We start from the raw sequence: 288358 nt of genomic DNA, 5'->3' as shown, positions 1-288358 counted from the left end.
ATTGTCATATTCAATAAATTGTACCATTTATTCTCCAACTAGACAATGGATCATTTGAAGACAACTATAATATATTATATATATACTAGAGACCTAGATCCAGTTTTCTCTCTTCACTGGTGCTGCAACATCTGGGCCCCTGTTATTATTATATTTAATAATAACAACTATATTATATATATACTAGAGGTCTCCCAGCTGAGCCTGCACCCTCTACAATCCAGGAGCTCCCAGGGGATGTCCTACTGATGGCTCAGGCCCACTCCTGGGGTTTTCTGCTCTCTGCGGGGTCTGGGGGTTTCGCTGCAGCCATGGAGATGAAGCTCCATGCCCTGCTGTTTACTATCTGCCTGCCTCTGCCATGTGCCATGAGAAGGAAGCCCCAATGCCCTGCAGTGTGCTCTGTCTGCCAGGCGTGGGGGCTTCACCAACACGGACACACTAAGGAAGTCCCCATGCTCTGCTGTCTGTGTTCTGTCTGCTGGGCCTAGGACTTCCCTGCTGCCCCTGCACTAAGGAAGTCCCCATGCCCTGCTGTCTGGGTTCTGTCTGCTAGTCCTGGGGCTTCACAGCCATCACCCTGTGAAAGAAGCACCCAAGCCCTGCTCTGTCTGCCATGTCTGGGGGCAGATCCAGCTTTGCCGCTTGGTCCTCACGAACCCCCGCAGGGCTGACGGGCCCAACCACTTCAGCACTGGTGGAGCGGGAATGCTGGATCCGCCCCCTCTGGCTGACAGGCCCAGACACTCCAGCAGCAGGGCTGAGGGGACTAGGCACCACCATCTTGTGGCTATGGGGGTTGCCATTTTTGTCACAGAGTGATGTTTAATTTGCATATTACTGTTTTATTAAATAGGATATACACTGAGTGACATGTGTTCAGAGATCATAATAATCTGGCCAGTCAGTGTGTGTGTGTGTGTGTGTGTGTGTGTGTGTATATATATATATATATATATATATATATATATATATATATATATACACTAGAGGCCCTGTGCATGAAATTTATGCATGGGGCAGGAGTGCTGTGTCCCCCAGCCCAGCTTACACCCTCTTTAATCTGGGACCCCACAAGGGATGCCTGTTGGCCACCTGCTGGGATCAGGGCTAAATGGGCAGTTGGACATCCCTCAAGGGGTCCCAGATTGGAGATGGTGCAGGCTGGGCTGAGGGATTCACACACTCCCTGTGCATGAATTTCATGCACCGGGTCTGTAGTATATTTATAATCTCAAAACCCTAGAATACTGCCCATCTCATGGTAGGCACTTAGTATCTGCTTCATGAGCATCTAAAGGAGTATAGGTATGGACACCCAATCCAGCGTGGCTCCAGTATTTGACCCCAGGTATGGGCATATATCAAGTTTGGTCTCAGTGCTTTTTCTAAATTTTTCATTATGACCAAAACTAATGGGAATGAACTGTCTTCTTATGTGTTAATATAAACATTGAATAATATCTTGGTGCTGCCTACAGCCATAATTTCAGACTCACATGGGAAACCAGGGCCTTAGAAGATGAAACTAAGAGACGAGAGAAATAAGAATCAGAAAACAGTGTGATAACGGGGAAAAATAAAGTGTGCTTGTATCCAGTCATACATGAGGCTGACTCTATATGGATGGGTTATGGAAATGTGATATGTCGGATGAAGGACAATAATCCAACTAATTTCATGTGGGAGAAGATATTTAATTGGGAACATTGGCAAATAGCTTGCAAGATGAGGCACATGACCCATTGTTCTCTTATCAGCCCATGGAAGAGTGTGTGCTGGACACTGGAGGTCTCTGCTCCAGGAGAGGGTACCTGCTTGCCAGCATGGGGCTAGCCTTCTACAGAGAATAAAGTGAAAGCTCAGGTGCCCAGCACTCAGTGCTTAGATGCCAGCTTTCTGGAGTCTGAGGAGGCCAGCTGATAGCATTTACTAGTACAACTTTGCAGAAAATTGTAATCTGGATTGTAGAGAAAGGAATTACACCCACCCACCACCAAGTAGAAATCTGAATTTGAGCACAGCTCCTCCAGTGTATGGCCAGGCAACCTGAGTTTCTAGGGCCATAAACTGGACACTCCTGCTATTTCTTCATAATGATCTAAGAATATCCCGTGTTTGCACAAGGGAGTTAAAGGTGGATGCCTTGTCACTTACAACTGAAGGAGTCTTGACTAATAGGGACTTAATTTATATAAACCTATAAACCAAGGGCTGGGCTGCATTGTGAAGACAATATGGATATGGTTTGAGAGGGTGCTGTGCACTGGTGGAGCTCAACACTGAGCCCAATTCCTGGCCCTTGTGGGTCCTAATAATAAATGTGGAGTGCATGATTTAACAAAGTTTATAGAAAACCCCATTTTCTGTTCACAGTAATAGAATCTTCATTAGAGAAGTTTAGACACATGACTGAAAAGTGGTGGGGTTAGAGCAAAGCCCAGGTCTGATTCTCATAATTATCTCTCAATTAGTGTTCATCTCCTCACATGAAAAGTGATTTGCAAATTGCTAAGAGGCAGTAGAACCCACCTTCCAGGTTTTGGGATTTGAGTTATTTATACTATGGTATCCCCTGACTCTGTTGGATGCCATGAACAAAAGTGGTATGTCTTCCACCTCCTGGCATTTGTCGTCTGCAGAGGGAAGCATGCAATTTCTGTAAGACACAGAAATATTTTTCTCCCCAGTGGAAGACAGAAGAGGTCAGATTGGGAAATGTTTGTTGTGACTTTCCTATTTCCATGACTATTTTCCACAAAGGCAGTCCCAGGGAGCATAGCAGAGGGATGAGAGTGCATTTTTAACCCAGCCCTGTGGGCTCTTTCCTCCAGCCCATTCTTCCCTACCGCCAGGCAGGGTAAGGGCTGAATACTCATACTCATTTCTCTGGGCTCGATTAACACATGGGATGTACAGCGATCAATAGGTCTTATATTTATTCCAGTGTTGTGCACTCTTCTTGCTTTAAGTAGAAGCTTGGGAGCTCAGTCATTGAGCTAGTTGACATTTCAAGGCTGCAGCCTATGCCCAAGACCACAAATATCTCTCTGGGGAGCAGGCACAGCGTCCTGTGGATACCAGTTGCTGTCCAAACCCTTCAACACATTATATGCAATTGAAATGACCTATGACATTTCCAAATGGGAAGAGTCCAGCACACATGGCCTCAGAGACAAGAGGAAATATTTTGCTCATTAGCATGTGGGAGATTAAAGGTTTTCTCTTCTGTTTTCCTCATTCCTCCTCTGAAAAAGTGTGGAGGGGGGCCCTTTCTGGACAGCAACTTCACTTTATAATTTCTTTCTGTTCCCTTCCAACCACAATATCTCTGGGAAGCATCATCCCAAAACCTCTATGATATTGCCAGGGTGAGCAGAAAATGATGGAGTTGGTGAGGGAAAAAGCCAGAAGTAATGCAGATAAATAGCTCCATCCTTAATATAACACATAAAAATGAAGTTTTCAAAATTGCATAGATAACACTGTTAGTATATTATATCAAATAAGATTTAAAAACATCTAATATGTTAAATTTTATCATTTATGTTATCATTATTTAAAACTCAAACATTCACTTTTATTATTTTTTATTAATTTTAGACAGGAAGTGAGAGAGAGGGAGAAGAGAGATAGAAACATCAATGATGAGAGAGAATCATTGATTGACTACCTCCTGTGTGCCCACTACTGGGAATCAAGCCTACAATTTGAGTATGTGCCCTTGACTGGAATCAAACCCTGGGTCCTTCAGTCAACAGATCGATGCTCTATTCACTGAGCCAAACCAGCTAGGGCAATCATCCACTTTTAGATTTTTCCTATTTCAAATCAAATATGTGATCATATTATGCCATACAAACTTTCTATATTTCTACTTGATGATAAAAACTCAAAAATAATTATATGAGCAGATAATTTATTTTAAAAATTTCTAATATCACATTACATGTACTTCAATGAACCAAATATATATATTTACTAGGTCAATAAATAATATAAGAATTAATTAAATTCTCCCATTAATTTAAGTTATTTTTAACTTTTATTTTGAAAATTACTTATCTGAAGTTTTTTGAATGGTTTTCTTATATTAGCAATTCCAAAAAAAAAAGAAGTTGAATTTCTCAAAAGCAATTAATTCTTCCCAGGCAATAATTTCTCCCTTACTTGGAGACTCAGATAATTTTTTCCATTCTACCTATTTGTGAATTTTTAGTTTCTTAAAATAGTTTCATCCCAACAAATTCATACATGATATTAAATTCACATATAACTGTATAAATAAGTACTTGAGGTATGAAATGTTGAATTAAAGGTAACAAAATGCATTTATGATAGACACTGAAGCTGATGTTGAGAAGGATTTATTTCTTGAGCTAGATTTATAGATAAACATATGTATTATAAAAGTTCTAGCTTACTAGATGAATTACTTTAAATAAATAAGTCATTTAATATTTTCAGCCTCGGTTTTCAGATATATAAAAAGGACAGTTATATTTATTTATTATCTATTGTAACAACTAAGATACATAATTGTGTCATTTACTTGAGGGTATAAGAGAGAATGAGTTCAGTGTGGAACTTTGTACACTTTATATCTATACAGAAGGGATAAAAACAATGTGCATAAGTTTAGGTATGTTCAGCATTCAAAAGAGAAAAGCACTAAAATCTATTTTTATAGTGAGATAAAGGCCTGGGTTGGGGCAGGAGCCAGGTGAAGGGGGACAAAGAGAGGAAAATGGGGGACACCTCTCAACAATAACAATAAATATTAAAAAGAATAATAAAATTATGTGAAAAGCATAAGAACATAAAAACACACAGGAATTCAAGAAAAACAAAGGGAATTGATACATTTAAGAGATGGTTCTTTATAAAGAATAACAAAATTGAAAATCCCTCAAAAATATCAATGGAGAAACAAAAGTAAAAACAAACAAAATCAGAACAATCAGTTGAACATCACATTGGTAGATGTTTTTATGTTCAATAAATGTTAAGAATTTTTAAAGCCCTAGAATCATATTTTCCTTAAAAATAAACAATGCTTGTGTATAGAATTAAAAATATACACAATATGTACTCTGATAAACTCTTATTCTAAATTCCAAGGGTTTTATGAATAAATTTTTCAAGCTTTCAAAGTGAAGGCAATTTGCATGCCATATTAGTGTTTTGAGAACAGAGTCAAATATATTCTTGTGCCTAAAACAAAACAAAAAAAAGGTCAAGTACATGTATGCTATTGAAACAAATTCCTAGATAGAATGTTAGTGAATATGTATGAATGAAGATGCATTAATGAATAATAATATTAATAAATATCATTTAATAGCAACTTTGAAAGAATAATGTACCATTGGCAGAGCACAATTTATCTCTAGGAGGGATATTTGGGTCAATATTGGGAAATCTTTTCCTATAATATACTATTAGTATAAGAAATTAAGAAATAACAATAATATCTCTAAAAGACTGTAATTAAATCAGACACCCAAATTCATTATGTTCTTTTAAATTTTTATGAATTATTTATGAAATTATACTCTCTCAATATGCAATAGAGCATCTATTTCAAATACAGGGCCAGTACTATGCTTACTGGTAAAACATTACTTACTTTAAAATGTAGAACAACACAAGGGCACCTGTTATCACCATGATTCACCAACATTTTATTCAATTTACAAACACTATAAGACATAAAACAGAATATATACACACATATAAGGATACAAGATATCTTATCTACAAAAGATAAAATGTAATTTCTGAAAATTTCAAAATGTAACTTGCAGAGTAGAGTTAGATATTTATCTATTAAATACACTTCTAAAATATGCAAGGATCACCAAAAATTAATTTTAAAAAGGAAAGTTAACTTTAAAAAATGTACAAAAGATTTGTATAGACTATTTACAAAAGGGGATATCCAATTGGCCAGTGGATATCATAAAAAAGTGGTATCTTTGTCAGTCATCGAAGAAGTACAATTTTAACTACAATGTGAGGACAATACATACCCACTAGGATGGCTACAAAGAAAATAAAGCTAAAGGAAACAAAAAAGAAAAAATCAAATGTTTACTGAATGTCAAAATTAAAGTTCTCCGATGTCACTGATGGGGATGTAAATTGGTATATTACTTTGGAAAAAATGTTTGGCATTATCTAAATGTGAGCAGATATTCACTGAAAGATGAGTACTGGGATATTCATGAAATAGTCCAGATCTACAAAACAATAGAATCAATAAATCATTATTATATCATCACACAACTGAATATGTCAATGAGAATGAATAATTATTCATTTATTACTTTGCAAAAACATAAAGCAAACAAATATAACACTGATAGGAAAAGTCAAACAGAAGAATAGATACTGTGTGATTCCATGCACAAAGTACAATAGGTGAAACAATGCTGGCTATAGAAATAATGGGGAAGAGGCTGTAGGTACAATTGATAAAAGGGGATTAGGTTCTGTTCCTATTCAGTTTTTATGTGGTTGCTGGTTATGGTTGTGTTCAATGAGTGAAAGTTCATTGAACTGTACACTTATTTTCATTTTTCTCTCTATGTCAATAAAAAGTTTAAAGAAAGAGAACAATGGTAGCCTCATTTGTTGTTATAAATTTAAGGATATTAGGGTTACATGTTTAAAAGATTATAAGTATTTTTAGAAAAAATCACTCAATTATTAATAATGCCTGAGTTGAGGTATGGTGCTAAGAATTATTTTTCTTTTATTTGTGTGCATTTAATGATCAAACAGAACTTCCAAATGGGAAATATTTTAAGCAAAAATTGCCTTTTTATAATGTTAAATTAAACCTATTTATCATGTTTTAGTTGTGAGAACATGATTAAAAGAGACTTTGATAACCCTAGAACAAAAGATTCACACAAGGTGAGAGTGAAGGGATAGAAAAAATTTTCCATGCAAATGGGAAAAAAAGCCATGGTAGCAATATTCATATCTGACAAAATAGACTTCAAAATAAAGGCTATCACAAAACACAATAAAGGTCACTACATAATACAAAAGGGATTGACCCACAAGAGGATATAACCCTGGTAAACATATATGCACCCTATATAGGAGCACCTAAATATACAAAAAAACTTCTAGAGGACTTTAAGGGAGAGATCAACAGCAATACATGCATAGCAGGACTTTGATACACCGCTGACTTCACTGGATAGATCTCCCAGACAAAAAATTAATAAGGAAACCAGACTCTCAAAGACACACTGGATCAGATGGATTTTATTCACATTTATAGAACATTTCATTCCAAAACTACAGGATATGCATTCTTAAGTGCTCATGGATCATCCTCAAAGATAGACCACATGTTAGGGCACAAAACAAGTCTTTCATGGTTCTCAACCTTTCTAATGCTGCGACCCTTTAATACAATTCCTCATGTTGTGGTGAGCCCCAATCATAAATTATTTTTGTTGCTACTTCATAACTGTAATTTTGCTACTGTTAATGAATCGTAATGTAAATATCTGTGTTTTCTGATGATCTTGGGCTCTATAGCAGTGGTTCTCAACCTGCAAGTTCAAGAAGATTAAAATCATATCAAGCAACTTCTCAGATCACAGTGGAATGAAATTAGAAATCAACTAAAGTAAAAACAGTGAAAAACATTGAAACACGTGGAGGCTAAATAGCATGTTATGAAACAATGAATGGGTTACCAATATGATCAAGGAAGAAATAGAAACTTTCTGGAAACAAATGAAAATGAAGCCAAGACCGGTTTGGCTCAATGGATAGAGCGTTGGCTTGGGGACTGAAAGATCCCCGTCAAGGGCATGTACCTTGGTTGTGGGTATATCACCAGTGGGGGGTGTGCAAGAGGCAGCTGATTGATGACTCTCTCTCATCGATGTTTCTTACTCTCTATCTCTCTCCCTTCCTCTCTGTACAAAATCAATAAAAATTTTTAAAAAAGAAAATGAACACACAATAATGCTAAATCTATGAGACACAATGAAAGAAGTCCTAAAGGGAAGTTTATAACAGGTGTAACAAAAAAAAATTAATAATAAATTATTTAACCCAATAACTTAAATAATTAGAATAAAACAAGAAAAGCCCAAAGTAAGTAAAAGGAAGGAAATGATAAAGATTATAGCAAAAATAAATGGCATAGAGGCTAAAATTAAAAAAAAACAAGATCTGGTTCTTTGAAAAGGTAAAAATTGGTGAACCATTAGCCAAATTCATCAAGAAACAAAGAGAGAGGATCCAAATAAACAAGATCAGAAACAAAAAGTATTAAAGTAACAACTGACACTACAGAAATATGAAGGATTGTAAGAAATTACTATTAATAACTATATGCCAACAAGTTGAACAATGTGGTTTCTGGGTTAGGAAACCAGACTAGGCCAATAACAACTGATGAAAGAGAAGCAGTAATAAAATAAAATAAAATAAAAAATAAATAAAAAAAACCTCCCAGCAAACAAAAGGTCTGATCCAGATGGGTTCACTTGGGGACTATTACCAAACACTCAAAGAGCAATTAACACCCAGCCTTCTCAAACTACTCAAAAAAATTCCAAAAGGAAGGAACACTTCAAGGCTCTTTTTATAAACCCAGCATTATCCCAATTCCAAAACCAGATAAAGACACTACCAAGAAAGAGAGTTACAGGCCTATATCCCTAATGAACATAGATGCTAACTTCTCAACAAAAGATTAGAAATCAGACATAGCAATATATTACAAAGATCATACTCCATAACCAAGTGGGATTTATTCCTGGGGTTCAAGGCTGGTACAATATTCGCAAATCAATAAACATGATACATCACATAAACAAATCGAAAGGTAAAAATCTCATAATCATATCAATTCATGCTGAAAAAAGTATTTGACAAAATCCAACACCCCTTTTTGATAAAAAACAAAACAAAAAACCCTTAGCAAAGTAGGAATAGAGGGATCATACCTCAACATAATAAAGGTCATATGTGGCAAACCTACAGCCAACATCATACTCAATAGCTGAAAACCAAAACCATGCTCCTTAAGAACAGGAACAAGACAGAGATGTCCGCTTTCACCACTCTATTTAACATAGCACTGGAAGTCCTAGCCACAGCAATCAGACAAGAAGAAGAAACAAAATGCATCCAAATTGGAAAGGAGGAAGTAAAACTCTCAGTATTTGCAGATGACTTAATATTGTACATAGAAAACCCTAAAGACTCCACCAAAACACTACTGGATTAATAAAGGAATTTGGTGATGTAGCAGGATACAAAATTAACATCCATAAATCGATGGCATTTTTATACACCAATAATGAACTCACAGAAAGAGAAACTGAACAAACAATTCTATTTACCATTGCAACAGATACTTAGGAGTAAATTTAACCAAGAAGGTAAAATACTTGTGCTCAGAAACTACAGCATGTTGAAAAAAGAGATAGAGAAAGAATTAAACAAGTGGAAGAATATATCATGTTCCTGGATTTGTAGAATTAACATAATTAAAATGTCCACACTACCCAAAGCATCTACAGATTCAATGCAATCCTCACTAAAATACCAATGGTATATTTCACAGATTTAGAACAAATACTCCAAAAATTTATATGAACGATCAAGTTATATTACAAAGCCAATGTAAACAAAACAGCTTGATACTGGAACAAGAATAGGCTTATAGATCAAAGGAACAGAACAGATACCCCAGAAATTAACCCAGGCCATTATACTCAATTAATTTTTGAGAAAGGAGGCAAGAGCATACAATGGAGTCAAGACAGTCTCTTCAATAAATGGTATTGAGAAAATTAAACAAGAAACTAGACCACCAATTTATGCCATACACAAAATGGATAAAAAACTTAAATTTCTGAAAATATATAAATCTTAGAAGAAACTATAGGCACCCAAATCTTAGACATCTCTCATAGCAATATGTTTACCAATTCATTTCCTAAGGCAAAGAAAACTAAGGAGAAAATAAGCAAATGGAACTACATCAAAATAAAAAAATTTCTGTACAGAAAAAGACACAATCACCAAAATGAAAAGGGAGCCCACTGTATGGGAAGACATATTTGGCAATCATACATCTGATAAAGGGTTAATATCCAACATATATAAGGAACTCATCCAACTTAACAAAAGGAAACAATTCAATTAAAAAGTGGGCAAAGGAAATAAATAGACATTTCTCCAAAGTGGACATATAGATGGCCAAAAGGCATATGAAAAAAATGCTCAAAGTTACTGATCATCTGAGAGATGCAAATTAATGAGGTATCACCTCACATCTGTCAAAGTGGCTACCATCAACAAATCAATAAGTGAAATGCACTGGCGAGGATGTGAAGAAAAGGGAACCCTAGTGCACTGCTGGTAGAAATGCAAACTGGTACAATCATTATAGAAAACAGTATGGAGTTTCTTCAAAAATTAAATATGGAACTGCCATTTGACCCAGGGATCCCACTTCTAGAAATATGTCTTAAGAGAACTGAAACAGCAATCAAAAAAAGGCTTACAATAGTTAAGACCTGGAAATAGTACAAGTGTCCATCAGTAAATGAGTGAATAAAAAAGCTGTGATACATTTACATTAAGGAATATGGTACTGTGGAAACAGCAAGAGAAGATGCTGAGCTCTTGCTTACTGCAGAATCTGGACAAGTATGTAATGTATTCATTTTATTGTTCTCTTCAGCAGGTATTTCCTGAGGAGGTAACTGTTTTCTTGGGACTTCAAAAGATGCTCTGGAAAGGACTAGTGGAAGAGGGTAACAAGCAAGTGTGAATATGATACAAGATCAGCTCTGGGGACACTAAGAGTATACAGTCCAGACATGCAACAGTAATAAAGAAGGATCTGTTACCCTCTGAGACAGCATGGAGGGATCTGGAGAATATTATGATAAGTAAAATAAGCCAGTCAGAAAAAGAGAAGATTCACATGATCTCACTTATATGTGGGATCTAATTAACAAAATAAACTGATGGACAAAATAGATCTAGAGACATAGAAGCATGGGACAGACTTTGGAATCTCAGAGGAAAGGTGGAGCTGGGTGTGTGTGTGGTAGAGATCAACCAAAGAACTTGTATGCATAACTTCTGGCCACAGATAATAGGGTGGTGAAGGCCTGGGTCTGGATACGGGGGCTGGAATGGGTTAATGGTAGAAAAAAGGGGAACATATGTAATACTTTCAACAATAAATATTTAATTTTTTTAAAGAGAGACTTGGGTAGACTAACATGATAGTTTATGAGCCGTGTTGCTAGTACTGTATTGTTAACAGCAGTAAAACAATAAATGAAAAGGGGGTGTCAGGAAACATGGTTTGGCTGTGTCCTCTTGCCCAGGGATCACAAGGGCATGCTCATTGTATAATAGTTGAAGTCGAGATGTCTGGACTGTATGCTCTTAGTGTTTCCTCTCCCTCCTTCCAATATTAAGTATGTCCATCATTAGTACAGAGCTGATCTTGTATCATATTCACACTTGCTTGTTACCCTCTTCCATTAGTCCTTTCCAGAGCATCTTTTGAAGTCCCAAGAAAACAGTTACCTCCTCAGGAAATACCCGTTGAAGAGAACAATAAAATGAATACATTACATACTTGTCCAGATTCTGCAGTAAGCAAGAGCTCAGCATCTTCTCTTGCCATTTCCATAGTACCATGAACAAATCCGCTCAGTGATTCAACACATTCAATACTGGCTGCTGAGATCACTGGCCTAAGGATACGTGCCCCTTCCTCCCAGGCCGTGTTCCCATTAAACTCGAATCCGGGTGCAATTCCCATTTTGGAGCTCTGACATGCTTTCGGCACCATGTCTGTTGCTAGTGGTGATCTATTGTATTTAATTAGTTGTAACCTGATAGCAGAGCAACCCTGGCGATGGAGGGTGAGTCAGACAAGCAAATGAATTCAATAGCATTTGTGCTGAATCACTGTATTTGTCAGGGTCTACAAAGGGAAACAGAAACCTTTGGTAAGCATTTCAAATAGACAGATTTTCATACAGAAAATGAGATGCATAAGTAATATAAAAACTATGGGATCATTAACCCAGAAATAAGTCATTGCCACTCCTGGGCTAATGCGTGCTGTTTAGTCTGAACTCAGAGACCAGGGTCACATGGCAGAAGTCAGGATCAGAGGCTCAGCCAGGAAGGGGACATGCTGTTGGCAGAGAAGCTGCCAGAGGAAGAGATAATGGTACATTATTTTGGAATAATGGTACAGCAGAGACAAACACAGTCCCTGAACTCAGACTTATGGAAATGAGGTGGGAGAGCTTTGGAAGACACAATAGCAGAAAGTAGAATGAAGAAACAATGGAGAGACAATTTTCTATTGGCGTTCAAATTCTGTTTATGTTTGTTCAAGCTATAGTTAATTGAATTGCATATTAAATAAGTACAGCTGGCATAAACACGTTTGAGAACAAACTTCAGCTGATGTCAAGAAGCAGGCAATTGAAAGGGTTGGAATCAAAAGAAATGAGGATATTTCGTGAGCAGCCATCTCTTCCTGGTGTTCAGCATGGCCAGTGCCTCAGCCAGCAAGTTTGACAGAGAAGTAGAGAGCACCACAGAATGAGGGGTCTCAGTTGACTAGGATCAGTACCTGCTACATTTCATTCATTCTTGAAAGCTCCACAGGCAGAGACTTGTCTACAGTGACCCATCGTTGTAAAACCAGGGTCTAGCTGAGTTAGTGCACAGACACCGGAAGTATGCAACAAACACTTCTCAAATAAATGGGTGTGAAATTACAACAGTCTGTAAGCAGTCTGTTGGCCATTGACCAAGTGTCCATCACATCTGTTTCCCTGGTACTGCCTGGACCATTTGTGCTGACCTTCTTGTTCCTTGCCTTGCAAATAATTTCTGCAGCACTCTGTAATTGTGTTGTTCAAAAAGCTCTAATCTACCGATTAGTGTGCTTCAGAGCCTGACTAAATGCCTAAAAGCAAAATCACCGAGGAAAATCCATTACTGGCTTTTAAATAGCTAAACCCCTTTCCAAAATATTCATAACACAAATTGCTTTTCTAAAGGGCAAAAATAAAAATTGTTCATCATTTACAGAGAGGCCAAGTTAAATTTTAAAATTGAGCAAAGGTGAAGGGAGCAAAGATAATATATTCTCTGTATAACTGGGCATTTTTAACTTATTTTAAACATCAGGTGATTTAAAATGTAGAAAAATTACTCATGGTACTGTAGTAAAAGTATCTTAGTAATGTTCATTTTATTCATTTTGAATAGGAAGGAATTAAAATTGTAATTCGGAGAATTATATTTAGGTTAACATTATAGGTAATGATTTTAATTATGCCTACTGAGGGCAAGAAAGAAAAAGAACACAGGAGCACTTCATCAAACAGAAACATAACAGGAGGTACAGTACTTGATCTTCCACTTATTCTCTTCTTTATAGTTGTTTATATTTCCTTTATTTCATTGTTTAAATTAAAAAGGTATTACATGTTCAGTAACAAGTAAAACCGTAGGGAGAAGAATTTTTTAATAGCATATGTGCACAAAAAACTAGAAAAGCACTACTTCGATCCCTGTACCTATAACATATATCAGATATAGGTATATTTAAATGTATATACTTCTACCAAAGGCTGGTGCATGCAATTTGTGCATAGGAGGGTCGCCTCAGCCCAGCCTGCACCTTATCTAACACGGGACGCCTTGGGGGATGTGTGACTGCTGGTTTAGGCCCGTCAGTCACACATCCCTCTCACAATCCTGGACCACTGGCTCCCAATTGCTCACCTCCCTGCCTGTCTGGTTACCTCTAACTGCCCTTCCTAGCCCCCCGCACTGGCCTGGTCACCTCTTACTGCCGCCCCTGCTGACCCAGTCGCCCCCAACTGCCCCTCTCTGCCATCCTGGTCACCCCTATCCGCCCCCGGCCAGCCTGATTGCCCCACAGAGCCTGCTGTTCAGTCATTTGGTCACCCCTCACTAACTCCCCAGCCAGCCTGGTTGTAGGCAGCCATCTTTGTGAGAGCATCAGGGTCAATTTGAATATTACCTCTTTATTATATAGGATATGTGTATATACATCGCTTTTGCAAAAATTGGATTATACCATATCCATTAACTTGAACTTTGCTTTTAAATTTTTACTTAAGACTATATTGTAGGTATTCCTCCAGTTTAGTATATTTATATTTGTATTTATATTTGTATTTATATTTACATATACATTTATATTTACATTTACATTTATATTTTTAGTAAATATATGTATTTAAATTTTTAGATATATTTAACTTTAATTAGTATGATTTTACCTATTGAACCTGGAAATCATAAGCACCTAGTGCTTGAAAGACATGATTGTTAGAATAAAAAGACTTTTACTTTATGTTATTTATTAGAAATCTAAAATAATAATCTTTTATAAATGTTTAATGCTTATAAGTAATTATTTGCAACATTTAACCATATTTACTATTCTAAACATGCAAATGTCTATCATATAATATGAAGAGTTGTATTATTTTTCATTGTCATCCCAGGAAACACTAATAGGATAAATGTTTGGATAAATCAAAGCCCATCTCTAGCCAATTTCATTTCTAAATTCTCAATCATTTCATATTCTTTCCCCTCATTGCTCAGGTTTGAAGGAGTCTGCTGCGAGCTAATAAACTGAAAGAAAAAAAATAAAAGAAAGGCAACAGCTAAATTATCTCACAGCACCAATCATAACATGTTCTGTAAAACGTGCCTCCTACACCTCACATATGTTGGCCAATTATGCCATTTCTGCAGTGATCTCAGTATAGTAGCATCATGGAAGAATTACACCAATAAAGTCTCAAAATGGAAGCCTTCTTTTATCTTTCTTGTCCTAGCTTCATGGCAGATGTTTTTAGCAAGCTCTATTTCCTTCCACAACAATTCACAGGGGAATAAAACCATTTTCCTCCCCCTCACCTGCAGGCACAGTATTTGAAATGCTGTTTGTCTGTCTCTTCTGCATTCCAATACATATTTTAGCCTTAAGTAACCCAGCATTAGGAAAGATATATTCTTTCCAGAATTCATCTCTCGGAGTTCTCATGAATAGAGGTGGAGCAATAATAAAGCTTCAGGCAGCACTTACATGGGTTAGAAATCTACTTCATCTGTGCTCTAGCTGAGGAGGCTGTGTGCTTTAAATGGACGCATCCTTTTATTTTTATTTTGTCTCTGGTGTGGAACATCTCTTGGACAGGGGTTCTACAAGGAAAAACTGGCAAATAATCCGAGTCCAATTCATCCAGTGTTGACGCCCAAGCACGTGCCCACATCGATTGTGCTGTCTGATGAAGTGGGGAGCATCTTTAAAAGAAAATTCAGATCCAGCTCAACTGCATCTCACCTAGTAAAATATTCATTTACAATATCAAAGTGAAATATGAAAGCCACTGTCAGCTAGAAGCATCTTTGTAGAGTCGATTCTATAAACAACATTGTTCACAAAATTATATAACATCCTCCACTCACCTAGGAAATGAAAACGGCCGATTTTAGTTTAAACCTCTATGGAGTCATAATCTGAAATGAGATTTATATAATCTATAGAGGGTCACAATCTGCAGCTTCCATGCCCCACTTTAAATAGATGGTTATGAAAAGCAATTTTTCAGAAAGGATATTCTACTCCAATCTTACTTCTCCACAAGAGTCAGTATCTATTTTTGTACCAGGAAAAACTCAGTGGCACAGCAGTGACTATCCCGCAAATCTCAGGGAATTAAAATACCATTTAGAGGATAATTTCTCTCTCCTCTGACGTCTTCGCAATGAATAAAGGTGGTTCTTTGTTCTGGATTGTCCTTCTACTGGGCCCCCTCTCTGGAATATTGCTGGTACCAGAAACAGGAAGGTAAAGAGCAGAGTAGCCAATACCGGTGTAGCTCAGTGGATAGAGCATCAGCCTGAAGACTCAAGGGTCCCGGGTTTGATTCGGGTCAAGGGCATGTACCTTGGTTGCGGGCACCTCCCCAGTGGGAGGTGTGCAGGAGGCAGCTGATCGATATTTCTCTCTCATCGATTTTGTTTCTAACTTTTTATCCCTCTCCCTTCCTCTCTGTAAAAAAAATCAATAAAAAATATATATATTTTTAAAAAGAGCTCAGAGTATCTAGTGTTAGCAATTAAATGTGCCAGAACTAGCTACCTGACTCCATCCAGCTACAGAGCCTGAACTTCCAATATGGACCAGTTGTTGAGTGCCAAGAAGGAAGATAGAAGTATTTTTTTCCCACAAAAAAGCAGTCCTACTTGCTATCCAAATACTTGTTTCCTCTCCTTCTTTATAAAAGAGAGACCCCCTGCCCAGGGAATCAGATCCAGACTTGGCATCAAGCTCCAACCCAGCACCTCAGGGTGTGGTTTATTAGCCTCATTGCTGGAGAGTTATGTTTCAGCTGTTTCTACATTGTATGTTGAGCTCCTCTTGATCTGAAGACCAATGGACTCAAAAGTTCTCTGCAAACATCCCCTCCAATATTCAGTGGTGGTACAAGGACAAAATAACTACAATCACATCTCCAACAGCAACAGGATTTCAGTCCAAGATAATGGCAATACAACTCTCTCAGGTTTTTCAAACTCCTGACCTAGTTAAGTCAGCTGCATGCGCACAGTTATTTTCTAGTCAAACTCTTTTAGATTTATTGTTTTTGTTATCTTATTTCACACATCCCCCACCCTCTATCTTTTTTCTTCATTTCCAGTCAGTGAACCCTGTCTGCCCATCTCTTTCTCTGGCTTCTGGAAAGCACACACACCCGCTCCCTCCCCTGAACCTTTGGGTCTGGTAACAGTGCTCTCCTGTTGCTAGACCTAGACTTCTGCATCATTGATTATTGGTTTCTGTAAACTCTGCCACAACTCAACAATCATCCTTTTTATTAGACACTTCTCAGTGATTCTGTTTGCCTGTGCCACTTTCGTTCTCTCTCAGAATCCTGATTGATACACCACTTAGCTAATAAGAAGCCAGGAAGTACCATCACACCAACTGCCCAGAAAATGGAAAGCTATAAATATCTAAGTGCACTAATAACTGCTAGAACGTTCTCTACACCAAAGCCCTTTAAAGGGATATTCAGGACGAATCTATCCCTTTAAGAATATGTTCCTGCAAGAGTGAGATTTATCAAACCATGCATATGAATAAGATCAGGACAGACAGGACAATTCTCCAATTCAATTGCTGAGTAAGAGAATGGAGCACACATTTGTGCAGGTGTCACCGGCAATCTCTCTTCATCTCGATGTCTGAAGTTTGTAGCTATGAACCAACTCTCTGAAGCTCCGTCCTTAATTCTTTGCTCACGAATTCAGCTGCCTGAGAGCCCCTATTGCCTCTTTGATTCTGCCTGACTGCATTCCCAATGGACATCTTTTAACTTGTCCTTCTGCAACCTAACAATTCTCTCCTTGGAGAGCCAACTTAAATATCCAAGTGAAAGATTTTAATAAGTCCAATAAGTCACCACTTTTATTATCTGAACAGATTTTCTTATAATACATTTCCATTAATTGCTTTTCGATATGTATAGCCTGGCTATCCATGAGCCTGTGACCTACCCTCACTCAGTCAGCTGTAGCTCAGAGGGCCATATAAAACCCAGCAGAGACCTCTGTGGCTACAGAGGCATGTCGGACAGATGAGGATCTCCTTATAAGGGTCTGTGATGGGCACTCTTCTTGGGTCTTGTCCTAATGTAATAACTAAATCTCAGTTATAAACAGACACACAAATATTGCTGAGACTCAGTTTCAGCTGGCACATTGAATGGCATAGAATGGAATAAAAGATGAAAATCAGATGACTGCCGAAACCCGTTTGGCTCAGTGGATAGAGTGTCGGTCTGCAGACTGAAAGGTCCCAGGTTCGATTCCGGCCAAGGGCATGTACATTGGTTGTGGGCACATCCCCAGTAAGGGGTGTGCAAGAGGCAGCTGGTCAATGTTTCTCTCTCATTGATGTTTCTGGCTCTCTATCTCTCTCCCTTCCTTTCTGTAAAAAAAAAAAAAAAAAAAAAAAAAAAAAAAAAAAAAAATCAATAAAATATATTTTAAAAACAAACAAACAGAAAAACAGATGACTGAGACAAAGAGTTCTCTAAAAGGTTAAACTAGAAAAGATAAAGGAATATGGAAACCAGACGGCTACTGGAGATTGTATTACTTAGACTAGTGGTTCCTAAAAGTTGGTCCCAGAACCAGAGACATCAGCATCAACTTACTTCTATGGAACCTGTTTGAAGTGCAAATTCTGATCCCTATTCTTGAATCAGAAACTCTAGGAATGGGGCCCAGTCACCTGGAATTCACCTTCCAGTTGTTTTCAAAGCGTGCCGAAGCTGAGAGCTGCCCCGTCCAGGCTCCAAGAGCTTTGCCTAATACGCGGTCACCTGGGTGTCTTGTTAAAATGCAAGTTGTGATTCGGCAGGTCTGTGGTAGGACCTGAGACTACCTGGGTAACCACCTCCTGGGCAATGCTGGGCTAAGTGAACGTCAGTGCTAATGGCCAGCTCCTTCAGAACAGAGCGCATTTTGTCATTTGTAGCCTTTGTTCAGATTAAGTAAGTTCTGGCATCATTGGGAACAGCTGTGCACAGATGTGTTTGCAGGAGAAAAAAAAAAGGATCTGAAACACTTTCTCAAGGGAGCTTTTGGATCCAAATCTGCTCTGACTGCATTTGGCTGACCTAGCAGCTTTCTCCATGTTTCCCAGAACCTCCTCACTGAGGAGCTTACCTTGCTTTCCTTAAGGAGTCATCTCTCCACTATAACCCCCACCTCTGAATTCCAACTTCTGGGCTGATGACCATGCCATTGTGTTCTCCCCAGCACACCAGGCCTCTGGTCACCCAGCCTTCCCCGCCTGTCCTTACCATCCCAGTCCTCAACTTCCTTCCTCCCCAATCTCTCGGTTTTAGGGGAAAAAAAGTGTGGGCCAAATGGTGAGGTATCTTAAATTGATCTTTTCTAAAATCACTGAGTCCTCCCTCACATAAAACCTTCCCACTTGTTCACATTGCTTTGTTCTCTCCATAGGAGCCCAGAGCACAGCAATGCTCACCTAGACCGGGTCCCATAATTAACCCTTTCTCCTCCAAGGCCTCCTTAAGAATTGCAGTTATTCCAACATCCTTCAGCTTCATGCCCTAAACTGGAACCATAATGTAATATCTTCTTACTAGCAGCCCGGTGCATGGACTTGTGGGGTCCCTTGGTCTGGCCTGCAGGGATCGGGCCAAAACTGGCTCTCCAGCATTTCCCAAGGGGTCCCAGATTGCAGGAAGGTGGTTCTCAGGTGACACACCCTGGAATCAGGGTCCCTACTCTCAGTTTCTGGTCACCAGAGCTATTGCCATATTTTGAGTTTTCTTTCATGGCCCTGTCTTCTACTCCCTTTTTTTTTAAATCCTTACCTGAGGATATGTTTATTGATCTGGGAGAGAGAGGAAGGAAGAGAGAGAGAGAGAGAGAGAGAGAGAGAGAGAGAGAGAGAGAGAGAGAGAGAGCGACAGCAATTGATTGCCTCCTGTACATGCCCCAACTAGGATCATAAACTGAAACCTAGTTATGTGCCCTGACCAGGAATTAAACTCACAACCTTTTGGTGTACAGGACAACTCTCCAACCAACTGGCCACCCAGCCAGGGGAAGATTGAGTCATTGTTACAATTAATATAAATGTCAATAAATGTTGATGCATAATATCCCTTGTGGAAATTCTAAGAGTGGTGTCTCAAGAATAACAAGCTTTAGAAGCAAAATGAGTCCTTTCTGATGGAGTCACTGTGCTGCTTGACCTTGCGGGGTGGTCAGACACTTTTCCATTTGCATATCACACAGCAACATTCCCTGTTGTTCTCTGGCATTTGAATATTCCTAATCAGTGAATATAAATCAATGAAAGCATTATAGATGTCAACCAAAACTAAATAAAATCAGCACAAGCAAAGTATTTTTGTGGCAAAAGGGGAAAACAGCTTGTATGAGGCATATGTGCCCAAATGCCCAGCCTGTAGAAGCTTTTGGGTTCCCTCTTAAGACACCAAAATGAAAGAAAAATTGATACATCTGGAACATCTGCCAAGAAACAAAAATGAAGACCATCAGACAAGACAATTTATGCTTTATACATTTTCAAATTTTATTTTAAAATGATAATTTTTAAATGTTGAATATTTATAGTATTATCTTTCAATTTTTAATGATTGTATATATTAATTTCATGTTACTGTCCATATATTTTAATATCTTCTGCTGCCTAATTCTATAAAGAAGCAGCCAGGAGTCCTGAATGTGGTGGTCCCTCCCCCACAAACCAACAAATGACAACAGGGTGGTGAGGGCCTGGGAGGGGTGGGTGCAGGGTGGAGAGGGTCAATAGAAAAATAAATGGACATCAGTAATAACTTTCAACAATAAAGATAAATTTTAAAAAGATTAAATAATAAATGCAAGGGTACTTATTATTAATCCCCAATATATTGTGGCAAGATTATATATTTCAATAACATGCAAAAATATTCCCTTATAGAAGATACATAAAACCAAACAGAAATGGCTGCTGCCACTGAGCCAGCAGGAGGCTTGGCTCTACTCCAGGCTACAAAGTTTCAATTGTAGAAGGTAAATATATCCCAGATACCAGGTCCTCCACTTGGGTCACCAGGGGGTATGGCTGGCCTGCAAACCAGCACAGGCCCCTCACCCAGGCTGCCCCACACTCCAAGGGAACCCCCTCCCTGATCCAGGGCACCCTTCAGGGCAAACTAGCTGGCCCCCACTAGTGTACCAGGCCTATATCCTATCTAATAAAAGAGTAATATGCAGGTAGACCATCATCCCAACACACAAGATGGTTGCCCCCACGTAGTCAAAGATCGTGCCTCTATGTGGACAAAAGATGGCCACCGCAAGATGGCTAGCAGGGGAGGGAAGTTGGGAGGCATCAGGCCTGCAAGGGAGGGCAGTTGGAGGGGATCAACCCTGTAGAGGAGGACAGTTAGGGGTGGCCAGGCTAGCAGAGGAGAGAAGTTGGGGGCGAACAGGCTGGCAGGGGAGCAGTTGGATATCAATCAGGCTGGCATGGGAGTGGTTAGGGGATGATCAGGTTGGCAGGCAGAAGCAGTTAGGGGCAATCAGACAGATGCAGGCAAGTGGTTGTGAGCCAGCAGTCCTGGATTATGAGAGGGGTATACAACTGCCCATTTAGACCAGATCCCACTAAGATGGAGTCTAAATGGGCAGTTGAACATCCTTTGAAGGGTCTCATATTGGAAAGGCTGCAGGCTAGGCTGAGGGACAACCCCCCCTCCACTCCATGCATGAATTTTGTGCACCAGGCCTCTAGTTATTATATAAAAGCACATGCATAAAATGTTATGCAAAATACATCATTTGGGATTATGGGAAATCAAGTTTCTCATTCCCCAATCCTGTATCCCAGCCATTTGAAAACAAGGGAGGAGGCGCAGGAATGTACCTCTTTTACAGCATCCTGCTCATGCTGATGTACATGTGCTGAGTGGGCAACACTGCAGAACACGCCTGAACCCATGGAGCCATCAGAATCTTAGGTATGTTAGGGAAGGAGCTGGTTAGGTGGAGGGCTTCCTGGTTCCTGATGCCATCCTTCAAACACACCGTGGCCGTCGCTGGTTTGGCTCAGTGGGTAGAGTGTTGGCTTGCGAACTGAAGGGTCCCGGCTCAATTCCGGTCAGGGAACATGCCCGGGATGTGGGCTCCATCCCAGTAGGGGGCATGTCAGAGGCAGCCCATTGATGATTCTCTCTCATCATTAATGTTTCTATCACTCTCCCTCTTCCTTCCTCTCTCTGGAGACTGCGGCTGCATCAGGTTGCTCACAGATGACATGAAGGTATTGATAGCTATTTCTATGGCTTATTGTGATAATTAATATAAATGATACTTCAAAGCATCTTCTCAGAATTGTGCCAGTAAGTGGCAGATGACCACACCCTTTCTCCATCCCCAGCCTGTCTGCCTTGTCCTTTCAGGAGCTCCGAGTCCCACAGCCACTTGTTAACTGCAGATTCAGGACACTGACGTTTCTCAATAAATCCCCCCCCCCGCCCCGCCCATGCCTCCAGGGCATCAGCACTGGTCTAGGAGCCCGCAGGAGGGTGCAGAGTGCTTCCCCACTGGCTGCCACAGGAATGTGTCGGATGGCTGCTTTCCATCTGTTAGGATTCAGCTCACACTTGCACTGTCAGCATGGATACTGCATTCTTTACAGCAGGTGCCAGAATATCTCCAGATTCCTTACGTGAGGGCTCTCCACGCTTGTGCTTTGAGAATTACAGCCGCAAACACAGAAAGGCACCCCATAAGCACTCTTTGAGGATTCATGTTTGCTTTAAACTCTGCATTAATTGACTTAACCAAATGATTTGTGTTTATGTAAAGTATCGTTTCAATAGTACATTAAAAATGTTCCAAGGGAATGCATTACATAGTATAAGCTAACTTTGCAGGAAACACAGCACGTCACAGAACTTTTTAATCTCATAGCCCCATGTTTGTAAGTCAGCGTGTGACTTTTTCTATGCATAAATTATAGGAACAGAGGCAATGTACTGTAACTGTCAGCCACATTGTATTAATTACTATATTACAGATGCAGTCAAAAGAAATAGATTGTCTTATGCAAAGGACTAAATATATATTCCCACATGTCATCAATGTGTGGGCCTGGCTCTTAGGGGACTTCTGCTCCCTCAGACCTGAGCCACTAACATTTTGGGTCATACCACATCATCACTTCCTGAATGTGTACTTAGGAAAAGCACTTACACCATTTTATTCTGTTGCCAGGGATGGATCTCTACAAATGACTGCTGTGTGGGCCTGGCCCTTCCAAAGTAATAATCTGAATTATCCATCCATGCGTTTATTTTCACAACTGAATACCTTGGTTTCCTTCATTTTGTGGAGGACAGAGGTCAGTTTTTGTGTCAGTGTGCATGGGATGCTGCCGGTGCCTGTGCTCAGGAGATACCAGTAACGATGAGACATAGGAAAGAACTGGTGAGAGCTGGATGCCCATGTTCTTTTGTAGGCTCTGGGTGCATGCAGTTCCCTGGGCAACATTCTAGTGTCTCCTAGTACTGACCGTGTGACGTTCTTTCTGTGTATGCCCTAAGTCACGGTGATGGAACAATGGCCTTACTTTGCCATTGGACCTCTGCAGGTTAAATATCACATTCTGCAGTTTATCCTCAAAGTGTCTCAAGTCAGGCCCAGAATGCAGGGATGAGATGCTCAAGTACAAATGAGTCAGCACTGGGCAGAGCCGTGTCTAGGGCATGACTGAGTGCTAAGTTGGAATCAGATAATACAGTATGCAGATGATGTATTATAGAGTTATATACTTAAATCTATGTAACTTTAATGACCAATGTAACCCCAATAAGTTCAATAAAAATTTTAAGAAGTAAAATAAACGTGGGATAATTTTCATATATATTTAGAATTATACTCATCAGGGAAGCATTTGACTACCATAGGCAGATTTTTTTTTGTGTCCTTTATTTTTACAGTTAAAAAAAAACTAAGGTAAGGGGGGCAATGGTAAGATATGTACACAGATAATAATTTAATAAAAAATTTAAAAAATAAAAAATAAAAAACTAAGGTATAAGCTACAATAAAATGTATCCTTTTCAGTAATGTGTGATGCTGAAAGTTTTGACAAACACACCATCATGAAACCATCATCACAATGAAAATATAGGACAGTGGCTTCAATAAATTTTCCTATGACCCTTTGTAGTCAACACCTCCAACAATCTTTAGTCCTTTTCAATCACCGATCTGTTTGATGGCCCTATAGTGTTTTAAAATATTTATTTTGATTTTTAGAGAGAGAGGAAGGGAGAGGGAAACAGGAAAACATTGATGTGAGAGCAAGACATTCATTGACTGCGTCCTGCACCTGGGCTCAAGCCCACAGCCTAGGCATGTGCCCTGATTGGGAACTGAATAGGGCCAGTGGTCGGCAAACTCATTAGTCAACAGAACCAAACATCAACAGCACAACAATTGAAATTTCTTTTGAGAGCCAAACTTTTTTAAACTTAAACTTCTAACGCCACTTCTTCAAAATAGACTTGCCCAGGCCGAAGAGCTGCATGTGGCTGGAGAGCCGCAGTTTGCCGACCACAGGAATAGGCAAACTTTCAGTGCACGGGATGATGCCCAACAAACTGAGTCACAGTGTCTAGGGCTCTCCCTACAGTTTTGTCTTTTCAAGACTTTTACAAAAATGTGATCACAGAATGTCATCTTTTGGCCCTGGCTTCTTTCACTTAGTATAATGCATTTCAGATTTCATCCATACTGTCATGCTTATCATTAGTTCATACATACTGAGGAGCAATTTTACTTCTTTGCATTGTTAATTCCAAATTTGTTTATCCATTCTCCAGCTAAAGGACATTTGGGTGGTTTCCAGTTTGGAGCAATTATGAGTATATTTGTGTACAGATTTTCATGAGAGCCCAGGACTTCATTCCACTCAAATAAATACCTAGGAATGAAATTGCAGGTGTGAGGGTAAGTTTATTATTAGCATTGTGAGCCTACCAAAGTGTTTACTGAAGTGACTGTGTCATTTTGCATTGTTACCAGCAGTGCCTGAGAATTCAAGGTGCTCCACATCCTAGTCAGCACTTGATATGGGCAACTTTTACAATTTAGACCCTGTAAGAAGAGAATTGTGGTATCTTATTGTGGTTTTTTATGTGTTTATTTGATATTTCAATATTTTCTCTGAGAAAGTATAATTTAATACTTTGACTCATTTTATGTTGGGTTTTTGTTGTCTTATTGAGTTTTGAGAGTTCTTAAAAATATAGTCTACATAATACAAGTTCTTTCTTAGGTAAGTGATTTTCAAATATATTCCTCAGTCTATGTCTTATCTTTTCATTCTCTTCAGTATTTTTGAAAGAGCAAAAGTTCTTAAACTGGGTGACATGCCATCTCTCATACTTTTGGTGTGATGTCTAAGAAGACCTCTTGTAGGCAGCATGTGGCTGAGTCTTGTGGTGTGGTTTTTTCATCTGTTCAGTTCATTTACATCTCAAGTCATTGTTGATAGATATGGACTTTCTGTTGCCATTTTGTTCTTTTTTTTTTTTTTTTTTAATGTCTTTGTTCCTTTTTTACTTTCTTCCTTTTAAAGATTTGATAATTTTCTGCAATACTATGCTCTCTTCTGAGAAGGGTTGGGGGAATGACCCAAAAAAGGCAGTCCTCATAATGTTAGAAAGTTTAAAATAATATTTGCCTCCCTTAAGGTTTTCCTACCTTTTAAAAGTTGAATATGCAACATAAGTAATCAGGAATTCAAAGATTAAGAGAAACATAGAAGACCACATATATAACTAAGTTAGAAATACTGAAACATTTTTCTCCTTAGTTGAGGATCAGTTACTTAATTCTTGCCTGAAAAAAAAAAAAAACACAAAATAATTTTAACAAATAACACGTACAATTGTTTTAGAAGAAGAAAAATCCTCTAAAAATAAGCACTTCTGAGCAATCTGTAGCTTTATAAACAATTCTTATTAGTCAAAATTCCAAGACTTTATTCCAATCAAAACCTTTCAACAATTGATCACTTCATTGTAAACTCTCAGTCCAGAAAAACTGACTTGTTTCTTGAGTCTAATGAAAACACATCCTCGTGTGGATTTCTGACCCCTTTCGTCCTCAGAGCTGGATGATCCCATTCTGTGTCTATGGCTTGATTTAACCATTTCCGTTCATACTCCAAAGTGTTCAGGCTTGGACGTAAAAGACTGTTGGAGAAAACTCCACATTGGTGTAAAATACGAACTGTACAGTATTTTTGTTAGAGTAGTAACATTAGTTTCCATATCAAAACAATTATGTAAATAGATGTTGGCTCATTCCACAAATATTCTGTTAACTTCCTTCTCTCCATTCAGTGTTTGGCATCTGCAGTGTCAGATAAACTGATCTGTCATCTGTAATTATGATAAGAATTGTTTCCAAAATTTCTGAAAGATGAAACTAAACTGTTAAAAAAAAAAAAATCTGATATTTTTGGAGTCGCTTTCAGAAGTAGGTCATTAGTTCATACATTACTGAGGAACAATTTTATTTCCTGATTTTATGATTAGAGATAAGCTTTGGAGCAGAGAGTTCCAGATTCATATTTCATTTCTGCCATTTATTGGCTCTGTGATCTTGAGAAAATTATTCACTCCCCCCCTAAAACAATTGTATGTATTATTTCTACATTTTCCTTTTAAAAAAATTGAGACAGTGTGTATAAGATACTAGAATTAAATGAAATAGAATATATGAAAACACTCGAAGAGTGCTTGGTAAATTGTAGGCAATCAGTAAAAATTAGTTGACTTTATATAAGACCAAAAACAAAACAAAACAAAACAAAACAAATATGCTCAGACTCTTGAAATATAAATAGTTCTATGAACCTGTCAGTAAAATGTTTGCAGAGAAAGTAGCCCTGCATTGACAGCCATTGTGCAGGAACCAGAAAAATGCAGGATAGGTGTTGGGAGGAAGATGTTTTTCTCTACCCTTCTAGGTTCTTCTGGATGATCTAAGTCTTAGATCTGAGACATTAATAGGAGAAAATAACCAAGCTTAGTTTGTATGTATGTGTGACAGAACTATAAGAATATAGGCTTCCAAGATAAATCTGACAATTGAGACTTATTTGCCATCTTGAGCTAAGAAGCAGGTAGTGGTGCAGGACTTCATAGGGGAAGAAGATATATGAGTTCCTTATATATTTTGGAGATTATAAAACTCACACCAAACAAACAACCCAATCAAAATGTAGGCAAACCTGAAAATACACCTCTCCTAAAATGACATGCAAACAGCCAATAGATATATGAAAATATGCTCAACCTCACGGGCAATTAGGGAAATGCAAATCAAAACTACAATGAGATACCACCTCATACCTAATAGAGTGGCCATTATCAACAAGACAAGCAGTAATAAGTGTTTGAGAGGTTGTGGGAAAAAGGGAACCCTTACTCACTGTTGGTGGGAATGTAGACTGGTGCAACCACTATGGAAAGCAGTCTGGTGATTTCTCAAAAAAAAAAGTAAGAATAGAGCTTCCATAGGACTCTAAAATTTCCACCTGGGTATATACCCTAAAATCTCAAAATCATGTGTTCGCAAAGATATGTGTACCCCTATGTTCATTGCAGCATTATTCACGGTGGCCAAGACCTGAAACAACCAAAGTGTCCTGACAAGATGACTGGATAAAGAAGATGTGGTACGTATTACAATGGAATACCAGAAGAAAGGATGAAATAGCACCTTTTGAAACATGGATGGACCTTGAGAACATTATGCTAAGTGAAATAAGTCAGTCAGAAAAAGCTAAGTATCATATAATTTCACTCATATATGGGATATAAAACTGAATCTTGTATACACAAACAGCAGTGTGGTGGTTGTCAGAGGAAAGGGGAAAAAAAGGGTCTTAATATATGGTGACAGGAGAATATTTGACTTTGGGTTGTGGACACAGTGCAATATACAGGTCTTGTAACTGACACCTGTGTCAGTTTCTGTTACAAACACAGATAATAATTTAATAAAAAGAAAAAGGAAAAAATAAATAAATAAAAGCACGGCCAAAAAACAAACAAACAAAACAAACAAACAAAGAAACTGACACCTGAAACATATATGTTCATGTTGACCAATGTTATCCCAATAAATTTAATAGAAAAATAAAAACAAAGGGGAGGAAGGCAATTCACATACATAGAAAAGTGAATGTTCAATAAACAAATATATGCTGGGCCATCTTTAACAATGAGACACAGAGAACTTTGATCAAGCAGGCCTTGCTAGCTTCTCCCCAATCTATCACACTAGTTCATCTAGTGGGGGGGAGAGGGGTGTGGTGGAAAGGATGGACAAAAGTAGGTTTACAGTGGTTCACATGGAAAATAATACAGTAATTAATCAATAATAATATAATAAACTGTTTAGCATGTACTCACAACTTATATTATTATTGATTTATTATTGTATTATTTTCCATGTGAACCACTGTAAACCTATTTTGTCCCACCCTTTATATACTAGTATATTTTATAGTTAGCTCTGGTGGTAGCTCTTTTTTCCTGGAATAGGCCTCTTAAATTCTAGGCAGTTTGGGGAAAGGTCAAAGGTTCTTCTTGAGTCTTTGTTTCTTAGAAATAATCCTTGTGCCAGAAAGACAGACTTCGGGGTGGCAAGTTTGGCTTCCCTACATAGGTAAGCTCATCCCCAGTATCTAAAGAGGAACTTTAAGGCTTTCTTTCTCCTGCCTATGTTTTCTACATCGCATGCCTCTAGGTCTGTGCCAGTGCCCCATAGAAAGTATTGAAGTCATTATTCACTGAAAAGCTAAAATTAAAATAAAGACAAAGTAGAAGCGATTCCACCATGTGTCTGAAATAAAAAGTGTTTTTTCTTTTTTTACATTTGACTTTTTCGGAATGCTCTGAACTGCTTGGATGATGTCTATCTCCTGAGTCCCTCCTGGCATTGGATCTGTGGGCTTGTGAAAGTTTGAAGTTTCTTCTCAAAAGTCACCATGAACTGAGTCATCATATTGCCTCCAGACCCGCCTTTTAGCGAATAGACTTGTAATGAATAAATAATTTGGTTTCAAAATCTCTACATGTTGATTCTCCAAAAGACTCGCCCTGTTGACTCTTTTCATCTTCTGATTCATAACTCTCCTTGTGAAATTTGGGGGGATACAGTCATATTTGAAAATAGAACTAAGGTTGTATTTGGTGGAAGCCATGGCTACTACCATATATCTGTTTTCAGGTCTTACAGCAAACTTTAATAAACAATTGTGCTTTTTCCCCAACATAGTAACTGGGATCTGGGATTTATGCAAACATCTTGAATTTTGTGTCTTGTGATGGAAGGACTGTGGAGTATTTCTCTCAGGAACAAATGGAGAAGACCTGGGCTCACAGCTTCTGCTCGCTGTTGAGCTGTTGTATGTCTTTTGACAATTTGCTTCGCTTCTCTAGTCCTCAGTTTCCTCTCCTGTACAATGAAAGAGTGGAGTCACACTTTTTGGGGGACTCTTTTAGATCTCAAAAACCTACCGTTCTTCTATTTTAAACTAATCCAACAATTCTTATATATTTAAGAAATGTTTACGGTGTTTGAGGATCATCGTTATCCTCTTAGATACTTACAATATTTTACAACATTATATATTTCGCTTCACTGTATGATAGTGATTTGGAATGTGGAGCAATCTTGATGAGAAAATCCCATCAATGAGTATTTGGCACTTACTCTGTGCCAGCATAACTTCATATAATTGCATTTGATCATGTTTATGTAAAAAAATAAATAAATAACCAAGCCCTTTTTAAAAAAACAAAACACTATAATATTAAAAAGTTGTAAATTAGTTGAAGCACAGGTCCTAATAGTAAAATATCTTTGTTGAAGCTCCGCTTTCCAATTATTTCTTGAAGATATAAAATATTTTTCTATCTATAAATAATTGTTTTCAGTTTTTCAGAGATTTCCTGTTCCACTGAAAACAACTAAGATGATGGCTAAGATTTTTAAAAACTATGTGCATGCATAGGCTGACTATTTAGATAGGCAGAGACTAGAGAGCAATGGATCTGATAAGGGACATCACAAGTCTTAAGAGCCAGCAGTTCCGCTCCTGGTAAACGCTCCTCAGCAAGCACATGGACTAGTGATTAGAGAGGCACCACTTTTAGTAGCAAGAAAGTAGAAACATGTTTGTTATATGGGTTTCCTATCCCTACACACAGTATAGGAACTATTTTTAAATATACTTAGAAACAAAAACAAGAAAGGAAAAGACATCTATATCTATTTGGTTCACAACTCACTCCCGCAAGCATTTTGAGGGCATGTTTAGGAAAGACTGCATGGAAACATTGGATTCTGAAACCACATGTCCCATTTATGACTTTGTGTTTTATAGATTTCACATCCTAGTTAGAAATATAATGATAAAAGAGTAAGTTTCTCTTGCCACTCTGTTCTGATTGAATGGTGGTTGATAAGATGTTGTTTTTTATGAGTAGAGGAAAGCAGTATTATATTATAAAGTAGTTTTATATTATGCTTTACACCTCACAGTTACAGTAGATTTTATTTTAATTAGAGGAGTTGTAGAATAATAAAGGAACCAGAAAAGCGTGATTAGCAATAATTAATATCTTGGGTTCTTTGAATTTATTGACAGTTTCATTGACAATTTTTCTTGTTAGCTGTATTTTATAAGATGTATCAGTATTCATTTCTTTACCCTGCAAGGAAAAAAATAGGAACTAATAATATATAATATATAGAATAAAGAAAAAAATTCACCCAGCGGTGTGACCTCAGGCAAAATCACTAGGTTTTCATTTCTTTATCTGTAAAATCAGGATGGTGGACATCAGCTTTAAAATGTTCTGTCTCTGATGATAACCCTCAGAGAGGGAAACGTGCAGACACACACCACTCTCTCCAGTTAGGAGTGTGCTGGCTGTATTCTGTTGCATGCGATGGAGAGCAGCAAGTTGGTTCCAGCAGTACCCACTGCATTGCAGCTGTCTGCAGAGAACAACAGGAAACCTCTCTGCAGATATGACGAGGAATGTGGAGGAACTCTGGGGTTCTTGTTCCCATGGAAATAGAACCTCAATTAAAATTCTATTCTCATCTCTCCGAACCATGCACAAGATTCTGAAATTGAAATTCAAGAATGATTCCGAGGCACCTGGTGAGCTTTGTAATAGTCCATGGCCCTTCTGCACTGATGTGACTCAGCTCTTAGAGACACTCATCACAGTCGCTCCTGGAAGGTTTACAAATGAACTCCCAAACCTCACCCTGGGGTGGCCACTGAGTCAGAAACTCCCTGGTGTGGTCCTGGCACACAGATAGTTTAAGATTGTCCCTGAGTGGAAACACATGTAATAAAATTCAGCTTCCAGATGGACCTGGACATAAGAAGGGAGAGAATATGATCAAGTCAATATTTTTACAATCAAAAGCTGAATACCCCCAAGGAACAGCCCACAATTCATTACTGTAATTTGTTGGAAATTTTTTATACTAACTGTACAAATGATGCTGACTGTGATGTTAGTGCAAAGAGCAATTCGTCCAGCTATGCAGCAGCCGTAATAAATTCCAGGCCTCAGAGCAGCTATCAGAATGATTTTTTTTAAGGGAAAAGATAAACCATTAGTGAAATGCAAACTCAGAGTTGAATGCTTTTTATCATTTGTAGGATAATAAGAATTTAAATCCATTGGATGTCTACCCAGGTCCAGGAACTGTGCTAGAAACTTCCAATCCATTTTTTCTAGTCATCGTAACAAGTTAATTGCCCATTAAAAGATGAAGAAATGGAAGCTAACAGAGATTAAAATACTTCCCAAGCTTTGAAACTAAGAGTTAGCAAAGCCAATATACCTTAAACCAGGTCTTACCATGGTAGACTTTCCTGAATATGCTACCAATCCTGTCATTCCCCATTGCCTGGAATTACATGGGCAGAAGGAAAAAGCTTTCCTTTTGTCACAATCTCTGCTGTTGGTCCAGACACTGATGCTATTACAGGAAGGTCATGGGGAAAGCTTTTGTTCTGCAGCCGTCACAGGCACAGAAGGAAGTTCAGGTAAACTAAGAGCGCCTTCTGCTTGCACCACACTGCGTGGGGAGTGGAGTGGACTCCAAGAAGTCTGGCTTTCTTAAAAGTGCTGGTTGGATGTGGTCATGGGTGGGACTTGCCCAAAAATACGGGCAGGCAACAAAGTGAGAACTGAATGAAGGCAGGACGGAGGGAAGGCAGGGCTGGGAGGCTAAGGAGCCCAGGAGAAGCAAGGGCAGTGGGACATTTTTATTGTAAAGGATGGGTCCAGAAGAGCCTGAGTGAGAGAGAAATGTGGGAGCCCATTAGGACAGAAAGAAGAGATAAATTCCCATTCTTCTCCTGAGGCCTGTCCAATCATTGCATCAAAAAGGAAGGGAGCATTCTTCCTGTGTGATAAGAAAATTAACCAATTGCATCATGTCAATAAGACCTGCTTTTACACATGTATTAAAGACCCTCAACCAAGAGGCATCCCCAGCATTCACTGCTATATAAGTTAAATGTTTCTATACCAAATATGTTTTCTTCTAGAGTCAAAAATAGTTCAGATAGTTTACTCCCATTCTTTTAACAAACTATGGATGAGCCTGGCTGACCCAGTGCTATAATTCCATGAATCACTGTGAGGTTCCTAACACATGAAGGTGGATGAGTCATGATCAGGGGCATCCTACATAATAAAAGACTAATATGCAAATCAACCAAATGGTGACAGGACCAGTCACTATGATGTGCACTGACCACTAGGTGGCTCAGCCAGAAGCCAGGTTCATGGCTGGTGAGTGCAATGGTGGTGGCAGGAGCCTCTCCCACTTTCACAACAGTGCTAAGGCCCCCTCAGGGGATGTCTGCCTGCCAGCTTAGGCCCCTAAGCCGGCAGGCAGACATCCCCTGAGGGGGCCTGGACTGTGAGAGGGAGCAGGCAAGGCTGAGGGGCCCTCAAGTGCACGAATGTCATGCACTGAGCCTTTAGTTTACAATGAAAGGGATTGACACAGACTATCTCAATTTACAGACCAGGTCACTCAACTCAGAGAGAGGGAGTGGTTTCCTAGTGGTCCCAATAGGTTTCAGGGGCAGAGCTGTGCTTATGAGACTGATGACTCTGACTCCAGGGGTCTTTCTATTTTCTTAAGGGTTTCCAACACATGTTCCTCCAAGCTGAGGGATAATCTATGCAGGGACCAAAATCTTCCCAGGCTGGTACAGTGTTCCCTCTGCTGAGGGTGGAATTTGTTAACAGCAGACAACAATTCCAGGTTCCCAAGGTGGCCCATGCCTTCTTCAGTGGGTATGTCAGCTGCTGGTGTGAAGCAAATTAAATCATGCATCTTTAGATAATTGAAGACTGGGAAGCAATTGTTATTTCCAACATGAACCCCTTAATCAGATATGGATCAGGATTCTCTCTTTGCAAGTCATGAAGTAAACTTAACATCACGCTTTATGCATCTCAGTGTGGTCACCCACAAATGTCCCACTGAAAGTAGAGTAATGGGAGGCATCAGTAGGATTCCCTAATCTTGTTTGACATCCCCTCAACTGAAGGCTGCAGTACTAAAGGTCAAGACTTTTCAGAACTGAGTACTCTTTGATAGAACACAGCATCTTCAGTTAGTCAGACTGTCCTGTGTTCCTTCCTAATCAGACTTGATGACGTTTAATGGTTCCATACTTCTAAGCTGCCAGTTTCTTAAGATGATTGCATTTTATTTCATTTTACTTGTTTATTGTGGTAAAATATACATTAAAAAATCAGCATTTTAACCATTTTTAAGCGCACAGTCCATTGGTATTAATAAATTTACACTGTGCACTTATCACCACCATCCACCTGAGAACTTTTCATGTCCATTAAACATTGACTTGCCTTTTCAACCACAATTCTACTTTCCGTTTTGATGAATCTGACTATTCTAGGTACCTCACCTAAGTAGAATCATACAGGATTTATTCATGTCTACAAGGCTCATCCATGTTGCAGCATGGTTCAGAATTTTCTTCTCTTTTTAGACTGAAAAATATTTCATAGTATCTATATACCTCGAATTGTTTATCAGTCCATCTGTCGGTGGATGCATGGGTCATTTCCACCTTTTAGTTATTTTGAATAACACTGCTATGAACATGGGTGTAAAAATATCAAAAGCAACCATTTTATGATTTAATGATGTTTAATTTTAATCTCAAATGGATAAAGCCCTATATTAACTTGTTGTTATATAATTTGGGCTAGTTCAACAGATTTGTAAAAATTGTCCTTGCCTTGATGTTAGCAAGTCTTTTTTTTTTTCCTTTTTAATGAAAAGAGAACTTTAATCCCTTTTTTAATTCTCTCTTTCATCTGGAAAGCACCAGTTGGTTTGTATTGGCTGCCTATTATTGCTGTTACATAACAGTCTTGAATGGAAGAGTCATACATGGACATATACATTATCCTCTTCATAATATCCAGAATGACTCAGACCATCAATATAAAATTACTAATGCTTACATTTCTAAGATGCATTATAAGTGGTTCTTTCTTAAATATTCATAATTCCACTTCAGGTAAAATCAAATTTGTCACAAGATTGCATACAGAAAACATTAGTTTGCTAATTTGCAAGGTTTCTTTAATCTTCCATTTTATTATTAATTTTTCCTGCTCTCCACCCACCAAAGAAGATATAGTTGAAACTATATTCCCAGGGCTGCTGAAAGCTACAGTTAGGACAACTCAGTGCTGGGAACTATTTTAATAAAACTTAGACCTACAAAAGGAAACAAGAAAGGTGTCAAGGAGTTGAAATTTTCTGTTCAGAGAGCCCTTTTCTGAAAATAACTAAGAGTGACAACCAGAATTCTCAGACTTACAGATAAAATTTTGGCCAGAATGATGATAATTCTAACATTAATGTAAACATTTCAGTAAGACAAACACATACACTCAAGCAAAATACTTTGTTAGAGGTCAAGTTGATCACTTATACAAATTGTTGGACACTGACATTTATACATACTTCACCTTGACAGAGTAGGTGTGGCAGGGACATTTAGTGATCACTGAATGAATGTCCGTGTTTTTCCCATGTTTTCTAGCCCTTTGCAGTTAGGTGAGGTCACATGACTGGCTCTATCTAATGGGCTATGAGTAGAAATGTATGCCAATTCTAGGCCATTTCATATAAGAACTGGGAAGTCAAAGTCATGCTTCTTTTCCTATATTCATTTAACCAAGCTGTATCTATACTTCGAATAATTCTTTTCTTGTATGATTCTGAGTTAGAGTTGGCCCAAAGAGAAGTCCATACAAGGTTTAAAAACAGAAATCAAGTTGCCAAGAAGGTCTTTGTGGTTAGAGAGTGAAAGACTGATGGGAAAGGGCCAGTAGCGTCCAGCTTTTCCTTGCTCTTGTCCCTCTGTTTGTCCTCCCTGCCTGCTAGGAGAATGGTGCACACGAGTCTACTGCCAGATGCAGAAGCAGCAGCTTCCCACATGCTGTCTACTGGCAACTCTTTGCAGCCCCACATCCATAACTAAATACCCCTGGCTTGCCAAGTGCCCAGGCAAGCTCCAACCGGTCCTCCCATGCCAATGCTCAAAGCAGGATTACTTGTGAGTTTTCTCTGACTTCCCTAGCAACAACATCGCAGCAGTCTAGATGGATGAATAATCACAGGGAGGGTAGTGTCTCTTGAGTGTTGAGAACTCCAACCAACATTTTCCTGTACAGAAAAAAACAAACACGCCTTTTTATTCAGAAAGACACTATAATTTGGGAGCTTGTTTTTATAGTATTGCCTAGCCTAACCTAAGAAATACAGTCCAAAGTATTATTGGATTAGAATACAACTAACAAAGAATCTGGCATCCCATTCAATAGCTTCGAAGATTTTTATTCCTCATTCATTTAAATTGTCAGTGTAAATTGAGAAAAATGAAAAGATCTGGACATTTCAGCAAACTGGACATACTAGTATTTCCAGGGAACTGTGGTCTTGTGAATTATGACCAGAACATGTCTACCTGAGGGAAGACACAATGGCTCATGCATCGTCACATCTAAAACATCCAGCCCCATACACAGTGGCCTTAGTGTGCACGGTGAGCAGTGAAATAAATGAAAATATGGGCACCAGGCACAAAGCCAAGAGATATACCTAATGTAAAACTCTCAAAGCTGAGTGAGAGAGGAGCAATGTAAGGCCATTGCTCATAGAAACGGTGGCACCTCGAGAATCAAAGAGGCATTTGACTAGCCAGCTGCACGCTAGATAAAGGCTGGTGTGAGCACGGCCCTGAGCAGATTTGAGCATGATGAGAGTTCTTGAAAGTGTTTTACACACCTCCTGCTGTTTAGGGCATTTTTCTACCTGGTGATGCTTGAAGTCAGCAGTCAATAAAAGTAGAATGGTAATGAACACTGCATAGTAAAAGAAACGAAGGCTGCCCGGCCATGTGGCTCAGTGGTTGGGCGTAGACCTATGAACCAGGAGGTCATGGTTTGATTCCTGGTCAGGGCACAGGCCGCAGTGATGGGCTCGATCTCCAGTGGGGGGGGGGGGGGGAAAGGGGGTGTGCAGGAGGCAGCTGGTTGATGATTCTCTCATCATTAATGTTTCTATCTCTCGCTCCCTCTCTGAAATCAATTTTGAAAAAATTAATGCTATATTTTAGTATGCCATGCTCTCAGAAGAGGTCCTCAGTGATGTCCCCCACCCCCACCCCCCACCCGGCCCCTGGAGCCATGTAAAGGAGCCCATTGAGAAGAGAAGGCAGGGTGTAGCATTGTCAAGATGACTGCTGGCCAAGGAAGTGGACCCTGGGGAGAGGTGACTGCTGAGAAGGATGATGGAACTCCTCCCTTAGATGGAGGGAATGGGAGTGGGGAGAGATGCCACTGAGTTGGGTATTAGGGTGAAGTTTTAAATTACATTGGCTAGACATTCAATAAACACATCTAATTGGGCATTTCTATTGTATATTAGATCAGAATGTCTTTAAGGAGCAGGGAAAAAATACCAACAGAATTTGATTCAATATAATATTGGGGGAAGCATTTCATGATAATAGCCTACTGCTCAGTAAACTGGTAATATTTATCATAACTACCCAGCATTTTATCCGGAGTTTGTAGCCACAGTTCCAAAGAGAAGGAGGCATCCCCCTGAGGCCATCTGGGGAAGTGACAGTTTTGGTCAGGAAGTAGATGCCGAGGGGAAAATGTTGGCGAGAGACTTTATTGTCGTTTCTGTGGAAGAAACAGGCAAAGTGAGCTAAGCGGACCTAACATTGCCGTGTCTGGGTCATTTCAGCAGGCTCCAGGCTGGAGAGCCTGTCATTAGTAATCTGGAAAATCCACAGATATTTATAAACTAAATACCATACTTATAAATAAATGAGTCACAGAGGAAATTAGAAAATATTTTAAACTGAATAAAGTAAGAGTACAACATACCAAAATTCATGAGATATGCCCTGGCCAGTGTGGTTCAATGGGTTGGGCATCATCTAGTGCACCCAAAAGGTTGCCAGTTAGATTACTGATCAGGGCACCTGCCCGGGTTTGGGGCAATCCTGGGTGAATAAGGGGCAGCTAATCAATGTTTATCTTTCTCTATAAAAAAAAATCAATAAAAAATATATTTTTTAAAATTTTATGAAATGTAGCTAAAGACATTTTTAGAGGAAAACTTATAGGAATGGATACTTTAAAAGTACTACCACAAATAATCTAAGTTTCTACCTAATAAACTAGTAAAATAAGAGAAAAATAAATCCAGAGCCAGCTAAAGGAAGAAATAACAAAGAACAAACATAAATAAGGATAAAAGATAATGAAATAAAAAGCTATTTGTTGAAAAGAGAAATATAATGGATAAACATTTTACCAGATTGATTAAAAAAACAAGCAAATAAGCAAACAGAAAATAAAAGATTCAAAAATTGTGGCCGAGTAAGCAGAAGCTACACTGACACTCTCCTGGGGCCAAACTGAAAATACAACTCAAATTCAGAAAAAAAAACACCTTGAAAAAAATCAACTGAAGCCTAGCTAGAGAGAGCCCTGATAACTAAGGATGGAAAGTGGATACACACAGAGACTGGTAGGAAGTGTGGAGGCTGGAAAGGGCTGGCTGGGCTCCCACAGACAGCAACTGAAGTTCTGGAGGGATATCTCAGCTGTGGGGGGTTCCCACTGAGAATTATGGGGTATTAAACCTTAAGTTGGGCTCCCCAGCAGATAGCACTGGAACTGAGGAAGTTGCCCACATAGGATCTGGCTGTGAAAAGCAGCACAGTTGCTGCCTGCAGCAAGAGATGGAGGGAAATGAAGGCATTCTTTTAAAGGGCCAACACACTTAATTATATGTGTAGCCACTCACCTTGGGCTGCAGAAAAGGGAGGACCCAGTAGAATCCAGTTGTGTGAACAGAAGCCAGGTTTGGTGGGGCTCTGGGTCTGGAGCTCAATGGGCAGCCATCCTGGTTCCCTGTGCTGAGTCATTCCCTCACACTAAAGAGGTCATTTTTCTTTGTGGATCTTTTCTATCCATGTATCTTTTGTCTGGGGGAAGGCAGTTTCCCCACTCTGTTGGAAGACCTCTCTCTTGGCCTTGTGGTCAATAGCCTGAGGCTAATAAAGATTGCATGTCAGTGAGACTGCAGGCAGAGACAGATCTCTGGAGATTTTGAGTCTTTACCTGATCTAATTCCAGGTCTGGGGCTAGGAAAAGCAGACCCTGGTGCATATCTTGGTCATTTCCAGCAGAGGAAGCCACAATCTGTGAATTACTGATAGCTTCAAACAGGGTACTCAGGGCCAGCACATTGTCTGACATTGTCATGCCCTAGAGGTTGGAATTCGTAGCAGAGCTACCTTATTCACAGACTCAAAGCCAAATAGGCAGCCAAAATGGGGAGACAAAGAACAAAGGAAATAAGTCATATTTGTTTTACTTCAGTACACGCTTTTTGCAAAAATAAAAATGAGAGTAAGATTATTCTGTGTTCTTTGGAACTAAATGATTTCTTTAGTAACAGGAAATATAAATATGTTATAAAATTTAACCATGTTTATAACACACACTAAATGTGACCTTCAGCACATAATTTAATCATCTTTGTAGAATGCAATAATTACACTAGTTCTTATGTAAAACCCCTTTTCATTCTAATATCAATTATTAAAATGTCATTTGTAGCCCTAGCTGGTTTAGCTCAGTAGATAGAGCATCTGCCTACAGACTGAAAGGTCCCAGGCTCTCTTCCGGTCAAGGACTCAGGTTACAGCTTGATCCTCAGAAGGGCATGTGTAGAAGGCAGCCAGATCAGTGATTCTCTCTCATCATTGATGTTTCTATCTCTTTCTCCCTCTCCCATCCTCTCTGAAATCAATAAAATATATATTTTTTAAATGTCATTAATAAAAACATATTTAGTACATCCTTAGTCACTAGTGTCTTCAGGTTTGTTTGTTTTTTATTTCACCAGCAAGGATTATGAAACAAAGGCATATTTTGGTTTCTTATTAATTGAAACCTTTCAACTAATTGAAACATATTTTTTAATTTTCAGATTTTTTTGTTTAACTTGGACCATTTGTTCCCTTTTATTCCTGCAGATTTTATTCATGGTAGACATTGTGAAACTCCATTAGCCAATTCTTTGGGGATCATGGTTGTTTTTATAAACAGTGCACAGAATTGTGGAGGGCTTCAGAAATGTCTTGTTGTCCTTGGCTCTGGAAGTCGATGGGGACTGAGGTAATAAATATTTTGCTTAGGTATTTGCCTCTCACGGGTAGACTGGGGCACAGGGAAAGGGGGATTTAGAAGAAGTAAATGATAAATAGATTTGTGGGTGTTACATGAACTACTTTAAATCAAACAAAAGAGATTCTATACATATTTGAATGGTGGTATTCTTCTATGCTTTAGGGTTCCGAAGAACTGGCAGGATGTGCTGAGTGTATCTAGTGGCCTGGTGTGACTCTTCAGAGTTACTGAGATCTGTAGTACCACGGTTCCCTTACTCAACTACTATGAAGAGACTATATGGAGATGGTGTGGTAGGGGAAGGAACTTGGGCTCCAGAGTTAGAAGTTTGAATCCAGCTCAACTACTTTGCAGCAAAGTGACCTCTCTGCAGAGTCAGATGCCTTGTGACAGATAGAAACACCAATGAGTAAAATGCCTTGAATACTGAACAGAATTTGTGTACAAGGTGCCTAGAGTACATCAGACTCTAAATAGATACTCCATAAATGTTCATCCATTTCTTCTGCTTCTTTCCTTTAATCAGCAGATTGGGGATTCTAAGTAAAATATTGGTTAACACTGACACTTTTCTAATTTGATTTGAAAAATAAAGATGCATCAGTTGAAACAAATTGTCATCCACCAGAGATGGGTTTTCAATTTTCAAGAAAAAACTGAGAAACTATCAGGCAAAAGTGTTTCACCATAAACAAAACCCCGTCTTAAAAAAAGGCTAAAGGTGTAACCAACCAGTTTGCAAACGGATCAGTCCTATGTGTTCCATCTACCTCTTGAAGAGAATTAGACAAGCACTTTAAAAATGTACTGGCATTAGAGTCTCAAGTATGTAAAGCAAATCTCACACATACACATTATTGTAAGAATTCTAAAAAGGCATACATGAAAATATTAATTGCAGTCATCTCTAGAAAGTGATATATTGAAGTATTTTTTCTATTTTATAATTAACCCTATTTAACAAAAATTTTACATGGATAGCGTTAATAATCAGAAAAGACACGAAAATATATTAGAAATAAATTTCCAACTTTAGCCTGTGTTTCTGGATTTGATTCTTGTTAGCCTGTTATGGTGAGGATTGAAAAAGGGACCCTGGGGAGAACGGGGAAAAGCAGACTGCTATTTACAAAGGGGCAGACACCTTAAAGTCCGTTTCAAATCATGACTTAAGATCTTTCCTTTTTAGTGCACTAGTATAGCAAACCTCTAGTTCCATTATCACACAAAAGGCATGGCACCCTAGGGGTGGCCTTAGAACATACCCTAAGTCCATTGGACCATGATTTACCTTAATGTGGAATCTAAGCAAATAAACATCATATTAACAGACTCAGAGATACAGAAAACAGATGGACAGCTAGCTGTCAGAGGGGAGTGCATTGGAGACTGGGTGAAAAAGACAAAAAGATTAAGCAAAAAACAACAACAGAACACCTTACAGACACAGGCAACAGTATGACAATTACTAGAGGGAAAGGTGGATGGGGAGGTGGTAGAAGAACTTAGTGGGGATAAGAGGTAATGAAAGGAGACTTGACTTTGGATGGTGGACACACAATACAATATACACATGATACATAGAGTTGTACACTTGAAACCTATATAATTTTATTAACCAGTATCACTCCAATAATCTCTATAAAAAATCTTACCTAATAGTAGAGAAACATGTAAATTGGCTGTACCTTTGCTACACCTACAGCCAATCAGAGTGAGTATACAAAGATGGAGGTTAATTTGCATACTGACCTGGGTCCCAGGAACCTCCTCAGCACCTAGGTCACTCCCAGCCAGCCATGGTGAAGGGGGGCAGAGGGGTTCCTTCCCAAGGCTAAAGCCTCAGGCAGAGGCTTGGGCAGGGGCTGACCCTGGGATTGGAGGGAAGGGGGGAAAAAAATCAATGGAAACATATCTTCAGATGAGAATAAAAAGAAAAAAGAAAGAAAGAAATGTCATATCCTATGAAAGACACATCTTGAAAATGCCTAAAGAAAGTTGTCATTTTTTCATGGTGAAGGGATTGGAGTTCATGTTGATGAAAATATCTTGGTGGCTGCAGTGGCTGCAGTGGCTGTAGCAGCGGGGTGATGGGGCTGGTGCCTTCCCCTAATCAGCCCAGCTGTCTCCCTTAAAGGGAGGCCAGACTGCAACTTAGGTCCCCTCCCAATGGGGAGCGGGCATAAGCCATCAGTAGGACATCCCCTGAAGGCTCCCAGTATGTGAGAGGGGGCACGCTGGGCTGAGGGACCCCTCCCCAGTGCACGAATTTTGTGCACCGGGCCCCTAGTAATAATAATAAAAGAAAGTGTAAAGATTCAAGAGAGGTCAAAGTGGGAAGTGCATCGGCCTACAGAATGAAGGATCCCAGGTTTAATTCCAGTCAAGGGCACACGCTTGGGTTACGGCCTAATCCTAGTGTTGATAATACCAAGTGAGCAAAATTCATCAGATTAGAAAGTGAGATTGATCTGGACCATTCAGCTCTTTAGCCCAGAGCCCTCCAAGTGTGGAGAGTGTGAGCCCTGATGCCTGAGACAAAGCACAGGTGTGAATGCAGATGTGCAGGGCAGCATGAGGGACAACACAAGCTGGGAACTGGGCAAAGCAACAGAGGCATTTTTGGAAGCTCAGTAGAATTCACAGAAGCCATGACAACAATAGTAGATTATAAAGAAAGCATTTATGAATTATGTATAGACTTAGTGTTTAAATTATACAGATAATTGCAAAAGAAAAAATTTAATCCAATTCCACCACTTTGAAATAATTGATTTCTCCTTTTTCTCCTCGGGGTGTGTGTGTGTGTGTGTGTGAGTTTGTGTGTACACTTGCATGTGTGCCAACAATGTTTTTTTTTCTTTTTCATTTTTCATTGACAAGGATTTTAAACATCAGTAATGAAATGTGAGGGTGTCTGGTTTGTTTTCCATTTAGGATTGTTTGCTCATTTGTGGGGACTATGTTTGCACAATGAGACAGAGACTATAGTTTCCTCTGTGTTTGGTTTGGGGTTGGCAGAGCCAGAAGGGACCTGCCTTCCCAAGGCGAGACTACTCCAGGTTGAATTTTATTTTATTTTATTTTTATTTTTTTTATAAGTAAGGATTTTTCCCCCCACATGGCTAGATGTTCTAATACATCCTGGGATCCCACAGGCTATTTAGGCCTTGTTGCCCCAGCCCCCCTGTTTCCCACTACCCCAACCATAACTTTAGGATATGGAGCTTACAGACACTGGAAGATTTCTGAAAAAGAAATGTGGATACACAACTTCAAATACCATTTCTTATAATGATTGTGTGTGTGTGTGTGTGTGTGTGTGTGTGTGTATGTGTGTGTGTGTGTGTTTACTGGGTCAATAAGAAAATATTCTAAATATTACAAAGGAAGAGACCAGAGTGAAAATTAATCCACCTTAGTGAAGAACTAGAGCTCTCTGAGCAGGAAAAACAATTTTCCACATACTGCCCCATGAATCTGGTCACGACCTCCACATTATTTTTAAGTTCATGTTCATAGGAAGATGATCAAAATTTCAACATGAATGTTTTTTGCAGCTGCTATTGCTTGCTGTTTCCTGAAATCTGGGATTCTACTTTTTAGAAAAAGATCATTTGTGAAGGATATTTTTTCAGAAGTTGATGGTACATTCCCTTGGAAATTAATTTTTGAGCCTACAAAGTATTACCAGAAAATGTAGAAGTGACATGGTGAGTGCATATTTGTCTCTTGAATATATGCATTCAAAATTTAAAAATAAACTAAAGAACATATCAAACATTTAAATTTGTGAACACATCTCAATTTATCTTGATTTGAGAAACATTTATAGAGTCTATATTTGCAACACATATATGTCTATCCAGGTTGAATATTAAAGGTGACTTTGCAGATCTTAGGTGGGATCATGGGTGGGCTGTTCTTTTTATATTTTCACCTAAATATTGAGCTCATGAGAACTCCCAGCAGCCCAGGACGCTGCCTGCAGCTCTCATATACACACAAGCCTGACATGGGCTTTCTGCTAGCCAGACTGGGGTTGTCTGGTCAGTCCAGGGGTGTCTGGCCAAACCACAAGGTTGTTGAGTATAAAGTGAGTTCCAGAAGCCTGCATTCTGGTCTGACCTCTGGGAGTTTTGTTGTCCCATCTGTGGAAGAAGAGATTGGATTCGAGGAAGTGAAAGCTCAGGCAAACTCTAAACGCTATGATTGTTCTTGTATCTCTGGATCTAGAAATGAATAAGATGCATGTACTTTGCATCTCACTGTTACACCAAAAATCACTGTTAATCTGCTGAACTGGAATCCAATGACCATAGAGAAGTAGTCAACCAGGTACCAATTTTTACTGATTCCAGGGTAATAATAACAATGAAAATATAATGGAATACAGTTATAATGGAATTCATTAGGCTTGGATTCTGTGAATCAAATATTTTTTAATTAAGCAATATGAAACTGATATGACTCAATTTTGCCATATATTGCTCTAATAATAATAATAAGCCACAAAAGGTAGTCTGATGACATTAAACTATTTAAGAAAACAAACCAATTAAGAAAGTGTGTATATGACCTAGCAGAAAATCTAGAATATCCTATGACTAATTTAGTCTATCAAACAAAAACAGCTACATGGTATTTCCTTGTCCATAGACAATTATCTTAGACTTCATAAGTTGTGTCAAATTTATTAGTAAGATGAATCAAAAACCATATTTTTGAGGAATAATTGACATAAAACATTATATTAATTTCAGTTATACAACATAATGAGAATTCCGTGGCATAGTTTTTAATTTATAATTTCTTAGTGTTCTTGACAATTTATATAAATGTTTTTAACTTTCCTTTTTTTATTGATTTCAGAGAGGAAGAAAGAGGGAGAGAGAGATGGAAACATCAATGATGAGAGAGAATCATTGATCGGGTGCTGCCTGCACACCCCACACTGGGGATCAAACCCAAAACCTGGTTATATGTCCTGACCAGGAATTGAACTTTGACCTCCTGGTTCACAGGTTTAATGCTCAACTACTGAGCAACACTGGCTAGGCTTAACTTTTTAAAAAAAAATTAGAGTAACTTGGGATGCACTAAATAATCAAAGAAGCCTCAAAAGTACAGTTGATTAAAAACCTTTTTTTGATATTTCTGCCAGAGAATATCAATATGGTGTACCTGTTACCTGCTGGTAGATAATGATAAACCATCTCCCCCGAAAAAGATTATTTTACATTGTGCTCAACATTGGCAAGTGTTCCTGTTTTCCACACCACTGGAAGTCTTGAAAGTCAGACAATAAGAAGGGGAAACAATCTGAACCTATTGTAAAACTCTGAGAGATGTGAAGTGAGGGAAGTGAACACAGCTCTCTTACCAAACTCTTGAGTAATTAAATAAGATTTCACTCTGTAGCCCTAGCTGGTTTGGCTCAGTAGACAGAGCGTTGGCCTGAGGACTAAGGGGTCTTGGGTTCGATTCCTGTCAAGGGCACATGCCAGGGTTTTGGGCTCCATCCTTAGTAGAGGGGGTGCAGGAGGCATCCAATCAATGATTCTCTCTCATCATTGAAGTTTCTGTCTCTCTTCCTCTCCCTTCCTCTCTGAAATCAATAATATATATATATATATATATATATATATATATATATAATTATTATTATTATTATTATTATTATTTAAGATTCCACTTTGAAATCTGAGGGACAAAAAAATATGACCCAATCAAAACACATTCCACTTCATAGAGTGTATGGCTAAATTTTGGGCTCTTGTTATCTTCAAAGGGTAGTATTGTCAGGGACTATAAATTAATTTAAAATGGATTTGGAGTAATGGTTTTAAATGGCTTTGGAGAGAAACCGGGTTCTACTTGTCTTTGAGGATGGGTCATGGGAAGGTAACTTTGACATTTCCTAGTGTTTCCTTCCGCAGTTCTGTCTGAGGAAGTTTACTGTCCTGCATGCCTGGCATGGTTTCCAGATGTTTGCTATACTGCCTGGCTAATTGCACCATCCACCAGAGCAACTGGAAAAACTTAAAGGATTTTACTTTTATAAAAAGAAGTAAAATAATATAAAAACACAGCATTAAATTGGTACTGTTGACAAGACTGGCAAATGGAAAACATCTTTAAAACTAATCCTTTACTGACTTGTTTGTTACCTAACCCCTCACTTATGGTTGGTTTTTCCAAAACAAGTATGATGCTTCTGAGACTGAGGAATTCCACTTTCCATGTTTATTGTCTAACCCCTCACTTTGGTTTGGTTTTGCCAAAGCAAGTAAGATGGCTCCTTGAACTAATCCTTACTGACTGGTTTATTGTCTAACCCCTCATTATGGATGTTTTTTTCAAAACAAGTATGATGCTTCTGAGACTGAGGAATTCCACTTTGCATAGCTACTGGTAATGCCATAGCTGACTGATTCATTGGCAGTGACCTTCTTCCAAAGTCTTCTCTTACATACAAAGCCCTTCTACTTTAGTGTGTAGACTTGTATTCATTTTCTGGAGGCCATTTAGGCTAAGGAGTTATAATACTATCTGCTTAGCCCCAGCTCGCTGGTTCCCTTTCCTTCTAGAATGGAAAGCTTGGGTTTTCAAAGACACATCAAGGAATACCTTTAGGACCGAAATAGACTTTTTCCCTTCGCCAGGCATTAGGCAATCTCCACAGTCTGAACTCCTAATGCCAAAGAGGAGGATGAAAACAGACAGAGCTTGCATTTACCTGAGAGAAGACTGCCCTTTAAATAGTGTGTAGAAAACACACTATTTGCTTCTGGGGGAGCATCCAGCATTCAACTACGGAGCACAGTAATGTCATATTTCAAATAAGAAGGGCAGATATGAGCTGAAGAAAGGTTCTTTTTGTCCTAGCTAACAGGTCCCCTTACTTTTGACAACTTTTGGAAGAAGGGAGGAAAACTTAAACATTTCAGGGTGTCTTGTGCTGCATAAAAATCTTATAGAACTGACATTCCAGAAACTTCCATGCTGAACAGACCATGGAGTGGGTCTGAGATGGGATGGAAGAACAATGCCTTAGAAAAGATATAGTTCTTCCTAAAGATATCCAGTTTCTAGAAAGGATTTATTGAGAAAATTTTCTATCTGGCTAGTATCTCATAGAGTTTGAGACTAAAATTGTGTTTGTCACACGATTTTCAGAAAATTAGCTTGACTAAATGTTCATGCCAGTTTGTAACTCAAAGAATCTTGGACTTCATGTTGACAGATGTGGATTCTAATTCCAGATTTAATAGTGCATGCATATTGGACCATACATATGTCCTCAAGGCCAAGGAACTCTTTTTTCCGTTTTTGCTCATGAATGGTACCCCTACTTGTTCATCAACATTAGCTAAATGTTATAAAAATTATCATGTCATACCTTCCCAAGGTGAAAAAACAGAATCAACTTTTTTTAAGTAAAAAATTAACTTAAAAAAAAGTAAAGACCCTCTATTAGAAATAGACATATCCAACAAGCAGAAAAATCAGTAAGGGCATTCTTCAACTAAGTAGCATTTTCAGTCAAATGGATTTAATTGACATCTACAGAATAATTCATCTACTAACAGTGAAATACACATTCTTGTCTGCTCACTTTAAACAGTCAGCAAGATAGACTACATTATTGGGAATAAAACTAACCTTGATAAATTTAAAAGATTAGAAATCATACAATAATTGCTCTCAAACCACAATAGAATTAAACTAGAAATAAATAACATAATGATAGCTGGAAAATCTCTAGTCCATGATGGTTAAACAATACATTGCTAAATACCACATAGGGAAAAATAAAGCTCTAAAGCAAATTTAAAGATATATTTAACTAAATTAAAATGAAAATAAAAGTCATCAAAATTTGTGGAATGCAGTGAAATAGTGCCAAGAGGAAATTTATAGTTCCGATGAATCAAAAAGAAAAATGATTAAAATCAGTAATGGTAGTTTCCAACTTAAAAAGAGTGAATTAAATCTAAAGGAAGCAAAAAAAACCAAAAAAACAAAAAAACAAAAAAACAAAAAAAAAAGGAAAGAAAAAGAATAAGGAAAGAAATAATACAGATTTGAGTGAAAATAATAAAATAAAACAAAAAATCAATTAAACCAAAAGCTGGTGCTTTAAAAAGCTCAATTAAATCAATAGGCCATTAGCTAACTTAAGAAAAAAAAGAGTGAGTACACAAATTCCTGGTATCAGAAATGAAAGAGGAAAATGAAGTATGCTAAGGGAAATGAGCCAGTCAGAGACAGACAAGTATCACATGATCTCACTTATATGTTGAATCCAATGAACAAAATAGATCCAGAGACATAGAAGCACAGAGCAGACTGATGAATCTCAGAGGGAAGGCAGGGGTGGGGGCTAGGGAGGAGAGATTAACCAAAGAGTTTATATGCATATATGCATACCAAATGGACACAGCTGAAGGCTTTGGGAAGAGGGGACAGGTGTGGGGTGGAAGGGGTCAATGGGGGGGAAAGGGACATCTATAATATTTTCAACAATAAAAATAAAAATTTAAAAAGAAGGCATATAGATCCCAGGGACATTTGAGGGGTAAAAAAGTAGCACCGTGCCAACAAACTTGATAACCTAGAAGAAATAGACAAATTCCTTAAAAAATACAACCTGCTGAAACTCACAGAAGAAGAAATGTACACTTTGAATAGGTCTATATTTATTAAATACATTGAATCAATAATTAATAACCTTCTAAAATAGAAAGCACAGGCCCAAATAATTTAACTGGTAAGTTTTACCAGACAATGAAGGAAGAAATTGTACCAATTTTCTACAATCTCCTTGATAAAGACGGAGGGGATCTTTCCTCACTCATGAGGTGGCATTACCCTAGGACCCAAACCAGACATTATGAGAAGAAAAACTACAGAACTCTATATCTCACAAACATAGATGTGAACTATGTGTTTCTTTATGAAGAAATTATGTAACTGATGAAAGCAATCAAAGAACTAAATAAATGGAAAAATACTCCATGTTCATGGGTAGGATTCAAAATTGTCATGTAAGTTCTTCCCAACTTGGTTTATAGATTCAACATGATCCCAATCAAAATGCCAGTGATTATTTTGTGGATATTAACAAATTGATCTTAAAGTTCATACAGAGAGACAGAAGACCAAGAATAGCTAATTCAATATTGTAGAAACCATCATAGGAGTGACAGTACCAAGTTCAATACTTATTGTAAAGCTATTAAAATCAAGACAATGTGATGTTGTCCAAGTGCTCAAAGGAATTTGAATAGATGATCTAGAAATAGACCAATATAAATATAGTCAGTTGACCTTTTACTGTGAACTTAAAACTATTTTTTTAAAAATAAAGCCTATTAAATGTTTTTTAAAATAACAAAAAAATAAATAAGGGATATTGAATGTGTTTAAAAATAAACAAAACTAATGAAAGGATAGGTGCCATTATTCCTTGTTACAACACCATCTGGATACCATTTTAATTTTGCACCCAGAGCCTCTCATTCCAGCTATGGCATCTCTGTGCCAAATCACCAAAATAAACAAAGCAAAACAGTATTTTTGTAAGCGCGTGTGTGTGCGAGCGCACACACACACACATTCTATCACCACTATTAACACCAGTAACAAAATAACAAAAATGCTATAATCGGGTTAAGAAGTAAAAAAATATAATTTTTGGAACAAAAACTGATGTTCACAATAACAACATTTTGATGTTTACTTCGAGACCATGTGGTTTCCTGTAACAGAGAGGAACTGACAGGAGTGCTCCAGCCATGAAGACAGAAGAGAAATAGTCCAGTGATGGAAGACACTGAGGACACCTCTCCATACCAGCAGACAGCAGCTGTGTGTCGCTGCAGGTTGTCCAGGACCAAACCAGAGATGATCGTACCTGCATTACCACCATTTGTCCATCATCCAGAACTGAAATATCATTGTTGACATGTACACATAAGGAATTGTTTGACATAGAAATTGGGACTCAAAAGAACTGTTGGCCCAGAAAGAAACTCACTATAGACTGATTCATTTGCCTCTCAACATAACCATTATTGCTTGTCTCATTTTCGGTTCTTATAACTGTATTTCTAGCATCATATGAGATCATTCATCTAGGGGAAACGATGAACAGATAGACTGATGTACAAGAACAGCATCGATCAGACTGTCAGCCACAGAGGGAAGGTAGGGGAAGGTGGGGATAGGGAGAGAGATCAACCAAAGGACTTGTGTGCAGGCATATGAGCCTAACCGGTGGTCACGGACAGCAGCGGGTGGGGGAATGTGTGGGAAGGAGTTTGGGATGGGAATGGTGGGGATGAGGACAAATATATGATACCTCAATCAATAAAGTAATTTAAAAAAAGAAATATCCAATGATAGTTATGCTAATTAAAATGATATTTTTATAAAAATGTATAATTTTCATCTAAAATGTTCAGGGTCACCCTCAATGGAGGCAATAGTTTTTAATTTATTTTATTTTTTAATATATTTTATTGATTTTTTTTACAGAGAGGAAGAGAGAGGGATAGAGAGAGTTAGAAACATCGATGAGAGAGAACCATTGATCAGCTGCCTCTTGCACACCCCCCTACTGGGGATGTTCCCACAACCAAGGTACATGCCCTTGACCGGAATTGAACCTGGGACCCTTCAGTCCGCAGGACAACACTCTATCCACTGAGCCAAACTGGTTTCGGCAAGGCTATGGCTTTTAGCTATGAATGCTGCTGTTAAGGCCTCAAGGCTCAGCCACAATCGCCTTTCCCTACAAAAAAAGGTGGCTACAAATTGGCTGCTCGGGGATTAAATCCAGGCAAAATATCTGCTGGTGGTGGTGTATTTTGTTTCTGCTTTTTATGTTGTTTTTTAGTCACATATTTTAGGATGGTTGAACTCAACTGTTTTTTTTTATTATTGTTTTTTTATTTCAGAGAGGAAGGGAGAATGAGAGAGAGACAGAAACATCAATGATGAGAGAGGATCATTGATTGGCTGCCTCCTGCACCCCTCCTGAAGATTGATGCTGCAACCTGTGCATGTGAACTTGTCCAGAATCAAACCTGGGACCATTCAGTCTGCAGGCTGATGCTCTATCCACTGAGCCAGACCGGCCAGGTCTGAACTCGAATGTTTTAATATGGAAAATGCACTGTTCATGTGCCTGTTCCATGCCACTTCCAGACATTTGGGTTGGTAAATGTTGCTGCTGGTCCTACCAGTGTCATCTCATGATCAGGAGCTCCAGAGAGATGGTAAGGTCAGTGGGCTTTTGTTTAGTTCCTGGCCTTTACGTGTAGCCTCCCTTGGACATAAGGCCAGGAGAGTAGGTTGGAGAACATGAGATGTGGGCTTGGGTACTCTCAGCTATGTTAACCCCTGGTAGTCATTCCTGAGGCTTTCAAATGTCCTTCCTTGATTCCTCTTATCATCTCCCTGTCTTTACTCTCCTACCCTGCCTTCTCACAAGTATTTTGGGAAGAAGCTCTTCTTTTGTCGGGCTTCATTCCTTGTCCTGTGTTTCTGTTCCCTATTTACCTCCGTTGGAATTTAATTTTGCCCTTGAACCTTTCTATACCCAGTGGCTACTTCCTTTCTGCATACAATGAATTCCATCTTCCTTTTTCTTCAAAACCAGAAAATTCCTCCTCAATCATATAACCCTCATTTCATTTCTTTCTTTTTAAGCTGCTACCTCATTGTCATCTTTTCCTTTTTCCTTTGAACAACTTGAAAGAATGTACTCTCCCCCAACTTCAACTCATGACTAAAATAAAATATTTTTCAGTACTTTATTCCTTGGAAATTAATGTCACCATAGTCATTCTTTTGAAAATGGTTTCCCAACAATCAGCAAGGATTACAAAATCCAGTGGACTTTTCTCAGAGAAAAAAAAAATTGCCTCTTTGCCACTTTGATTCTGCTTACAACTGCTTTTCCCTCAAAGTCTCCCTCCAGTTCTGTGGCACTGTGTTTCCAGATTTATTTTATGTTCTGATCATTGCTGACTCATTGTTGAACTCCCTAAATATAAGCCTTCCCCGAAGCTTTGTCTTTGGCTCTTTCCTCCTCTCTTTTCTCCTCCTTCCTTTAGTAACCTCATTCCAACTACTGTAAAATTTGAAATTTGCTAATATGAGTTGTGGTGAATATAGGAGTGTAAGAATATACAGCATTTAGAGAAGGCCTGGAAGGAGAGAGGCAACATTTTCATTATTTGTAGATCATGTGATTGTGTCCAAAGAAGATCCATGTAATCTATGCAAATGAACTGTTAAATTAAGAACATCCAGCAGCATTGCTGAACTGAAAGCCAACACAAAGAAGTCTGCAGGGTTTTATATACCTGTGGAAACAGCTAAAATGTAATAAATACAATAATAAAGCAACTATCACAATAACAACAATAGAATATATCATATTTAAGGAAATCCAACAAAAATGTGAAAGACCCATAAAGACATTTTTTTAAAAAAAACAGAATACATGGAGAGATAATATTGTGTTAATGGATGAGAAGTATATTACCAAAGAGAGAGAGAGAGAGACAGAGAGAGAGAGAGAGAGAGAGAGAGAGAGAAGTGGCAATTGTCCCTAAGTTATTTTCTAATAAGATTCAATTTAGCCGAGGCCAGTTTGGCTCAGTGGAGAGAGCGTCAGCCTGCAGACTGAAGGGTCCCGGGTTCGATTCTTGTCAAGGGCATGTACCTTGGTTGCGGACACATCTTCAGTGGGGTGTGTGCAAGAGGCGACTGATCGATGTTCTCTCATCGATGTTTCTGGCTCTCTATTTCTCTTTCTTCCTCTCTGTAAAAAATCAATAATATATATATATATATATATATATATATATATATATATATATATATATATTTAAAAAAAAAGACTCAATTTAAATAAAAATATAACCCAGTTCATCAGGGAACTTATGCTGATGCTTAAGTCCATATGGGACAATTAAAGACCAAGAACAGATAAGATATTTTGAAGAAGAAAAGAATGAAAGAATATTGACCCCAAATTAACATAATGCTATAGCAATTTAGATAATGCTGGAAAACAAACCAGTTTCACTAAAAAAGAGATGTTGACAGGAAGCCAGGAAGGCTGGTCAACAACCTTAATTGCTCTAACCTTTAGTTGAGATATTGTTAGCTGAAGCAGCCTCCACCTTGTTTGTCCCGTGTAAGTTTCTGTTATTTTCAGCCTAAGGGCTAAATGTAAACTTCTCTTTATGTTGCCTAAGATGTTTTCCCCAAAGCTTCAATAAAAGGGGATGGCAGGGTCAGAGCAGTAGTAGTTCTCCCACTAGAGTTGGACTACTGCCTGGCCTCCCATATGGCCAAATTGAATTTTTTCAAGTCTCAAGTCTCTTCATTTGTGTGCAGCCCTTCTTCAGAACCTGAACCCTGAATTGGAACTCTTTCCACATGGGCTGTGAAAGAGATTACTACAAAATAATATGATTATTTTTATTTAGATAAAGGAAGGAGAGAGAGAGAGAGAGAGAGAGAGAGAGAGAGAGAGAGAGAGAGAGAGAGAGAGAGAGAGAGAGAGAGAGAAAGTAGTTTTCCACTCATTTATGTATTCACTAGAGGCCCTGTGCCCAAAACTCGTACATGGGAGGGGGAGGCGTCCCTCAGCCTGGCCTGCATCCTCTCACAATCTAGGACCCCTCAGGAGATGTTGGACCTAAACCTGCAGTCGGACATCCTTCTTGCAATCCAAGATGTGACTTGCACCAGTGACCATACTTTTATTTTTAACCTTTTTTTGTTGTTTAAAGTATTACAAATAGTAATACATATGTCTCCTTTTTTCCCCCACTGACCTTCCCCTGGCCTCCCCTATCAGACAGCACATCAGCACATGCCCTCACCTCACTCTCACAGTGTCGTGCATCCATTGGTTATGCTTATTTGCAGGCATACAGGTCCTTCGGTAGATCGCTTACCCCCGCCCCTCTTCCCCCCCCTCCACAACCCTCCCCAGCCTTCCTGCTCTAATTTGACAGGCTGTTCAATGCTTCTCTGCCTCTGTATCTATCTTTTTGTTCATCAGGTTATGATGTTCTTTATTATCCTTAAATGAGTGAGATCATGTGGTATTTTTATTTCACTGACTAGCTTATTTCACTTAGCATAATGCACTCCAATTCTATCCATGCTGCTGTAAGTGATAAGAATTCCTTCTTTTTTATAGCAGTGTAATATTGCATTGTGTAGATATACCATAGTTTTCTAATCCACTCCTCTGCTGATGGGCATTTAGGTTGTTTCTAAATCTTAACTATTATAAGTTGCGCTGCTATGAATATAGGGGTAAATATATCCTTTCTGATTGGTGTTTCTGTTTTGTTGGGATATATTTCTAGAAGTGGGATCACTGGGTCAAATGGGAGTTCCATTTTCAGTTTTTTGAGGAAACTCCATACTGTTCTCCACAGTGGCTGCACCAGTCTGCATTCCCACCAGCAGTGCACGAGGGTTCCTTTTACTCTGCATCCTCACCAGCACTTGTCATTTGTTGATTTGTTAATGATAGCCATTCTGACAGGTGTGAGATGGTATTTCATTGTTTTGATTTGCACTGCTCAGATGATTAGTGACTTTGAGCATGTTTTCATATGTCTCTTGGTTTTCTGAATATCCTCTTATGAAAAGTATCTATTTAGGTCCATTGCCTATTTTTTGGTTCAATTGTTTCTTTTCCTTTTATTAAGTTGTATGAGTTCTCTGTAAATGTTGGATATTAAACGCTTATCGGAAACAACATTGGCAAATATATTCTTGCATACAGTGGGCTTTCTTGTTGTTTTGTTGATGGTTTCTTTTGCTGTGCAGAAGCTTTTTATTTTGATGAGTCCCATTTGTTTATTTCCTCCTTAGTCTCTCTTGCCCTAGGATCTGTATCTATAAAGATATTGCTATTACAATATATGTCTGTAATATTGCTGCCTATGGAGTCTTGTAGGATTTTTATGATTTCCCATCTTACATTGAAGTTCTTCAGCCACTTTGAGTTTGTTTTTGTGTATGGTATAAATTGATGAACTAGTTTCATTTTTTTGCATATATCTGACCAAATTTCTCAGCACCATTTGTTGAAGAGTCTGTTTTGACTCCATTGTATGCTCTTGCTTCCTTTGTCAAATATTAATTGAGTATAATGGCTTCAGTCTATTTCTAGGTCCTCTGTTCTGTTCCATCGGTCTATATGTCTGTTCTTGTGCCAGTACTAGGCAGTTTTGAGAACCATTGCTTGGTAATATAGCTTCATGTCTGGTATTGTGATCCCTCCAACTTTGTTCTTCTTTCTCAGGATAGCTGTGGCTATTCGGGGTCTTTTTTTATTCCAGATGAATTTTTGAAGAGTTTGTTCTAGATATTTGAAATTGGTATTTTAATAAGTATTGCATTGAATCTATAGATTACTTTAGGTAATATGGACATTCTAATGATGTTGATTCTACCAATCCATGAACATGGTATGTTCTTCCATTTTTTCATGTCTTCCTCTATCTCTTTTTTCAATGTCCTATAGTTTTCTGAGTACAGGTCTTTTACATTCTTAGTTAAATTTATTTCTATGTATCTTAATTTTTTTTGGTGCAATGGTAAATGGGATTATTTTTTTCATTTCTCTTTCTGTGAGTTTATTATTGATGTATAAAAAGGCCATAGATTTCTGGGTGTTTATTTTGTATCCTGCCACATTGCCAAATTCATTTTTTAGGTCTAATATTTTTTTATGGAGTCTTTGAAGTTTTCAATGTATAGTTTCATATCATCTGTGAATAAGGACAGTTTTACTTCTTCTTTTCCAATTTGGATCTTTTATTTCTTCTTCTTGTCTGATCGCTATGGCTAGTACTTCTAGTACTATGTTGAACAGGAGTGGTGAAAGTGGACATCCTTATCTTATTCCTGTTCTTAGGAGAAATGGATTTAGTTTTGCTTATTGAGTATGATGTTAGCTGTACATGTGTCATATAGGGCTTTTATTATGTTGAAATATGATCCTCCTATTTCCACTTTGCTGAGGGTTTTTTATCAAGAAAAGGTGTTGGATTTTGTCAAGTGCTTTTTCTTCATCAATTATGTGATTTTTATCTCTCAGTTTGTTTATGTGATGTAGCATCCTTGCATTCCCGGGATAAATCCCACTTGGTCATGGTGTATTATCTATCTAATGTATTGCTGAATCTGATTTGCTAGAATTTTGTTAAGGATTCTAGCATCTATGTTTATCAAGGATATTGGCTTGTAGTTCTATTTTTTGTGGTGTCTTTATCTGGTTTGGAGATTAGGGTAATACTGGCTTCATAGAAAGAGCTTGGAAGTGTGCCTTATTCTTGAATTTTTTGGAATAGTCTAAGAAGGATAATGTTTTAGTTCTTTGAATGCTTGGTAGAACTCCCCAGTAAAGCCATCCGGACCAAGGCTTTTGTTTGCTGGGAGATTTTTTATCTTTGTTTCAATTTCTTTCGTAGTTATCAGCCTATTCAGGTTTTTTTATTCTTCTTGGTTGAGTTTTGGGAGCTTGTATTTTTCTAAGAATATGTCCATTTTATCTAGGTTGTTCATTTTGTTGGAACAGAGTTGTTCATAGTATTTTTTTCCCCATAATCGTTTGTATTTCTGTGGGATCGGTTGTTACTTTACCTCTTTCACTTTTAATTTTGTTTATTTGGGTCCTCTCTCTTTGCTTCTTGGTGAGCCTGGCTAGAGGTTCATCAATCTTGTTTAGCCTTTCAAAGAACTAGCTCTTGGTTTTGTTGATCTTTTGTATTGTTTTATTTTTGTTGGATTGTTTTTGTTTGTTTGTTTGTTTTGTGTTTTGGGGGGGGTCTCTATGTCATTTATATCCACTCTGATCTTTATTATTTCCTTCCTGCTGCTTACACTGTGCTTTTCTTTTTGCTTGTTTCATTGTTTCTTGTTTTTTTTAGGTAGGACTGTAGAGCTATGAACTTCCCTTTCAGACTGAAGAGAATACAGTAAACCCTCAATTTTATGGACCTTGATTTAACAGACTTCAGATTTAACAAATAAAATTTCTGGTCTGTATGTCATATATGAAAATTAACACTTCTATTACTTTTAAAATGCTTTTAACCAAGATTTGTGTATTATCAAATTAACAGGTTGTTTTTTGTTATTAATTCACTGTTATTTTTAACAAATTTTAGTGAATAGGCCATATTTTGGGGGGAAAAAACACTACTAATATCACTGACATAAATAAGTATTACATATTTACAACTATATTCTACATATGTAAATCCAAGAGTCACCCCTCATAAACAATGTTTGGGAATGATTAGCATGTGATAACACTACATCTCATGCACTGTAATTGGTTTGTTGTCACGTAAAATTCAATTACAGTAATACGTATAGAAAACTTTTATGTGTAATTAAATTTTTCATACATACTATTTTTAATTACACAGACATGTCTACTTAAATAAAAACAGGTAAACTAACCATTTTGCCAATTTCTTAACATATGCTTTCAAAAAATCTACTTTATTATATAACAGACTTCTGGCTTTAACAGGCACCCCCCTTGCTTGAATTAGTTTGCTGCACTGAGGTTTTACTGTGTTGTTGGTCCACTGGGAACCATATGATGCCAAATTCAATGACAGAGCCAGCAGCAGTGGTGATCAAGGGCTATTCAGGAATACAAGACAGTAATTATCCCATTGTCACTGAAAATCATGCTGTTCATCACTGCTCCATACAACTGTCAATGATGGGTTCCAGATTCATACATATGCATGGAGCCATTCTTAGAAACTCAGCTAAGGGACAAATTATTGTTATTACCCATCAAAACAAATGTTTAAAAAGACAACTACAATAAGCACAAAATAAATGACACAATGTGTTGACACAGTTGTAGAGCTAAGAGATGGCAGACAAGGGTGATTTCAGGAAATTTGGGGATTCAAAGTCCTCAGATTTGTCATCCCCACCACAACCTTGCCTTCCTATTTCTTGGAATCCCATCACTTTTTCACACCTTGACACCTACTAAGTGGAGTATCTCAAAGCCACTGCAATAGTGACCTTTACAATCTAGTCCTGGTAACGGTCCTCAGCTTATCTGCTCTGGCACTTCAGGAGATGAGGAATTTGCTCCAGGTTGCCATCATAATCTATCATTCTCCAGTCATATTCTGAACTGGAATTTCACAGCCTGTAGTTCCACTTTGTCTTGTGTAAGCTCCACAGGACATTTATAAAAAGCCAAACATACACACAAATTTAATAATCATTGTGGTTTTTCTAACCACTAAGTTAGACTCAGCCATTGGATCTCTGATCATCCATATTCATTACCTCCAGCTACCACCAGGGGTAATTTGAATATTTGTGATGATAGCACATGACATACACTGAGTGGCCAGATTATTATGCTCTGAACGTGTGTGTGTGTGTGAAAAAATATATATATATATATGAATTCATGCACCAGGCATCAAATATATATATACATACATATATATATATATATGTATGTATATATATATTTGATGCCTGGTGCATGAATTCATGCCACTCCTTCTCTTCCTACTTTTTTTCTTGCTGGGAGGTGGAGTGAGGTCATCTACACTGAGTGGCCAGATTATATGATCACTGAATGCATAATAATCTGGCCACTCAGTGTATATCCTATATAATAAAAGGCTAATATGCAAATTGTCCCCTCGACCAGTAGTTTGACCAGCAGGCAGGCTGGCCAACTGTCCATGTCCCCTCCCCTGGCCAGACTGGCTAGACCCCACTCATACACTGAAGGCTACTTTTAAGGGAGACACTTCCTAGAGGGCTAATTCTCCTCAAAACTCACATGATTATATGTGCACCTACAGTTCCACAGGTTCTGCATGATGCTTCTCTCTTGAGAATTATCACAGGCCAAGTTCTAATGCTTTCCTGGAACTGTCAGTGCAGTAAGAGAGAGCTTTGGGCTCAGAGGGTAACTATTTATCAAGGATACCTTGGTGCCAAACCATGAGGCTGTAAGAATCCAGCCACTGCAGCCAACATGCTCAGACCTGCCAGGGGCTCCATCAACCCAGGTTTCTATTCCCTCTTTTCTGCTGGGGCAGAACAAGCCTGCCTGGGGTCACATGAGTCCTTCTGTTCAGCTCTGTTCACCAGCCCTGATAGTTCTTCCCTGAAGGAGAGTCCTCTTTAGAGTCTTAGGTGTCCTTTCTTCCCAGGGCACCTGGTGGTGACCGCCTCAATCTGTCAGAAACAGTCTCTCCTCCCAAGAGGTCCCTCTGGACACTGGTTCACTTCCCACAGGTGAAGCTCCTCATTCCAAGTGGGATTGCCGACTCTTCAGGCCACAAAAGGTCCTGTTTCAGTCTCCCCAGAGCAATAGGTGCCAGATATGGCTTACAAATCCATGAACAAGGAAAATCATTAGTGTGAGTAGATATAACCATAAAAATTAGCCCACAGCCTTCAATCCTTCCTTTTCAGGCACCTACCTCATTCATACACATGTATAATTGTATTTAATCTACCTTATATCCTGTTCTGTCACACTTAACCATATATTCTAAACATTTTAAATGTTTTTACAAAATATAATACATTTAAATGAATATGTAACATGTAAAATAGTTTGCACGTATACCTAATGATGTAATACCTGTGATAACACAGGAAATGTTGCTGTAGTAATTCTACTATTGATAATTAACTTGGTTATGCTGTGGTCTCTTGACTTAAATACATTGATTTGTAGAAATTAGGTGGAAATTCTTTAAGAAATGAAAGTAACAACCCAGCCTATTTGGCTCAGTGGTTGAGCATCAACTGACCCACAAATTAGGTCACTTGCCCAAGTTAAGGGCTCAATCTCCAGTGGGGTGCATGCAAGAGGCAGCTGATCAATGATTTTCATCACTGAGGTTTCTATCACTCTCCGCCTCTCCCTTCATCTGTCTGAAATCAATAAAAACATATTTTAAAAAAGAATAACAAGAAGAAAGATCACATTTTTAAAATGAAATGAAAGTAACATTTTTATAATGCAGCCCACTTTCCAATGAAGTTAAAGCTTCATGACGGAAGTTTTCATGTGCTCCCCTGGCTGGGCTGCTCATTCCCAGTTACTCACCACATGCCACTCCCCAGCTACTGTGGTTTCCAGTTGGTCTACCTTTCTCTCTCTACCTTTAGTCATTTTCTGTTTATTTCATATACATAGCTTCCAGAATTTCTAACTGATAATGGGGGATATAGGGAAAATGTGCCTATTACGTCTTTATGCCATAGTATTGCAGATCATTTTTTAAAGTACTGTGTGTCAACTGTCCCCATGAGGAAAGAGGAGCATTTGGAGTAGAAAGATGGAGAGAAAAATGAAAAATGCTGGCTTGGTCAGTCCACAGGACACAAAAATGGACCAGCCTGGATCCTGGTCTCAAAGCCTCCTAAGGCCTGGGAATGCATCACAAATGTCCTCATCATTTGTGATGAGGCCACGATCTAAAGCAGAGGGAGGGGAGAGAGTAAGGAAACACACTCAGACTTACTGTTGGGTAAGAAAGTGAATCTACTATGTCACATGGAATAGACTAAATAATGAGTTTTATTAGGGAAATTTATAAACCACAGCCTGCAAATGAAGGCCTCAGCTGCCCATTCCTTCCATCAATTCACAGAGAGGGGGTTTGGGCCCAGGCACTGATGGACCCATGGTGTGTCTTTCAGTGGAGGAGCCTCAGTTTGTTTATTGTGCTTCCTCCTTACCTGCTAAATGGCAGATGAGCAGAGAATCGAGTCTGGGACTCACTGCCTGAGGAGATGGCTTGGCAAGCCTTCTGTCCAGCAATGAAAGCACTTGGCGTCTGTGGAATTGTAGCCTGTTCTCCAATCTCATGGAAAGTTCAGTTCAGGTCCAGCCTCATCAGCCAGGAAGAGAAGGGGCCCCCCTCACCTGCATGTCCAGGTGAGATGCAGACACCGCTTCCAGACACCTCTACTCACTGGAACATGTTCACTCTACAATACATTTCATAGCTGGCGCTCCTTCCAGACACAAAATCCTTCACATTGTTAGCCCTAGAAGATGGGTGCAAGTTAATATGTCCAATAATAAGAGGGATCTGATGAAATTGATTTTCTTCAAATTGATCATAGAAGTGAAAAACAGTACAGTTTTTTAGAGTCAAGGCCATGACAGAGCAGGGAGGGAAATCAGGTTCGGTTGGCAAGTAGAAACCCTATACTGCATCTACTGCAAGAACGATGTCTGTATGTTTTGTAAGAAATGCCAGCATTCTCCTTTTCTTTTTCTTTTTTTTTAATATATATATCTTATTGATTTTGTACAGAGAGGAAGGGAGAGAGATAGAGAGTTAGAAATATCGATGAGAGAGAGTCATCGGTCAGCTGCCTCTTGCACACCCCCTACTGGGGATATGCCCGCAACCAAGGTACATGCCCTTGACTGGAATCGAACCCGGGACCCTTCAGTCCCCAAGCCAACGCTCTATCCATTGAGCCAAACCGGTCTCGGCAGCATTCTCCTTTTCAATCATTGCAGCAAACCAGATCTATATATTTATTTTGAAAATGTTTTATATCACTCAGAAGAGTTAACTTTTCTGATAGCACTCCTGCCTCCAGATTAAATTCTTGTTAAAATTTACATCATGTAACTGTGACAAAACAAGTAGTTAAGCTGCTATTTTAGTCCTGGGTAAACAAAGTAATAAACAGACAAAAAGAACCTCACTTTTCAACTGATTGTCAGGAAGCTGTGCTGACAGAATCAAAGGATGAAATACGTGAAATTATAAAGGAAGAGGCTGTCAGTAGCGACTTCAGGATAAATCAGAATCAACATAACACAACACTTATTCAACACCAAGAAGTATTTATCATTATCTCACATTTCATTAGAAGGGCTGAAAGAAGGCTCTTAACACAACCTTGCTGATTAATTGTGGTGTGCATGCACTGAAACATTTCCAAGGTGGAGAACGGTTACACATAATAAAATAACAAAGGAATAGTCTATTAAAAACCAAATCTTCCTTTGCTTCTGGCATAGACGTGCAACAACCTGTAGAAAGATGGCAGCAAGCATGCAATATTTAGAGACATAAATGCAGCCTCACGGAGAAATATCCTGATGCAATTACTTGGGTTTCTTTCAGAATAAAATTAAGTCAGGCCACAAAGGTCTGATTTCTTGGGAATAAGAGGGCATGCGGGCAATGTGTGTGAGAGGGGGTTGGGAGTAGGGGTGCAGGTGCACAAAGACTCTAGATTCTAAACGGTTCGATGCACTACATTGACTTGTGTTGGTGAGTATAATAATGGGAAGGTGTAAATGGAATTGATGTTTAAAAATATTGATTCTCACAAAACAAACAGTCCTTTTTCCCAAAGGCAGCAGTGCATGGAGGAGAAAAAGTGGCAACTGAGAAGGTCAGAGGCCAGGTCAGACCCTTCCGAGCATGCCACAGTACATCATTAGCAGGAAGGGACCGGGAGGCATGTTTCCTGATGGCCATGCTGAGCAGAAAGCACATTCTGGGCTGGGACTGCAGCTACAGTCTGTACAGCCGCATCTCTTACCACGGACATGCAAAGGCAAGGACCACAGATGGAGGCCTCGGTCTCTCAGCGGAAAGACAGCAATGCAGAACTGAGCAAGGAAAGGCACCATTATCACCTTTGTGTGTGTAAAAAATCAAAATATTTGCTTTAAAGGTCATGGCTAAATTATATTGTTTCTAAATCTCTAGCAAGATGTTGAACAAGGATCTGACCTTTTACCTCACTCATTCTTACACATACACACATACACACACACCTCCGCTCACTTATTCTTACACACTCACACACTTCCACTTATTCCTTCTCACCCACCTCCACTCACTCATTCACACAAATACACACACACACACACACACACACACACACACTCACAGACACCTCCACTCACTCATTCCTACGCACTCATACACATACCCATCCACGCACTTATTCCTACACACTCACACACACTTCCACTTATTCCTTCTCACCCACCTCCACTCACTCATTCACACACACATACACACACACACACACACTCACTCATTCCTACACACACACACTCACACACACCTCTACTCACTCATTCCTACACACACACACACACACACACACACACACACCTCTACTCAGTATTCCCAGACACATACCTCCACTCACTCATTCCTTCTCACACAGGCACCTTTACTCACTCATTCCTACACACACACACACACACACACACAGACACACACACACACACACACACACACACACATCTATTTTTAGGTGCCTGATTGTCCCCATCTATTCCAACCTCTGTGCCAGACTGTGTTGTCCTAATTGGATCCAAAAGCAGTAAATGTAATGGGACATGGTTAACCTTCCAAAGACCTATTAGTCCCCTCAGCTGTAACAGCTGGTGGGAAATTTAAGGAGTTCCAATAAATCACCCAAAGGCAGAGAGCAACTGCCAATAAAAAGGGAATTTCAGAAAAAGGATTATCTGGTGGAAAACCTTCTGGCATTACAAGTATCCGTCTATAATTTCTTTAAACCTTATCCTAGCTTCTACCTCTCTCTGGTCTCCCACACAGCAAGTGTGAATCAGCTTTTCTTAAATCTGAGCTTCACTCTGTAATGTTTTCATAATGTTTTCTTGGCTCAGTGTTAACTTCATGGTAATTTTTACTGATAAAATCCAATTCTGAGTATCACATTTTCACATGGGCTGTTTTATGCATGTGTGTGCATACACATGCCACACACTGGCAGCCTGAAAATTCAAAATGAGGCCCGCACTGCAGCATGGATGCCAGGTAGCCACAGGTTTGGTGTCCTAGGTTTTCCTTCACAAAGCCAAACTTCAAAGGACCATGCACATGGACAGCAGTGTGGTGATGGTGGGGGCAGGTGGAGGTGGAAGAAGGCATAAAGGGGATAAATAGTCATGGGAAAAATAAAATAAAATAAAATAAAATAAAATAAAATAAAATAAAATAAAATAAAATAAAATAAAATAAAATAAAATAAAATAAAAACACAAGATTGTGAGATCTTGTGAGTTTTAGTGTAGCTGAGGCAAAAAAAAGAAATACTTGAGGCTGTTTGGCAAGAGCCTATATGTAAGCCATGAGTTAGCTCATTTAATCATCAAATAGCCTGTTAATATTTTGTGTATTTTATATTAAAAATATGAAGTTATATTGAGGTTAAATAACTTATGCAGGGGCCACAAATAATGGCTGAATGTGCTGCATCCAATGGAGGTCTCATGACCACATCTAGCAAATAACTAAAATTATGAATGTTCTTACAAACTGTTCCAGAGGTCAGCTTCTAACCTTTTTAAAAAATAATCTTCCAAACTTATTCTGCATTCCAGGAAACAAACTTTTACTTGTTGAGGATTGAATTGCTTAACAGAGAGTAAAATGATACTTTCACATGTTTTATAAATTTTGAAATTTATACAATTTGGAGCTCTCAACAATTTATATCTATAATATCGAGAATAAAAGTATAATATGCTAATTAGACCAGACGTTCTTACAGACGAACTTCTAGAAGACCATGCTATGACACCCACCAGTGCCAGGCCAGCCAAGGCTGGTACAGTGAAAATAGTTGGGGGCCAGGCCATCGCCCCATGATCATCCTGCAGAGGGAGGCCCAGGCCACTAGCCGGTGGGGCAATTGATCAATTGGGGGACTCCATGACCACCCCAAAGAGGGAGGCCCAGGCAACCAGTGGTGACACTGAGGCTAGTGGACAGGGCCATCCTTTTTGGGGTGATCAATCATGGGGCTCCCGGACTGGAAGAGGGCACAGGCCAGGCTGAGGCACACCTACCTTCAGTGTTTGAATTTCATGCACTGGGCCTCTAATAATTAAATATTTTACTAAACATGGCAGGTTACCTGTTTTCCAAGTAGAATCCACATCTTCGACCCTTTTATTCACTGGTTTCCTTTCTCTCCTCCTCTCTCTAGAATTCCGCAGTGACGTGCATGCAGAGTTCTCCAGGGCCCCCAGGGATGTTTGTGACCTCTCCCTGCCAGTGGGTCTTTGAGTAGCACCCAACACGATGGCGGGGAGCTGGACGGGGTTATGTGCTAGCAGTGGAAGAGACCCTAGTCAGGCATCCAGAGGAGCTGCAGGCCCTGACCACCTCAGCAGGAGGCAACCAGTCATGGCACCTAAGGTAAGATGCAGAGAAGAAACAGCCCCATGACACAAGGGGGAATGACATCTACCCCAAGCAACATCACAACAAGAAGAGAAACTTCTCGAAGGCACTCCTTTACTTAGGGAGGGAAAGCCAAGCTGGGAAATCAAAGGCTATTCTCTTCCATTGAAAGAACTAAGACAGAGATGAACGGCCGTCAGGCAGCACGTCCAGGGTCCTCAAGGAGAGAGAATGAGCGATCCTAAAAGGCTTCTGGGACTAAGTAATCCCGTTTCTGCTTATTAACAAGTTAATTAAAAAAAAAAAAAAAAAAAAAAAACTTGAAAAAGAAAAGAGTGTGCTAATTTGCTTTTTAGGGTTCTTGAGGATTGGGAGTAAGAGTTAAGTCACAACAAAAAGTAAGTTCCACCAATCAGAATCTATGGGTGAGAGGAAGTGAGACGTACCAGACAGACCCAGGACACCCTGAGCAATGGAATACACCGACAACAAAAAAGGCAATTACAAAACGTGCACATCACATTATGCTTTTTTAAAAAAATATATATTTTATTGATTTTTTACAGAGAGGAAGGGAGAGAGAGAGCTAGAAATGTCGATGAGAGAGAAACATTAACCAGCTGCCTCTTGCACACCCCCTTCCAGGGATGTGCCTGCAACCAACGTATATGCCCCTGACCGGAATCGAACCTGGGACCTTACAGTCCGCAGACTGACGCTCTATCCACTGAGCCAAACCGGTTCCGGCCACACCATGCTTTTTAAGACACTTTGCATTGTGCTCACATTCCCTTAAATGTTGTTTCCCAAGGTGCTCAGCCTCTAGCCCAATCCAAGTCTCTGAGAGACAGACAATTGGACAAAAGATACATGGGTTGGGAAAGGGTGGAGGCAGTGAAAGGAGAAAGCAGCCTTCCAGTTAAAGATCAACCTCAGTTTAAAGGTCACTTCAAGCCGGCTGGCCTCAGCGGAGTCAGGGTCAGAGGGAGGAGCAGGGCAGGGCGGGACTGGGTAGCTCCATCTCACTCAGGTCCAGCAGAGCAGGTCCAGCCTCTTTGTGTACAGGGTGTTCCTCTTTAGTGCATTTCAGTTCATCTTCCAAATCATCAGGTGTCTTTCCCAGCATGGCTACCGGTCTCTCAGCAAGCTCAGCACGGGTCCCTGCATCCTTGAGTTTATCAGTAAGAATCTTGATCTCTTCCTCATATTTGTCTTCTTCTGGAGGATACTTTTCTTCAGCGACACTCAGACACCTCATTCTGGCCCATCAGTCTGATCTGCTCATGCATCTCTTGGCAACGGGACTCTGCCAGCTCAGCACATTCCTCTGTGCATTCCAAGTCTCCCTCAATAATCACCAACTTATGAGCCCCCTTTTCATACTTTCTGTCTCTTCTGCAATGTGCTTAGCTTCTTATAGGACTCTCTTTCACGGCCCGCGTAGAAAGAGTTCCAATTCAGGGTTCAGCTTCTGGAGAAGGGCCGCACACAAATGAAAAGAGACTTGAAGAAATTCAATTTGGCGATTTGGGGGGCCAGGCGGTAGTCCAACTCTAGTGGGAGAACTACTACTGCTCTGGCCCTGCCATCCCCTTTTATTGAGGCTTTGGGGAAAACATCTTAAGCAACATAAACAGAAATTTACATGTAGCCCTTAGGCAGGAAATAACAGAAACTTACACATGACAAATAAGGTAGATTCTGCTTCAGCTAACAAAATCTCAACTAAAGGTTAGAGCAATTAAGGTTGTTGACCAGCCTTCCTGGCTTCCTGTCAACATCTCTTTTTCAGTGAAACTGATTTGGTTTCCAGCATCTCCCCCGTTTTCTTTCCTTAAAAAATTTTGCATATGTAGACTAGAAATAAACAAAAAATGAAACAAGCAATGCTGAGAGTCAAATGAAATCAGTCTGCAGTAAGTTTCTTTCTGGGCCAACAGTTTTTGAATCCCAGATTCAATGTCAGTTTTTTGAGTCCAATTTTAATGTCCAACAGTTCTGAGTCCATGTCAGCAATGGTATCCGGATGGTGGAAAAATGGTGGCAATGCAGGTCCGACCTCTGGTTTGGTCCTGGACAACCTGCAGCGCACATCTGCTGACTGCTCGTATGGCAAGGTGTCGTCAGCATCTTCCATCTCTGGTCTGTTTTTCCTCTTGTCTTTATGGCTGGAGCACTCCTGTCAATTCCTCTCTGTTGCAGGAATCCACATGGTCTTGGAGTTGTTTTCTGAAAATATACAAACATATCTCGACCAAAATTAATAAAGGAATCTTTTCTATAAATCTTACTTGGGATACTTTTAATTTTTTGCCCAAACAATTTTTCTTTGACTTATTTTGGTACTATGTGTGTTTTTCATGGCCGTCTTACTGTTATCATTACAAATGAAAATTGGTTTTCAAAAGAAGAAATTTTTCTAGATGTAACTTACTTACAGGACATTTTTTCTTACATGGTATTTTCCACTATCCCCCTTTTTTCTATTTAATTATTAGGAGGCTTTTGGAAAAATTTTTTATAATGCTGTTTTGATAACTTGTAAATTTTAATTTTTTGTACAAAAACTATGACTGCTTTAGGGTTTATTGTATGTTAAACAATTTTACCACGAAATGGACTACCAATAGAAATTTTGGTTAATACTTTAGGAACAGCCTGTTGTACAATTAAATTTTCTTGAATATTAACACATTTCATTTAGCCAATTTAAATTAATCTGAAAACTTGACTATTTTACTGTCAAATTTAATACTTTAACAACAATTTTAGTTTACTCTGTAAATATTAATGGAAAAGATTATATGCATCCTTGAGAAAGCCCTGAGCACTTGTAGATTTAGGCTGGATTTAGATGTAGGACAGTCGCCATCAGCCACTTCTCTGTTGTTTGGGTCTCAACAAGAGCTGTGCCAAGTCTCTTGTTTGTAGCTGGGTCTCAATCTGAGCTGAACCAAATCTGTTTGTTGCCTGGGTACCAATCTGAGCTGGGTATGGGGAGCATGAAGTAGCCATGGGGCAGGAGACATCCCTCAAAAGGGCGAGTGTTCAAGCCCCTGCAGCGTTGGGGGGTGAGGATCTGTGCCTCACCTTTGTTGGCCCCCAAGTCCTCTCCTGATGGCCCTCTGTGGCTGTGCCTGTCTTAGGTTGTCCCTCCCTTGAGGAATCTTACCCGTCATTGGCTAACCAGCCATCCTCCGGGGCCAAGCAGGGTGATGTGAGGTTCAGTTCTGTCTCCTTGGTAGCCTATGCCCTTATGGCCTCCATGCCCAGTAGCTGCCTTGGGATCCCCTCGCCTGCTGGTGGGGCCCCGGCATTGATCACATATCTTGGGGACCAGGTTTCTTCTCCAGGGAGATCCCAGCTCACGCCATTGTGTGAGAGACAGATTCATGGTACCGGCCACCACGAGGCTTTAACCTCAGCATGAATTGAAAACTCTGGCAACAGCTGTGGGCAATTGGATTGTGACAAGAGGGTCCCTCTTTGCAAATAAGGCAAGAAAGGCCAATATAGAATGCTCAAGTGCCTTCCCAGTGAGGCTTTCCACACAGTGGAAGGGATTAAATCCTTTCATGTCCTTTTAAATTGCTGCCAAACATTCAAAAATTAGATTTTTAATTTTGTTTGGAATAATTGTACAATATGCTGTTGTAAAATATCAAAAATTATAAATGACATTGTAGAATAATACCATGCAAGGATATTCTTTGCTCTAAGCCAGTGGCAATTCAAATTCAAACTGGCTGTCAATTTCTTTTAGTATAGACAAGGTCTTAGTTACATTCTCTGCACCTCTCCCAGGAGCAAGTAGTGATATTCCTCTACTTTGGTGCAAACCAGAAACCTCTCTTTAATTTTATACACAAAGGAGCATTGGTTTTATTTTGTGTCATACAAAAAGGGAAGCTGGGTGGCAACATCTGTGTAATTATACTTCCTTGCCCCACCCATTTTCTTCCTGGATGACCAAGGTGCTTAGTATTATTGGTGACTACATTGGCAAGGGATCAGCCCACATAAGGGCTTTTACCCATGAATGGTCAGGAACGTAAGTCCTAAACACTTCCACATTTGTTCCAGGTAATATTACCGTACAGATGAATACTGCTAACATGGCAAGAAAGACATTCTCAGGTGTCAGGCGTCTGTACTGTCTTCTTCACCATGCCCCAGGTGTTCTCCAGGCTGTTTGCTGTCCGGCTCGTCCTCCTGCTCATCTTCAGTGGACTGCTTGGAGTCACTGCCCTCTGTAGCTGGAGTAGTTGATTGTCTGCAGCTGCATGGTGTGGCTCCAGACGCAAGGTCCTCATTAGTCTGGCTAGTTTCTCTCCTGGATCCCTGTTGCAGTTTAATATTTCTAGCAGGAATCCACACTGGTTTGGAAAAATTTTCTGGGAATATACAAGCATACCCTCTGCCAAACGTTAACAATGGATCAGGTCCCTTCCATAAACCAGATTCAGGATCCTTCCATTTAACTAGACCATTTTCTTTTGTTTTACTCTGATGCCAATGTATTTCCATAGGCGTCCTTCCTTCATCATCACAAGTGAAAAAGTTTAAAGTAATTAAGGCTTGGTGCAGCCTACCTGCAGGTGATTTCTCCATCATCCCACCTTTTTGTTTTTCAAGTTGGGATTTTAGCCGCTGATGCTGTCGTTCAATAATGGCCTGTCCTTGGGAATTATATGGTATTCTTGTAATGTGCTGAATTTTCCACCTTTTACAAAATTCCTGGAATTGACAGCTTGTGTAAGCAGGCCCATTATCAATTTTAATAATTTTTGGAATTCCCATGATGGCAAAAGCAGCTAGGCAATAATTAATAACCTGTTTTGCTGTTTCTCCTGTAGATGCAGTAGCCCATAGGACTTTTGAAAAGGTATCTACGGAGACATGTAATGCCCCAAGGCGTCCAAAGGAATTATAATGTGTTACATCCATTTGCCAGATATGGTCTTTTAGCAAACCTCTGGGGTTGACTCCTGTGTTAGGCCCTTGAGGTAGATGTAACATGCAAGTTGGACACTCCTTAATAATCTGTTTTGCCTGTTGTCGAGTGATTGAGAATTGTTTAGACAACATTTTGGCAGGCTGATGTAAAAGCTGATGAGATTCTAAAGCTTCTTTCAATAAAGCAACCAGTTGATCAGCCTGTGCATTTCCTTTTGTTAAAGGACCAGGTAAGACACTATGAGCCCTGATATGAGTGATATAAAAAGGATATTGTCTCTGTTGTACAATCTGCTGAACTTGTTTGAATAGTAAAAATAAACTTTGGTTACTAAGCCATTTCAATCTGGCAGTTTCAATTCTATTCACTAAGTTTGCAGCATAAAAGGAATCAGAGACAATATTAAGAGGTTCTTGGAAATCCTGCAATGCAGCCTTAATAGCTTCTAGTTCAATTCTTTGTACAGAAGTATGACTGGTCAGTATGACTCGGTCTGAATCTATTGTATGATAGGCAGCTTTCCCATTTGATGACCCATCAGTAAAAACAGTTAAAGCTCCAGGAATAGGTTCCTGCCTAGTATTTTTTGGTATAATGATGGAGGTATTATATAAAAATTGTAATAATTTATCTTTTAATAGATGACAGCTAAGTTCCCCTGAATATCCACTTAACCCAATTTGCCAATTTATATCAGTCTGAAATAACATTTCTATTTGCTTCCCAGTGAGGGGGAGGTAGATACACTGGGGTTCTTCCCCTCTAAGCTGTTTACGACGTTTCCTAATTTGAAATAATAATCGGGACAATAATTCTACATATGTAACTGCAGTTTTAGAGGATTGATGCCCTAAGTGGACCCATTCAATAATGGCAGGAGAATTTTTTTTTGAAAGATGACTCCAGTGGGACTATTTGCAGTAGGGTTAATTTGTCCCAATAAAGGCAATTCGGGCTGTACCCGTGCTACTTGAGCTGAGGAAATTGCCTGCTCAACCCTTAGCAATTCATTCCTAGCTTCATTAGTTAAAGTTCGGGGAGAAGAAAGATTAGAATCACCTCTGAGTAAACTAAATAAATTTGTCATTTCTCCTGTAGATATCTTCAGATAAGGTCTTAACCAGTTAATGTCTCCTAATAATTTCTGAAAGTCATTTAAAGTTTTAAGACTATCTTTTCTTATCTCCACCTTCTGAGGCCTAATGCTTTGGTTTTCAATTATGGTTCCCAGATATTGGAAAGGTATTTCTTTTTGTACCTTCTCTGGAGTGATTCTTAAGCCCCACGTTGGGCGCCAGATATAGGACTCTCTTTCACGGCCCGCGTAGAAAGAGTTCCAATTCAGGGTTCAGCTTCTGGAGAAGAGCCGCACACAAATGAAAAGAGACAAAGAAATTCAATTTGGCGATTTGGGGGGCCAGGCGGTAGTCCAACTCTAGTGGGAGAACTACACCTGCTCTGGCCCTGCCATCCCCTTTTATTGAGGCTTTGGGGAAAACATCTTAAGCAACATAAACAGAAATTTACATGTAGCCCTTAGGCAGGAAATAACAGAAACTTTCATGGACAAGGTAGATTCTGCTCCAGCTAACAAAATCTCAACTAAAGGTTAGAGCAATTAAGGTTGTTGACCAGCCTTCCTGGCTTCCTGTCAACATCTCTTTTTCAGTGAAACTGATTTGGTTTCCAGCAGCTTCTTTTAGTTGGATTTCCTGGAGTTCCATCTTTTCTTCATCATTTTAAGCTCGGTTTTCAGTAACCTTCATACCTCTCTCACTCTCATCGGCAGTTTTTTCAGCTTCCTCCAGCTTTTGCATGGCAGGGGCCAGGCGTTCCTGAGCACAGTCCAGCTCCCCTCCAACCAGCTGGATCCTAAAGTTCAAGGAGGCCACCTCAGCCTCAGCCTGTTCCTGAGCTTGCCTTTCTCCCGCCACTCCCCACTGGGGGCACTCGGCCCTCTCTTTGGCATCATGGGGCCCCTGCTGCGGAACCTGGCTCTGCCTCAGTGGTGGTGATCCCTACCATGGTGCCCACCCAGCTCCTGCTCCCGTTCAGCTTCCTGCCTCCTCTGCACCATGCTGCAATGCTTCTCAGTTGCAAAAATTTTGATACTGCAATTTGTCAATGATAATTCAAAAACCAAAACTGTAGGCCAATTTCACTAAAGCTAATGCAAAACTCTAAGTAAATCAAACCTAGTAGCATATTAAATGATTCATAGGTAAGTAAGCTTTCTATTAAAATTATTGGTGTGATTCAACAGTAGAAAATCTGTCAGCACAGTTCACTGCACCATTAAATTAAAGAGGGTAAAATACACGATTATAGCAATAGATGCTGAGAAAGTATATGACAAAAGTAAGCTCTTTCCTAATAAAAATTCTAATAAAAAAATAAAATTACCTAACATATTGAAGTTTAAGTAATCAATAGTAAATACTACAAATGGTGAAATATTATAACGATTTCCATTCAGTTATGAAAAAGAAAAATCTTATATTTAACTATTGTTAATTCAAATTTGTTAAACTTCCAAGACAAAGCTTCAGCACAATAAACTTAAATACCTAATACTATAAATTCACAAAAGTAAAATAAACTATTCTTATTTACAAATGAATGAATGACTTAAATGATTTTTAATCTAAAATATTACCATAGAATCCATGAGAATTTAGACATATGAAAGCCAAGAGACCAGAATGACAGAATGACCGGTCACTATGACACACACTGCAGCAACCAACTGGCCTGATCAGGGCCCTAATTTCCCCCACAGCCTCTCTCCCACCCAGCTGGCCCCACCCTCAATCACCCACCCCCACCCCAATCAGGGGTGGGGCCTACCAGCCAACCTCCTGGCCTCTCCACTAGGCTGGCAGGCCCTAATCACCTGATCAGGGCCAGGGCCGGGCTAGGACAGGGAACCAGGGGTGGGTGGTGGCAGATACAGGTGGTGAGAGAAAGAGGAGGGGAGAAGTTAGGGAGGAGGGGAACCTGATTGGCCCTTATCACCAGCCACCCCAGAGACTCTTCCCATGCACAAATTCCGTGCTCCGGGCCTCTAGTTGTTATATAAACTTAGCATGAGGAATCTCAATAAGTCAGGGACTCCAGAATCATTGGAATAATAAAAAAACAAACCTGGCCCTCAAAACAAAAATATCTCACATATCAGACTATGACAGAAAATAAAATACCAATGACTTAGAAAAAATTGCAACTGGGAGAGAGTGTATTTTACATAATTTCTTGCCAGTCTTATAAAAGAAAAGTAGCCCAATAGAGTAACTGAATTTAACAAACTATTTACAAGACAGGAATTAAAATGAAAAATGAGCAAATAAAAATGTTTCATTACACAAGTGGTCAGAAATATGCAAATTATAACTGCAGTGAGACTCCATTTTTTGAAAATTAAACTGATCTGTGGGAACCGGTTTGGCTCAGTGGATAGAGCGTCGGCCTATGGACTGGAAAGGTCCTGGGTTTGATTCCGGTCGAGGGCATGTACCTTGGTTGTGGGCACATCCCCAGTAGGGGGTGTGCAAGAGGCAGCTAATCGATGATTCTCTCTCATCGACATTTCTAACTCTCTATCCCTCTCTCTTCCTCTCTGTGAAAAATCAATAAAATATATATATTTAAAAAAATAAAATAAAAAATAATGCTTCACCCTATCTTTAAAAAAAAAAAAAGAAAAAAAAGAAAATTAAACTGATCTATAGTTAAAAACAAATAAACTAAGTGTAACAGTCAATATTGGAAGAAAGCGAGTTGCTACAGTCTTTGGGAATTGATACAGCAACAACATTTCTTAAAACTAAAGTACTATGACTTCTGTCCCTGGAAAGCCACATTGGGATTTATCCCAAAGACATAAAATGTGCATGTCCAGCACTGGCCTTGGTGGCATAAACCTAATATAATGCGTGCTGATGGAAGAACTATGGAATGTTATGTGACTGTGTAAAAGAATGTGTTGTGTGTTGTTCAATGGGAAAATCAAATAGTAAATTAAAGGATATAATATGATTCAGTTTTTATATAAAATAAATCCCACATGTGTTTATGTTTCTGGGAACAAGAATAAAGGTGTGGAAAGACATACCTATTCGGCTGTGTGTTTGTTGCTGTTGAATCTTTTCCTCTTTTAAACATCCCTTACATTATACATATTTTTAATTTTAAAAAGTAAAAAATAATACTGAGGCAAACAGAGCAATATAGAACAAAAATATACAAAGAACAAGCTAATTGTGCCCCCATCCCATTTCTCTGCTCCTTTTCTCCACTGCCGCCTCTCTGGTAACAATGCTAACAGCCCAGTGTGTGCCCTTCTGCACCTGTATCCTTGTCTAAACAAATACAAATATATACAAGCGTATCTCAGACTAATGGCTTGCTGATTCCTGGTGAATGCTGACATAGGACTTGTGACTGACTGCCTTTTTATCACTATGCCATCCATCAGGAATATTCCTAATGTACAAGCTGTATACAAGTGATACCCAAGAGGAGTATTCGTGTGTGTGAGTATTTCTTTCCCACACCCCTCTGATTACTTCACATAGACAATTTTAGTTGAGTGGATATATCACAAATGTTTGGACAAATGTTGGAAGATGTGTGTGTGGGGTTCGAGGGGAGGGTGTTGGGTGTGTGTGTGTGTGTGTGTGTGTGTGTGTGTGTGTTAGCTTGGATTGATTTGGGATTTGTATTATTATGTTTGTATTTTCACTGGTCACTCTTCTCTCTGTGTCTTTCATAGGCCAGGCTATTAATGTAGAAATGGAAGAATAGAAAGATATTGATGAGTAGAAATGGAAGAATAGAGAGATATTATTATTTAAAAATATATTGCTTCATTTTTAAAATGAGCCGTTGCTAGGTTTGTAATTTAGATAATTTAGTAGGAAAATATTAAAAGAAAAATGAATTTATTTATACTGTGTACTATGTTCCAAATTTTATTATTTTTATTCCATCATATTCCTATTATGTGATACTCTATATATGTGAAGAGTAATTAAATATTTAGAATGTATGTGAGAAATCTATCAAGAACAATGTAACAGGTTAATCAGAAATTGTGAACCAGAGGATGCTCAATAAAATGGCTTATTAATCCTAAAAATAATGAGAAGAGTCATTTGACAAGAACAACACACAGTACCAGTTTATGGATGTATGGTCCATTAGTTCATTGAATTAATCTGTCTACCTATAAAGTCAGCGGGGAGAAAATAAGACTTGCATAGACCGTTCGAATGAAAGGATGGCTTGAAACACCAGATACCAGCCTAGATATAATACCTTTAGCTTCGCGTGTCTACAGCTTGCATGCTTTGGATACTGTGAAACAAGCATACTTCCTTTTGGAAGGACCTTTGCCGGCTGTTGACACTAAGGTGCAGCCAAGGGCCCTGGGCAGAGGGTAAAAGCACAAGCTGGGACACGGATTTTCTGGATTTGCATGGACTTCCTGAATTTGCATCCTAGCCCCACCCCTCACTGTGTGACCTCTGTGCTCCATTTCTTATCTGTGCAACAGGGGTAGTGGTAGCATTGAACTACAAGGTCAGAGGGAGGATTCACTAACCTAATATATGTAAAGCACTTAGAACAGTGCTGGGCACCTGCTTAGTGCCATAGAAGTGTGTGCATTATTATCACTTCGGTTGTTGTAGTTAATACATGGTTGGCTGCCATGCACCAGGCCAGTCTTCTGACTCAGAAGCTCCCTCCCCAGGAGAGCCCTTACTAACGCACACCAGGGCATTCCCAAACTGACTCTCCTGGCTAGATAATCAGTATAAGGTAAACAGCAAAAGATTCTGAGAAAGACAAGGAGGTGATATTAAAATGGAAAATCAGGGGAAATTTGAAGCCTACACTATTTAGAAAGTTTGGCAGTCACCAAGACTTAGAGCTTCCTCTGTAAATTATCCCACCCCCAACTTGTTCCTTGTCCCAATTACCATGCATTAATTTTTTAACTAAGTGAAAGTAGTTTCTAAAATGAAAGTTAATAGCATCTTAGCCAGAGACAAAAATAATCTAATATGGATAGAATATAGGAGCTTACTCTGAGATCCTATCATTGTATCTATTTTGAAGCAACTCAATTGTCGGTCATGTGACTTCTATTCATTGGTTTATTATTGTGATTTTGTGTGTGTGTGTGTGTGTGTGTGTGTGTGTGTGTGTGTGGAGGGTGGTACATTTCAGATAGTTGCAGTAATTGCATGAATCTCCTGCTAAGTGAAACATAGGGATAGAACCATTTTTTCCTGCCAACCAACACCCCCTTCCAACCTCATCCTAAACTTGAAATAGTCTTTTCTCTTCCACCCGTTTAGTCACTGAGTCTCAATCTTTAGATTAGGGGTGTCGAACTCAATCAGAGAAGGGGCCAAAATCTAAAATCCAGCCTAAATCGTGGGCCGAATGGTTTACTGAACAGTCATAAACTGTCATTGTGATGGAAACGCAGCGGAGTGCAGTGATGACAGCGTGGTGCGGGCCACATTGCAAGGCCTGGCGGGACAGATTTGGCCCGAGGGCCTTGTGTTTGACACATGTGCTTTAGATTATCTCTTTCATTATATCTTCCCCATTCTTATCACCAACACTCCTTCTCACTGATGTCATCTCATAACAAGATTACAAACATATCTTCCTATCTGGATTTCCTGATTCCTCACCAGTCCATTCTCTATCAATATGAACAAGGCACTTCCTTCTCTCAATGACATTGTCTTCTCTTAAATTCTGACATGTCCAAAGGCTGGGACCATGATACAGTCAGGTCTATATTTCCAGGTTTTAACGGTCTGCCCAGCACACAGCAATCATGCAGTGGGGGGATCTTGACTTTAAATTTGACTTCTGGGGCTAGGAGTGCTGTCATTAAGCTAAATGCTTTTATTTGATGAAGATGAGCTTCCAAGCCTTCTGGGGTAATGTGAGCTTGTTTAGGAATCAGAAGCCTTCTTTGTTTTTGTCTATTCAACCTTCTCAAATGCCTGCAGCATGTGCCAGGAGGAAAGTCTAAATCTCATGCATGAGCACTCAAAAACCTGTTCTCCAACTGTTAGAGACAAAAAGAATCCCCGAAGAAAAAGTGTCATGAGTATAATCTGATCATAATTTTGGTAATAACCATTTTGATGAGTAATTTATGCAAAAAAGAAGTCTTACAAGTGAGTCATTTCTTTGGTAGAACAATAGGTGGCAGCAAAGGGGGCTAATCTTGGCTCCCCACTTTTCATAGTAATTAAAACTGAACATTGCTTTTTGTAGATCATTCTAAATCCTATCTAAAAATTAATAGAATTTATAAAAACTAGTGTGCAGTTTTGTTTTGCAATTATATTAAAAGGCATTCAGCTTTTGAAATAATATTTCTGGGGCAAATAGGCAGATAAGTGGATCTTTAAGAGCTTTTTAGAATGCTCCCTTTTAAAAATACAAGTTACTATTTGGTAGATCTAAAAATAAGAAAATAAATCAATTGAACAGATGGTTTGGCTTCCTAAAAGATGCTCACAGGACCTCTCCCTTACATCAGCCAATTTTTTTCTTCCTACTAAGCAATCTGTCTATCACACAACATTTCAAAGTTTTTTAATCACTAATTTAATTGATTATATAGATTCCTGTTTATTTTTTTAATCCAAAACTATTTTTTACAGAAAATATTCTATCTAATAAAAGAGTGATATGCAAATTGATCATACCTCCACTTTACCTACAAGCCATGCCAACCACCCAATCAGGAGCATGTATGCAAATTATCCCAACAAAAATGACTGTGGCCATGGAGCCAGCAGGCAGCTTGGATTTCCCTGGCAATGGAGGAAGATAAGCTTCCTGCACATCCTGGCTGACCGTGGACTCTGCTCAAGGCTATAAAGTTTCAATTATAGAAGATAAATAAATCCCAACAGAAATGGCTGTGGCCACTGAGGGAGCAGGAGGCTTGGGTTTCCTTGGTGATGGAGGAACCAAGCTTTCTGCCTGCCCTGGCTTGACCTAGCCTTGGCTAAAGACTACAAAGTTTCAATTTTAGAAGATAAATAAATCCCAGATGCTAGGGCCTCTGCTTGGGTCACTAGGGGGCGTGGCCTAAATGGATGGTTGGACATTCCTCGAGGAGTCCCAAATTGGAGAGGGTGCAGGCTGGGCTGAGGGACATCCGCCCCCAAGCAGGAATTTTGCACACTGGGCCTCTATTTACATTTAAATAAAGAGCATTAAAGTTTTATACTATGTGAAAGAGTTTATCAATTCTTGGAAAATGAAGAGTGTATGGCCATTATCCTAATCATCTCAAAGGATAAGGTTCACCTTGACATGAATTACCTGGACAATTGACTAGCTCTTAAATTTTATTATTGATGCGATTGTAGTTGTGATAACTTTTTATTTTAGAGAAATTTTCCTGATGCCTTTCATCTTATTTGCAGAGATGATTAAAGGCAGAGGGAGGGAGAAAGGACTAAAGTCCTCTGTGCACCCAAAGGTGGCAGACGGAAAACGAGGAACCAGTCAGCCCACTGAAGCAGCTCCAGCTGTGCCCACACTGAGGACAGTTACAAGCCACACATGGGAAGCCTGGACTCCAAGGTAATTACTGGGATGGTTTTGAATACTTTTCAAGTTTAATGATCTTTTTTTTTTTTTTCTTCAAATGAGATCATCTGTGCTTTTAGAAACGGAGCTTGTGGGATGGCCCCACACTTGTGTTGTCGTTTTAAAACTGGAAATGTGGAGGGGCGATGTTTACTGGGTAGCATAGGTCATCTTGAGAGGAGATTAGACTCACCGGGGGTCTTAAATGAGCAATGGGTATTTTGTCCCTCCCTCCTGCTAATGGCACCTCTCCCTGCCTCAGGCCTGTGTCCTCCTACCTTTTCTTCATACCCTTCAAAGCTTACGTTCTGATTCCCACATTTATACAAATATAAATAATATAGGAAGAACTTCGGTTCAAGTTCTACAAATGCCAGCCTCCTAGCTATCAAGTGGAGGGAGCTCATAAGGCGTGGAGGTGGGGAATGTTCAGGGCATTGAACTCCCATCAGTCCTTGTACTTGCTCCTTTCTCTGTTTAAATAGAAAGTAGCTGAGCCCTGCAGCTACACACAGCTGAGACCTGCATTTCACACAGCTGAGACCATCCCTGCAGCTACACACAGCTGAGACCTACAGCTACACACAGCCTAAAAACCATCCCTGCAGCTACACACAGCTGAGACCTGCAGCTACACGCAGCTAAAACCAGCAGCTACACACAGCTGAAACCTGCATTTCACACAGCTGAGACCATCCCTGCAGCTACACACAGCTGAGACCTACAGCTACACACAGCCTAAACTATCCCTGCAGCTACACACAGCTGAAACCTTCAGGTACACACAGCTAAAACCATCCCTGCAGCTACAGACAGCTAAAACCAGCAGCTACACACAGCTGAGACCTGCAGCTACACACAGCTGAGACCAGCAGCTACACACAGCTGAAACCTGCAGGTACACACAGCTAAAACCATCCCTGCAGCTACACACAGCTAAAACCAGCAGCTACACACAGCTGAGACCTGCAGCTACACACAGCTGAGACCTGCAGGTACACACAGCTAAAACCATCTCTGCAGCTACACACAGCTGAAACCATTGCAGCCGTGATATAGGACTCTGAGGCGAATAACCTCTGTATCACTGTAATGCACATTTGTAGCCAATACAATCAGAAATCTAAGCAAACAAGCAAAAACCAAGGTCATAGAATGCAGAGAATGTATTCATGGTCACCAGAGGTGGAGGGTGAGGGTGGGCAAAATGGGTTAAAAAGTACAATCTTCCGTTGTAAAATAAGGCACAGGATGTCATGTACAGTGTGGTGACTACAGATAACTATACTGTGTCCTGGATTTGAAAGTTGCTTAGAGAGTACATTTTAAAAGTTCTCATCACATGAAGAATTTAATTTTTGAAATCATGTAGTAAAACGTAATAACTAGACTTATTTTGGTGATCATTTTGCAATATATACAAATATAAAACCATTATGTTGTCCACCTGGAACTAATGCAATGTGTCAATTATATCTTGATAAAAAGCTTTTTGCAATTGTTTTACAATGGTCTGGGGCACAGAGGTTCCCACATGGAAATCAGACCTTCTCTAATGAAGTGGTTTTGAGAAACAAGGTCAGCAACAACACTGATGCCTCTGAGGACTTCGTGTCTCAAAAGAGAACATCTGGGCTTCTTCCTGCGTGTGTGTTTCTATCCCACAGCAAGGGCTAGTCCCGAATGGAAGAAACCCTAAAGTCAAAACGTGGCTTACTAACAAGGGCGAGAGAGCAGGATCCGCTGATATAGTGAAAAGGCAATGGACACAGAGGAAAAAAGAAAGGAGCGTCATAATAAAGGAATTTTGTTTTGGGAGCAGGAAGAATCACACGCCAGGGCTGCCATGTTTAGTCAAAAACATGTGGAAACTATTCCTGGTCAGCTCGCTCTTGGCACCTGAACAATAACTGTGGGTGCCAGGTCATGATCAGGCCCTCCTGCCACGGGCTTCCGAACAGGAAGAAAAGGAAGCGTCTGAGTCAGGTTCCAGAAGGGGACAGCAGCGTGCATGTCCTCCCGTGTTTGGTTATCTCTCAAGGAAAATAAACCTGGTGCCACCTGGACTGCCACCAGGACAGGTGAGGATGATGCAGATGGACTCGGGCCGCCTTCTGTTCCCCGGTAGCTCTGTGGGAAAGGAGAGATGTGGGAGCACAATCCCATCACTCACAAACAGGAGCAGAGAGAGCGCGATAACATACACTTTACCGCAGATTCAGGAGGCGTCAGAGCACGCTGAAGTCTGTGGGAAAGCAGCCTGTGGGACAGAAATTAAACCACAGCGTCGGGACATCTTTCAGCTCTGCTCAGTGCAAGCCATCGGTCACGTTCTTGAACGGATCCCATCCATGAAGCAAAAATAGAACTGCAAGGGGCAGGCCACTGTCTCTCAGTGACCAATGTGTACATAGTGGGCAGGGGTCCTCATTGAAAACTTGGTTTGGAGAACCAGATCTCCTCCAAGCCATTCCAATAGCTGAGACCCCCAGGATTTCAGGATGCAGAGAGAACATTTGTTTGACTTGGGGAACTGTAATTATGATCATAATAATAAATTACTAGTAGCCCGTTGCAGGACGATTCCTGCAAGAGGGCTTCCTGCTGCACTCTCCACCTCCCCGCCTGCCTCCCTTCCGTCTCCCCTGTCCCACTTGCTTGCTTCTCCGCAGCTTCCCTCCCTTCTGCAGCATTTGGCTTTTTTCTATGCAGACTTGATATGCAAATTAGCCGCCATCTTGGTTGGGTTAATTTGCATACTCACCCTGATTGTCTGGTGGTCATGACTTGGGTGTAGTGAATGTGCAGCCAATTTGCATATTACTCTTCTATTAGATAGGATTATCGGGTGTATATTAGGTGACTATGACTGGGTTAAGCTTGTCATGTGAATCCCATAATTCTCACAAAACCCAATGGGATACACCCCAAGAGGTCCACAGTTCTGGACCAAAACCCTTGAGGAAAGAATGGATTTTGGAATCCCAAATGTTTTGGATTCTAGAAAGGCAATGTGATACATAGACCATATTTTGTAACCCCATTAGAAATGTTTTTAGAGAAGTATACTAAAATCAGACAACAATATATACAAATTAAAGTATAAGCATTTCCACTAGAATGGGATTAAAGGAGACAAAACCAGGTAATGATTTGGCACCAAATAAAATTGCTGTAAATCTTAAAAATATATTTTTCCAGGTATTTTGGATTTTAAATTTGTGTATGAAGATTTGGGACTCAGTTTTTCCTAAAATTTATGTCTAACATTAGTGTGGTACATTTGTCACAATCAATGAGCTAATGTTAATATAGAATTATCAACTAAAGGTCATACTTTTATTTAAGTTTTCTTAGTCTTACCTAATATCTTTTCCCTTTCCAGGATATCCTATCACATTTAGTTGCCATGTCTCCTTAGGCTTTTGTGGAATCTAATAGCTCCTCATACTTTCCTTGTCTTTGATGACCTTGAATTTTGAGAAGTACCAATCAGGTAGCTTGTAGAATGACCTTCAATTGGGATTAGTCTGATGTATTTCTCAGGGTAGAACTGGGGTAGTGGGCATAGGGAAGGAACACAGAGGTGAAGTATTGTCATTATCACATCATGTATTGGATACACACTATCAACATGACCCATCGCTGTTGACATTAACCTTGACCATGTGGCTGCAATAGTTTTCGATGTTGTATAGTTATACTTCCCACCTTTTCCCCTCTCAACACTCACTATACCAAATCCCCATTTCAGGAATGGAGAATTATATCCCATTTTACCAAGAGTGGAGTATCTGTGTAAATTATTGGGAATCCTTCTGCCCAAGAGATTTGCCTATTCTCCTTTGTTTATTATTCTTTTAATCACCTATGGACTTGTGAAAATTTATTTTATAATCTGGGTTATAATCTAACATTATTTTGTTTAAATAATTTCAACTTTGGTCATTGGGAGTTCTATCATTAAACTCATCTTATCCCCTACCCAAACCCTACAATCAGTCATTTCTTAATGAGCTATGTTTCTTTTACTGAAGAATGATATTAGGAACCAAGATCAAGGTGTTCGATGTGCTCATTGCTACAAGGATTTCCGGGGTGCTTGTTTAATCTTCAGGAAGAAGGAGGAGGTATCTAATTTTTAAGCCAGTGTTCCCCAGAATTTATAAGACAAGAAATATCAAACCTCTGTGGGAGCTGATGACACAGACCTAGGATTCTGCACATTATCACATGTAATGCTGGCATAATATCTTCCTCATGTCTTATTTTTCTTTGCAAAATAAATATTAATGCAATAATTTCATGCTTTCTCAGAAAAGAGACAGAATGATAGATCCAGTAAGAAGCCACTATTAAGGAAGAAGCAGCCTCTAATGAGGGGACTAAAACAGCACAAAGTAAGTTATCACAGGAGACCTGAACCACTCCCAGCTTCCTTTGTGTGATACCACACAGTGTGCCCTGATGGTGGGGCACGGGAAGAAGCTAGAAGAGGCTTGGGGAGAGCATGCTATTTTCCTCCCTGCCGAACCACGTAGGAAATAGTTCCAGTGACTTAGCATGTGACAAGCTCTCAGCTATTATCCACAGGAAAGTGCCTTTCTGAAGCATGGCGTGTCTGCAAGTTGTAGAATGACAGGCAGTCCGAGAAAAAGCTTTTAGCACGTTCTCAGCGGTAGCTGACCGTAAACTGCACGGCCTCTCTGTCCTGCTGAGAGGTTGTTCGCGGAGATCTGCGGAGTGATTATGGTATTTGTGAGGGTGAGGAGCATTTAGCATGTCTTCAGCCTTATTGTGCTTCAGTGTAGCTTATATTCTTATTCTACAAAGGAACTAATTTTAAAATTCACAGAAATGCACGATGCATAAAATCACGATGTCATAGAGTATCAAAACAATCCCATTTTGATGTTTTGGGGAGTAGAAAATAAGATTTAGGCAAAAGCAGATTTAGCATACGGTATCTGAATTATGACACGGGCAAGGGAGCTGGGTTGCTTTGTGAGAAACAAGTTCTTGGCCAGCAATGCCAATGTACTCAAGATCTGGCCCGACACAGAGCATGCCACACCACTGAAACGCCAGGACGTGGACCTGCGGACTCTCAAGTAAGAGAAAGCCACTAGACGGGTTCTCAGAGCCGCCACCCAGAAGCCACTGACTCAACACTATGGAGACAACCAGTGGTGTTATTGCCAGGTCTAGCTCTTCTTACCAACACAAAACTCGGAATTATAGAACGCCCAAATGGGGATGCATGACACATATCAGTCCTTCCATGTTTACCCGGTACCATGCAAGAGCAGTGGCACTGCATAGAATGCACAGTCTGCTTACTAGCCTGCTTTGCTGGAAGTTTGCAGAAACAAGGGCATTTTGCTCTGAAATGACAAACCTGCTGATCTCAGGAGAGGACTGTTTCGTAGGGACTTTCCAGTCATTTTTCAGAACCGTGGCGAAGGGCCCCTCATTCTGGAGACGTGACTCAAAGAGGGACAAGGCTGATGGCTGTTCCTAAGTGCAGGCTCTTTCCTGGTCCTGACCGCGGTGCATCTGAGAGGAAAGCAATTAGAATGCCATCAGAATTAATGGGACGCTATTTTCACGTCAGCAGATACAATTTCATGGAGGTTTCATAAACAACAGCTAGCCCATCTGCCCTGAGTGACGGGTTATTGCAGGTCGTTGAGTCTGAACGGCTTGTCATTCAAGGATGAGGCCCGTCTCCTGTTTATTTCTGCGTGCCTGCTGCCTTTCACGGTGGCTCAATGGATAGAGTAGGGGTGTCGAACTCAATCAGAGAAGGGGCCAAAATCTAAAATCCAGCCTAAATCGCGGCCGAATGGTTTACTGAACAGTCATAAACTGTCATTGTGATGGAAACGCAGCGGAGCTCAGTGATGACAGCGCGGTGCGGGCCACATTGCAAGGCCTGGCGGGACAGATTTGGCCCGCAGGCCTTGTGTTTGACACATGTGGGATAGAGACTTATCCTGCTTCATAATGCTTAAACCAGGACTGGTAAAAGCAGACACAGGTTTGGACTGCCATGAGATTTCCGTATTGATTCCCCCCATCACAAACAACAACTCAACGTATCAGCTGGTTTCCTGTGACAGGCACTATTCTAAGTGCTTTGCATCCTAATTTACTGAACCATTACAGGAAACCTACGATATCACCTTTACCCAAATGAGTAAACTGAGGCACAGGGACGGGAAGTAACTTGCCCAAGATGCTGTGGCCCAAGCCTGCTCTGAAGTCGGGCAGCTGCATATCTGGAACTGGGCTGTCAATAACACCCTTCACCTGCCCACCCCACCCCCCTCCGATACTCAAGGTGCAGAGGAGTTTGCAGAAGGATGCAAACCTGGCCCCACTCAAAATTTTTGGCATTTTCGGTACCTAAGCAGCTTACATGTCTTTTTTTTTTTTTTTAATATACTTTATTGATTTTATTCAGAGAGGAAGGGAGAGAGATAGTTAGAAACATCGATGAGAGAGAGAGTCATCGATCAGCTGCCTCTTGCACATCCCCTACTGGGGATATGCCCGCAACCAAGGTACATGCCCTTGACCGGAATCGAACCCGGGACCTTTCAGTCCCCAAGCCGACGCTCTATCCATTGAGCCAAACTGGTTTCAGCGACATGTCTTGATTACTACAACTTTTTACCAAGATCCACTTTATTGATAATCAACTGAGATTTCCATCGGTTTTTATACGCTTAAAATAAATCCCTTCTTACAACACTCAACTTTGAAAATGTCAAATGCCTCTAATAACGGGAGCTAGATTTCACCTTGTCAGGACACTATTTTTAAGCAAAGTTGCTATCCACCCACCGGGAAGTCCTAGAATCTGAGGGACATAAATGAGTGAAATATTCAGACATAAGCAAGTCTTTCCACGTCTTTACTGTATGCGTCTAAAATACAGTTAAGTTCCTTTTGCTGCGAGGGAGAAACCAATGCCTGCTTCCATCAGACCCCAGCCTGGCCCAGCACAGGTGGTGGTCAGCAGGCTCCAGGCATAAAGCACCTGCCAGCTCCCTCCTCGCCTTTTGAATTTCTATAGGAACCAGTGCCATTCCCTGGGAGACCTTGGCTGTGCTGACGGGAGGGGGGGAGGGGGGCGCTGTCTTTGCAGTGATCTCTGTTCTTGGCTCAGAGGCATGTCTCCCCTGCCTCTCCCGCCTCCTCTCCCCAGGCCCAGCGCAGCCAGATGGAGGCTGCGCCAATCAATCCATCGATCCATCTATCATTAAAGCACCCTAAGGCCTCAGCAGACATGCTTTCAATCTCGACATGCCTTTTGCGAACAGTCCTCAAATCCTTTAGCTTCACCTGCGTCAGGTCCTCCTTTGTCCAAAAGCTGTGATCTGTGGGTTCATTGATTCGCCCGGTCAACAAAGATTCCCCAGGCGCTGCGGCTGCAGACCCCGCGGAGCCACCGGACATTAACCAGTGTCCTCCCCCTGGAAAGCGGGGATTAAACAGAAGGATGCAGGGAAGGCCTTGGGCACCTGGCTGCCCTCGTGGCCAGAGAGGGGAGCGAGCTCATGTCCAGCCCCGGGGCCCCATCATCTCTGGGGAACCCATAACGGACAACTTCTGAGAAACAGGGAGCTGGGGGAGGGGAGGGGGGAGGGGGGAGGGGGAGGGTGTGGACCATTGCAGGCGGGTGCCTGATTTTGCTTGAAGCTGTGTGGAAAGCCTCACAGAGGCAGGCATTGTTCATATTGACCAGGATGTAAGGAGGCGGATGTCAGGAGTGGACAACAGAAGAAAGGGCGCCTGGGCTGGAGGAGTGTGTAGTCCTAACGGGGCAGATCAGAGGCACCTGCCCTGCCCAGTAAAGGGGGGTGCTCTCATGAAACTAGGGCTACACCTTTCTCCCCGTCTTCAGTGGGGTGGGGAGCTGGGTCCGCAGCTTCTAGAATTGAAATAAGACATTAAGAATATACATCTCAGGTAAAAACTGCTGTTTGACTTTTAACCCCTCTAGTCTGGCTCCTGCACCTGGTTAAACACAGAATCCGCTTCCAGGTGGAGACCTGGAGGCTAAGGCAATTTTCCCTTGCCTGGGACCAGGACCACAGGAGATTGATTCCCACTCACTCAGTAACCTACAGAGATAGAAACTGTAGATAACCTCTGAGCTCTGCCTCTGTGTTATCAGCTATCGCAAGATAGGGCCACATTCCAATGTCCAGCAGGATGTGACTAGCAATGACCCTGCGGGCTGACCCCAGTCTTTAGAATGTAGTCTTTAGGATTTAGAATTTGGAACAAAGGAAAATTCCTGTGGTTTGAACCTTTAAAAGGGACTGCCTACCCCTGAAACGGTGCAGTCGTGTGGAGTCCACCTGTGTGTGGTGCTCTCGAGGCTGTCCTGGCCAGTTATTTCAATAAATCCTTGCCTGCTTTATTAATCAATCATCAGCTTCTGGTGGTCTTATTTTGAACCCAGGGTTCAACCCCACAACAGAATGACCCCCATCAAATGCAAGTCGGTTTCCTTCTTCCTCCATAATTCTTGGGGTCCTTCTAGCATCTCAGCGCCCCACCCCCACTACCCCTACCCCACCCCCATCTGACCTGGAAGCTGAACATTCCCTGTGTTTTCTGCTGGTTCCTGCTGATGGTCCTACAGCCAAATGCACAGCCCTGTTTTCTGTCTTCAAGGCGCGAGGGGTGTCACGGGAAAACAGAGCACACATGGTGCTTGGTGTGAGCTTTAAACTAGGACAAAGTCACCTTCAGGTACCACCTGCCACAATAAGAAAAGCAAACACAAAAGAGGCTCCCAAGTTCATTCACACAGGCCTTACTGGAGCCTCCACTCCCTACCCAGCCCTGCTGGCCTCCTCCTCTTCCCTCCCTCGCTTCCCATTCACTCCACCTCTGCCTCTGACTTCTTTCCTGTGTTTTTCCCATTCTCCTCCCTGGCAGAGGATTGTTGTGTCAGGCCGAGCGCTGTGTCCACTGCCTTAGCCCTTCTCTCAACTGGGCAGTGCTGGCTTCCCAGGCGGCCCAGGCAGTCACATCCAGGAGAAATCTGCTCTCCCTCCTGCCAGCTCCGTCAGAGCTTCGCAGGTGAGACAACCCATCTTCATGCACCGTGCGCAGCTGTCACCGTTAAGAAAGAATAAAAGATATAAAATATGGAAATAGTGGTTTCAGTGCACAAACACTTGCTAATAAAATTATTTTTGTATAGCATACGCATCCCACATTCATAAATATTGAAACAGGAATTTTTTTTGGGGGGGGTGGAAGGGGGGAGATAGGTTTAGGAAATTTTAGAAATAAAGAGGACCATGGAAGAAGCACAGTGCCTTAGAGCAGCAGAAGGTATATTTCCATAGGATAGGGAAGCTGAAAAGCTGTAACAGGTACATTTCCATGGAATGGGGGAGCTGGGGACAGTAAAAGGTCTGTATTTTACAAAATAAAGAGAAGGAAGCCCTGCATCCAGAAGGAGAAGAAGAAAGCCCAAAGGAAATAGGAAGATAATAAGGAAAGAGTGGGGAGAACCTCACAAGTCCCATGTGAAGTTCAACCTTTGAGCTCTGGTTACTATAGTAACCAGTCCAAGGGAATAGTGACCAATCAGGGGGAATATCAAGGCACCAGGATCTGCAGCTTTTATAAGCCACGGGGGAAAGGCACTCAGTGGGACTCTCCCCCCTTCCCTACAAGGGAATCAGTTCTGTGGGACTCTTTCCCCTTCTGAATGTGGGAGTCTGCTGTGGGACTCTCCCTTTCCCCTCCTGGGAGACTGTACTTGTTCTTCAATAAATCTCCACCTTTGCTATACACCTCCTGTCTGTGGATTCATTCTCTGGCTCCGGCAGACAAAGAATCCAGGACATCCTGCCCAGGGAACACCCCGTGTTCCAGTCCAAAAATCCTGCTTCAATATGATGATGCTGCATGTTTTCAGGAAGGAGAGCATGAGACATGTCAGTATCACTAGTACTAATATTAACACGTAGGACATACATAGTTTTTAAACGTTTCTGAAACAAAATTTGATTCAAACTAGTCCCTATCAGCGAGTCTTGATTTTGGCCTCTGCAAGGAATAACATTACGTCCCACAACTCCCTACCTCGCTGCACTGACACAGTTTAAAAACGGGGATCCCTCTGCCTGGCAGGCTTCCCAGGTCAGCCTTCCCTCCCAACACCATTTCCTCTCCCATCCCCTGAACACACACCCACACCTGCACGTGCATACAGTGTGCACACATAGCACTAACAAGTGCTTAGCTCTGCTTATTGGATAAATGAATGCATTAATGAGGAAAAATGCATTGTGGACACATTACTAAGTTGCTATGTAATGAAGGAGAAGTAAAACTAATAGGCTCTGTGACTGACCATCCCAAATCTGTGAGCTAACTTGTCCCCTTGTAAGGATGGTAGCTGCAATGGTCTGTTCTGTCTACCCCCCCTCCCACCCACCCCCTAAAAAAAAAGATTTCCTAAATGCTGTTTGATGACCTGGCATTAACAGACTACAGCTTTCTTTGTTCTAGAAGCTTCTTTATTCAATGGAAAATTGTCCATTACAAATGCTCAGAGAAGTTGGGTAGGACTGAAAATAGGTGATGGAATTTAGCTATTGGGAGATTATTGTTGTTTCCTTTAGAACAATTTTTATTGTTGCAAAGATAGTTACATTGTAAAAGGTTGAAAATAAAAGGTCATTCTAAGAGTGACTGATGATTTCTGGTTGTAGAAGGTAGTTTACAGACCAAAGAAAGTGACAGTCTGTTAATGCCAGGTGATCAGACAATTGTTCACCCTCACTCCCTCTTTCTAGAAACTCTGTCCTGATGTCTGTATCCCACACTCTCCCCTGCCTAGTAACCCTGGGACATTCCTCCTCCTTCATTTCTTGGATTGTCCTTTGTAAACTCACCCTGTGTGTTAGGAATCCCAGACTAGGATCATCTAATCTGGAGCCAAATAATCTCCCTTGGACATACACTCCCACTGTTTTCCTTACATACACATTATAATTATATTTTTAGTTCTCACCTATTTTCCAGCTTCTAAATCAAAATTTCTAATAGTCTCCTGGAAAAATAAACTTTAATATGGTGCTACTCCAAATTAGCATCCAGAACAAAATTTGTAACAAGCCTGCCTCCACACGCAGAATGCCCACATACATATCCATTAGAGAGGAAGTGTGTCTAGTGTCACTGGGGCCACACACCTGTTAAAATGTCACTCTCTTCACTACCGGTTCCGTGGCTCGGGACAGCTACCTAGCCTGTCTGTGTTTCACTTTCTCTCATGTAAAGTGGGGATTATAATAGCACCCTGAAGATTGTTATAAAAATACAAACAGGTTATTCATGTAAAATATTTAGAAAAGTGTTTTTTATGAATTGAATGTTTGTGTCCTCCTAGATTCACAGGTTGGAATCCTAAACCCTCGTTGTGATTATAATAGGAGGTGGGCCTTTGGTTGGTCACGAAGGTGGAGCGCTTATGAATGGGATTAGTGGCCTTAAAAGAAGACATTACAAAAGAGGTTTACTTCCTCTCTGTCTGCTCTCCACTCCACCATGTGAGGATATAAGAGAAGACTGCCATCTGCAAACCAGGAAGCATGTCCTTTTTACAGAATTTACCAGGCGACTGAAAAGTACACAGGAGTATCCAGAGATACGGGGGGGGGGGGGGGCCGGGGGGGGGGGGGGGGGGAAACACATTTATTTCCAGATTTACTAGTACAGTTACTCAGGGGAGTCTCTTTCCAAATCCTGAGCAAACCAATATGGAGGAAGCTTTCTTTTTGGTTTCTTTGTCCCCCAAATAAGGATCAGACTTTTATGTACTTTGCAAAAAACACCTAAAGGCCTGGCCTGGTGCCAACACTGATAACCCTCTATGGGGGTTGTGTATGGTTCATGGTTTATAGCTTCTGTAAAATGTCAGTATTTAGGTAAACAGGTCTTGCAAGAGCAGATAATTAAGGAAGGGTCAGTGACTAGATTATAGGCTAACAAGAATTGAGATTCTTGATGGTAGGAACTATTTCTCAGTCATTCTAAGCAGTGCCCAGAATGTGGAAGATGGTCAGTGAAAGGTGTGTTGAATAAATGAAAACCTTACCTGCATCTGTGTTCTCAAATTAATTGAATGGGAACCTCAGTCCTACTTTCAACTCCCCCTTCCCCCCCACCCCCATCAATCTACGCATATTCTTCCGGAGCCTCTGCCCCCATCTCTGTTAACACTGCAGGTCCTCATCACATCTCTCCAACTAGGTTCTCTGTCAAGGTCATGATGTGTATCATCTCTAGGTTTCTTTCATTCAAAAGAAAGAAAAAAAAAAGATCTTGGTTGATCTTTTTTTTTTTTTCAGGTTGAAAGCCTCTGTTACATGCTGCCTACAGAATAAAACCTACACTCTCCAGTATGATGTACCAGATTTTCCAAACCCTGGTCTCACCTTATACTGTCTCCTGACACTTTGCTCAGTGCTCCTGCCACCGAGCTTCTAAAAGTTCAACAAACACTCCGAGGTCCTGTCACATCCAGTTCTTCCTCAGCCTGAAGGCTTTTCCCACCTCTGCCCCCAGAGTCTGTTATCCTTTCAGAGCCAACCTGAGTGCTCACACCTCTGCAGGCCTCGCCTGCCTCCCCCAGGGAAGCTTCATGCTCCCTTCAATGATTCTACCAAGCTTTGTTCTTATCTCTTAATGACATTGATCAGCTTTTATTTAAAGAAACATAAGAACTTTGGAGGGAGGGAGTAGAAAAATGCCTTAGGGATTACAGTGAAGAAATAATTTGCTCTTGCACATTTTGCATTAATCAATGAGTTTCTACCTCCAGACATAAGTCAGGCCACCTAATAGCCACGGTCAGCAGCCTCAATGCTCTGCCTGGGCTTCAATTTGCTCTTCCACAAAGGAGCCCACACAGGGCCACAGAGAACAGCCAAGGCCGCTAGGTGCTTTCCACCTTCCCTGTCCTGGTGACAGCCAGCCGAGAACTTCTCCCTCCTTTTTGCTGTTCATTTAGGGAAAAGATTAGAGAAACTCAAGGTAAAATAAATGCAAAGTTTCTATATCCAAGTTTAAAGTCAATGCTGTGGGGGATGCTGCTGGAAGGGGGCCTGGATTAAACCCCAGCACAGCTGACTGACTGAGGGGCCTTGGCTAAGACACTTGATTTCTCAGGGATTCAGTTTTCTTTCCTACAAACATGAAACTGATCATATCATTCATATGGACATTCTTTTCCGCTTAAGGTCCAGTCAGGACAAGGGAGCAAACAAAGGCAGAATTCCACTAAATAAAAAACGTAGAGCACACTGAAGAAAATCTGAATGTAATAAAGTCCAACTCAGGCAACTGAAAATTAAACATAATGGCCACATTAAGAATGCAGGCCAGATCCTCATTCTTCTGATCTCAAATTAAAGTTCCAGCTGCTGGTTATTCAGCATAAATGCAGTTTTGGAAAGGAAGCAGATTATTTCCCAATATAGAGACATGTGAAAATGGACAAATTAAAATAAGTCATGCCAGGGTTCTTGTTTGTGCTTGAACATGTGCATAACTCCGTGGCCTTTTACAACGGCTTTCTGTCCTTCACATAATTTTGTGTTTCATAATTAACACAATTAACTCCCTTTCATTGAAAAGAGAGAAAAAATGCCTGCCCTTGGAGAAGCAAATTATCTGAACTGATTCCATTTGTACTCCCACAAACAAGTAGAGGAATGAGGGCCACATTCTTTCCTTAACAATTACAGGCTGAGAAGGCTCCATGTGGCAGGCCTTCCCTTTTCATCCACCCCTCCTTGCTCTGTGGGAGAACCCAGCATTGGAGGGAGGACGCCCCTGGGTTACAGTGCCGTGACCTTGGCTGTAGACTTAGTTCCTGAGTTTGTTGATCTGCAAAAATTTGCAATTGAGCTAGGTAACTGGCTAAATCTAAAGCCCAACAAATATGCTCATTCTTGTCTTTAGACTTTACTTCACTAAATGAAATAAATGAGAGTAATATTAGTTACATCATGGGCATCCCTGAAGCACTCATTGAGCATCAATAATAAGAGTAACAATAACAATAAAATTTTATGGCTTTTTTTTTCTCAAAGGAAATTGAAACACTTTATACCAACATTATTGTCTCATTAATCGCATATCTTTGCAAAGATGTGTGTATGGAAGGCTATGAGCCAGGGAGTCAGACAGACCTTTGCAGTAATGAGTAAATGAGATAATGTGCATCAAGTATGTGCTTGCGTGGTAAGCACTCAGAACAATTATCTCTCTCCTTCTCTCTCCAGACCCACTGGCCATTTCTCCCTGCTCATCTCTCCCCTCCCCTCTTCCCTCTCTTCTTGTGAAGAAGTGAGAACTGAGACAAGCTTGTTGGGATTTTAGTGTGCGTTTGTTTTAATTGGCCCCCAAATATTCTGATCCTCTCAGAGAAGAAGTCACAAAAGCTTAAGGTCACTATTTAACAGCCAGGCCTGGGCAACAGCGTCTAGATCCCATCTCATTCAGGTCTCCCAGGGCGGGTTAAGCAACTGTTCTCCACAGCATCACTCCTGCTCAGTTCGGATATGTGAAGTCTGAGGCATCAGAATGCCTACACTTTGGACACCTGGGTGAAACAGAAGATTTTTCAGTTGGTGTGCTCCAGGAAAAGTCAGAGTTTGGAGTAAAGACACATTTACTGATAGAGAAGTTGGCAACCGGGAAGATGGAAGACTTGATGGTGCCTCAAATCCTTCTTGTTAGGGGTTTATAAGAGTTTAGGGGGAGCAGGTGTGTGGAGGTGCTGATGGGGGACCTTGGAGCTGAGCTATTTATGGGAAATGGCCTCAGCACTGGATCTTTCCAGAAGCGGACTCTTCACATCTGAAAAGGTTCTGGTGTTCAAGTTCCGGTTCTGTTTGGTGCTTTGGTTCCGTGGAGGCAGAGGTGAGACTTTGGTTTGGGTGCAGCTGACGTCACATCTCTTCTGCACATGCCCGGGCTGCATGACTTGCAGTTTTGGTCTGTGGTCTCAGTATCTCATCAAGCAGATCAGGACCATTTTGAGCTCATTTTGCAGTTATAGAGACAGGTCAAAAACTAGGATGGAATGAAACCCACAATTCCAAGAACTCAAGTTATAAATCTACATGACAGGTTCTCCCTGTGGATGGCCCTAGGCTGCTCCAAACCTTTACTACTGTCTTGTTGAGCCATCATAGCCTTGCCTGGAGCATTTTGGGGAAAACTACAGTCCAGGTGGAGTTGAGATGTTAAGCAGTGAGCTGTCGGTCACCTGAGGCCAGCCTGGTGGTGTGGGTGGTGGGAGCAGCAGAAATAATGACAAGAGCCTGGGCACCTTAAAGGATGGAATGACATCAGGTCTTTAAGATTCAATTGAGACCTTTCCCCCACTCCACACATCTTGGGTGAAGATTATCTTTACATTTCCAAACTAGGAGACATGAGAGCTTTATAACTGCAAAATGTGCAGTGTGATCTCACAGGAGATGGTGATTACATGGCGTTTTCAAAATACTATAGATGAAGCAAGTTATTCAGGGATCAGTCACATAGATCTTTGCAGGTTTTGCCTAGAAAGAGGGGGTATTCAACGACAGTGTTATTCAGACATATATTTGTACATCCTCCTAACCCAGGAAGACTGGTGGGACATTACATTCTATGATGGCTTGGAGAAATCAAATTCATGGTGCTAGGAGCTGGCAGCAAATTTCTCCAAATCTGGGTGAAATTGTGAGGTCTACAAACTGACTTGAGCACCATCTTCATTTTCTTCAATAAGAATTGACAAAATTCCTTAATTCTATAAACACACAGACACACACACACACACACACACACACACACACACACATTATAAGAAACACTAGAGGGCTGGTGCACGAAATTCATGAGCCCTTGGGGAATGTCAGACATCCTAGTGCTGCCTCGAAGGTGGAAGAGGCTCCCACCACCACCACTGAGGTCACCAGCTGTGAGCCTCACTTCCGGCTGAGCAGCTCTCCCCCTGTGGGAACTCACTGACAACCAGGGGGCAGCTCCTTCATTGAGCATCTGCCCCCTGCTGATCAGTGTGCATCATAACAACCCATCATTCTGCCATTCGGTCAATTTGCATAGTAGCCTTTTATAATATAGGATAGGTCCTGAAATAGAGTGTATGGGAGTTCAATGTGTGTGTGTGTGTGTGTGTGTGTGTGTTTTAGGAAAGCAACGGACTTTAATGTATGAGGCAGTATTTTAAGAGGAAGTTTGCACAGCTTGGCTCAAATAACTACAAGGAAAGAAAATGATAATGCCCTGTTCCAAGGTCGGAGGTTTTAAAGCCAGAAGGGCAACAGAAAGCGTGGTTGCACTTTCAAAGGCTGCAGCCAAGCAGAACAATGTGAAATTAGGCAAGAGAAAGGCTGGCTGGCTCCCAGCGGCATCTTCTCGGCGGGATCATTACCGAGCGCCAGTCTCCCTGGGAAATGCTTGGCTGCTGTGTCATTTCACACTAAGCACATAAAGCTGCTGCAAGAGTGACCTGACAGGTCACCTGCCTCTAATTTCTGTGATTGAAAGGCTCCGTGCTATTACCCAGCAGGAGGCACTGCTTCTGCGTGATTCCATTTGTAAAATGACCCTACAGGTGTTTTTCGGAGCTTCCACCCGGGCAGAAATCTTTATGTCCCCCCTCCTATGCAGTGAAATTCTAGAGGAGAACATTCAGCGTCTCCGTGTGGGGGTTAAACAGGAGGGAAAAAAGTAAGAGTGAGGGAAACTGGAGGAAGGTGAAAAGATCATTACTCTCTAGCATCTAAATGGAATTTTGATTTACACACCACGTTCCTGTAAGAAAGCTGTACCCAGTGCAGAAACACTGCACATCCATTTTCCCTTTGACAAGGCTAATTTCACCCTAGTTTATTGGCATCCTCGGGTTGTAATAGCATTCTTGACAAAGTGACAGGGTGGTGACAATCTTTGAATGGCACCCATTATGTTTGACTCGTTAAAAGCCTTTCAATAACCATTTCTGGGGTGCAGTCTGCGTGTGCCCTTTACGTGATCTGCGTAGTGCTGGCTCTTTTGGTCCAGATGGTCTTGGCTATCCAAGATGGCAAACCTGCAGAAAGCAGCCCTTGCTGGTTTTAATGACAAGTACAAGGTGTCGCCGGGCCCTTCCCCCGGTTGTGGGTAGTTGTGAGTGGGACCCATCGTTACAGGAGAGAATATAGCTGGTGCAGGGCACTTCAGGGGGTCCAAAGCTGAGCTCGGTAGGCAGAATAGAACGTTTTAAACCTGATTTAATGTTTTAGGCTAGAGAGGGATAGTAAGAGGGCTTTGCCAGTTACGCAGCAAGACACACTCTGTCAGTGAGCATGGGGCTCGGGGTGAATAAAAACAATTGGTCACAGAACCCCAACTTCTGGGAACCACGGGAAGAAAGAGGAGAACAGAACAAAATCTGTTTTCTTTTCTGTCTGCTAACACCCCCACACGTTGTCTCAGAAGCATCCACCAATTTGGAAACCTGAATGCAGCAAAGCAACCACAGTAGCCTAACCCCAGAAGACACAGAAATACAGTTGCTAAACTTAGACCCTCAGGTGGATGGGATCCCACCGCTCTGGCCTTCCCTGAACGCCCTGAGCTCCTTTTCCCGCCACCCATGCCTGCGATCACGAACTCCGCTGCTCAGATTCTAGACTGAGACCCTCAGGTCCTTGCACCTCTCACGAATTTACCGTCCACAGCATCACAGCCTGGTTTCCTTCCAGTTTACCTACAGCTGGGTTTTTCAGCATTCCCTTCCTGGCACTTTATAGGTAACACCCTGTAGCCTTTACTATTAATATTTGTACATATTTATCTCTGACATAGAATGTGGAAACTGAAAGGAAGGGGCGAACTCTACATTTGGCCCAGAGTTAGTAATTTAAAAAAAAAAAAAAAAAAGTTTGTTGAATGAAGAAAATAAACAAATGAACTTGTTGAGAAATGTATTCCTGTTTACTGTTATCAAGGGATCAGGGGAATATCTAAAGCTTTGCGTGTAACCAGCATCCTATTTTTGAGATAAAATTGAATTGTTGTTACAATACACTTACCAAGAAGCTGGCAAGCAGCTTGGAAACTTCTTCCAGTGAGGATCCCAAGGCCCTTCATTATAGCTCATTTCTGCTCTGCACTGCTGTTAAACATCTGATACATACGAAGTACAAGGTGTCTATGCCCCTTAGAAATGTCCACACACTTTGTCCACACACTAGTACATGAGTCTATTTAGAAAAAATATGTAATTACTATTAAAATTAGAAACGAAACAAAGATGCCATCTCTGCCATTATTCGACATTGTAGAAGATATCATAGCCTATAGTAAAAGAAGAAGAAAAATAAGAATTAAAGAATTAAAAGAAAAATATAAAATTGTCTGTAGCCGAAACTGGTTTGGCTCAGTGGATAGAGTGTCATCTGCAGACTGAAAGGTCCCAGGTTCGATTCCGGTCAAGGGCATGTACATTGGTTGCAGGCACATCCCTGCTGGGGGGTGTGTAGGAGGCAGCTGGTCGATGTATCTCTCTCATCGATGTTTCTGGCTCTCTATCCCTCTCCCTTCCTCTCAGTGAAAAATAAATAAAAATAAATTTTTAAAAAATTGTCCTTAAAGCATGCCAGTGTTTAAAAAATTCCAAGCAAATTACTATTACCCGATTTGAATTAGTGAGGGAATTGAGCCAGGTTGTAAAAAAAAAAAAAAAAAAATAGTCCCTAGTATCAGTATAAATCAGTGATAAATGCTTAAAAGTGCAGTTGACCGAGATCCCATTTACAATGGCTGCAAACTAATGACATAGGCGTAGCATGCACTTTGCATTGCCTGAAAAGCAGACATCCACCCCATCTTCTGTGCTGATACAACTCTGATGGTGTCACACTCTTTCCCTCAAAGAAATATCACCATTCCCAGCTTAGGAGTAAATTCTAAAAGGCCAAAGGCAGTTGTTAATGTTCACCATTCTCTTCACTTTTAATGGGTTTAGGGAAACCAGTGGTGTGTGTGAACAGCACCTGTATTCTGATAATTTGAGCCATGGAACTGACCATTCCTTAGAAAAGCACCCTGGAAATCGTGCAGCACAAGAAAATTAATTTCCTTTATTGTTTAAGCTACTGAACAAATAAGAGAAGCAAACTACTCAGGTACATTATTTGTAATACACCTAATCAATTAAAAATAAATATCTAGAAGAAAAGAAAAGGAGGGTGAGGGAGAAAGAACTAGAGATCTTATAAATTAACTAGTGGCCTGGTGCCTGAAATTTGTGCATAGGGGGACAGTTTCCTCAGCCCAACCTGCACCCTCTCCAATTGGGGATCCATTGGGGATATCTGACTGCTATGGGATCAGGCCTAAACTGGCAGTCAGTCCCTCTCACAATCTGGGACCACTGGCTCACCTGCTTGCCTGCCTGATTGCCCCTAACTGCCTCTGCCTCCCTGCCTGATTGCCCCTAACTTCCCTCCCCTGCCAGCCTGATCGTGCCCTTAACTGCCTATGCCTGCCTGATCTCACCCCCAACTGCCCTCTCCTGCCAGCCTGATCTCCCCTAACTGCCTCTGCCTCAGCCTCCACCACCATGGCTTTGTCCAGAAGAAAGTTGGACATCCGGAAGACGGCCGGTCAATGGGTCTAATTAGCATATTGCCCTTTTATTAGTATAGATAGATTATATAGGATAGGATTGCTTAAATGGGGGGGGGGGGGGGACGGGGAGGGAGAAGCTTTTTTCAGCAGGAGGAGATGCTCTTGTCAGACAAAAATACCTAATCTCTAGATTGGGACTGATAGTCAGCCATATGCACTATACTGCCAAACCGGTCATTAAAAAATTGAAACACTTTCTTACACCTCACACCAAACAGCTATTGCCCTTAAAACCCCTCCTCAGCCCCCACCTTAGATTTTGCCTCAACAGTTGACCCAGATTAGGTGCTGATTGGTTGGTTCTATGCCAGTCAGCATCAGAAGCTCTGCCTCTTAGGCAGCCATTGGCTCCTCGCAGTTTACCCATATTTGATTCTGATTGGTTGGTTTCTATGCCACTCAGTGTCTCTGGACCTATCTCTGGGCATGAGCAGAGAGGATGAGCTGATCAGCAGCCCCTGCAGAGGTCTGGAGAGAAAGAGAGCAGCAAGGGCTGATCAACAGCTGCCACAGAGGATGTGGATCAGACTCTGCCTCTCTCTTTGGGTCTTTATCCAGGCCTGATCCACAGCCCCCTTGGCAGTCAGTGCTGGGTTGCTATGCCTATAGCATGGCAGTCAGTGCTGGGTCACCACGGCAACCCAGCACTGACTGCAGGACTGACTTCTGGTGTTCGGTCGAGCCTTCGGTCATTATGGATCCTGAGATTTATATATTAGGATAGTAAAACTATAAATACCCAAACAGAAAAATTAGCAAATGATATGAACAAGGAATTTACAGAACAGGATAACACTATATTCATGAACATATAAAGAATGTCTAATTCAGCAGAAATCAGAGAAATGTGGAGTAAATGATTAATGTAATTTCCAGCTCATCAGCTGGCAAAGAACGAGAATCTGACAAATTAAAGGCACATTGATAAAGGTGTGGATAATTCCAGGGCAAGTTCCTGGGAGCAAGGACTTGTTCTGTTGCAATTTTTGTAACTAGAATAGCACCTGGCATATCGTATAAGCTCAAAATGAAATTATTATTGTAGCTAAATTTACTGAATCTATATTTTTTAATCTAAAACAAATATGACAAAATTTTATATTTGATAAATTTATGTGTGACAATAATCATGGAATGTTGCTGTAGTTTATAATTTAAAAATAAAGGCCTCTTATTCAATAAAATACCCACTCTAAAACATAGGTTTGGGTCATGGGAAGGTCCAGATAATAAAAGAAATGGCTAGAAGAGACCAGATAAAGACAGATCTTTTCCTTAATTTCATCTAATAGAATAATATTCAATTCTTTATTAGGAATTAATTATAAATTAATACCAGAACCTTATCATAATTCTGACCATTGTAAACAATGTGCTCATTTATGTTTGAATGCTGAAATTAATTGTATAAAGTAAATATAATTTTATTCCAAAATTAGGGACTTCATCATCCTTTATAACTTCCTTACCTGGTTTTACAATGTGATGGATTAAAACATTTATATAGCTTACATTAATATCTACTAACAATTCAGTCAACGTTGAGTAACTTTTTTATTTAGAAAAAAATCTTTGAAGCTTCGTGTTTGCCTCTTATACATGTATATGGTTTCAATTTGAAGACATGGATTTTCCACTTTTTCTCTTCTTTTTCAGCATAATTTAAGTCTTTGCTATTTAGTAGATACTCTTGGGATGCAATGAAAAATAATAAAAAAATAACAATATTATATAATATTGGTAATATATTTATTATAGCAAGAACTAACATTTATATAGTACTTATTATGCCCAAATACAGTTCTAACAGTTTTACATACATTATGTTCATTTAATTGTCACAACAACCTTCTGAGGAAATAGATCTGAGAAAAAGGTACGGAAAGGCTAAGCAGCTCGCCCAAGGTCACTCGGTCAGCTTCCTGGGCATGCGACCTGTGCAGTTGAAGGACATCATATTTAGAAGATTTGATGCTCTGCTCTCCCGGTCTCAAAATTCTTAATCAATTTTGAACAAAGTTTCCTGAATTTTAATTTTGTCCTGGGCTCTGCGAACACTGATCCTCCTCAGATTTGGAAGTGTTGGCTCCTGAACTCATCATTAATCACTGCACTCCACTGCTCTCATGAGGCAGATAGAAGATGATTTTTACACATTTATAACAAATATCAACTGCACTTTACCTGGCAGGCAGGGTTCTAAACATTGAGGATACAATGATGAACACGGAAGGAATGTCCCCATAATAATGAACCTTCTTTTAGATAATAAATGCATGATTAGCATAACAGCATAGAATTGTGATACATTCTCTAAGGAGAATTAAACTAGAGTCATAAGATTAAAAGTACCTGGTGACTGCTATAGACTGACCAAGGAAAGATGGTGCTTAAAATAAGATTTAACTTATTTTATTCTGATTGGTCGGTTTTCCACTCAAAAATGGTCTGAAAAAAGCATGTTTCACTTAGTTCTGTTTACTCTTTATTGCTCACCATCAGAGGGAAGGGAAGCAAATATTTCCCAGCCTCGAAAATGGATATTATTATAACATTCTCTTCCTCAAATGACATGCTTTATAAAAGTTTCATTCCTGCCTAATTCATTTTTCAAAATGGAAATGCTATCAAAAGATCCATTGAGAAAGCTTCATATCTTATATTGAAGTGTCAAAGGAATTTGTGAGTGATTTATGTGCCTGAGCTCTGGCCATATTACTAATTAATTGCAATGGGAACAAGATAGAATTGATTAAAATGGTGACTCATCAGGTCAGGGCTGCCCTGTCCTCTGGGTAGTGAGCAGCCCTGGACTTGTGCGGAGACTTATAGCGTCTGCTCTGCAACCTCAGTAGAATATAAAATATTATAGCTTAGGCCTTTTATTTTACAGACAAAGAGTCTAAGGACCAGTAAGTTTATTTAGATCATAAAAGGCAGTTTTACCAGAGAGAAGGGGGTTGGAAGAAGATAGAAGAAGGTAAGGGGGTAATAAATGGTGATGGAAAGAGACTTGCTTAGGGTGGTGAACAGACAATACAATATACAGATGATGTATACAGAATTGTACATTTGAAACCTATATAATTTTATTAACCAATGTCACTCCAATAAACTAAAAGCACATTTAAAGGCAGTTTAGGCCTTATAGTTTCTGCCCATGATTTTTTTAAGTCCAAGAAGAAGGACCATGGAGCAATTCAGGATCTTCACAAAAATAAGAGAAATAAACTAATAATTATTAATACATCTTTCTGAATTAATAACAGTATTCACACCACCACTTTTATAACAGTGACCAATTATTTGCCATTGGAATCTACTTTCCTTTAGTTATCAAACTCTGTGTTCCTGAAAATGACAAATAGGCCCTGGAAATTTGAATAAACAAGAGATACAGTCAGAAATATGAAGCTCCTTGTCTCCTAAGGACCTTGCGGGAAATTTTGCTCTTGGATTGCTAAGCACAGCTCACCTCATGTTGTGTTCTCATCTATTTGAAAATGTATTGGCTTTCCCTGGCTTCTCTTTAGGGATAGAAAATAATTTTCTTAAACTCAGTTTCTTTTTAAAAATATATATATTTTATTGATTTTTTAGCAGAGAGGAAGGGAAAGGGATAGAGAGCTAGAAACATCAATGAGAGAGGAACATCGACCAGTTGCCTCCTGCACATTCCCTAATGGGGATGTGCCCATAACCAATCAATGTACATGCCCTTGACCGGAATCGAACCTGGGACCCTTTAGTCCGCAGACCAACACTCTATCCGCTGAGCCGAACCGGTTTCCACAAACTCAGTTACTTTGTAATGAAATCAATATGTTGTAAGCATACCTAAAATAAAATAGAAACACCTAGGAATGAGGGGGCACTGAGCTGCCCTGGTTTTTAAGCCACAATTTATTTAAAAAAAAAACAAAAAACTAAGCTGCAGAGAGATCCCTCAGTGGCAGGATGGCTGCGGGGAGGATTTGAAGGGGGATTCTGGTGGATCAGAGTTCATGAGAATGAGCTCTGCCTGTTTTTTTTCTATGTATTCGGATTCAAAGAGGAATGTGTATTACAAATAATGTTTGATAACCAGAAACCTTTTTTTGTTGTTGTTGCCAGGAAGAGAAAAGATGTTAAACTTTTTCAGAAGACATACCCACAAATAAGGAGAGAGAAAGACCGAGGAGCATTTATTGAGAGTGGAGTAGGCTCTCCTAGAGCCCTGAGGAGAACCCACATGGACTGGGTCAGGCGAAGTGCAGACACGGAGGAGCTGCTGAGTTCACGTCTATCCAGTCCAGCAACCCAACCAGACAGAGCAGCTCTTCTTGGCCCACCAATTCGGAATTCCCAGGAGACTCTGGGTTCCTTAGCTGAGTAACATGCCCACAGCGGAGCAATTAATGGAGGCCAAGGTCCATGAAGCTCCGGAGTGACTGCTGCGGGCTGACCTCCATAGCGAGCAGGTCTCCCAAAGGAAAGGTGGGCTCTCAAGCCCAGCACTTGTCCCAGCAGTTAGGAGACAAGCCATGCCAGGTTCTTGGATGTGAGGTCAAGGTCATTGTCCTGGGTTGAACTGTGTCCCACCAGTTTTAACTCCAAGGACCTCAGAATATAAACTTATGTGGAGATAGGGTTTTTAGAGAGGTCAAACTACAATGAGGTCATTCGTGTGGGCCCTAACCCAACATGGTGGCTGTTTTTATTCAAAGGGGAAATTTGGGCCCAGCTATGCTCAGAGGGAATTAGACATGACGGCATGGAGGACACTGGGTGAACGCGCACAGGGCTGTCTACCAGGCAAGGAGAGAGGCCTCTTTCACAGGCTCAGGGCACCATCCTGCCAGCACCTTGGTTTCGGACTTTCGCCTTCAGTAAGGGACTCATTTCCGTTGTTTCAGCCACCTAGTTAGTGGCACTCTGTTATGGCAGTCTGTACAAAGGAATATAGTTTTCTTATGAGATGTCTCTGTCTGTAGTTACATAAATTCATCATTCCTCCACTCCCCCCAAAAAAAATAAAAAATTGAGCCGAAACCGGTTTGGCTCAGTGGTAGAGCGTCGGCCTGTGGACTGAAAGGTCCCAGGTTCAATTCCGGTCAAGGGCATGTACCGTGGTTGCGGGCACATCCCCGGTAGGGGGTGTGCAAGAGGCAGCTGGTCGATGTTTCTCTCTCATCAACGTTTCTAGCTCTCTGTCTCTCTCCTTTCCTCTCTGCTAAAAAATCAATAAAATTTATTTTTATAAAAATTGAAACATCAGGCCCCTTAGGTTACTGTGTGCATTCAGAAAAGCCACTCACACTTTCTGCACACCTGTTTCTTCATCTTCAGGAAGCCCCACCACCTCAACTACCTCCGTTTGGCTGTGATGTTTCCAGGATACGTAAAGACCTGGTGCTAGAGAGTTCTCTAAAGAATGCCAAGCAGTCTGACTAAAATACCGTTTTCTGTGATTAAAAAAAAAAAAAAAGTAGACAACATTGCATCTATTTTATTTCTAGCAGTGTAATACAAATGAAAAATGTTTAATAGAGTCATTGTAAGCATTATTACATTCACATTAAAAAGGTGGGGGGAAATAGGACATCTTCATTCAACTTAAGTTTATAGTACCATTTGCTTTAAAGTTTGGTTCTTTCCCTCAGTTCTGTAATGATAGCTTTCCCCTGTATTTCTTAAAACCTTTCCATTTTACCAACTAAAAGTTGAATAATCTAATTAAAAAGATTAAAAAGATTAATGTGAATATTTTTATCATTTAAGGAGCTTGACAGGACCTTATTACATTACTTTGTATCAAAATATATTTAAAAGGGATACATATGTACTACTATTTGTAATACTTAAAACAAAAAAAATGAAAATAAAAATAAAAATAAATAAGTTTAAAAAAAAAAAAAAAAAAAAGGCAAAACCACTTTCGCCCTGGCAGGTGTTGCTCAGTGGTTAAAGTATTAGACCAAGCAATGAAGAGTCGCCAGTTCTATTCTGGGCAAGGGCATGCATGTGTCTGGGTTGCACGTTATATCCCTAGCCTCTGTGAGGGCAAATGTGAGAAGCAACCAATTGATGTGTATCTCTCCTGTCTCTTTCTCTTTCCCACTCTCCTTCCCTTCCACTCTCTCTAAAATTCAATAGGAAAAAAATACCCACAGACAAGAATTAACAAAAGATATAAATAAATGTGGATATATAAACATTTTAAAGATAGAACTGTCATTCCACATTAACTTTAGCCAAGAGCCTCTTATGGTGACTCTGTGAATGCCACAGATTGGATTTCAGCTCATCAAAGCAAGTATGTGTACATACATGCTCTTGCAGGTCCTGTGCTTGATCTGATTTAACTGCTCCTCCTGACCCATTTAACTGCTTTTACTGGTGTAACGCTAGATCAGACGCCATCTCATCTCCATGCTGGATAGAGATGCAATTACTGGGTCTGTTCCCCTTGACAGTATAGAAGTTGCCTGAGAGATTTTTGTTGCGTTGGGGCAACTCCCTTGAAATTAATAGTGAGACTTGATCTTGGAAGGTGGCTTATACTGTGAATTTGCAAAGCCTCAGGTGGATAAAATGCAGCTTCACTGGTCCATACGTTGAGATCCATTACGGATTCCAAGCAATGGACACATATGGCCTGGGCTGAGGGTGTTTCTGTTATTACTACATTCACTGTGCTTTCCAGGTTGAAGTGATAAGTTCAATTTAATTTTTTAATTAACTTGAAAACAAGCTACGATTTAACATACATTCTTAAAGTGACCTAACTTTTCTCAATTCTTTGTAAATAACAAGTCAATATATATTTTGACTGAGTTCACTAGTGCCATTTAAAAATAATTTATATCCGACATTATAAAAATAGCTCATATGTTTTCTCATTATTCTTCTCTGCCAGATAATTGAACCAAATATCTAACAGAGATACTGACAGACTTGACAAAGCAGTTGTTTGTCATGGTTCTGCTTATACTCACAGCTTTGCAGGACTGCTGTGCTAGAAAATGCTAAAATCTTAAGCCATCATGTTCCCTTCCATAAACAGGTGAGTTGACACCCCCCTAAATAACAGTATGTTGAATGAGTGAATGAATGAATGAATGAATGAACAAATGAACCCATTAATCATCTGATGCTTACTCAAGCATCAGTGACTTCAAGGCTTTGCATTACTTAGAGCCAAACTTTCCTGATTTATCAGGCTTCTTCGATGTGGAGATTGGTTCTTCTTTGTCCTTGGACACTTTCTGTCCCAGAGTCTGTCAGTTGCAAACCCCTCCATCCTTCAAGCTGCATCGGAAAGTCAGTCTGGCAAAATGACAAAGGTTTAGGCTCCAGCCAAAACCGGTTTGGCTCAGTGGTAGGGCATCGGTCTGTGGACTGAAGGGTCCGGAGTTCGATTCCGGTCAAGGGCATGTAATACATTGGTTGCGGGCACATCTTCGGTGGGGGGTGTGCAGGAGGCAGCTGGTCGATGTTTCTCTCTCATTGACATTTCTAGCTCTCTATCTCTCTCCCTTCCTCTCTTCAAAATATCAATAAAATATATTTAAAAAAAAAAAAAAGGTTTAGGCTCCAGATTCAGGCAACTAGTTTTGTTTGTTTGTTTTGTTTTTTTAATATATCTTATTGATTTTTTATAGAGAGGAAGGGAGAGAGATAGAGAGCTAGAAACATCGATGAGAGAGAAACATCGACCAGCTGCATCCTGCACACCCCCTACCGGGGATGTGCCCGCAACCAAGGTACATGGCCTTGACCGGAATCGAACCCGGGACCTTTCAGTCCGCAGGCCCACACTCTATCCACTGAGCCAAACCGGTTTCAGCAAGGCAACTCGTTTTAAATACCTGCTCAGTCACTGTTAAACTCTGTGAGCTCAAGCAAGTTCTCTAAACTTTAACTACGTTTTAGTCAACGAAATACAGATAATAATGGTATTAGCCTAGTGCTGTGGTCGGCAAACTGCGGCTCTCGAGCCATATGCAGCTCTTTGGCCCCTAGAGTGTGGCTCCTCCACAAAATTCCACGGCCTGGGCGAGTCTGTTTTGAAGAAGTGGCATTTAAAAAAGTTTAAGTTTAAAAAATTTGGCTCTTAAAAGAAATTTCAATCGTCATACTGTTGATATTTGGCTCTATTGACTAATGAGTTTGCCAACCATGGGCCTAGTGGGTTTATTTTAATGACTATGTGGTACTCTACACAAAGGGTTATCACTGGGTTGGTTTTTGATGGATCCGAGCTGGGAAGTCCTTGGGTGGCATTGGCTTGGTGTTACCTTCCTTGTGTGCCACATCCCAGTAACAAAGTGAAGTATTTCCTCAACTCGTTGAAAGAAAAACATCACATGATCTCCCTCATTTATGGATAATAAAGAGCATTATAAACTGATGAACAAAAAGATAGATACAGACAGTAAAGCAACAAACAGACTGTCAAATTACAGTGGGGAGGGTAGGGAGATATGGGGGAGATAAGAGATCAACTGAAGGACTGTATGCATGCATATAAGCATAACCAATGGACACAAAACTCTGGGGAGGGAGGGCATGTATGGGAGTGGGGGGGGGGGCGCAATGGTAAGATATGTACACATATAATACCTTAATAAAAAATTAAAAAATAAAAAGAACCACTGGCAGAATCTCTAAATATCCAAGCCACAGGGTAGCACAATTAATCAAATCACAGTTCTGGGTGGGACAGAAGAGTTGGTAATTTTTGAAGTGTCCTCAAGGATTCCACTCTGCAGACAATTTTAGAAAATAGGACCCTAGTGTCTCCCCAGTCACCCTGATCATAAGAATCACCTGGAATATTTACTAAATAATTAAAGGAGCCTCTACACCTAAGAACCTGAATCTTCGAGGCAGAGACACAGAGATCTGTATTTGTAATGTACCCTCCTCAGGAAAGACTGGACACAAATTATTGCCATATTGGATATTCTTCTATATTAGTTTGTCTTGATAGTTTATAAGTTCTTCAACACACGGGCAGTATCTCTTTCAATTTTGTATTTCCTAATGGGATACATGTTTTGAATTGAGCTAAATTAAATAACATAAAAGTAGAGTAATGATCATAAACCCACCTCCTAATTGAAACATTTCCAATTTGCATTAAAGAGAGAACGTTAGGCCCTAGCCAGATTTGCTCAGTGGATAGAGTATGAGATGTGGACTGAAGGGTCCCAGGTTCGATTCCAGTCAAGGGCACAGGCCCAGGTTGTGTGCTTGATCCCCAGAGTGTGTGCAGGAGGCAGCCAATCAATGATTCTCTCTCATTATTGATGTTTCTATCTCACTCTCACTCTCCCTTCCTCTTTGAAATCAATAAAAATATTTTTTTTTTAAAGAGTGAATGTTCGCCAAAACCAGTTTGGCTCAGTGGATAGAGCGTCGGCCTGTGGACTGAAAGGTCCCAGGTTCAATTCTGATCAAGGGCATGTACCTTGGTTGCAGGCACATCCCCAGTAAGGGGTGTGCAGGAGGCAGCTGGTTGATGTTTCTCATCGATATTTCTAACTATCTCTCTCCCTTCCTCTCTGTAAAAAATCAATAAAATATATATTTTTTAAAGGAGAGAGAAAGAGAGAGAGAGAGAGAGAGAGAGAGAGAGAGAGGGAGAGAATGTTCATATCCAGAGTACAACCACTTGAACATAACCTGACATCTGTAAATTGTTGGCATTAGCCTCAGGTTTACCACCAAGTTCCAGAACCTTGGAAAGCCACTTCACCTGCCTGGGCCTCATTTTCCTTATAAATATAATGTCAAACATCTACATGTGGATAAGATGAGCTCTCTACAGTTCATTCATATTGAATGCAAGCCATGTCCAGATTTTTTAACTGAATTTATTTAGGTGACATTAGTTAATACAATTATATAGATTTCAGGGGTACAATTCTACAACACACCATCTGTACATTGTATTGCATGTTCATCACCCCAAATCAAGTCTTCATCCATCACCATTTATCCCCTTAATCCTCTCCTACCACTCCTGACCCTCCTCTGTCCAGGTTTTATTAAGTAGAAACTCAGAGATGCTGAAGCTCCAGTACCCTGTTTTAAAATTCCACTCTTAATCTCTCTTCCTGGAAGCAATTCCATCACTTTTCTGAGGCCAAAATGCTTTCTCATTTTGTGTTGCTCTTTGGTGCCCACGGATGAAATGAGAGCTCAGAGCCTGACAGCCGCTGCCCCTCTGACAGGGGCCCTGGCCGCCTGGATCACACTTCGCCATCTGCACAAATGTCGATGCTCCTTTTTATTCCAAAGCTGCTCTCTCGCTGTCTGGTTTGTGAATTATGTGTCTGCATTCTGTCTTGTTCTGTTTCCTGCCAGAATGTTCTCTCCTCACTGGTCAACCATTCTTTATCAACAGAGACACACAATCATCGCACTCATTGGTAATCCTCCCTCTGTTCCAAATGAAAAAAAAATTCATTTTTCTTGCTGTGTGTAAGCCCACCTCTTCTCATTGATCGGTGACTCTGGCATTATGATAAAGATGACCACGTTAGCAGAACAGACAGAGGACCTCCCTGCCAGACCTGGAGCATGTTATTTAACTCATCTGTGCAGAGGTTTCCTCCTCTCTGGTCTGATTTCTCACAGATTATTGCAGAGTTGTCTTCAGAAAGAATTCCAGATGTCAGGGTCCACTCCCTTCTAATCTGTGCCCTGACTTTTGTATAAGAGACTCGATGAGGCTGTAAATTTACCTTCAGTGACCCATACAATTAAATTTTGTTTCTGATTGTTCAGAGAGATTATCGCAGAACTCGGGAAGTGAGAGGTTACGTTTAGCTTCACCACAGAAGTTCTCTGGTTTCTGAATGTGAACTGAGTCGTGGCTTGGGAGTTTGAAGACCTGAGGTATCATCTTTCTGAAACCCACCGGCACACTCAGGGTTTGTAGTCACCATTGGAGCCATACAGGGAGACCCAGCAGCCACTTAAGCTTAGTTTCCTTAAAACATTTAACAAATTTTTGATATACTAGACCATACTAGAAATCCCAATAAACCACCTATTTTTTCCCCAATGGCTATTTTAAACTTTTTGATACTTAACTTAAAAGTTGAAATTTTCTCTATATACTCTTTTTTTCAAACAACAAAACACGTTATAACTGGCCAACTCCATCAATCTTTAACACTGTCATTATGCCACATTTTGTATCTGTCTGGTTTATTTGTTTGAAAATGTAGACATTGTTATTTTATACATTTCATATTTTTATGTTGACTAAAATGTTTAGCCCATGGATATCTTGTTCACCATTTAATATTGCAGCTCATACTCTTTCTAGGATAACATTCCTTCTTTCTGAAGTTCCTTTAGTGAATATCTGTTGAACATAAATTCAGTATTTATTTGTTCTAAGTTATTTCACTCTCATTCTAGAAAGAGAGAAAAAATGCCAGATTTTTTTTTTTTTTTCTGAGCACTTTGAAAATACCCTTCCATTTTCTTCTGGCTCTTATTGTTAAGAAATCTACTGTTGATTTTATTTATGTCTACATAATTATGAGATTTATTGTAAGCTTATTCTAAAATATGACTGTAAGTTTCCCAATTTTGGAGGTTTATTGGGATTTCTAGTATGGTCTAGTACACATGTGTCAAACACAAGGCCCGCGGGCCAAATCCGTCCCGCCAGGCCTTGCAATGTGGCCCACACCGCGCTGTCATCACTGCACTCCGCTGCGTTTCCATCACAGTGACAGTTTATGACTGTTCAGTAAACCATTCAGCCCACGATTTAGGCTGGATTTTAGATTTTGGCCCCTTCTCTGATTGAGTTCGACACCCCTAGTCTAGTATATCAAAAATTTGTTAAATGTTTTAAGGGGAACAAAAAGGATAAAATATTTTTAAAAGAAGAAATGTCAATTATCATTCTAATAATTATATCTTTATTATTATGATGATTTAGAGTGTTCTAAATCATAATAATAATGGCCCCATGAATTTTATATATAATTATTTGTCAAAAATTGAACATGGCAATAACATGTCCCAATACTGTTGCACTGCTAGCAGTTTCTGCTCTGTATATGTTAGTACCATACTATTGGTTATATTATCAATTCAGCATGAATAGTGAATTTTATTCTTCTTCTATTTTGTTTTGGAATTATGTTTCAGTGGATAGCCATACTCCTCTTCCTTATTTAGTTGTTGCTTGCTCATCCTTCCTTTTATTGATTATTTTTGCCATATTATTTTGGATTATCTTTTGTCTATGATGTTTACTTAGATATTTTGGAGTGGCCACATTTTGATCTGAAATGTTTAGCTTATAGATATCTTTGTTGAAGATAAAAAAAAGTCAAACAGTGAGTTTAACTTTCTTTAAAATGTCTGGTTATATATGATATAGTCATATGCTCTAGGTTTTATGCTCACTTTATTTTATGCCTGTTCCCTTTCTTAAAATTTATCTTTATTGTTGAAAGTATTACATTTGTCCTCTTTTTTTCCCCACCTTTCACCCCTCACACCTAGGTCTTCATGGCACTATTGTCTGTGTTCATTGGTTATGCATATATGCATATAAGTTCTTTGGTTAATCTATTCCTGCCCCTTCTCCCCTTCCCTTTGAGATTCGTCAGTCTGTTGCACGCTTCTATGTCTCTGGTTCTATTTTGTTCATCAGTGTATTTTGTTCATTACATTCTACATATGAGTGACATCATGTGATACTTTATCTGACTGGCTTACTGTGCTGCTTCCTTTTACTTGTCTTTCTCTATATAGACATTTTATTTGCTTAGTTTCTGCAGTGATTTAGTTTCTACTGATTACTTGAAAGTAAACATTTAAAAAACATACTGTAGTATGTACGGGAGGGGGGGCATTGGTATATGTACAAAAATAATAATTTAATAAAAAAATATTATAAAAAACATACTGTAATATGTGCATTTAAATTTTTCTATATCAGTGTCAAAGCGTTACCATTGACTTCCTCCTGTGAGAGATGAGAAATGTAGCTTGCTTCACTTCCTCTCTTCCTGCCACCAAACACCCTACCCCTGTCTCGTTCTAATCAAAGATAATTCAGATTCTTAGCTCAAACAGGGTACTAATACACGCTCTAGATGTTCTCTTTAAAAATGGTTTTGAATTAAGCAATGCTCAAGTAATCTCAGTGCTTACTGCTGTCATTTTGTACCATAGCTTCCTCACTTTTGGGATCTCTAATTTCTTGTTTGACCGGTGAAACTCTTTTCTTTTTTTCAGAAGTGAGTGAGGGCAGTGTATTTGCATATGAGAAATTTGCATATGAGAAATTTGCATATGAGAAAGGAACTGTAGCACAGGACCAGTCACCTGGCTGAGCACAGGGGCTTTCAGTGGCAACATTTTCCCTCAAGAAAAGGCTTTCTCCAGTTTCCCTCCTGGCATTTCACAGAGGGGCACGTTTTATGTCCTGAGGTGTTTTACTATATTGATCGTTTAAGAAGGTACACCAGGTTGAGATGCACTTGTCCTTGGGGAGACAGTGAGGCTATGAGAGCCTGGTAGGGCCTCTGCTTTCCCACCAATCCCTCCGTTGTCTCCTACAGAAGAAACCAGCCTCCAGGACATGGCAGGCATGCCACCCGCCTCGCTGGCCCGACTGGAGAGAAGGCACGGCAACCCTGGGTCATCTGTTTGAACCTTCTGTTTGACCCATGCATCCAGGAGCAAACGCTGCGGCCTCTAATTCTGCTGGTGGAGCCCAAAACTATGTTCAAAAAAAATAGAAAAGCAATTCAAGTGTCATGGCCCTCACAGGCCACAAGTTTACTTTGTCCCCATCACTCATCTCTTGATACAGGAAACAAAAATCATTGTATTTCCCCTCCTTCCAAATGCACATGTGCTTCTGAATCTGGCGTTTGCTGTCCATAAGAGGTGCCTGCCTCTTAACCTTGACTCCACCAGCATAAAAAACAGAAACTCTGGCATGAAAGCAGATGGTGCATCCCATAGCATAGTAATGGACCCGCTTTGGCGTTTGCTCAGTGGCACTCTGGTTTTCTATGCCATCTGCCTCTGGGGAAGATGACAGTCACAAATGCAGCCACTGTACTATATGGGTAAGACCCTGGTAATTACATTTCACGGTAAGGCTGTCACCTGTAGGTCCAACCTCAACCTAGGTTTTAGAACCTGCCTTTTCTCTAAGCATGGGACATTTTTAATCTTGTTCTTGCTAAAATCAGGCTCTTGTCCTGTAGCCCAGCTTCAGTAACTGAGTTCCGCCCTAGCAAGGCTGCATCTCTTCAAGCAGGTGTCAGTTCTGCCAGATGCTAGGCTTCTAGGTTGGGAGTGCTGGCCCTAAACTCCAGTCCTGAGACAGATGATGTCCACTGCCTGCTGCCAGGCGGATGGCCCTGACATAAGCTCTTCCTGTCCAGTCGTTCTCAGCCCGCTGCTCTCCCAGCGCCTCTTGGTTATTGTTGGTCCATTTCAACAGAGCCTGCTCCTTTCCTTCCAAATCACTCTGCCAGACCTCAGTGACCGGCCGCATGTGAGGACTGTGGGCAGGGTGGTTTTATTCCCAGTCATCTGGTACAGAATTCTGCTCATTCAGATGATGATGGTGCCTACTCCTCAGACATAATTTTACCTTCTTTTCGCATGTAAGTGAGTCAACTGTACTCAGAGATGCTTTCCATTTTTTCTATCTGTCCTCCCAGAGGAAACCATGCATGGTTATTGCTCCACCACTGAGTGGCACAAAGAAACCACGAGCCTCCATGTGTTTTGCTGGCATCTGGGTAAACCTCAACAGTATTGCTACTTTTCCACGGACTCAAAATACATTATTAACATATTGACAATCTGTGTTCTGTTTAAGTCGAGAAACAGCTATAAAACCCAGAGGAGACAACATTTTTCAGAAATTCCCTCTGAATAATCCTTTTGGAAAGTCACATAAACTTCTAACACAAGCAACCTGTGTTAGTCAGGGAAAAACAGACCCAGTCATCAGTTTGAAATTGCTGACCAGACCATAGTAGTGGTGTGAAGAAAAAAAAAAAAGTGTGTTTATTTTATTTAAACAAATACCACTGTCAAGCACTGTTTTGTTTTTAATAAATACGCATAATTTACAAATAAAAACATTTCATTTTTAGAACAAAATAAGTACTATTATTATCCCCATTTCACAGGAGAGAAAACCGAGGCCCAGGGAAATTCTAACATGACCATGATAGCTCAGTAAGCGGTGAAGCAGAAGCTCAGGTCCTGGCGGGAGGCCTGTGTGTTTGCACTGAACAGTAAGGTTGGGAGTGCGGGCCAGTCTGCATGGAGCAGCCACTGGGACTGATGCTCTTTCATGGAGCCTTCCACAGATCTGAGGTTTTTAGATTTTGTGTGGTGCTCCTCTCATTGAAAAGAGTGGTGCCTTGTGCACCTTTGCTAAGGATTTCAGAAAGTACAGTAAAAAATGAAAATCGGTGGCTGGCAAGGGACAGCAAAAGAATGTTCGCAGCTTCCTCTTTGGGAAGGAAATTTCCTAAGAGCGCATGATTCGTCTGGGAGATTATAACATTTGAGGGAATCACAGTCAGAGAATTATTAAATTTGAAATTAAAGGGTAAGAAAGAGCACACGATCCAGAAGTGGTTTTCTGCAGGAAAAAAAAAAAAAAAAAAAAAAAAAGTAAATCGCTCTCGCTGTCACCCTGAGGTTCACACACCTCCAGCAGCGGCAAAGCTGTTCGCTTTGCAGTAAGAGACATGAACACCATCTCCTGCGAGGCGTTTCTAAAGGTAAAAACTCATTTCAAAATGTATTCATTTCTTTTCTGTTTTTACATTTTTGTGGCTCCCTGCGTGTCCCTGGGGATTTGACAAAGTGAGCACTGTCACTGGACGTCCGTCCCTTGGGGTGCGTGGAGGAGGCAGGAGTTACATGTTCGTGTTGGTGAAAGTCACAGGATGTGGGTGGCGAGGACCCAGCCCTTCAGGGCAAGATGGGCCCGGGGCTTTTTGAGGAGCCGTGGCAGGGCCAGGGGCGGTCAGGGGAGGAGGAGAGCCCTTGGGGGGATCCAGCTCCTGCGGGAGCGATGCTGTCTTAGGGCCCCTGTGCGGCGCGGCCTGTGCACCTGCGCAGGGGCTGGCCCAGGAAATGCCAGTGGGGACGGGGCCTGTTGCCTCCTTGAGCCCGGGAGACCAGAGTGTGGCTCAGGTCTCTGGGTTTGGAGAGAAGGGATGGCGGCAGGCTCCTGGAAACCACAATCAACCCATCCATCAGACACGGCTGTGAGAGAGCGGCCGTGCTGGTGGGGGGAAAGCAGTGCCAAAGTGAAGGCTTTCCATATTTAATATTTTACTGTGTTGACAACTACATTTTAAATATTCACACAGAGATACAGACCTGATTAAAATGCAGAGTTGTGCTAGCATCAACTAGATTATAGTTTTGGTCCAAAAATGCCACTATACAGGCAGTGTCTTTATTGGAAGCTGTTGGTACATTGACTGTATCTGCAAGCAGCCTGCAGACCGCAGAGAATGAAGGAGATGAAGTGGGGGGTTGGGTTTGTATATCAAAGCTGCCGGCGAATGAGTAGGTCTCATCACTATGCAGCATCCATGGTCTGCTTTCCCACTGAGACAGCGTTCCACTGACGCTGGCGAAGGACCACTGACTTGCACTCAGAAATGGGAATTAAAATGCCAGACGTTTCGGCAGTGTTCTGAGAGAATCAGGCCGCTTGCAGCCTTGCGAAGCCATGGGGCGTCCTGGCCCCACGCCCAGGGCTCACTCATCGCCCGAGGCCTCAGGTGCTCTGCTTGACCCCGTGAGATTTCCATGCACAAAGCAGGGCGGATGGAGTTACTGTGTGAGAAAACGTGGGGGAGCTTTAAGGCAACAGAGAATCGCTGAGATCTCCCAGGAGCTGCCCTCCACCTCCAAGAATTGCCCTCCCAGAGGCTCCTGGCCATCCACAGAGACATGTCACTCAGAGGCTTGCCTGTAAGATTCTGACATTGGGATGGCTTTTTCTAGGAGATCCAGGACTCCCAAATGTGGCTGTGGGGGCCAGCTCTGCCTGCAGGAAGCAGTTGGATGATTTCCTTTCCCATTCCACACCCACATGACATGAGTGGGGAAAATATTTGGAGCACTTGTTTCTCCCAGGGGGAAAACACAAAATCATAGTCTATTATTTAATAACTGTTCATAAAAATGATGCGGCATCTGCATAGGACAAGATTTTAAGCACTTTATGTACAGAAGACCTGACGTGTTGAGCCACTTACCATGATTCACTGCTGAATGTATTTTTTATTTTCGACCATAAGACATATAAAGGTTGTGACTTATTTATTTTATTCTTTTTTTTTTTTAATTCTTGTTGGAGTTTAGAATCCATAGATTAGGGGACTCCCTCTGGTGGTTGAATAAAATATCACTTTTATTCTAATGCTAAACAAGCAAAAAAGGAATGCAAAACAGATCTACACAGAATAATTTTCTGGAGAATACGAGATTTTTTCACTTTTCAGATATGACACTCATCAGGGTATTGGTAAGGGTGAAGGAGGAGGAAGAGAAAGGAACCCTGGCTTGCCTTGATGGCCACAGCCACAGACGAAAACAATCTTGTCAAAAGCAAGCAGAGAAGGCAAAGCAAATCACACGTGTTTTTAAAAGCACAAAATACCAAGTGCTGAAATATCAAGAAATGTAGCATCCACAACTTCATTGTTGTCACCCGTATGTTCTCTCAACAACTTTATTATTTTGTCCAATGTTCTGTGTGTATTCACCCAGCACAAAAATCTAGTTGCTTTTCCAGAGGAGTGATAACTTGAAAGTCTCCTGGGTAGAAGAATTATTTCTCCTTCATTCCTTCCTAATTCCCATAAGGGGAGAGGACTTGTCCGATGGCTCTTCCCAGACCCTCTCTCTTTTTTGCCCCACCCCAACCTTCCCCATCCCCCCACAACCCCCCCCCCCCCCCGTCAATGATTGGGGGACTACGTTATCAGCTGCCTGCCCAGAGTGGAGTGAGGACCCTCACTGCGAGGGTCATGGGGAGCTGAAAATGTCCTGCTGAAGCTACAGGGAGACTCAGATGTTCCTGCCATAGCCCGAGGTCTTCATCAGTTACATCCTCTTGGCTGATGTCGGAATAGCACCAATCATGGTGGCAGGAGGGGGTTCTGAAAGTGGAGAGGGAGTGAGACAGTGATTCTTTTCCTGGAATCTTCCCAACATGGGAAGGCCCCTACCTCTTCCCAAACATTCCAGCACTCCCCAAATTCTCTGTGCTTCTTCTTACAGATGGTGTCCTGAGGGGCCCCATCAAGAAAGTAAGTCACATCCATCTCCTCTGGACCTCAATGAAAAGTTTTAGTATCAACACTTAAAAAAAATTTTTTTCAGAGAAATGGTTTCAAATGTGGGAAAATAAAATCATGTTTTCAGGTGTCTAAGATAGGCTTTAAGACTGAGCATTCTCAGAAATCATCAGACACTCTCCAGTGAGGACACCCAAGCTGCACCCCACTCCTGAGGCCATCTATATTCACACAGGTCTGTGTTTACATGTTCATCTGGATGGGGCCCCGGTTGTCTGTAGGGCAATCACAGCAAAAGGGGAAGAAGGAACATCTGTCTCACCCAGGTCACATTGCTCCGAGGGCTCTCTCGAGTTCTCAACAGAACAGTATGAGAAAAATCTGAAGAGCTGTTCATAAGTGTAAGAGCAACACTGAGACTGGGAACCACCCAGACATGGAAAGTTGGCAAACTTTAGGGACAGCCACGGGCAGCGAGGACTCACCCTCCTAGTGGCTGTGTTTATTCCTTCCCTCAGTCTGTTCCCACGGTCACCTTCCCAAGCAAGTTGCCACAGGACACTAGTAGAGCAATGTTTCTGTGGAGAAAAACACCTTTCTCCACAACCGGGTTTGGGCAATGTTTCATATACTATTAACACTGGAAATGAAGAAGGGGAGAGGGAGAAGGAGCAAGGAATGTTCATATTTTACATATTAAGTAAAATGTTTTGCTTTTCCAGAGGAGCAAAATGTTTTATTGTTCATATTAAGGTTACATTTTACATATATATATATATATATATATATATATATATATATATATATATATTTTTTTTTTTTTTTTTTTTTTTACTAAATTTAAAAAAAAAGGAAAAGGAAAAGAAAAAAGAGAATGTGTGTGGGGGAAGGGGGGAGGCAGGGAAGAAGTTTAGGCTGGGAGAATTTTAGGACATCCCAGAGCTTACTTTAGGGAGAGCTTCACAGTAGAATTCATCTAAATGTAGTAACTAAGTGAACAACTAAAAGAGGATTTCTACACCCATCCACACATATGAAGCTATATGAAAATTTCTCCAAATATATATAGTAAAGGCCAGGTGCACAAAATTCATGCATGGGGGTTGGTGGGGGGTTGTCCCTCAGCCCAGCCTGCACCCTCTCCAATCTGGGACCCCTTGAGGGATATCTGACTGCCCTCTCACAATCCAGGACTGCTGGCTCCCAACTGCTTGCCTGCCTGTCTTCCTCATTGCCCCTAACCGCTTCTGCCTGTCAGCCTGATCACCCCCCTAACCACTCCCATGCCAGCCTGATTGATGTCTAACTGCTCCCCTGCCAGCCCATTTGCCCCCAACTTCCCTCCTCTGCTGGCCTGGTCACCCCTAATTGCCCTCCCCTGCAGGGTTGATTGCCTTCAACTGCCCTCCCTTGTAGGCCTGGTCCCTCTCAACTGCCCTTCCCTGCAGGCCTGGTCACCCCCAACTTCCTCTCTCTGAGCGAGGGGCCTGTGGTGGTTTGTAGGCTTGCCATGCCCCCTGGCAACCCAAGCAGAGGCCCTGGTATCTGGGATTTATTTATCTTCTATAATTGAAACTTTGCAGCTTTTAGCAGAGGCCAAGGCAGGCCAGGAACTTGGCTTCCTCCATTGCGGGGGAAACCCAAGCCTCCTGCTCTCTCTGTGGCCACAGCCATCTTTGTTGGGTTATTTTGCATACTCACTCCTGATTGGCTGATGGGTGTGGCTTGTGGGTATAGCAGAGGTACAGGCCATTTGCATATTACTCTTTTATTAGATAGAATATCCTATATAATAAAAGCATAATATGCTAAGTGACAGATCTACCATTCAATCAACTGCTCAACCAGTCACTATGATGCACACTGACTACCAGGGGGCAGATGTTCTGACATGTAGGTTAGCTTGCTGCTGAGATCCAGTAGATTGGGACTGGGCAAGAGGACTGGATATACCCTGGAGTTCTCGCATGGTTCATCCCTGGCCAGCTGGTTCCCATTGACCCATCGACCCAATCAGGATTGGGCAAGACGGCCCTGATAGGTCCTGATCATCAGCCATGCAGAGGGACCCCACCTGTGTATGAATTCATGCACTGGTTCTCTAATATATATCAATATATATTATATTATATTATATTATATTATATTATATTATATTATATTATATTATTATATTATATTATATTACATATATATTCCACGTTCTTGTGCCCAGTTTACAATTCTTACATGCCTTGGTAATGGCATATGGCTAGTCTAGTCGCTAGACTTTAATCCTGGCTGCGTAGTAAAATCACCAGAGGAGCTTTAAAACGAAAAGCAACAATATCTGGGTATAACACACGGTGACCTTGATAATAATATTCTGAGGTCAGACCCAAATACTGGTATATTTGGAAGTACCCAGGTCATTCATCAAGTTGCAAGCCCAAGCTAGTCAAAGGACATCTCCTTCCCTCTCAGTTACCGCTCCTTGGATTTCTTCCCGCCTCCGTGTCTTCGTTGCCCAATGTGTGTAGGACCCATCACCATGCCCTCCCTCACTAATAGCAGGATAAAGAGCAGGGGTGACAAGATAAGCAAATTCCATGGGAGACAGGAAGAACCAGCTGCTCGTCTGCACTCATCACCCTGGTTGCCATGGTTCCAGGCCCTCAGGTGAGCCGGACAGTGGTTCCCACACACAAGGGCAGCTCTTGGTCCATCCTGCGAGTAAGCAGAATAAGCGGTGTTTTTCTTCACCTGAGATCCTCTGGGGAGGGACTAATGGACACTTGTGCTGGCCCTGCCCCTGGACTGGACCAGGTCTCACCTTCAGAACACTCTTCTGAGGGCCCCACTGCAACGGCTGGGCTCCAGACTGGCTGCTTAGTGGGGCCGGAGACATTTGCCAGGGCTGTCCTAGCGAGAGCCCCGCTAGTCTCCTAAAATACTGCTCCCTCTCCTGGCCTGCCCCGCTCCTCTGCGAATTTTCTTGGCTGCCCTCTAGGAACTGAAGCCTCTCCTGAACTCTAGGTCATGCTTGAGTCCTAGGACTACAGGTAACGCTTGCCAGGCCCTTCCTGTGTGTGCCTGTCCCTTGTGATGAGGGATCTACCCCCAAGGCTTGGCTCTCTAGGGAAGACACGTACCAACCACCTGGGCTCCAACTTTCCAACAGAGATGAATCACACCCGTCTTGCCCCACCCGGAGGATGGCACAGCTCAGCATGCACACCCATAGATAGGAATGAGATAGTCCCTTCACATCTCCTGCCCTCCACTGAGCCAGCCTCAACAGCAAGGTCACGACCCCCAACCCAGCCATGGCTCCTTCTGGGCCTTCCAACCTGATGGCATTGGAGATCTGCATCCAAGTGCATAACTCTAAGCACTGCCATGAACACATCAAGATCAAGAGTGAGAAACACAGTCCATAAACTCTAACACCCATGCACGCTGTATATGAATATAGTACCAATGTCAGATACACTATGTACAGAATAGAGCTGGGGTTTTTCCCAGGGCCTAGGCACCATGACGGAGGTTGTTTCTAGAAGCAAGTGCACTGAATTCTACAGCACCTGTGGCCTGTGAGACACCAAGCAGCCAGGGGAGCCGCACAATCAGGAGCACTGGGCAGATGCAGGTCCAAGGTGCTTTGCTAGTGACATGCTTTCCAAAAGGAAGCCTGACTAACAAAAACCCGTCGTTTTGGGGGGATGTATTTCCTGTATCTAAAAGAATATCTGTCAATCAATATAAATAAGGGATGTTTTGGTGTGGAGAATCAGCACAGAAAAGTCTCCGTGGCTTTGGTTTCTCGTGCTGTCTACAAGAGGGCACTGCCCCCAAAGGGCTGTGCCATGTCACCCCTGAATGGACCAGAGCAGCGACACGCAGGCACAAGGCGCTCACCCTTGTTGCTAGTTGCCCCAGGATAGCATGAGGGCAGAGCAAGTCCGCCCTGAACCATAGGGTCCGCGCGTTACAACGAAGCGGAGAGTGTGCCCGTTTCCTGCGGCGCACACTCCGCTCCTCCCCGGACCTGAGCGTCACATCTGTCCTCCACAGGCGGAGTCCCCCTGCATTGACGCTCACATCCAGCCAGCCGGGAACTCTTCCCCTCAATGAAATTCTTCAGCCCTGAAAAGAAAAACCTCAGGTGGCCCATGATTTGATGATTTCTGTTAACATCATCTTATGCAAATAAAAATTCTCCTTAAAGTGTCCATACTTCATTCACAGTGAAACTGTAGCAGGCAAACCAGTGTCTTCACCCCATGCCATTCACAGGGCTATTTGCACAAGCTTTGGACTTTATCCCGAGCCATGTTTCTGCCAAGAGCTTCTAACCTCCGTCATTACCAAGTGACTCATCGTCTACAAGGCCGGACCGCGGTGCATGGAATTAAGTCTCGGCAACACCGAGTCTCGGCCTCACGCACTCTTACTTCACCAGAATGGTGACCGGCCGTCCCTCCCAGGCACGGAGTCCGCTGCGTCCATTCCCAGCCTTCGTGCTGCCCTCACATGCGCACAGCCACGACAGAGACCACCCGTCCCCAGGCCAATTCCGAAAGCTTAGCTAGAACTATCGCCTTTCTCTCCCACTTAAGAAATCCTGTTTGAAATCAAATGAGTGACATTGGTGTTGTTGTAAGTACAACCTGGAGCATGGCATGTTATGTCTTTAAAAAGAAAAGTATATGATACCACAAACTTGCAAATATTAGGAACTCACAACATATTTCCCAAGGAATCTGAACACACCAGGTGTGTTCAACAGAATATTATGGAAGCCACCCAAGTGCCCATCAGTAGACGAGTGTATAGAAAAGCTGTGGTACCTACATACAATGGAATATTACTCAGCCGTAAAAAATAAATAAATAAATAAATAAATAAATAAATAAATAAATAATGAAATTTTTGCAACAGGGATGGACCTAGAGGGTGTTATGTTCAGTGAAATAAGTCAGACAGAAAAAGTCAAACACCATATGATTTCACTTATATGTGTAATGCAAACAACAATATAAATAGACAAACAAAACAGAAACAGACTCATAGACACAGAGAACAGATGGTTGCCACATGGGAGAGAATTCGGTGGACTGGGTGCAAAAGGTGAAGAGATTGAGAAGTACAAATTGGTAGTCACTGATAGTCATGGGGATATAAAGTACAGAGTGGATAATATGTCAACTAGAAGCCCTGTGCAAAAAATTTGTGCACTCAGGTTGGGTGTCCCTCAGCCCGGCCTGCACCCTCTCTCAGCCTGGGAGCCCTCAGAGGCTGTCCGACTGCCGGCTTAGGCCCACATTGTCACAGAGGCGGGAAAGGCTTTGCCACCGCCACTGTGCTCTGGCTGAGCGGCGCTCCCCTGTGGGAGTGCACTGACCACCAGGAGGAAGCCCCCTAGTGGTCAGTGCACATCATAGTGACCGGTCGTTCTGCTGTTTGGTCTATTTGCGTATTAGCCTTTTATTATGTAGGATAATATTGCAATAACTCTGGGCGGTGCCAGGTGGGTGCTTGCAATATCGGAGGAAATTCTTTGCAAAGTATATGATTGTCTGACCACTAATCTATACACATGCCTGACACCACTATAATACAATATTGAATGTAAGCTGTAATTAAAAAGTAAATTAAAGAAGAAAACTGTTGGCATGGGCTTCAGTGTCAGGCAATGGGATCGTTTACAGCGTCTACACCTACGGCTTCATCTGTCCTCGCAGTGCTCTCGGGAGTGGCTGTGGCACATCACTTCCCTGCAGTGAGGAAGGGGCCTTTTCAGCATTTTCGGCATGAAAGGAGGGAAGGGGGAGAGGCGAGGATGAAGGCATGTTTTCATGATTATAACTGCAAAGCTCACATTCTAAAGACTTTACCGTTATTCCTCACCTTTCCACCTACAACTAAAAAACGGTGCTATTATACCAGTATTTCACACAGCCTAGTCTACACATTTATTTTTATTTCTAATGCTTTATAGCAAATAGAAGATGCTAGGTTTAAATAAATTCTGGGAAATGCCATTTATCTGCCTCATGCAATGGCCTTTTGCGTATCCAAGGTGCTGAAAAGCCCTTTAGTCAAGAAGCGTGTGTAATTTTGTTTCACTTGTGTTATGAACAGTTATTTGACTTTGCAAAACCTTTTCTCCTATAGTACGATGTAGAATTGGGTTCTGAGGAACACACGTTGAGAACGGCTACCTGAGATGAGCTGCTACATGAGATGCTGTCTTGTGGTTCAAATAAACTCACTAGCTCTTACTTGAAAGAAAACAATGGGCACTGTCTTATGAAAACCCCTTATAAAGTCTCCTCTTGGAAACCGACAGATTTAATAAAAATAAAAATAAAAAAGAAAAATAAGAAGAAAATGTTTATCAACTAAATCCAGTAAATACTGCCAAATATAGTTCAAATCTTTGGCAGGAATTCTTACCAAATACAATAAATTTGAATCTGTGCAAAGACAAAAACATCAAAGATTGCTGGGCAACTTCCCTTCCCGAAAATGTGCAGTTTTCAGAGAAGCAACTAAAGCCAATCCTGGCAATTCTCATGGATACTGAGCAAAGGGAGAGAGGGTGGGCAGGGCCAGGAGTCCTGAAGAAACACTTCTGCCCTGGCTGCCCCGCCCAGGGATGGCTTTGTTATTGCTTAATGGTGTCAATCTTCGTAAAAGTGATACATCTTTTCCAAGGAGTCCATGGGGCAGGCAATCTTATGATCTAGGCCTCTAGAGGCAAGGGTGAGGAATGTCCACAGAGCAAAGGGGGTTGTGTAAGAAAGAGGGGGGGACAGAACAAAGAATGCGCCTCCCTCCCCGGAGAGCCTGACTTCTCACCTCTGCCTTAATCTTCTTGGGCTGTTGGAACAGAATACCAGATACTGAGTGGCTTCAACAGACACTTGTTTTCTCACAGTCTGGAACCGGGAAGGCCAAGATTCAAAAAGGGATGTCATGGTGGCTCTCCTCCAGGCTTGGTGGGAGGGTGTAGGGTGGGAGGTGGGGGTGGAGAGGTGAAGGATGGGGGTGCCTCCTGCTGGCCACCTCCCGCTGTGCTCACAGGGCCTCTCCTTGGGGCAGATGCTTTCTCTTCCTCTTCTTAGAAGAGCATTAATCCCATCATGAAGATCCATGTCTCTCATCCGCATCTAAACCTAACCACTACCCCAAGGCCACCTCCAAATACCATATGGGAGTTCATCGTATAAATTTGGGGTGACAGGAACATTCCATACAGAACCCCTGGCTTGCTAAAGTAGGGGACCAATCCAGAAAAGAAGAGGTGCTTCTTCAAACCCTCAATGAGGACACAAACAGAACTCCTCCCACAGGAGAGCACACAACATACAGAACGCAGGTTCACCTCCCCTCACATATAGAGCACAACACACAGAAAGAAAGCTCGCCGAGGCCACATGTTTTCCTACCGGCCTCAGGTGTAGCATGGCTGAATTTATGTTTAAACTTGGATTCCAAGAAGAGTCAGGTGAGCAGAAGAGGCTAATCTAACGATGCTACTCTGGGACAACAGTCGTCCTGCCATCTTTATTCAAAGATGAATAAAAGCAAAAAGGTTGTTTAAAAACTAGCAGAATCATACAGTTTCTGTCCTGGTGACCAGCGTTTTCTAGGGTCTGCTGTATGACAGTGTGCCTGTTGGTAACAAGACTGTCTCCTGAACTCAGAAACCTGTGAAGGAGGTAGATCTCTATTGTGTTCTTACCACATCTTTCATTGCTAGATTAAAAGAAATGGAGCAAGCATTTATCTACTTTCCTAATGACTGTACCACTGACTAACCAAATGATGAGGGTGGAGGGGATCTCCTTGTAAATTATTCCAGCTATTGAGTGAAAACGAAATGAGAGAATGAGACTATTAGGATTGTGGAATCCCCCATGATTTAACAGATCCAAGTGTTGAACTTCAGTGGTTAAAAACATGAAAAGCAGACATCATGTGCTTCCTAGTGAAAGAATGTGTCACAATTACAACCTTGGCAAGGGACTCGGACCAGAGTCTAATCAAGCACCTGCTTCCAGGGGGCATTTTGCAGGAAATGTGGAAGACACAGAAATACAGCCAACTGTGAAAAACTCCATAGGTCCAATTCCCTGGGCTCTTCAAGGTATTTATTATAACAGGGGAAAAAGGAAAAAGGAGAGTGTTAGATTAAAAAACACTTAAAAGTAACTTACCATTTTCAGATAAAAATCATAAAGAAAAGCAAGGAAGTGATTCATATAAAAGTGAGGAAAGTGGGTACTTCTGGAGGGAGAAGAGATGTGATTAGATGGGGAAATGAGCTAAGCACATCTTGTGGATGTGATGTAAGACTATAGATAATAATGCTGTAATGTATATTGGAGAGTAGCTAAGAGAGTAGATCTTAAAAGTTCTCATCACAAGAGAAAAGTTGTAACTATGTGAAATGATGGATATTAATTTACTGTGGTGATCATTTTTCAATATATACAAATATTAATAATTATATCATACACTTGGAACTAATACAATATGTCAGTTATATATCTCAATAAAAAATAAAATTCAACCAAGACAACAACAACAGCAAAAGATAGAAAGTGGAGGGGCTTCTGAGATGGCTGTTAACGTTCTATTTACTGACCTAGAATGAATAAATTTATTCATTTTATTTCAATTATGTAAAACTAGAGGCCCAGCGCATGGATTCATGCACCCATGGGGGTTCCTTGGCCTGACCTGTGGGGATTGGGCCAAAACCGGCCCTTCAACATCCCTTAAGGGTCTTGGATTGCGAGAGGTTGGTCCTTGGGTGATACACCCTGGAATTGGGCTCCTTCCTCCCTACTCTCTGGATCCAGGATGCTGGTGAAGCAGATTCAGGGCTAACAGTGCTCCAGCAGCAACCTAACCCTCAGCCAATTCCATGAGGCAGTGGGCTCCCTCCTCTACTGGTCAGAGCGTCTGCCCTCTGGTGGTCATTGTGCATCATAGCTATCAGACTAATGGTTGAATGGTTGGATGGTTGCTTAGGCTTTTAAATACCGTGTATAGATAGTTAAGTTCTTGAGATGTCTAGCATTGTGTCTGTAGCTAATAATCTTCTGTTATATGCTTACAACTTTTTAAGAGGGTAGATCTTATGTTAAGTGTTTCTCTCACTAAGAAAACTAATAATAATAATAATAATGAAGTAAGAGGAAACTTTGGTAGGTGTATGTTTATGGCCTTGATGTTGGTGATGGTTTCATGGGTGTACTGGTATCTGCAAACCATTGAGTTGTAACATTAATTATGTGCAACTTTTTACATTCAATCATATCTCAATACAGTTGTTTAAAATAAGGTTATTCATTTTATAACAATTCATTGATCTCTATATTCTCTTTTGTTTTCTTAATTTGTGCTTTATTTTATAGTAAAAGACTTTTAAAATATGGCAGAAAGCACAGCATGTAAAACATAGATTAAGCATATTCTCTGCAAAATTATTCACTCTAGAAAAGAGAAGGAAATTTAAAAAGTAACTATAGTGTCAAGGTAATTAGAAATACATGAAATAATATAAAAAAATATAAAAAATAATAATATAAAATAATTCTCTTTCTTTTCAAGTTCCTAGAGAAGTTATTAAATTTATGTATTCAATCCTATCATTATAAGTTTGAAAAGCTATATTAAAGACTTTTTTTTTTTTCAGGAATTGTCTCAAAAGAAATCAATGACAACATAAAAGTCTTGACAATGCTGCTATGTAACACCAAAGAATGCTTTACAGCAGAATTCCTTCAAATTTCTAGGAAGGGTTACTTCTGTGAACCCAGAGAGAAGGAAGGCTTCCCTGTACTTTATATGAAGTCAGTGTAACCTGAAACAAACCTGACCCAAACGGCTAAAACAATAAAGCCATAGGCTCATCTCAGTGTAAATTTAAGAACAAAAATTGTTAACATGTTAACATTGTAATCCACTGTTGTATTGAAATTCTGCTACTATATGACCAACCAAAATTCATTCCCAGGATGTAAGAATGATTTAATGCTAGAAGTCTTGTTAATAAAATTTCTCTTAAAAAAAAAAGATACAGAAAAGAAATACTCTATTCATCATAAGTGCCAAAAAGTCATCAAAAACCTATTCTCAAATTTCTTAACTTCTTAATATTTTAATATGATTAAAAATCTGATCCCGCCGGGACCGGTTTAGCTCAATGGATAGAGCGTCGGCTTGGGGACTGAAGGGACCCGGGTTCGATTCCGGTCAAGGGCATGTACCTTGGTTGCGGGCATATCCCCGGTAGGGGGTGTGCAAGAGGCAACTGATCGATGACTCTCTCTCATCGATGTTTCTAACTCTCTGTCTCTCTCCCTTCCTCTCTGTACAAAAATCAATAAAATATATTAAAAAAAAAAAAAAAAAAAAAAAAAAATCTGATCCCTACGCTACACAAATACATACAGGCAAATATTTTATTCTGTCAACACTGCTATTAATATTATTCTAGACATGACAAAGAAATTGTTTTAAAATATTTTCTAAGGATGTGCAGTATTAATAATTGAAAGGGGTTTCCAAAACTTAAGTGCTCAATGTTGTTAAATAATTTTAATTTGCAGATAAAAGTTTCCTATGTGAAGAAAACAAAAACATTGACTAAAAATAAGTTAAAATAAGAGAGTTCTGCAAAGGCATCTAGAGACATTTACATTTTAAAACGAGGCTTCCCTATGTCAGTTAATAACAGATAAGGAGAAAAGCAAACATTCTCCGCTCACCATAGCAACTATTTTTTTTAATATATTTTATTGATTTTTTACAGAGAGGAAGGGAGAGAGATAGAGAGCCAGAAACGTCGATGAAAGAGAAACACCACCCAGCCGCCTCCTGCACATCCTGGGGATGTGCCCACAGCCAACATACATGCCCCGACCGGAATCGAACCCAGGACCCTTCAGTCCGCAGACTGACGCTCTACCACTGAGCCAAATCGGTTTCGGCCATAGCAACTATTATTCAATAGCCTTACACATCGAATGTCAACAGTGAGAGGTGGGCTTCTTCCCACTTCTTTCTTAGTTTTCTATACTGCTTAAATCAAACACACATCAATCTTATTATCAATACCTAAAGATCTGCTTCCTTTAAAAACTGAAAAATAAAATATACCAATGTTTCACCATTATATTTAATAAGTGTATCAATAAAGATTCAGTTCATACAAGTATTTTATTTATAGCTTATTTTACTTACTAATTTTTAGTACTAGAAGAGTCTAGAAGCCGTCTAACTGAAGCCCTCGTTTTCAAATAGGATACTTAGGGCCTCACAATTGAGTTTAAGGTTTCTAGTCAATGGCAAAACAAGGAATAAAAGCCAGGACTCAATATATTACCGTCAGACCAATGGTCCACAAACAGCTTGCTGTATTAAATCATTAATCGGTGTCTCTGCTTTAAGTCATTGCTTAATGGGATCAGGCTAATGTATTATAAATTATTTCCTTATAGAGGATTTAAGGCAAAGGTGGTTGACGCATTGTCCCAGAGGAGTGAACCTCTAGAAATTTTTTGTAGAAATATTGTGGATACTCAATAGAACTGTTAAGTTATATTTTCCTACTAACTATGTCTTCTTTAAGTTTTTTATCACAATACTTTTTCGTCATGTTGTTTCTTGACATCCTGCCATTACTATCTTTTCAACAAGACAAAATAGAGTATTACGGCAATTTTTTTTAGTGAAATACCCTCCAGTCTCTTTAGCTTCTGCAGAGAAGGGATAGAAATGGGGGTAGAAATGGGCTGGGTGTTGGGGGTGTAGGCGATGGCTGTGAAAGGAGAAATCAGAGAATCACTACACTTAATCTAAACATGATTTAATTTACTGCATAGTAAGTGGCCTCTTAAATGACGTAGTCAAAAGTAGGGGAGGAGTGAATTTAGAAAAATAGAGATGGATTTGGAAATATTATTCAAAGTGGTCTTTGTGAGGATTCCATGTTATGAATGTACAGCTCCCTCTGTTGTGTTTTGCATTTGACATTTTAAGAATACAGCAACTTGAGAGCAAAAGCTGAAGATCCAAGAAGAGTGAGAGAAGAAAAATCACCCCTGAAATTGTTCCCTTCTTACAAAGGAATGTCTTTGGTTTACGGAGTTTATTGGGGAAAAACAAGAATTCTTATGCTTAGCCCTAGCCCATTTGGCTCAGTGGATAGAGCGAAGGCCTCGGACTGACAGGTCCCGGGTTTGACTCCAACTCCAACAAGGGAACATGCCCAAGTTGTAGGTATGATCAGTAGGGGGCGTGCAGGAGGGGGCGTCAGTGATTCCTTCTCATTACTGATGCTCCTAACTCTCTCTCCCTCTCCTTTCCTCTCTGAAATCAATACAAATATATATATATATTTAAAAATTCTTATGCTGATGAGGCCAAAGTAATCACTGGAAGAGAGAACTCACTAGATTATCATCTTGGAAACTCAAACTACTGAAATAGAGGGAGAAAAAGCATATTTAACTTAGAATCACTATTTCTGGATCTGTTAATCAAGAAAAGCACACTGCCTATTTTTTTTTATTTTTTTATTTTTTTTTTTTTTTTGTATAGCATTTGAAAACAATAAAAAGTCTATAATTTGAAAACATAAAAAGTAAAAACCAGGCCCTAGCCCATTGGGCTCAGTGGATGGAGTGTTGGCCCGTGAACTGAAGGGTCCCAGGTTCTATCCCAGTTAAGGGCACATGCCTGGGTTGTGGGCTCAGTCCCCAGGAGAGGGCATGCAGGATGCAGCCGATCAAGGGTTCTCTCTCATCATTGATGTTTCTATCTCTCTCTCCCTCTCTGAAATAAATAAAAATATATTTTAAAAAATTAAAAAGTAAAAACCAGGACTTTCTCTTCTCCGCTTCACTGTTTATATTCACAAAAATGTCTTAGGTATTGCTATTTAATTTAGCATGCATTTGAGAGTATTGGTAAGAAACTTCTTCCAACTCGCACTAATACTATGACTTCATCAAATTTATCAGTGGAGCTTGAGGTTTTCAAGTCTGGCATCAAAAATCCGTGCGTGTATCTTTTCTCATCTGATACTGACCCCTCTGTCACAGGCATGAGATAGTTATTTTCCGCCAAATCAATAAAATAAAAAATTGGAAGCTGCCCCACTTCCCAGTGGCTCCTCTGTCTCCTGCTCTCCTTCCTACTCATCTAAGAAAAAAACCGGATTAACTTGGCATATCTCCTCACAAAAACATAACCCTCCTTGTTCAGGAGCATCCCTAACCCAACACCAAGTCGGTGCCAGATGCAGTTTTATTGACAAAGTGGTCCCTCTAATGCATAATCGTGTTTTCCTGGTTCCAATCCACAAACTTGATTCAGAAACGAAGAGATCTTTCTTCTGCATCTAGTCTTATATCGCAGTTTCAGCGACACACAGCCATCAGGGCCAACATTAAACATTAAAATAACAGTGAAGTAACCATGTGTGAACAATGAGCACCGGGGACAGTGGGCCAATTTCCAAAGTGGAGGCGGTGCTTTTAAGACAAGGAGAGGGAGAGGGGCGATGACGTGATATATCACATCATCGTACTCTTCTGCTTAAAACCCTGCATATAAAATGCATGGCCATATAAAACCCTGCATATAAAATGAATAGATTCGCACTCTAAGCAAAAGCCAAATTCTTCAAGTTGCCTCCAAACCCTTCACATCTGGCCCCGCCACAGCCTCTGGGACCCCCTGTTGCCTTGACCCCCCCCCCCCCCCACACACACACACACACACACCCCTGCCTAATCCTTCTGCTTCTGCCAGAGGTCATGGTGCTCGGAAGACAGAGGCCCTTTACCTCAGGCCCTTTTCCCTTGCTGCCTCACAGCCTGCCTTCAGTCTGTTAACAAATCCTGACGACTCTGTCTCCAAACTAATTCTAGAATCCGATCGCTATACAAACATGTCCTCACATTTCCCCCCTCGCCCCCCCCCCCCAATGTTTACAGGCTCACTCTGCTCAGACCTCACCTCATCAATTGGACCCACCCTGGTTGCAGCCCCTAACCTTCCCGGTATTTCCCACCCCCCTTACCTTGCTTTATTTTCCTTCATGGTACATTCGACCTTCTTACACAGCAGACAATGTAATGAGTTACTGTGTTCTATGTCCCTCTCCACTTACCAGAGTGGAAGCTGTCTAAAGGCAGGGGTATTTGCTGTTGTGTCCACTGCTTTAGGCCCAGTGTTCAGACTATACCTGGCAAATCCTCTAATAATAAAAGCCTAATATGCAAATTGTCCCCTTGGGGGGTCCTTCGACTGGGAGTTCTGCCCTCACTATGATGTGTGCTGATCACCAGGGGGCAGCATGACTATTGTGGGCATCGGTGATTGGCACTGGCAGTGGGCAGCAGTGGAGACACTGCTGAGAAGGTGGAGCAGATGAGCAGGCAGCTCCTGGCCAAGGCGGGTGTGAGTGGGGCCCCAATCCCCCCACAGACAGTGACCAGCAGTGGCGGCGAGGGGAGGGAGGTCGCAGGAGGTGAGGGGGGGAGTGGGGCTGCTGCCAAGCTCCCAGGCATTGAGGAAGAAAGGGCAAATAGCAATATTAAAATGTTTCTTCTAATTTTTTTCCTTTCAATGTGCACAAATCCATGCATGGGGCCACTAGTCCATGAATAATTGAGTGAGTGAGTGAATGAATGAATGAATGACTCTCCATGAATGGCTCATTGCCGACACAGAGCAAGCAGCGAGAATGGTGTGCTTCAGGGTACTTCATCATCAACATCAGAAATAATCCCATGTCACATTGCTTAGCATCTGCCTTAGTGTTTACATATTCAGTTACATAGTATTGATTCTATAGGTCTTTCTACTCTGACAGTTAATGAAATGGGTTTCTAAAAAAATAAATATCGAATTTAAAGCTGAGAAAAATCAACAAGGTATTTCCAAATAGCGGAATCTTTGTTGAGCCTCCAGCTTGGCTTGATATATATCCCAGGATTCAGGTGCCCTGATTCCACTCCGGTTGCCTCCTATCCTCAGACTGGGAGTGTTTAGACTGCTCACCATAGGTGGACATCTGGCAACTAAATTCTTATCAATTTGTGATACAGGATGGTAAGGCTTTCTGACTTGTGAAGTATATAAAGCTTGTCTTCCAAGAGGTCCAATTGGAGAAATGAGACCGGATGATTTGAAAAACGGATGTGTGCCTTGAAAAATTTAGCCATGTGACCACGCTGATATCGGAAGACCTGCTTCTAAAGCACAAAAATGTTACTGCATGAAGGTTTTTCCCCATCCCTTCTAGATTTATAATACAAGGTGTTTCAAAAAACAGTAACTGATAAAACAAAATCAAACCGACAGGCCAATTCTATGCAGAGTCCAAACGTTCAGGGGATTCCTAGTGGACGACAGTGTTTTAAGCAGACACTGTAGGGCCCGACGTTCCTTCAAACGCAGCAAACTGCCACGACCTGCTCTGTGTCCACGGCACTAGGAAGGCACATCTTCTTTTTATCCTAAAGCCATTATAGCCAGGAGTCACCAAAATTCTTTGTTAGCTGAATTGGGCTAAGACAGGGTGAATGACAGAGACCTGGCAGATAAGCTGCCTCTGACCAGGCTACGTCTGATTCTTTCCATCTATATCTATCTTTCTATCATCTATCTATCTATCTATCTATCTATCTATCTATCATCTATCATCTATCTATCTATCATCTATCTATCTATATCTATATCTTTCTATCTATATCTATCTTTCTATCATCTATCTATCTATCTATCATCTATCTATCTATCATCTATCTATCATCTATCTATCTATCTATCTATCTATCATCTATCTATCTATCATCTATCTATCTATCATCTATCTATCATCTATCTATCTATCTACCATCTATCTATCTATCTCCTCACACACAATCCTCATCCACCACACCACTCAGATGCATTCCTGTTGCTAATTTGTAGAATCTCAGGTTTGTAGGCTCCTGTAGATCCCATGCTCCCCATCATGCCTCCATAGGGAGGAGCATCCACACGTCCTTGGCGGGAGAACTGAGTGATTACATTCGCCTATAAATCTCAGCACACACGACATGGAACTGAAAAATGCACTGAGTCAAGGTTTCACTATCTGTGTGGTGTTTATCTCCAACCATGACGAGTTTCCATGACTGTAAATCACTGGATTGTTTCACTTATCTGCACAAGCAAACAACAAAACCCAAGTGTTTCCCATTAGCCTGTGCTTTACTACCATGTAAAAGACTGCGTGACTAAGTGAAGAAATAAACGCCAGCCAAGAGCTACTGAGGAAGGAAGCTGCTTCCCGGCCCAGTCCCCCACTGCTTTCGTCCCTGAACCAGGCATTTCCCTCACTGCTGCCTGGGACCGGCTCTGCTTCCTGCCTGGCCCTCTGTGGGCCCTGTCCCTGCACTGCCCAGACCTTCACCAAGCCTCATGGCCAAGCCATCAGATGCACCGAATGGACGCTCACGCCATGCGGATGTTGCTTAAGGAGCGAGCACACCACCAAAATTGTGATTTTAGTTCAGAAAAAAAGAATCAAGTATGTTTTAAGATTCATTACAAGGCTATATCCCTACCTGACAGCATGCACTAACATAAGTCACAGAAAAGGTAAGAATGTCCTGTTTTCAGAAAATAAAAACTAATAACACTAGGAAAAAAGGTGTAGGTGATAAAAAGGCACAAACTTCTAGTTATAAGATAAATAAGTCCTGGGGATGTCACACACATTACCTCACGGTAACTACAGGAAATTACACCGGGTTGCCTATGGGAGAGCTGCTGAGAGAATGGATGTTAAAAGTTCTCATCACAAGAGAAAGAAGCTTGGGCAACTATGTGTGGTGACTAGACTTACTACAGTGATCCTTTTGCAATATGGACACATATCCAGTTCATTATATTTTGTACCTAAAGCCAATACAATCTTATATGTCAATCATAGCTCCACAGAAACAAATAAAAGTAGGAGAAACCAAGATGTCGGCATAGGGTAGACACCCAAATGCAGCCTACCACAACAAATTTGAATTTAGAACTGGAAAACAGGGGAGGCATTGCCCTGAAGCACCGGACAGCTAGCTGAGAGTAGGCTCTGCCATCTGGGAAGGAGAGAGAAGGCACACTGACCCTCAGAAACTGTGAAGGTACGAAGAACTGTGTGCACGAAAAGGCGCTGGCTTACTCCTGGCATGCAGAGAGGGAGGGCCAGGCTGAGTTCACTACAGGCTTACTCACGGCGCATGGAGAGGGTGGACAGCTATCGTGTGGCTGGCTTTCTTGTTCGAGAGGAAAACAGAATCACCCTATTGCTCTGATAGGCAGCGCTAGCCAAGGAGAGGCCAGACTGTCAGGCAGCAGGCAGAGATCTCTCGGAGGTGTGTGAAGCCAGTGGCCAATACTGCGGGACTGGGGGAGGAGCTAACGGGAAAACAAAGCTTGTCTGCACCACCCCAAGACTCGGCCCCATCCAAGCTGAGCACAGAAGCTCTCCCAGAGGCTGGCTTTCTCTAAGGAGGGACTGGCCAGAATCCAAAGCTTGTCTGCGCCTTTACCAAAGAGGTGCGCAAGCCTGCAACCAATCTTTCAAGACTCACCATGAATAGGACTTTTCTAAGGCAAGACTGACAGGGAACCAAAGATTGTCTGCACCACCCTGAGACTCCTCCTCATCTAAGCTGAGTACAGAAGCCCTCCTAGCTGAGACACTGCTGATCCTCACAGCCAATTGGCTTGGAGATCAACGCTTCCCAGTGATACCCACAATAAGCAAGGCTTAACAACAAGACTGAACACACAGCCCACAAAGGGCTACACCAAGACTGTCCACTGCAGGTAACTGGGAAGGCTGTGCTACTGGGCTCTACCAGAACATCTAGCACACAAAACTATTCCATCAAATCAGGGAAACAACTAAAATGCAGACAAGAGGCAGGACACAAAGGAAAGAGATGGAGGAAGAGAAAATAATGGACATTGAGTTCAAAACAACAGTTATAAGGCTTTTCAAGAATATCCTAAAAAAGGCCGATAAAATAAATGAGACCTATGAAGATATGAAAAGGGATCAACTAGAAATAAAAAGAGATCAACAAGAAATAAAAAGGGATCAATTAGAAATAAAGAAAACATTGTCTGAAATAAAATATATTACACAGAGTCCTAAAAACAGGGTGAAAGATCAGAAGAATCAAGACAAAGATTTAGAACACAAAGAGCCAGAGGACACTCCTCTGCAGAAGCAAGAAGATAAGAGAATCCAGAAAGTTGAAGGTACTGTAAGAAACCTCTGGGACAATTTCAAGCGAACCAACATCAGAATTATGGGGGTCCCAGAAGATGAGAGAGAGCAAGATACCAAAAGAATACTGGAAGAAATAGTGACAGAAAACTTCCCCCACCTGGTGAAAGAAATAGACTTACAAGTCCAGGAAGCGCACAGAACCCCAAACAAAAGGAATCCAAAGAGGACCACACCAAGACACATCATAATTAAAATCCCAAGAGCAAAAGACAAAGAGAGAATATTAAAAGCAGCAAGAGAAAAGTAGGTAGTTACCTATAAAGAAGCACCCATGCAATTATCAGCTGATTTCTCAACAGAAACCTTGCAGGCCAGACAGAAATGGCAAGAAATATTCAAGGTGATGAATAGCAAGAACCTACAGCCTAAAAAACACTACCCAGCAAAGCTATCACTCAGAATCGAAGGCCAGATAAAGAGCTTCACAAATAAAAAAAAGGCTAAAGGAGTTCATCACCGCCAAACCAGAATTATATGAATTGCTGAAGGGGGTATTTAGGAAGAGGAAGAAGATAAAGATTATGAACAACAAATACATAACTATCAACAAGTGAAACTAAAAACCAAGGGAATTAAAAAATCTGATGAACAATATTAACTGGTGAATATAATAGAATCAGAAATATGGAATGGGAGTGGACTGATGATTCTCAGGGAAAAGGGGAGTGGGGGAGCTGGAAGAGACTGAACAAAAACTGTGCACCTATGGACGAGGACAATGAGGGATGGGGAAAGGACAGAGGGTGGGGTGGGAACCTGGTGGAGGGGAGCAAAGAGGGGGGGGGGGAAGGAACACATTTGTAATAATCTGAATAATAAAGATTTATTTTTTTAAAAAAGAAAGAAAGAAAAGTAGAAAAAGTGACTCTATCCAATTTCAGAAGGCCTCTCTCATTCTAAAATGGGGAAAACAACTTAAAAGATTTATATCTCTATTATTTTTAAATTTTTGAACATGAAAATACATCATAACATCAAAAGGCACTTAAAAAACTGGAAGGAGAAAAAAAAAATCTCAGCCCGAAGGACATAGAAGGGTTAATGTAGCTTAATATATAAAGACGTTCTATAAATCAATATGAATAGACTAGCAGAAAAGTAGGCCAGGGGCTAAAAAAGGATTTTACCAAGGAGCTAATGATCACCAATAACATATAAATGTTCAATAAATAGACGAACGTTCAAACTCACTAGTAATAATAAACACTGAAATTAAAACCAAAGGTACCATGCTATTTTTTATGATAGCCCCTCTTATTCTGTGGCTTTTTATTGCTCCCCAGACCTCAGTAACTTAGCACAAGAAAATTGGTTTCCCATTCGTGAGACCAGTTTGGCACAGGTTGGAGCGTGCTGGTTCACACAGGCCCTTTGGCTCTCGCCTAAGGAAGCTGCTCCCTGGGGACCGGGTGCCCTTCTCCGCCAACGAAGTAAGAGAAGAGGGAAGAGGGCCCCACATCATGTTTTCTCTGCTGTGGCCCAGAAGCAACGCAGATTTCTCGATGGAACCAGTCGTACACCTTTCCAATTCTAGCTTTGCTCTCTCAACCTCTCAACCTCTCAAAAGGTTCCGAAGAAAGGAAGAAAACCTGTGTTGATCAAGACATGTCTTGTTAGAAGAGCAGTGAGAGAAAAAAGCAAAAGATACATGCAGCTGCATGGCATGCTGGGAATTTTGCAGACTATACAGCTGGGAGAGAAAGGTTGGTAAGAAATACCTTGGGAGGGTAGGGAGCAGCCAGCTGATGAAGAGTTCCCTCGGAAGAGAACGTGGACCACAGGTGATTTCTAAGCAGAAGAGTGCTGTGATTCAACGTGCATTTGGAAAACATGCCCTGGCTGCTGTAACAAACAGTCAAGGGAAATAACTGTGGCCTGAGACATCAAGGAAAGCACTACTGCAGGGAGTAATAGAATATAAATTATAAAGTAAGAATGTCTGCCCTGGCCTGTGTGCTCAGTGGTTAGAGCACCGGCCTGCATACCAAAAGGTCCTGGGTTTTATTCCAGGCCAAGGGCACATACCTGGGGTGCATTTTGATCCCCTGCCCCAGCTGGGACTCATGTGGGAGGGAACCAATCAATGTGTTTCTCTCACGTTGATATTTCTCTCTCTCCTTTCCCCTTTCTTAAAACCAATGGATAAACTATCCTTAGGTGAGGATTAACAAAGACAAAAACAAAACAAAAAAGGCCATATGATAAATTTCTTCTCTGCTCTCAGTCTTTGTTATAATGCTCTGGATAAATTAGAGTGGAAAACTGTTTAGATTGTGAAAAGATAGCTGAATGTATGAAAACTTTTAGAAGAGCTTATGTACAGTGTAAGTACTATGGAGAGGTATTATTATAAAGCAGAGATTGCAAATCAAGTGTTCTATAGAATGGAGCCAACATTTAAAAATTGGGAGGTCCAGTAAATACACACATCTCAGCCTCACCTACAAAGTCAGAGACCCAAGCATGGCCCACTTGCCTTCTGGAGCCCTTCAGACAAGGCCAGCACGCCGGCCAGTCATGCAGTCCCCATGGGCTGCTTGCCCTCACCTTACATTCCTGCCTGGCCCCTACAGCCTGTTGAACTTGTGACCTTGCCAGAATTTATCAATAATCAAATTTTAGAGAATTTCATATTTCTATTATTTCTACACTGCTTTTTCTCTGTTTTTGAAAATCAAACCCATAATTAAAACACAAAACTTTGTTAAATAATATACTAAATGCTCTGCACCCTGCTTTATGAGGTGTTTCCAAAAACACTTTTTAAAAATTATTTATTGTCGAAAGTATTACATATGTTACCCTTTTCCCTCATTGACCCCCTCCCAGGCATCTCAGACCCCCTGTCCCAGGATTTCACTCCCCTTTTGTCTGTGTCCATTGGTTATGCTTATATACATACAAGTTCATTGGTTGATCTCTTCCCACCCGCCCACCCTCCCCTGCCTTCCCTCTGAGGTTTGACAGTCTGTTCCATGCTTCTATGGCCCTGGATCTACTTTTGTTCATCAGTTTATGTTGTTCATTATACTCCACATATGAGTGAGATCATGTGATACTTATCTTTCTCTGACTGGCTTATTTTGCTTGGCATAATGCTCTCCAGGTGTATCCATGTTGTTGAAAATAGTAAGAGTTCTTTCTTTTTTTACAGCGGCATAGTATTCCATTATGTAAAATCCACTCTGCTGATGGCACTTGGGCTATTTCCAGATCTTAGCTATTGTAAATTGTGCTGCTTTGAACATAAGGGTGCATATATTCTTTCTGATTGGTGTTTCTGATTTCTTAGGACATATTTCCAGAAGTGGGATCACTGGGTCAAATAGGAAAACCATTTTTTATTTTTTGAGGAAACTCCATACTGTTTTCCACAGTGGATATCCCAATTTGCATTCCCACCAGCAGTGACCTAGGATTGCCTTTTCTCCACATCCTTGCCAGCACTTGTCCGTTTGTTGATTTGTTGATGGTAGACATTCGGACAGATGTGAGGGGGTACCTCATTGTTGTTTTGATTTGCATCTCTCAGATGATTAGTGACTTTGAGCCTTTTTTCATATCCCTCTTGGCCTTCGGTATGTCCATTTTGGAGAAGTGTCTATGTCTTTGCCCATTTTTTTAAAAATATTTTTTATTGATTTTTTTTGCCCCCCTCCCTCCCTCCAACCTATCCCCTCCCTCCCCAGAGTTTTGTGTCCATTGGTTGTACTTATATGCATGTATAAAAGTCCTTCGGTTGATCTATTATCTCCCCCAGATCTTCCTCCCCTCCCCGCTGTAATTTGACAGTCTACTTGTTGATATACTGTCTCTATATCTACCTTTTGGTTCATCAGTTTATAATGTTCTTTATCATCCACAAATGAGTGAGGTCATGTGGTGTTTCTCTTTCATTGGTTGGCTTATTTCACTCAGCATGATGTTCTCCAATTCCATCCAGGTTGCTGCAAATGATGAGAATTCCTTCTTTTTTATGGCAGCATAGTATTCCATTGTATAGATGTACCATGGTTTTTTGATCCAATCATCTGCTGACGGGCACCTAGGCTGTTTCCAAATTCTGGCTATTGTAGATTGTGCTGCTATGAACATTGGGGTGCATATATCCTTTCTGATTGGTGTTTCTAGTTTCTTGGGATATATTCCTAGGAGTGGGATTACTGGGTCAAATGGGAGTTTTCAGTTTTTTGAGGAAACTCCACACTGTTCTCCACAGTGGTTGCACCAGTCTGCATTCCCACCAGCAGTGCACGAGGGTTCTTTTTTCTCCGCAACCTCGCCAACACTTTGCCCATTTTTTAATTGGATTGTTTATCTTCCTTTTGTTAAGTTGCATGAGTTCCTTATAAATTTTGGAGAGAAACCCTTTATCAGATGTATCATTGGTCAATATGTTCTCCCATGCAGTGACTTTCTTTTCATTTTGTTGATGGTTTCTTTTGCTGTGCAGCAGCTTTTTATTTTGATGTAGTCCCATTTGTTTATTTTCTCCTTAGTTTCCATTGTCCTAGGAGATGTGTTGTAAACACATTGCTATGAGAGATGTCTGAGATTTTGCTGCCTATGGTTTCTTCTAAGAATGTTATGGTTTCATGTCTTACAATTAAGTCTTTTTTCCATTTTTTTTTTTTGTGTGTGTGTGTGAATGGTGTAAGTTGGTGATCTAGTTTCATTTTTTTGCATGTATCTGTCCAATTTCTCCAACACCATTTATTGAAGAGACTGTTTGACTCTATTGTATGCTTTTGCCTCCTTTGTAAATATTAATTGAGCATAATAGCTTCGGTTGATTTCCGGGTTTTCTGTTCTGTTCCATTGATCTATATGCCTGTTTTGATTACAGTGGCTTTGTTGAACAACTTGATATCTGGTATTGTGATCCCTCCAAATTTGTTCTTCTTTCTCAAGATTGTTGCAGCTATCCAAGGTCTTTTTTTTTATTTTTTATTCCTTATAAATTTTGGAGTTTTTTCTAGGCCTGTGAAATATGCCATTGGTATTTTAATAGGGATTGCATTTTGATTTTTTTTTTTGGGGGGGGAGGTTGCATTTTGAATTTACAAATTGCTTTGAGTAGTATGGACATTTTAATAATTCTACCAATCCATGAACATGGTGATTCTTCCATTTGTTTACATCTTTTTTGAATGTCCTGTAGTTTTCTGAGTATAGGTCTTTTACTTCCTTGGTTAAGTTTAATTCCTAGGTTTCTTAACTTTTTTGTTGCAATGGTAAATAGGATTTATTTTTTAGTTTCCCTCTCTGAGTTCAGTATTGGTGTATAAAAATGCCTTAGATTTCTGGGTGTTAATTTTGTATCCTGCTATGTTGCCAAATTTACTTATTAAATATAGTTGTTTTCTGATGGAGTATTTAGGTTTTTCTATGTACAATATCATGTCATCTGTAAATAATGATAGTTTTACTTCCTCTTTTCAAATTTGGATGAGTTTTATTTCTTCTTGATGTCTGATCACTATGGATAGCATTTTCAGTACTATGTCAACAGGATTGGTGAGAGTGGGCATCCCTGTCTTGTTCCTGTTCTTAAGAAAAATGGTTTTAGTTTTTGCCCATTGAGAATGATGTTGGCTGTAGGTATGTCATGTAAGGGTTTTATTATGTTGAGGTATACTAGAAAGAATGATAGCATGAATATAAAACAGGTATACAAAATAAGGTATTCACTTTGAAGGGAAAAATAACATTAAAAAATAAAATCTCCAGAATTAAAACATACATAATACCTCATATTGATAATTAAGATGTATAACATTATACAGATACTGATATTATTCAATGTGTCTATTAATATAAACTGTAATATTATAGAAGAGTTTCTTCTTATGATTGCCCTCACCCTATCAGCATTACAATGAAATATAAGTGGCATGTCATACTTTGAAAGCATTCAATATGCACAGAACAATATGAAATTTAGCCCAATTACTGTCAAATCAATGCAAATATCTTTTCCTCAATGAATGTAGCATAAAAGTTATCAAATTATTACCCATTCCATTAAGATAAAACATTTTTAAATTTTATTATTCCAAAATACAAATAAACTTCAAAACCAACAGCAAACCTTTAATGATTTATAAAACATATTTTATGGACTCCAATTATGGAATATTACCCTCCATCTGACAAGACACATACTAGTTAAAAAATTCTATTTACAATGCTGCCTAGAAACCATTATTAGTCATTCTAAATATTGCTATAACCACACTATTCCCATAAACCAAATGTTGCAAATAAAAACAACTGATTGTGGAATCATTTTTAGATCCAGTTTCATCAATTTTAGATAGTTTGCTTGTTTTTTTGGAAGGAATAGGAGGAGGATAAAGTAACTTAAGCAAATCTTACAACAAAAATTATATTTCAATTTAATAAAATGTATGTAAGTATAAATGTTTAAATAAGAAATGTTTGACCTAAGAAGCTATTTTATATTAAGCTCCAATTCTCTTCCCCTTCACCTTGCTATTTCTTTATATCTATTTCTTAATTATAGAATATATACTAATACATATATTTGGTTGACTTTAAATCAATCTTTAGTATCAACCAAATAAGACTATTTAAAAAAAAAAAAAGAAGGTCTTGTTTCATTTTTATAGTGTTTTTCTATCCAAATTACATGAGGTTTTGATGGCACAGGACTTTATTCATAGGAGTTGTCACTTATAGTACATTTTTAACACAGCCAAATATTCTTTTGAAATCAGATACGCATGATTTAATCATAATAGTGTATTTTGTTGTTCAATGTGTCTAAAAGATGGAGTCTGTCTCTACCTGTAATTTCTGAAGATTGAGGTACCCCCGTTAATCTAAAGCCTAGTTACCAGCTAATGATTAAACGTACCAGCATGACTGTATGCATCTACCTATGTTGCATGTACGGGATGGTACTGACTATATGTTTCCCAGGAGCTTGTGATGTCCAGGGACTGTGGGAAACAATGAGAATAGAGCCACCCACAACCAAAATGGATGCCTGTCCTCAGAGATGTGACAGTCCAATAGTGTACCACATGCAACAGCGGAGGTGGCCATCCATCCATCCATCCAACAAACTTTCATCCAACACCTAAGCAAGATAGTTGCTGTACTGGGGTCAAAGATTCCATAAATACAGAGAAGTCTGTGTTTTCACGGTCCTCACCTTTAGGGAGAAAACCATCACAACAAGTACATGATAACTGAGAAGCCCTGGATAAAAGAAGAATCTAGACCACACAGTAGCTAGGACATCCCTCAGGAAATAAAACCTGGGCTTACCCTGAAGAACAGAGTGGACAAGGGCACTCGAGGCTGACAGGACAGCAGGGCAGAAGTAAGCTAGCCTGAAGGTCAGAATGGTTTGGGTTCAAGGTGCTGGGTGGGGCATCTAAGTAATTGGATGACAGGAGGATGGTGCTAAATGATGGAAACTTTGTGTTTCATGCAGAGGGTGCGTAGACACTTCTCTTAAGGAAACAGGAAGCTGTTGAAAATTTTTAAGCAGAGAGTAAATAGTCAGTTTTTTCAAAAACATCTTTTAAGGGGTCTGTGTAGTTGAGAAGAGAGAGAAACACCTAAAGATAGTAGGAATGGCAGAGAGACAACACTTAGTATCAAGCAAATGGTATCAATGGAATTTAGTGATTGATTTTGTGATTCCTGGGTTTCTAGCTTGGGGGACAAAATGGACAGCTAAAGTATATCTTCTGAAAGGGCATAGGATGGGAAGAATAAGGTAGAAAATAAGTATGCATTTGTACATGATAAGTTTGAGATACCTTTGTAGAGAAGCACCATAGCTTGTGGAAGACGGCTAGAATTAAGGGCTGTGGAGGACAAGGCTGGAAGTATAAAATGTGGGCAATGAGGGAAGCCAGTGGTTAAGATCATCAGTGTGGATGAGGTGACTTGGGAAGGGAGTACAGCATATAGATGTTACAACAGATGGCAGAGAAAGGCAGTCCGGAGCACTAGAAGGAAGATTTCAGGAGAATGGTGTCAGTGGAAATGTAAGAGGGGGAAGAGTCTAAGGAAGAGTGAGAAGTGTCCTGAGATGTCAAGGAAACTGGGTGGTGAAATGTTTCCGAAGTATTTTTACAAGACTGCATCACACCAAGCGCCCAGCAAGAGAGAACTTGTGGGGGAAAGGTCACTGTTTTGAATGGGGAAAATATTTACCAACTGGGGCAAGGAGAAAAAGCTCCAAGAGGAAAGAGGTAGATGTTTCCACCCAGCACTTCCGCAGAAGGCTTGAGTATATAGCCAGATTTTTAAAAATAATATAGGAACCCCGCCAGTGTGGCTCAGTGGTTGAACATTGACCTATGAACCAGGAGGTCACAGTTCGAATCCCAGTTAGTGCACACTCCTGGGTTGCAGTTGTTGGCTTGATCCCCAGTACGGGGTGCGCAGAGGCAGCGGATCTATGATTATCTCTCATCATTTGATGTTTCTATCTCTCTTCCTCTCCCTTCTTCTCTGAAATCAATAAAAATAATAATAAAATAACACTGAAAACAACAGAATATATCATGTATTAAATTAATCAAATAATTTGATTAATAATCAAAAATGGAAAAGATACACTTTAAGTGGCTCTGGAATACAACATTTTGATGTTTTATACATCCTTGACGGGGTATTGAGGGAACAGAACTATAATGATGGTTTAAGTTTCTTGGAAGTGATGTCATTTAATATGTTAATTGTATTGAAATTTTGCAGCTAATTTATATCTACTGGTAAAAAATAAGTAATTCAGCTAATGATCTCAGGAGTCAGTCAATATTTTCAGTGAAACAGAAAAGTGATACCATTCTAAACTTAAAAATTAACTGAGTAAACCTAAACTATCAAAATGTAATTAGAAAGATCAACACAACACAAATTCTCTAGCTGTGTCCAGGAAAATGGCCTAGAAACAATGGGTACTTCTAGTGCCCAGGTTGTAATCTCTAATGCAAAAATCTACTAAAAGAAACCAGATTTCCAATGTCATGAATGCTTTATGGTCAATTTTGGAAATTTGAGTATCTGGTTATTTGTATCTGAAAATTTTTGAGTATCTGGAAATTTGAGTATCTGGAATTTTGAGTATCTGGAATTTATTTAAATATAAAAATAGAGATAGATGATTGAAAACAAAGCATACTGCAGAACAATAAATATAGTGTGGTCTCATTTTGGTTAAAGATATATATTTACAGAATATTAATTGTTACAAGTGCAATGGTTAGATGGTGTTTTAATTTTTAAAAATTTGCTCGTCTCCATTTGTTACATGCTTATCCTTTCCATGATCTGCTTTGATTATTTTGAGAGGCAATTTAAGAAGCAGCAGCAGCAGCTAGTTCACTGATGATGGCCATGGTAGACAGCACCAGAGTGTCCTGGAGTGAAAAATAGCTAGGTGTGGACACTGAAAGTGTGAACTACTCAGAATGAGGCAGGCACAGGAGAAAGAAAAGAGAAAGGAGAGTGACTGAAAGCAGATGTCCCTATGTCCAGGATGGCTTTCCACTTTCCAGAAGATGCTTTTCTTAGACATGCATGTGTCTCAATCAGTCACCTCACTTTTGTCTTGGTTCAAATGTCACTTTCCCACTGAAGCACATTCAAAATCATAAAACTTTCTTTCTCACTCCATCACTTCCCTCCATATCCATCAATCTCTTACCCTCACCCTACTTTTTTCCATAGACCTTAGAAATGTCTACTTCTTACAGAATTTTTATTTTATATTATTTATTGCCTATCTCCTCCACTAGCATGTAGACCCAGTTGAGCAAACAGTATTTGTTGTGTACACTAGCATATCCCAAGCACCTCGAACAGTGATGTGCACTTAGTGGGACTTGATAACTATAAGCAAAATTAAAAGAAGGGTTATTTAGGGTTGGCAGAGGCTTGAACACATGTATGTGCCAAACTTGACTATTACCAGGAAGCAAGATTAATGAACTTCAGGATGGCAGAAGCAATCCTTATGAGATTCCCTTTGAATCATAGAGTATACAGAGTACATACAGTAGTAAGCAGGTGAAAGCTGTTCAGAAGGCCCTACAGGCCAATGAAAGAGTGAACTGATTCCCGAGTATGTGCTTGCTATTTGGTCTCCATTTCTAGTAATAGGAAAAGCATCACCAGAACAAACAGCTATAAGAAATCTTGGTGGTGCTCTTTCAGGGTGAAAAATCTCATTGCCTTGGCAACAGTACTTTTCAGAAACACACACTGAGCCGGTACTTACTATCACGGAAAAGCAAACGTCCAGCTCCTTTCATGTACTGATATGGTGTGTTGAACTCATTTCACCCCCACAATGGAAAACATATCAGTAGGAACTGCCAGCGAGTCTACTGGCAAAATCAAGTTCACCACGAGGTTCATTTATTTCCTTTTACAGTTTAATAACCAAGGAAGATGTAGTCAGAGGTAAAAAGAAGGAATTGTATTAAGTCAAATTCAAGTCAATGAAACAAATCTTTATTAGAGGCACCAAAAGACCTAGAAAAAACTGAAGTCATAGAGAAGAGAGTGGTCTAAATCCAGATGAGCACAAAGCAACTGCAGGAAAGTATGAATAGGATCTTTTCTGGATCTCCTAGCACTTTTCTAGATTCAACTTCCTGAGGTTTCTTTGGGCCTATACTCTCTCCTTTTGATAGTGATCCTTGTAAGCCCTAAAAGCCCTCACTTTTGCTGCTTTGTTTTGATAGTTTTTGGTTTTATTTAAATCTGGCTATTGCTCGAAAGTGCCTGAGAAAACCTCTGGTCTCAGGGCTTTTAGAATTATTCGAAGTGTGTGTATACATTTCCTGGGACACTATATCTACACTAATAAAAGAGAAACATGCAAATTAACCATCACTCCACTATACCCACCAGCCAATCAGGAGGGAATATGCAAATTAGAAAGAGAAAGGTGGCAGCCGCCCAGCTGCTCCAGTCAAGGTGTGGCCAGGAAGGACAGGACACCTGCTATGAGAGAGAAGGCGGGGGAGGGGGGGAGGTGCGAAGGGCGGGGGGGGCGGGGGGGGGACAGGAGAGGGTACAAAGGGATCTATGGGAGCGCTGGCCACAGCGAAGATGAAGATGGCAGATTCCAGCTGAAGTCTGCAGCAAAGATGAAGAAGTAGTCAGTCTCTGGCCAGAGCAAAGGCCAGGGTCCCGGGTGCCAGAGGAAAACCCGTGCTGGAAGCCAAGGGAAGGAAGGCCTATTGCACTAATCTCTTCGTGCAGCAGGCCTCTAGTATACACATATTTGTGTATATATTTGTATTTGGTAAGCAGCAATGATTTCATATTTTAAAATAAAAAGTTATAAAGTGGGTTATTTTGAAATTAGAATCAAAGGAGCCTAATTTTTAAAACCTGAATAAAAGTTAAGAGGTCTCAGAAAATGGAAATTACACAGAATCTCACTTTGTTTTTTTAATATATTTTATTGATTTTTTTACAGAGAGGAAGAGAGAGGGATAGAGAGTTATAAACATCGATGAGAGAAACATCGATCAGCTGCCTCTTGCACACCCCCCACTGGGGATGTGCCTACAACCAAGGTACATGCCCTTGACCAAAATCGAACCTGAGACCTTTCAGTCTGCAGGCCGACACTCTATCCACTGAGCCAAACTGGTTGTGGCCAAAATCTCACTTTGACAGGAGGGAAATGACAAGAAATAGAAAATATTACATTTCACTGGTCAAAACAATGTCTTACCTAGGACCAGTGACATTAAACAAGTGGCCACAAGAATTTTTAAAACATGTAATTCCTGACTACTCTTTTCTCTTCAATTGGCAAGTTAAAAAATGACAACAGCCAACACAATAACAGTTATCGATGTTAAAGATCAAAATCTTACCAACTATTTTGATCAGATCAGCAAAAAATATATTTTTCAGTGTGCCACAGAACTTTCGCAATTAGTTTATCGGTGCCAGGAGATGAAAAATAAAACATGATTAGAAAACTTGTTAGTCACACATTAGGGAAAATTGCCAACCTAGTAAAAGAAACAATGCCAGCTGCCATCTCACAGGGCATGCCACTTACAAAACATTTTGCTTTGTTCCATTGTTTGAAGAAATCATCAATACACCCAAGTTGATATCTCAATGTTTAAATCTTTTGAAAACTTCCTTTTTTTGTCTTCTTATTAATGTGTATTTGTCACTGCCACTAACATTTTAACATTTTAGGCAAGCACATTAATGTTTGTTTCAGGCTTATAGGATGCAGGTTAATTGGCACAGGATTGTCACAGAGCAATGATTGGGGAAGTACAAAATCCTAGGAGCACAGGGAAGTACAAAATCCTTTTAGAAAACTATTTCTTTATTTAATTACTGTAACAATACACTTAATCATCCCATGTCATGTGTGAGTCATGGGCCTCCAACCACAGTCCAAGCAGGGTCTGCAAACTCATTTGTCAACAGAGCCAAATATCAACAGTACAACAATTGAAATTTCTCTTGAGAGCCAAAAACTGACTTCTGCACATGGGCCAGGAAGTTTCAATTGCACTGTACATTTCAATCACACAGATATTTTGTGGAAGAGCCACATTCAAAGGGCCAAAGAGCCACATGTGGCTCATGAGCCCCAGTTTGCCGACCACTGGTCCCCGGCACTGACAATGTGTGGGACAAACCTGGCTGCCTGGAGGAGAGGCTGATTTGGTTAATTACCTAATATAGCAACAGAAAGATTTTAGTAGGCCACACTGCCGTCCATATTAGAAAAGGTTTAAATCTATTCAGTAGGAGAATTTTGACACGCTCCCCAGACCCTTAGGCATAGCCAGGTAAAGCAGTAGTTGGTATTATAACATTCCTGGATGTTATCACAGGTTCTCCCCAAGAACCGGTTCTCTTTGAAAACAAGTCTAGACCTGTTTTCTGATTTCTCCCTTTTCCACAGTCACACTTGGGGAGAATCTGAATCTGGAATGGGATGTTGTTGACTTCAGAGAACTCCAGGTTGCATAAGACACTGCCATTGTTCTCCAAGAGCTTATAACACAACAGAACATCCACATAGTAAGTGGAAGGTATTAAGGGGATCTGTCCAGGCATTTGAAGACAATAAAGGGAATTTTTTATTTATTTATTTATTTATTTATTTATTTATTTATTTATTTATTTTACTTTCTTCAAACAATTTGCATGAAGAAAACTGTCACAGGCATAATCGTCTCTAACTAGACATCTATAAAGGCACTGGTTAAAAGCCTCCAAAATTCAATATATAAAAGATGTTTCTAATTGCAAACAACATATCCATTGGTGCACAAAAGGATTAGATAATGCAAACTACGTAAGCTACATTTGCTTCCTCCGAGAGCAATTTTGAGAAATATTTTTCTCCTCAACTGGCCAATACTCAATCCAGAAGTAGACAAGAGAGTGTCCTGGGGAACATTTTAATAAGTAACATAAAATTAGGCACCAGATTTATAGGGGGTTCTGATTATTCAGAACTACAGAATTTTAGAACTGAAATGAAAGAGGAGGGAGAAATGAAGGAATTATAAGAAAAACAAATAAATCCACTATCTTGGGTTTTTTGGTTCCATACTCTCCTATTTCTTCATAAGAACCTAATTTTACCCCTTTTTATCTTCAAGACACCTTTAAAGAGTTGTCTCTCACTTTCTTTGCACCTTCGGTTACTCCTCACAAACTGGAATATTGCTCTTGTCTACACTTCTCTTCTCAAACTGTTCTCATAGGACCATAGACAATCTCCCCTCCGCCAGAGTCAGCAGGCACACCTCCAGTCTCCGTCTTTTTCCATCTCCGTAGCATTTGGAAATACTGGTTACTTCCTCTCATTTGAAACCCTATCCTCCTGTGCTTTCTGGGACACGAACTTCTGACTCTCCCGCTTTGCTACCCACGGTTTGTCCCTTTGTTGGTGGACACACTTTTCTCCAGCGACCATTAGTGTTCATGCCTACTGTTCCTCCCAGTATCGGCTCTCTGTCTCTTCCCTCTTCTTAGTTGCAAGCTAGGTCATTTCATTCACTTCTGTGACTCAAACAACCATCAGTATGCTGACATACACATTTCTAGCAGGGCTCCCGATATTTTGATGTAGCCATTTTGATTCAGCCTTCAAAGGAATCCTTTTTCTTTTCACTCTTACAACTAACATTCTCCTCCTACCCCTGGGCTTTCTCCTGTTTAATGAGGCATGTTTTATTGTTTAACTCTAATCAACTACACAGAAATAGTTTATAAAATGCTTCAACAGTTATAGTTTCTTTAAAACAACAACAACAGGGAATTCTCAAATCCCTTTATAGAGCTAAGAGAATCTGACAAAAATAGTCCAAACTCAGTTAAGTATAATATGAAAAACAAACATAAACCAATTATGAATGTAATTGCAAGATTCTATGTTAAATATTAGCAAGTTGAATTGAGTATTATGGTAAATTTGTGTTCTGTTTAAAAATGCAACAAGGAAAAAACACAACCATGTAAACATGCTCAGTGGTCGTTTGATAAAATTTAAAATTTGTCCTCATGGTCAGGCTTGAAAAACAAATAAATCTGTTTTAAATGAAAGGTTATTCATTATGGCCATTTTCCTACTAACCAAGTACTAGTAAATGAACCTTTCTAGACCCTAGTTTCACTAATTTTTCAAGTGAGTCTGTCTAGATTGCCTTAAATCCCTGGTTTGAAGTACATCTTGTCCTTTCCTTCTTATAACATTCTTTTATCTTTGAAATTACACTTTTAACTTCCGATCTCCTCACCAGACTGAAGCCACCTTGAAGATATGCATTGTTATCTACAATGTGTAGCTTAACATGAGTGTGTACACAAGTAGTTACAGAGATTTGCGGGGCCCAGTGCAAAGTGAAAATGAGAGAGCCCTTGTCTAAAAATAATTAAGAATTTCACAAGACAGCAGAGCATTGAAACAAGCATGGAGCCCTTCTAAGCACCACATGGGCCTCTATGTCAGTACACAGAACACATGCCCATTAAAAAGTCTTGTGTGTGTGTGTGTGTATGTATGTATGTATGTATGTGTGTGTATATGTTTGAATATGTAAAATAGCATTCCTGGAAAATTAAGTCATAGAAACTTCAGAAAGTATCCATAGACAGAACAACAGGTAGCATTCAGATCTCAGACTATCAAGAATAGTCACAGGTGGGTAAAAATAGTTCAGACAATTAAGAAAATAATTTCAGGTTACCAATAATTGTCTATTTTGATTGAAGACTGTAGAACATTTAAAAAGACATTGGTTAACCTTCAACAACTATCTTAATTGACTTTCATATCCTATTTAAATTTTTCTATTACATTGTACTAATCATTCTGAGATGTTATCTTCCTTCTTAGTATTTGTGGTTATAATAATTCATGAACTTGGCATACTGTTGGCTTTTCTGCACAACTCATTGGGGCTATGAGTAAAACGAAATAGCAATCATTTCTCTAATCACAAAACATCAGCATATAAAATTTCACAAGACATTTTATCCTTGTCTTATGAAAAAAATGTTCAGTTTATCAAAATACCAGCCACTCATTTAAGATGTTCTTTTGGAAATTTTTACAAATGATATTCTCTAATAGACAGGGAATTGAATGAATCATAAGAAAAAAATAGATCAGAGATCTTGGGTTTCTTGGTTCCATCCTTCCTCTCTTCTATACAAGAACCCAATTTTATCAATTAATACATAAACTAGAGGCCCGATGCACAAAATTCATGCAAGGGCTCAGCCGCCCCCCCCCCCCCCCCCCCCCGTCTGCTGCGGCTTTGTCTGGTCTAATTAGCATATTACCATTTTATTATTATAAATAGACTCTAGCCCCTCTCATGCATAATAACTTGATCTGGTGAGAATGTGCCCACTTTCATGCAACAACAGAAATTCCAAATCCTGCCGAAACGGGTTTGGCTCAGTGGATAGAGCGTTGGTCTGCGGACTGAAAGATCCCAGGTTTGATTCCGGTCAAGGGCATGTACATTGGTTGCAGGCACATCTCCAGTAAGGGGTGTGCAGGAGGCAGCTGATTGATGATTCTCTCTCATCAATGTTTCTAACTCTCTATCCCTCTCCCTTCCTTTCTGTAAAAAACCAATAAAATATATTTTTTTTAAATTCCAAATCCTTTATGAATATGTTCGAAGAGAGTGAGGAATTTACATCTCTCCTGGAGCTCTGAATAATTTCACCTCATGCTTCCCCAAAGTTCATTAATGACAGGTTTTGTGGTGATTGTGGGGGGGGAAAAAAGAAGAAAAAAAAAGATGGAAGTTATTTCTCCTGAGGAAGTTATTGGTAGATGATCTTTTATTTGTCCCTGAAAAGTAAAACAAAAAAGTGCAGGCTGATGCTATGTCTGTGCCTCAATGTCAGTGATTTTAAGTAAATAAATAGCCAGCCTAGTGTGCTTGGGCACAGAATTCCCAGTTAGGATTCCGTCTCCACGGCGCACCTCATTCTTGGTTCCAGTCACATGGCAACACTCAGCTTTGTCTGCCCATCCCTCTCCTGTTCTCACTGGCCTCCTCCTGTCCATCTGCCCTCACATCCTCTCTTCCATCCATGTTCTCATTCACACTTTGTCACTCCCTGGTTCTCTCTCAGGCTGTCCCTGGGCAGTGCTGTCTGAATGCTCTGAAAGCTGGATACTGTTCCCAGTGGGAGGGAGCTTGGCTGGGACAGGGGAGAAGCAGGCCAGTGTGGCTGGGGCCCAGGTCAGAGGGGGCAGCAGAGCCCAGGTAACCCAGCACCTCAGGCCTGGGACAATGCTAAGGGCCAGAGGACAGTCTCAGAGGGTGGCGAGTGTAAATCAGGCACCCTGCCGCTGAGAGGGGGGGACCATCCTGGACAGCAGGGTGTTCGTGGTGTGCCCATGGGCAATCCTGGAGCACCGAGGCTGGATTCGGGTTTGTTCCAGAAGCAGAGCTGACTGGACCTGCCTCTGGATTGGATGCGGAATGTGAGACTAAAAGGAATGAGGGATCCAAGTTTCAGGTTTGAACAACGCTTCTCACTCTCTTTCATTGTTGTTCTCTCCTCCGCTCCTTTCCATCACATCTTATGGACTGGAATGCTCCTAGCCGAGGCGAGCTCCTGCTCAGAACTCACAGCCTTCTGACTGTCCACAGGACACCGAGCACTGTCCCCCTCCTGGCATCAGTTCCGAAGTTCTTTCTAAGAACTTCTAACACGGAGTTCCAGGCACGCACTGCGGAGCCAGCATGGGACGGGCTTGTGTCCAAGTTCTGTTACCAACTAGCAAAGTGAGCTCTGCCAAGTTACTCAAATCCCACATCTGTGAAGGGCAGGTAAGAAAACCCAGTCCAGAGCCAATGACCCACACGTAACAGCCCTTATTATCAGAGTTATTATAACCATTACACCACCCACCTTCACTTAAGCAGAGTTTCTGCAAAATATCAGAAACCAAACCAAAGCAGAACAGTCATAGCTAACTACTAGTTCAGGCCTGGGGCAGGGGGAGGGGGAGAAGGATGGGGTGTGGTATCAACTCCTCAGTAACAAGCAGTCCAAAGGGAAAGCGTGCTTTCTTAGCCAACTCAGATAAACGTCTAAGTCACGGTTATTTAACTGTGATAGACTCCACTTCCCTCACCTCCTTGGGGCTCTGATTCCCACGGCCACAAAGATAGGCAGGTGGACCACAGGGTTACTTCCGTGCGGTATCCCCTGGGCAGGTGCACGCACACAGAAGGCAAAGAGGGGCTGCTGGGCGGGATTCCAGGGCCTGAGGGCAGGACCCTCTCCACCCTCCTCAGTTCCCTTGTCCATGAACTTGGCGTCCTGTTGGCTTTTCTGCACAATTCGCTGGGGCTGTGAGTAAACGGAATAGCAATCATGTCTCTGATCACAAAACACCAGCCTATGACATTTCACAAGACGCTGTCCTCGTCCGCCACACCCAGGGCAGGAGTGCGCCGCCCTCCCCGCGGCCTCCGCGCGCACTCGCCAGGCTCTCGCCCGGCACCTGTGTCGCCCCGTGGACGCGGTGGCAGCCTATGCTTTGCGACCCCAGCGGCCTCGGTCGCAGTGGCCTGGCTCTGCCAAGGCGGTTAGAGGTCATCGGCAAAGTGTCCCGCCCGGAACCCCCGGGCCCTCCCGCGGCGCCCTCCTCCGGCGGCGGCCCCGGTGCCCAGGACGCGCCCGGGAAGGACGCAGGTGCGCGCGGGAGGGGAGGGGGGCGCTGGCGGCGCGGGACCAGGAGCCCGCAGCTGGAACCTGCAGCCCCGGCGCAAAGTAGAAACTGAAAGTGCACTGCGGCGGATCCTACGGAAGTTCTGGGGGAAAGAAGGCCGAGCCCAGAGCAGCCGTGGCGTGTGCCGCGCCCCCTGGGATGGATGCAGCGGCGGGCGCGGCGTGGGGCAGAGGAACCGGCCGCAGAGACGGCCGCCCGGCCCGCCTCCCGGCGCCGCCGCGCAGCCCGGGGTCCCGGCAGTGAGCATGGCCTGCGAGAGCCCGCTCGAGCTGCAGCCGCGGTCATCATGACCACGCCGCCCCCCGCAGACCATGGTCCATGGTAAGCGCCCCGCTCCGCTCCGCGCCCCGCTCCGCGCACAAGTCCAAGTCCGCGCGCCCGGCACGCACGCCGGGGGCTCGGGCCCCGCGCCCAGGCGCGTCGGGAAGTAGCTGGGCCCTGCCCTTTGGACCCGCCGGGCGCACCGGCTCTCCCACGGGCAGCGGAGCCGCGCGGCGTCCCTGGCCCGGAGCCACCGGCACCTGGGCGGCCGGCCCGGCCCCGGCGCAGCCTCCGCGCCGGCCGTCGGGGAGCCGGCCGCGGGGCTCCGGGGGAGCCGGGGCTCCGTCGGTCCCCAGGTCGGTCCCCAGGTCGGTCCCCAGCCCCGCTGCCCTCGGTCCCCTCGCCCAGCTCCCCGGCCCTCGCTCGGGGCGCGCCCGACGGCTACTCACGGCGCGGGCGGCGGGCGGGCGGGCGGCGGGCGGGCGGCTGGAGCGCCAGCGGCCCCGGCTCCGGGAGAAGTGAGAGCGCGGCGCCCACGGGCGGCTTTTAAACCCGGGGACCGGTCCCTGGAAAGCCCCGCTGTCCTCCCGCCGCGGGCCGGGGAGTTTCCGACGGGGCCGGACCGAGCGCCCTTTGCCGGGAACCAGGTCCTCCCTCCGTCCCCGCGAGCGGCCAGTGTGGGGTTTCTGTTTCTTGCTATTTGGGGGCTCCCTTGGTAGCGACAGGATTAAATATGCATAATTCCAAATGATAGACTCTTGCTGAGATCGCATCTATTTTATCTGTGCCAAATGCGGACTTCACATGGACCAGGGCAGAGGGGGGTTGCTGGGCTCCGCTGGCAGCCAGTGCAAAGAACCCCAAAGTTTACTGGAAGGAGAAATGAGACAGAGGGAAGCGAGGGAAACGGATCTGCTGGGGGAACTTGGAATACTTTCTCCAGCCAAAGGAGCCTGAGGGGGTGGAGGAGGGTGCGGGCGAGGGTGCGGGCATAGGGAGCCGCTCGCTGGTCCGTTTGATGCCTGGTTTGTGCACTTTCTGGCTCTGAGGGATCCAAAGAGCACTTCCCCTCTCGCCGGAATGAAAGAATCGAGAATTGTCATAGCCCAGAATTCGCGGATCAGTGAGGAAATAAAGGAGCGGGAGTCACAGGGTAGAAGCGGATTTGGAGGGTGTTATGATGGGCGTCCAGGAGGTTGGTGGAGAGATAGAAGTTAGGTTGTATACCGCCCTGTGCTGCCCTGGCCGGGTGTCTCAGTAGGTTGGAGTATCTTCCAAAGCATTAAGGAGTCCGGGTGCGATTCCTGTTGAGAGCACACACAGGTTGTGGGTTTGATACTTGGTCAAGGTGTGTTCAGGAGGCAACTAGTGTTTCTCTCTCAAATCAATTCTTTAAAAAGAACTACTTAAATCTGTTTTAAAACTTAGGTCTATCCCTGTTTTCCTTACACTGCCCACGGGTCTCCTGCAGTTTCCCTGTCTGGATCCCTCTGGTTCTGTCTGCTCCTTGCATCACCTGTGGCCTGAAGAGAAAGTTGAAACAAGGAAAGGAAGCCAGGGTGTCCGTCATGAACAAGGAGCCTTTAATTGCTGAAACGTGTCTGTATGGATCATGTACCATAAAGTATCAGCAATGCCGGAAGTCTAAACTTTGAATAATGACTGCAAGTGACTTTCTGCACATTTTTCACTAGAAGCTTTATCCTTTTTCTTTGCTCCTTCTTTGGGAGTAGAAGTTACTGAGGACCTATTATGTGGTCCTCAACTGTGCTGAGTACAAAAAAAAAAAATGGATTAGTAAGAAAAACAGCAACCTGAGAAAGATTAGAAATCCTGAACAAGCACCACATCAATGTTGAAACATCCTAAACAAAAATGGAAAAGGCCACTTTGTAGGACTAACTTAGATGTCATATTCACATGTGAGATTTTTTTTTTTTCTGCTTCACCTCTGCCACATGCCCTGGCGTGTCCTTCTTCCTGAGAGGAGAGGAGGATGCAGGTCCAGAGCTTGGCCAAGAAGTACCTAGGTGAGTCCACGAGGAGCAAGGTGGGGTGGTGCACATTCCCTTTGACCACACAACAGTTTCTTTAGGAAGCAGGGTAGCTTGGTGGCTAAAAGCCAAGTTTCTAGACTCTTCCACCTGGCACACCTGGCTTTGAATGTCTTTTGACCATTTTTTTCAAATTCCCAGTGAAATCAAATCTATGCAATGTCTATAATGGACAATCAATTAACACTTATTAATCTTTAAGGCTGATGAAAAATTGAATTGGATGGATTGTAGGAACTAACTTATTTATGTTCACTTTGACCCCATAACTTAAGTAGTTGAGGATTGAATGTATTATTTGGCTTACATTAAAAACCATCAAGAATTTCTAGACAGCCATCATTTTGGTTTAACCAGATTCCCCACTGAAAACAAATTCTCCAGTTTCAATCCCTTCAGGAGATCTAAGGAAAATTCCACAAGCCCCAGCTCGCCTTGCATTATTCCTTATGGTTTATCTTTTCTGTAACCTAATGAAAATGGCAAGATTGGGGGAAGTGTGGGTATCTATATATACTCTGAAACAAAACAAGAGTTCTTTTCCTACTGGGGCAATGGTAAAACAACATTCATGCTACTATCTCCATGAGAAAAGACTTCCATTACAGACCAAAGTGCAGGTCATGAGGAGCTGTGGGTCCGAGGCCCAGGCTGCATTTGTCCAGGAAGCGATTTCAAATCTAAAGAGTTACTGCATTTTGATGGCCAGGTACATTATGACAATTTCTGGTGTTTGAGAATCCGGAAGGACATGGAGGGACCATTTAGTCTAAAGTTCTCATTTTACAAATCAGGGGAGTGAAGCTTAAAAGATATTCTGTCATTCATTCACTCAACAACTTAACATCACACCAAGACGAAAGTCCCATCTCCACTCTGCAAGCCCACGGCACTCTGCTTTATCTCAGTCTGTCTGGGGCTAACTTATTTAACAACAATGGCAACAAAAGACACCCTTTCCCGACAAGTCCAATTATGTTTTAGAATTTGTAATTAGTTGTGACACATAAAAGAACACTGAGTTTTCCACCAGGTCGTCATTGATGAGATGCCTCTCAATGAATAAATAAGCTGATGGGAATTTGGAAGCACTGATTACTGAAAGTTGGGGTGAAGAGGACACCCCATATAGAATATATGCTCTATATAGAACATAAAACAACCTCCTTTGAAATAGCTTTGATGTAGAGTGGTAAAAATGCCTCTATTCATGCTGGTACTTATTACTTTATTGTATTTATCTCCCTTAAAGGTCATATCAAGTTACGTGCTCTATAATCTTTCCTTTATCATCTACTCCTCCCAGCATGCACCACGTGGGCATCTGGAAGGTGACACAGAAAAGGTCATCTCTCTACTATGCATAGAAGTCTGATTATAAAGTTAGGACCTGGTCAATCGTTAGTTGATCCTGCTTGAGAATCTTCAGGATGCAGGAACAGAAGTAGAAGAAGGCTGCAGAGCTGGAAACTACTACATGGAAGTGGCTTGCATTTGGACCAATGTGCTTGCATGTTAGCAAAAGATTGTAGCCATTTCTGATCAAATCCTGGGGAGGCAGCAAGGTCAGGTTAAAATCCAGACCTGGCAGTTACTACCTCTGTTCAGAAAAAGATGAACTTGCAAAACTCTCTTGGTCTTTGGAACTACGTAGTATGTAGATGACTTTAACAATGCTTGGCACATGGTAGGTGTTCAGTGAAAGGTAATGGGTGTCCTCATTATTATTCACTTCCCAAGTGTATTATTGCTTGTCATGTATGTATCGATAGATATTTCTTGGCAAAGCAGTGAATGGAATCCATGTCTCGTTTTGTTTCTCTTGCCTTGTCAAGAGTCAGTGACATAAGAGGATGAGATTCATGGATGATCCATGTTTGTTCCCAGATCTGCTTCCCAGCCTACTCCCTCTGTGTATAAAATATGGGTCATCAATAGCACATAATTTACTGGGGAGTGCTACCGATTCTTACATGATGGATAATGATAGCATGAACGACAATGTTATTGGAAACTTCTGTGATATTTTTAACAGTCTTTAGGTATTTGTCACAATATCAGTACCTTGTGTTCTTAGCAATATAGTTTGTCTTCTTAACCAGAGAAGGCACACAATGTGAAATGACTTGCACTCAACAAGTGCAGTGGAAGTTCATTTGGGAAATGCACAGGAAAGATGTTGTCAGCATAGCCCAAGAGTTTCCGGAAAAATGCAGAGAAGATACTCTGACAGGCTTACGAAGAACCAAGTCCCTAGATAAGCAAGTTCTTATGTCTCTGGGAGCCACAGGCTTTCTGTTCGGTCTGTTACTACTGCCCCAAATCATTCATGTCTAATTTCATTCCTTTTTTTATTAGATAACTAGAGGCCGGTGCACAAAATTCGTGCAAGAGTAGACCTTCCTCCCCCTGGCTTCCGGCACTGGCTATCCTCTGGCACCCGGGCCCCGGGCTTCCCTCACAGCCCCAGCCTCGTGCAGAAGGTCGTCCGGAAGGGTGTCTGGTCTAATTAGCATATTATTCTTCTATTATTACAGATTCTTTCTTATTAGATAATTGCCCCCAATTAGGAAGGCTTATAAAAAACAGATAGAAATCATTAGTTAACAGGGTGTGAACTTATTTATTGGGCTTTTCTAACACATCAAGAAGCTAAACAGATCAGAAGAGAATAGGGGTTCTGGGTACTTAGAAACAGAAGCTACAGTTCTGGGAAGGGTAAACCATCACTAAAAAGCAAAAATATAATCACTGAGTCATAGCATGGGCTCAACCTGCAACACCACCTCAGGAAGCTGCTGGATGCTTGGACAACCATTGGGTTTCCATACGCAGTCACGTGCCATAGATCATAAAATGTGTAACTTTTTCACCTGTCCTTAGTTTACTTGTTCACCTGTAGATGCCTTTCCAACTTAAGTTGAAATTGGATAAACTGAATTCACATCCTGGAGTGTTTTCCAGAAGCAAAGAGACTCTACGGGCACCCACCACTGCGCTGCACTTTCCCAAAGAGTAATTCCTGGTTAAAACACTACAGAAACTCAGACACTAAATGTCTGCCCTGCTTTGGGTATTACTTAGTATTGAGTTTCAGAGTTCCCTCCAACTCTATCCAAAACCGGGGATACATATGTACAAGGATTAGAAATACTGAAACGCCACCACCAAATCAGATCACATGACAACATTTAGCTGGTTCTTATGTGCTGTTGTCTTCAGTTTCTTTCAGGTATATCTTTGGAATTCCTCCCCTGATCCTCGTTCTGTTGCCAGTCGCATCATCTGATTGTGAGTTCGAAGGTAAAAGCGGCGAAGAGTACCAGAATGTCATCATGGTCAGCCTCAATGACCTGGTATGTGATCCTTTGGCTTTCTCACATTGTAACTCATCGGGAAAATGTGATAGATGCTGTCACTATGCAGTTTTATACTCAAGTATCCATTTATAATTATTGAAAGTGGACTAGCTAAGGGATGAAATTCAATGAGCTACTATGTATTTTCATAGCTGGCAATCGTTACATCCTTTAAAAATAATTCTTTCCTAGACCTTCAGACTCCCACAACTGCCCCCCTCAGCCCCACCGCCCTTCATATCTCATGAGCATAATTTAACATAACTGTCTGCATTCCTCACCTCCCATTAGCAGCCAGTCTCTGTGGAACCATTGTATCAGGAGAGGGGAAATAACAGAACATAACATTGAAAAGGTATCATGGAAAGAGATATATAGCTATTTTATCTGAATATGTGAACATATATATAGTTTATAATTTGATATGAGTAAGTTTTTCTATTTACTATGGACAATTTTTATAGTAGATTTTATTTTATAATAGTTGTAAGTTTTTAGGAAAGATGAGCAGAAAGTAAAGAATTCCCAGATGCCCACTGTCCCTCTGCACAGGTTTCCCTATTATTTACATCTCACATTCTTGTGGTACATTTGTTATGATTGATTGAACTAATCTTGATACATTATTATTCATTAATGCTGATCATTGACATTAGGTTTTGCTCCCTGTGTTGTTCATTCTGTGGGTTCTCACCAATGCAAAATGTCATGTGTCCGCCATGACAGTATTATACGGGATGGTTTCTCTGCCCCTGAACATCCCCTGTGCCTGTCGGTTCCTCCCTCAGGCCCTTCTCTTGAACCTAAGGCAACCCCGGAGCTGTTTGTGGTCTCTGTAATTTTGCCTTTCTGGAATGTCATGGAGTTGGAGTCGTGCCCTGGGTAGCTGTTTTAGGCTGGATTCTTTCATTAGCAATATGTAGTTAAGGTTCCCCCATGGCTCATTGCGGCTTGATGGCTCGTCCCTTTTATTGTCAAATAAAATTCCATTGAATGGATGCATCTCCACTTGTTTTTCCATTCACTGACAGGACTTATCTTGGTTGCTCCCAATTTTTGGCTCTTATGAATAAACCTTGTATAGACATTCACAGGCAGTGCTTTGTACAGATGTACAAACTGAGTTTTTGAATCATTTGGGTAAATTGCTGTCTTGCAATGACTAGATTATGTAGAAAGACCCTGTGGAGCTTTGTGTAGTGTGGACATTTTAATGACATTGATTCTGCTAATCTAGGAACTTGATATATTCTACTTGATCCTCTATCTCCCTTTCAACATCCTGTAGTTTTATAAGTCTTTTACCTTCTTGATTAAATTTCTTCCTAAATATCTTAGTTTTTGTTGTTGTTGTTGTTGCAATGGTAAATGGGGTTGTTTTTCAGTTCTTCTATCTGAGAATTCATTATTGGTATATAAATATGTCATCAATATCTGTGTGTTAATTTTGTATCCTGCTTCATTGCCAAATACATTTATTAAATTTGGTTGTTTTTTGGTGGAGTCTTTAGAGTTTTCTACTTTACAATATCATGTCGACTGTGAATAAAGAGAATTTCGTTTTCCTTCCTCCCTTCCAATTTGGCTGCCTTTTATTTCTCCTTCTTGTCTGATTGCTTGGCTAGGACTTCCAGTATTGTATTGAATAAAAATGGTGAAAGCAGACATCCCTGTCTTGTTCCTATTCTTATGGAACATGGTTTTTATTTTTGCCCTTTGAGTATGATGTTGGCTGTATGTCATAATTGTCACACATTATGTTGTGGTATGATCACTCTATTCACACGTTGCTGACAGTTGTATCAGAAAAGGGTGTTGGATTTTGTCAAATGCTTTTTCTGCATTAATTGATATGATCCTGTGATTTTTGTCTTCCAAATTGCTTACGTGATGTATCACATTTATTGATTCGTGAATATTCTACCAGCCTTGTAACCTTGGAATAAATCCCACTTGGTCATGGTGTATGATCTTTGTAATGTATTGTTGGATCTGATTTGCAAATATTTTGTTGATGATTTTAGCATCTATATTCATCATGGATATTGGCTTATAATTCTCATTCTTTGTAGTGTCTTTATCTAGTTTTGGAAAATGAGATAATTCTGGCCTCATAAAAGGAACTTGGAAGTGGCCCAGCTGGCATGGCTCAGCAGTTGAGCATTGACCTCTGAACCAGGAAGTCACAGCTTGATTCCAGTCAGGGCACATGCCCAGATTGTGGGCTTGATCCCCAATGTTGGGCATACAAGAGGCAGCTGATCAATGATTCTCTCTCATCATTGGTGTTTCTATCTCTCTATCCCTCCCCATTCCTCTCTGAAATCAATATAAATATTTTTTTAAAATGAAGAACTTGGAAGTATTTCTTCATCTTGGATTTTTTGGAATAGTTTGGAGAAGATATGTGTTATAAAACTCTCCTATGAAGCCTTCTAACCAGAGAAGTTTTTTATTACTACTTCAGTTTCATCTGTTGTGATTGGCTTATTCAAGTTTTCTGATTTTTTGTGATTCAGTTTTGGAATATTGTATTTTTCTAGGAATTTGTCCACTTCATCCACATTGTCCAGTTTGTGGGCATCTACTTGCTAATAGTATTTTATACAAGCCTTTGTATTTCTGTGGATCAGTTGTTACTTTGCCCATTTCATTTTTTATTTTATTTATTTGGATCCTCTCCCTTTGTTTCTTGACGAGTTTGGCTAAAGGTTCATCAATCTTGCTTATCTTTTCAAAGAACCAGCTCTTGGTTTCATTGATCTTTTATATTTTTTAGTCTCTACATTGCAAACCCATCAGGATCTGGTGCTTTCTTCTTTGGAAGGCTATTAATTACTGATTCTATTTATTTAGTAGACATAGGCCAGTTAAGGTCATCTACTTCTCTTACATGGATTTTGGTCACACATGAGTCTTGAATCTTAAAATACATGTAGGTGATACCAAAAGCAGCAGAACAGGTTTGGGGAGAGGGTCACCTTGAAAAGGAAGGTAAATAAGAAACCAATAGGCTTGGTGCGGTTGGACTATGGGATGCAAGATGAGAACCGAATCCTCAGAGGAAGCCCAGGTCACTCAGTGCTGTGTCCACCATTCAAAGGAGTCTAAGCACCAGGAAGCCTCTGGGGAGTTTAGGGGGAAGACATTCAATGTAAATGCAATAAGTATAATACATGTTGAGAATAGAAATATTTGTCCTGTGTATTTATTGCTGTACCAGGAAGGAGAGGGAAGAAGAGGGAAACATGGATCATTTGCCTCCCAACTAGAGACTGAACCTGCAGCCTTTGGTGCAGGGGACAATGCCCAACCTAGTGAGCCACCCTGCCAGAGCAATTAGCTATCATTTCTAAGTTACACATTTTACTTTAGAATCCATGATTGAACATTCATTTTAATGATAAATAAAGCAATTGTCTGCCTCATGGAAAAATGTATTTTCACTGGCTCCCTCAGTTAAATTGCTTTACTGAGAACCAGCATGGCAGTGCAGTGTGAGGGACCCTGAATGAGGGATCAGAAGACCTAGTTTGTTACTAGCTTTGTTCTTAGCAAGAGATGTGATCTTGGACACCTCATCTAACCTCTTTGGACTCTTCAGTCCCCTATAAACTATGGAAATGGAATTATCTCAGAGATCTCTCATAGTGCTCAAATTTTTTGAGACATGGAAAAAAAAAGTCACCTTCTTTTCTTCTTTTCTCCTTCTTTTCCTTCCTCTTACTTTTTATTGCTGACCTGTCTTGATTATTTTTCTCTCATAAATATTCATCAATCCCCTACTCTGTGAAATGCTCTATGTCAAGTTCTTCTAAATAATAATAATAATAATATTAAGTGGTCTCTAATGAACATATAATTAGAGGATTGGAGTGAAATTTATTCAGAAATAATTATCTTATAAAGCAACAAATAAGCCATACTTGTAGAAGAAAAGACTCTTCTTTACCCCATTGAATAGCACTGGTATCCTTTGACCATATCTGTATGGATTTATTTCTGGACTCTTCGATTCTATTTTAATGTTTTTATTGCCATTGATTTGAAGTAAATTTTGAACTCAGGAAGTGAGAATTCTTCTAGTTTCTTCCTTTTCAAATTTGTTTTGGCTATTTCAGGTCCCATACAATTCCATATGGATTTTAGAATCAGCTTTTTCAATTTATAAAAAAAAATAAGTTGTGATTCTAATAGATTTTATTGCACTTGTAGATCAATTTGGGGAGTATTGTCTTTTTGATAATGCATAACAATGGTTATGATCCATGAATACAGGACAATTCCCATTTTTTTAGATCTTTAATTTCTTTCAAAGAAGTTTTGTAGTTTTTAGAATGTAAGCTTTGAATTTCTTTTGTCAAAATTATTTTTAAACATTTTATGTGTCTTTGATGCTATTGTTATTTTAAGTATAATCACTTTCTCAATTTTTTTGAAATTTATTATCCTTAACTCTGTACTCCTTGCATACTTACCTAAGTTTGTATCTTATAATTCCTTACTAGGCTATAAGTATCTCAAGGACAGTTTATGTTTGATTCATCTTTGTATCCCACAGAATACTCAGTGCACCACTTTGCACCTGGTATTTTTCCATATAAACAAAAATATGAATTATAATAATATATGATAAATAATATATGAATTGTAAATCATATATTTATATGTTAATGAGAACATGAAATTTGTTTCAAATAGGCTAGGAAATCTTTTTCTTGGACATTTGTTTCTTTGAAAACCCATCATGAATCCAATGTCAGTTACTTTTTTGATATTTGATAGCAACTAGTTTGGGATGTTATACATTACTAGAGGCCTGATGCACAAAATTTGTGCACTTGATGGGGATGCTCAGCCCAGCCTTCACCCTCTCCAATCTGGGTCCCCCTCACCCGGTTGCCCCCAACTTCCCTCCCCTGCAGCCTGGGTCACCCCCAATTGTCTTCCACTGCCAGCCTGCTCAATCCCAACTGTCCTCCCCTGCTGGCCTGGTCACCCCTAACTGCCCTCTCCTGTTGCCTGATTGCCCACAACTGCCCTCCCCTGCTGGCAATCATGTGGTGGCCATCTTGTGACCACATGGGGACAGCCATCTTGTCTGAGGACATGATGGTCAATTGCATATTACCTCTTTATTATATAGGATTTTATTCATAAAAAATTATTTTGCTTAAACATGACTCATGTGATTGAATTATGAAACTCTTACCATAACTGAGTCAACAGAATTGAGGCAGGTTATCGATAAAATATGAAGACTGCTAAATAAGGCTACACTTTCTAAGAATGACTCAGTATAATTCACATTCATTAAGGAGTGTCCTTTGTTCTAATTTATTAAATTTAATATCTAATGACTACTAGGTTATAATTGGCTTTTACAATTTCGAATATCTTTAACTCTGTCTCTATCTCTGTTCTAGAAGCCCTCAGAGATTCGACTTCTGTCTTCACCTCTCACATGAACTTTAGAACCATTTAGTTCAAATATCAATTATAAATCCCTGCGTGATGTACTGTGGCACATCATACGCAATAAAGAACTAATTATCACCATTTTTATCTTGTTCCTGTTGGTGCATTCTCTGTCTTAGGTAATAGCATTTATATTTGTCCTGTCAATCAGTCCTGAAATCCCAGCATCATCCTTGACACCCTTGTTCTTTCATCACCAAATCCTATAGATTGTAACACCTGTATAAGTCATTCACTCTATTGACTTCCACTGTTATGACCTTAGTTCGGTAGCCCACAGCCTTCCATAGGCCCCTGGGTGATCTCATTACCTCCAGTATACATCTTCACCAGCATTTGAATTGTCTTTCTGAAATTCAACTCTGATACACATTCTCTCTCTTTCACTCTTTTTGCAAAACTCTTTAATACTTTAAAGTCTCTTTATTTTAAGAACAATTTAATGATATACCCTGCTGTCTCTCCTGTTCAGCATCATTTAGGTAATCCTACCTAATTCAGTATTACAATAAAAAGAAATAAAATATATACAAATGAAATAAAATGTTTTCTGTTTACAGATGACATCATTGTCTTCATAAAAAATACAAAACAATCAACAAAAGAACTCCTGAACCTAATAAGCAATTATAACAAGGTTGAAGGATACAAGATTAATATAAAAAAGACAGCTGCTTTTCTATTTTGCCAATTGACATTTATATTAGCATTAAAACAGAGAAATGCTCAGGTATAAATATAAAAAAAAATGTACAATATTTATATGTGAAAACCAACAAAACCCTGATGAAAGAAATCAATGAAGAACTAAACACATAAAGAAATACTCCATGTTCAAGGATAGGAAGATTCAGTATTGTAAAGATGTCAATGCAACTTGATCAATGCAATTCCAATAAAAGTCCAGCAAGTTGTTCTATGTATATCAACAACCTGATTTTAAAGTTTATGTGGAATGTTCAATAGCCTGAACAATATTGAAAAGCACCAGAGTACTGACATGACCCAGACACCATACCATTCTATTCAGTGGACTATAACTGGTGATAAAAAAGAAATGAGCTACCAAGCCACAAAGGACACAGGGAATCTAAATGTATATGGTGTGGAAGAAACCAGTCTTAAAGGGCTTATACTGCATGATTCCGGTGTATGACCTTTGAGAAATGGCAAAACTGTGGAGCCATTAAAGAGATCATGGTTGCCAGGGGTCAGAGAAAGGGGTGAGAGGAGGAAATGGGTGGTGTATAGTGTAAATTTAGAGCAATGAGGTTATCCGTGACACTGTAAGGGTGAATACATGATACACATCTGTCAAAACCCAGAGAACTTTACAGCACAGAGTGAACCCTAATGTAAACAGTGAACTTCAGCTATTAAAAATATAACAATATTGAGTCATGAATTATAACAAAGGTACCACACATTAATACAAGGTACAATATTAATAGTAAGGGAAACTATGGATAGACAGATTTCTGTAAACCTAAAAGTGTGTTAAAAATCAAGTCTATTTTAAAAAAGGAAAGTCTACAAACTGGTATATAAAAGCCTAAGCAACTGGCCGACCAGCCGACCATTCAACTGGTCAACAGGTAGCTATGACATGCTTGACCACCAGGGGGCAGATGCTCAATGCAAGAGTGGAAGCCATAGGCATGGAAACATGGAACAGACTGATGAATCTCAGAGGGAAGAGAGCAAGGGGGAAGGGCAGTAAGAGATTAACCAGAAATCTTATATGCATACTAGGGTCCCTACACCTGGCCTGCAGGGATCAGACCAAAACGGGCTCTCTGACATCCCCCGAAGAGTCCCAAATTGCAAGATGGCACAGGCCAGGCCCCACCAGTGCATGAATCTGTGCACTGGGTCTCTAGTAAAATAGTACGTAACTAATTTTTTTTAAAAGAAGACCAATAGTTCCTATTTTAAGACTACATAGATTCTCCAACTCCAATATTCCATGGTATGGACAATTAGTTTCTAGGGATGACAAATTACATTTCCATGGATATTTTCCTGGGAAGAATGACATTGAGAACCCAATCTGTTGTTTGGGTTTTTAAGATCCCATGATATTAGATTCTTTTTTATTTTTTTATTTTTTTTATTTTTAGAGAGAGAGACCCAGACAGAGATCTGAGTACCCCATCATGCAGATATCCTTGGAGACATTGTTGGGCATATAAGTATGAATTAAATAATTATAATTTTGGTACCTCAGGCCTGTGCATGGTTGGAGCTGGTACAACATTTGGACCAACAAAAACATCCGACTGTGATGCATGGGTTTTCTCTGTCGATAGCTTGTAGCTGCCACAGAAATCAAGAGCAAAAAGGAAAAGCCTAAGCCAAAAGGTGTGGATGGATGAAATAGTCCTGTTTTTCCTATGCGGCAAGCGGAAGGAAAGATCTTCTGTTTGCACTGATTAAACTCTCTGTATTCTCACACAATTCAGATGCCTGAGAAGAAAGATTTCTGTGGCTCTAGCAAGTCGGGATAGAACTAGTTTTATTGAAAAAACTGAAAAGACATGAAATTTGAGTAATCTCAATCTGCTGAGAGGTTCATACCTGCTCTGCAAACTACTACAATCTCATTACAACAAAAAAATGATATAACGTAGATTCTCACCTTTGTAAGGGACTTTAACAGACCAGGTTAGATGGCGACACAGAGGGTCTCAAGGGACATGTATCATGAGTTACAGTGTGCTGCTGGGGTAAGTTGGCAGATGGAAGCACTCAAAAGTGAACTGAACCCTCGCAAAAGTATAAAATAGAGCAGCATGCCATGCCAGTGTGGCTCAGTCGGGTGCCATCCTGTGCACACCCTAATTTCGAGTTCGCCCCCGGTTGTGGTATATACGGGAAGCAACCAATCCGTGCTTCTCTCTCTCTCCTTCATACTTCCTCTCTCTCTAAAAATCAATAAAAAGCAGTTTAAAATAGCACGGCAGACTAAGGAAAAGACACTTCTTTGCAAAAATAAATAAAATGAAAGTCATTGGAAAGTGGTAGGCTAAGAACGAGAAAAACCTGAATAACTTAGCATCTTAATACAACACGCCTCCCAAATAATAAAGCATGGTGTCCTGGGCCGAGTGGCGGCACCCCGGGTGATACCCGCATGCTCCTGGAAGCTGTGCATGGGCCCTGGCCTGGGGAAAGGTCTTTGAGGTGTAATTGAGACTCTTCAGGTGACAACATCCTCGTGGGTGGGTCCGAACCCAACAAAAAGTGTCCGTGGACGTGAAGAGCAGAGAAGAGAAGAGGGCCACGGGAAGGCAGAGGCGGGGTGGGAGTTCCGCAGCCCCAAGCTAAGGGCCACTGAGGACTGGAACCACATGGAACCCTCTCAACATTCCAATTTCAGACGGGGCCTCCAGAGCTGTGGACGGATAATGTTTTTGTTGTTCTAAGCAGCCCAGTTTGGGGAACTTTCTCATGGAAGCCATAGAAAACGCACGCAGCTGGTGAAAAAGATCTCACGGATGCTTTCCCTTGGAACTGGCTGCTGGGGAAAAGGCAAACGATGTGGGCAAATGACCCCCCTGACTAGCACAGTCCTCAAAGCAAGGACTCTTCGCTGTCACCTGGAAGTGACCACTCTTCTCCCCAAGGAAGGCATTTCGCCAAACTCCACAATGCACTTGGGAAAAAATAAATTGTTAAACCAAGAGCACAGCCCTTGTTCCCCAGCACAACCCACTGTGCCTGTGCCTGCTTCCCTCCCCGCGGCAGAGCGACCTCCACACCCCGGCCACCCGCCCCGTGTCCCCAGGCTTCAGAGGAGCAGAAAGAATAGAGGGCACCTGGCCTCGCTGAGACACAGCAGTGAGGGGCACGGTCCCGCAGCTGGAGAGAACAGGAAGAGGCTCTTCTCAGCAGGCACAGCGGGGAGAGCTGCAGCCAGCTCTGAACGCAGTCTGTGCGAGAGAAGAGCGAGGGCCCCATCGGACTCCCTCTCATAGGCCCCTCTTCTTAGAGGCGCGGCTCACTCAGACCTGCCGGGTTTCTCTCCACTCTGGGCATTTCCCTCTGAGGACAGTGGAGTTTCTCCTGCCCCCACCCTGTAGTAGCTACTTTGTGAGAATTTCTATATTGGTAATTTTTTTTTTCTGAAAATGCACTTTAATTATGTTTAACAAATAAATAATGCTCTTAAAAACAAAACAAAATTTTATAAAAACACAAAAATTTTACTACTTAATCATCTTTGGATGATATATCCAGACACTGCCATTGTGGCATAATATTAATATTCTGTGTTTAGATAATGCTTGGTTTAGGTAATCTTCCTTCTCAAAAAACTAACAGATTTTGTCTGAACTTTTGAAGTCTGCTGTTTATTTATTTATTTATTATTAACTTCTTAAAATGACAAAAATTGGTAGGGTAAAGAGGAATTTTGTTACTTGGTGAATTCTCAAAGTTATTAGATCATCGAGCTGTGATCTAATCACTGATAACTTTATTTTTAGGTGTGTTGTTTCTTCTTCCTCATCATCTTCACTACCATCCTCGTTTTTCAAGGTCATAAGCTCATTTGCTATTTCTCTTTCAGTCAAGATGTGATACCCAGGGTTACCTTCATCTTCCAACCAATGTAAAATATCTTCTTCAACTACTACTTTTCCACCCATATTCTTTTTTTAAAAATATATTTTATTAATTTTCCACAGAGAGGAAGGGAGAGGGATAGAGAGCTAGAAACGTCAATAAGAGAGAAACATCAACCAGCTGCCTCCTGCACACCCTCTACCAAGGTCTATATTGGTAATTTTTAAATTCATTTGGAACCCAGCTCTGTGACAGCATTAAATTTGACAATATTGTAAGTTTTACAGAACTTGCCTTCTTTGCCGGGTGCATATATCAAACAAAGTAAATCTCAACCAGGTAACCAAGCAAGATGTTGTGGATCTTGTAGAACAAAATGGCAACATGTGTGTGTCAGGTGTTTTCAATGAATGGTGATCATTCATGCAGTTATTAATTCAACTACAGGCCTGGTGCATGAAAATGCATGCACTGGAAGGGGGGGTCCCTCAGCCCAGCCTGCCCCCTCTCACAGTCTGGGAGCCCTCAGGGGCAGGATGCAACCCTGTGATCAGGGAAAGGTGACACCCCATCACACCTCTGCTGCTGCCACTGCCAGCAGTGCAAGCCTCAGCCGGCCCTGACTACCTGCCGTGGGCAGCTGGGGGGCTGAGGGAACTGGAAAACTCTGGAGGCAGGCACAAGGAGTGGCCATGCCCACCTGAGGGCGGGCCCAGCCTTGCCACATGCCTGCTGCCTCGGCAGGGCTAAGGGAGCTGGGCACCGCCATTTTGTGGCTGTGGGTGCCAACATCTTTGAGGGTGGGGCAGTCAGTTGTCATATTCCTTCCTTATTGGCTGTGGGTGCTGCCATCTTTTGTGATTAACATATTCCTTCTTTATTAGAAGGATGACCATCACTGGTGTTGAGGACTGTGAAGTTAGAAGTGCAGATTGTGGAGATAAAAGGTTTCTGCACACTGTGCAGGCCACAGATAGGTTTTAGTTTGTGAATAATTTGTAATGAACATTAATTTAGGTTATGACACAATGGGCCCTGCATGAATGTTTAACCTGTGTGTGCCGCTTGCTTAGCTCTGTGATGATGGATAAATTACTTAAGCTTTTTACACTTTAGTTTCCTTATTTCTAAAATGGGGATAGTATAAAGATTAAATGAACTAATATATACAAAGCTCATGAAACCATGCCTGCAATTTAGTGAGCATTCAAGAAGTGATGGTTTTTATGATACTTTCCATGTTGGAAATAAAGTCTGCAATAACCTCCTAAATGTCTCATTTCACATCCTTAAAAACAAAAGCAAATCAAAACCTATACTATTTTTGAATATACGTTGCTTGATTCTTGAGAGTGAAATTATTTAAAAATGTGAACATACACAAGATGATTTTGCATTTGTAGAACTTAGAAGTAGATCATCAGTAACTGTGGATTTCAAATTTTTATCTGTGAATTTTTTCAAATAAATCCTACCCCAAACTCCAGGGAGGCCTCTGGCCTTGGCCACTCTGCCTCACCTTCTGCCCATTTCTCACCGGCCCTTGTGAAATCTACCGCTCAGGTTCATTGCACTCATTTCCCAGACAGGAGGTTCAAGGAGAGGTTACAACCCTCAGCACCGTGCCCGGGAAGGTCTCCTGGTCTGGGAATGTTTGGGTCCAAATCCCAGCTTCGTCACTTTGGCATGGAGACTTCGGGCAGTCAGTTAACTGCTGTCTGGCCTTAAAATTCATTATTCAGACAATTAGAATTTTTGCTTACATAATTTCAGAGGCCCATTCCTGCTGAAAAGTTACTTAATGCCAATAACAGAAGTATTAGGGCACACTTACCCACACCTCTGTTCCAGTGTTCTCTCCTTCACACAGGTGTAGGATTCCAGTCTACTTAGCAAACAGAGAATGCATGCCCTGTGACCTGTGGGGAACGTCTGTGGAACTCTCACGATAGCATTCCCACACACCCAGAGGGAGGTGCGTTTACTTTTTCACCTGTGGCAGTGTCCTGAGTACCGGCGCATGTGTTACCAGGATCCCAATTCTTAGTGTCTGCATTTCTGTATTTGACACGAACATTGATAATTAGGAAAACATGCCAATTGCTGAATCATGCATTTCTGGAGTATCATTTCTTATCCCCATGCATATATCACCACACCTTGATTAGCACAGTGAATAAAAACCAAGTTGTGTATCTAGGGTGTGTTGGTGAAGCTGGAAAGGACTGCCTTAAATAGATATTATATATTCACCTCCAGAAAAAGGCCCCCAGGCAGACAGAACTTCACACAAGACAAAGAATGGGTTGAACAGCCAAGATTCAGTCATCACCTCTGTGGAATCCTCCTTTGTACTCACTCTATTCATAACACTGTAGGTGTTTCTAATGCTTTCTGTGGATTGATCTTTTTTTAATTGAGCCTCATCAAAGAAATTCTACAGAGGTAGTTTCGCAAGTGGAAATTCACACTCAAAAAGTTTTCCTTTCCAACTCTTCTGCATAAAAAGCATTTGGGAGTACTTTTATGATATTATATTGAAATACTATATTTGATATGATAGGCATTTCCAATGTTATTTCTAGACTGGTGTCCTTTGTTATATTCCTGGAGTGTTCTCTGTAGTGGATGACCATCAATTTCAATTGTTAGAGCACTTAATTTTCTGTTTCCACTATCGTTTGTCCAGTGAAGACATGCAATATAAAGCATGCTGTTTTATGAGTGTAAGTTGGATGAGAAACAAATTGACAATAAATTTCATTTGAACTGCTTTACTTAGGCTACACTTGGTCATAGGAAGGACTGGGGAATTAACAAATTGGCTTTGGTAGTCACAGAGCTTTGATTAATTAATATACAATTGTGAATGAATAGTGCTACTTAGTCACCTTAGAATTTTAGCATAAAATTTAATAGGAAATGTGTTTTGGCTATTAAATCATTGTATTCAATATCTCCTGTTTTTTGAAGGTCAGAGCATAATATGTTTATTGTACAAAGGAATAAATGCTAATGCCAAGAGGCTTTGCCTACTCTCCCCACCACCACCACTATCACCACTGCGTCCCCCATCCTCCCTTGTTATCCTGGAAAGTGGGGCAGTAGATGACGGGACAGCAGGAACACAGGGTTTAATAAATAGAGAGGTGCTATCTTAACTCTTTACAAATATATGCTATCTTCTCAAAGCCTGTCCATTGAAGATGAATTCTCAATACTAGAGAAATCCAACTATGAGACAAGACAAGCAGAGTTGAGTGCACAAATATCAATATGAAATTTTGCATGTGTTTCTTTATCTCTTTTTTTTGGGGGGGGGGGGGATTTAGAACATGATTATAAGTTTGGAATTGATTAATTGATCACTTTCTCGCAGTGACTATTCCAAAACCAAGAAGCCTATTTAACTAGTTATCTCCAAACTGGAGTCAGTTCCTTCATTCAGCTGGCCCTGCACCAGATGTACATTTCCAGGGAGACAGAAATCATACAAACCATCTTCCTTCTGACTCTCACCTGCTCTACATCTACCTCCTCACATTGTATTTCTCCATAACTTCCGTCTACTTGCCCCCTAATGTGACTCCCCAGGCAAAGTAGATAAGCATCATGGTCAGCTATTCAGTGTGAACACTTCCCCAACATGTGTTCATCATCAAAGTCAGAGATGAAATCATGCCACGTCCCAGGCCAGCAACCTTCCACAGGTCACCCCTCATTGTCTGTGGGACGCACGACGGACACCTCCTCTGGGCATTTGGGAAGCAGAGCCAGCTCCCCGTCTGCATTTCTAGACTAATTACCACTCTGCATTGCCCTGCCTCTCCCTACACAGCCCAGCCAGACAGCTTGCTATTTCCCAAGTGAGCCTCCCATTCTGTGCCACTGTGCTTTGCCCTGTGTTCTCTCATTCTGGAGTTTTCTTCTTCCCCTGCCTCCCCAGATACTCACATGCTCACATTTGAGTACCTTTACGATGGGGCCCAGGTGGTGTTTTATTCCTAAGACCCGTCAAAAGCAATCCTTCCCTTACAGCATTTCATCTTGACTCTGCATGCATAAAGTACGAATGTGCACGTGCATCCCGTAAAGTGTCTAAATAGACACACAATGAACAGACAAAGAAGGGGGACTGCAAATCCTGCCGTGTGGACAGGGTTTAAGACTTAGAAAAGAATATATTTTTCCATGTTTCTTTTGTCTTGAACTTACCAACTCAACCCTTCTATTAAACTCTGTTGACTGAAAATTTTGTAATCAAATTCACATTATTTAGATGGCAAGCTTGGTGTAACAGAAAAAGCATGGGTTTTTGGAATTGGGCGAACCTGTTTGCATGCCTGCCATGTGTACCATTCATTTTCCCACGTACCCTGTTTGTGAACCTGCTCCGTCTGGGACTATGGAATGTAATGGGGGTGGTGACTATTGCTGTGTGCAGTGCTGTTTGCACTTTCAGTCATTCCAGGAAAAGACATTCCTGGGATAGGAAATGTGACAGATTGTTTTTTGTTTTGTTTTAAGAAAGAGAAGCTCTGTCCTCTCTTTGGGGTTGGAAATAAGTTGCTCTAAAAACCTCAATGAGGCCGAAACCGGTTTGGCTCAGTGGATAGAGCGTCGGCTTGTGGACTGAAAGGGCCCAGTTCGATTCCGGTCAAGGGCATGTACCTTGGTTGCGGGCACATCCCCAGTAGGGGATGTGCAAGAGGCAGCTGATCGATTATTCTCTCTCATCGATGTTTCTAACTCTCTATCCCTCTCTCTTCCTCTCTGTAAAAAATCAACAAAATATATTTTTTAAAAATAATAAATAAAAATAAAAGCCTCAGTGAGGAGAGGAGCTGTTGAATGCTCGAAGGGCGCCCTTCTCGGAGCAGGTGAAGCTGGAAGGAGCCAGCCACAGGGAATGAGTGGACCTTGCTCTCCTAACGGGGCTGTTTTCAGGGCAGCCAGGATCCAGGGTAGCGGTTATGAAATCCTCAAGAAGGGATATTAGTTAGTACACTTTTGCTTATAAATAACAGAAAACGAAAATAAAAATGCATTTAAACATAACGGAGAACTTCTGGCTTATATAACTGGAAAGTTCGGCAGTCGAGTGCTTTTGGTGATGGCTTAGGACTTTAGTTCTATTTCCTTACAATTCCTGTCACTGCGTTTCTCCGTGTGTCACTTGGATTCAGGCTGGGCTTTCTGGTAACAACCAGAGTTTCTTGCTTCTCTCAAATCCAGGAAAATGACCATTGTTTGCTTATAGCTAATTACCCAAGGTCCTGGATGCACTCTGACTGGATTACCTAAGAGCCAGCCCTTATGCCAAGGGAACATAAGGATCTGACTGCTTTAGGCCTTGGTTATTTGAGCCAGTTGCTCAGGAAGAGAAGATGGGCTCACCCTCACTGACTTAGTATCTAAGTATTAGACACATCAAAGCCCAGCAGGGAGGTGGAAGTGGAATTGCTTCCATAAAAACGCAAACCTCACTGCGAACTAACCGGGAGGGGAGAACAGGTGAGATGAAAGGACACCACACCGCCTTTATGACAGGAGCTTAATAAGGGCTCTGTCCCCTCTCCACAGCCAGAGTGGGGTCATGGTCAGCAACTGCGGCTCACGAGCCACATGTGGCTCTTTGGCCCCTTGAGTGTGGCTCTTCCACAAAATACCACGGGCGGGGCGAGTCTATTTTGAAGAACTGGTGTTAGAAGAAGTTTATGTTTAAAAAATGTGGCTCTCAAAAGAAATTTCAGTCATTGTACTGTTGCTATTTGGCTCTGGTGACTAATGAGTTTGCCAACCACTGCCCTAGGGAAGCAGCTTTACCCAGGAAACTGGTGCAATCATGAAGGTCATCATCTCTAGTGACAGATTTTGACAGAAAGTTCAGCAGATCAAAGGGAAGAATTGGATTTTATTGAAGAACACATATTAGATAATGCCATGGGGAATTTCACAAATAAAATGGTATTTTGAGAGGAGTTCATCTCCATCGGGCAGGAAGCTAAGAATTTTTAATACATTCAATACCTGACTATTTAGTCAGAGGCACTGACAATTTTTTCCTCTTACATTGTCAAATAAAAGAATGACAACAGCCAACACAACTATAGCCATCCAGTGTGAATGCCCTTTCTTGAACTATAAATAATGGTCATTTAATAGAGTTGCATCTTATTGGTCATCTTGCATAATAAACATATCTCTCATTGGTTATTTCTTGATACCAAAAATCCTTATATACAAGGATGGGTACTTGATTTTTCTTTTTTTAATGTCATTTTGGAGCAAAAAAGGGTAGGTAAGCCCTGGCAAGCAAGCTCCATGGTTAGAGCACTAGCCTGGGAGCCAAAGAGTCACTATTTAGATTCCTCACCAAGGATATGAACTTCAGCTGCAGGTTTGATCCACAGGGCACATGTGGGAGACAAGCAGTGGATGTGTTTGGTCTCACATAGATGTTTCTCTGTCTCCCCTCCCCCACCCTGCCCTCTTTCCCTCCCTCCCATCCTCTTCCTCTCTCTCTCTCTAAAATAGGAAAGGAATGGAAAATAGTATTCTCAGGTGAGGATTTTTCTAAATGGGGAAATTATTAATATTATTTTTATAAGTCAATCAAAATTATACTTTTTCTTTGTCAGATCAACAATCTATTTTTTTATCTTTTTTTGGTGTGCCACAGAATTTTGGTCATTAGTTTCTGTGTGCCATGATGGAAAAGGTTGTAAATCACTGGCTTGTAATACTGTGTGTACACAGATGAGGAGTGGCTCAGTGGTTGAGCTTTTACCTATGAAATCGAGGTCCCAATTTGATTCTTGGTCAGAGAACTTGCCTGGGACTTGCAGGAGGCAGCCAATCAATGCTTGTTTCTCTTCATCGATGTTTCTATCTCTTTCTCCCTCTCCCTTCTTGGATGAAATCAATAAAAAAAATTTTAAAATAAAAGTAAATATAAACAAAGAGTGGCCCTGGGCAGGTAGGACAGTTGGTTGGAGCATCATCCTGAACACCAAGAGATTGTGTGCTTGATTCCCAGTCAGGGCACATACCTGGGTTGTGGGTTCAAGCCCCAATAAGGGTGCTTTTGGGAGGCAACCAATAAATGTTTCTCTCATATCGATGTTTCTCTCTCACACTCACCCTTCTTCTGTCTCTGAAATCAATAAAAACATATCCTCTGATGAGAATTAAAAAAATAAAGAATAAAGAAGAGCGACTTTATGCTGTAACCATTATGGACATACATGTAAAGTCTCCCAAAATGAAAGCAAAGATTTAATATAACTACACAACTATAAATGTTATCTTCTTACCCATCTTTATCTCTCTATCTCCATCTCTCCTCTCTCCTCCCTATTTTTGTCATGAACACACATATACATACTTATTAGTCTGTGTATCTGTGCATATATTCCATTAAGAGAAGGCAATTGAACCACAAAGTCCAGAGAGGTAAGCTATGAATAATGAATGATTCTCAGGGGAAAGTAACAAATGATACAGAGGCCAAAATTCCAGAATTGAAGAGAGATATATTTTTTATTTAAAAAAAAGATTGCTGATTATGATCCAACAATAATAAGAGACAAACACTGGGATATACCAAAGAGAAAATTTTCAAGCAAGCATCCTTTCTGGAAAAATAGAAAGAAAGGGTTTCCAATAAAGGATAATGAAACTGGGCAACTTCCTAATTTTCACCAGTTTCTACCTCCAGCAGACCAGTCTCTACTGAGATTTGTGATAACAAGAGTATGAATCCAAAATCTTAGATCTGAGCAAATGTCATTGAATGTGCAGGAAAAGTAAAGACACAGAGTTTAGTAAAGATATAAATTGCTTATCTAAAACAATAATGAAAGCATGACTCTAAGGTGATTCCAGATGAACAAGACATTAATAAATAAATGGTGATAAAAATGATTGTTGCCTGGCCAGCATGGCTCAGTAGTTAGAGCATTGGCCCTCAAACCAAATGGTTCCAGGTTCAATTTTGGTCAAGGCCACGCACTTGAGTTGTAGGCTCCCCACCCTGGTTGGGGTGCTCCAGGGAGGCAACCAATTGATGTGGCTATCTCACATTGATGTTTCTCTCTCACATTGATGTTTCTCTCTCTCCTCTCTTTTCTTCCTCGATCCCTTCCACTCTCTCTAAAAAAAGATGAATAAATCAATGGAAAAACTATCCTCCAGTGAGGATTAATAAAATAAAACAAAAAAAGGACAATTATTAAATAGTGAACTATTTAGTGATGTCTAGATAGTTATGGAAAATATAGGACTGCCGAAACTGGTTTGGCTCAGTGGATAGAACAACAGCCTGTGGACTGAAAGGTCCCAGGTTCAATTCCGGTCAAGGGCATGAACCTTGGTTGCGGGCACATCCCAGTAGGGTGTATGCAAAAGGCAGCTGATCGATGACTCTCATCAATGTTTCTAACTCTCTATCCCTCTCCCTTCCTATCTGTAAAAAATCAATAAAATATATTAAAACGAAAGAAAATATAGGACTAAATCTGTTAGGGCGGCTGAAGGAGGAACGCAAGAGGCCAAAAGGGGTAAAAAATTATGAATTTACTAGAGGCCCAGGGCATGAATTCATGCATAGATGGGCTCTAGCCAGACTGCCCCAATGGGGCCCATCAGGCTGGGCCAGTGAGGGAGAGGGGCCATGGGCAGTTGGCCAGCCAGCACCAGCTCTGATCGGGGTGTTGGGGGCTGATCAGGGGCTGGGCTGGCAAGGGTGCTGCCCATCTGGCCTACATCAGGCTGGTTGGCTGCCGTGGTGCATGTCCTAGCCACCGATGGTTCTAGTCCTTCCACTAGTCCAGTCACTGGGCTTTTATATATATAGATTAGGTCATTTGGATAGCAGGTGGGCTGAGCCCCAAAATGGCATCAGCACCCAAAAAAGGGGAGTCAGAGGTTTTTAAAGGACTCTAGGGGGCTTTTTCTGGGTGGAGAATCCTCCACCCAGGAAATTCTGGAGGGAAGAGATAATGATCTTAGCAAGTGGAATGTGGTCTGAGCACCTGGAATGTCCATTTTGAAGTGGCCTGAAGGTCAGTTACCAGGGGAGGGAGTATCGATTCAATTATTTGATCAGAACTAACAAAATCAATAATATGTTTCACCTAAAAACTAATAATATACAAAGCAAATGGTTACAGAAGGACTAAGAGAAAGTAAAACTGATGATAAATCCCTCTTCTTAGACCAAAAGGACCAATAAATATGTTTACTCTTTATATTGAGAGAGAATATAATTATACATTTTTGGAAAACACTTCTAAAAGAATTTTCTTTTATATACTAAAATTTATAGGCCAACCAAAATTGCAAAATGAATGAACATGAACAAAAAGAAATAATCTTGAATATTTTAAACTATGGATTGTTTTAAACTATGATATTAAGGAAGACTAATAGTATAAAATATGCATTATACTAGAGATGCACCTGAAATAAAACATCAAAAGTTTAAAAATAAAAAAAAAACTCCTAATATAAAAGGTACAAACTGATCATTAGATGACAAATAACCTAGGAAGGTGGATAAGAACAGGCTATTCATGTAAAGGAAATACAAATTGTCACTTAATGGGAAACGATGCTCATCCTCCAGCAGTCATGGAAATGCAAGTTTAAACGATAATGAGGCACAAATGGTGCTATGTGGGGATTGGTAAAAAAAAAAAAAAAAAAAATTTTGAAGGTTGATGACATCTGGTACTGGCAAGAATGAGATAAAACAGGTTCCTTTATTTGCAGGTGGAAGTGTGAATTGTTTTTAAAATAAATATACAATTTTCTCCAGCAAATCTCAGTTATGGGAACCAATTCTAAAGAAATACAAGCATCACTGTAAAAGAAGGTTATATGCATATATGTGCACACACACAGAGACACACTCCTTTCTTGACAGTAAGCCCTCACTTATGTTAGAGATAGGTTTCTGCAACTGCAGAGAAACAACCTACTAGGGAACTGATTTTTATCATAAGCACATTGAGAGAAACAAGTTCCTAGGGTGTCTCATCCATGTTATAATGAAAAGATGTTACACAAGCATCTGCTGTACTACCTTGATGGCTAAGTCACCTCTGGGTGGAAAGCTGCCTTTCAAAGACATTTAGATTTTTTTTTTTAACTATAGTTGTCTTTATTTATTTATTTAATATATTTTATTGATTTTTTACAGAAAGGAAGAGAGAGGGATAGAGAGTTAGAAACACCGATGAGAGAGAATCATTGATCAGCTGCCTCTTGCATGCCCCTCACTGGGATGTGCCAGTAACCAATGTACATACCCTTGACCGGAATCGAACCTGGGACCTTTCAGTCCGCAGGCTGACACTCTATCCATTAAGCCAAACCGGTTTTGGCGACATTTAGATTCTTAAGAAACCAGTCCTTGTGGCTTCAAGGCTAATCACAGGTACAGTAATTGGTAGCATGTTAATCTGTTGATTCCCTGCCTGTCTTTGTGAACAATCTTAGGAAGCAAGTCCTAAAAAAAGACTTTGTTTTCAAAGAGATAGGTGTGTTGATAATATATAAATAATATAGGATATGGTATACATTATAGTATGGATAGAGTTACTATATATAAATAATATAATATAATAAATTACATATGTATTATAATACATATTATACACATCTCATCTATATATATGTGTGTGTGTGTGTGTATGTGTGTGTGTGTGTATGTGTGTAGTGCTACTATAATTACTATAACCAAGAGGAAAATACACTGAGTGGCTGGACTATTATGACCACTGACATCTGTAAGCAAATTAGCCGGACATTGCATCGTATGGGATATGGAAGCCAAATGCCTGTTCAAACACCTTTGCTGTCTGCAGTTACCAAGATAAAACGTCTCCAATTCACACAGGAACACAAGGATTGGACAGTCCAGTATTGGAAAAAAGTCATGTGATCCGATGAATCACGTTTCCAGTTGCATCATGCCAATGGCAGAGTGAGGATTTTACGGAAACAGCATGAAAGCATTCATCCCACATGCATGAGTACAACCCTTCAAGCTGGTGGGGGCAGTGTTATGGTGTGGGGCATGTTTTCCTGGCATGACTTGGGCCCTTTAATTCATGTGGAACAACGTCTGAATAGCACAACATACCTAAGTATCATCGCTGATCAAGTTCATCCTATCATGTTGATGGCATATCCCAATGGAGATGGCTTCTTCCAACAAGACAATGTGCCATGCCACTGTGCTCATATTGTGCAGGAGTGGGTTCAAGAATATGAGAGAGACTACCTTGCTTAGGTGGCCCCCACAATCACCAGATCTTAATCCAATTGAGCATTTGTGGGACTAAGTTAGAAGAGCCATCAGGCAGTTGGTTCCACAATCATCAACTCTCACAGAACTGGACAGTGCTCTTCATCAGGCATGGTGTCAGATTCCTCGCATCACCTTTCAACATCTCATGGAGTCAATGCCAAGAAGAATCACCGCAGTATTGAAGGCAAAAGGTGGCCCAACGAAGTACTGATGGGGTGGTCATAATAATCTGGCCACTCAGTGTATATATTAGGATATATTAATATATGTATGTGTTTTGAAGTTTTCATTTTAATGAAGTTCAGATCATCAATTATGTATTTCATGAATCATGCGTGGGGAATTTTATTTTTAAAGTATCCACCATACCAACATCATCTAGGTTTTCTCCTGTAATCTTCTAGAAACCTTATTCTTTTAAGTTTTAGATTTAGCTGTGATCCATTTTAAGTTATTTTTTTGTGATGGGTGTAAGATGTGTGCCTACTTTTGCAAGTGGATGTCCAGTTGTTCCAGCACCGTTTGTTGAGAGGACTGTCTTTGCTCCCTTGTATTGCCTTTGCTCCTTTGTCTAAGATCAGTTGAATTTATTTATGTATATTTACTTCTAGGCTTCTCTTCTGTTCTATTTTCTATTTACCTATACTTTTGCCATTATCACAGTCTCGATTATCATAATTTTATAGTAAGTCTTGAGTTGGTTAGTGTCAGTGCTCTGACTTGAGCTTTTCTTTCAATATCAAGTTGACTATTTTGGACCTTTTGCTTCTCCATATAAATTTTACAGTTTACTGATATCCACAAAATAACTTAGTGGGATTTTTATTGAGATTGTGATAAATTTCCAGGTCAATTTGGGAGAACTAACATCTTGACAAGATTGTCTTCTTATCCATGAGCATGGAATATTTCTCCATTTATTTAATTCTCCTTTGATCTTCATCAAGTTTTATAGTTTTCATCATAAATATCCTATATATGTTTGGTTAGATTTATATCTAAGTATTTGGTGGAGGGGTGTGGTGCTCTACTATAAGTTGTGTTGTCTTTTTAAGTTCAAATTCCACTTCTTCATTGCTGGTATGTAGGAAAACAATTAACTTTTTTCTACTAACTTGTATACTGCAATCTTATTAAAATCATATATTAATTCCAGGATGTTCTAATATATTTTTTAATTCTTTTTGGTTGTGCAAATAGCTGATGATGTCATTAGAAAAAAAAGTCAATTTTATTTCATCCTTCCTAATTTGTATACCTTTTATTACCTTCTCTTTTCTTATTGAGTCAGCCAGGATTTTCCAAACAGTGTTGAAAGCAATGGTGAGAGGGACATCCTTGTCTTGTTCCTGATCTTAGATAAGCTTTTAAAAGATAATTTCTTAGGGCACAGAATTCTAGATTGTTGGTTTTCTCTCTCAACACTTTAAACATTTCACTTGGCTCTCTTCTTGCTTGCTTGTGCTCTGAGGATCAATTGGTTATAATTTTTTGCTCCTTTATAAGTAAGGTCCCACCTCCATAGCCCCCCCCCCCCCCCCATGAATGCTTCATAATCTCTGATTTTCTAAACTTTGGGTATAATATGACTAGGTAAAGGATTTAGGGCATTTATCCTACTTGGTAGTCTTTAAGCTTCTGTGTTTTGTGGTTTTATGTGTGACATTAATTTGGAAAAAATTATTATCATTGCTTCAAATATTGCTTCTGCTGTGGTTTTTTTTTCTTTTTCTGATATTTACACTGTGCATATGTTACACACTTTTGTAGGTGTCCACAGCTCTTAGCTATTCTCTTTTGCTTCTCCCGGTATTTTTTTCTCTTTACTTTTCAGTTTTTCTCTTTACTTGTCACATCTCAAGTTCAGAGATTCTTTCCTCAGCCATGTTTGTCTAATAAAGAGCCCATTATCCTGTTTACAGTTTTTTTAATTTGTAGAATTTCTTTATGCTTCTTTCTTAGAATTCCCACTTCAGGCTTACACATTTTCTATTTTTCTTTTATGTCTTCTACTTTCCTTATTAAAGTCCTTGGCATGTTAATTATTAGTTGTTGTTTTTTATTAGTTGTTGTTTTTTATTAGTTGTTTTTTATTAGTTCCAGGAGGTTTTAATTTATTTATTTTTTAATTTCTATATCTTCTATTTCCTTTTCTTAGTGGGACAGCCAGGATTTCAAAAATAGCTTCTGATAATTCATACATTTCTGCCATATCAAACTCTGGTTCTGATAAATGCTTTGTCTCTTCCAATTGTACTTCTATTGCCTTTTAGTATGCCTTGTAACTTTTGTTGCAATGTGAACAGGATGTACTGGGTAAAAAGATGTGTGATAAATAGGCTTTAGTAAAGGAGTAGGAAGTGTGGGGGAAGGGGAAGCATTTTTATGGTCCCTGAGTAGGTTTTAGTCTTGATGAGTGTGGGCTCTAACTTGCCTAGTGTTTCTCAGTACTTACCACCCATAGATGAGACAGATGGCTAGAGGGGACTAAGTTGGGTATTTTCCTTGCACAATATAGATTAGGCTGTGATAAAAACTCCAGTATGTTAGGCTCTGGTGATAGTTTCTCCTGAGAGCAGACCTTGTTAAGAAAATAATGCTCAGGAGGGTTTCCAAAATGGCAGCAGAGTAAGGGGAAGCTATACTGACACTCTCCCAGGACCAAACTGGAAATACAACTAAAATACAGAAAAACCATCTTGAAAAATCAACTAAAGACTAACTGGAGAGAATTCTGATAACTAAGGACATAAAGTGGAGACTGCATAGATACTAGTAGGAGGGGCAGACACACAAGAGGGCTGGCTGGGGTCCTACAGTTAGCAGCTGAAGTTCCAGAGGAATATCTCAGCTGTGTGTGTGTGTGGGGGTGGGGGGGGGGGGGGGGATCCCACTGAGAACTCTGGGATCTAAACTCCAAGCTGGGCTCCCCAGCCCAGAGCACTAGAACGGAGAAAGGTGCCCATACAACAACTGGCTGTGAAAATAGCAGGGTTGCTGTCTGCCAGGGAAAGAAGGCTGGAAATGCAGGCACCCTCTTAAAGGGCCAATGCACAAAATTTCATGTGCAGCCACTCACCTTGGGCTCTGGCAGAGGGAGGGCAGAGTGGACTGGAGCTGCATGAGAAGAATCCAGAGTTGGGAGCTGTGGGATTTGAGTCCAGAGGGCAGCCACCAGGTTTCCTGTGCTGAGTCTTTCCCTCATGCTGCAGTTACATCTTTCTCCTATAGACCTTTGCTGTATAGGTGATTTTTGCCTGGGGAAAAGGCAGCTGGTCAACCCTGTTGGAAAGCCTCTCTCTCTCCCCTGTGGTCGATAGCCTGAGGCACATCCAGACTGAGTGCAATGGGATTGTAGGCAGAGGCAGATATCTGGAGGCATTGAGTTTTGCCTGACCTCATCCTGGGCCCAAGACTAAGAAAAGCAGACATTAGTGGTCCTTTTCAAAGGTCCCCCCAGCCCCAGCATAGGGAGTCACAAGCTGTGGATTGCTGATAGCTCCAAACAGGTATTCAGGGCCAGTCACAAACAGCATTTAACATTGCCCTGCACTAGAGATTGGGAGTCATAGCATATCTACCTAATACAGAGACACAAAACCAAACAGGCAGCCAAAATGCAAAGACAAATAAAAAGCCCCAAATGAAAGAACAAGAGAATTCTCCAGAAGAAGAGATAAAAGAAATAAAGATAAGAAATTTATCAGACATAAAATTTAGGATAATGATGGCAAGGATGCACAACAGCATGAGAAAAGATGTAGCAATTATGAAAAAAAAAAAGATGGAAATAAAGAATGACTTAGCATTAATAAAGAACACATTGGAAGAAATGAATGGAAGATTTGAGAAAACTGAGAATCAGATCAATGAATTAGAGGACAGGTAGGAAAAAAAATTTAATCAGAGAATCAAAAAATGAAGAAACAGGACGACAGCTTAAAGGAGCTGTGGGACAACATGAAATGTAACAATATTGGCATAATAGGTATGCCAGAAAGTAAATAAACTGAGAAAGGGATAGAGAACATGTTTGAAGAAATAATGGCACAAAACTTTCCTAACCTGGTGAAGGGAAAAGTCATACAAGTTCAGGAGGTCCAAAGAGTCCCAATCAAGAAGAACCCAAAAAAGCCCATGCCCAGACATATCATAATTTAAATGCCAAAAATTAAAGACAAAGAGAGACTCTTAAAGGCAGAAAGAGAAAAACAATGTTTTACCTACAAAGGAGCTCCCATAAAGCTGACAGCTGATTTTTCATCAGAAACTCTACACCCCAGAGGGAATGGCATGAAGTATTCAAGGTAATAAAAAGCAATGATATGAAACCAAGTTTAGTATGTCCAACAAGGTTATCATTTCATATAGATGGTGAAATAAAGATCTTCCCAGACAAAAAAAAAAAAAAAAGGCTAAAGATATTTATCACTACCAAACCAGCACAGCAAGAAATGCCAAAGGTACTGCTGTAATTAGAAGAAGAAATAGAGAGAGAAACATAGGTATACAGAATTAAAATAGCAATAAATAAGTACCTATCAATAATAACCTTAAGTGTAAATAGATTAAATGTTCCAGTCAAAAGACATGGGGTAGCTGAATAGATACAAAAACATGACCCAATTATATGATGTCTACAAGAGACCCACCTCAAAACAAAAGACACACGCTATCAGAGAGAAGGGATGAAAAAAAAAAAATGTCCATGCAAATGAAAATGAAAAAAAAAAAGGGGGGGGGGTGGCAATACTCATATCTGACAAAAATAGACTTCAAAATGGAGGCTGTAACAAGAGACAATAATAGTCACTACATAATACTAAAAAGTCTCAATTCAACAAGAGGATATAACCCTAGTAAACATATATGCACCCAATATAGTAATGACTACACATATTAAAAAAAAATCTGGAGGACTTTAAAGAGACAATTGCAGCAATTCAGTAATAATAGCGAACTTTAGACCCCACTGACTTCAGTGGATAGATCTTCCAGACAAGAAACAGACTCTAAATGACAACCTAGAATTTATTTGTCATTTATGGAACATTTCAGCCCAAAGTTGCAAAATATATATTCTTCTCTAGTGCTCATGGGTCATTCTCAAATATAAACCACATGCTAGGGCACAAGTCTATACAAGTTCAAGAAGGTTGAAATCATATCAAGTATCTTCTGAGATCACAATGTAATAAAATTAGATATCAACTACAGTGAAAAACACTCCAACACATGGAGGCTGGCCCTAACCGGTTTGGCTCAGTGGATAGAGCCTCAGCCTGCAGACTGAATGGTCCCAGGTTTGATTCTGGTCAAGGGCATGTACCTTGGCTGTGGGCACATCCCCAGCAGGGAGTGTGCAGGAGGCGGCTGATCGATATTTCTCTTTCATCAATGTTTCTAACTCTCTATCCCTCTCCCTTCCTCTCTGTAAAAAATTAATAAAATATATTTTTTAAAAACACACGTGGAGGCTAAATAGCATGTTATTAAGTAATGAATGGGTTATCAATAAGATGAAGAAAGAAAGCAAAAACTTCCTGGAAACAAATAATAATGAACACACAGCAGCCCAAAATCTGTGAAAGCAGTCCTGAGAGGGAAATTTTAAGAAAAATTAATAATAAACTATTTAACCCTATAACTTAAAGAATTAGGAAGAGAATAATAAGAAAAGTCTAGAGCAAGTAGAAGAAAGAAAATACTAAAGAGTAGAGGAGAAATAAATGACACAGAGACAAAAACAGAAATAAAACAAAAACAAAAAAACCTAAACAAATGATCAGTGAAACCAAGAGCTGGTTCTTAGAAAAGATAAGCAAGATTGATGAACTCTTAGTCACACTCATCAAGAAGGAGAGAGGATCCAAATAAAATCAGAAATGAAAGTGGTGAAGAAACCACTACACCACAGAAATGCAACGGATTGTAAGAAAATACTATTAACAACTAGATGCCAACAAGCTGGACAATGTGAACAAAATGGACAAATTCCCATAAAAATACAATATTGCAAAACTGAATCAGGAGTCAGAAAACCTAAGTAGGCCAATCACAACTGATGAAATTGAAACAGAAAACTCCCAGCAAACAAAAGCCCTGATCCAGATGGATTCACGTGGGAGTTTTACCAAACATTCAGGGAAGAACTAATACCTATCCTAATCAACTATCAAGAAGAAGAAAAAATCTCAGAGGTAGGAACACTTCTAACCTCTTTTTATGAGGCCAGCATTCTTCCAATTCCAAAACCAGATAAAGACATTACAAAGAAAATTATCGGCCAATATTTCTGATGAACATAGATGCTAAAATCCTCAAAAAAATATTAGCAAATTGGATCCAACAATATACTAAAAAGATCATTCAGTTTGACCACGTGAAATTGATTCCAGGAATGCAAGACAAGTACAATATTTGCAAATCAATAAACATTTAACATCACATAAACAAATTGAAAGAGAAAAATCACATTATCCTATCAATAATGCAGAAAAAGCATTCAACAAAATCTAGTACCCAATTTTTATAATATGTTTTTTATTGATTTCAGAGAGAGGAAAGGAGGAGGAGAGAGAGATAGAAATTTAAATGATGATAGAATCATTGATGGGATGCTTCTTGCATGCCCCAAACTGGGACTCAAACTCACAACCTAGGCATGAATAAATAAATTATATATATTCTTGATGGGGAATCGAACTGTGACCTCCTGGTTCATAGGTCAAAGCTCAACCACTGAGCCATGCTAGCCAAGTCCAACACCCATTTTTGATAAAAAAAAAAAAAAAAAAAAAAAAAACTTTTAGCAAAGTGGGAATAATGTGATCATATCTCAATATAATAAAGGCCATCTATGACAAACCTACAGCCAACATCATACTCAATGGGCAAAAACTAAAACCATTTCCGCTAACAGGAATAAGACAGTGATGTCTGCTTTCACCACTCTTAGTGAACATAGTACTGGAAGTCTTAGCCACAGCGATCACACAAGAAAAAGAAGAAAGAAAAAAAAAAAAAAAAAAAAAAAAAAAAAAAAAAAAAAAAAAAAAAAAGGCATCCAAATTAGAAAGGAGGAAGTAAAACTCTGATTATTCCCAAATGACATCATACTGTACATAGAAAACCCTAAAGACTTCACACAAAAAATAAATAAATAAAAATAAAAACTATTAGGTTTAATAAAGGACTTGGCAATGTAGCAGAATATAAAATTAATACCCCAAAATTGATGGTATTTTTATGAATTCTCAGAAAGAGAAGCTAAACAAGCAGTCCCATTTATCATTGCAAGAAAAAATTAATATGCTTAGGAATAAACTTAAAGAAGTTATAGACTTATAATCAGAAAACTTCAGGAAGTTGATGAAAGAGATAGAAGATATAAACAATGGAAGAATATACTGTGTTCATGAATTGAAAGAATTAACATAATTAAAATGTCCATACTACCCAAAGCAATCTATAGATTCAATGCAATCCCTATTAAAATACCTTTTAAAAAGCAACAACATATTTCAGAGATCCAGAACAAATACTCCAAAAATTTATATGGAACCAAAAAGCCCCAAAATAGCTGCAGTAATCTTGAGGAAGAACAAAGTTGGAGGGATCACAATAACAGATATCGGGTTTTACTACAAAGCTACCATAATCAAAACAGCCTGGTACTTTCACAAGAACAGTCAGTAGATCAATGGAACAGAACAGAGACCCCAGAAATTTACCCAAACCATTACTCTCAATTAATATTAGACAATGGAGTCAAGACAGTCTCTTTAATAAATGGTGTTGGGATAACTGGATATGTACATGCAAAAAACAAACAAACAAAACAAACAAAAAAACGAAACTAGACCACCAATTTACACCATTCATAAGAATAAACTCAAAATGGATAAAAGACTTAAAATGTAAATCTTGATAACATAAAAATCTTAGAAGAAACCATAGGCAGCAAAATCTCAGATATCTGTTGTAGCAGTATGTTTGCTGATAACATCTCCTAGGGCAAAGGAGGATATAAGCAAATGGGACTACATCAAAATAAAAAGTTCAGAGCAAAAGAAACCAACATGAGAAGGGAGCCAACTATATGGAAGAACATACTTGGCAATGATACATCTGGTAAAGAGTTAATATCCAAAGTATATAAGGAACTCATACAACTTAACAAAAAGAAGACAAACAATCCAATTAAAAACTGGGCAAAAGACCTAGACACTTCTCCAAAGGAGACATACAGAAGGCCAAGAGACATATGAAAAAAAATGCTCAGAGTCACTGAGAGATGCAAATCAAAATGATAATGAGATATCACCTCACACCTGTCAGAATGACTACCATCAACAAATCAACAAATGGCAAGTGCTGGAGAGTATGTGGGGAAAAGGGAACCCTAGTACACTGCTGGTAGTAATGCAGACTGGTGGAAAACAGTATAGTTTCCTCAAAAAAAAAAAAAATGGAAATACCATTTGATCCAGTGATCCCACTTCTAGGAGTATTTCCTAAGAAACCAGAAACATTAATCAGAAAAAATGAATGCACCCCTGTGTTCATAGCAGCACAATGTACAATAGCTAAGATATGGAAACAGCCAAAGTGCCCATCAGTAGATGAGTGGATAAGAAAGCTGTGGTACATCTATACCATGGAATACTATGCAGCAGTAAAAAAGGATATCTCACCCTTTGAGACAGCATGAAGGGACCTGGAGAGTATTATGCTAAGAGAAATAAGCCTGTCAGAGAACGACAAGTATCACATGATCTCACTCATTTGTGGGATCTAATGAACCAAATACAATGATGAACAAAATGGATCCAGAGATACAGAAGATAGAACAGACTGTCTAATCTCAGGGAAGACAGTGAAGGGTGGGTGGGTGGGTGGGTGGGAAGAGACCAATCAAAAAGCATGTATTGTATGTATATATGCATAATCCATGGACACAAACAATAGGGGCAGGCCAGGAGAGGTCAATAGAGGTGAAAAAAAGGGATGTGTAATACCTTCAACAATAAAGATTTAGAAAAGAAAAACAACATAATACTCAGGCATATTTCAGAATGGTTTTTCTTTCCTCCCTCTGCCAGGAGCATAAAGCAATTTTTTTCAGATATTCACTGTGAGGAATTCATAAAAATCCTGCAGGTAAAATTCAGGAAAATGACCCTACCCCTGATGATAGGATCTTCTTAGAGTCTTTAGCTCTCAGACTTGTCCACTCTGAGCTTTCAGCAATTATTCATCACCTGTAGTTGAGGTTTCCCTAACTCAGCACTGCTACCACTGTTGCCTATGTCAGCTGTGAACTCAGCTTCTGGCTAAGTGGTGCGCCCCCTGTGAGAGCTCACTGGCCACCAGGGGGAAGCTCCTCCATTGAGCGTCTGCCCTCTGGTGGTTAGTGTGAATCATAGCAACTGCTCATTCTGCCATTCAGTTAATTTGCATATTAGAGTTTTATTATAAAGGACTAGAGGCCTGGTGCATGAAATTCGTGCACTGGGGGGTGGGGGGTCCCTCAGCCCAGCCTACACCCTCTCCAATCTGGGACCCCTCCAGGGATGTCTGACTGCTGGTTTGAGCCCGATCCCACAGTCAGACATCCCTCTCACAATCTGGGACTGTAGGCTCCCAACTGCTTGTCTGCCTGCCTGCCTAATTGCCCCTAACTGCTTCTGCCTGACAGCCTGATCCCCCCCTAATCACTCCTCTGCCAGCCTGATCTATACCTAATTGCTCTCCTGCCAGCCCAGTCACCCCAACTGCCATCCCCTACAGGCCTGGTTGCTCCTAACTGCTCTCCTCTGCTGGCATGGTCACTCCTAACTTGCCATCCTCTATAGACCTGGTCTCCCCCCCAACTTTCCTTCCTCCCCTGTAGACCCAGTCACCCTCAACTGCCCTCCCCTGCAAGCCTGGCCACTCCAACTGCCCTCTACTGCCATCCCAGTTGCCCCCAATGGCCTTCCCCTGCCGATTTGGTCATCCATAACTTCCCTTCCCTCCAGGCCTGGTAACCCCTCAACTGCCCTCCCCTGCAGGCCTGATCGCCCACAACCTCCCTCTCCTGCTGGCCATCTTATGGAGGCCATCTTGTGACCACATGGGGGTGGCCATCTTGTGTGAGGGTGTGATGGTCAGTTTGCATATTACCTCTTTATTATATAGGATAGTTACAATACACACAGATGCCATTCCATTGTTTGTTAGCAAATGCACACCTCAAACATCCCAGATAAGTTGGATTGTTAAAAATGCTGCAGAATGATTTTCTACTTTACTCTCACTCTCAAGAGGTTTTCCCTTCATTCTAATGAAAATCCCCTTTGTTACTGTTTGATAGTGGCAGGAAATTGGGCCAAATAACCTCTTAAATGTATTTAAACTTTAAGATCTCAAAAGTTATATAATATCTTCTGTTTATAGTATAACGTCTAAAATAGGTGCTTTTATTTCTCCAAATGAGCCAGATTCTGTCAATGATTTCCTGAGGTTAAACTATGGAGTCGGGAGGGAGCTCTGTGTCTGTGGGCTTTGTGTATATACTTGTTTATTCTTCAAATATAGAAACTATTCTTGCCTAGTCAGCTAGCCAAGCTAAAAGTATTTTCCTGAAAATGTACATATAACTAACAAGTATTATAACACTGTTATTTTTATAATTACTCCATATTAGGAAAGTCCCCAGTTTAATAATTTAATTTTATATTATTTATTACAGGACAGGCTAAGAGAAAATGATAGCAATTGCCTGAATAATGAACCTAACTTTTTTAAAAAGCATTCATGTGATGATGATAAGGTAATGATAATTATTTGGAGTTTATATGTTATTCGAGCTTGATTTCATAGAAGCTTATATGCTTTTGTATCTGTTAGATAATTATATTGATTAAATTAATAACTTACTCTTTTAGCTATAAGCAGGCAATTTCCACTGATTTATTAAGTCATACTGTGGTATTCTTCTATACTCTTATTTTACAAATAGTCCTGCACTTATTTGATAAGTATGTTTACTTTATTTAGCATTTCATTTTTCACTTATAAAATGCTAGAACTGCTGAATTCAAAGAGACACACATCTCTTATTTCTGAAATCTTTATGAAGGAAAATGCTTGTTGGGGCATAATTTAGTTATAGGCATTTAGAAATTGTTTTCTTTTAATATTTGCTAATCTTCACACCACTACAACTTAAAGTTGGTGTAAAACTTTCATCAAACACTTGTGTGATTTCTTTCCACCAAAACCAGTGTGGTATTATTTAACAGTCTTTTAAAAAAATAATAGTTGACTTACCTTATGGCATCTAATAATCTATAGTCATAAATTCTTATTTTTAAAATTTCTATAATTACAGTGTGATTTGTTTTAGGTAAATCTGACTCTTTATTTTCCAGCTACTCATCCACAGCTGAAAATGTACAACATAATAACAACAAGAAAGCCACACATACCTTTCATTAGCGCTGCTTCCAGGAGACCTCTCCCTTGGTTATCTTGCTTAAAATTAAATAAACTTGTTATGTATCCACCCACAAGTGATAAGATCACACATACATTACAGAGAAAGAGAATTTTAAAAGCTAATCATTAAACTGAGGTCCAGGCCCTTCAGGCTGTCAGCTTCTAGACCACAGTGTCAGTCCAGTTACTTGTCAGTCATGTGATTAACTGGAAAAGAAAGCTGGGTGGAGGTGGGAGTATTGCTTAGCAACCGGGTTCTGGTGTTAGGATCCGTAAGAAAGCTTTTCATTTCATAATATTTTATTTGAACCACAGCCTTCTGATTTTTTTCTGTACCAGGAAGCTACGTTTTTAAATACTGCTGCTCGCAAGTTGAAGCAATTTCTTAGAATGAATATCCATGAGGAATTCAAGACCCACTTACAAATAGTTTCACAGGGCACGTTACAACTGTTGAACTGCACCAAGAAGGTAAGCTGAGGACTTTCTACTTTGAACAAAAATATAAACTACTCCCCTTATAGTTTTACTAGAGATATTATCATTCTCTAGTGATCCATTATCATAAAAGTCTAAGTGCTTATTATAACTTAAAGTTGAAATACATTTACTCACCTCTGGAAGAGGAAAATCTCAGCTTGAAAGTACCTATTTGTCTCTTGCCTAGGGAAAATCAATACTGTTAAAAGGGAAGTAAAATTGAATGCATATTTCATTGCCGTAACAACTTTCAAGGAGGCTAGTGTGATAAGTTGGATGGGATAGGTAGATTTTTATCTCTAAAACCTGTTAATATTTTTAATCTACATATGTATAGATTTATAAAAACTCAGCCAATAAAACAGGTAAAATGTATTTAACAAATATCTTTCTCATTTACACTGGGTATATACACTGAGTGGCCAGATTATGATGACCACCTGACGTTTGTAGGCAAATTAGCCAGACACTGCATTGTATGGGATATGGAAGCCAAAGGCCTGTTCAAACACCTTTGCTGTCTGCAGTTACCAAGATAAAACGTCTCCAATTCGCACAGGAACACACGGATTGGACAGTCCAGCATTGGGAAAAAGTCATGTGGTCCAATGAATCACGTTTCCAGTTGCATCATGCAGATGGCAGAGTGAGAATTTAACAGAAACAGTATGAAAGCATGTACCCTACATGCATGAGTACAACTCTTCAAGCTGGTGGGGGCAGTGTGATGGTGTGGGGCATGTTTTCCTGTCATGACTTGGGCCCTTTAATTTATGTGGAACAACGTCTGAATAGCACAACATACCTAAGTATCATCGCTGATCAAGTTCATCCTATCATGGCATATCCCAGTGGAGATGGCTTCTTCCAACAAGACAATGCACCATGCCACGGTGCTCGTATTGTGCAGGAGTGGGTTCAAGGACATGAGAGAGACTTTACCTTGCTTAGGTGGCCCAGATTCAACCCAATGGAGCATTTGTGGGGTGAAGTTAGAAGAGCCATCAGGCAGCTGGTTCCACAATCATCAACTCTCACAGAACTGGACAGTGCTCTTCATCAGTCATGGTGTCAGATTCCTCGCATCACCTTTCTACATCTCATGGAGTCAATGCCAAGAAGAATCACCGCAGTATTGAAGGCAAAAGGTGGCCCAACGAAGTACTGATGGGGTTGGTCATTATAATCTGGCCACTCAGTGTTTATGACCAACAATTTTCTATTTCTTTGCTTCAATAATTTTGATAAGTATAGGGCTAATTTTTTCCTACTACCTGCTAACGGTTGTTAAGCAAACAAAACAAAAAATTTGGAAAACATTATCTTGAGTCTGGAAACAGTTTCTTAATCTATAAAATGAAGGAAAAATATTGTATATATTATAGACTATTTAAGATTAAATGGCATAAGTCATGTAAAATGCTTAGAATCAAAAAAGTTTCAATAAGTGTTACATTATTATTACAGTTTCCTCTCTTCAGGAATTTTGCCAGCTGCCATACAAAGCCAAAATGTTTCTTATGATTTTTCTAAAAGAAAAATTTTATGATAGAAAAAAGGGTTGTGTGTTATTTTTTAATACCAGTAGTTGCCCACAGCTCAAGTGGTAAGACTGCTTTTGAGCCCTACTGGTAGTGATGACAAAGATGACCTAGTAATGGTCAGCAAACTCATCAGTCAACAGAGCCAAACATCAATAGTACGACGACTGAAATTTTTTGAGAGTCACATTTTTTAAACTTAAACTTCTTCTAATGCCACTTCTTCAAAATAGACTCGCCCAGGCCGTGGTATTTTGTGGAAGAGCCACACTCAAGGGGCCAAAGAGCTGCATGTGGCTCGCGAGCTGCAGTTTACTGACCTTGGCTCTTTGGCCCCTTGAATGTGGCTCGCGAGCTGGTTTGCCCACCACTACTGGTATTAAAAAATAACACACAACCAGTTCCCTTATCATGTGTTAGGTACACAATGCCAGCCAGTCTTCTCCTGGGGTCCTGGGTTTGCCAAGCTTATTTCCCAGTTTGTCCCCTTACTTACGTTAATCTTTTCTGTAATTCTGATCTGTCCTGTTCTTCCACATCCTTCAAGGCCACACTCAAGATTCATGAAGACTTCATAGACTAGACCCGTGGTCAGTAAACTGCGGCTCGCGAGCCACATGCAGCTCTTTGGCCCCTTGAGTGTGGCTCTTCCACAAAATACCATCGTTGTACTATTGATATTTGGCTCTGTTGACTAATGAGTTTGCTGACCACTGGTCTAACCTACCAGCTCTTAATCTTTATTCATAATATCAAACTACTGTCTAATGCACATGTGTCAAACACAAGGCCCGTGGGCCAAATCCGTCCCGCCAGGCCTTGCAATGTGGCCCGCACCGCGCTGTCATCACTGCACTCCGCTGCGTTTCCATCACAATGACAGTTTATGACTGTTCAGTAAACCATTCGGCCCACGATTTAGGCTGGATTTTAGATTTTGGCCCCTTCTCTGATTGAGTTCGACACCCCTAGTCTAATGCAAGAATGGCCAATAGGTTCCTTATTGCTTACACATCCATAGCTTAGTGATGCCTGTTGGAAACAGCATGTTGTGTATTAGCCTCAAGTCAAGGCTCAACTGAAAAACTGCAGACAAACTAGCGATATCACCTCTTCCCCCAGGAAGGGTGGGGGTTATGGGTATGCTATGTATTTGCAATTCCTTCTCTCATGTGCTGAGCTTTGCATGAATCACCATGTTCCAAAATCAACTAACTGTCAAGAAGGAAAACACAAATGATTTATTCTTGAAATTAAATAAAATTATGTCACAAAGCTAACTAACCTGATACAGTTTGCATTTTTCTTAAAATGATAAGGTAAGATATTAAATACAGTCAGCTACATTGACTTTACTTCATGAGTCAGGTCTGCATGTACTATTGATTATTTCAGTTTGCTTCTGATAAATAAAGCACAATAAAATTTATGCTCAGGATTTCACAACTTAATGACTTTATGTTCATGTTGATTAAAATTCTAGTTTTGGCCGAAACCGGTTTGGCTCAGTGGATAGAGCATCAGTCTGCGGACTGAAAGGTCCCAGGTTCGATTCCGGTCAAGGGCATGTACATTGGTTGCGGGCACATCCCCGGTAGGGAGTGAGCAGGAGGCAGCTGGTCGATGTTTCTCTCTCATTGACGTTTCTAGCTCTCTATCTCTCTCGCTTCCTCTCTGTAAAAAATCAATAAAATATATTTAAAATATACCATTTAAAAAATAATTTAGTTTTGTTTCTGTTACTATACCCTTCTATATTAGGTTTTTTACCTTATTTATTTATTTAAATTTATCTTTATTGTTGGAAATATCACTATTGCCCCTTTTTCCCACCCCCACCATATATTTGTTTTTTCATACCTCACAGCCAATAAGACAGTGCTGGACCCAGGGTATTCAGAAGATAATCTCTCATGCTTCTGCCTTCTCCCTCATACAGGCATACCTCGGAGACATTGTGTGTTCGGCTCCAGACCACCCCAAAAGATCGAGTCACTGAATTATTTTCTGTTTCCTAATGTATATAAAAGTTATGTTTACACTATACTGTAGTCTATTAAGTGTGCAATACCATTATGCCTAAAGGTGTACAGGCCTCAATTTAAAAATACTTTATTTCTAAAAAATGCTAAACATCATCTGAGCCTTATTGAGTGGCAATCTTTTTGCTGCTGGAGGCTCCTGTCTTGATGTTGATGGCTACTGACTGCTGGGGGTTGCTGTAGGTTGAGGAGGCTGTAGCAATTTCTTAAAATGAGACAACCATGAAGTTTGTCACATCAATTGACTCTTCCTTTCCTGAGTGACTCCTCTGTCCCAGGTGATGCTGTTGGGTGGCATTTCACCCACAGAGAGCTTCTTACAAAATTGGAATCAGTCTTCTCAGATTTTGCTGGTGCTTTATCAGCCAAGTTTATGTCATATTCCAAGCCCTTTGTTGTCATGTCAGCACTCTTCACAGCGTCTCCACCAGGAGTAGATTCCGTTACTTATCCCTGGGTGGCTCCTCACCATTAAGGCTTTGTCAGGAGATGCAGCAATTCAGTCGCATCTTCAGGCTCCACTTGTAATTCTCGTTCTCCTGCCAATCCCACTGCACATGCAGTTCTCTCCTCCACTGCAGTCTTGCAGCCCGAAAAGTCATCCGTGAGGGTTAGAAACAACTTCTTCCAAATTCCTGTTAATGCCGATATTTTGATCTTGTCCCATGAGTCATGAATGTTCTTACTCGCATCTAGAATGGTGAATCCTTTTCCAGGTTTTCAATTTACTTTGCCCAGATCCATCAGAGGAATTGCTAGGTATTTCATAAATAATAAGACTTGCAAGTTGAAATTACTCCTTGACCCATGGACCGCAGGATGGATGTTAACAGGTATGAAAACAACATGAAACTTGTTGTCTAGTTCCATCAGAGCTCTTGGATGGCCATATGCATTGTCCATGAGTAATATTTCAAAAGGAATCTTTTTTTCTGAGCAGTAAGTCCTAACAATTGTCTTAAAATATTCAGCAAACCATGTTGTAAACCAAATCATCCCAGCTTTATTGATTTAAAGAACACAGGCAGAGTAAATTGAACATAATTCTTCAGGGCCCTGGGATTTTCAGAATGGAAGCTGAGCACTGGCTTCAACTTAAAGTCACAGCTACACTAGCCCCTAACAAGAGTCAAGTCAACCTTTGAAGCTCTGAGGCCACGCAGTGGCTTCTCCCCTCTAGCTGTGCCAAGTCCTAGGTGGCTTCTTCTTCCAAATGAGGGTGTTTCACCTGCATTGAAACCCCGTTGTTTAATGTAGACATCTCTTTAATTATCTGAGCTAGATCTGCTGGACAGCTTGCTGCAGCTTCTGCACCAGCATTCGCTGCTTTGCTTTGCACCTTTACGTTATGGAGACCTCCTTCCTTAAGCCTCATGAACCAGCCTCTGCAGTTTCAGGCTTGCTTTCTGCAGCCTCCTCACTGCTCAGCCTTTACAGAACGGAAGAGCTGGGGCCTTGCTCTGGATTAGGCTCTGGCTTGAGGGAATGTTGTGGCTCCATCATCTATCTAGCTACCAAAACCTTCTCCAGATCAGCAATAAGGCTGGTTTGCTTTCTTATCATTTATCAGTGCACTGGAGTAAGCACGTTTAATTTCCTTCAAGGACATTCCCATTGCTTTCACAATGTGGCTAACTTTGGAGCCAGAGGCCTAGCTTTCAACCCATGTTGGCTTTTGACAAGTCTTCCTTCCTAAGCTTACTCTTTTCTGTCTTTTGATTTAAAGTGAGATATTCAACTCTTCCTTTCACTTGCACTCTTAGAGGCCACTGTAGGGTTAGGGTTTTAACTGTGTCTCACGAATGAGGAGGCCCAAGGAGAGGGAGTGAGACAGAGGAATGGCTGGTCAAGACAAAGTATTTATCAGTCAAGTTCACCATTTTAGATGGGTACAGTTTGTGGCACCCCAAAACAATTGCAATAGTAACATCAAAGATAACAGATCATCATAAGAAATATAATAATAGAAAAGCTTGAAATATGGAGAGAATTACCAAAATATGACAGAGATACAAAGCAAACTAATGTTGGAAAAATGGTGCTGATAGACTTGCTCAATGCAGGATTCCCACAAACCTTCAATTTGTAAAAAAAAAAAAAAAAAAAAACACACAATTATATGAGGAGTGCAATTAAGTGAAGCACAATAAAACGAGGTATGCCTGTATTCTACTTCTAATGAAATAAGTGTCTGCTGTACTAACAACAAATAATTTAAAGTAGACTCTCAAAAATATAAGATGAACTAAGAGTAACATACAAAAATTAGCAACAACATTAATGGGAGAAGCAATAAAGAATTAACATTCAATGTTGTAAATGTAACTTTGTTTTTAAGGTTAAAGAAAAAAAACAACCTTCCCTGGGTGAGGTCCAACCCACTAAGAATTTGGTGAGAATAATTGTATAATTTTCTTTATCAGCTTTTATTTAATTTAATTTCTTAATGTTTCTCTCTGAATTTTCTTTTTTATGATTGGTTTTGAAAATATTTTATGATGTTAGTAAAAGTAGCAAGAAGGTACCTTTTTGAAATTGCATCCCTTTAAACTGTTTCTTCTTTAAAAAAAAGCAACAATTTTATTTTATATCATTTTTTTTACTTTATTTGGTTGGCATTGGTCAATATGGATATAAGAGTTTCATGTGTGGGTTTCTATGTTATAATATCTGTATATGGCACCAGGTGCCCACCACCCAGACCACTATTTTAAAATAAAAGGAGCTAGAGGAAATATCAGAGCACTGATTTTTTTAGAAAGCAACAAAATTAAAACATCACTAGGTAATAGACAAAACATGAATAAACTATACAGGAGAAAGTAAACTAGAAAACAAGCATATGATGGAAAAAAAAATGCCATCCTTATTCGGTAGTAAAGAAATACAAATTTAACATGAGAACCTATTTTATTAGCACAAAGTATATAATATATACTATAGATGTATGTGAATATTCTACATTTATAGATCATATTTATATTACTTATATAAATATTTATACTAACACACTATTGTACAAAATTATATATAATATCAATATAAAAATAAATATGAATGAAAAACTCAGGATAATTAAATTTGATTACACATTAAATTGATATCAATATTAATTAGGAAAGGACATGTAAAAATGGAAGCACCTGGTTCCTAGGAGTGATGATTTCTCCTTTCATATTTCCATTATTGTTATAATGTCATGTGAGCCAGAGGTTCATGGGAACATGGAAATTGCTTGCTCCCTTTAGAGAGGGGGCTAGCTTGCTTACCTGGGACTCAGGAAGCCTAGGAATCCCACTTGCACTCGCAGAGTAGAAATGAACACACGAGCAGTTTAAAAGGGCTTCTGGGTAAGAACATTGAGGGCTTCTGCGTAAGAACACATGGGTGGTGCGCACGCAATGCAGTGTACAGATCATGCATCATAGAAACATACACTTGAAACCTACATAATCTTATTAACCAATGTCACCCCAATAAATGTAATTTTTTAAAAAGAAAGGGCATGAGAACTACACTAGACAAGAAAAACTGGGGAAGATACAGAAGGGAGATACCATCTGTGTCCTCAGAATTACAGAAATAAAATGGTTCTTCGCTTTTGTCTTGGTAATGGATGTTCACTCTTGGTCTCTGAAGAAAAGTCGTGAAGTTCTCACATCCGTGTATTTCCCATCTGCTTGGTCACATAAACTCAAACACGCACTCTTTAAATATGTCCTGGGACCCTCACTAAACAGTCTATGAGAAATTCTCCTTCGTAATTATCTTTGATATCTGTTGTCTAATGTTTTTAATGGATTATTTCAAGGCTGTGCGTTAATGTTATTCAACTAAAAGAGACCCGAATCTGTGCCTTAACTAAAAATAGGACAACCAAGCTCTAGATCCAATCATTATATTTACTAGACATGTGACCATAGCAGCTTATTTACCCTCTTTGCAGCTGTTTCCTCATCTGTGAAAGGAGGCAAAATCAGCAATTTCATCGAGTTAAGTAGATACAATGCAATAATGTGAGGCACAGCATCTGACTATAAAACACCCAGTGGCTGGTTGGGGTCTCAGGAAGGTTCCTGGCCCTGCCCCAGCCCCACTGCCAAGGGCTCCTGGGAGTGTGCTGCTCCCTGCTCATCACTTCCCTGTGAGGGGCCTCTCCCTCCGCTTTCTGTAGGCTGAACACAAAACTAGGATTTTCATCAACAAATGAGAGTTAGCTCATGAGGCAGGTGCAGACCGATGGGGTGGACCTTAGGGCACACGCTCACTCAGGGAGATCCTTAGTCATCATCTCTGCTAAAATACGCTGCCTGTTTTCAGCGCTAACTATTCCTTCCACGAAAAAAAAAAAAAATGTTTTCCCATGTTAAAAAATCTAATTGAGTCATTTACAAATATCTCCCCCACAAACGTTTAAATAGCATTCTTGTCCTGTTGTAGCCAGCAGGCATCGCTCTTGAATGAATTCTAAATCTTAAACCACAACAACCTTGCATTTCCTACGTATCATGCCAACTAGAGTTAGAAATCACAGGGTTAAAGTATGATGCAAGATTCTCATTTCCCATGACACAGAATTTTTTGTAGAACCTAAGATAATGGGAATTAAAGATTGAATATTTGAAAACATGTATTTTTATAAAAATGTGAACTTAAAACTTTTTCTGCATATTTCTGTAGGAAGAGAAGAAGTCTTCAAAGGGGCAGAGAAAACAGGATGAAATGTGTTTCCTGATGTTACTACTAGAAAAGATAAAAACTTGCTGGAATAAAATTTTGAGCGGCACTAAAGAGCATTGAAATGTTTGGCGTGACAATATAAAGATGTGAACTTCAGTTGAATCCCTCAAGTACCGACCTGCTTGTGCAATTTTCCGGGGTAGAATGCCTCCGAGAAATTACTGAATATGTCTGGTAAAAATGGGTGAGAGCAGCTGAGAAATACATGCTGTGGTACTGGACAGACACAAACCATGGGAACCGAACGCTGCAATCAACGGACTATTTCATGTGTGTGCGCATGCGTCAGCTGGTGTTAATTTGAGGCTGATTTTTGTAAGATGATCCATGTAAGGTATTAGCTGCAATAATCCTTTTTAGACCTGTTAGAAACATTCAGAAGACATGTAAAATCTGTTGTTGTGTATAAAGGTTTACAAGGATTAAAAATTAGCCTTGCTTTATTTCTTTATGTCCTACTATGCATCAGTATACTGCAATGCGTGTGGATACTGTCATCTTCTGGCTGGAAACATTTCAGAGTTGACAGTGAGGTGTGGACAATGCCCAAGCGAACAAGAGTCATGGATCTTAAAGCAGAAACGTAAAGGAGGATGCTTAAGATGCTTCAGAGAGGTATGAGTGTGTAGCACTTTGCCTCCAGTAGATGGCATAGCAAATGCCATCAAAGGAAAACAAAATAGGAAGTCACCTGTTTTAAGGCTGCTAAGCCATAGTACCGAGTTTCTTCTGTCATATGCGTGTAATAAAACTTGTCTAAATGAGTTTGCCATTTGGCAAGTATATTTTTAAGAGAATAATATATGTTGCCTTTTAATGAATGGAGTATGTATATTTAATTTTGACACTATATCTGTATATAAAAATATTTTCATACAGTATTACGAACAAATTACTTACTTTGGATAACATTTCTCCTTTGATAATAAATGACCTATGTATTAACACTGTCAGATTCGCTTGATCTCAACAGAACTTTTCCCCCAGTTTTCTTGGGAAACATTTGACATGCGTCACTGTATATGTTTAAGGTATCCGACATGACGGTTTGCTTTACATAGATTGTGAAATGATTAACAGGGTAAGTTCAGCTAACATCCATAGTCTCATATAACAAAAATAAAAGAAAGAACTAGTTTCTCTTTATGATGAGAATTTAACAATTTTCCTATGTTGCATATAGCAATGTTAGCTATAGTCATCATGTTTGCACATCCCTGGGATTTAGTTATTTTATAACTGGACCTTTGTACCTTTTGGCTACCTGCCTCCAGCGTCTCCCTCCCCCTATCCTCTCTGTCTGGTGTCTCTTTCTTTTTAATACATGTTTATTGATTTCAGAGAGGAAGGGAGAGGGAGAGAGAGATAGATTAAAAACATCAATGATGAGAGAGAATCAGTGATCAGCTGCCTCCTGCACACCCCCTACTGGGGATCAAGCCCACAGCCCATGCATATCCCTTGACCAGAATTAAACACAGGACCCTTTAGTCTTCAAGCCGATGCTCTATCCACTGAACCAAACCAGCCAGGACTGTGTCTGGTGTCTTTTAATACGAGCTTTTATTTTTAGGTACCACATGTGAGATCAATACAATATTTGTCTTTCTCTGTCTTATTTCACTTAACATAATGTTTTCAAAGTCCATCCATGTTGCCACAAATGGTAGGATTTCCTCATTTTTATGGCTGAATTGTGTAACACACACACACACACACACACACACACACACACACACGCACACACACACACACACAAAAGGCCACAATTTCATCCATGCATCCACCAAGAGACACTTAGACTTTTCCCACGCCTTGGCTATTGTGAATGCTGCTATGAATATGGGGTGCGGTTATCTTTTTGAGTTATTGCTTTGGATACATTCCTGGAAGTGGATTCTGGGTCATATGGTAGTTTTGTCTTTGATTGTTGAGGCTCTTCCATACTGTTTTTCATAGTGGCTGAACCGACGTACAGTCCCACCAGCCCCCGCATGTGGGGTGCCTTTTCTCCACATCCTTGCCAGCATCAGTCACCTCTTGTCTTTTTTATGATGGCCATTCTAACAGGCACCAGGTGATATCTCATTGTGATTTAAGTTTGCATTTCCTTAATGACGAGTAAGCCAACAAGATTTTTTTTAAGGTGAGATTGTTAATATTGCCCTACTATTTGGTCTCTTTCACTGAACATATAACCTTTAATACCTTATTACCAAGAATGTACACAAGGCCAATGATAGTACTATTAAACGGGTTCTGCTAAATATTTTTCCACACTTCCAATTATTCCCTCAAGAAGTACATCTTATAAATAAATAAAACTGGAGGCCCAGTGCACGACATTTGTGCACTTGGTGGGGGGAGGGGGGTCCTTCAGCCCAGCCTGTGCCCTTTCGCAATCCAGGACCCCTCAGGGGATGTCCAACTGACAACTTAGTCAGACATCCTTAGCGCTGCCACGGAGGCAAGAGCGGTCCCACCACCACTGCTGTGCTCACCAGCCGTGAGCCCGGCTTCTGGCTGAGCCGTGCTCCCCCTGTGAGAGCGCACTGACCACCGGGGGGCAGCTCCTGTGTTGAGCATCTTCCCCCTGGTGGTCAGTGCATGCCATAGTGACCAGTCATTCTGCCATTATGTCAATTTGCATATTAGCCTTTTATTATATAGGACTAGAGGCCCGGTGCATGAAATTCATGCACTTGGGGGAGGGGGAGGGGGGGTCCCCTCAGCCCAGCCTTCATCCTCTTTCAGTCTGGGACCTCTCAGGGGATGTCTGATGGCTTAGGCCTGCTTGCGGGGAGTGGACCTAAGTCGGCAGCCAGACATCCTTGGCACTGCCGTGGAGGTGGGAGAGGCTCCCGCTACCACTGTTGCCCATGCCAGCTGTGAGCCCGGCTTCTGGCTGAGCCGTGCTCCCCATGTGGGAGCACACTGATCACCTGGGGGCAGCTCCTGCATTGAGCATCTGCCCCCTGGTGGTCAGTATGTATCTTAGAGACCAGTCATTCCACCATTCGGTCAATTTGTATATTAGGGTTTTATTATAAAGGATTACTAGGTTATGAAGCATAAATATTTGTAAAGCTTTTATATTAAAGTAAATTTAGTCCATTTAAAAAATGTATTGTCAATTTCTACTGTCAGCATATAAGGTCTTTCACTTTCATGCCCCTTGGCATTTTTCAGTTTCTTTATAAGACTGCTGGTCTGATGAATAAAATCAGCACTTCTCTGTGGAGTACACTCAGCACTACTGGCACTCCTATCCCCAGCCTCATTGCTGCAAATGCGCAACAGGAGGGAAAGTGAGGTGCCTGGGCAAACAGAGAAAAGGGAAGGTGAAGTGAAGGGTTATGGGAGATGGCAGGAACTGACGTGTCATCAGTAACTTTTATGCAACGGCACTTGTTCTGAGTCACCAGGACACTGGAAGTCAACTGAGTTTTGCAGCTCACCTGGACCCAACACACACACATCCTTCCCACGGCCATATGCCTTTCCCTCCAAAGCTGGTTCGTCAGCTCTCATCACAGCCCTCCAGTCTCCTCCCGGGCACTTGGGACAGGGAAGAAAAACAGAAAACAGAACGGTTGGCTGTCTAACTTGTGACAAGAAAGCTGCATTTTCAACACTTCTGCAATACTTGGTGCTTTTACAATATAGAAAAGTTCTATTAAAATAAATCCTTGCTTGTCCTAAATTGTAGTTGTTTAGCTATCAGCTTCTCCAAATAAATGATCAACTTTAAGACAGAAATTAATCACGTCTTATTTTTCTTAATACTTCATAGAAGGAAAACCATATAAAGCACATTTTAAGTGTTTATAAAGCTTCAGCTTTGTGCATGTTACATTAGGCTAAGTGTTTTACCTCCTATTTGCATTGATGTTACTGTCACATGTTAGTTAGGCCAGATGATTGGGGGGAAAGCCTTAAAGATTATAATTGCTGTACAACTAAGATAAAATATTAAACTTTAATATTTTGGTAATGTGCATGAGTAATACATTAGAGATATATAATTGCTAACAAAATTTAAAATGAATATGAAATACTTCTATCAATGAAAAGCACGCTGGTGCCCAAAATAAGCTAGACTAGTTTCTAAGAAATCAACCGATGGGTTATAAAATCCAAAAACCTCATAAATCTCTGTAATTCCATACTCCCCATCCTCACAAATTAATGCCCATGTTCCTAAGCGGCTTTTAAAATAAAGAGTTGCTGGTAATATTAGCCTAAAGCACCCCCTAGTGGCAAAATAAAAACCAATCTGCATATAGTTTTACAGCCAAGCAAAACTATGTAATCAATGAATATCAACAGTAACATTTAATTGAAAAAAAGTTAAATGAGGCTCAAAATGAGTGTGGCTTTCATTAACTATTTTAATGACTCTCCACTGCTCTATCCAATAATTCAGTTGGGTGGAAAATCAGCCTATCTTCTCTCAGTAATAAAAATATACGTAACCCTATAAAATACCTACACCTGCAACGCAAACAGTTCTGCTCACCTCTTCTATTATTTTTTCCATTCCCTGAGCCTCTACTCATGGTAACAATATTCACTTCTAGCCTAAGGAAAATTGAGTAAAATCAAACATGTCTAATCTGATGTTCTCACTGGAGATAACTCTTGTTATAATTTTAAGCATGATGGTCTGAGGCTTAGACTCTAAGTATTCATCACAGATAAATATGTTTTCCATTTGACTGTGTGTTACCTAATTAGAAATACTCATAATGTATTTCAACCTGAACTTCACTAAATGTTTTCAATTGCTAGATTTTATTGGCTATGAAGAGAATGTTTCAGTGCCTTAATCTGTGACAGAACGTATTTACCTTTGAGGTCAAAACCACTTCAATAAAATAGTAATAATTTCTTTTGGCACACAAAAACTGACTTCCAAGATTCTCTTTGTATTTCTTTGTGTTTCTATCTTTGTACCTATGACTGGCTGAAAGATAAGACATCAATGAAAACTAAATAGCCATTTTTTTTGCTTCATGTCTTTATTGAATAGGTGCAAAAATGAAAACTTATTTGAAATATAACCCATAGAAGGAACAGGAGGCAACAGCAATTATAATCATCTTACTTTTTTCAGGCTAATAACTTCAAAAATAATGTGTAAGAAATTTTTTCTATTTTAATTTAAGCTTACAATCTTTTAAATTCCACCACTGGCAAATGCTTGTGAAAATAAATAAATGATGCATAGATCTAGGAAAATTTCTTCAAAACCAAACTAATGCATGACAAATCATTGTGAGAATTATATATGCAAGTAATATAAAAATGTATTTAAGTATTGTTGTAACACGTTTCATGATTCATGAAACACTTTTGACCAACATAACTGAGTAAAGACAACCAGAAATAAATTAATGAAAATTCAGGATTGAAACTGTAATGTAAGTAAAATGACAATTCCCATTACATTAAGTTTATATTCCCTGCCTGAATAAAAAGAACTAATGAATAAAATTATAAGGTATAAGCATAAATAAATTTCAGTGGAATTTATAAGCATGAATTTCTACATTGATCCTCATAGTTTAACAGAATCAAAACAAGAAGCTAGGAATTGCCTATAAAAGATTTGATTATATATTTATAATACAGTTGTTAGGCTTAATTCAACAGAAATTACTACTGAATCACTGAATATGGATGGCTACACAAGCAAAGAGATTTACTACTACATACGATGCTACTACACTGAGTGTGATAATGATTATATGATATATTTTAGCCAAAGGAAAGAAGTATAATTAAATTTTTGTGAATGCTTAATAACATGCCAGGTATGCATTAAAGCAATGTATTTTCAGAGGCTTTCTATTGTGATGAGAATGGTGTCTCAACATGAAAAACTAAAAAGAAAATGTGAGTAGGAAAAATTAGATATTCTCTTAACCTCATAACTACATCTAACTATACTTCAAAATTCAAATTCTGTTACCTGCATGCCCTCCACTGATAATTATTACCAAAATTATTACTTATTTGGTGAGGTGGTTTGTTTTAAAATCCACTAAAGTAATTTCTTCTACATTCTGATGCACAGAAATAAACATGAAAGAATTTGAAGAAAATTTTTGCATCTTTTGATTACATTTTCAAACTTTGCAAAAATGAAGTAGTAAATTAAAACTATTCCATATTCCCAGCCAGTTTGATGAAGTGGGTAGAGCCTCGGCCTGCGGACTGAAGGGTCCCAGATTCAATTTCAGTCAAGGCACATGCTTCAGATGCAGGCTGTTGGCCCTGGTTGGGATGTGCAGAAGGCAAACAACGAAGTATCTCTCTTACGTCAGTGTTTCTCTCTGTCTCTTCCCTCTCCTTTTAGTCTCTCTTTTTAAAAAATCAATGGAAAACTGGGTGAGGATTAAACATAATAATAATTAATAAAAATTATAATGAAACTATTCATTAGACTTTAGGTTATGGAAAAGAAAGAACTGAAATTTGAAGATGCAGACACAGGTAAAAATTTCAGTTATAACTAGAATAAGATTTGTATTTTTACCTTTGTGTCTTCAAAAAGGAAATTGCATAATTACATTTTGAGAGCATGAGTACAAATATTTAAATATTTACTCAGTACACTGAGTAAAGGGTAACACAGAACTTATGTCTTTTTTTTTAATTTTATAAAATTGTTGAGCACTACTGCAAAAATGACCTCACATAACTAATTGCAACTAAAAATATTCTCAATTCCAAAATTCCAAGCATCCCATCCAACTATCATGGATACTGTCTGAAAATAGGCACCAATGATCATCCTAACGCTTGAAGGGTTAAGCACTAGTTTGAGGATTTGTATATTATACTTAATGTGTTTTAACAACAACAGAAAAGGAATACTACCTAGGTTAATGATTCCACTTGAAATTATTTTCCAACAGATGAGTATTTTCTTGACTGGCACAGTTTGGAATAATAGGTATTTATTATATACAGTATATGTACACATATATACACACACACCACACACATTATATAGCAAGATTATGTTCCAAAAATTGCTGGAAAAGTATCAATTTTAGCACAAAATAACTAGAGGAGGAGCTCTGGCTGGAAGCAGTAACAGTCATCAAACTCTGGACTTGGCGCTCTCGTTTGGTGTTTGGTTCACAGAACTATTCTCCGAATGCCACATTCACAGCAAAACTTGGCCCATTCCACAGGGTACTTAGTCCCACACTCGTGGCAGAATTTGGGTAAGTGTCCAGATGAACCTCCTTCAAATCCTTTCATGTTTCCTCCATTGAGCGAAGACACACAGTCGCCGTCTGGCCTGGAGGAGCACAGAGAAAAGCTCACATCAGCCCGAAACTCCCTGGACCAGGGCTCACAGTAAGCTGACTAACATGCTGGCTTCATCTCACTTCTGGGTCAGATTAAGAAACACTATTTTATTTTTTAGAATTACAGATTTCTTTATTTGAATTATGTATCTAAGGTATCCCATTTGCCAGAAAGCATATGTTTGTTTTTAGAACTCTACTTCCATTCCAATCTACTCTCTGAAAAACAATCTTATCTCTGAAGAAACAAACTCTTTGTTATGAATTTTATCACTAACAATCAAGGTTCTAGTCTTTGGAATGCACCCAGCTGTTATTTACTGATGCATGGAAAAGAATAAAAACATATTTTGACCTTCCTTCTGCTTTTTGCTTTTACATTTCTAAATCTGTATTATCACAATGTCAAATTTTTATCTCCTTTCTATCTTCTTAAATTTTTATTTCATTTTCAGTTACATTTAACATACAATAAAATATTAGTTTCATGTGCACAACATAGTGGTTAGACATTGATGTAATTTACAAAGTGATCATCCCACTAAGTCTACTACCCATCTGACACCATAATTATTACACTACTAGAGGCCCAGTGCACAAAAAGTCATGGACTGGGGAAGGGGGCGGGCCCACAGCCCGGCCCGCCCCTTCTCACAGTCCAGGAACCCTAAGGGGATATCCTACCAACCGCTTATGCCCACTCCCCATCTCCTGAAGGAGCAGGCCTCAGCTGCAGTCTGGCCTCCCTCTGCAGGAGACCACCAGGCTGCTCAGGGGAAGGCGCCGCCCTCATCACCCAGCCGTGGCTGCCTGCCCTCAGCCTTGCAGCTGCTGCAGCTTTGTCCGGAAGAACATCCCAAAAGACGTTCGGCTGTCTGGTCTAATTAGCGTATTATGCTTTTATTATTATAGATTATTGACTACATTCCCTATGCTGTATTTTTTTAATCCCTGCCTGCTATCTTTACTAAAGTTACTTTTTCCTTTTCCCTCTCTTCTTTCTCATCCTATCTACTCTCTTCAATTAAATAAGGGTAGCAGGGTTCTAAATTTGCAATGTGAAATGTTCTGTTTTAGTAATATCTGTTCAAAGGAATTTATACATTAAATACAATTTCCTGCTTTCATATCCTCTTCTTAATCTGATCAGTGCCCAGGAAGTAATTTTTTTAGTTCTCTCAATCACTGTTGTTACTGCCTTTCGAAGAGTTTTGTGTCCCAAGCCCTGTATTTATGTGGTGTATGCACTTAAACAGTTGATTAATGTTCATGAATCGAGTTTTGCTGCTTTTGGAAAACTCCAGCATCCATTTAGAATGGTTTGAAATGGCCATAGTGCAGCTCAGATTGTTTTATTATTGACAGTATTACAGACAGATGTTCCCTATTTACCCCCTCAGCCCACTTTACCAAATGCCCGCCCCACCCCAGGCCTATTGTATGTGTCCACTGACTATGCATACATACATACATACATACATATATGTTATTCCCAGTCCCCCTCATCACCCTCCCCTCTGAGATCTATCAGTCAGTTCCATGCATCCTTGTCTCTGAACTTATTTTGTTCATTGATTCTACAAATAAGTGGGATCATGTGATACTTATCTGTTCCTGATAGACTTAATTTACTTAGCATAATACTCTCCAGGTCACTCCATGCTGTCACAAAGGGTAAGAGATCCTTTTTTAACAGCTGCATAGTATTCCATGGTATGTATGTACCACAGCATTTTTATCCACTCATCTGCTGATGGGCACTTAGGCTGTTTACAGATCTTAGCTAGCTATCTAATATACTACTGGTTGGAATGCAGTATATGCAAATAGACAGTACAGCAGAACAACCAAACAACCGGTCACTTTTACATGCACTGACCACCAGGGGGGTGAGCACGGAACATGGTGAGCGTCGGTTGCAGTGAGATGGTGGAGCAGGTGAGCGAGGATGCAGGACTAAGGTGGGGCATCGGTTGCTGTCATTGGGGCAAGCCTCTGGTGGCTACTGAAAATTCTTTGCTCCTGCACACGACGGTCCCACCCTATGCTTGCACCTGCTGCCAGTGCCAGACCTGCTTGCATCCATGCCGGCACTAGAGCTGCCACTCGCACCCTCTGCTGGCGTCTGGTGCCAGCCCCAATCGCTCGGCACTGTCAGCAGGTGCAAGTGGTGGCTGCTGGCCCCTATCACCCCTGAGGGCTTCTCCACCTCCCCCAGCTCCTGAAGGGCGATTATGCTTTTATTATTATAGATTATTGATTACATTCCCTATGCTGTATTTTTTTAATCCCTGCCTGCTATCTAACACCCGCTGATGGCACTGGCCCTGCTTGCACCGGCTGCTGGCAGCAGCCCCAGTTGCTCCATGCCATCAGCAGGTGAGTGGGGCTGGTGCCATCAGCACGTGGGAGCTGCAGCAGTGGGAGTGGGGCTGCTGGCAGACAGGGAACCGGGAGCCATGGCAGGAGGGGCCAGGCGGGGGAGCTGGAAGAGGGGCCACAGTTCCTTTCAAGGTGCACGAATTTATGCACTAGGCCCCTAGTTGTAAATAAAGCTGCTAAGAACATAGGGGTGCATGTATTCTTTGATTGGTGTTTTGGGGTTTCTTAGAATATATTCCCAGAAGTGGGATTGCTAGGTTAAATGGTAGTTACATTTTTAACTTTTTTGAGGAGAATCCAAACTGTTTTCCACAGAGGCTACCCCAGTCTGCATTCCAACTAGCAGTATATTAGGGTTCCTTTCCCTCCACATTCTCACCAGTACTTGATGTTTGTTGATTTATTGATGGCAGCTATTCTGGCAGGTGTGAGGTGATACCATAGTGTACTTTTAATTGATATCTCTCTGATGAATTGAGCATTTTTTCACATGTCTATTGGCCAATGGTATGTCCTCACTGGAAAAGTGTCTATTCCGGTCCAATGATGAGAGAGAATCATTGATTAGCTGCCTCCTGCACACCCCACACTGGGGATTGAGCAAGCAATCCAGGCATGTGCCCTGACTGGGAATTGAACCATGAACTCCTGTTTCATGGGTTAAGACTCAATCACTGAGCCATGCTGGCACAGCAGTCCATTGGATTTTTTAATTGGTTGTTTGCCTTTCTGGTGTTGAGTTGTATAAATTTTTTATAGATTTTGAAAATTAACTTTATATCAACTGTATCACTGGCAAAAATGTTCATACAGTGGGTTCCCTTTTTTTTAATTAAATAAATCTTTATTGCTCAGATTATTATAATTGTTTCTCCTTTCCCCCCCCCATAGTTCCCTTCCACCAGGTTCCCACCCTACCCTCTGCCCTTACCTCCCCACCCACCCCCGCATTGTCCTCATCCATAGGTGTACGATTTTAATCCAGTCTCTTCCTGCACCCCAACATTCCTTTCCCCCTAATAATTATCAATCCACTCCCTTTTTGTACCCCTGATTCTATTATATTCACCAGTTTATTCTGTTCCTGATTTTTAATTAACTTTATAGATTCACTTGTTGACATATATTTATTGATCATAATTTTTATCTTTACCTTTTCTTTCTTCTTTCCTCTTCTTAAAGAATACCTTTCAGCATTTCATATTAATACTGATTTGGTGGTGATGAACTCCTTTAGCTTTTTCTTATCTGTGACGCTATTTATCTGCCCTTTAATTCTGAATAACTTTGCTGGATAGAGTAATTTTGGTTGTAGGTTCTTGCTATTCATCACTTTGAATATTTCTTGCCACTACCATCTGGCTTGCATAGTTTCTGTTGAAATATTAGCTGATAGTCATATGGGTGCTCCCTTATAGGTAACTAACTATTTTTCTCTTGTTGCTTGTAAGATTCTCTCTTTGTCTTTTGCCCTTGGTATTTTTAATTATTATGTGTCTTGGTGTGGTCCTCTTTGGATTCCTTTTATTTGGGGTTCTGTGTGCTTCCTGGACTTATATGTCTATTTCTTTCCCCAGGTGGGGGAAGTTTTCTGATATTATTTCTTCAAATAGATTTTCAATATCTTGCTCTCTCTCTTCTTCTGGCACCCCCATAAATCTGATGTTGGTATGCTTGAAGTTGTCCCAGAGGCTTCTTAAACTATCTTCAACTTTCTGGATTCTCTTCTTACTTCTCCAGAAGAGTGTCCTTTGCCTCTTTGTATTCCAAATATTTAACTTGATTCTTGAGTTCCTCTAGTCTGCTGCTGGGTCTCTGTATAATATTTTTTATTTCAGTCAGTGTATGTTTAATTTATAGTTGGTCCTTTTTCATATCCTCGAGGGTCTCATTAAATTTATCAGCCTTTTCTAGGAAATTCTTGAAAAAACTTATAACCATGGTTTTGAATTCTATATCCAGTCTTTTGTTCTCCTCCATTTCTTTTGTTTGAGATCTCTTTTCCTTGTCTCGGCATTTTCACTGCTTCCCTGAGTTGGTAGGGTGGCTTTGTGTGCTTGGTGTCCTATATGGCCCAGTGGGTCAGCTTCCCCAGTTACCTGAGGTAGACACTCTTGGTGCTCCCCTTGGTGTACTGCGTGTACAGCCTTGTTGTAGTTAGGTCTTGCTTGTTAGTATCACTGGGAGGAATTGACCTATTGGCCTATTGGATGTGAGTATCAACTGTGTCTACACCAGGATACCTTCTGTATTGGAGGTAGTCTTATAGGATCAGACTTGCAAAACTGCAAAAGGCTCTGAGCTCAGCTTGGATGGGGCAGAGTCTCAGCGCTGAGCTACCAGTATTAGTTTCCTGTCAGTCCTGCCCTTGTGTGCGTGCTTCAGGCCTCTGTCTTCCATGGATCCCATGAGTTTCCGCCTGACAGTCCAGATTCCCCGTGTAAGAGTGTGGATGCCCCAGGGGCTCGCCCTAAACTGGGTTTCAGTGCTCAATGCAGTCAGATCTGGGGATTCAGGGCAGTTAGGAGCTTCTCACTCCTTCCTCTATGGAGAGGCTGCAGCGGTCAGACTTCTCTGCGCACACTCACTCACGCTCCGTGGCTCTTGGCTCTTCTGCATCTCCCAATCTGGTCAGACCTCTCTGCACACACTCGCTCACGTGCTGCAGCTCCTGGCTCTCCCATGTCTCCCAGCCTCTGAGACTCCGTGTGCCTTTCTCTATAGTCCAAACTCCACCCGTATGAGCCTGGGTCCACAGGGTTTCAGCCAGGGCTGGGGTTCAGTGCAGTTGGATCTGGGGTTCAATGCAGTCAGGGACTTCCTTTCCCCTCCCACCAGCCAGGCACTCGGCTGCCCTTCCTCTTTGCATGAGCGTCTCCCTACCTCAGCACTTTGCGGCTCCTGATCCGATCCATGAGCCTCTCTCCTTCTTTCTAGTTGTAAATTTCCTGCTCAGCCAGTTTTCCTGTGGTTTTGGATGATGTCCATTCTGTCTTTTAATTGTTATTTTGAAATTGTTGTGCGAGGCGGCAGCTTAGGCACTTACCTAGGCCGCCATCTTGGTTCCTTTGGGTTTCCTTTTCTCTTTGTTGATGGTTTCTTTGGCTGTGCAGAAGCTTTTTACTTTGACATAATCCCATCTATATATATAAAAGCCAAAGCGACCGAAAAACTAAACAACCAATTGACCGGTCGCTTTGATGGGCACTTACCACCAGGAGGCAGACAACGCAGGAGCTGCTGGTGGTCAGTGCACTTTTACAGCGGGAGTGCCACTCAGCAAGCTTACCAAGCAGTGGCGGCAGCAGGCACAGCAGGGCAGGAATGAGTGGAGTGGCGCAGGCTCCTCCCTGGCTGCCTGCAGCTTCACATACTACTTTGGGTAGTATGGACATTTTAATAATGTTTACTCTTCCTATTCCTGAACATAGTACATGCTTCCACTTGTTTGTATCCTCCTCTATTTCTTTTTTCAGTACAGGTCTTTTACCTCCTTGGTTAAGTTTATTCCTAGGTTTCTTTTTGTTGTTGCAATGGTATATGAAATTGTTTAGTTTCCCTTTCTGAGAGCTCATTTTTTATGTATAAAAATGTCATGAGTTTCTGGATGTTAATTTTGTATCCTGCTGCTTTGCCAAATTCATTTATTAAACCTAATAGTTTTTTGGTGGAGTCTTTAAAGTGTTCTATGTACATAAAAAAATATCATATTTCTATGAATAATAACATAATAATAGTTCCTCCTTTCCAATTTGGATGCCTTTATTTTTTCTTCTTGTCAGATTGCTGTGGCTAGGAATTCCAGTACTATATTGTATAGGAGTATGAAAACAGACATTCCTCTCTTCTTCCCAATCTTAAGGGAAATGCTTTTGGTTTCTGTCCATTGAAAATAATGTTGCCCAACCAGTGTGCTCAGTGGTTGAACATCGACCTATGAAACAGGAGGCCACAGATCAGTTCCCTGGTCAGGGCACATACTCAGATTGTGGCTCAGTCCCCAAGAGGATACATGTAAGAGGCAGATAATTAATGATTCTCCCTTATCATTGATGTTTCTCTCTCTCCCTCTTCTCTCTGAAATCAATAAAGATATATATTTTTTTAAAAACTTATAAGACATTTAAAAAAAAAAAGAAAAATGATTGGCTGTAGGTTTATCATATATGGTCTTTATTATGCTGAGCTATGATCCCTAAATTCCCAATTTGCTGAGTTTTTATCATAAATGGGTGCTGGACTTTATCCAATGCTTTTTCTGTATCTATTGATATGATCATGTGACTGTTATCCTTCATTTATTTATGTGATCTATCACATTAATCAATTTGTGAATACGGTATCAGCCATGCATCCCCAAGATAAACCCTAAGATAATATATTGCTGGATCCTGTTTGCTAATATTTTGTTAAGGGTTTTAGCATCTGTGTTCATCAGGGATATTAGCTTGGTAATTTTTTTTTTTTGTAGTGTCTATCTAGTTTGGGAATTATAATAATGCTGGCATCATAAACAAAAGCTTGGAAGTCTTCCTTCCCCTTGAATTTTTTGGAATAGTTTGAGGAAATAGGTGCTTTTCTTTGAATGTTTGGTAAAACTTGCCTGTGAAGCCATCCAGTTTAGGACTCGTTTGCTAGGAGGTTTTTTTATTATTATTATTACTGCTTCAATTTCATTAGTTGTCTATTTAGGTTTTCTGATCCTTCCTGACTTATAGAAGATTGTATATTTCTAGGAATTGGTCCATTTTGTCCAAATTGTACAGTTTGTTGACATATACAATAGTTGTTCATAGTATTTTCTTACAATTCTTTGTATTTCTGTGATGTCAGTAGTTACTTCACCTCTCTCATTTCTGATTTATTGGGGACCTCTCCCATTGTTTCTTGATGAGACTGGCTAAAGATTCACCAATTTGTTTACCATTTTAACGAACCAGCACTTGGTTACACTGATTTGTAGGGATGTTATTTTTTTAGTTTCTATACCATTTATTTCTGCTCTGATATTTATTATTTCCTTCTACTTACTCTGGGATTGTCTTATTTTTTTCTAATAATTTTTTTAACTAGTAGCCCAGTGCACGAAATTTGTGCATGGTGGAGGGTGTTCCTCAGCATGGCCTGTACCCTCTCCAATCTGGGACCTCTAAGGGGATTTCCAACTGCCGATTTAGGCCTGATCCCTCCTGCCGACCTGCTCACCCTCAACTGCCCTCCCCTCATGACCTGATCACCCCTAACCACTTCTGCCTCAGCTCCGCTACCTTGGCTTTGGCCAGAAGGACATCCAGAAGGTCTCCCGGTCTAATTAGCATATTACCCTTTTATAAGTATAGATGATAGGGTAAGATTGTTTATGGAAGATTTTTCTTGTTTCTTGAGTTAGTCTTGTAATGCCATGAACTTCCCTCTCAGGACTACTTTCCCTGTGTCCCATAGATTTTGAGTTGTTATATGTTTTTTCATTTGTTATCAATAACTTTTTTATTTCTTCCTTAAACTCATTGGTAACTCATTCATTGTTAATACTATACTATTTGGTTTCCATGTATTTGAATGTTTTTGAGTGTTTTTACTGTAGTGATTTATAGTTTCATGCCATTGTGATCCAAGAAGATGCTTGGTATGATTTCAATCTTCTTGGACTTGTTGAGACTTATTTTGTCTCCTATCATGTGGTCTATCTTTGAGAACGTTCCATGTGCACTTGAAAAGAATGAATATTCTGCTGCTTTGGAGTGAAAAGTCCTATAAATATCAACTAAATCCACCTTATCTAGTGTGTAAAGTCGCTATTTCCTTACTTTTTTTTTTCTGGAAGATCTACCCTGTGGGGTGTTAAAGTCCCCTAATATGACTGAATTGCTATATATCTCTCCTAAGAGTCCTTTAAGAGGTTTTTTAAACGTATTTAGGTGCCCCTATTTTGGGTGTATATATGTTTATAAGGTTATATCCTGTTGTTGGATTGTATTATGTATTTTTCCTTTAGTATTATATAGTGACCCTCATTGTCTCTCAATATAGCCTTTATTTTAAAGTCTATTATCCTATATAATAAAAATGTAGTATGCAAATTGTCCATTCAACCAGGAGGTGGTCCAGGAGTTCGACCAGGCGGTGGGGCCGGCCAGGGGAAGGGAGGGAGTAACAGTCAGCCACCAGCAGCCGCTAGGGACTGAGTTAGATATAAGTATTGCTATCCCAGCTTATTTCATTTCCATTTGCATAAAAAGTTTTTCATGCCTTCACTTTCATTCTGTGTAACACTTTTGTTCTGAGGTGGGTATCTTGTAGACAGTGTATCAATCTATAGGTCATGCTTTATCCATTCAGCCACCCTGTCTTTTGGAGTATTTAACCTATTTACATTTATGGTTATTATTTATTGCCATTTTTGTTCCTCATGCCCATGTTCCTCTTTCTATCCTTCCCCGCTTTCCCTCCAGACCTTCTCCTCTATCCCCTCCTCCTCCTTTCTCACCTATAATATTTCTGTTGAGAAACCAGCTGACAACTTTATGCAAGGTCCTTATAGTCTCTTGCTGCCCTTAAGATTTCTCTTTGTCTTAACGTTTGCCATTTTAATTATGATGTGTCTTGCTGTGCGTCTCTGTGTGCTTTGGAACCTGTGTGGCTTTTACCTTCACCAGGTTCCACTAGGTTTCTGTCATTATTTCTTCAAACAGGTTCTCTGTCCCTTGCTCACTTTCTTTACTCTCTCAGGTTACCCCTAAGGTGTGAGTGCTACATTTCATATTGTCTCAAAGTTTCCATAAACTAGCCTTGTGCTTTTTAATTATTTTTTTTCTTTTTACTGCTGATTTTTTTTCTACCTGGTCTTCTGATACACTGATTTAATCCTCCATGTCCTTTAATCTATTGTGTATTCTTTCCAGTGTATTTTTATTTCAGCTATGTCATTCTTCATTTCCAGCTGGTTGTTCTTCATGGTTTCTATGTCCTTTTCCACATTGTTAAGCATTCTTAAAACCATTACTTTGAACTCTTTGTAACAAATTGCTTGCCTCCATTTCATTTAGCTCTTTTCCTGGAGATTCCTACTGTTCTTTCATTTGGGGCTTGTTTCTTTATTTCCCCATTTTTGTTGTTTCTTCATGCTTATTTCCATGCATTAAATAGTACTGCTATGATTCACAGTCCTGGTGGGATTTTGCTCTGATGCTGTCCAAATCTGGCCTCTTGGTATTCCAATCCAGGGCCTCTCAGAAGGTTCTGTGGTACAAGTTAATTGCTGGAAACCAAATCAGTTTCACTGAAAAAGAGATGTTGACAGGAAGCCAGGAAGGCTGGTCAACAACCTTAATTGCTCTAACCTTTAGTTGAGATTTTGTTAGCTGGAGCAGAATCTACCTTGTCCATGAAAGTTTCTGTTATTTCCTGCCTAAGAGCTACATGTAAATTTCTGTTTATGTTGCTTAAGATGTTTCCCCCAAAGCCTCAATAAAAGGGGATGGCAGGGCCAGCGAGGGAGTAGTTCTCCCACTAGAGTTGGACTACCGCCTGGCCCCCCAAATCGCCAAATTGAATTTCTTCAAGTCTCTTTTCATTTGTGTGCGGCCCTTCTCCAGAACCTGAACCCTGAATTGGAACTCTTTCTACGCGGGCCGTGAAAGAGAGTCCTATAGTTAATGCCAGTCGCTGAAGCTTCCTGGCCCTCAGCAATCTGATTGAAGCCTAGCAGGATGGAGCTCCAAGAAGTCCCATGGGTGGAGGCTCCATAGCCCAGAGGCTGGGTCTGCCTCTGGTCTCGCACCTTGAATGTCTCTGTTCACAGCTGCTCTCCCTTCCCCCATACAACTGGCTCTGTGGGGTATCCTGGACCTGGCCAGGGTGGTTTAAATAGACTTGCATTGGGGTGGGTGCCCACAGTATGTAGGGCTGGGACAGACATTTCCTCTCCTTCCAAGGTCTGCACTGGCTGAACTCACCCCAGAGACAAGGTCACAATAACTCATCTATGCCTGGCTCCCTGGCACCCCCGCCCCGCCACACCAATTAGGAGGGCATAAAATAAAATAGAATAAAATCAACCCAGCTTTCAGCACATCTGGCCCCACTGATTGGGGCCTCCACCCATGTTCCTACCAGGCCCAATGTCCAAGTCCTCGGTGCCATCAGACCTAGCCATAGAATAGCGGTGCAGACTTCCAGGATGGGGAACACCCAGCTGCTCTGCAGGTTGGGGGATGTGACTGCCTGTCAGCTTGAGTTGGGCTAGATCAATTCTTTTTGCCACGCCACAGTCCAGCCCTCTTCTGGCTCTCTCCTCACGGTTCTTCCCTAGAATCAAGGGCTCCTCACATTCACTTCCGGGTGTACCTCTGCTGGCCCAGGTCTTGGCCACATGGCCCCTCCCATAGACACAGATCTGAGTGGACTTCCCTGGCTGGTGTTGTAATAAAGAAATCACTCTTTGTCTGGGATGGTGCGATCTAAAATTCCCAGGTAAACCGAATCCCCACTGATTCCCACTGCCTGGTGCTAGACAGGCTCCCCTTCCCTCCTCTGTTGCTCTGGATTGGGGAATCCTGTATGAGGCTGAAAACCCACACTCCCAGGGGCCAGAGGCTCCAAAGCTACACTTCCTCAGGCTTCCCCGCCACGCAGTTGCACAAGTTGGCTCAACCTCTGTGTCTCCTGTCCTTTCTCCTGTCCGTTCCCTGCCTGCAATCCTTCAGATCAGCTACATTCAGCTGACTTTCAAGCTGAACACAGCAGTTTATCCACAAATCCAGTGTGGGGTTGGGAGCAAGTAGATGGAGCCTCCAGCTACTCTGCAGCCTCTTAGAATCCCGATCTCTTTTAGTAAATATTAAAATTTTAAATGTTTTCTTTGGCATTGTATTTGTCCCAAGAAAATGTCTTTAAATCTATCCTCTAATTCACTTCTCTCTTCTTTCATTGTGACTTATCTACAATTTAAACCATCTTTTGAGTCTTTATTGAGTTCTATTTAGTTCTTTTGCACAGATGTTCACTATGTGACAGTATATTGTCACTGTTAATGATTCCAATGCCCTCTCTTATTCCTTTACATACTTTAAGCAGGCTTATTTTATAAGTCAATGTTTGATGATTTCAATATTCAAATAATAGGTACGTAGACTTATTAATTTTTTTCTCACTAGTGATTGATTGCTAGTTTGTACAATTTGGGATTTCTCTGTATGTCTTGTAAGTCAAAACTGTGTGCTTACGTTTATTTACCTGTGAGAACCAGAAAGCCTGGATAAAGAGCATTTCACACCAGATAATTTGCCTTCCTTATACAGGCTCTGAGCTACTAAACCAAAGTTATTTTTCTAGTTAAGAATTTCTTAGAACTTCCTTTATATTTTTGCCCCTTACTTTTCTGAGAGCTCAGTACCTTTCTTTTATGGTACCTTTATGTACTTTGCCTTAAAATTTTCTGGAATAAGTTGGGATGTCTATTAAAAAAATCTATAATTAAGACAAAGAAAATATCTATAATTGGGACAGGTTAGAAAGGGAAGTACATGAATAATCACAACCTGAGCAGAGGAGTTTACATGTATTAAAATGCTGCTAAAAATTACAATAGCAGTGGTTTAAAGAATCTATATTCACTTTGTGGAGATAAAAAAATAACCATGTTGCAGTTAAAGACAAAGACATGAAAAACACCAATTAATCCAGTGGAACCAAATAAACTATTCTTGAGCATTTATAACAATAATTCTAACTACAAAGTATAGGTCAATATTATTTATGTCCAACTATTTCTTTAGCATATAAATTAAAAGCCAGATTAAATAAAAAGCAAAGGAAAAATCAGATTTTCTATCAAAGCCTGACACATATTTTTGTATATGGTCCTTGGAAAACCACACTTATTTCATTTTTATTTTGGTTATTAAAATACCAGAGCTAAACATACCTGGCTATGTAACTCTCACCATATGTTTTTCTCTTGCTTGTAAGGACACCTGAGGCAGGATTTCGTGCCAAATTAGGTGGTGTGGAATTTCGAGGTTTGATGTTAGTGCTAGAAAGGGAAAAACGTGGCAATGAAAAAATATTGAATAATAATCATTTATTTCTCAAATTGCTATTTGCATGATTAGAAAAATAATGAGAAACTGTAGACAGGTTAAATCAAAAGATTAAAATTATTTTAAAATGCAAAACAATAGTAGTTAAAACTAAAGATAAACCAAAGCATTCTGCATTTACTAACATTCTCTTGATGATCTATAAAATCAATTAAAATATGTATATATGCTTTACATGAAATGTTTAAGTTAATCATTCTGAAAATCTCTAAGTTATCTATAGTTTAATATTGACAGTTCCCTTAAAATAAAGATGCGGTTAAATGTCTACAAATAATAGTTATGTAATATATTAAGCATATGAGATATGATTAAAAAATAAATAACTACCCACTTTAAACATTAGCTAGCTATTTTAAAAAGTAATATTTAATTTATGAAAGTCCATTGTGAGAAATATCTACTCAAATAAATGGGTTAATTGAATTTTCCCTTTAAAAACTTAACTTCACTAACTACACAGTCTAGGCTATCAGTCAGTAGTGAGAAAATTTTGGTTAGGACACCCTTGACTCCCTGAGACTTCAGGAATCCAAGGAAAATTAGAGATCGTATGACAGTTAATGGTGAAAGGACACGCTCTGGGATGCAGATGAATCTGTATTCAAATCCCAACTGCTACAACCAACTTTGTTAAGGTGGTCAACCTCTCGGAGACCAAAATGGGATCATCCTCATTTATCTTATTGGATGTTACATGACATAAACTGCAATTTACCTGAGCATTTAGCAATGCTACTGCTGATAATACTATTATTATTACTATGGCTATTGCTGCTACTACAAATTCACATTTATGTAATGGTGCGTACTGTATTTCTATTGCCATATTTCTAATTATCTTCTTATAAATAAGTGTATTTATATATACCTTATTAAATGTATTTAATCCTCAGAATACCCCTATGCTGTAGGTAGAATTAATAACTGCACTTTACAAATGTGACAACTTAGGCAAAGAGTGGCTAAGTAACTTACCAAAGTGGCATAGCCAAGTGCATTGCTGAAGCAGTGGCTAGATGTTCAGTAAAGTATTAGTTCCCACCCCCTCTTTAGAGATTTACCGAATCTTTTCATTTCAGAGATAAGCATTGTTATAATATATAAACAAGCAGAATGATTTTCAAATTTCCTTTAGATAGAAAGTTCTTAAATTTTGGCTAAAATTCTTCCTTGTCTACTTATATAGTAAAGTTGAAGAGAATTTCCTAAAATTTCAAATAGCTACCATGAAAATAATATAGGTAATACATCTACTATTTCTCAAAGAACACTACATGCTAAATACAATACATATGTAACTTTATTTAATCTTTACAAAAATCTTCAATTATTCCCATTTTAAAGTTGAAGAAATTCATAGGCAAAGAAATTAAATAATTTGCACAATGATTACATGATTAACTTGAATTTAGGTATTACAAAACTTATGTTTAATATGCAATGTTGTCATTCAGAGAGAAGCTGCTTTGAATAGTTACTTTAAATTACTTCTAAACTTCAACAAAAATCAGCTTTCACCTTGGTACACAGATGACATCGATGACATCATACGGCCCTCAAATAGTCACTGCAAGTCCATCTCTGAGGTGTATTCTATTCTGCTATTAGATTGCCCCTCTAGGGATGCTGCAGAACTGCTACTGTGCCTTTTTAGGAATTTAATTTCTAAAAAATCATTGCCAATAAATGGCAATTCCTCCAGTGGGAGTCGTAAGAGAAATAGAAAGGACGCATTTTTTTATACTTTGGCTCTGAAAACAAGTCTTGTAAAAAATTCTATCACTTCCATATAATGTGTGCATGAGATATACAGGTAATACAAATCCACTTCTGCGAGCACACGCACAAGAACACACACACACTCACACACACAAGTTCACCATATCAATGATTTAAAGTTATTTAAATAATTAGGAAAAAATTAGAGAAAAAATAAGATTCTAAATAATAACCGCCACATTAAATGCCAATCATGTATTTTTGGTAACATCTGAAAGGCAGAATCTGAATGTTAAGAACCATCCTCAGATTCTGGGAAGAACTATCTCAATCAGCACTTGACACATGTTGCCCAGCCTCACATGGTCAAATCAGCTGGCTATATCCAGTTCCAGCAGTTATGAAGGAAGGTTTAATTTTGGAATTGCACTCAATCTAGCTAGTCAGTGTTTCTTCAAGATTTGCTTCAGCGCCTACAGATAGCAGTAGTACGAAGAAAACTGGTTTAGGGCAGATTCTTCCTTCTAGAGTTTATCATTAACTGCTTAAAGGTAACTCAAGGATGCTGGCTGCTAATATCTTCAAGGCATCCTCCATCTTTATTTCATTGTATATCTAAATGTATTACTTTTCATATCTGGTAAGAGAATATATGATAGTAGACCTTGGTTTAAAAGTTACCTAAGTGAACCCTATCTAATAACATATTTTTCAACTTTAATGAGTAATTTATTAGGCCCTAATTTCATAATGTTAAAATGAGAGGGCTAGACTTGTATCGGAGCCCAAACTAGTAACCCTTGAAGGCTACGTGGAAGAGTTTCAAAGTGTCTTTCACATCCTTTTCCTGTTTTATGTGAAATTCATAACCATCTAACAAAAAGACTGAGGTCCCTACATGAAATGTTCTCTAAAATCGTTTTTTCAGGCCTTAGCTGGTTTGGCTCAGTGGATAGAGCATCAGTCTGTGGACTGAAAGGTCCTGGGTTCAATTCTAGCCAAAGGTACAAGCCTGATTGCAGGCTCATCCCCAGTAGAGGGCGTGCAGGAGGCAGCCAATCAATGATTCTCTCTCATGGTTGATGTTTCTATTTCTCTCTCCCTCTCCATTCCTCTCTGAAATCAATAAAAATATATTTGAAAAATAAAACGATAAAATCATTTTTCTGCCTTTTTATAACAATTCCTATTTAACTCAAAGATAATCTAGTAATTTATTATATACATGGCATAATATTCCCTATATTCTTCTTTTCAAAAATATTACTCCTACAAAAAAATAACTACTGAAGGTAGTAACTACTTTTTCAACCTCTATAAATTAAATTAAAAAGTAATGGAATAAAATGTATGCTCTAAAACAGCTTTAGAACAATAGAAATGTTCACCAAAAATCAAGCTGTTTAAAGTCCTATATTTATCACTCTGTGTCTTAAAAATCATTAAAATAAGATTTTTTTTTAAGTATAGGTATGTACAAGTTTACAGTAATCAGTATAAAAAGCTTTTAAGGAAATATCTGAAATAGATTAACCAAACTGAGTTACAAATACTTACTTGTAAATGGGTAATAACTCATGTCTTTTGATGGCACTGTCTGATTTTGTGTCACTGTCATACAACCTTTGCACATGTCTTCCAGTTCGAAGTGGAGGGCCTAACTTGTCCATTTTACTATTAAAATATATAAAGGTGTACCCATAAGGAGATTGCTATGTTTGTTTCTTTATATAAATTTTTTAAAGGCATTATTCTGGTTCATCAGAATCCAACCCCCTAGTTCTTAGTTATCTGACTGCCAGGTAGGGATTAACGTGACATCTTCAGATATCGATAGATCACACAATGCCCAGGAGTAGATATAAAAATCTGACCATGCAGGCCACCTTGCCAGTTTTGATGACTAGCCAAAGAAATGCCACATTTGTGCACAGCAGGGCAATGAAATTAATGAAGACGATTAAGACAACTGTTTCAAGCAATTGAATAATGACACGTGAAAACGTAAAGTGGCCTGACCAATGTGGCTCAGTGGTTAAGCGTCAATCTATGAACCAGGTCACAGCTCTATCCCCAGTAGGAGGTGGCTGATCAATGATTCTTTCTCATCAATGATGTTTCTATCTCTCTCTTCCTTTCTTAAATAATATATATACATTTTTTTTAAAGAAAAATGTGGCCATGCCAGAAATGCAAAGGGTCCCCATCTATTGTAGAAGGCAGTAGAGGAATTGCTGGTTTGTAGATATTTCATTGTTTTACATCAACCAAATAACCGAATAGTGTACTATCACCAACCAATCTGCATCATAGTAGGGAACAGGGGAAATTATGAAATTAGGAGAACTACCTTAAATGCCCACTGAATAACACCTCACTGCTTATTAACTTTAAAAGTACACTCTTTTTAAGGAATACTTGTTTGCTCATTCATTCTTCCATATATTCACTGACAGTACAAATCCTGAGCACCTATATGTGTCAGGCACTGTGCTACATTCTGGGGATATCATGGTAAGAGAGATTTGATGCTTGTTCTTATAAAGTTTTGTGTCTGAAAAAAAAATAATAATCTCTTCATTTTTCTAGATTATAAGGGTCTCTAAGGAGGGATATATTTTATCGATTTTTATGTTCTTTTACTATCCTGTACTTAGGAAAAATATTAATACTCTGATATTAATACTCTGCAGGTGGTGATGTTTACATTACTTAAAACATTTTAAAGTTTTTTTAAAAATGTCTTCATTAAATATATATTAAACAAAATTTCTAAAATATTGGAGATTAACTTTGAAGGTCTATTTTATTTGTGAAAGATGATTGGAAAAGTTACCTATTTAGAATTTAAACTAACAAATCAGAATTTTCTTTGAATTGTTTAACAATTATCAAAACATTAGTGTTCAGTTATTTTAACAAACTGTGTCTGAATTTAAAATAAGGAATAAAATATTTTATTTTATTTCTCAGAATAAAGTTATAAAAATTAAAATGTAGAAAAGTTTAAATTGTATTTTTAAGTCAGATTCCTCTATTATAAAAACTACTCAGCTCTTACATATGATATAACCAAGTTCAATTTCAGGAAGGAGAGGTATAAAATATAATAAAAATCTAGAGGTAATGATAATTAATGGAAATATTCCACATATAAGATGATGGCCAGTATTTTAAGAGCAATCAGTTGGATTAAAGTCTTTAAATTCCTTTTGATAATATCACCGTTTTTCTACATATAAGATGATTGCCTAATGGAAATGCAGGTTCCCATGATGATTTATCATGTCATATACCTGTTATAAATTCAACTCAATTGATCTACTTATTTATCTACATATATATATATATTTATATATATTGATCTACTTATTTATCTACATATATATATATTTGTAGATAAATAAGTAGATCAATATGTTTGTGTGTGTGTATGTGTATGTATATACATAAACACACAATTAAAATGTTACTTAGGCTAAATGCGTTAGTCTTAAACAAAAAATCATGTAAACTTACGTTCTGCTATAATTTGCTACTTACACTATGTTCATATCAAGGTATAACCAGACAAAAACTAAATTTATAAATTTCAATAATATAATAAAAATATTACCTATATATGTATACATACAAATGTTATATGTAATTTATATTTACAATAATTATATATAAATATCTATAATAATAAAAGCATAATATGCTAAAGGTCCTTCTGGATGACCTTCTGGATGAAGCCAGGCTGCGAGAGAAGCCCAGGTCCTGGGAGCCAGAGGGAAGCTGGTGCCAGCAGCCGAGGGAAGGAAGGCCTACTCTTGCACGAATTTTGTGCATGGGCCTCTAGTATACATATAAAATCTTACTTACACATATATTTTTAAATACTAATAAAAATCAATATTGGGATAATTAATAAATTTTTAAAATACTAGTTTATAAAAGAACTTTCAAATACTTAAATATTTCCCTAATGTACCCAGATCTAGGATATAAAAGACATTCCTCATGTACCATCTTCATATTTATTTTGGTGTAAACACTTCCTTACTCCTATTCCCTTTTCTATCAAACCTCCTATTTCTGTGCCTCTACCTCCAGTAGCACTGGAGATGTTAAAGAAGCAACAAGATAAAGGGAATTTGAAAAGAAATAAAAATCTTTGCAAAAGTGGTGATATTACCAAAGGGAATTTAAAGACTTCAATCCAACTGACTGTTCTTTGGTGGAAGTTTTCTCTGTCTTTCCTGGTCTTGCAAACCATCTGTTAAGACAGTGAATAATATGAGTATAGAAAGCAGTAAGTCTGTATCTATTACATGTTTTCCCTTGATCTTAAGAGCCTTAGATGTTTCAAGTTATGGAAAAAAAAAATGCACTTTTGCTGATTTTCATATTGAATTTATACATCATCTATTTCTGAGGTGACTTGGAGAATTAATAAATGTTGGGAAAATACAATGACAAATCTACTTTATGATATATTATATATATATATATATTTTTTTTTAATTATTTACAAAGTTTGAGGAATATAATTTCAATCATCTGATAGTATCCCACTATGGAACTAACAATCTGAATATTTTTTTTTTTTTTTTTTTTTTTTTTTTTAATATATTTTATTGATTTTGTCCAGAGAGGAAGGGAGAGAGATAGAGAGCTAGAAACATCGATGAGAGAGAGTCATCGATCAGCTGCCTCTTGCACACCCCCTACTGGGGATATGCCCGCAGCCAAGGTACATGCCCTTGACCGGAATCGAACCCGGGTCCCTCAGTCCCCAAGCCGACGCTCTATCCACTGAGCCAAACCGGTCTTGGCACAATCTGAATATTTTTAGAGTGCTTCAATGCCATTTTCGTTTAAATGCTCCAGTTCACTAATGGCAATTATCTTACAACCAAGATCTGCAAGAAATTAAGGCAGGAATAAATCCATTCCGCAGTAAAAGCAGTCTTGCTGCTGCTAAGGAAAACAAAGGAGGATTTTGAAGCGAACGAAGCACTCCCATATAGCAGGCATTTTGGCAATCTGATCATGTAACTTAACACAGGATTTCAATCTCATATGACATGTCCTTAAATTGGCATCTAGATTTAGTCAGAATTGATATGAAAGTATATTTTCAATCACTCACTGTTCTTTCTATTCAACCATCAAAAAGTATTGGATTAATAAAGGTTAAAAAAGTTTTGTGTTTGATATACAGAATCCTAATCTATAGCCAAAGTTCCTGGAGAGCCATACTGACTTTTTTAAATAAAAAAAAAAAAAAAAAAAAAAACAGTTCCATCTTTGGGTGTAAATGAAGAATACTTAAAAAGACCTATCTTCAAATTATAAATATCTAATGCTTACAATCATTTACTTATTCTAACCTTCAAATTATAAATATCTACTACCTACAATCATTTACTTATTCTAAGGTAGGGGTGGCCAACTTTTCCTGCAAAAGGTAGCAGCCAGTAGTTAGGCTTAGCGGGTTAGACAGTCTCTCCCACAAGTGCTCCACTGTGCCATCGGAGCAGGAAGGTAATGCAAATGTACTTAAAAACTAGGCATTTATTTCTTACTATTGTCAATATAAAGTATGAAAATCCAAATTCAACTTTTGTATTAAGAAATGTTTCTTATACACATTCTGTTGTTTCAGGGTAAATTTCTGCTTTTCACAGTAACAGAAGTAAAGCTTTGAAATTTGATATTTTAGCTACTGAAAATTATCAGATAGACATCTATTTAAGCTGGTAATTAACCATTAAGAAAACACAGTTCTCAAGGCAAGACTATGAACTCTGTGACAGAATTCAAATGTGGCAATATTTATTTTGAAGCTCTGCATTTCATAATACTTCTCAAATTCTAGATTAAGGAAAATTTTCTTTTGGGTGTATGCTTTGCTTAAAAAAACTGTTAAAATTGGTTGATCAACAGGTTGTCGAGAAGTTAATTAGCAAACAGAATTTGTCTGTGGTTTGACTCAAATATAAGCTAAATATTACAGATCATTGGTATCCATAAAAAGCTGAACAGAGCAAACTCTGTATATACATAGGCTTAAAATAATTCCAAGTCACTGAAACTATTTTACTAACCTCAGAAGATGCCTAATTTCTTAAACATTTCAGCTAGCCAGGTGTCTTAATTACTTTAACTCTGTCCTGAATCACCTGTGTCACTGGAATAGTTGCCGTACAAACTTTATGTCATTATTCCATCAGTACTGGCACCATGATTCTGTGATATGCCAACAGGTTGACAAATAAGGGATCTAATTTATGAATTCGTTACTTTTTTATTTACTTGTCAAAAACGTGTGTGCCTAAATGCCAGGCATTGTCCAATACTTTGTGGTTATAACTGCAAGCAATGCAGACACACAGAGCTGTGATCAAAGGTTATGATCTGGCATGAACAGATCGTACCTCAATAATTCTAAAAAGGGAATGAAGCCTGCCACTCAACAGGAGCCACGGATGGTTCTGTGAAATATATGTGATATGGTTGGTTATGTTCCAGTTCATATAGTAATATATTAGCCAGAAGCAAACACCACAGCTCTCTTCCCAGTATCTAAAGGCACTCCTGTAACATGTAAGGATCATATATAAATGGACAATTGGGATTTGAATAATTATGTTTGACAGTTTAATATGATGTGAGAGAACCAGAAATGTTAACTCTTCGTCGTATTATAAGCGGTACATAACATAAAATGTGTGCTCACAATCTTTGCTTGTCAGTAAAACATTTTCTCCAAAGGATGATGTAAATGCTGATCAGATTTTCTTAGGTCAGTTGTCATGATCTAAGCCGAGTCACAGGTGAGGTCCGAGTGAGACAGAAAGGAGATAGGCACAAAGGCAAAGGCATAAAGCTATTTAGTGGCAAAGTTGGGCCCAGAAGCCTCGTTCTCTAATTCAAAGTCAGCGTCCCTTTCGGTTATACCAGCCAGCTTCACTCGCCCTATTTAAGGATACAGGGTGTCAGTGCAACTCACTATTGCCAAATGATTAAATTACCAGCATGACAGGAGAGGTCCTGAAAATACCAGCTTTTAATTCATAATCACATTCAAACGAAACTACAAATAATACTACAAACAAAAACTATACTGAGGCCAGTTTGGCTCAGTGGATAGAATGTTGGCCTGCAGTCTGAAGGGTCCCAGGTTCGATTCCAGTTAAGGGCATGTGCTTTGGTTGCGGGCACATCCCCAGGAGGGGATGTGCAGGAGGCAGCTGATCGATGATTCTCTCTCATCGATGTTTCTAACTCTCTCTCCCTTTCTCTTCCTCTCTGTAAAAAATCAATAGAATATATTTAAAAAAAAAAAAACTATAAACTAACATGGAAGGTAATTCTTTGTGATGTAGTTAGAAAGGCTTTGTAAATTAAAACACATATAGCTATGTCTATACTTTATTTATTAAACACATATAGCTATGTCTATACTTGATTTATCAGTAGAGAAGCAAGAAAAAAAATCAGTTTTATCACTGTAAGCTGAGAACCTTTTACTTTTCAACTACCTGTTCTACTGATAACCTCTCTCTTTCTTAAGGATAGCATGTCTCTTCTTTTTGGAAGCACAACAAAAAGGAAAAAACATTTAACTAATCAGATGTTAGTACATTGTTCTTCTTTTCCTACAAAAGAAGTTAAATTCCTTTTAGTTCTTGCACTTTCTGCATAATCTAAATTAGAACACAAAAGGCAATTATTCTCATTTTATATTTACCCTGATATGCCAGTATATTTCCTACATAAAAACTAAAGTGATAACCTATATCTGAAAGTAATATGGGCTATATTTCCTCTATCAACTTTATCAGCATTTCTAAAGATATAGACATCATCTTGCATGTTTATGAACATATGGTAATCCTTAACTTTCTGACATCAAAATGGAAGAAAGTGAGGTTAGTGGACTGCCAGGCCTGAATTAAAACTAATTAAAATATCTAGTGTTATCAATAATTTCCCCCAGGAACATAATTGTTCAAAGCTTACTTATGCTACTTTACTGAAAATCATGTTTATAAAACTGTAGAAAAATAAAAAGTATTTAGTATTAAATAAAATGAAAAGAATCAACCATTTTTACTATTTCAGCATATTTGGTCTTTTTTTGTCTACATCTATTTTTCTACTTTCTATCATAGCAAACATGGAGTTTGTATATTACATTTCACTCATGTTATAGCAGAATCGGTTTATTAAGATTTATATATTTGTTTATGGTTGCATAATATCCCTTTGTTAACTTAAAACATCTGCTCTTCAAACAAAGCTAGACACATTTAGGTGGTTTTATATTTTTTACATGGTAATAAAAACATGAAAAAAGACCAATGTTTAGAGCTAAAGAGACCTTGATCTGTACCCTGCTTCTAACTTTTAACAGCTGTGCAGCTTTGAACAAAGTACTTTCCTTCTCGAGCCCTCTCATGATACAGCAGTAGGGTGATTTTAATAAAAATGTGTGTAAAATGTCTAGCACAGTGCCTGATACATAATTCTTACTAAATCATGATTACTACAAAAAATCTTCCATATTTCAAATTATTTCCTTAGCTAGATTCCCCGAGTAAAATTATTCAATCAAATATAGAAATACTTTAGAAGTATTCAAACTTCTTGATAAATGTTAGGCAGATTTCCTTCCAATGGGAGTATACTAATTTAGAGCCTCGCCAGCAATGAGTGTGGTCCTGAGCAGCAATATTAACAGACAAGTGAACTTAGAAAAAAAATTAAGGTTAATGAAAAAGCCAATTATCTAAACAAAATAAAACCTTAGTATTTATACATATATGTCATTAATGAATTAGGTTCAATGTCAACCTACCCTGCATGAGGGGCTGCTATCCCTTTATGCGAGGGAGATAAGGTCTGAAGTTTGTTTCCCAGTGAGCTGCTAACTGAAGACACTTTACCTGAAGAGACACCTTACAATAGAAAGGTATTAGTTTTAATGAAACTCTGGGGGGGAAATCACATAAATTAGCATCTGACAAAAAAAATAATGGATTACTGGTAATAAATCTAAACTTGTTATCAACTAAGAATTATTTTTCTTTAAAAAATGAAATTTCCAGGGAACATCTAGTATCCTTCATTTCTAATTTCCATACTTCTTATAATTTACATACAAATAAAAGTACACTTCAGTGGTCAATATTGTCTTCTAACCATTAAACATTTGTATATTAAGGACAATTATCCGGTTCAGAGCAGTATAGGTTGAAATGAGGAAAAAATAGTCACAGAATCAAAAAAAAAGAACTTGGTTGCCAAAACCGATTTGGCTCAATGGATAGAGCGTCGGCCTGTGGACTGAAAGGTCCCAGGTTCGATTCCAGTCAAGGACATGTACCTTGGTTGCAGGCACATCCCCAGTACGGGGTGTGCAAGAGGCAGCTGATCGATGATTCTCTCTCATCGATGTTTCTTACTCTCTATCCCTCTCTCTTCCTCTTTGCAAAAAAATCAATAAAATATATATATTAAGAAGAAAGAAAAAAAAAGAACTTGGTTGTCTACTCTGAACAAATCCTATATCATTAACAACATCAAGGATATTCATTGAAGCTAAGACAATAAACACCTAAAGTAGAAGCTATTGAAAGTTACTTTATTTTTACCCTATCTTTTAATTAATTATAAATCTGTTTTAATGATCCGAATAAAATTTCATTTCCTTATGTCTTCATTTCCTTCTCTACTAACACTGTAAACAATAACAAGAAAGGAAACGAATTCTCTCATGGCTGTCATTACCTACAACAGTCTTGCTGCTGCCACTTGGCTGTGGTAATCGTGACGATCCCGATGACAGGGTCCCAGGAGAATTTGTCTTTTTGAGAGCAGGCGGCTTATACTAAAATAATGAAAATAAATTATTTCATCATCATTTTTAATATCAATTGTAAACTACTGTTTCACAACTAGTATTCCCTTCCCTTCAATGAGCAATCCTTTTACTCATTACTTTTGCCCAAAGTGAGAAAGTGCAGATTAGAAAGTGTCACCTCAGAGAGAGGTTTCCCAAAATGTTCCTTCTCAAAACTGGTGGACTGAAAGTTTGGCTACGATGTTCCATTTCTAAAATAAACAGAAAGCAACTTTCCCAGTTCATAGGGGAAATGTTTAGTGGGAAATATTTCCTCGATGTTAGATTCTAAACACCAAGCAAATGTTAACAGAAAAACTTAGACACCTAATGCTTCTCACTGGGTGGAGTGACTTTTAAAGGTCAGGATATAGCATGTCCCTGGGTGTGGTTTTATATTTCGTATGTATAATCCAGCCACATTTACTGATCACATGCCTAAGATTACATATCAACCCAGACAGGTTTACAAGAGCTGCCTTCGGATGCCCTAATGTGGAGAGACAGCCAAGTCTGGCTTCCCATCCTCACCAGACCACATCAGAGGGATGGGATGTGGGTTAAGAAAGAACAAGGCACATCAGCTTATGTTATTTTTATTTGTGCTCCACTCTCTCAAGGGATATCACTATTAATTTTATTTCACTGTCTCTTATGAGCCAAATTTTGCTCATTTACTAAATACAAAACTATCTTATCAATCACCTGACCTGACATAAAGAAATGCACTTGCCCAGGGACACACCCCAACTGAACAAAAGAACGGAAATGAAGACTCAGGCCACCTCAGGGCCAGCCAATGCTTCACTATAAAGTTTCAATACTAGAGGCCCGGTGCACAAAATTCATGCACAGATAGGGTCCCTAGGCCTGGCCAGTGATCAGGGCTGGCCAGGACCTTCCTTCATTCTACACTATCCCCTGGTGGTCAGAGCACATCATAGCAAGCAGTCAAATCCCTGGTTGGATAAACTCCCTCGTGGATGATTTGCATATTAGCCTTTTATTACATAGGATTACTGCATTGTGTGTGTACTTGAGAGTTAGCCTAATGCAGTATTTAGTGCTTAGGACTTTATCTGAAAATGCGTTTTAAACCTGATTTTCAAAAGTCAAATCATATTTTATAACCAATAATCAGTAGTAGCACTACTGAAAAGTTGCTAGCTAAACACAAATTTCAAACATATCTCTGAAATTCAGTATGTGACCTTAAAAAAATTTTTTGATAAAAGGGTCTCTTATACACACTCAAATACCATGCACATTTGGAACTATTATGCCAGAAATTAAAATTTCTTGCACACTTGGCAAATAGAAAACCTTCAATAACTGTCTATCAGATGAACAAATGACTAGAAGACCTTGGAGATAAGCTGTAGACAATTTCTTTAAAAACTTGAGAGGTCTTTCTGGTTTGTTTGGGTTTTTATAACTGATTTTGAGAGAGGGAGGGAGGGAGGGAGGGGAAGCAGTGGGAAACATCAATTTGTTGTTCCACTTACTTATGCATTCACTAGTTGATTCATGGATGTGCCCCAAGGGGAGATCAAACCTGCAACCTTGGCATACCGGGATGACACTAACCAACTGAGCAACCTGGGCAGAGCGGAGGTGTTTCTGACTTAAAAGGGCAGGTGTGTGGCTCAGCTGGCGGACATTGTCCCATGCACCCAATGGCTGCCGGTTAGATTCCAGGTCAGGGCGCATGCCTGGGCTGCTGGCTGAATTCCCCAATAAGTGGTGTGCAGGAGGCAGCCAATCAATGTTTCCCTCTCACAGATGTTTCTTTCTCTCCCTCTCCCTTCTTCTCGCTAAAAAATTAATAAAAATATTTTTAAATATCAATATAATAAAATAAAAGAGCATCTGTTCATATGTCTCTCCCACTAAAATATCAATGAAGATATTAGAAAATATTTTAAAATAAATATGAAAACAAGACCTAAAAAAGATTTGTCAAAATACCAGAGACATGTCTACTAAAATCAGGGTCCATAAAACTGAATTAAGAAACAGAATTGGTGGCCCACTCATGAGCTGCATACACAAAGGGGGACGCATTGCATAGTGAGAGGTCAAGCCTTCAGGTTGAGAACAAGCAGAAAGGGCCTAGTAAAACTATATATAGAGCATATATATTTTTATGTACCTTTCAGAATTTATTATTATTAACTTAATGGCTTAGAAATTGAAAAAGGCAAAAAAAAAAACAGTGCTTTGCTTTTCTGCTCTCTATATTAGGCCTTCTATGATTTTACTCAATTTTACTGTTTCCTGAGGTCCCTAAAACGTAGTCCAACCTTATCTATCGCCTCTAATAGCTCCTGTTACTTAAAACAAGAACTAGTCAGGTTAGTTTCCTTTGTGAATCCTCATGCTACTCTGAATGCCTCTTGTTTAAAGATTATTCACCTGCCTCTCAGTAGGTTGCTGTCCCCCTGCCCTAGATAATGGGACTCTTTCCTCCCTGAGCTGCATTTTATCTATCCCATAGCATCTAGCTGACATTCTACCAGCATTAGAAAGGCTTTCAGGATGACTAGCTATCAACAATCTCATATAAGTTCATTCAGAAGAAATAATTTTCTTTTAATATAATTATAATCAATATACACAGAGTGGCCAGATTATTATGCATTCAGAGATCATGATAATCTGCCCACTCAGTGTATATTTCTCTTTCATTCATAAGTATTTGTTAGGTGCTAATTATTTCCTTTGTGTATGTTTTTTTTTTATGCTGATCACAACTCTAGTAAATTTACTTACTAAAAGACTTTCTTTAATGGAAAAGCTTAAAGATTGTGGAAGACATTAATCCTATATAATAAAAGGCTAATATGCAAACAGACCAAACAGCAGAACAACTGAACAATCAGTCACTATGGGATGATGGAGCAGGTGAGTGGAGGCACCAGAACAAGGTGGGCACCAATTGCTGCCACCACCAGAGCTGCCGCTCACACCACTGCCAGTGCCTGGCGCCAGTCTCGGTCACTCAGCATCATCAGTGGGTCCGAGCAGCGGCTGCTGGCCCCGATCACCCCTGAGGGCTTCTCCACCTCCCCCTACTCCTGCAGGGCGATCGGGCAGCAGCCACCACTTGCACCCATTGCCGGCGCCAGCCCCAATTGCTCTGCGCCATCAGTGGGTTTGAGTGGGGCCGGCACCATCAGCTTGTGGGAACGGCAACAGGAGCAGGACTGCAGGCAGACAGAGGACCAGCGGCCATGGCGGGAGGAGCCAGGTGGGGGCACAGAGGATGGGCAGAGACTAGCCCCTGTGCCTACCACAGCCTCGCGGCCCACAGTTCCTTTCAAGGTGCACGAATTCATGCACTAGGCCCCTAGTTTCTTATAAAATGGCAGAAGGTACTATTTAGACCAATTTTTAACAAAATACTAAAAATGTTCAGGACTGATAATACTGTGTGCTTATGAAAATACAGCTGTTAAATATGATAAGGAGCATCTAAACCTCTTATGAAAAAGTACTGTATTTAGTCTACTAATATATACTCAGTACTTGCTACAGTATCTGACTCAAACAGGGTACTCAATAAAAACTTGTTAAATGAATAGAAACATGAAAATATGGCCTGGCCAGCAGGGCTCAGTGATTGAGCATCAACCTATGAACCAGGAGGTCATGGTTCGATTCCAGGTCAGGGCACATGCCCGGATTGTGGGCTCAATCCCCAGTTGGGGGGTTCAGGAGGAAGCTGAACTATTATTCTCTCTCGTCATTGATGTTTCTCTCTCTCCCTCCCCTCTCCCTTCCTCTCTGAAATCAATAAAAAATATATTTTTTTTAAAAAATATGGGGTTAGAGTAAAATGAACATACACAACCAGACATGGAATTAACACTGATTTAAGGTGAGAAAATCAACTACTAGGATTTCACATTTATCAATTATTTGGAATAAAGTTGTTGGCATATACACATCCTATTGTATTTCCGTTGCTCTACTGATTATTTTATTCTTGAAACAAAACAAAAAATCGTATTACAGTCATTAACTGTTTATATATGTAAGATATGTGTTTGACATCTCTTTTGAGAAATCATTCAAAATGAGTCACTGTTCTTTCCCCACAGTGAAAATAATAATGATGTGTTTGTTCTATTTCCAGTAATATTAACAAACATTTAATGAAAAAATTCTCTCAAGAAGACCCCAATTGTAATGTAGTCTTTTAATTCAATGTTTTATTTGTAAGTAACAAGAGAAATGGGTTTATTATCTGCTAGATTTATAGTACTAAAAATTTATTTAAAAATGAAAGCTTTATAAAAGAATGAAAGTTGCTTGGAACTATGACATTTTTATACTTCCAACATGCTTAAGAAAACCAATAGTACTGTAAAAATCAATTTCATATAACAAAAGCTTTCTATGGTTAATAGTGTGCTAAATGCTTTCACATACATTATTCCATCTGCTTCTCACAATACTCATGGAAATTACCACTGCACAAATGAAGAAATAAAGGCTAAAATTAGCAATTTGGATTTGACCCTACATTCATTCCCTCAATAGCATTACTCATACATAACATGGAAACATTACTCATACATAACATGGAAACATTCAGTTCTTATATGATTTTTTTTTTTTTAAATAATTGATTTTAGAGAAGAAGAAAGGGGATGGATGGGGAGAGGAAAGGGGCCGGAGCGGGAGAGAGAGAAAAACATTGATTCGTTGCCCCCTGTACCTGCCCTGACTGGGGACCGAACCCATAACCTAGGCATGTGCCCTGACCAGGACTCTAACCAGCAACCTTCCAGTACACAGGATGATGCTCCAACCACCTGACCCACTCCAGCCAGAGCAACACTCACATGATTTTCATGTAGGTAATTGACTGGCATTTTCTTACTCCTCTATCACCTCTGGTTTCCTCTGTACCTGCTTCACCAATTTTTAACTTATTTTCTTACATATTTCCTAATACCTCTTCAAAATCTATATATTTACAAGTTTCTATTAACTCAAGTCCATTTTAAATTAACTGTAATTATTTTCTTTCAATTAGTCATTCAAATTTATTACTAAATCCCTGAACAGTAATACATAAATTTTAGCAGGTGAGAAAATGATTCTTAAATGTTCTATAAAACAGTTAACTTGAAAAAGTCATTTTCTCATTTGTTTGTGGACATGATTAAGTAGCACATTTCACCTGTGTCCGAGAAGTTGCTTTGCCTTTGACATCAGTGGAATATTTGCTTTTATTACTAATACGTGCTGCCTGTTCTTTACAGAAATTTATATGTCTATCAGCCGCATTTTCATTAAATCTCCTCTGGCAATATGGACACTGAATATAATCTAAAACAAAAAAAAAAGAAGCAATTATTAACACAATACTTTAAGTAGGACATAATGAATTATAAGTTTATATGAAGACATAAGCATAAGTAATATTTAATAAACAAAATCTCTCACTTCCTTATAACCACTCAATCTGACTTATCCAAACTTGATATAAAGATTTTTAAGCAAAAAGTGTTAGTCTATAATAATAAAACCATAATATGCAAATTAGACCAGATGTCCTTCTGGGCATCCTTCCTTTGGGACAAAGCCTGGGCAGGTGGGGATCAAGACAGAGGTGGCCGCCATAGCGGCGGGGGCCAAGGCCCTTGCAGGAATTTTATGCATCAAGCCTCTGGTATATAATAAAGTCCCATGTTCTTCCAGCTTAGAATCAAATTTGAAGGGGAAAAAAAAGTATAAATCCTTGATACAAATATGGAGGGAAAATGTTATTTCTCTTTACCTCTATAATGCCATGTTTCATCATCCTATCTAATAAAGAGGGAATATGCTAATTGACCATCACACCCTCACAAAGATGCAGCAACCACAGTCAATAAGGAGGCAATATGCTGACTGCCACGCCCTCAAAGATGGTGGTGCCCACAGCCACAAGATGGTGGCACCCAGTCCCCTCAGCCCTGCCAAGGCACCTGCCTCTGGAGTCCCCCAGTTCCCTCAGCCCCCCAGCTGCCCAGAGCCGGCCCAAAGTACAGGCAAGCCTTGGATGGCAGCTGCCCAGCTGCCCCGGGCCGCCCAGCAGAGGTGTAATGGGGGCATCGCCTTCCCCTGATCGATGGGTCACCTCTCACCCATGAGGGCTCCCGGACTATGAGAAGGGGCAGACTGGGTTGAGGCACCCCCACTCCAGTGCATGAATTTTCATGTACCAGGCCTCTAGTATATACATATTTTTATATGTTAGATTAATTAGGCAGTAATAACACATTACATTCAAAATATATTTTAAAATTTAGGATCATCTATTAAAATATTGTACTTCAATTAGAGGAAAACTATCATAAAATAGTTTTAATCGACTTTGTATTTATTATCTTTTAGAAGTCCCAACAGATGAAAGAAGCAATATATCTCAACATAATTAATTCAGCCCAATGGTATGATTCCATTATTGAACATCCATTCAAATTTAAGAGAGAATGCTTCCATGATAAAATATTCTAAAATGCAATGTATACTATAAATAAAATTTATTTAAAATTAAATCTCTAAATTATCCCAAGCTGAACTAAATTTTGTAGTACTATAAAAGATCTCAACTGAGACACTGAAAAGACATGACTATAAAAATTTAGCAGTGTCAAAAAAATCTCTATTTCAACAAGTTTACTTTTCTATAGTGGTTTACCTTTAAATTTATACTCATTTGAAGCTCAGAAATCTGTCCTGCTAATTAGTGAGTAAATCTAAAATTTCTAATAACAAAGAAGTTGTTTTGTCAGGACTATGATATTTTAAATTTTCTATAGCCCAAATCATGCTGAACTACTGGAAGTCTTGCTCTCTTACCTAGGTAAACATGAGAAATATAGCTATGTTGAGTAAGGTGTGATATATACAAATGCCTCCAAAACAGAGAAAATTCAACTTCATGGGGAAAATTTAGGGAGAATTAAAAGAGACCCAAACCCAGTTGGGTCATTCCAGAAACACACCTAACATTAAAGTTAATTATTCTAGAACAGAGGCTGGCAAACAAGGGCCCCTAGGCCAAATCCGTTCTGCCAGCTGCCTGTTTTGATAAATAGTTTTATTAGAAGACAGCTACACCCATTTACTTACATATTGTCTGTGGTTGATTTCTTTTAGTAGGGGAAACAGAGCTGAGTATTGCCTGCAAAGCCTAAGATATTTACTATCTGGCCCTTTTAGAAATAAGTTTGCCAACTTCTTTTTCTATAATAAAACATTAAAAATGATCATATCTAGATTTTTCTAAAGAAAGTTCTCTTTACAAAGAAATAAATCCCAATCTAAAATACTAACACAATTTTGATGCAGTTAACTTGTTACATTAAAATAACCACCTCTTCAGGCTACTCTAATAATCAATGTCAAAATGTCAAATGTGCTATTTTAAACCTATTAGTATCATAACAACTCAAACGGGGCAGCCAGCAGCCTGCCTTGTTTATTTTTATAACAATAATAAGCACCTTTTACCCACTCAATGAAAAAATATAATGCGTGAGTTTAGGGCATAGTTAGGTATATCGGTTTATATGGTAATTTCCTCACACGAACTATATATTTTTTAAGCAATGTTACAATTTTCTTCCTTCCCAGATGAGAAGATTCCAAAGAACTAAGCAACATCACTGTGTGAATCTTACTGAATGACTACATTTCAATTCACAGTGAGCACGATTAAAATGTTTCCTGGAATATTAAAATTTAATAGTTGCTACAATAGTTTTAAAATGATATCGTAGTGTTTAAATAGAAGTACTGAGATAAAAATGTTCAACACGGATGTGTATTAATAAGCCTAAAGGCTTGCTATCAACATTATTTTGTAGCAAAACTTTTATAGACTATGCTTCATCAGGTTCCATTATTACAGATTAAGTTTAATAACAACTTAAAATTAATAAAAATTCTACCAATATGTTATCCCCCATGAGCAGTACTGTCAACAACAGGCATGTACCAGGATCGTAAGAAGGTGGAGGAGGAGGAGGAAGCTTGCCCCCCTCTTTGAGGGCCTGATCCAGGCCTTTGGCTGCTCTTATGGTGGCAATGAATTCTTCATGTTTTCTTCTCCAATTAGATGGTTTCTTTGGAGGTTCAGGCTACAAAAAAACACAGTCAATTTTAGAACATTTTTTGCACTAAACTGAGATAAAACTTGATGAAATGCCATATTACTTTAAATATTTTCTTACCAGGAATTCTTAAATGATTTCCTTCCCAAATTTACAATTACAAAAAGAGAACTTAATGCAACTATGTTTATGTAATTTCCGAAATGCATTTTTAATTGTACTAAACACTAAATTGACTTCTCTAGGTGTCACATTGTGTCCCACTAAGGTGTCCCACGAAGAGTGTATTTTCCTGTTTTCCCATAGTTCCTCCAACCGAATATGTTATCACACTTTTTGGTTTTTAATGATTAGAGATGAAAGATAGTTCTCTCTATAGTTTTCACTGGCTTTTCTCTTATAATGAGTAAGAGTGAGCATCTTTTCATATAACTAAGAATCATTAGTATTTCCTTTTTGTGAACTATTTATCTGCCTGGTCAACTTACCTAGTAAGTGATTGGTTGTTGTTTTTTGTTTTGTTTTTCGTGTTTTTTTTTCTTAAACAATTTCCAGTAACTCTCTAAAGGAGACTAGCCCCAACCCTTCCTAATACTCGTGTCCGTCTTTTTACCCTTTCAAATATCCTTTTAATGGGAAGAAATATATTGTAAAGATAATTTAATTTACAAGTCTTTTCTTTATGATCTCTGGATTTGTAGTCTCAGTTAACAAGGCCCAATCTCACCCCAAAGTAAAATGGGAATTTTCCATGTTCCCACCCAGAGCTTTTGTGTTTTAATTTAAAATTTTAAATCTCTTACTCGTTTGGAATTTATCCTGATGAGTGGTGTGACATAAGGATTTCACTTTACTTTTTGTTTGTCAACATAGCTATACAGTTGTCTCATCATCCTTTACTGACTTTCCTTCCCATTGAACTGGGACAATACTTTTACCATATTCTCTTCAGTATTTGAGCTTATTCTGAACTTTCTCTTTTGTTCCATTATTATGACTATCCTTATGTCAATATCTTTTAAATATTGAGACTTTATGATATTTTAAAATCTGGTAGGGTAGCTTACTTCATTTTGCTTCTTTTACAATCTTTTTTGGTTATCCTTGCATGCTATTTTTTCATATACTTTAAAATTAGCTTGTCTAGTTTTTTTAAAAGACATAACATTAAAATGAAAAGACTTATAACATTAAAAATGAAACATTATATTCAGAACCAACTTAAGGAACTTAAAATTTTAATATGTTAAGTCTACCCATGAGTATGAAATATATTTCCATTTGAAGAAGTGTTCATTTTTCTTTCAGTATTATTTTAAATTATTCTTTGTGGAACTCATACCTCTGTTACCTTAAGGTTTATTGCTATTTTATATTTGGTGTTTCTCTTTTATTAAGGATATTTTCTTCATGTTTATGTTGAAATATAAAACCTAGTAGTTTCTGTAGACTAATATGATATTTCATTACTTCACTGACTTCTCTTATATTGGTAGTAATTTATCAGTTGATTCTTTGGGGCTTTCACCTCTTAATGACAGTTTTCCAGTCTCTACACATCTAATTTCTTGTTATTTTCTATCTATCAGCTTGTACCATACTGGTTAGAGATGAATCTTGTTCCTTGCATTAATGGAATTGCTTCTAAGTATCTTTCCATTAAACATGATGCTGGCTCTTCTGCCTCCAGAGATTTATTTTGTCATATTATTGAAATATTCAATTATCCCTATTATATTTTTATTTTTTAAATCAAGAATATAAGTTGAATCAACAAAGTCAAAACATGGTTCTTCAAAAACACTAATAAGGAAAACTAATTAAAGAGAGAGAGATAGAGAGAATACAAATTACCAAGAATAGAAAATAGTACATGATCCAGTTCTTACAAACAATAGAAAGAAAACATTATAAAAAAAAAAAACTTTGTTAATAAATTTGATAACTAAGATGAAATGAACAATATTCTCAGCAAATATTACAAAACAGATACCAGAAGAAACAGAAAATCACAATAGTCTTAAATATTTTTTAAATGAATCTACTATTTTTAAAAACCCACAAAGAAAACTCCCGGCCTAGATTTCTTCCCTATTGAATTCTTGCAGAGATTTAAGAAAAAATAGCACCCAATCTTTTAAAAACTCTTTAAAAATATATAAAACAAGGGAACAACTTTCCTACTAGTCTTACAAAAGCAAAACTTTGGGCCAAAACCGGTTTGGCTCAGCGGTAGAGCGTTGGTCTGCGGACTGAAAGGTCCCAGGTTCGATTCCAGTCAAGGGCATGTACGTTGGTTGTGGGCACATCCCCAGTGGGGGCTGTGCAAGAGGCAGCTGGTCGATGTTTCTCTCTCATCGACATTTCTAGCTCTCTATCTCTCTCCCTTTCTCTCTGTAAAAAATCAATGGAATATATTTAAAAAAAAAAAAAAAGCAAAACTTTGGTAAAAAGAATAATTGTAGTTCCACTTCTCTCATGAATATATATGCAAAAATCTTAACTAAATATACAAACATTTCCACGTTTGAGATGAGTGACTCTGACATTTAGTACTTGGTATTGAAATGTCTGATCACAACTCTGGCGGGCTCCACAGTGAGTATCACTCATCTACTGGTCAGTCTTCTCTCTTTTTCACAGTGTCTGTATCAGTGCTGAGCTAATAGTTTTTATTACTCTCATGTGTTAGGTTTTCTTCTGTAGCTATTTATAAGAGGAGAGGCCAGGGTAGCCTTCCAGGCTACACATACCAATAGCTCTCTTCTGTGTTTGCATCAGATACAGATGCAAATAAGGCCTCAAAGTGTGATTAGACATCCCCCTTCTGCTTCTCTAAAACAATACGGGTCAAGAGGGTTACTACCGCTGCCAGCCACACTCCCTCACACAGGACACAGCCACGCCCTCAGAAAGGGTATTTTCCTTTTCTAGTGCTTGCTGAGTCTCTGCCACTAGTGGGGCCTCTTAACACTCTGTGCTTCTTATCTCCACCTCCTTCCTCCTGGCTTTTGTCCATGTCAGCCAGATTCATTCCAGTCCCAGGCTATCCAATCCCCAGCAGCTCATCCCAGTTCCTGCCAGCTATAGTAAACAAGGGATAGACACTTCCGGATAAGACCCCTCAGCATCAAGGAGTCACCTGTAAGAAGCCAGGTTCCCAGGTCTGGGCCCTCGGCCACACTGCACTTCCTGCACTTCCTTTCTGGATCTCAGTGGCTGTAAGCAGCCCTTGCATTTTGTGGTCTATGGATTACACCTGCCTTTACTTTCTACAAAAATGAATTTTGTGTTTGCTTTGCTCCACTCGGCTTGTGATTTTGTAGAATATCCTTGATACAGATAAAGATACTGAGAGGTAAGCTACAATGTTCAAAATCTTCTAACATACTGCTTCTCAAACTATAATATGTGTATGACTCAAACATGGATTGGGTTAAAATGTAGGTGCTGAATGAGTATGCGTGAGTGGGACCTGAAACTCTGCATTTCTAACAATCCAAAATGGTGTTGATATTATAGCTCTACAGACCACAATTTAAGTAGCAAAAATGTAAACTATTTAATGTAAATCATTGCTGTACTTGCTTTTTTCTGAAGATTAAATTTTTTTTAATATATTTTATTGATTTTTCACAGAGAGGAAGAGAGAGGGATAGAGAGTTAGAAACATCGATGAGAGAGAATCATCCATCAACTGCCTCTTGCACACCCCCTACTGGGGATGTGCCCGCAACCAAGGTACATGCCTTTGCCCAGAATCGAACCTGGGACCTTTCAGTCCGCAGGCCGCTCTATCCACTGAGCCAAACCGGTCCCGGCCTGAAGATTAAATTTTGAAGTATATAAACCCACAGGAAAGTCACAGGAAAAAAATAACACTTATTAAGAGAATACCATGGATAAATTTATGTAATCCCTATAATAACCCCATGAGGTGGATGCTACAACTCCTACTACCATTTTACAGATAAGTAGAAGTATGAATTAAGTAATTCACTCAACACAACATGCTAAGTAGCAGACCAGAGTTAAAATCAGGCAGACTGACTCCGGAGCCCTTTTTTATACCCTCTATGTTATACTGCTCCCAGAGATTTCAATAGTTTCTCTTCAAAGCTAATTAAAGCAAATGCAATCATATATCTGGACGGTGACTAAGAAAAACTTCAAATAATGGTTTACCTTATTCAAAATTCACCAATATTCCCTTGGATAAATGGATAAAAATACAAAAATGGACATTCCATTTTTTTCTACTACCCAAATGATTTTATCAGTAAGATTAATTGGCCCACAGGGAAGAGGTTTGTTTCATTTGAAATCTTTATTGTTGAAAGTATTACAGATGTTCCCTTCCCACCCCACCCCCACATTGATCCCCTCCAACCTGTCCCCAACCCCCATCCCAGATCTTCACCAGCCTATTGTCTGTGTCCATGGGTTATGCATATATGCATACAAAGTCTTTGGTTGATTATCTCCCACCCACCCATCCTCCTCCGACTACCCTCCGAGATTCCAAAATGTTTTTTGCACCAATGGGAGAAGTTATTACCACTGAAAGCAAGGTTGTTTCAAAAACTTATTCAATGAGGTATTCAAATTTTAACTATTTCACTGAAATTACTCTTTAAAACTTTGTCAAAGTATTTGTGACTTATTCTTAGCAATATAAAGTATCACAGTGATATTAAAGCGTCATTATCATAGGAGACTCATTGCTTTGATAGCAAGAAAGAAAAGCTGTCAATGGCTATGTGAGGACAGTTGAACAACTGATAAGTTTTTCCCAGAAAGCATAATAAGACCACAAATATTGACAAACTATCAATCAAGATAATCAATCTCTAGTATGCTAAGATGTCTATAAATTATAGTTTTACCTTTGTATACAGGGATTGCTCTACTAGTAAGAGAGACTTTAACACATTAAAGTATAGCCGAAGTAATTAACAATGACTTAAAAGGAACATGTAAGAGGGCTTTTAATTATTTCCAGCCTATACAGCTAAGCAAGTGATCCTCCAATGCTAGAAAAACCTCCTTGTAATAGTGGGAGTTGAGAAGTAGTTTGGCTTCCTTCTTTCCAAAGTCTAAAATAAATAAGTTTGTGATCATTTCTAAACAGAGAACAGTACACAAAATTTTGGTTATTATTCAATACTAGAGGCCTGGTGCACGAAATTCATGCATGGGGGTGGGGTCCCTCAGCCCAGCCTGCACCCTCTTGCAATCTAGGATCCTTCAGGGGATGTCCAACTGCTGGCTTAGGCCCGATCCTCAGGGATCCCTCTCATAATCCAGGATCACTGGCTCCTAACCACTCGACTCCCTATCTGATCACCCCTAACCACTCACCTCCTACATGATGCCCCTAACCACTCTGCCTGCCTGCCTGATCGCCCCTAACCACTCTGCCTGCCTGCCTGATCGCCCCTGACCATCTCTGCTTCCGCCCCCACCATGGTGGCTTCGTCTGGAAGGACATCTGGAATGACATACGGAAGGTCATTCGCTGTCCAGTCTAATTAGCATATTATGCTTTTATTATTATAGATTAGTATAACAGATAAGGATAATATATATAGCAACAAGGTTCATACTGTTCAAAGATTATACAATTACCCTAGGTTTTAGAGGTTTTACTGTTGGAATATCAGTTCCTTCAGCTCTCTGTCTGCTCGAATCAAAAGTCTTCCGTTTTTTAGTGGCAGTTTTCTGGCAAATGGGTCCATGTTTTTTCTGTTAAGATAAAGAAACGCAATGTATCATTTTCATTTATACAGAAGGGAAGACTTTAAATTATCAGTCCAAAAACTGAAGATGAAATAAGCAATAAGTAATACATAAATAAGACATACCTTGTTTTGACTAAAATTGTTATAAAGCATATGTAATGCATGCTATTAGTTATCTTTCTTACCATAGAAGGTATAGATAAAAACTCTTTCAACATTTTATTGAGTTATTTAATATTCTCCTAGTTTCACACTGCTAAGAATAAGGGTAATAATGTTACTAAGTCAAAGCTAGTTGAGTGGGGAAAAAGTTATTTTCATCATTAAATACCTAAAAATAAATACTAAAAAAAAGTATATGTGGAGAATGCATTTGTATTAGGGTTACAAAGTTGCTATTATAGAGGTAGTTCGGATTACTAAAGCTGACATGAAATAATAGGACAAAGTTGTCAGATTTGTGTCCCTGCATCCTTCTTCCACATAGTCTGCCATTAAAAAATTATCCCTTTTTTCCCTTCCAGAACTTACATAGTCTGCCATTCTTTACCCAGGATTTTTCTTGAGTTTTCCAGTGCTCCATTCCTACAGATATTTTTCTTAACATGACTGCAAACTCATTCATTCAATTATTTACATATTTATTCATTTTAAGAGCATTGCAATGGAAGCTTTCTTAACTCATATCCAATTAACCTACTGGATAAATAATCCTTCTCCCCCCATGAAATAAAACATGTGGACTGATGACATCAGTGCATTAAATGAACTTTTTTCCTTTTTGTATTTGATAAACACTAACTGAACAGCTTGAACTGTTCAAATAAGAGGAAACCTCCCAACTGGTTGGCTCAGAGTCCTGGAACCTCTCATATTTTTCAACACACAATTAGTAATCCATTGTACATACTTATTTTCATTTGACAAACAAGCACTGTAATTATAGCAGTTAGAATAAAATATTTTAAGTATTAAGTATGGCTAGCCCTAGCCGGTTTCGATTCCAGTCAGGGGCACATGCCCAGGTTGTGGGCTTGATCTCTGGTGTGGAGCTTGCAGGAGGCAACCGATCAATTATTCTCTCTTATTATTGATGTTTCTATCTTTCTCTTCCTCTCTCTTCCTCTCTGAAATCAATAAAAATAAATAAAAATAAAAAGTATGGCTAGCAGGCGACTTAAAACATCTTTCACATGTTCAGTTGTCTATGTCAAAAGTATGTAGTGTGCCGAAACCAGTTTGGCTCAGTGGATAGAGCATCGGCCTGCAGACTGAAAGGTCCCGGGTTTGATTCTGGTCAAGGGCATGTACCTTGGTTGCAGGCACATCCCCAGTAGGGGGTGTGCAAGAGGCAGCTGATCGATGATTCTCTCTCATCGATGTTTCTAACTCTCTATCCCTCTCTCTTCCTCTCTGTGAAAAATCAATAAAATATATATATTTTTTTAAAGTATGTAGTGTTAGTCCCAAAACTGAGATATATACCAGCTATAGCTATTACAGTGATCATATCATCTAATTAAATATATTACATAAATAAATGAGGGCAAAAAAAAAAAACTTTTTTCCTATGGAAACTCAGGTGAATACTTTGAAAATTATATGAAAAATAGTGAACTGATTTTTAAAAATCACTGAATTAAGTGTAAGAAAGCAAATTTTATTTATACATTTTTAAATTGATTTCAGAGAGGAAGGAGGGGGGGGAGAGAGAAACATCAAATGATGAGAGGGAATCACTGATCAGCTGCTTCCTGCATGCCCCCCAACTGGGGATTGAGCCTGCAACTCACGCAGGTGCCCTTGACTGGAATTGAACCTGGGACCCTTCAGTCCACAGGACAAAGCTCTATCCACTAAACCAAACCAGCTAGGGCAGGAAAGCCAATTTTAATGAAATAAGAAAAGTTGTCATGTAAGAGGAGTCTGTAGTCCGACTGACATTTATAGATTAATTTCTCACTTTGCTTAAAAGAAACAAATTGGAAATATTAAGAGGATGGAAAATGCTAATATGGTAGAATTCTAATCAGATCCATATTCAAAGAAAAGTCTTTACATCAAAATATTAGTAGATGTATATTTATATTTGAAAGTACAAGAAAATATCTAAGTTACTACATAGGCATATTTTTCTCATTCTCTATTTAGATGTCTACTGTATATTAAAATCAGTTAAAATTGCTTTTATTTGTATGTACTAAGTATCTAAAGAATGTGTCATGTAGTTTGGGTACACTTTTAATTGAAAACGATTTTCTTTTGACTATTTCAAACATACAGAACCACTGAGAAAACAGTGTAATGAACTCCCCTTTTACTCATCACCCCCTTCAACAATTACAAAGCCTTTAGCAATCTTGTTCCATTTATCCAGCTCTTTTTCTGAAGTAGTTTAAAGCAAATCCAGACACTGTGTCATTCTATACCTTTAAATACATTATGCATTTCTAAGAGTTTTCTGTTTTATTTCTATTAGGTCTAGTAATAATTAATGTCGTTTTCTAATACTTTTTAAATCAAATTTATTTAAACAATACAACAAAATTTAATCAACAATATAGTTGCTGTTGTTTTCTATTACTTGTGCCCAACGCTCATTTAAATCCCTCTGTTGTAAAATTCTTGTGATTTTGATGCAAAAAATTCGGTCAATGCATTTTTGAGGCATTCTTCATTATTAAATTTTTTTCCAAGAAGAAAGTTTTGCAAAGAACGAAACAAATGGTAATCGGAAGGGGCAATATCAGGAGAATATGCAGGTTGAGGGAGAACTTCCCATTCCAACTGGCGCAGTTTTTCAGCAGTGATTCTTGCAGTATGCGGTCGTGCGTTATCGTGGTGAAGAATTACGCCCTTCCGATTAATCAGCGCGGGTTCTTTTTCTCTTAAAGCTTGGGCTAACCTTTCCAATTGGGCACTATACACTGCAATTGTAATGGTTTGGGTAGATGGTAAAAGTTCATAATGAAGAATTCCTTTAAAATTCCACCAAACACACAACATCACTTTTTTCGCATGCAAGTCAGGTTTTGGCGTGGGCTGCGGAGCCTCATTTTTGTCCAACCATTGAGGCCGCCTTTTCAAATTAACATACAGCACCCATTTTTCATCTCCGGTAACAATTTGCTCTAAAAACGGCAAACGGTTTTGACGAGAGAGGAGCGAACTGCAAATTGTGACTCTTTGATTACGGTTGTTGTCGGTCAACTCATGAGGAACCCATTTTCCAAACTTTTGGGCTTTGCCAAGTGCACACAATTGATTGGAAATTGTTTTTTGTGAACAATTTAAAGTTGTCGCAAGCTCTTGTTGGGTAATTTGAGGATTTTGCACCAAAAGAGCTTGAAGAGCTTCTTGATCAAAATTGGACACACGGCCTCGACCACTCTTGTCATCTAACGAAAAATTTCCCTCGCGAAATTTCTCAAACCAACGCTGGCATTTTCTGGCGCTAACTGCATCTTGACCAAGAGCACTACAGATGATTTTTGCAGCCTCACTTGCTTTTCTTCCTAATTGGAACTCGTAAAGCATGCAGTGCCGAATATGCTCTTCATCCGCCATCTTCTTAGCCCTAGTTTTGCAACAAAAACCAAACCAAACACAAACTTTTTCAAGCAAAACTTGTTAATTGCACTTCACACGTTCTGTAGATACCACGTGTTTGAAGGTTATGTCAATACAAGTCAACGCCAAGCAAGATTTTAAATGAATGTTTTAAAACGACATTAATTATTACTAGACCTAATATTAATATCCCCACAAAGAGAGGAGGAACACTTCAATACTTTAATAGAGAAGTTCTGAAGACCAATTAAACTCTGAAGGGACGAGAAGACATAGAAGGAACTTCTATTCTTGAACAAAGAACACCAGCCAGGACCTCATCCAATTATTCCACTGTTTCTAGGAGATATGTCCAAAAGTACTGAACGACTCTGATCTGTCACATCCCAAAGGAAGAGGGTACTCACTAATGCCACTGGAAAAAATGTCCGTCCACAAATCTTGCAAGGTAATAATTCTCCAACTTGAGCACTCCCATTTTCTAAAACAGAAAAGAATTTACTCAATAGTATTTTATGTTCAAATTGTGAAGCTTCCAAGTTTTAATGTCTTCTTTTAGCTTCATATATAAGTTATCAGTTCTTGTGAAAAAAAATGTCTTGTTTCATTTTAAATAAGCAACATTGTCAATTAAAATGAGCACCAGACTTAAGAGTTTATCAGAGGTCAATAAGGCCATGCCAAGTCCTGATTTAAAGATTACCAAACTGATATGTTGGAAGTATCTGATTTTTAACCAAATCAATTTATCATAATCTCTTAATTTATAGGATAGCTCCATTGTAAATGATTCAACTTTAAAAGTCAAATTTATTTGAAGGTTAAATTATATAGTATTAATCTCCAAAGCATTCAGAAACAACATTGGTGATCAATGATCTGGTTTTCTGAGATAATCTAGGATAAAAAGAAATTTGTTCTGTTTAACACTTAGGAAGTATAATGCTTTAAGGAAAAGATCACCTAGTTACTATGCAAATAGGCATATTATGTGAATTTTTCATTATTTTACACATTTATTAAAATTCAATGGTCTAACAAGTTGAGATAATCTGATGTTATGGGCATAAACTGATTAAGAAGACAGAAGTTGCTGCAACTTCTGCTCAATCAAAAATTAATACAGCCCTGGCTGGTTGGAGTGTTGTCCCATTCCATACACCAAAAGGTTGTAGGTTTGATTCCCAGTCAGGGCACATACCTGGGTTACAGTTAGACCCCCTGTTGGGGTACATGTGGGAGGCAATCAATCGATATTTCTCTCACATCAATTTTCTCACTTTCTCTCCCTTCCACTCTCTCTAAAATCAATTTTAAAAAATCTCCTCAGGTGAGGATTTAAAAAAATTAATACATATATCATGTACTTTATGCAAAAAATTTTGATATGAAAATGATAACAGAAACTACATTCTTTGGAATTTTACATAACTGAGTCAATTTGTCATTTTTATTATCTTTCAAAATATCAAATCTAAATTTATTTCCATAACTCTAATTTTCTAAAAATACTTAAACCTATATCTTTACCATATTTTCTGATGGATATTGCATTAATTATTATAATTTTTTTACCTATTTGTATAAAAAGGCTAATGCTAAGTCCATCCAGGTACCGTAATGATGTCATGTAGCAACACCCAGCTTCCTCTCCCTAGTAACTAGCCACCTTGGAGTTTCTTCAGCCCAGGAACACTACTTGCTTTATAGCCAGGTGGAAACATTTTACACTGTAACCTAATGTCTGTGAAGCATTTTCCCATGCCTCATCTCATTTGATCCTCACAAAAGTCCTGGAATAGGTAGATAGGAGACTCGGTGGAATTCTATTTTCCGGAAGATGGAGATTTAGAAAGCTTAGAAACTTGACTCGACTAATAAGAAGAAATGGTGGACTTTGAAAATTACTTCAGGTTTTCCCACTGTGTAGAATATAGTCAAACTACTGCAGTTAGATATTTTACCCTTTGTTCTCCTTGCATGATCTACAGTAATAATGTGCTTCGTGTTGATATTCCCTGCTGTGTTGCTGACAATTACCTGAAAGAGAAGTTGGGGTGATGCTTCCCTGGGCTGGAAAAAGTTGAGCTAAATCAGAAAGCAGGTCTAATTAAGCAAGTTTATTCTGTATCTATATATATATATATCTATAAAAGGCTAAGTTGACTCGCACATGTGCAATACATATAAAGCGCTCACTGGCATCTATTGCACATGTGTGTTGCAACCTATCATTGTCAATTGTGGATTTGATTGACACTTTTATTATAGAGAAGGGCAAATAGCGATATTAAAATATTTCTTCTAATTAATTTCCTTTCGATGTTCACAAATTTGTGCACCAGGCCACTAGTCATATATTATATAAGACAAAGAAGTAACATAAATAAACTCGTGCATAAAGTACAATTATGAACTCATATAATTTGTTCTTCATATGACTTACTTAGTGGGTTCACGAAAATGAATCAGGAGAATCAAGAGACATTGGTGGGAACACAATCAAACAGTGACAGAGGAACTGGTTTTTTCTCTCTTCTCCTCACAGTCCACTGCCCTATTTTAGTAGCAGATAGTGACTATCTGTCACCTCAGATAGAGGCAATGTCTATGGTGGCAGGTAAGCAGTGGACAACACAAAAGCAAAGCTAAGGTCTGCCTGATTTGTCCTTCTCCAATACCAGAAGCCAGGTTATTTAGGGAAAGCAACCCCATTTATCTGGATCACTTAATTCATTCAGGGTGCCAGATAAAATACATTAGGTATATTAAAATAAAAATGTCTTCACAATGAGGGTCAAAATGATACCATATGCTGCATTAATCTCTTTAGCTTGCTTATTTATGGTTTTCATGCATTCTTTTAAATTCTAAGTAATGACTTTAAAATTCATAAAACCTAAATGTTAAAAAGTGTCACATATTTTACTTGCTTCAAAGTGCATTTCAGTATCTGCTTGTTGAATAAATGGCAAAGCAAAATCTTATAAAAACTAATTATTGAGAAATACCAATTCAACATCTGGAAATGATGTGCCTCCTCAGTACCACGTCCTAGTGACACAGGCTGGAATGGCAGCCTCACTGCTCCCTCAAAGCTAACAGTCCACACGACTTAATGTCCTCGTATGTCTAAACACCAAATCATGTTCTTTTTTTTAAATTCAAAAACTTAAAGCTTAACAACAACCAGAAAACTACAATATAATAAAATCCAACTCCTGGAATTAATTCTTACAAATTATCAAACATGTTCAAATTGTTATTAAAGAAAAAGAAAATTATTATCACTAAAAGAAATTTTTTAAAAAGCTATAGCATTAAAGAAAAAGAACTTAAAACAATTATCTCAAAAAAGAAAAAATAGAATTACTTCATTCAAAATAAAGACATAAATTTATAATTTCCTTATATTAGCTGGTCTTAGGGAATAACCTTATAAGGTATTAATCATACAGGCAGCCTCAGTTTAATTAGGATATAATACCTGTTCAATCTACTTTAAAGTTTAAAGAGGATCAACTGAGTTGTTACATATAAAAATGCTTCACAATCAATGAAATAAAAAAATACTACTCCAAGCAAACTCCACTAGTCTCTCTTAAATAACAAAAGCTAGCAAATTTTACAGCTTGTAAAAATACAGTAAAGATAACCTTCAGGATTATTAGAGCAGAGAGCTAACAGTGTACAAAAAAGGCACTCAAACTGATGGACAGAGCCAAGCATATAAAGTACTTTAATATTCTAAAACACTTAAGAAGCCAACCTCGCCTTACAAAATTGATCCTACACACATTACTGATTCTGAGTTGCTTTACTAAGCAACTTCAAAACATGCATGATAGTAAGGTTTGAAATGGTATCTTTATATGTTATATAGGAGATGTGAAAGAATATGCTGTTATCTAAAATAGTTTTGAAATTCTAAGATGTATAAATTTTAAAACCAGGAGAGAGCATTTGCAGGAGAAAAGAAGTCCTGGACACGAAGAACAGTGCTGGTCTCTGCGGCATGTCTGCTTCTTCACCCTCTGACTCCAGCCTTTAAAACTCAACAAGCCACCCCTCTTTGAGGCCAGGGCATCTGTTATATCAACTTTGTTACAAACTTCTGTATTACTACTTCCAGTTCGACAATCTTTACTACCTCACAGGATTTCCCTTTTTCAGCTCATCCTAGATTTCATATTCTCTCATAACCTACTCAACACATAACCTTCACCTCCATTCCTTTCAGCAAAAGCACCAAGGGTCCTCCTCTGGACTCTCAAAATACTCAAGCTCCCTCCAATCACAGACCTACTGCTCTCTGAAACACTTTCTCCATCTCAAAGTAACTTACATGTTCTTGAGAACCTGACTTGGGCTGCATGTGCCTTTCTAACGAGTCTGAACCTGATTAGTCAGTCATGTCCACCACTTTGACCAATCACCCTCATATTCCTTGCTCCATGGTCTAATGTTTGGAAAATTCTAGATAAAACAAATGGGTTTTCTTAGAACAGAACTTTCTCAGCCTAAAAGGATTTAGTATGCTGTTATTTCCCCAACAGAAATCATTTTTCCCCTCTGAAATATCTCCCAGGGCTATTTAGGACCAATGTCCAGAGCAGCACATTTCTGGAAACACATTTACTGACCTGTTCCTCCTTACTACCTCTCATTCACTTCCTACCTAACTTTATTAGGTCTAATCACTGTATTAAAATAGATCATTTGTTGATTCAACAGGACATACTTATTGAGCACCTATAAGGTGGGAACTGTTCTAGGCGGTTGGCAAACGGTGATGGGGGGGAAAAGAAGACCCAGATTTCATGAAGCTTCTACTCTTCTAATAGAAAAACATAAATGAAAACAATTAAATGTATGAAATGTAAGGTGGGGATAAGTACAACATAGAAAAAATACTAATAAAGCAGCCCTAGCTGGTTTGGCTTGGTGGATAGAGTGTTGACCTGCATGCAGACTGACAGGTCCCAGGTTCGACTCCCAGTCAGAGCACAGGCCTGGGTTGTGGGCTCAATCCCCAATGTGGGGAGTGCAGAAGGCAGCCAATCAATGATTCTCTCTCATCAATGATATTTCTCTCTCTCTCTGCCTCTCCCTTCCTCTCTGAAATCAATAAAAATATATTTTAAAAAATAGAGCAAAAGAAGGACACTCATGATGCTAAGTGTATGTGTGCTTAGGAAGAGAGTAGGATCAGGGAAAGCTGTTTCAATAAGAGACATTAGAGTAGAGACCTTAAAAAACAGCATTCATCTAGTAATTGTCAAGTTCAAAGGCCCCTTTTGAATCCTCATCCTACCAGACCTTTCTATAACATTAGGCACTGCTGACTGACCCTTCCACCTTGTCTTTAATGTCATTTCTTTCTTGGCTCCAATGTACGTCTCTTTTAAGCCCACGTTTTTCAGATCTGAAGCTAAGCAGTTTTTGAGCTGGTCAGTACTTAGACCTCAAGGAATATCAGGAGTTACAGGCTTTTTTCTGGCACATAACGAGTATTACCGTGTTTCCCCGAAAATAAGACATCCTCCGAAAATAAGACCTAGCGCATGGAAAGATAAGACATCCCCTGAAAATAAGACCTAGCGCAACTTTGGGGGGGAAAATTAATATAAGACACTGTCTTATTTTCAGGGAAACAGGGTAGTTTCTCCCCTATTGCCCTTTCTTAACAATGTTTAAACCTCTCCAATTTCCCTTCCTGCTCAAACCTACAGCATCTGTTCTGCCCAAGTTTCTTTCTTCATCTCGTTAAATATAGCTTTCCCGGGTGAATGCATCCATTTGCTATCTTTTCTATGCTGATGACTACTGAACTAAAAACTTCAGAGAGATGCTTAAATACCTATGAGACTTTTCCACCAGATATCCCCAAAGTATTGCACAAGTACAACATTTGAAAAGCCATAAACTCATTACCTCATCTTCCAAACTTGGCCTCCTTCTTGGTTAAAGATAGTTCTACTAATTCTTAGTCCAAGCTAGAAAGCTGCTTTATCTTTGATTCCTGTTCCCTCTCACATCCAGCAGTCATAGCTCATCTTTTCAGCTCAGAAATGTCTTCTAGTCTATCTTTTTTAATTCCTGCTACTTTTTTCTTATTCAAATTCTCATCACATATGTATTTTCAGCCTGTCCCTTCTCCTACTATTCTCCTACTGGTTATCTAGTGGGATTGCCCCAATAACTTCCAAGCGCCCTGTTTTAGCTATACTGAACAACACCTAACACACTCCTGAGGTTTTGTCCACCCAATAAACAAGTGCTGAGGGGGCCTATGTAGTAGGCACTTCGCTAAATGCTTTGTATATATTATGTCATTTAATAATTAATATACTTCAGGCAGATTGGCTTTTAATAACTCCATTTTTTTTATATACCTAATGAAAATGAGGTTCAGATTAATTGGTACAAATCATAGAGCTAGGAAGAAACAAAGCTAGGGCCGAAACCGGTTTGGCTCAATGGATAGAGCGTCAGCTTGGGGACTGAAGGGTCCCGGGTTCGATTCTGGCCAAGGGCATGTGCCTTGGTTGCAGGCATATCCCCAGTAGGGGGTGTGCAAGAGGCAGCTGATCGATGACTCTCTCTCGTCAATGTTTCTAACTCTCTATTTCTATCCCTTTCTTTCTGTAAAAAATCAATAAGATATATTTTTTTAAAAAGAAAGAGAGAAAAGAAACAAAGCTAGGGATCCAAACACAGTCCTCTCCAACACATTGGTTACTAAAATACCTAGCATCCAACTGAGTACCAAAAAACAAAGAATGCTAGATATGTTACTAAAGGTAAGAATAAGTCAGTAAACTAATGTGTGTTTAGACTAGGGAGAAACAAAACAAAAAAGAACTCTGATGAGACAGGATGGCTGTCTTCCACTAGGCTTCACTGGAGAAGAACAATCAGACTACTCATCAAGTTTCTGAGACAGTACACCAAGATCTACTACCTTCAGCAGTCCAAAAGAGGAGGGCAGCCTGGTCTCTGGCACAATCCTATATAATAAAAGCCTAATATGCTAAGTGTCCTGTCAACCATTCAACCAATAATAAGTGTAATAATATGCTAATGACATGACAGGCTGAACACCTCCTGCAATCCCTCCCTAGCTGGCCAACTTCCCACGTTCCTCCCCAGCCAGCCAACCCTAATCAGCCCCATAGGGACTGGGCAAGACGAGGCCGGACATGCCCTGGAGCCCTCTCTCAGTCCCTCCCTGGCCCCAATCGTGCCCCCTCACAATCCAGGACTCCTCAGGTGATGTCAGGTAGCCAGTTTTAGCCTGACCCTACAGGCAGGGCTGAGGGACCCCATGGGTGCACAAATTCATGCACCGGGCCTCTAGTTGTTAATAACCTCTTATCAAGGTGTTATGAAAGGAATGACAATGCTGTATCTACCTAATAAGAGAGCAACATGCTAATTGACCCTACCTTCGCAACACCCACCAGCCAAACAAAGAAGGTGGGTTAATTTACATACACAGGCAATTTACATGAATGGCCGGGGATGGGGCAGGATGCTTGTGTTGTCACCACGGTGATGACACAGGTGTTCTGCACCACCCCAGCTGCTCCAGGCCTCTAGGCAGCGTGGGAAGGCAGAAAGGCGGCCCTGGCCCTGAGGAAAGGTTGCTCAGGCCAGCGCGAAGGTGGTGTCAACAGCCAGGGGAATGAAGGCCCATTCTTGCATGAATCTTTATTCATGCACCGGGCCACTAGTATATGGGTAAAATCTGCTTAGGGTTGATCATCTGTCCACTTTGCAGATGAAAAGCTGATGAGAAATTGGAACTATCTCTTTGCCCTTAGATATGCCTACAGGTGACAAGATTTAGGTAAAGAAGTAGTAAAGGATTTGCTCTAATTATCCACACAATACAAAAGTGCTCAGATACATTTATAAAAAATCATGAGAAAACATCGGTATTCGGTTTTGAAATACAGTGTTCACAATAGCTCATCTCTTGACACTCCCAGAAACATAAAGGTCCAGGAAAACAAAAAAATAATATGTGATAAAGATGCACATGCAAAAAAAATTATAAGAATATGACAACTAAATTTTTCAGGGGTCCATATATTTTCTGGTTATACCATCAAGATTAGCCTGGTAACTGATTTCAACTAGAAACATTGGTCTAATGCCAACAGTGCAATATTTGCTCAATTACTATGATATGTTAAGCAAACTCCTAAGATTTTCTGCTGGATATGGCAATATACTTATTAGATAGTTCCAAGGTGCTAGACATTAACTTCCAATACAGCAAAAAAATTATCTGGCAATTATCAATATTTGTTAAATGAAGACATAGTGGTAACCTTAAGACTAAAAGTTTTGATCTTTGCAAAGTGTGACTTAAAAGGGACTGATTTTTTTTTAAAAAAAGAAGAAAAAAAAGGCACTGTCGTAACTTCAACTTATTAGTTTAAACCATTTGAAATAAAGAGTATTCAATTGTTTTGCCCTATGAAAAGAACAAAAACATCAAATGAAGAGTAAAGAGCAAATGCTATTTAATATGTGGCATCAAACTTGAGCCCATAATATACTACTATATATATTGCATCAGAATTCATGTATTTCTCCACCCATGTAATTGAGAATTATAAGTTTTCATTATATTTTAAAAGCTTCATTAGTAAGATTTCAATAGTAATGTCTTGGCACTGTAAAATATAAAGTTTGCCTGGCTGGTGTGCTCAGTGATTAAGCATCAACCTATGAACCAGGAAGTCATGGCTTGATTCCCAGTCAGGGCTCCATCACCTGTGGGAAGCGTGCAGGAGGCAACGGATTAATGATTCTCTCTCATCAATGATATTTCCATCTCTCTTCCCTCTCCCTGCCCTCTGAAATCAATAAAAACATATTTTTAAAATGCTATCTCTAATATATATATATATATATATATATATATATATATATATATATATATATATATATAAAATCCACTAAAATGTAGGCTCAAAAAGAGCAGGGTTTTGATTTTTTTTTTTTTTTTTTGAGATGGGCTACATCTCAGGGTCTAAAATAGTGCTATCATAGACAGTCACTTATCTAACAACTATTCAATGAGTTACCTCCTTTGTTCCAGACACTGTCTTATGTGCCTGGCACATATAAGTGAAAAATCAAATGAAGATCTTTGCCTGAATTACAAATGTTATTCAACATAAATGTTATTCAAAATAAAAATCTGTAGAGAAATTGTCCTAGGCACTTTTATGCATATTATGATAACCTTGTGAGAATCCCAGAACCCAAGTTCTTACTACACTATAATATTACCTACCTTTTAAAGTTATTTTTTTAAACTGTCCTTGGAGTCCTCTAAACAAAAGTGTCTTAAAAGTAAGTATCATCACTGTAATTTTTATTTCATAGAAACTTGAATGCCTACCATGACTTAAATAAGCAAAGAACAAGACCTTCCTGTGTTATACACTACAGCTGCCCACAAACAGACATTTATCAGAATTCTTGATTATCATCCTTCAGGTCATTACTATGAATCTTTCAATTCCCCAGGCTAATTTATACTTCATCAGAAGGATTAACCACAATTTGAAAACGGGTCTTGAAACTGTTGTTGCCAATGCCAGTTGGGTATTTTTCTCCTTTGTTGTTGTTAGGCAAATGCTGTATTACAGAAGATAAAAAGGGTAAAATGAATAGAGGTGGGGGGAAAGGGAAAGAAATGGAAACAAAGGAAAATCTGGAATCATGGTCACAGCACGAGGAATAAGCCCAAAGACAAGGAATCAATGTTGGCTCTTCTGTAGGAGTCGCGTCATGGTGAATAAACCCTGAACTCCTCCTGTTCATCCATTGTCCCGGCTCTAAGGCTGGCCGGTGACACTTCCTTGGAAGATGCTCTTGGCATCCTTCCCGGGGAAGATGCTGTGGCGATGGGAAAGCGGTGCCCTAGGACCGCCGGCAGAGGGGAGTGCCAGAAGCTCGGGAGGGAGACAGACCCGCCCCAGCGCCCCAGCCAACGCCGGGGGCGGGGAGGCCGTGGCTGCACCGAGGGTCCCCTTTGCAAGGAAAAGGGAATCTGGCCGGAGGCTGTGCTCGCCCACAGGACAGCGGGACTCAGGCGAGACCAGAAAATGGTCGGAAGGGACTCGCAGGCGTGTGCCGGCGGCAAACCGGGCTCCGGGTGGGAAACCTCGACGGAAGGCCCTACGAGGGGGGAGCCTGAAGGTCACCAGTCCCACCGCGGCGGGGGCTCCCGGGCTCCCGCCCGCCCGCCCGCCCAGGCCTGCGGGGGCACCGCGGGGTCCGCTCCGGACCGGACCCCGCCTCCTCAGTACCAGTATTCAGGACCCGCAACTGTTCGGGGCCCGCCCAGCCGCCCGGCCCGCGCCCCCGCACCCCGCACCCCTCACCTTCCGGTGCCTCCATCGCGCCGCCGCCGCCGCCGCAGGCTCCTGGACACTCCGCGGGCAGCGCCCGCCGCCGCCCAGCTCCCGGCTCTCGCTGTAGCAACGCGGCCGCGCCTCCCACCCGCTAACATCCCGGGCCCCCATTGGCTGGCGCTGGGGGCGGGGGCTTGGAGGAGGGCGGGGCTTGGAGGAGGGCGGGGCTTTGGGAGCACCTCCTGCACCTCCCGCCGCCGCCGCTGCCGCCGTGCTGCTTCCCGCGGGCTGGCTGGCGGGCCCCGGCGATTCGGCCGTAAACCTGACCCCGCGGCGGGCTTTCCGCCGCCCAGCTCTGCCTTTGTTCGGCTCCAGCCCTGTGGCCCGCACAGCTTGTCCTCCCGTCCCCACGATCTGGGCGCCGCATGGGCTCCCCGCCGCCCGTGCAGTTCCCGTCCCCGCCGCCCCCCCCCTGAGGTCTGGTGCACCCACAAGCGAGCCAGACGCACGTCCCGCACGCGGCGGCACCCTCTCCAGTTTCCGCCTTGTGGGCGCAGGGGTTTGGTGACCGGGAGAGCTAACACGGCGTTCTGAACTGAGCCACCTTTTCCTAAGATAACCACTTCCTGTGCGGGACGCAGAGCTGAGGTTTAGGGAGGGAGCACTTGAAAACAGCTCCCTCACCTGAATCTGACCCTCCATTTGAGCACCCCGAGTTCAGGGAGCCTGCTGGCCGCACCATCATGGGGTAGCACGCACGCTAAGTTATAGGGGTCACTGACCTACACCTGAGGAATGAGGCCTGTTGCTGTTGGTCATAACCAACTGGGAATGAAGGTGTAGACTTCCTAGAAGGACTGTGCCTGCCAAAACGGACTCCTTGTGGTTAACTGGGCCCAATTAGAATAATGAGATCTAGCAGGCAGTTTGCAGAGGGCTCTCCTAAGGTGCTGCCCCTTCAGCCCTAGCTCATATGTGCATCTTCCCTGGTCACTCAGAGTGGCTCTGGAAAGACCAGTCACGATGTGCAGTTCTGACCAATCAGGACAGTGCTACCTAGACCTATCCAGTTGCAAATATAGATTCTCATTTGCATAAAAGTGGACCCAGTAGGGACCAGGGCACAGAGGTCTTCCCAGGGTTTCCACCTGAAACTGGGTATCCCCCGGGAAGGCGTAGAACTGCCTTTCCCGCGGTGGAGGTGAGTTTCTCTAGTTCTCACACTGCACGCCAGACTGCGGACACCTGTTGGCACTGGCCTGGTGCAACGAACTTGTTGGCAAAGGGAACTTCAAAACCAGCTAAAACCTTTGCTGAACAGTTTAACACATTTCACCAGGATTACATTTCTTAGAAAACTTGTTGTGGCAGAGATAAACCATATTATTTAATTGTCAAATTATATTTAAATATTATTTTCATAACAAATCTTACATTGATTTTTTGCATTAATCTACTCCATTGGAAAGTTTTGACATTACATCTAACTGTTTACTGTGAAAGGTACGTAACTTCCAAATAGTACTTGTCGTAAGTAGCCGTTAGGAAACACAAGTCCTATTGTACTAATACATTCAAATAAAGTATTATGAACACACACTTTCAGGGGGACATCAGCTCTTACTAGAAGGTGGCTAATTGCATTTGAATGTGGTCTGGTCCTTCTCTTACATGCAGTCCTATAAGGGAAACTTCAGCCATGCCTGCTCTTCCCCAGGCCCTGCTCCGTTCTCCTGCTTCTCTGAAATCTGAGCCCCTGGCCTTAGCTGGCCAAACTGCAATCACGCTTGCCACTAAACACCCTTCCCCACCACCATCCCAGGCTGAGTGTATTGTAGAAAGGCCCTTTTCTCACTGCTGCTAAGACAAAGTTAGAATTGGGGGAGCGGCAACTTTAAAATCAAGGAAGAAAAAAGCACACATAGAAGAAAAGCCAGATAAAGAGGCAGTTTACAAATTCCAAGTTCTTGGACTGAAGTCAAGATAGAGTTTCAGTTGGTTGACTCACACCTTATTGGGCATAAAAGCTGTAGTAACAACAAAACAATAATAATGATCACAATTTTAAAAATCACATTAGACACGTTTTAGGTCTTTTTCATATATTTACTTATTTAATCTTAAAAACAGTTATAAAAATAGGCACAGTAAACCCTTGATTTAGTGAACCTCGAATTCACAGACTTTGGATTTAATGGACAAAATTTCTGGTCCATATTTCATATGTGAAAATTAACACCCTGTTAATTTTAAAATGCTTTTAACCAAGACTTCCTTATCATTAAATTCACAGGGCATTTTTGTTATTATTTTATTATAAATGAACTGTTATTTTGAACAACTTTTAGAAAATATTGCACATCTACAACCATAGCCTACATATTTAAGTCCAAGTGTAGTGCTGGTAAACAGTGTTCTGGGAATGACTAATACGTGATCACACTGCATCTGGAGTGGTAATTGGTTCTGTTGTCCCGTGGCCTGACTTTCTGCAGCAGTGTTAACCCAAAGGCCCACACTTGCTAAGCCCCACTCTGCATTTGTTTACTCCCAGGGTATGAAGGCACACATTTACTAGACTTATTCACTCTAAATTTAAAATTACTACAATACAGCCCTCACTGGTTTGGCTCAGTGGATAAAGCATCAGCCTGAGGACTCAAGGGTCCCAGGTTCAATTCCTGTCAAGAGCATGTGCCTTGGTTTAGGGCATATACCCAGTAGGGGGTGTGCAGGAAGCAGCTGATTGATGTTTCTTTCTCTTCGATGTTTCTAACTCTCTATCCCTCTCCCTTCTTTCCTGTAAAAAATCAATAACATATATATTTTTAAATAAATAAAGAAAATTACTACAATACATCTAGAAAACTTTGTGAAAGTAATCTTTTCGTACATACTTAATTTAACTACACAAACGTGTGCATAAGTGAAAACAGATGATAAACTAATTTGTCCATTTTTTAACATATGTATGTATTTGGAAAACCTACTTTATTATGTAATGGTCTTTAGGCTTTAATGGATACCCCCTCCCCCCACCTGAATTAGTCTGTTATATTAAGGTTTTACTGTAATTTTTATTTTTTTAGAATTAAAGTCTTCATGTTCTAGATAACTCAGAGAGACTACATTTTTCACCACTGCTTCACTGCTGAAGGTTAGCGTGGCTTTAATCTCTGATCTGGCTGGTTCTACCTTATGACAATTTCATGGGATCCCTCACCTCCTTCCTCATCTTGCCTTCTAGCTGCCTCGAATGTAAAGCCAATGCTTAGATATGCTATTTAAGGATGATTTGGGTAGTCTTTACTCCTGTGAATCTTAATTCTCTACCATGCCTGCCAGTGTCCTCCGCAGGATTGGGCTCCCAGCACTCCCATGCTACGGCCACCCTGGCTGCCCCATCTTTCCTCTGGCCGGACTCTGGGTGCAGACGACAATTTCCTGTCTGCTATCCTGAGCTTCTTCCTCTGCTTCCTACGTGCGTGGTCTGAGAGTCTTTCTGGTCTTAGTGTTTTCTTCTGAGTTTACATCTTCTCTGATTCATTCCATTTTTCTGATGTAGTCATTCAACAAATATTTGTTGAGTACCAATAATGTAGGCCCTTTTGTTACTAGCCAGTTACAAAAATGAATGAAGCTCAGTTTCTTCTCTTATGCTTCTAAGTTCTTTCCTGTTCACATTTTTAGCTGCCAAGTTATCTTTTTAATTGATGATAGCATTCCCAGATGAATATGTATTAGAGATCTTCCCACCTCCTCTACAAAAAAAAAAAATAATAATAATAATAATAAAGAAAGCACAGGTTCAGAGATATTTGCTGACTCAACCCAGATCCCAAGACTAGCAAGTAGCGGCCTCTGCCTCTGCCAATGCCTCCACTCAATGCAACTTGGTCCAGTCTAATTAGCATATTATGCTCTTATTATTGTAGATCATTCTTTCCACTTTGCCTTCTTTTCCATTCAATCACCATTCCCTGGAGCCAGTCTACATCTTTACTGCACCTTCCAAAGGGCCGAGCAAGCTACGTATATCTTTGGCTTCAAAGCTCCAGCCTCCTGTTGTTCTTCCACAAAGATCAATTTCCCTTTCAGAGACAACCTTTGGCTCTCATTCAAATTGCGAAACACAGCTAAGTGAGATTTTGAATCTCAATAAGAATCTAACAGAAGTTTTTCAACTCTGCTACTCAGTGTGTCTCTTCCTCCCACAGCCTACAGAGGAATAACCCATCACAATCTAGTATGTAAAAATGAGTTCATACATTTAATAATTGTAACAAGATGATAATTTTCATCAATAGTAAAAGAAACATATTTCCCTTCCACGTGGGGAGAAGGAGCTGTTTTTAATAGTGATTGGGGAAGCCCGGTGAGTTGGCTCTTAGCTTTATTTTGTAGACTGGAGTAAAAACAAAATTCTTTTAAGTGTTCAGGCAAATTTTAGTGCTAGTTCTGAAGAAGAAAACAGCAAGAGAAGAAAAATTAGAGGAACCCGAAGCAAAATTCATCTCCTTCATTGAATGGAGGGCTACTCCACTGACAGAGTGATAATAATGATCCTGTCTTTCTCCAGAAGGAACCCTTGTCCTCCTCAAAATTAATCCCCAGCTGCAAAAGGAAACGTTTTATAGGCCTTCAGGTATGACCCCACCCCCCATACCTTGCCACCACAATTCCAAATCTCAACCGAAAATCTATGAATCCAAATACTTACTGAGATACTGCTAGGTACACAACAATGTTCTCTCCCACTGGAAGCTCCAAATACGTTTCCCTGGCCCCTAGGAAGTGAACCACCAGTAGTGGAAGCCCAGGGAGAAGACATAATGAGGAGCAATAGGAACAATGTATTTTATGTCACTGAGACTTAGAGAGATTGGTTTCAGAAAGACATTTACATCAGTGGAACAATGTAAAAGTTTTTGTAGATATGTAAAACTTAAGTTGTGTCTTGAAGGGTGTCTTTGAATAGGTATAGATCCCCGAGAATAATGGAGTGAGGGCCTAAGTCTCCTTAAAAAAGTAAAGCAAGCCTGCCTGAAACCGGTTTGGCTCAGTGGTAGAGCGTCGGTCTGCAGACTGAAAGGTCCAGGGTTCAATTCCCGTCAGGGGCATGTACATTGGTTGCGGGCACATCCCCGGTAGCGGGTGTGCAAGAGGCAGCTGGTCGATGTTTCTCTCATTGACGTTTCTAGCTCTCTATCCCTCTCTCTTCCTCCCTGTAAAAATCAATAAAATATATTTTTTAAATAATTAAAAAATAAATAAATAAATAAATAAAGCTAGCCTGGCAAGTTCTGGAATAGTCATTAAAGAAACAAGACCATTAATATGTTTTTTTGTTTATTTTTTTCTGGTTTAAATTACATTTTTTCCTGGTTCAAATTACAAAGTACAAGCATAGTTATATAATTTATATTTTTTCAATCTCAGGTGCAGGTTGTTAAGTTAATCATACTTTCTAGGATATAGCACATACATTAATTGTCTGTGCAATCACATCTTTTTCTTTTTTCCATTTCATTACTTTTCCTTCCATCCTTCATTTTAACTCTATTCATCAGCCTCTTCACTACTAGCACCATTATATTGTATTTAAGCTGTAAGCTCACAGATATTTCTGGATATATGTGGTTTCCAGGAACTGTTTTATATATGCATTGCTTTTTAATTTATATTCATGACAGTTTACTACATTCTTCATTCAATTTGTATTCTTAAATAAATATTCATTTAGGGATTCACTGATGCTGCTCCATGTAACACTGGTTTATTGTCTCTGAATGCTGGGCAGTATTGTACCCACCACATTTTATTTACCTGTTTCTGCAGTGAGGGGGACTCGGTTGCCTCTAGCCTGCAACCACAATGAACATCTTTGTGCCTATCCCCTTATGAACCTGGACTCCAGTTTCTCTGGGACGCGTCCCTGGCACAGATAACTGGATCACAGTCACTTCCAGTAGGCATGCCCAGATCGCTGTCCACAATGACTGTGCTGGCGTCTCCTCCCATCAGCAATGCGCAAGAGCGCCCATCTTCCTGACTCACCAAGAGCTGGCTCACTGCTAATTTCTGTCAACCGGTTGAAAGGCAAGAGTTGGGAATCTCTTCATATACTTGCTCATTCATATTTGGCTTTCAATGAATTGCTTAGTTATATCCATATTTTACATTAAGATTCTCATCTATTTTTATAGATTTGTACATTTCTTACATGTCCTAGATATTAGCTCTTGCTAATTGTGATTTGATAGATCCTTCTTTTCCCTCAGTTGATGGACAGACATAAACCCCACCTGAGGCCAGGCATTCCTGAGCTCTGAACCACCAATCAGCACCTGCCAAATACCCTAAGCCCCCATTCCTAAGTCCCTAGGTCCCTAATCAATCAGCGTGTGCTGAGTGCCCTAAGCCCCGCCCCCTATCCTTAAAGGTGCTTGTAAGCCCCTCGCTCGCTCTCTTCTGCACCTCTCCGTGGAAGCAGCTGGCAGGGGTACCCTTCCCTCCAATAAAGCCTGTGTCCTGCCACCCAGTCTCCGGTCTATCTTCTCTATTTAATCTATCATGATTATTTAAACATTTTTCCAGTTTGTCAAATGTTTGATAATTTTGCTTATGGTGCCTTTAACTGAACAGAAATCCTTTAATTCTATTAAATTCATCAATATATTTTCTTTAAAAATTGTGCATTTGAGTTTTTATTAAAGTTTTCTTCGCCTCCAGATAGTGAGGGTATTTGCTCCTTATTAAGCAAAGCTTCCTGGGGCCTTTTTAAAATATATATATTTTTATTGATTCCAGAGAGGAAGGGAAAGGGAAAGAAAGAAACATCAGTGAAGAGAGAATCATTGATCCGCTGCCTCTTGCACCCTCCCCCCCCACCCCACCCTCATCCTAGCCTCCACCCCTGCCCCAGGAACTACCTGGGATCAAGCAGGCAACCAACTGCACAACCCAAACATATGCTTTGACCAGGAATTGAATCATGACTTCCTGGTTCATAGGTCAAAGTTCAACCATGGACCCACACCTGCCGGGCTTCCCAGGCCTTTAAGTATGTTGCATTGCAGATAAGTATCATGTAATGTTGGTGATGTCAGGGTATTTATACTAAGGACAAAGAAAGAAAATTCTCCTATTATAAATCACCTTAATGAATATCTTCACACTTCTTTACAATTTTAAAATTTTGTGGCTCTGTTTGTGAAAACAATTAATTAAATATTATTCATTCTGCAGTTACCTTTTAATGGAAATGGCTATATGAGAATTCACCCTATGAACACCTGTTAATTACTAACGTAATTGAATACTTGGTTTTGCCTTATGAACAAACAAGAAAAAGTGAAAAACCAAAGCTCTCATTTTCATTGTAGATACACGTGTTTTTAGAATTACCTGCCTTTAACTATTTATACAAAAGCCCTCTTTTGCAGACCTGTCTTTCTAGAAAAATTCTTTGTTTGCAGTTTTACTTTGAAAGTATAAAATTCTAGTTGCTTCCTTTTTACTTATAATGTATACATAAATTATAAATTTGGTAAACTGGCTATCTTATCCTATGAATCCAACAATTGTTTGCTTGCCGTTTCCAATAAACAGAGTTGCGTAAGCCTATGTACATTTATGTTTCTTAGCAGCTAACAGACCATCAACAAAACAGAAATAGAAGTCTCCTCTGGCTCTGTTTTCAAACACAATAAAGCTTACATTTTCATAAGAAAGAGGAATTCAGATAATGAAATATGAGTATTGCTAAGAGCTTAACTTACCTATAATTCAAGAAACACCAGTTTTCTAAGAATTAGAATACTATAAAAGATTATAGTGGATGTCAGTCAGACCTTCTTTGAAAATTCAGAGAGAGCTCTTGCCACCTTTGCAGAACCGGTTATTATTATTTAGTCATGGACGTTATTGACTGCATCAGTAACAGGCAGTTATTGCCCTTCTCAAATTGCCTTTTCTGGAAGGTGCATCCAGCTTCTGCTAATGAGAATGTTGGCTGATAACCCACAGCTACCTCATTCCCTAAAGAACTGCCCTTCTTATCAACAGAACTGCCCTTCCTCCCTAAAATTAGGCCTCATCATCAGGAGGGCAGCCACAGCCAGTGGGCTGACACCTCTGCTGCCCTCACCTGCCCCCCTCACTCAGAGGAGCCACCTCTAACAATCTCTCTCACAAGGAGCCCCCTCTGAGGTCTCTGCTTCTAGGCAACGTGACCTCAGCCCACGTTATAGATACATAGTCTTGCCCCTCTAATGACCTCGTGCTGCTATCCAAAGCGATTTCAGCCTGTGCCCAGCTGTGCTTGAGTTGATGGCCAGGATTTATTCAGAGAATTGGAATTTTTCATGCTTTTGAGAATTCTCTACATTTTCATAGGGCATTGACAGTTTTGAGAAACATAGTTTAATACTTAGCCAATGATGTTCAAAAAATATTTGCTAAATTACTGAATAGATCTGAGTGAATGGTGAGGTATTACAGTTCTTTTCAGTGGGCAGAGAGGTTTTATTTAACACATATGGTTATGATTAATATGTTACCGTGCACACCGTTTCCCATATAGTCTCATGTGGTTGGTTGGCTAAACCAAGGAGAACTCAGGACTTCTGCTGGCTCTTTGCCTTCAGGCTGTAATTATGTCTCTTTATTTGCAAATTTTTACATAGTTTAGCCCTAGACATTGTAAACATAAAAGCCCGTGACCTCTTTAAATCTAGGGAATTGAGCTACAAATCTAGTGAATTGAGCTACGACATGTGAAGAATATAATACATGACAAATAGCAACTAAATAGCATAATTAAGGGGCAAATGAAAGCTTTAGGCAATAAAGACTAAATATTCGTGATAGGGAGATTATTGGAGACTGAGTTTCCAGGGAAGGATTAGTAGAAAAGGTTAGGTACAGAGAATGGAAGACCTACTAGTACAGAGATTTACGATCTAGATAGGATATTAGGATATAAAAAATACTAGGGATACATGTCATACATAAAATGCACACAATGCTGGGATGAAGAGTTCAGGTCAAAAGAAGCAGGGGAATTATAGGGAAAACTGTCTACATGGTTTGGAATTGGGGAAGTTTCTTATAAGAAATGGATTTTGTATTTTTTTCTTTTAGAATGTGTACAATTATGACAGGTATTTTAGGTAGGGGGTTGATTTCAGGAGAAATCGAGGTTAAAAAAAAAAAGCAGGAATGATAATGGCAAATTCTGACTGCACCAGTAACTGCCCAGTTTAACATTTATTTTATATACAATGGAGGGTCTTCAGCCTTGATGGTTTGGGGCAGGGTGAGACATTTTTTAAAATGATAATCTAAGGCACATGTGTCAAACACAAGGCCCGTGGGCCAAATCCGTCCCGCCAGGCCTTGCAATGTGGCCCGCACCGTGCTGTCACCACTGCACTCCGCTGCGTTTCCATCACAATGACAGTTTATGACTGTTCAGTAAACCATTCGGCCCGCGATTTAGGCTGGATTTTAGATTTTAGCCCCTTCTCTGATTGAGTTCGACACCCCTAATCTAAGGTGACTGCAGTAGAGACAGTGAGCAGGGTGGTATTGTGGATGGACATGAAATGACCCAAACCTAGCGTGATGATGGTCTTTTGTTGGGGACAGATTTGGTAAATCAGAGTGTGTGGTTTTATCATACAGCAGGTCCTCAAATATCGTTGTTTTATTCAACATTGTTTCATTATAATGTTGATGGGAAAACAAATCAATTCCCAGCCCAGGCCCTATCTACATAGGGTTTGCATGTTCTTCTCACCTCTACATGGGTTTCTCGACGTCTCAAGGTGAATCAGATGTCTACATTGTCCTAATCTGCGTGAGTGTGGGGGTGTAAGTGTGAAGATGTGAGTGTGAGGGTGTGAGTGTGGGGTGTGTGAGTGAAGGTGTGAGTGTGGGGGTGTGAGTGTGGGCATGTGTGAGTGTGAGGGTGTGTGAGTGTGGGGGGGTGTGAATGTGCGTGTGTGTGAGTGTGGGGATGTGAGTGTGAGGGTGTGTGAGTGTGGGTATGTGTGAGTGTGGGGGTGTGAGTATGAGGGGGTGTGAGTGTGAGCCTGTGTGAGTGTGAGTGTGGGATGTGAGTGTGGGGGGTGTGAGTGTGGGGGTGTGAGTGTGGGGTGGTGTGTGGGGAGGTGTGAGTGTGGTGTGTGAGTGTGGTGTGTGAGTGTGGGGTGTGTCAGGTGTGAGTGTGGGGAGGTGTGAGTGTGGGGTGTGAGTGTGGGGTGTGAGTATGGGGTGTGAGTGTGGGGGTGTGAGTGTGGGGGGATGTGAGTGTGGGGTATGAGTGTGGGGGGGTGTGAGTGTGGGGTGTGAGTGTGGGAGTGTGAGTGTGGGGTGTGTGTGGAGGTGTGAGTGTGGGGGGGTGTGAGTGTGGGGGGGTGTGAGTGTGGGGTGTGAGTGTGGGGAGTGAGTGTGGGGAGGTGTGAGTGTGGGGTGTGAGTGTGGGGTGTGAGTGTGGGAGTGTGAGTGTGGGGCTGTGAGTGTGAGGGTGTGTGAGTGTGGGCATGTGTGAGTGTGAGTGTGGGGTGTGAGTGTGGGGTGTGTAGTGTCTCTGTGGGCAGGAAAAGCATCTTTTCCAGGGAAGGTCCCACCTTGTGCCCTGAGCTGCTGGGAGAGGCGCTGGCCACCAGTGAGCCTGAACTGGAATATGCAGGTTGGAAAAGAGTTATCTCACTTGTTTTTATTAATCTTTCTTACTAGTAAGTGTATGTATACACATTTATTTCAATGTTGAATATGTGAAGTGTTTTGGATCTTTACTGAGGACTTTGGAGATGTGCCTAGGAAAATATGTCATAGGAACTTCACTCGCATTTATATCAATGAGTCTGTGGTAAAATTGGTTTGTTATACAACGTTTCACTTAAAGTTCCAGTTTTCCAGAACCTATTGACAATGTTAAACTGTTTTTGATATCATCACTCTCCAGGACACAAGAACAGCTGACCCTTGTTCAAAGCAGGAATTAGGGGTACCCACCCCTGGGCAGTAGAAACTCTACCTATAACTTAAATTGGCTCTCCCCATACACAGATCCCCATGGTGTGTTGAATCTGCAGATGTGAAACCCATTATAGGCAGGGCCAACTGTATATTTATTATTTGAAGTGTGCAGGTAAGTTGGCCCATGTAGTTTAAGCTTGTTGTTCAAGGGTCAACTGTATACAAATCGTCTTTTGCCAATTACTCCAGCCACCCATGGGGTTCCCTAAATGGATTATCCATGAAAAAAATAGTAGAACAATGGGAAACAAAGTGCCATATTGGGCTGCAACAAAATACCACAGCCTGGGGCTCACACACAGAAACTGATTTTCTCCTGGTTCTGGAGACTGGAGGGCAGAGCTCAGGGTGGCAGCAGAGCCAGCTCCTGGTGCAGACCCTCCTCAGGGCGGGCACACAGCCCGCTTCTTGCTGCGCTTTCACAAGGTGGAAAGAGAAAGACCTCCCTCCTCTCTTCTTATACAGCCGCCAATCTTCCTGGAATGGAGCCCCACCCCTCTGACTTCCTTTAACCTCAATGACCTCCTGAAGGCTCTAGGGAAATGTAGTCACCCTGGGAGTTAGGGCTTGAACATGTGGATTGGGGAGAGGGCAACATACAGTCCATAGAGACATTGATTTACACATGCTACTGAATTATTAAAAAGTGACATGCAATGTGCATGGCCCTGTAATTTACAATGACTTCTCACTATTAAATGTCCCCCCAAAAGCGTGTGTGTGCAAAAGATGACATAGTGAGGCAGTGTGCCCCCCTGTGAGATGACTTCCTGAGTCAAAAAGGGTAAAAGAAATATTTCAAAGAAGGAATTCGCAGGACCTGCCCATGGATCGGATGAGTATTTTCTTCATTTTGTCTGTATGCGAGTATATACCTCCAGGAATATTGAAGGCAGCTTCTAACAGCACCATTAAAGTAGAATCCCGCCCCGTGACTCAGCTGATGAGCGTCAGGGGTTGGCTTTCCAGTTAAGAGCACAAGCCCAGGGGGCAGGTTCAGTCCCAGTTGGGATGTGTGAAGGGAACAACTGGTTGATGTTCCTCTCTCCTTCTTCTTTTCTCTCTCTCTAAAAAAAAAAAAAAAAAAAAAAAAAAAAAATCAATAATAAAATTAAAAGTATACATAAAACCTTACTATGAAAACCAGATACAAAAATAAAATTATAATAAAAATCTGCCTTCAATCAACCACATTTAATACATGCTCGATAGATATTTGTTGAATAAATATCTGCCAGTTTTACCCAAACTAGAATAAAATGACTGTAGTAATTGAGGATTAATCATTACTCCATGGCTTTCTGGCAGTTACATTTCCCCAAATGAGAAGGAAAACACGGAGCCACAAAGTCTCTTCATCAGATATTAGGAAGTATTCTGATTCTTCAGGAAACTTCCTCTTAAAACTGGTCTACACAACAGCTTATGGTGGAGCATGAGAATTAACGGCAATTAGAAAGTTAAGATAATATGTGGATGAGTGAAAAAATTGGAAATTCTAATTTGTAAAGTAGGGCAATTAGCAAAGAAGTTTATTTGAGACAAAGATACACATTTGGCAATTTATAATAATGAGAAATTTTAAAAAATGAAAAATAAAACCAAGTAGGTATTTTCAATATTACAGGAGATGTGTTTGTTAAAGAAAAACTTTCCTGACCAGTGTTGCTCAGTGGTTGAGCATCAACCTATGAGCCAGGAGGTCACGGTTCAATTCTCAGTCAGAGCACATGCAGGAGGCAGCCAATCAATGATTCTCCTGCATCATTGATGTTTGTATCTCTCTCTCCTTCTCCCTTCCTCTCTAAAATCAGTAAAAATATGTTTTTTTGAAAGAAAAAAAAAAGTTGGATTGCATTACTCTTTAGAAATGAATTGTTAAAGCCGTGATTTTTTTTTTGTAGCAAGATATTAATAACTAAAAGTTTTGATGATTACAAGTCAAACCCTTTATATGTGGGAAATTACAGAACAATGATAATGAGTTAATGATGATCAAATTGATGGATAAATTTAATCACTTTTCATTACATAGGATTCAACATTAAGTGAACTGGCACACATTTCCAAAACAAATGTTTACTATAACAAACAGTTATTGCCTTAGAGTTCTAAGCAAGAATGTCTCAGAACTATAAACAATGTTTTCACTGTTTTATGAAAACAGATAAAAATTAAATGGTGAGTCAACAGATTAAAGTTTTACAACAAAAAGATACAAAAGATTAAAATAGATATGACCTTAATTTTTTTATTGGGAATTATAAATATACAATAAACCTTTTATTTTTTCCAAAAACATTTATGGCAGTACTTTCTCATCCTTCCAAGATTTGTCATTAAATTCCTAACTGAAGCTTGTAGATTCTGGCTTCAGATGTATTTTTGCATCCAGAGTTGAAATGATTACTTTGGTACTCATAATTTCTATTTTGACATAGTAAAAAAGTAAACATGATTGGTTTTATATCAGGGTAGAGAGCATACACACAGGAAATCTGAATGTTAGGGTTTCATATGCCCTTCTCACTATTGTCATTTCCAAAGACAAACTAGCAGTCCCAATGAAGCCAAGACGTTTAAAGTAAATTCATGAGGTTTAAGAGACTTGCCTTTTTTGACCCTAGAGATGCAAAAATGGAAAGTCTGTGTTTTTTGTTGGAATTTTATTTGTTTCCTTTACACAGAGTGGAAGCAGCTTCATCATAAACATTTTATAGTTCCTCCTTACAGACAACCGAAATCAATTACAAAATTACCTCTTGTGTTCTAAAGGAATACTGAGCGCTTTGCCCAGTGGCCTGTGATGTGGGGCTGAAAATCAGCGTCATGGCAGCTTTTACATAAGCCCAGAACAGAATTAACACATCTGAGGCCCATCCATCCTGTGAGACTGTATTTAAATTTAACACTCTTTTCTGTGGCAAGTATAAGACTTTTGCCAGTTCATAGATTTCATATTCTCTTGGTCACATCTGACCCCTGGTCCTGCTGAATTATCAACTTTATCCACATGGTTGGTCTCAATGACCCTGATGTGGAAGTGAAATTCTTTTATTTAATTCCCTAAATGTCATTCCCATAAACATCTGCATGAATATCCACTTTATGAAAAGTTACATTAAGAATAATCTGCTGAAATCAGAAATTTTTAGCACGATGCTTAAAACTAAAATATTAAAGATATTCTAGGCCCAGCTAGTGTGGCTCAGCAGTTGAGTGTTGATCTATGAACCAGGAGGTCATGGTTCCATTCCCAGTCAGGGCACATGCCCAGGTTGCGGGCTCAATCCCCAGTGTGGGGCGTGCAAGAGGCAGCTGATCAATGATTCTCTCTCATCAATGATGTTAATCTATTTCTTTTTCTCCCTCTCCCTCCTCTTACTAAAGTCAATAACAAAAAATGTTTTAAAGATATACAGGAAGTGTCTTCTACAAGCCTCTGCAATTTTTATGTAAATAGCTATTAAGGTTTGGTTTTAAATAACAATTTTAACAAACTTGCTACACAGGTGAAATTAAAAGCAGATATCAGAGTCAGATCATAAATAAACAGCATTGTGTTTTTTTTTTTGTTTGTTTTTTAAATATTTTTTTATTGATTTTGTACAGAGAGGAAGGGAGAGAGATAGAGAGTTAGAAACATCGATGAGAGAGAGTCATCGATCAGCTGCCTCTTGCACACCCCCTACTGGGGATGTGCCCGCAACCAAGGTACATGCCCTTGACCGGAATCGAACCTGGGACCCTTCAGTCCCCAAGCTGACGCTCTATCCATTGAGCCAAACCAGCTCGGCTGAATAGCATTGTTTTAATCGTTGGAAATTTCCGTTTTAAATTACTAGTACATCCCTTAATCTGGTTAAAACTATGAAAAGATAAGTATCTCCTCTCTATTGCTTTAGATGTATGTCCAGATAGAACTTTCAAAATATCCAAATGATTTGAAGGACTTTTCACATCTCAGTCCAGTAGTTCACTTGTAAACAATGGTACAACCTGGCCTCGAAGTTCACCCCAGCTTGTGGGGATGTGCGTATAAAATTTAATTAAATCTAATGTCATGTTTTCCAAAAGAGAGGAAACACCAAACAGAAGAGACTAATATGGTAAATTTTAATTTATTTTATGAATCCTAGGCCACTAAAAATCTATAGATTGATAAAGTTAGATATAAGCACCAAATTATGAAATAATAGGATTTAGAAAAACTAAGTCAAGAATTGAGTCAGATAATGTTTCATGCTTTTTTCGTCCCTAGGAAAAGAAATATTGAATTCACATTTTTTACAGTCCCCATAACTATTTTATTACCTTACAATAATTAGGAGCAGTACAATTCATAACAAAAATATCACAAATTTCAGATCACAGCACATACTCTTATAAATATGTAAAAGTTAATTTTAATTTAAAAAGTGGTCATTTTTAAGTGTAATGTTTGATGTGACCAACATTCCTAGGTCAGCACAACCAAATGATGGAAAACAACTGGATCACATGCATATGTCCCACAAAGGAGTATATAGCTTTATTTGAATGACTATTCCCAACTAGGAATTCTGGGCTCTATTTTAGCTGAATCACACTGCATAGGAATTTAGAACTTAACTTTTATAGGTTATCGATACCATTGCCACCATTGCACAATTTTATCCTAATATATAAAGCAATCTTGTGAGGCATGTTAAGTTGCACAAGTTTATCTCATGTGTATTCCAGTGATTTCCTTTTCTTCTAGCCATTTTTCCCTACAAAATAATAAACATTCCGTTTTTTGTGGGCAATAAAAACTATTTACATTTGTCAAAAATTATAATTTTTATAATTATATTACATATTAATGATTTGTAAAACCTATCAGTTACTATAAAACTGAATCTATATTTAACAATTTCTGTGTTAATATAGGGTAGTTTAGAATCTGCCTTGATAAGTTAAAAATCATACAATAGTAACTGCAAATTCCTTCAGAAAATGAGTATTATTTCTTTATAAAGACGTAATCATATCAGTTCTTAACTAGATTGATACTTATTTTAGTTTACCAGATTTAAGTGTATGTGTGGGATGATGGTAGGTAACTTAGATGAATTTAGGAAAAACAAAGTTATTGCTTGATAAATGTCAGTTACAGGGTTCCCTCCCCATACAGCTAAATGAATTATGTAATACTTTATTCAAAAGTTTCCCATTCCACTGTATTGTGTTTTCATGTTGAAATACTTTTACATTTTTACTTTGAGTGCCAATTTTTTACTAGTACTATTTCTTATTGGAGTATGTTTACCAGGAATCTATTTCAATGATTTTTGTTTAGTGTACATGGTAACATGCACATTTTTTATTCATTTTTGTTTCTCTTCTCCAAGTAGTCTTTACTATTTCCCAGTTCCTCAGTTCCCTTTACCATTCCTCGTTTTCTTATTTATTTTATTTTAAAACTTTTGATCAATTCATAATATCATAATTCATAATATCAGAAGTGAATAAAAATTCACTTCTGTTTGCATAAACAATTCATAGCTCACATTTGACCTTTATTCAGATTTTAAGGTGATTATAACTGCTTAATCAAATGCTTTAAACAAAATATGAGTTACAAGTACTTAAACTTTTTGTGGCTAATTCGTATTGGGTTTAATTTTGTTCAAACATTTCTAGTATCTTGAAAATTCATCAGGAGTAGCAAAGAATTAAGTTATAGTAGAACATTTATGCAATGTTCATTTTATCTAAACATTAGTAATTAAAACAAGACACAAAAAGAAATTATGCTTGGTCGCCCCCTAGTGGTGTTTTGTTAGGAATAACCCAGGAGGAGCTGCACTAGAATGAGAACCATAAAAAGAAAATGTATCTGTAGTGACACGTAGATGTAAACACGTATGTAAATTATGTATATGTGCAATGGGCACAGTTATCAGGGCTGTTTGATTAGATTAAATCTGCATCATCTTCTAAGATGTTAGTAAATCACTATAGACACAGAGAATAAGAACCTAAAAAGACTTTCTCAAAAAGTAAACAAATTTTCCTTTGGGAAGATGAAACATTTAACAGCTGCTCCTGGAAATGCCAAACCTTGCTCTAAACCTACAATTACCATATTAGAGTAAATTTGTTTACTTGTCTTATTATCAATGAATATATTTAGAAATTATCTGCTTATATTTTAGTAATATAACCACAATTGATGGTGTAATTATTTATTGGATCTACTAATTTTACACGTTTCTTTCTTATGCACAAATTACTTTTGATGTCATTTTACACGTGTATAAAATTTGAATTTCACACATTTTTATTTTTTTAGTTGATCTTTATTATTGAAAGTATTACATAGGTCCCCTTCGTTTTGTTTTCCCCCATTCACCTCCTCCACCTCACACCCACCCCACCCATGTTTTCACCACAGTATCGTCTGTGCCCATGGGCTATGCATACATGCATGTAAGTTCCCTGATTACTGTCTCCCCCCCCCATCGCCAGCCTCACACCTGCCTTCCCTCTGATATTCATCATTCTGTCCCATGATTCTAAGGCACTGGAGCTATTTTGTTCATTACTATATTTTATTTGGCACTATTTCTCCCCTGTAGTCCTATGACTTGATGCTGCTTTATTCACAGCAAGTCCCCTATTATCCTCTCCTGGTGTGCTGTCCAGGCTTCTTCAGACTGGTCACCAGCTCCTCTGTGGGCTTCTGCAGAGGGAGGGCAGAGTGGACTGGAACTGTGTGAGCAGAACCCAGGGCTGAGGGCTCTGGGGAGAGAGCTTGGAAGGTAGCCACCCGGGTTTCCTGTCCAGAGTCCTTCCCTCACACTGCAGAGGTCATCTTTCTCTGGCAGACCTTTCTCATTCAGTCTGCTTTTTCCTTGGGGGGAAGCAACTCCACATGTTTTTCATCTCATGCTTCTGTTCGAGATATAAAACATGACTAAAATAAATTTTTAGTTTTTAAAAATAATAGGTTGGAACGCGTGTGTGCTTGGTATAATTACCGTTACTATTGTTTCAATGGCTACTCCTAGATTCTTGCTGAATAAAAATTAGGTCAGTAAGTATTAAAAATGGCAGGCACACGTATATCTATTACACAGATACATGTATACACACACATATGGCAAGCCTTTGTTAAGAGATTTTTTCCCAGCAGGGAGAATACAGAATGAGACATCATAGTTGCTGCGTTCAGAGGAACGGATTGGAGGATGGATGGATGCACAGATGCACAAAGGACTAAGCAATGCTGGCCGAGGGAAGGTGGGAACAGATGAGGGCTTTGGTGTGGTGTCTTTTCATAGTATGCTGTAGGCTGTCAAAGGAAGATATATTTATTACAAAATATGAATTGTTCATGAACAAGAAATAGATTTCATGTCACTGTCCTGTGTGCCAAAATTATTGCTCTCTTACATCATGGTTAAGTGTCCTCTGAGGATTGCTTGTTAAGGGGCCCAAATCTGTTATAGAGACACAGTGGGTCACTGAATAGAAGAAATGAGGGTAGCGGTTGTTTCCTAACATGCACCTGATGCTTGTTATATACCAAGGGGAGGGTAACGTTTTAATTCCTGTCTGTGGAGCATGTACAATAATATTTCTAACTGAATTTTAATGTTCAGTAGGCCATCTGTTGTTGATAGTTTTTTTTTTTTTTTGGTTTGTTTGTTTTAAAGAGCTAGTTTTTTTTATACATCTTAGCCTTCTTTCAGATTCACACTCGAGGTTGCTATTAGGACCAGGGATAGAGTCGGCCTCTCCCCAGCTTCCTGACTTTTAACATACTTATCTTCTTTTCCTGACTTTTAACACACTTATTTTCTTAAAGTTGTCCTTGATATTTCATATTAGCCTTAGTTTTATCTGCGTAATGTTAGGGGCTTAGGAAGTGAACATACCCCATAATTTGCTCAGCAGCCCCCAGGGGATGACTCTTTCTAGTCAAGTTGTATAGCCCACAAAACTTGCAAAATGTTTATTCTGTGACAATGTCAGAGCAGTGTGACAGCTACATTCAGCCACGTTTGAAATCAAAATAACTGCCTCAGACATTTAAGATTATTCTATCCCATATCCGCAGGGTAGTCAATCTTTTGAGGTAATTGCAGATAAGAGTTTATTTCCTGGGGGGACCATTCTCTGTGGATCTGTCACAGCAACCTCACTGCTAAACATGACATTATTCTCAATCACGAGGGTGTTGTTGTTGTTTCATTTATGACATAAATGTGGTCATTTTCAACCAAAATTAGGAAAGAATAATCTGTTATTCTTTAAATTATGCTGCTTTCCCTTTCCAAAACAAATAGCCTCACAAAAATGGGCAAACTGGGACCCAAAGGGGCCATGTGGTGTCTTGCTTAACAGACAAAGACAACTGCAGGAGAGCCAGAGCCACATTTGCGTTCGGTTAAGAATGGCAGGAAGTGTTTTGGTTCCCAGCAGCCGGCACCACTTGCGGTCTGTTAGGAACACCAGACAAGTCAGCTCAAGCCCGTGGACTTCGGGGTGGATGGAAACAAGTCCCTTCTGTTCCTTTCTCCACTGGAATGCTGACACGCGCAATCCTTGACAATCCAGATCGCTGCTTGAGAGGGAGTCAGCCAGAGTTGCTTGGCACTTAGAAGAAGAAACTATTTCAGTGGTGCAGCAGCGGTCCTGTGTCCATTTTTATGTTAGCAGAAGGTAGATAATCAGATTCAGAGACGTGAGAGTTTCTGACTTGGTTGACCTAAGGGTGACGTGAGTATGGTGTGGTAGGTGAGAAATGGTGCTGGTTACCCGTTATATTTCTTCAACTTCACAGAAGTGGTAGATGAGAGCAATCAAGAAATACCATTTCTTGTATTAAACTAACAGGATGTAGGTCAAGAAATACTATCCCTTGTGTTAAAATTATAAAACAGATCTTAGATTAAAATTCTTCATCCATTTCACTGGTTCATCACAAATTTGAACCTCCCCAAGATGGTTTGCTCTCTCAAGTGTTCATGGGTTCTATTTCCATTGGCAACCATGAGCACAAATGTGGCCCAGTGAAAAATCCAGTGGAAAATGGAGGCATAATTGACTGTTAAGAGGTTATGGTCAATGATAGTCACTAAGGAGAACCATGTACTCTAGAAAGTTATTAGGGGAAAAGTTGTTTAAATGTTGGTCAGAGGACGGGTGGCAGTGGTAAGAGTGGTCCCTTGAGTTCCATGAATCTATTTGGTTCTATATGTCTTGTTTTGTTTTGTTGTTAATATATAGGGTAGGAAATTATTATTTTTCTTTAGTTGTGATAATGCTGCTGTGATAATGTATAAAACAGTCTTTACTTTTAGAGATACAAACTGAAATATTTAAAGATAAAATGATCTGATGTCTGGGCCTTCCTCACAATAATCCAGTTGGGTGGGGATTGTGGGCGTGTGGATGACACAAGATTCAATAATAAATTATAATTATTGATAATGATGAAGTTGTGTAATGACTAGAAAGGAGTTCATTAGACTATTTTTTAAGTTGCTATATGTTTAAAATTTTCTTTTAATAAATGTTTAAAGTCAAAATTCATATTAGAGAGCTGTCGTGAGTAAATGAATGCTTGTCCTTGGTAGTCAAATATATTATTTCTTCTCATGAACTCATTGCTTTTACAGTTGTTTAAGATGGCATTTTCTTGTGATAACTCAATCCTTTTATAGTCTCAAAACAATAGGAGGGGGTAAAAAATTCTGGTATAGTTTAACAAAAAAATTGAAATACAGGTATGCTCATTGAATTAGGTTCAGGTAACTTGTCTATTATGTTTATTACTTATACTATCTAATAAAAGAGTAATATGCAAATTGACCATCACTCCAAGACACAAGATGGCTGCCCCTATGTGGTCAAAGATGGATCCTCCCATGTGGACACAAGATGGCCGCCACAGGATGGACTGCAGGGGAGGGCAGTTGGGAGAGACCAGGGAAGTTGGGGGGGACCAGGGCTGCAGGGGAGGGCAGTTGTGGGTGATCAGGCCAGCAGAGGAGGGCAGTTAGTGGTGACCTGGCCAGCAGAGGAGGGCAGTTGGGAGAGACCAGGCTAGCAGGGGAGGGAAGCTGGGGGTGATCAGGCCTGTAGGGAAGGGCAGTTAGGGGCAACCAGTCTTGCAAGGGATGACAGTTAGGGGCAACAAAACTGACAGGGGAGGGCAATTAGGGGTGACCAGGCCAGCAGGGGAGATCATTCAGGGGCAATCGGGCTAGCCAGGGAGCAGTTAGACCTCGATCAGGCTGGCAGAAGAGTGGTTAGGGGATGATCAGAGTGGCAGGGGAGCAATTAGGCATTGATCAGGCTGGCAGGGAAGTGATTAGGAGGTGATCAGACTGCAGGCAGAAGCGGTTAGGGGCAATCAGGCAGAGGCAAGCGAGCGTTTGGGATCCAGCAGTCCTGGATTGTGAGAGGGATGTCCAACTGCCAGGCAGCTGGATATCCCTCAATGGGTCCCAGATTGGAGAGGGTGCAGGCTGGGCTGAGGGACAACCCCCACTCCCCCGTGTACCGGGGGACTAGTGATAAAATAATAGCCACTTACTCCTTTTCGTCCTTCAAACCAACTATAATCAAAAGAATATGGTGAGATATGTGGAAGAAGTCATAAATATTTCCCATGTTAATTTTTCAATTAAATCCAATGTTGCAATAAAAAATGATTCAAATACTTAGCCTTGAGTTGATTCATCTAAAAATTTCCAAATTACATATTTTTAAAAATTAATCTTAGCTGCTAACATTATATATTGAAACATGTTCTTTCTATTAAAAAATGATTCTGTATTATAAAGTGTTTAAGAATTTAAGTTAAATGTTTATTAGTGTTACGATATACACCACATTTTACTATATTTCTACTGAGGCAACACTTCAAAATCTGTTTCAAATTTTAGTCAATCATAATTTTAAAATGACTTCAGCTGAAATAATGATTTTTGACAAATTTCCTGCATTTCTAGCATGCAGTTTTAGTAAGCATTGGTTTGTTCCTATCAATGGATAATACTTCCCAAAAGGCTGTGTTCCCATTGCTAAGTAAAGACACTTAACCAAACAAAGAAGCATCTATTTCTTTGGCCATATCTGACTGACACAGGGCCCTAACACCAGGAGGATATATATGAAGAGTATTCCATTTGGCTAAAGGCAGTAAAGGCAAATTGTACTGTGCCTTCGGACTTTGGGGCTTGAAGGAAGATATTTGTAATAAAGGTATTAGAATCACCAGGCAAACATTTTAGTTTTATTAAACTGGTTTTCCTGAGGACTCTCCGGAGATGGTGTGCATGTACAGTATTTATGACCTGCCGGCCGCTGAGTGAAGGGGGAAGTGTGCTCTCAGTATCCTTGGGAGGCTCTAGTCGGCGGCCACTGCCCACTTCCTTCCTTCTGTACCAAGCCGACCTGCCACTGCTTTTCAGAGAGAGCAGTTTTCTAAAGAAATCCGAAAATAAAATCTCTTTGCTGCGGTATGGGGCATTGTTTTTTAAAACTGCATATGGCCACCAGGAGGCTGATACCTTTTACTTATTTACTTATTATTTATCAATATTTATAAAAATGCAGGTTAGAAAATAGAAATATAGAAAAGTCTAGAGACATAGAAAAATATAAGGGTGTGTTTGTTTGTTTGTTTTAGGGGTGTTTTAATCCTCACCCAAGGATATTTTTCCATTGATTGTTAGGGAGAATGGAAGAGAGAGGGAAAGAGAGAGAGAAACATCAGTGTGAGAGAAGCACATCGATTGGTTGCCTCCTGCACATGCCCTGGCCAGGGCCCAGGCCGGGTAGGAGCGTACAACTGAGGTACTTGCCCTTGACCAGAATCAAACCCGGATCCTTTGGTCCTCAGGCCGATGCTCTATCCACTGTCCAGCTGGCTAGGGCTGAAGGTGTATTTTTATTTTTCACTTGAGATATATGAAACACTGGATTCATTGTTATTAAATGACTTGGTTTTCTTATTAGATTGAGAGAGGTGCTTTATTTAACACAGAAATATTTATTCAAGGACAATTATAGCAAATATGTTATTGACCAGAACATCTATTATATAAAATTTGCTTAGTTTTAATAGGAAAATGCTTTCTATTTTAAAATTACTGTAAGTTATTTTATTTATTTATTTTTTAAAATATATTTTACTGTTTTTTTTACAGAGAGGAAGAGAGAGGGATAGAGAGCTAGAAACGTCAATGAGAGAGAAACATTGACCAGCTGCTTCTTGCACACCCCCTACCGGGGATGTGCCCGCAACCAATGTACATGCCCTTGACCCGAATCGAACCAGGGACCCTTCAGTCCACAGACCAATGCTCTACCACTGAGCCAAACCGGTTTAGGCTATTTTATTTATTTTTTTATTGAATTTATTAGCATAACACCAGTTAACAAATTATATGGGTTTCAGACGCAGAATTACACAACATGCCATCTGTACACTGTATTGTATATTCACCATGTCAGGTCTCCTTCCCTCACCATCTATCTTCCCTATAGTCCCTCCCCAACAGGCCCAGGTTTTCTGGCTTAGTAAATAGACTGATAAACATGCTGATTGAGAATATAAGAGTTTGAGGGCCATTTTGAAATTTATATCTATATAAATATCAATAAGAGAACACTTCTTCAGTATGTATGAAAAATGTGTGATTATTATATTAATCATATATCGATAAATAATATTGTATGCTGAATGTTAATGCTTATTTAAAGATGGCTTTCATGAAGCATCTAACTGGTGGAAGAGGAATCTCTTAGTCTAGAAACTAGGACAGGAGGATGAGTCGATGGATGAAAAGGGGGGATTTTCTGGATAGTGTCTCATCTCCATTTGGAGAATCTCGTGAGTAATGGGTAGGCCTGGAGCTCCTAGACTGACATTAACTAGATTAAAACTGAGAAACATTCCTTTAGTCATTCATACAACCTGTTCGCTCTCTCTCTCTTTTTCCTCCTTTTGGCCACTTTGGTGTTTACCAGACTCTTCCTGGCCTCAGTTTTAGGAACACAAGAGTGAGAATCTGTATGTACTCGAATCAGAAGACTAAAAAGAAACAGCACTCAGAGGTGCTAAGAAAGAGATGACACCTTTGATGACAGAAGAAATCAGTGTCATCAAATGACTGAGCCTGTCCAATGGTCATCCCTGTCCTTCCAGGGCCAATCCTAATGACTTCACATTCATTATGAGAACTTATATCCCTTTCCACTATCTATTGGCATTGTGGACATGCAAAGGTAACAGTTGTAAGAAAAAACTGTTTTAGAGACAGACTTAAATTTACTCTAAGACAGTCCTGAAGTACTTTCTCTCTCACCTCCTCTTCCTCATTTCACTCCTCAAAGTTCAGCTTCTGTACAATAGACTTAAGGAAATGCTCTAAGTATATCATTTGCTAGGATTCAACTAAACCAGGTTTTACTATGTTGTGAGCTTCACATCTTGAAGATCATCCTTATGGTGAAACCATTGTGTATTTCCCATCCTCAAAGTATCTGGCAAGTAGAAGGAATTCATTCACATTTGTTCACAAGTGAATAGATAAAACCTTTGTGCCACTGGGAGGCACCACTAATCAAGAGTTAAGAGCCATATGACAATAGTCTCTCTGAGTGATCTAAGACTATAAATACACATCTCACGTAACAACACAACAACCACAGTAATGTTACTAGCCGATACTTATTCCCAGTGCCAGGCAATGTGAACAGTGCTTTACATGTATTAACCAATCTCAACCTTGTAATAGTCTCTTACCTACTGTTATCCAACATTCTTAAGAGGTTATATCATTCTTCTTACAGATAAGAAACTGAAACCCAATGAGGTTAAATAAATTTGGCTAAATCATACTTTTAGTTAGTAAGGGTTCTGAGCCTATGCTCTTAAAAATCAGTCTCTCCTAAATATGTTTTCCAAGTGTTTCCTAAAATTATTAATCATTCAGAATTTCACTGAATAGACAGATGGAAAATCAAGTTGTCTCTCTGATATTTCGGGGACTTACAATAGTTCTGACTTCTGGTGCCGGTGGCATTGAGTAGCTTCTGCCCCCCCTCCCATATCTCCCATAAGTTGATACATGACTTAGTGGAACTCTGTAGTGATGGAGGTAAAATTACTCTTACCACCAGTATTTTTTATGCATTCTTCCCCTTCACTTTCTCCTAGGCCCCTCTTCCTCGCCAATATCCAGGGGTTATTTCCATATTTCCGCAAACTCCAGGTTGATCTTAGAAGCTCAGGTATGGCTCTCCTTTCCTTTTTTTGTTTTCCCCCTCCTACATAAAGTTAGGTTGTGTCTGAGCAGAGTGAAGGAATTCCAAGGCAGAGGGATTGAGGGAGACACGAGGAGTTAGGGGATGGAGAAGGGAAAGCAATTGAGTGGGTATCCATGAAGTTTAAAAAAATCAAGAAGCGATCAAATGGAGGGAAGTAGTGATATGTAGGAGGGGATGAATGTGGAGAGACACAAATGAAGTGAAGACATTCAAGTGGAAACAAGGAACAAGACAGCCCAGTAGGATGGAGTCAAGGAGACAGCTGTGTTAGGATATCGTCACATTAAACCATGAAGGGAGAGCACCCATGGCCATGATTTCCTTCTTCCAACTGCAAGTGCTGTCTTTGCAAAGTCAGACTTATTCAAATGGTCTTGTTTAGGCTGTAAGTACAATATAGCATTGTTCTGGGAGCAGGGGGAAAACACTGTGAAGCAATTGCAATTCCACAAGTGGCAGGCTAAATATTGCTGGGTATTTAATACACAGAGAAGTTCTTTATTCCTCAGGATTCATTGTAGCATGGAGCTCAAAGATTCTGTCCACATTTCTATCAGGTTGGCCAGAGTTAAGAAATGTTTAAATTGATGATTTCCCCCCCTATAAATCAATGAGGGGACATATATTAAAGACATCTATTTGAATTTTCTTAGAAAAATTTTAAGTCACTCAAATCTGAGGAAGGTAATGACCAATAGGAAGAACAAATGCTATTTCCACCAAATAGAATTTAGAGGATCAGATGATCAGAGTGGTCATGGGAAGGGCGGAAACAAATGGTTGGGGAATTAAGTACCTAGGAAAAGCTGTAAGCCTGGAATTTATATAAAAGCCTGCTCAGGAGGAAGTTGGAATCTGTGTTACTGACTGTAAGTTTGTTACTTATTTGATCTGTTGATATGTAGAGAGGTAAAACTCAAGTGAGAAAATAGGTAGATAGTTGAGGGAAGAAGGGAGAAGACCTAATTCCTAGGATAGTGCAGCCAAGAAGGGCTGAACTGAGATGGAGCCAGCCTGCAGGTCCAGGGCTAAATGGAGGTCATACCTGCATGGGCCAGGGGTCATGGAGGTTTGAAAGACCTGTGTTTTCTTGAGTAGAAAGCCACTGGAAGACAGATGGATGGGCATGTGTTTATTATTTCTGGGAATACAAGTTGACCAAAGAAACTTGAGAACAGAACTCTGCAGAAGAGCAATCTGCAATGGGTATTAACGTATTAGGTGTCAGTTCTGGGCTGACCTCCAGGGCCTGCTCTGAAGGAACAGATGGGGATCCACCACTTCACCTTGGCAGGGGTGGTGACTGGAAGAGAAGCTGGCAGGGGCTTCAAGGGATTGGAATATTCTGATTCTACATCTGGATGCTGATGACTCAGGTCTATTCATTTTATGAAAATTCATAAAACTACATGTTTACGTGCACTTATTATTTATTATTTAAATATTTATTACACTTCAATGAAGTTTAAAAAATACTGGCGCCAGGGCCTTGCTGTATAATAAAGTGAACATCTGTAGAGATGGGGCTCAGTTCTTAAGAGTATGTTCGGAAAGTTTTCCAGGTGATTCTGACAGGCAGCCTGAGTTGAGAATCGCTGACAAAGAACTGTACACCCACATGTACACTTTGTACCCCAATCCCCCAAAGTGAGTCATTTCTCTGCAGAATACTTGATAACCCAGTGCAATGTGCTAACCAGAGCACTTGAAAGGTAAATAGTCTGAACTCTGTATAAAATAAACACTGAAGTTTGAAGAATTGATACCCTCAAATGTGTAATGTTTATATTGGTTATATATTCAGTGGCAACATTTTATATGTACTCTAGGTTATTTCACTATTTTCTTTTTATATCAACGTGGCTACTAGAAACCATAAAGTGTCATGTTTGGCTTTTGTTGTGGTTTCACTGGACAGCTCTGGCATGTTGAAAGACCATGGGAATTGTCATCTGAGAAAGTGGACGTTGGTTTCAGTCCTGGCTTTGCAACCTGCACACTGCAAGGTCTTGGACAAGCACTTGAGCACTCTGAGCCGGATCACTTGTAAGAGGATAAGTATGCTCATATTTCAGAGGAATTGTGAGGAATGGAGGTAATGCCCTGAGTGGCCAGATTATTATGATCTCTGAACGCATAATAATCTGACCACTCAGTATATATATATATTAGAGTCCCAGTGCATGAATTCATGCATTCATTGGTGGGGTTCGGCCAGCCTGGCCAAGGGGAGGGGACATGAGCAGTTTGCCAGCCTGCTGGTTGAACTCCTGGTTGAGAAGACAATTTGCATATTAGCCTTTTTATTATAGGACATACGCTAGTGGCCAGATTATTATGTGTTCAGAGATCATAATAATCTGGCCACTCAGTGTATATTCAAACATCCAAATGTGTTCAGAACCTGACAGTCATTGTTCCCTGAGAAAAGATCACGGAGTCTTTGACCCCTCCCCCCTTCCTGTGGAGCTTTATGAAAGATATAAATGTTGTCAGCAGAGACGTGTGATGCCTTTAAAACTGAGGAGTTCATCTGCGCACTAGTAGCAAGCGTGGGTAAAGGACAGTGGCAGCTGCTTTGACAGGGAGGGTCCGGTGTGCACAAGCTGTATGCATCTCCACTGCTGCTCGCATTCCCTCTGCCATTGGGGGTTTTTAGCTCCTGGAGTCTTACTTAACCTTGAAGTAAGTCCTCGTGTGGCTTCTCATCTCAAAGCCCTTAGCCTGTCTTCAAAGGTCCCTGCCTATCTTCAAAAACTTCTCTCTCACTTTCAGAATTCTTTCATCTCTGTTAGGCTCCTTGGCAGGGACCTCGTGTGTCTTAGGGTCTTTGTGCCCAGGACTTTTCCCGATGCCCACAGCCTTCACCATGAGTGATCTCTTGGAGCTGCTCTGCCCACTGTGGCTTGGTTATTGGGCACCATCTTGAGACCTCAATGACCTTCCAGGTCCTCCTAGGGTCTCAGGTTTCTACACCTCCACCTGCTCCATCATCTTTCCTTGGACTTAGCACTCATATAGTGTGCTCTAGCCAACTTGCATTATTTGAAAAATATATGACCCCATGTTTTTCTACCTGTGTACCTCAAGTGATGCCATTTTTTTCTATGCAGAATGTCTAGCCTCTGTTTCTTCAATGAAATAAACATTTCAAGAAGTCATTCCAGTGTATCCTTTTCCATGATCTTTCTTGTTGAGCAATATTTCTCTCCCAGAATCTGCATGCCATGTTACATGTTCATCTGTTATTGCTCATCAAAGTCAGACCTTTATCATATACTAGAGGCCCACCCAGTGCACAAAATTTGTGCACGTGTGGGGGGTGTTCCTCAGCCCAGCCTGCACCGTCTCCAATCTGGGACCCC

General features: G+C 39.9%; 2 protein-coding genes and 4 long non-coding RNA genes across 7 annotated transcripts; 2 read left to right on the top strand and 4 right to left on the bottom strand.

Annotated features, from left to right (window-relative positions):
• The first annotated feature begins 31838 nt into the window (after positions 1–31838).
• On the top strand, positions 31839–52996 carry LOC123652347. The gene is made up of 4 exons (XR_006741617.1): positions 31839–31849; positions 40165–40170; positions 49106–49112; positions 52614–52996. It is a non-coding gene; the product is annotated as an uncharacterized LOC123652347 (long non-coding RNA).
• Positions 52997–65576: 12580 nt separating this feature from the next.
• Positions 65577–91754, bottom strand: LOC118718448. Its single transcript, XR_004987818.2, has 3 exons — positions 91744–91754; positions 85453–85463; positions 65577–66203 (listed from the first exon to the last, which is right to left on the bottom strand). It is a non-coding gene; the product is annotated as an uncharacterized LOC118718448 (long non-coding RNA).
• A 54349-nt stretch (positions 91755–146103) lies between these two features.
• LOC118718447 lies at positions 146104–174884 on the bottom strand. Its single transcript, XR_004987817.1, has 3 exons — positions 174833–174884; positions 146497–146617; positions 146104–146263 (listed from the first exon to the last, which is right to left on the bottom strand). It is a non-coding gene; the product is annotated as an uncharacterized LOC118718447 (long non-coding RNA).
• LOC123652321 lies at positions 151147–152336 on the bottom strand. Its single transcript, XR_006741599.1, has 2 exons — positions 151686–152336; positions 151147–151185 (listed from the first exon to the last, which is right to left on the bottom strand). It is a non-coding gene; the product is annotated as an uncharacterized LOC123652321 (long non-coding RNA).
• On the top strand, positions 152956–201538 carry IL7 (interleukin 7). Its single transcript, XM_036437287.2, is given in 8 exon segments — positions 152956–153269; positions 153272–153382; positions 153385–153405; positions 158622–158755; positions 190855–190935; positions 191943–192074; positions 198005–198058; positions 200347–201538. Coding segments are annotated over 8 exon segments (696 nt in total). The 5' UTR covers positions 152956–153226; the 3' UTR covers positions 200467–201538.
• Positions 201539–205408: 3870 nt separating this feature from the next.
• On the bottom strand, positions 205409–259795 carry ZC2HC1A (zinc finger C2HC-type containing 1A). Of its 2 annotated transcripts, XM_036437285.2 has the most exons (10): positions 259665–259795; positions 249663–249736; positions 245573–245689; positions 239830–239971; positions 237022–237170; positions 231719–231818; positions 230787–230886; positions 223493–223609; positions 220039–220146; positions 205409–207721 (listed from the first exon to the last, which is right to left on the bottom strand). In XM_036437285.2, the coding sequence occupies exons 1-10, from the start codon at positions 259678–259680 to the stop codon at positions 207556–207558; spliced, it is 1089 nt and encodes a 362-aa protein (XP_036293178.1). In that variant the 5' UTR covers positions 259681–259795; the 3' UTR covers positions 205409–207555. The 2 variants fall into 2 exon arrangements, with proteins under 2 accessions (XP_036293178.1, XP_036293179.1); XM_036437286.2 differs by lacking the exon at positions 223493–223609.
• Positions 259796–288358: the final 28563 nt, after the last annotated feature.

This window comes from Pipistrellus kuhlii, unplaced genomic scaffold (assembly GCF_014108245.1).
Source record: "Pipistrellus kuhlii isolate mPipKuh1 unplaced genomic scaffold, mPipKuh1.p scaffold_m20_p_14, whole genome shotgun sequence".
Lineage (NCBI taxonomy): Eukaryota > Metazoa > Chordata > Mammalia > Chiroptera > Vespertilionidae > Pipistrellus > Pipistrellus kuhlii.
This window is presented reverse-complemented; position numbering and strand designations above follow the sequence as displayed.

Bases quoted from the DNA above. Each gene is read 5' to 3' on its own strand.
- ZC2HC1A (XM_036437285.2), bottom strand. The intron at 237,171-239,829 runs GTACATGCCTGT...TTTTTGTTTTAG, and splicing joins TCCACCTTCTTACGATCCTG to ATTATATTCAGTGTCCATAT. The intron at 223,610-230,786 runs GTAGGTTGACAT...ATATTTTAATAG, and splicing joins ATAGCAGCCCCTCATGCAGG to TAAAATGGACAAGTTAGGCC.